General features: G+C 40.6%; 18 protein-coding genes, 3 long non-coding RNA genes and 1 other non-coding gene across 34 annotated transcripts; 12 read left to right on the forward strand and 10 right to left on the reverse strand.

Moving 5' to 3' along the window:
- Window positions 1-1,983: 1,983 nt before the first annotated feature.
- On the reverse strand, window positions 1,984-19,313 carry elapor2a (endosome-lysosome associated apoptosis and autophagy regulator family member 2a). Its single transcript, XM_044035857.1, has 22 exons — window positions 19,018-19,313; window positions 15,932-16,052; window positions 13,425-13,614; window positions 13,201-13,348; window positions 10,992-11,081; window positions 10,211-10,316; window positions 9,973-10,125; window positions 8,728-8,816; window positions 8,192-8,372; window positions 7,976-8,104; window positions 7,039-7,129; window positions 6,848-6,950; window positions 6,624-6,761; window positions 5,032-5,295; window positions 4,765-4,938; window positions 3,990-4,176; window positions 3,809-3,905; window positions 3,620-3,721; window positions 3,415-3,541; window positions 3,040-3,218; window positions 2,336-2,504; window positions 1,984-2,115 (listed from the first exon to the last, which is right to left on the reverse strand). Exons 1-22 carry the CDS (start codon window positions 19,126-19,128, stop codon window positions 2,047-2,049), a joined length of 3,018 nt encoding a protein of 1,005 aa, XP_043891792.1. The 5' UTR covers window positions 19,129-19,313; the 3' UTR covers window positions 1,984-2,046.
- Window positions 19,314-42,143: 22,830 nt separating this feature from the next.
- fam107b (family with sequence similarity 107 member B) lies at window positions 42,144-66,565 on the forward strand. 4 transcript variants are annotated; one of them, XM_044036350.1, is made up of 4 exons: window positions 42,144-42,339; window positions 60,180-60,318; window positions 64,010-64,166; window positions 65,293-66,565. In XM_044036350.1, exons 2-4 carry the CDS (start codon window positions 60,191-60,193, stop codon window positions 65,410-65,412), a joined length of 405 nt encoding a protein of 134 aa, XP_043892285.1. In that variant the 5' UTR covers window positions 42,144-42,339; window positions 60,180-60,190; the 3' UTR covers window positions 65,413-66,565. The 4 variants fall into 4 exon arrangements, with proteins under 4 accessions (XP_043892285.1, XP_043892284.1, XP_043892283.1 ...); XM_044036349.1 differs by having other exon boundaries at window positions 42,145-42,339; window positions 60,147-60,318; XM_044036348.1 differs by lacking the exon at window positions 42,144-42,339 and adding an exon at window positions 58,645-58,831.
- A 2,962-nt stretch (window positions 66,566-69,527) lies between these two features.
- On the forward strand, window positions 69,528-74,133 carry LOC122775755 (glycine cleavage system H protein, mitochondrial-like). Its single transcript, XM_044035888.1, has 5 exons — window positions 69,528-69,673; window positions 69,977-70,059; window positions 70,763-70,826; window positions 72,050-72,181; window positions 72,947-74,133. Exons 1-5 carry the CDS (start codon window positions 69,547-69,549, stop codon window positions 73,042-73,044), a joined length of 504 nt encoding a protein of 167 aa, XP_043891823.1. The 5' UTR covers window positions 69,528-69,546; the 3' UTR covers window positions 73,045-74,133.
- Window positions 74,134-74,139: 6 nt separating this feature from the next.
- On the reverse strand, window positions 74,140-81,784 carry si:ch1073-390k14.1 (deoxyribodipyrimidine photo-lyase). The gene is made up of 9 exons (XM_044035883.1): window positions 80,066-81,784; window positions 77,672-78,290; window positions 77,271-77,582; window positions 77,002-77,174; window positions 76,837-76,921; window positions 76,530-76,762; window positions 76,226-76,420; window positions 75,208-75,433; window positions 74,140-75,123 (listed from the first exon to the last, which is right to left on the reverse strand). The coding sequence occupies exons 1-9, from the start codon at window positions 80,294-80,296 to the stop codon at window positions 74,579-74,581; spliced, it is 2,619 nt and encodes an 872-aa protein (XP_043891818.1). The 5' UTR covers window positions 80,297-81,784; the 3' UTR covers window positions 74,140-74,578.
- Window positions 80,247-97,379, forward strand: LOC122775756. Its single transcript, XR_006361138.1, has 3 exons — window positions 80,247-80,312; window positions 83,775-83,853; window positions 97,211-97,379. It is a non-coding gene; the product is annotated as an uncharacterized LOC122775756 (long non-coding RNA).
- On the reverse strand, window positions 88,917-107,626 carry LOC122775751 (zinc finger homeobox protein 4-like). 2 transcript variants are annotated; one of them, XM_044035881.1, is made up of 11 exons: window positions 107,470-107,626; window positions 102,997-104,698; window positions 102,377-102,915; window positions 102,070-102,283; window positions 101,309-101,416; window positions 100,219-100,355; window positions 99,336-99,446; window positions 97,693-97,852; window positions 92,876-97,542; window positions 92,111-92,776; window positions 88,917-92,034 (listed from the first exon to the last, which is right to left on the reverse strand). In XM_044035881.1, the coding sequence occupies exons 2-11, from the start codon at window positions 104,660-104,662 to the stop codon at window positions 91,918-91,920; spliced, it is 8,385 nt and encodes a 2,794-aa protein (XP_043891816.1). In that variant the 5' UTR covers window positions 104,663-104,698; window positions 107,470-107,626; the 3' UTR covers window positions 88,917-91,917. The 2 variants fall into 2 exon arrangements, with proteins under 2 accessions (XP_043891816.1, XP_043891815.1); XM_044035880.1 differs by having other exon boundaries at window positions 102,377-104,698.
- gtf3c6 (general transcription factor IIIC, polypeptide 6, alpha) lies at window positions 106,805-115,177 on the forward strand. Of its 3 annotated transcripts, XM_044035887.1 has the most exons (8): window positions 106,805-107,084; window positions 110,217-110,293; window positions 113,105-113,138; window positions 113,425-113,505; window positions 113,608-113,671; window positions 114,508-114,552; window positions 114,648-114,785; window positions 114,938-115,177. In XM_044035887.1, the coding sequence occupies exons 2-8, from the start codon at window positions 110,274-110,276 to the stop codon at window positions 115,066-115,068; spliced, it is 513 nt and encodes a 170-aa protein (XP_043891822.1). In that variant the 5' UTR covers window positions 106,805-107,084; window positions 110,217-110,273; the 3' UTR covers window positions 115,069-115,177. The 3 variants fall into 3 exon arrangements, with proteins under 3 accessions (XP_043891822.1, XP_043891820.1, XP_043891821.1); XM_044035885.1 differs by lacking the exons at window positions 106,805-107,084; window positions 110,217-110,293 and adding an exon at window positions 112,592-112,742; XM_044035886.1 differs by lacking the exons at window positions 106,805-107,084; window positions 110,217-110,293 and adding an exon at window positions 112,606-112,742 and having other exon boundaries at window positions 114,648-114,755.
- A 601-nt stretch (window positions 115,178-115,778) lies between these two features.
- calub (calumenin b) lies at window positions 115,779-122,306 on the forward strand. The gene is made up of 7 exons (XM_044035884.1): window positions 115,779-115,935; window positions 117,049-117,291; window positions 118,150-118,343; window positions 118,584-118,750; window positions 118,850-118,910; window positions 119,352-119,551; window positions 120,813-122,306. Exons 2-7 carry the CDS (start codon window positions 117,071-117,073, stop codon window positions 120,915-120,917), a joined length of 948 nt encoding a protein of 315 aa, XP_043891819.1. The 5' UTR covers window positions 115,779-115,935; window positions 117,049-117,070; the 3' UTR covers window positions 120,918-122,306.
- Window positions 122,307-124,517: 2,211 nt separating this feature from the next.
- LOC122775705 (cadherin-related family member 5) lies at window positions 124,518-133,460 on the reverse strand. 2 transcript variants are annotated; one of them, XM_044035812.1, is made up of 15 exons: window positions 133,362-133,460; window positions 133,039-133,244; window positions 131,191-131,247; window positions 131,009-131,101; window positions 130,844-130,930; window positions 130,655-130,765; window positions 130,134-130,304; window positions 129,679-129,769; window positions 129,293-129,399; window positions 127,914-128,114; window positions 127,669-127,800; window positions 126,655-126,733; window positions 126,352-126,542; window positions 126,234-126,254; window positions 124,518-125,387 (listed from the first exon to the last, which is right to left on the reverse strand). In XM_044035812.1, the coding sequence occupies exons 1-15, from the start codon at window positions 133,447-133,449 to the stop codon at window positions 124,599-124,601; spliced, it is 2,424 nt and encodes an 807-aa protein (XP_043891747.1). In that variant the 5' UTR covers window positions 133,450-133,460; the 3' UTR covers window positions 124,518-124,598. The 2 variants fall into 2 exon arrangements, with proteins under 2 accessions (XP_043891747.1, XP_043891748.1); XM_044035813.1 differs by having other exon boundaries at window positions 124,956-125,271.
- LOC122775706 lies at window positions 129,774-130,298 on the forward strand. Its single transcript, XR_006361130.1, has 3 exons — window positions 129,774-129,835; window positions 129,926-129,945; window positions 130,169-130,298. It is a non-coding gene; the product is annotated as an uncharacterized LOC122775706 (long non-coding RNA).
- LOC122775704 (kielin cysteine rich BMP regulator) lies at window positions 133,177-171,865 on the forward strand. Its single transcript, XM_044035811.1, has 47 exons — window positions 133,177-133,248; window positions 138,988-139,362; window positions 140,234-140,772; window positions 141,152-141,224; window positions 142,566-142,870; window positions 143,105-143,273; window positions 146,005-146,078; window positions 146,157-146,250; window positions 146,363-146,445; window positions 146,537-146,630; window positions 146,891-146,970; window positions 147,301-147,386; window positions 147,528-147,618; window positions 149,687-149,786; window positions 150,362-150,447; window positions 150,582-150,675; window positions 151,620-151,769; window positions 151,850-151,956; window positions 152,030-152,123; window positions 152,748-152,921; window positions 153,010-153,092; window positions 153,194-153,287; window positions 154,070-154,252; window positions 154,349-154,519; window positions 155,575-155,748; window positions 155,832-155,914; window positions 156,975-157,065; window positions 158,012-158,094; window positions 158,191-158,364; window positions 159,654-159,833; window positions 159,922-160,186; window positions 161,275-161,357; window positions 161,457-161,550; window positions 161,628-161,801; window positions 162,945-163,027; window positions 163,109-163,229; window positions 163,609-163,691; window positions 164,219-164,318; window positions 164,390-164,475; window positions 165,708-165,810; window positions 165,920-166,062; window positions 166,301-166,473; window positions 166,905-167,016; window positions 167,620-167,721; window positions 167,812-167,976; window positions 169,606-169,906; window positions 171,219-171,865. Exons 2-47 carry the CDS (start codon window positions 139,257-139,259, stop codon window positions 171,437-171,439), a joined length of 6,324 nt encoding a protein of 2,107 aa, XP_043891746.1. The 5' UTR covers window positions 133,177-133,248; window positions 138,988-139,256; the 3' UTR covers window positions 171,440-171,865.
- trnaf-gaa lies at window positions 170,414-170,486 on the reverse strand. The gene has a single exon. It is a non-coding gene; the product is annotated as a tRNA-Phe (tRNA).
- A 913-nt stretch (window positions 171,866-172,778) lies between the features above and the next one.
- On the forward strand, window positions 172,779-182,930 carry LOC122775533. Of its 2 annotated transcripts, XM_044035456.1 has the most exons (19): window positions 172,779-172,920; window positions 173,014-173,151; window positions 174,814-174,903; window positions 174,985-175,113; window positions 175,191-175,279; window positions 175,905-176,080; window positions 176,180-176,318; window positions 177,132-177,263; window positions 177,781-177,900; window positions 177,986-178,103; window positions 178,836-178,959; window positions 179,045-179,310; window positions 179,753-180,032; window positions 180,108-180,493; window positions 181,433-181,693; window positions 181,792-181,941; window positions 182,412-182,516; window positions 182,601-182,692; window positions 182,780-182,930. In XM_044035456.1, exons 1-19 carry the CDS (start codon window positions 172,912-172,914, stop codon window positions 182,850-182,852), a joined length of 2,877 nt encoding a protein of 958 aa, XP_043891391.1. In that variant the 5' UTR covers window positions 172,779-172,911; the 3' UTR covers window positions 182,853-182,930. The 2 variants fall into 2 exon arrangements, with proteins under 2 accessions (XP_043891391.1, XP_043891392.1); XM_044035457.1 differs by lacking the exons at window positions 172,779-172,920; window positions 173,014-173,151 and adding an exon at window positions 174,384-174,404.
- A 3,832-nt stretch (window positions 182,931-186,762) lies between these two features.
- Window positions 186,763-195,363, reverse strand: dnaja2b (DnaJ heat shock protein family (Hsp40) member A2b). The gene is made up of 9 exons (XM_044036559.1): window positions 195,211-195,363; window positions 193,274-193,333; window positions 191,139-191,365; window positions 190,970-191,050; window positions 189,745-189,878; window positions 189,451-189,647; window positions 189,201-189,345; window positions 188,914-189,041; window positions 186,763-188,825 (listed from the first exon to the last, which is right to left on the reverse strand). The coding sequence occupies exons 1-9, from the start codon at window positions 195,286-195,288 to the stop codon at window positions 188,637-188,639; spliced, it is 1,239 nt and encodes a 412-aa protein (XP_043892494.1). The 5' UTR covers window positions 195,289-195,363; the 3' UTR covers window positions 186,763-188,636.
- Window positions 195,364-197,189: 1,826 nt separating this feature from the next.
- Window positions 197,190-218,928, forward strand: ppp6r2b (protein phosphatase 6, regulatory subunit 2b). Of its 2 annotated transcripts, XM_044036119.1 has the most exons (26): window positions 197,467-197,709; window positions 199,842-199,983; window positions 200,076-200,234; window positions 200,354-200,452; window positions 201,883-202,069; window positions 204,585-204,722; window positions 204,811-204,876; window positions 206,139-206,251; window positions 206,384-206,497; window positions 206,982-207,102; window positions 207,959-208,120; window positions 208,233-208,466; window positions 208,572-208,636; window positions 208,716-208,831; window positions 208,991-209,076; window positions 209,757-209,834; window positions 209,922-210,019; window positions 210,104-210,161; window positions 210,403-210,524; window positions 210,601-210,743; window positions 211,501-211,657; window positions 211,962-212,041; window positions 212,660-212,870; window positions 214,578-214,601; window positions 216,095-216,238; window positions 218,292-218,928. In XM_044036119.1, the coding sequence occupies exons 3-26, from the start codon at window positions 200,107-200,109 to the stop codon at window positions 218,323-218,325; spliced, it is 2,778 nt and encodes a 925-aa protein (XP_043892054.1). In that variant the 5' UTR covers window positions 197,467-197,709; window positions 199,842-199,983; window positions 200,076-200,106; the 3' UTR covers window positions 218,326-218,928. The 2 variants fall into 2 exon arrangements, with proteins under 2 accessions (XP_043892055.1, XP_043892054.1); XM_044036120.1 differs by lacking the exons at window positions 197,467-197,709; window positions 214,578-214,601 and adding an exon at window positions 197,190-197,419.
- A 4,003-nt stretch (window positions 218,929-222,931) lies between these two features.
- Window positions 222,932-229,615, forward strand: LOC122776496 (MOB kinase activator 2). Its single transcript, XM_044037074.1, has 5 exons — window positions 222,932-223,450; window positions 225,990-226,129; window positions 226,210-226,306; window positions 228,446-228,570; window positions 228,914-229,615. The coding sequence occupies exons 1-5, from the start codon at window positions 223,371-223,373 to the stop codon at window positions 229,150-229,152; spliced, it is 681 nt and encodes a 226-aa protein (XP_043893009.1). The 5' UTR covers window positions 222,932-223,370; the 3' UTR covers window positions 229,153-229,615.
- Window positions 229,616-239,496: 9,881 nt separating this feature from the next.
- On the forward strand, window positions 239,497-247,064 carry adm2b (adrenomedullin 2b). Of its 3 annotated transcripts, none has more exons than XM_044035529.1 (2): window positions 239,497-239,885; window positions 246,192-247,064. In XM_044035529.1, the coding sequence occupies exons 1-2, from the start codon at window positions 239,782-239,784 to the stop codon at window positions 246,586-246,588; spliced, it is 501 nt and encodes a 166-aa protein (XP_043891464.1). In that variant the 5' UTR covers window positions 239,497-239,781; the 3' UTR covers window positions 246,589-247,064. The 3 variants fall into 3 exon arrangements, with proteins under 3 accessions (XP_043891464.1, XP_043891463.1, XP_043891465.1); XM_044035528.1 differs by lacking the exon at window positions 239,497-239,885 and adding an exon at window positions 243,274-243,525; XM_044035530.1 differs by lacking the exon at window positions 239,497-239,885 and adding an exon at window positions 244,528-244,869.
- Window positions 247,065-250,111: 3,047 nt separating this feature from the next.
- LOC122776180 (chitin synthase-like) lies at window positions 250,112-252,912 on the forward strand. Its single transcript, XM_044036580.1, has 6 exons — window positions 250,112-250,213; window positions 250,322-250,386; window positions 250,469-250,579; window positions 250,662-250,879; window positions 250,973-251,069; window positions 251,813-252,912. The coding sequence occupies exons 2-6, from the start codon at window positions 250,345-250,347 to the stop codon at window positions 251,996-251,998; spliced, it is 654 nt and encodes a 217-aa protein (XP_043892515.1). The 5' UTR covers window positions 250,112-250,213; window positions 250,322-250,344; the 3' UTR covers window positions 251,999-252,912.
- Window positions 252,913-259,524: 6,612 nt separating this feature from the next.
- LOC122775888 (chitin synthase chs-2-like) lies at window positions 259,525-269,183 on the reverse strand (the record flags this gene model as incomplete). Its single annotated transcript, XM_044036096.1, has 16 exons — window positions 269,134-269,183; window positions 268,848-269,022; window positions 268,155-268,256; window positions 267,899-268,040; window positions 267,335-267,535; window positions 266,113-266,228; window positions 265,063-265,231; window positions 264,641-264,820; window positions 264,289-264,567; window positions 263,673-263,865; window positions 263,227-263,267; window positions 263,053-263,117; window positions 262,436-262,546; window positions 262,138-262,352; window positions 260,376-260,454; window positions 259,525-259,554 (listed from the first exon to the last, which is right to left on the reverse strand). Coding segments are annotated over exons 1-16 (2,130 nt in total), but the record flags the coding sequence as incomplete, so codon positions are not given.
- A 22-nt stretch (window positions 269,184-269,205) lies between these two features.
- On the reverse strand, window positions 269,206-269,911 carry LOC122775996. Its single transcript, XR_006361153.1, has 3 exons — window positions 269,848-269,911; window positions 269,483-269,578; window positions 269,206-269,295 (listed from the first exon to the last, which is right to left on the reverse strand). It is a non-coding gene; the product is annotated as an uncharacterized LOC122775996 (long non-coding RNA).
- Window position 269,912: 1 nt separating this feature from the next.
- On the reverse strand, window positions 269,913-271,303 carry LOC122775889 (the record flags this gene model as incomplete). The annotated part of the gene is made up of 3 exons (XM_044036097.1): window positions 271,212-271,303; window positions 270,180-271,059; window positions 269,913-270,031 (listed from the first exon to the last, which is right to left on the reverse strand). Coding segments are annotated over exons 2-3 (942 nt in total), but the record flags the coding sequence as incomplete, so codon positions are not given.
- Window positions 271,304-279,289: 7,986 nt separating this feature from the next.
- On the reverse strand, window positions 279,290-284,718 carry LOC122775995 (C3a anaphylatoxin chemotactic receptor-like). 2 transcript variants are annotated; one of them, XM_044036289.1, is made up of 3 exons: window positions 284,619-284,718; window positions 280,418-280,604; window positions 279,290-280,236 (listed from the first exon to the last, which is right to left on the reverse strand). In XM_044036289.1, the coding sequence occupies exons 2-3, from the start codon at window positions 280,595-280,597 to the stop codon at window positions 279,358-279,360; spliced, it is 1,059 nt and encodes a 352-aa protein (XP_043892224.1). In that variant the 5' UTR covers window positions 280,598-280,604; window positions 284,619-284,718; the 3' UTR covers window positions 279,290-279,357. The 2 variants fall into 2 exon arrangements, with proteins under 2 accessions (XP_043892224.1, XP_043892223.1); XM_044036288.1 differs by lacking the exon at window positions 284,619-284,718 and adding an exon at window positions 283,217-283,537.
- Window positions 284,719-286,576: the final 1,858 nt, after the last annotated feature.

Raw genomic sequence — 286,576 nt, forward strand, 5'->3', positions numbered from 1 at the left:
CACACACATATATACACATACATACATATACACACACACATATATACATACACACACATATATACACACATACATACATATACACACACACATATATACATACATACATACATACACACACTATATACATACACACACACAAACATACACACATATGTGCATATACACACACACACATATACATACATACATACACACATATATACATACATACACACATATATACACATAAATACATACAAACGTACACACGTATATACACACATACATACATACACACACTATATACATATACACACACATATATATACACATACGTGCATATACACACACATATAAATATAATGCAGGCAGGGATTTAACACTTGTATAATTAGACACGTGTCTACATACATAATATTTGTTTTAGTTCACATACAAAGAAGCTTATTCAAGAGGACACGGACATTAAACAATGTCCTGCACTGCCCTCTACAGGTGAGTCAGGGCAAAGTGAGAAAAGTCTGAGGCATGCAAACTGGAATCTTGTTCATATAATCAATAGAACAACTAGAGAAAGTACAAACCTCATCAAGATCCATATTTCAGCCAAACTACACAGTAACCTGGAAAAAAAAGCAGAGTTATTAATGAACGAATGTCATAAACCTCCTCAGAATCTAATTATACCTTTTTTATTTATTCCAGTGGAAAAGAAATGAAAATAGAAGCCATTTTTCCCTTAAGCGGTATGAAGTGATGACATTTAATAAATCAAACTAAACGAAGCAAAGTTACTGTTATCATAGCAATGATATTTTCAGAATAGATGTTGGTTCATCCTGTTGCTCTTTTAGTATCAGATGCACAAAAAACACATTACAGGAAACTAATCCTGTGAGCCTGTGCTGCCAAAATAACTTATGATGTATTTTACTCAAAATCTAGACAAGATTCTTTTTAAGCAAGATGTAATTTCCCAAAAACAAAGCTCATTGTACCTTTTTGAAATGACGGTTGTTTGCAGTTGACGTTGCCAGTTTACACTCACAAGCTTCTCAAGTATCATGAATCAGTTGCGCCATGATTATAAACGTTGAGAGAACTTTTAACAGTAATGTCATTTATATAATGTTCTTCCATGTAAGTAATGTTCTATGGTAAATTCACACCCATTCACACAGCTGTCAGGAGCAACGTGGGCTTAAGTGTGCTTAAGGTTGTACAAGAACTCGCCCCCAGAGGATATTAAATATTCCTTACACTTGAACAATAAAAGATGACATTTGTAATTTGGAGAAATGATTTGAACAATTTAACAAGATAATGATGATTATCATTATCTTGTGGAATGAATTATAATGTTACTTTTATTTTCCGTCGATGGAAGCCTACGTCTCAAAGTCCTCTGGTAATTTGTCAAAGGAGAAGAACAGACAGGGGAATAAATCAAGCCGAGTCAACTTCTACACAAATACATCATTTATTTGACACTGACAACCAAACACCAAAACCTCATCCACAATGATGACATCTTTTAATTTCCAGATCTCACTGCGGTGACCTCAACAAAACAAATGAGACAATACCAGCTCTTTTTGGCCAAAATAGTAATAATAAGTGTGTGTCAATGAAAGATACACACACACACACACTCACAAATACACACTAGCCATGGTGAAAAAATAAAAAAATAAAAAAAGCGGCACCATGGCTTGATAAAGAAACATTATCTGCTACACAGAGTGAAATAAATACAAACACATGTCAAATAGGTCCTTTTCTTAACCTGAGCTCTTGGAACAGCCTTTCTGACATCGACCTGGATCTGAAGATGACCAGGAAGTGTCTCTCACACACAGTTGGACGGCTTTGTCGTACCCGAGCTTTAAGGCCAGCAGCAGCATGTTAGTGGGACTCCTCTGAACCTGGTTCTGGGAGCCTAACGTGTGTCAGTGAACACACACTTGGTTCTTCCAGGGTACTGAAGCTCATAAAGGGTTGGGGTGGTGAGGGTCCATCAGTGGTGAAGTCTCTCCAGGGTCAGCACTCACTTCACCACATCTCCTAGCTCCACACTAGTGCTTTGGAATGGGATGAGTTCAGCTGCACGTTTTCGTACATCTCACCGTTTCCCTGAAATCAGAATACAAATGTTTATTTTTTTTCCCATAATTTAACAGCTTCAGAATCTTCAGAACCATTGTGATGGTTAATGTCTTGTTGTGGGGAGATTGGGGGCTGTCTCCACTCCCTCCCTCAGCTCTCAGCCCACAAAAAGTCTAATTGGGTGGAGTTAGCGTCAGAAGACGGGGTTTAATAACACTTTAAAGTCATGTGATACTTTAACTCTCACCTTGGAGGCTATGGCTTTGAGTTTGCCAAGCAGAGAAGGTTTTGTGTAGACGACTTCGTCCTCTATGTCTCCCTCGTTCTCTCCCTCCATCACAGCACAGCTGTCGGCCCCTGGCATGTCGCACTCCTTATTGGCAGACATCACTAACCGGGAATACTTATACTCCAGCCTGGAGAGGAGACAAGCCACAGAGTCAATAATGTAGAGGAGGAGTAATGTTGCCAACATGAACATGAAACAGAAACTGTGAAGGGGAAGCAAAGATTCAAGAGGGACTCTCATTTCCACATGAGACATGTTAAAACAACACGCAGTACTCTGGGTAACTCAGCAACACTGACGGAATAATAATAGAATACTAAATGAGGATATTAAATCATTTAAAAGAGCAATAAAAACACACCCATAAAGACTTTTTTTAAGAAAAAGACAATAACAGGAGTCAGGTATCGCACTAAATTGGTTAAAACAGTAAAGATAATACTTTTCATCTGGTGGAAAGAGTAGAGGAAAGGAAAGGAAAGGAAAGGACAGGAGAGTGGAGTGGAGGAGAGGAGAGGAGAGGACTGGATCATTCCAGACAGTTGTTGATACCAGATGTGAACAGGGTCATGAGGACACTGAGGTAGAGGACAGGGAAGTATGGCATGAGAAGTGGAGACTAGGTTAAGGAGGGATGAAGGGGGGAAACAATGAAATGGTACCGTTTATTCTTCTTCCAGAAGTAGCAGGTGATGGAGATGAGCAGCACTGCGGTGAAGGCTCCCAGACCTGCACCGAGATGTATCCAGAACTCCATACCCTCACATGGCAGACTTTTCTTCTCCGGCAACGTCACACCCCCCATGCACAGCTTTGGTTCAGTCCACACATACAGCAGATCCTGAAGATGAACACACACACGCTCAATACTTAGCCAGTACTTCATATATGGTATAAGTATACATATATATATATATGTTTAAAAACAGGCCATCAACCAGTTCACAGTGCATTTAGCGGTTATCATTGGTTGGTTAAGCCCTAGCCTCTGTGCTAACAGGCTAAACTCTGTGTCCCCTGTGTCCCCACACACACACCTGGTGTCCTCCCTTGCAGGCTCCTTCTATCTGATGGTAGTCTCTGCGTGTGCATGTGGGACAAGCCCCTGAGCTCTCCCATAAGAAATGGAACGTGCAGCCGTCGCATGTTCCTGCAGGACACTGACTGTAGAAGACACAGACACACAGTCTCAGTCGGTCACTGCTACATCACATCACAGCAACAGTGACAGAGATGTTGTACCTGGGAACTGAGAGCTCTCCTCTAGAGCTCTTCTCTGGGTTACAGCGAAGCGTGACCACGGCACTGCGACCAGACTCGCATGAAGAGGTCGTTTCTAAAGACCTTACAGACAAACGTAGAGAAAACGTGTTTTGAGCACTGATGTTTTTCCCAAAGATAAAATGAAACGTGTGTGGAATTATGAGTTACTTGTAGTAGAAGTTCACATCGGGGACTTTCTTCGAGGTCTGGGGGAACAGCTCTGGTGCAGCCTTTATTTCACCAAGTGTAGTACTGACTGTTGCTCCTGCAGGACATAAAAGCCGGGTTGCTTAATTGTGATAATGCACTTTCAAATGTTACCAAAAGTCCCTCACGTTCGCACACTAACCAAGAAATGTGTCAGCCAGGTTGATGGACTGTGATGACAGCGCTGTGTGGAAACTCCGCCCACTGGCCGGGATGATGGTGGACTGACAGATGAAGGTCTTGACGGCAGAGGCTCCTTCACCTTTCTCCGCCTGGTGCTCGGTGAGGGACAAGTCTGTGACGTTGTCCGTGCACACGGCCAGATGACCCTGAGACGGAACATTATGAAGGATTTACGTTGTAAAATGACCATGAAGCGTCGTCAGAGATGAAGGAAGACATGTTCAACTGAAATAAATGCCTTCTCTACAGACAGTCACAGTTTAAGTTTTAATTTACAGCCCATGTAGGAGCCAAATTCTTTTTTAAACAAACATTGGCCCGCAGGTCGTTTGAGTTTGACACCTCCACGTTGGACCTTGTTTGGTTTGAAATAGACAGTTTTGTTTTGTTCATTGTGACATTTTCAGTTTATTTTCTACGACACTGTTTTGGAAATCCACGAGGAGCCAATAAACGGACCTCATTTTGTTTTAGAAGCACGTCTGGATATAAGCGTCTATTTCTCTCAGTCATCAAAGGAGCAACTCACACGGTCTGTGGTCACTGCAGCCTACAAATGTGAGTAAACCATAATAACGTTGTTCATAACACTTAACACCAAATGTATATGGGGGCTGCGCGGTATTAGGAAATCGTGCAATATCTGATAAAATTGCTGAATATTGTGATAAAGAGAGAAATTTTTGTGCCATTTTGTGCGAGTGTGTGTGAAGTGTGTTCATCTCTGCACAAACCTGTCCTCCACACAGGCTGATGTTGAAGTTGTGGAAGTATTTGGTGCCTTTGGAGGTAAAGCTTGGACCGTTCATCAGCGATCCTACAGACCCCATGAGGCTGAAGTCAAAGGTCAGAGTGGCGTTGCCCTCTGTGTGGGTGAAGTGACAGTCACTGTAACATAAACCGTGGTCCTGAGAAGAAGAACACAGACAACATAAGGTATAAGGTCGTGTGTCATATAAATAATCACGTTTCATAAAAAAGAGACAGAATCCGTCACAAACCTTGTCACTCCTGCTGGCAGGTCCACAGGGTCTGCAGGCGTCAGGGCCCGGCGTGGCATGAGAGACGAGGTACGTGTTCCGCGGACACTCTGTGCACTGGTTGCTGAGCGCGTCGATATAATGTCCGGGTGGGCAAGGCACGCAGGTGGAGCTGGACGTCTGGGTGCTGAGGGCGCAAGCCCTGCAGGCGGAGGACACGCCGTCCACGGCGTTACTCACCGAGATGGAGTAGATCCGTGCCACGTCAGCGACGTGCTGACGCAGCTGGAAAAACACGAGCAGAACGGGAAGTGAACCAACTGTTTAAGGACGAACCAAACAAACACCAACCGCTACACGAGTGTCCAGTGCAATATTTGCAAACACAAAACAAACCAGACGCAGAGTGAGTTTGTTTGGGCTGTGATATAAAAATGGTGGCACAAGACGGCTCTGTAAATCAAAGTACATATAAAAGGCTTATTCTAAGCCTCAGAAACCAAATGATTGTTCTTTTAAAGCATGAATACACTGATTAAAACAAACCATGACCAATAAACCCTCATAAACTGGACCTTTAAGCTCCCACTCTGCTACTACCAGGGTGGCTGGAAGTATCTGGACTAAATATCCTCCCATAAAAAACATCTTGTCTTTTTCTATGAGTTCAGTGATGAAATGCTGATTGTTTGATTAGCAGTTTGGTTTCAGCACCACCTCAGAAATGATCTCTGAAAGCAAACACGACGGAGTGTTTGCTTTGCCTAGTTTTACGAGACTGACTGAGGATGATAAAGCTTTGCAGAACTCTTCTGTTTCACGACCTGATTTACTGATTTACTGATCTTATCAAGGCTCCAAGTCACAAAAGATTGGCCAACCAATGTAAAAACGTGTTGTTTTCCTTGAGCCGATCACCGCGTCCTGTTGCATATCATAATAACGTTGGTAATAATACAAATAAAGACATATAATGTGACACTAAATGTTCCACACTGTCACTGCACATTTTTTTTTCTTTAAAAAAAAAAAAAAAAAAGGGCAGCCCGTGGGCCAAGTGAAAAGGGAACTTGACTTGTAACCAGAAGGTCGCCAGTTAAAATCCCCACCCAGCCAAAAAGGGCTCGGGTACCCCTGAGCAAGGTACCCAACCCCCCAATGCTCCCTGGGCGCCACTCAGTGTGGCAGCCCACTGCTCCTAATTCTAGGATGGGTCAAAATGCAGAGGAATACTTTCCCTAAGGGGATTAATAAAACTAACTTTAACTTTAACTTTAATTTAAAAGTCAAATATCTAGTGACAATGGCTCACGTACCACTTGATCTCACTGCTAACGCGACTGCAGGAGAAACTGATTTTAACCCGAAACAAAAGTCTATTCCTGCTCAAGTATATGAGATATAAAGACTGCTTTGTCTTAATGTTGGACAGGATTTTCTGGCTGTTGGAGTTTTGTAAACCACTCACTCTCCCGCACAAAAGTCCATGGAGAAAATCAGCAACTTTACAGCAAAAGTATTCTTAAGAGGTCACAGGTGCACAGCCAGGTAAAGTCAGTTTTTTTCATCCTGGTGAATAATAAATAAATGCATCAGTGTGTCGTTGAGCTTACATCTGAAGGTTGGTTGGTCCTCTGGAAAGCCCACGTGTAGGAAACCGAGGCGTTCTTGGTCATGACGTGTGTGTACGTCTGTCTGCTTTTAGTTCCCTCCCATGACTCCACTACAGTGGTGCTCTTCCTGTTTACGTCCTACAAGGGTCATTTCACCATGAGTCGATATCTCATTCAAACACATGCACATTAAGTAGCAGCAGACATGTCGGGCGCCGCCTCACCATCATGAAGTAGAGCTCACAGTCAGCCTTGCACGAAGTCTCAAATTCAAACGTGACGCGGCCGAACTCTGTGGCAGAGTGGCTCGACATCGACGTGGGGAGCCTGACGCAGCAAACGGAGACAAGAGGAATCAGACAGAGAGACGACAGCGCGATGGACAATGGAAGAAACACAGCACCACTCGACTTACTTGAATCCAGGAACATGGATGTTGAGGATGAGGTAATCGTTATCTGAGCTCCCGGCTCCGCTCTGAACGTGATCACCCGCCACTTCCCAACCTAGAGGACACGGCGGTTAGATCCAGAGCTGCAGCTAACATCATCGATTCATCTTTACTTAATTAAACAAAGTGTCAGAAAACGTTCACCACAAATCTCTAAGTGATTTAGAGACGACGATGAGGTCCTTAAATGTCCTCAAACTAAAATCAATCACTTTAAATGATCCCTTGATATATGGAACAAAGAAAGATGAAAATATTCAGATTTAAATCAAAGGATTGTTTTAATTATTAAAAAAACAAAAAAAACAAAGGCATAAATGATCATAAATGTACCATAGTGTTGCTTTAAAGCAGCCACTCCTATACTTAAGAATGTCATTGCACCAAAACCTTCAATCACAACTCATTAATAATAATATTCTTGTATTTTGATATATATTATTTATTTAAAAACTGGCAGAAAATAACTCATACTACCTCAATAAATCAAGATAATAATGTACAGCTGTGTGAAGCTAAGTTACAAAACTGCAAATGAAAAATCTTTCTTTATTTTTATGATCGCTCACAGCTCACATGCAGTACCGCCAACCCCCACTGGGGGGGGGGCCATAGCTATCGGAGTAAAGTCTAAAAATCATCCTTGTTTTAAGCATTGGACGACACGTTTGATTCCACTCTGACAAAGATGCAAATATTTACATTTCTTACAGTGTTAAACCTTTCAATTTTCGTTCTTTCAGAAACTCAGAATGAGTCACAGGGTCAAGCCATTTTGGACCACCATGTTTTGTTACAGTAGCCCACAATGGACAAACTAAATATCTTATGTCAGCTGCAACGTCGCAAATAAATGAAGTTGTACGTACTGTAGCTTTAAGATTCAAGACCTCAAACTCACCATTCATGCTGTCACACTTGGAGTTGCCCACGTTGAAACAGGAAGTCTTCATGTTGGCAGGAAGAATATTCCACCATTTATACTCATAACCGAGGGTGGGTTCAGTCCCTGCCGGACACTGCTGACACGCTGGTGGACGGACGGGGATTCAAAAGAGAATTCAGCAAAACTGAAGGAAGGAAAACGAAGCAGAGCGAGAAACTGAGTTCTGAGTACCTTTGAGTCCATCAGAGAAGGTCCCAGGTGGGCAGGGCGAGCAGGTGGCTGTGTCATTGTTATAGAAACCAGGGTTACACGGGGGGCACGGCTCTCGCGTCCCACCTGCAGGTAACGTCACAGCTCCGGTCGCAGCCTCCAGACAGATCTTAGGCTCAATCCACGTATAAATGACCTGCGTCTGAAATCACAGGATATGAAAATAATAAGATAAGAAAGTCCTTTATTAGTCCGACAATGACAGGAATAAATAATAAACATGCAGAGAGCCGAAACGATTAATCGATTGAAATTAATCGACAACTCTTTTGATAATCAATTAATCGGTTTGAAGCTTTTTCATGATTAAAACAAGATTTCCGATTGTTTAAGCTTCTTAAATGTGAATATTTAAGAATATACCAAACGATTAATTGATTAATTGAGACATATATAAAAAGGAGTTGAGCTGAGATTCTCTTGTTCCATTCTACGTGTGTGTGTGTGTGTGTGTGTGTGTGTGTGTGTGTGTGTGTGGTGTTTATCTCCTTCATCACCTTGCCTTCATTGTCACACGCTGTGTGGATCTGGAAATAGTCCTTGGACGAACACGGAGGTCTGTCCTTACACATCGCTGATCCCTCCGCTTGGAAAAGTGAGCAAAAAAAGAGTCGTTTAAAAAGAGCAACTGCAGAATACATTTAGAACACTCATCAAAACACGAGAATCAAAGTGAAATACAGAAGCGTTCAGTAAAGGGAAGTAAATAATGATGCCATATTTGATTTAAAGAAAATAATAATTAGCCATTTCCTGCTTGCAGACTCTGCTAAAGGCACAGCAGTCATGCAACATGCATGAAGAGGTGAACTCCATGAAATATGTAATAACTCTGAGCCTATTCTTGTCTCATCACGGCTCAAACAGGGTCGAGAACACAGACTGCTTTACATGTGGGAATAAACAAAACGGATGTGTTACTCGTCTTCATTCAAATAGTAACAGATGACATTTTTCTGGGGATGAATGTTGATGAATGGCCCGAGAAAAAAGAAAATCTAATTTCACATACTCAACCACATTCAAGGGAGTATTATGGGATAAGTCGATTAAAAATGCAGGAGAACTTAAAAATAATAAATCACTTAAAAATACAACAGCATTCATCCACAAAAATGATTCTTCTTCTAAAGTTTGATGAACTTTCAATCAATTTGTGCCGTATCGTTTGTTACACTTAATAATAACACTTGTTATTCTTATAAAATAAAATGCCCTTTTTTAAATGTAATTTTTAGTGTTAGCTGTCATGCATTCCACAGCTATCATAATACATTAGTGGTAACAGGAAGTAGTCACACTTTGCAGTTTTCCAGTAACAGCTTGGCAATAAAAATATCATTATTCTTATAAAATGAGTATTCAATTATTCAATTACTCACTTGATTATAAAAAGTGGATCAGTTACTGTTATTATTCATAATATACAGCATTAAAAAGCTACAAAACTAATGTTTTATCAATCATTGCATTCATAAAAATAAATCTCTCAGTAGCAGCAGCAGCAGTAAACATTTAGTTAATGGACTTCATGTGAGTTTGCAGAAGAGATGACATTTACCAGGGTCTTTGAATGCATCTCGTTAGAATATTTGAATATTCTGCAAATAATACCACGGAATGTCAGCGTGGAGGTAGATTACTTGTGATCCAGAGCTGGTCTGGAAGCACAAATGCTGTTTTCAAATGAAGCTTAATTAAGAATGTCCACAACTGGTTCTGCAACAGTCGTCCTCACTCACCTGCATACTGAATGCTGGTGTCACAGGGAGTGCAGGAGCTGGCGCCGTGACCCGAGAAGGTGTCCCGAGGGCAGGGTTCGCACGTGGACGAGCCTGGGACGCGACTGAACGTCCCCGGTTTGCACAGAAAACACTCTGACGTGTAGGCGACTCCTTGTAGACGCAAACAACAAAGAGTGTTTTCATTGTCACTGACAGAGTGAGAGGTTAAAAAAAATAAGTAGAAAAAATGACAAACCTTCTATTTGGATGTTTTTCAGCAAGACAGGTTTCACCACTTTTGTCCCCATCAGGACACCTCCTGTCCTCCAGTACAGGATGTTGGTCCCAGACTTCAGGTTCACCTTGAACACACACAATGTTGAATGCATGATATCGGACTTTTTGCCGATATCCGATGCTTGGGCAGATAACTGATACCAATATTTACAAGTTTCTTCATTTAATCTCTTCTGTTGTGAAATGAACATCATATTTTTCATACTTTATAGCAGATGTAGATACCGTTGCTGTGCCGATAATAACGGAATGAACCCGATCAAACTAAATTACTGGATATGAAGAGTTCAGACTTCACTGCATTTACACAAATAGCCAATTGAATATGAAATGTATTATAAAAAAACAACAAATTAAGTAGTATTAGTTCTAACTATTTATTCAGTTTGTTTAATTTATAAATAAAATTTAAAAAAATCCTATTTCAATTAGACTAATACAGTATAATATATGAGCTATAAATCATTGAATAGTGGAAACCGTCCAGCTACCTGAACATTTATTAAATGATTACAGTTAACAGGACATTTTCCGCCCAAAAATACAAAATACAGGACTGAACAAATGTTATAGTAATAAAATAAAACTAAAAACACTGAAGGCAACAGTGAGCGACAGCAGCGTCTTACTGTGGCCAGACTTCCTGCTTGTTTACAGGGATTTCGTGCCGGCGGCACATTTATTGTGTTTATTGTGGGAGAGGTGTCACACAGTGTTCATGTCAACAGTGCTGCACTCACGGTGTGTGTCGCCCATTCACCGTGACTGGTGAGTTTGAGCCACTTGGCGTCAGTGGACTGATCCATCTCCTGACACTGGTCATTCTGGATCTGAGAAAACAAACAATAAACAACCGGTGTCCAGACATGCACATTTGTGTTTTATCAACATGAGTAAATATAGGGCTGGGAATGTATCAGTATTTTATCTATTATTACGATTTATCATTATTATTATTGGATAAATGAGTGATAAATTAAATATTATAGAGTGATTAAAACATATATAGTGATTTGTAGATAGATATCTATGTAATTTGTACATAGATATACGTACAAATTATATTTTAAAAGTGTCACTCAATAACACGTAATTATTGTGTTATAGCAGACGTCAATGTTTCTAACATACGTAAATATCCTTCACTTAACATTAAAAAGCCAAAGAAATAAACCAGGAATGATCTGAAATGTATTTTCAGATCATGTCATACAGATCGTAAACGGCGTGTTATTAACAGTGTATTGTTCTAACACCTGTGTGCAGCTTTATATCCACATAAATGTCATATACCTAAAAACATCTAGATAGTATGTATATGCCATATTTCCCAGCCTTATAATAAATATTTTTATTGGGTACACTTGTGTATTGAAACAATAAAGTATATGCCAGTAGAATTCATTCATTCATGAACACAACTTTTATTTCAAAAAGGACCAAACGTTTCTAAAAGACTTCAACTAAGGCCGCATTTCCACCGGCTCGCACGGCACGGCACGTCTCAAAGCGAGCCAGACTGGCGGCCACTGATTGGTCAGTGTGCCGTCACAGGAAGAGTGCCGAACTGTAGATCAGTTAAAAATACTTAACAATCCTAAAAACGTGGCTTAATCTCCAACAATTACCAGGGAAATGTCTAAAATGTCAATATTTAACAGAGGAGTCTGGTGTATTAAGCGACTGCACTGCTGATTGCCGCTGTATTTCAGTCCAGTGACTCCTCCGGTCCTGGAGGAAGTACTGAACAAATCTTATTAATTAACAGATTCTAATGATTCAGTTACACTGAAAACAACTGCTTTACAAGTCACTCATCACTCTTTTGTGTGTGTGTGTGTGTGAAACAAAGTCACAGCAGTTTCATGCAGCCGTGCGGTGATGACTCCGCCCACGTTGAGTAGCTACTGTTCTGTAAAACTGTGGAAAACCAACCTAAACCGTGCCGAGGCGAGGCCGGACCATAGGTGGAAAATGGGCTTAAGAGCTAGTTAAAAGGCCCAACTCGTCTTGCCATAGTATTGTTATTGTCATTATGGCTCAGTTCCATTTTAGTGTCACGACACTGATCTCTGCCAGTGAGGCAGCCTGCACAACAGCAGGATACAACGATATGGAATGCAGCCAGTGATAACGCTGTTGCTTTCCTCCGCTGTGACGATGTGTCAGCTTACAACAGACAACAGGAGACCTGAGCGCGGTCACACTCTGCTCTCACTTAAATATCTGTATCTGAAAAAGTGGAAAAAAAGGTTTTAAAAAAGCATGTGACGTTTGAGACCTCTGTCCTTCAGAGATTGTCTTGGAATTGTCACAGACTCCTGTACGTGACTCAATGCCAGGATCCTTCAGTGTGAACGCACAGACGTCCCTGTGTCATTACGTTTCACGCGCCTTAACCTCAAGCTCTGTGTGAAACTGGAATACTTCAGCAACACAACCCACACGAGCAATAACAACGCGTCACATGAGCGCCGAGAGGCGGACGACGAACAAACGACCGGACCCACAAGAAAACACAAACTCACTGCAAAGGATTTCGATTTTTCTTGCACCAATGGAAGTAAATACAGTTAAATATTCAACAGATGGTGTAGTGGTTAGCACTTTTGCCTTTGAAGCAAGAAGACCCAGGTTCCAGCCCTGGTTGGAACAAGGGCCTTTCTACATTTCTCCATGTGTGTGTGTGGGTTTTCTCTGGGTTCCAGACATGCAATATGGGGGTTAGGTCAATTGGACACTCCGTAGATTGACCGTACGTGTTGTTGTCTCTGTGTGTCCCTGCGATGGACTGGGTGTACCAGCGTGTGACCCCGCCCATTGCCCTATATCAGCTGAGATTGGCACAGCATCCCCCGCGACCCTCGTGTGGAGGATAGAGTGGTAGAAAATGGACAGATCTCTAAATTATAGAATGGTTTAAGAATAAAGATAGATCATAGCACTCACAAAGAACTCAAAGAGCAGGTTGTTGTCTGGATACTGGTACTCAAAGCTGACGGAGCCTTGTTTCTTCAGATGGACGGCGTAGATGAGCGACACCGTGCATTCGTCCCTGTTGGACTCCAGGTAGTTTCCCTGAGGTGTCCAGGAGGAGCTGCGAGGGAAAACAACATAAAACTCCAAACTTTCTGGATGTGGATCTGAGCGTTTCCTGAATCTCACTCACACACCTGTTGCAGGTGAGTCGGTCTTCTCCGCGGGGAGCGTTCTCCAGCGACGTCGCCAGGCTGCTGAATCCACTGGGCATGGAATCCCATTGGTCGAAGCGGACGCCGCTGCCGAGGGAGTAGCTTCCTGCCGCGCACTTCATGCACTGCTGAGCCGACATCTCCAGGAACTCCCCGGACTTACATGAGAAGGCTGCAGGGCAGAGAGAGAGAGAGAGAGAGAGAGGGGGGGGAGAGAGAGGGAGGGAAAAACATGCTTATAATATAAAAGTGGATCTAACTAAAGAGACATGATCCTAATCCTTACATCCTGTTACACACTGTGTGTGTCTGTGCACAGCTAATGTGCTTTTCTGCATCTGCCAGCGTCACACTCAGCTTTTCCTCACGCTCACTCTGCTTTGGTCAAACGCCGTGATGATGCCTCAGGGTGCTTTAAAGCCACCAGCGAAAAGAAGAAGAAGTGTGTGCACAGATATATTCTGTTCTTCCTTGAGGGACAAAGATGTTTTGTAGGAGGCAGATTTCTCTGCCAAAGCTGATATGACACTCAGTATCGGTCCTACACATCGCATGCTTCACTATGTACAGACTGTAAATATGTACAGTATATAAATTAAATAATTAATTATAAAGCATTTTAGCTGAGGCAGTTAATTTCTTCTTCATAGGAGAAGAATATTTGTTACACATTGAGACAATTGTATTTTTAAAATGTGTTGTTAACAGCTCCATCGTTTAAAAAGGTCAGACTGATATCAGTGTCAGCAGATATTCCATTTATCAGACACATAAATGTATCAGACACAAAAAAAGTGGTATCTTAATCCATTATACATCTTATATTGTAAGCTTTTACAAGCTGTTACATCACATTGTGTTGATTTTTGATATAAGTTAAGGTAAACGTAATAAATAATAAACATGCATTTTAACATCATTGAATATACAAAATAGATATTTTTTAAATCACATTACAACAGAATATATAGTACATAATCAAATATACACAGCATTAAATTTATTTACAGTGTAATTACCAGAAATGCTGCACTTCTCTAAATGACACTGGTGATATCGCACATGTTTGGAGCAGCATGTATAGTTTGTGTTTATTAATCTAGAGGTTGATTGATGTTGTTTTTCTATGGAAATGCAGGTTTAGCCAACAGTGGATATGACACTGATTTTATTTTGGCGGGTTCCTTTTTATTCATTTATATCTAATAATCCCCAGTTTAATAATTTGTGGTATAAACGTGTCAATTTGAATAAATAAGTAATAATGGGCTGATTTGTTGCATAATCTCTGGATGATGCAGATTATTGTTGCCGTTTTGCATTAAAGAGGTAAAGATGACGGAGTCCTGTTTTTCTTCTTTTGTGCTTTTTGTGTTGACTTTAAACAGGAAGATGACAAAGTAACAAAAGGTGTGAGGTGATTGTTGTGTTCCTGCCAAACTGGAAACATTTCTTTCTTTCCTTTTTACACAGGAATGCAACGAGCAGTGTGGTCTGACTGTATATTAACATTTAACGCTCCTCATAATAATCCACTATTATAATTCAGGTCGGCTGCAACTAACAATTATCTGTGTGTTTTTTTTTGATTCATCATTTGGTCCGCAAAAAAAAAAACTGTTGATCAATATTTTTAGAACTTAAAACAATTTATTTGAAGAAACATGTTCACACTTAAGCAGCTGAACAATCTGAGAACTGGTTTTGCTAATTAATGGATTATCAAAATAACTGACAATTAATTTATTCATTTGTTTCCGGCTAATCGCTGCAGCCCTAAATAGGCCTGTTCAGATTCAAACTCCAGCTCACACACAGATTCCGCCTGTGATAACATGAATGGAACCATAGGTGAAGCAGACAGACAGACAGAGCAGGATGAACCTGTTCCTTTGTGACCACCCTGTAACAAGAAGACGTCTTTTCCACTGGAAAAATCTGCCTCTCTTTTAACGACCAGTCAGATGTCAGTGAAAACAAAGTTTTACTAAAGCTTTAAGTCAATCGTAAATTCAATATTAACCATTAGATATTCAAACTGAGAATGTAGAAAGATCAGAAATATGACTAACATTTGAAATGTTTATTTGCGATTTCCAAACGACTCATTGTTCTGACCTCGTCACCTTTCCTTCAGCAGATCCATTTCAAGAACCAAACATTAGCAATAAAAGACGCAAGTCTCAAAAACCATCTGTCACCACTCAGTGAACCTCCCACACTGTCGGAAGACATTTTTAGCAACAGCATGGTGAGATAATGAGGCGGCTGAAGCAGTAAAAGCTGCAGAAAACCAATTAAGGGACAGCATTTTTGGGTTTGTTTTTTTCCCTCTGAGGTTATTGTCCTGTGCTCGGTTCTGAGGCGTTCCAAACAGGGTCAGTCAGTGTGCGATGAAGTGGTGGAAATTCCTGACTGCTGATAAGAGGGTGAGGGACACACACACACACACACACACACACACACACACACACACCGACTGGACTTACTGCACTTTGTGCCACGTACGGGCTCCGGGAGTCCAGTGCAGGCACCGGCTCTGTGTGGGATGGCCACTCTCCACCGAGATCCAGTACTGTCACACTCTGTGTACTCGTAGTAGTAGTCTGTCTGCCAATTACACACACACACACACACACACACACACACACACACACACAGAAGAAAACATGCACGTTAGAAATCAGCCACAAATCACATGAAATAACAAAAGGCCTCCACCCTCCATGAAGTCTGAGTCACTGTGGCCGACAATCATTTACACATCAAAGCTGAATGAGGAGGACACGGCTACTGTATCAGCAGCACAGTCTCACGTCTCTCTGTAAACACAGTGTCCTGGAGTACCCAAGAAAAACCCTGAACTATCCCTTTAACGAGCACACACAGCTAGGTAGGTTTTATAAAACACGATGACCAGCAGTGTTATCTCTAAAGCCACAGCCACTCCTCCACCCTGGATACACAACATACCATCTCCATGGCAACAGTGACCGGGGACGATGGCAGCATTGTTGTCGCCGCCCGATTCTTCCTGATTTCAGCAGAAACACTGAGAGGACGTGATTATTATTGTCTGTAGCAGGGCAGTGGTTCACTCTGGTGTCTATAATCTATCTGTGGTCTCTTGTGCACCATAAACAGAGCACGGCGGCCACGTTTCACAGCACTTAAACCCGATTTTAACAGCACAGAACATGGCAGAAGTCACTTTTCTTCATCTCGTTTTCATTGTTTCAGCTCTGAGTCTAACTCAAACACACCGGAAACAAGTTCTATCTTTAAGTTTACGTCTAGGGCTGCGACTGTTACTCGGTTATTAATCAGTTACTTAGTCGATCGCCAACTCTTTTGCAGCATTCGTGATTCGCTAATCGAATTCTATTAAGTGACTTAAAGATTATCTGCAGTTAATGAAATGAGCACACAACAAGAAATCTACAAAAGGATGGGATTGTAATCTGAGGATATTTGTACCAAAGGGTTCACAGCTCTTCAGTGACACACACAGAAAGCGTCACTGCTATTACTGTACTATATGTTCACATGACACTGAACAATAAACAATGAATGCCTTTAAATGTGACTGTCACCATGTGATGTGACAGTCAAACCATGTGATGACATGTGATGACATGTATGCAGTCGTCTCAGAGAACTGCTGCTGCTGCTGCTGCTGCTAATCTCATTCTCTGTGTGAAAACAGGGATTGAGCCAATAATAAGAGAGGAATGTTGCTCCTCTATCTTGGGACTGTGTGTCTGGGACAGAGCTGCCAGTCTGTGCTGAGGAGGTGTTGAGCCGAGCCGAGCCAGAGCACAGGGAAGGAAAAGGCCAAATCATGCAGGAAACTGATAACAGTGTGAGCGTGTGATGAGAACAGAGGAGAAGCTACAAGACTTATTCTACGGCCAATGCCCGTCTGAAGAAATCAGCTAATGGCACCTCACGATGCGATACGCGCTGCACGGTCCACGATACAGTGATTCTGTGTTAATCACTAAATTGCGAGACAGTCCTATATCGACACATCGCGATATCTGTCTAAGTTAAGACAACGAAACGTCAGGATTTCTCAACAAAGTGCCTGAAGTCCATGTATTGAACGTAGCTTTCTCCTCCATCATCCCTCTGCTTCAGCCAGGTCACTTCCATCCAAGTTTCACTCATGAGGCAGTGACGCCCTGTGAGTGAAACTGGCTCACAGGGTGAACTGGTTTACGTTAGAACGCCTTCCTTTAATCATTGACATATTAACATTATCGTTATGCACGAGGAAGGACGACGATATGTCACCAAATTGATATTTTGGCCCACTAATAATTATATATGTTATATGAAGGAATTTCTTTAGGTCCAATAAATGTGGCCAGTTTTATAAAATATATTCAATAATAAATGATCCACACAGTGGCTGCAGTGACTAATCGATCATTAATCAATCACTGAAGTAATCGTCGAGCATTTGAATAATTGATTCATAAGTAGCAGTATTTATTTCATTTTTTTAAATAATTAAATGTGAACATTTTCACAGTTCTTTGCTCTGTATCCATAGTTCTCAACCTGTGGTGCGTGTACCACCAGCGGTACGCGAGCATTTTAAGCTTAAGCTGTTAACAGCACATTTGTGCTAACGCACTTAGCAGCTAACCACAACCTGACATCTTACTGTGTAACAACATGAATCAGTTTTTTATTTTTATTTATCACTTTTACTACAGACGCACAATACTGGACCGATACTGATATGCCGATATATCGGGGGTGTGGCCAATAACTGATACTGATGTGTGTGTGTGTACATACACGTTCATGTAGTCATTTAGTCTCTCTGTCGTGAAATTAACGTTGCATTTTCATGTCACAGCAGATGCAGATATAAATGTTCTTTATTGCACAACATATATAAGATAACAGCGTATTCTGCCGATGTTTTAGTTAGCTTAGCATTAGTCATACCAGTGGATCTTGGCATCATACATGGTAAAGACAAATATGCTGATAATATCTTTTACAGTGTGATATTCCAGGTGTTTTGATTATATCTCATGTTAGATATTTGTGTCCCTAAATATCCAATACAACATTTTCACCACAGTCTGACCGAGCGTGATACAGAGTATCATATCGGCTTTTTCAATAACTGTATGACATACTGAGCTGTAACATTAGGTTCCTACACATTAAATCTTTCATTTAAAAAAAAAAAAAAAGGTCTGATCAAAAGAATATCGGCCTGATAAATCGGTCGACTGATTTATCAGTCTAGCTCTCGATGAGAATTGAAACCAGACCATAATAGACATTGATGCAGCTCCATGTTGTCCAGGCTTGTTCTAATGCTTGAAGGAACATCTCATGTTCCGGCTCTGATGCTCAACCTGATCATGACGCCATGACCCAACCCGGAAATGAGTCGTTTTTTTCATTAAATCCCATTTATTAGACACACTGAGTGTGTGTGTGTGTGTGTGTGTGTCCACAGCAGCAGCAGCAGCAGCATCACAGTGAGTGTGTGTGTGTGTGTGTTTCAGGCGAATCCCTGCTGTGTGGAGATCCTCGCGTGTCTCACCTCACTGCACGCTCTCTGTCCTGTCGCTCCGTCCATCAGCAGCAGCAGCAGCAGCAGCGCGCGCAGGATGCGAGCGCAACTGGCGACGAACCAAACACGGGAGCGCATCATGGACGAGGAGGAAGAAAGAAAACACAACACAGTGTGGATCCGCGAGAGAGGAGAGTGTGTGACGTCACTGGGTGGGATTAAAGCTCCGCTCACACACAGACGAACACCTGCCTCTGTCGCCTCGAGTCTGCAGATTGTAACCAAGCTAACCACCTGCGATTATCCTCCCTGTCAGTGCGCGGTCCTGGGCTGTCGTCAAGCTCACACTGGACACGCTCTACAACCACTTCCGGCTAGTCTTTTCAAAATAAAGCTGGCAACGCGGTTGAAACTGCCAGTAGAAATGTGACTTGTTTGCATATCCACATTTAATCCACATTTGATCTGGAATCTGCAGACAGCAGAATAAACACTTAAATAAAAACGAATCGTTTCGTTGTTTTTGTTGTAAGCATGACACAAAACCACTGACTGAGGCTTTATCCACACACAAACTCTATTTGTTTTCTCATTTTCGTCCTTAAAGAGTTTTCTGTAAACCACACAAATGACTGGCCTGTGTGTGGCGCTGTAACAGCACCAGAAACAGTGAAGGAGGTGTGCAGCATATGTTTTTTAAAGTAGTATGCATGCTGTTTATATACTTACATAAAATATACATTAAAAAAACATGACATGTTTGTGGACAGAGTTTACATGTGAGGTGGGATTATGGCGTCATTGTTTTCTTAAAATAATGTCAAAAAAACACAAGGGTGACATTTTGAAAATGTTTTCAAAAATAGTGTTTTAGGTTTTGTGTGGATTACAAACTTGAAATTATGGTTGTTTGGAGAGTCAAGAGTATTTTACCTCCATCTCTTTAAAAGCTCGTTTAAAACCATTGTCTGCATTTAAAGTATGGAGAGTCTGCCTGAAAGGATCGGATTTAATATCGGATTGAAGCAAAGCTTTATTTTGAAGGTGAGACAGAAAGAGCCCTGGTGTGTTTTTGCAGTCTTGACGCACTCGGGATTGTTCCTTTACCACCGGCTCTGACGCTCCTGTGACGTCACTCACGGCTAAATAAGATCTACGTTATTTTGTGGCATTAACGTCACAATATAATCCCTGACGTAAACACGTGTTTCTTGTTGTCATTGTAAATTTCCGTTGTAAAAGTAACGGGGTTTTTCTGAAAGGCAATGACTGTTAAATCTGAGCCACTGTAGTACATATTGATGGCCGCCAGAGGGAAACCAAGCTCTACAACAGTAAGACAAAGACGGACTCAAAGAACTGAACTGTTGTTATTGTGAAAGGTTAAATGCTGCTCGTTTTTATTTAAAATCATGGACATCATTGTGCACGTGCCTCTCATTCTGCATTTCAGTGATTTTAAATGATTGTGAGTGTTTTTAAGCTGTTGTCGTACTGTGCAATGAAAATAAGGAATCTATCCTGTATAAATGACATATTCACCAGGCTGAATTAAATATAGATGCAAGTCTGCTTTATGTGATTGTATGAATATTTGATTAAATGTCACCAGCTGTAGAAATGTCAGGCAAACCATAATTGACAGGAGGAGAAAAGCAGTTCATTGAGTAAAGTAAAAAAGTGATAAAAAATAATTAGCGTCTGTGTGTCTGTCCCTCTCTCTTTCTGTCTCCTCCTTTCTCTTTCTCAGTCGAGGCGTATCACTTACAGCGTCTGCCTGTAACGTGAACCCTCATGTAACGCTCCACTAACCTGTTCACACTGAGGCCACTGCGCTGGCATCAGATGAGTTCATTCATTCAGTTTCTCAATTTTTATCTTCATTTTTGTCGTCGACAATGACATCCTACATGTTCTGGGGGCAGATATGATGTGTTTTTTTTATTTATTTTGTCATACTTGAGCACGTTTAATCTCTCAGGCCAGTGATAAACACACAAACAGCAACTATGACATGTTACACTAAACATTGACTGTAGCAGCCATTTTGTTCTGATAAATCGCTCTTTAATCACTGAGAAAAGTCACATGTTTTTGTCGACTATGTCTTTTCTTCTGTGGTGTAGTAGTTTGTAATGTAACAATGACACAAGTGAGCTGATTAACAAGTAAAATAAATCATTTTACTTGTTTTGACTCTAAAGTCTTTTGTAGAAACAAACAAATATAAACCGATAGAGTAGGGGCTAAACAAATAATCGAAATGTGATCAAATATGTGTCAAAATATCATTTTAGATGAACAACTGTCTTGGTCTTTACACTTTCTTATTCTACAGACTGATGAGAACATGCTTGTTTCTCACAGATCTGCACACACATCACACCGTCATCATAAAATCATATCGCAATTGTAATTCCTGTCAAAATAATTGCAATTAGATATTTGTTGTAAGTCATTCAGCTCTACCACAGCACAGCAGTGCTACCTGTCTGTGGTCTTTTGTAGCAAGTGCTAATTTGAGTTCATGTTGTCTTTCTGGTCATTCTCCTCTGACCTCTGACCTCTGACCTCTGGCCTCTATAAGGCATTTTCTCCCAGTAAACCGCTGCTCACTGGATATTCTGTGTACACTTTTTTGTCTTGTGTGTGAAAATCCCGGGACTCTGATTCTCTCCGTCTCTAAATGAACTGATAAGATGCTGCCACGTGATTGGCTGGTTGCTCTGCCTCAGGCTGTCATCATGTCACGTCTCACACACACACACACACTAACAAAGACACCAAGCATTGAGCGACAGCACAGCTCAAAAATGTGTTTTTGTTATGCCACGACACTAAGAAGTATACAAAATAACATGTTTCCTTATATATCCTTGTTTTCCTGTTGCTTAGAATTTCCTTGATTGTTATGCAGCGGTACACAGCAGTTCTTTCTTTTTCTCAAACAGCATTCACACACATACACTTGAATCATAATTTAACATTTAATATAACTATACAGAAATATTTAATCTGCGTGTTTAACCAGCAGTTGACTTAGTGTTTAGATTCCCACTATTCCCCCTCAACCCCAATGACTGCATTATTTCGGTGTATGCATGTGCGTATAGATACATGTTGTTAACCTTTATACCATTTGCCCTTCTCTATTACTTCCACATAGTTTTCACATGTAAATATCACCCTTTATTTGCCTAAATATAATAAAAAACAAGCGGTGTACGTAATAAAGTGCACATCATGTGATGAATCTGGACTCTTTTCACAGTCGGACCCCCTGCTGTGTGCTGAGGACCACTGCATTCATTAATAGTGCTTATAGAGTTGTGCAGCGAGTGTATATAAGTAACTGAGCCCGCGTCAGATGGTAACCGGAGCTCAACCCCAGTGTCTGAACTCACAGCAGAGCAGGGACTACCTCCACAGGTAACCAGACACCCAGCACGCAGCACAGGTAGTCCGAAAGGGCAGAGAAGAGACGGTAAGACAGGGAGGAAGGATGAGTCTGAACTGGACGTGACCGCAGAGGAAGAGTGGATGAAGCCGTACAGGAGCAGCCTGACTGGGATTCTGTTTTCGGAGGACGACGTTGTGACAGATGGACATTCTAAGTTTGTCTAAGGTTTTAGCTGTTGCTGGACGACATCCTGGAATGAGGGACATCTCCTCATAATTGTTGCTATGATGACTCCCTTCAGTGTTAGCTCTGTCTCATGTACTGAAACTGTTCCACCTGGAGTCTTTTATGATGACATTATGAGTATAATATGAGAATCTTGCCTCACATGCATCTAATGTCAACACAGTTAGGAGTTGTTATATTGTCTCTCTTGCTCACTTGTACACCCACCAGCATGCATGGACTCCCCTGCTCGTCCCTGGGCCACTGTTTTGGTCATCCGTCTGATGTCAACCCTGACCCTGCTCCTCCTCAGGAGCCAAACGGCTCCAGACGAAGCAGAAACGCGCACGGACCTGCAGGGACAGCAGGTGCAGTTGTTTCCCAGCCTAAAGCTCTGGCAGCACGGGAGCACGAGCAGCCTCACGGCACGGTCAGCTGTGTGTCCACCACAAACTCCACCAAACCCAGAGACGTCAATGGAAGCAGCACTGAGCAGAACCGGGAGGATGAGCCGTGCTCTGAGTCGTCCACACCCCGTCGTAGTCTTTCCCTCAGCTCTGAGGACGACGAGCTGGAGTGTAGTCCACAACTGGAGCTGAAATATCCTCAAATCCCCAGACCCTCCATTATTATCTTACAATCTAAGGTAAGAAGACTCCACTTATATACAGTATATATATAATATACATACACTTATAGCTCTGTTTTCCAACGTACACATTACTGTAAAGTCTCAGATTTGTTGTTTTAGCAATTATTTCTCCTTTTATTTGTAAGAAGAACACATTCAGATAATATCATAGAGGAAGCACTGGATCACATGAGCAGATAAAGCCTGGTATAATTAAGGTGACTCAAAAAAGAATTTGTAATGTGCTAAATGCCAAGTGATTATTACTTTTTAACATACAAATGTCCTGTGTTTTCTGTGTTGTCTTTAGCCATTAGCTACAGTATGCCCTAAAGCAGTGGTTAACAACCTTTTTTCTTGAATCCCCCCCCTTACAAACCAGGCCCCCCTGTCCCCACACACACACACACACACACACGCACGCACACACCCATGCACACAAAAGAGTTAAGTGAATAATTACAAACGTTTATATTCAATAATGAGCAGCATTTATATGTTTTTGTTGTACATGGATAACGTTTCTCAGACATGATATTTTGTTGTACAGATGCTGACAACAGGAACTTGATCCTTGCATGCGCAGTTATGGTCACAGAAGGTCAGAGGTCACAGAGGTGTTGGTAACAAATAGTTTAACACATTTAAAGGTGGACCGGAACATAGGTTTTAATTTGAGTTCTGAAGATCCAATAGAGTGTGTGTGATTGTGGTTTGTTATACATAACAAACCATACTGGCGAATATGCAGAAATAGGTTTTTAGTAACCTCACAAACTCAGAGCAGACCATGTGATCTCTGGATTTAGTACACTCCACCTTAAACAACCTGCATAAATACTCAGATTTGAATCATGAAGTAGGACACAAGTGAAAAGTAGTGAGAGACTTAACCACAGGTGAAATAACAATACACAATAACATTTAATGATAATACATATTATGACTCCACGTGTCACACGTCCATGACGTCCATCGTCTTTCACGTATTATTGTGCCAAATAACGTTTTTGCAAGAACAGGTGGAGACTTGACTTTAATGACTTTAATGAGTGACAGTGTGACCTGGTCTGTACAGTGTGGTGTTTGTTTGACATGTTTTTGTAAATGATATATTTGAACACATTTGATTTGGAGCGTTACTCAAACCAAATACAATTCATTTCGTTTTGGCGATGTTTAATTTCCTCCAGCAAAAAGAACTGGGTTCATGACCCTTCTGACCGAGGGCCTTACTGTGTGTGGAGTCTGCATGTTCTCCAGTTTCCCCCCACAGTCCAAACACATGCAGAGGTTAATTGGACACATTAAACTGACTGCATGTGTGAGAGTGAATGATTGTTGGTGTCTACACTTTGAGACAAACAACCCACCTGTCCACGGTGTGACCCCTCACCTTTCACCCTGAGTCGGCTGGGATTAGCTCCTGCTCCCCCACGACAAATGTGCTTTTCCCTTTTACATGAGATGTTACGTTGGACTGTGTAGCTCCGTGTAGTACATCATATAACCACAAGGGGGAGTGAGGCACACAAATATAATTATAATTCCTATCTGTAAAACAGTTGTGACCCTCTGGTTGGATTTAAATTCATTTCTTATCTTAAACTTTGACTGATATTTTTCACTAAGATGTAAAACACACACACATGTGTGTGTACACACACACACACACACACACACACACACACACACTGTGAGGTCACTCTGCTCAGTGACAGCAGATAGTGTGTCAGTGAAATGTGTCCTGAGCTCCTTGTTTAACATGACCTGTGTTTCCTGATCTCTGTAAACACAACTGTGTGACCCAGTGTGTGTGTGTGTGTGTGTGTGCGTGTGTGTGTGTGTTAGTATGCTGTGAGCATTCTGTCACGTCAGTATTTACCAGAATCCACCGTGCACAAGGTTTTCCTGCTTATGCAAAGGAGAGGATGACACATTATGTCCCCTGATCAATAATGGTGCTGATCAGCAGTGGAAACTGCAGGAGACTGTGAGGGAGGAGGAGGAGGAGCAGCAGGAGACTGTGAGGGAGGAGGAGGAGGAGCTGGAGGAGGAGGAGGGGTACAGAGTTTTAATAGGAATCCTGGGATTTGTGCTGCTATTACTGCATCCTAAGAGGGTTCTCTCTGCAGCAGATGTTTGAACATCTGTCTGGTTGGGGGTGTTTTTAGGCGGCGGGATTGTCCGAGTTAAGTGACGTGCTGTGACACTATTAAACACATTTATTCTGACACACTTTAGAAGAAGAGAGGCTTTTAAATTCCTGGACGACTAAAGCATCTGGCTTGTAACATGCCGCTATGACGCAAATGTAAACATGCTCTTTAACTACCTTGTAACATCCACTGCAATAAAAGTGCAGCGGAGCCTCCTCATTGGCCAACAGCACAACACTCCTCTCTGGGTAATAAGGCTGTGGACGCACAGAACCACTTATTATCATCATTATTATTATGATTATTCTGTGAGAGAGTGAGTTACAAAACAGCTTTTTTGAAACAGGAAAGAGGTTTTCACAACGGTTACTCCACACACTTCTTCATGTTGCTGTATCTTTGTCAGCTGGTTAACACACACACACACACTCACAACAGAGACTGATGTGCTCTGACCTTTTATCTCTCCAGCTTCATATCAGCTGACCACTGTCACAGCACTGTAAAGACAGTATGTCCAGTGAGACTTGTGTGATAACTGCTGGTGGTTGTGTGTCATTCCACCGTGCGTGATTCTTCAGACTTCACAGACATACGCCACATGTGGGTGGGTATTTTTTAAAAAACTGAGGTTTTCCTGACTTTTAAAAACACATAAAAACCTTGCTATTCAGTGGTGTAAAAAGCAGGTGGTGATGGAAGTTTGCCAGTTAAACCAAAATAAAGAAAACAAACTGTATGTATGTAAGGGCTAAGTCAAACCTTTCTCTTTCCCACATTTCCATGCATACAAAATGAGGTTCTGTGTCAATTTCAATCTTCCATTCCAGTAGCAGCAGTTTCTCACCATCTTACTCTGATTTGTACATCCTAATATGCTCTGAGTGCTGAGTTGGACGTGTTCACATAATATCTCAAGCAGGTCTTTTTCATTGTCTCGTTTGACCACAACAAGAGTGCAGAGTCAGCACATACATACTGGGGGTGTGGTCACGTTCATCCACACAGGGTGAAAGGAAATGGGTCGATAAGGAAATGTACGTTACTTTTGTGGACCCTAATGGAAGTCTGGCTACGTCCAGTCATATGACGGAGTATTAGGGTCATCGAAAATATTTCAGCTTTTAAGAATGAACATATAATGATTCAAGAATTCAGTCGTAATATGATAAGAAAAAAGATGTGATATTTTCAAAGAATGAAGTCGAAATATAACAAGATAAAAGTCGTAATTTTAGAAGATAAAAGTCGCACTGTGACAAATATGTCGTAATATTACAAGATAAGTCGTAATGTTACAAAAAAGCCGTAATATCACAAGATACAAGTCACAATGTTACTAGATAAAAATCGTAATGTTACAAATATGTCGTAATATTACAAGATAAAAGTCGTAATGTTACAAGATAACATTACATTACATTACATTACATGTCATTTAGCAGACGCTTTTATCCAAAGCGACTTACAAAAGTGCATTTAAACATTCGGGTACATATAAGAGCTAGAAGTAAGTAAGAGCTTCAAGTAGAACAAACTATGAAGTGCTAGTCATAAGTGCGATGTACAAGTTTTTTTTTTTTTGTTTTTTTTGTCGTCTTAGTCGAGGTAGAGTCGGAAAAAATGTGAGATAAAAGTTGTAATGTTACAAATATGTCATAATGTTATAAGATAAAAGTCGTAATGTTACAAAAAAGCCATAATATCACAAGATACAAGTCACAATGTTACAAGATAAAAATCGTAATGTTACAAGATAAAAATCGTAATGTTACAAGATAAAAATCGTAATGTTACAAGATAAAAGTTGTAATGTTACAAATATGTTGTAATGTTACAAGATAAGTCGTAATGTTACAAAAAAGCCGTAATATCACAAATACAAGTCACAATGTTACAAGATAAAAGTCGTAATGTTACAAGATAAAAGTCGTAATGTTACAAGATAAAAATCGTAATGTTACAATAATTAAGTCCACATATTACTAGAAAAAGACATGCATCTCATTTCCAAGCTAAATCTCAGATGATGAACTACAGCCTTAATCTGGAGCATGTTATGAAGTACTTTGGTTTGAGCTTTTCTCACATCAGAACCACTTGAGCATCAGTATCAGGAGTTTGAAAAGATTGTGTAAGAAGTGGAGTCTCTTCTGAAGAAAAGCCTCACACAGACTGTGAGGCTGCTGCTGGTTAGTGCAGTGCACTGTTCAAAGAGGTTTTATAGTTTCCTCAAGAAACAATTTGAATGTTCATTTATATTTTGGACGCGACAACAGAGCGTCCACCGCTTTAGGACATAGAGATTCTCATGATAAACTGAAGCTGTATTGCAACATAATGTGGATGGAGGCACTAAAAAGGTGAAAAAGTTGTATGATTATGAGTTTTCTTGCAATAGTACCACTTTATTCTCTCATGAGAATAAACCCACAGAACAAAGCTCCGTTTTCACATGGACTGGGCCTTAATCATCACAGTCTTTATTAAGACAACCAGGACAACAGATGTAGCTCTGATCCTGTGCACTCTAAGCTTTATCTATGTGCGTGTGTGTGTGTGTGTGTGTGCGTGTGTCCATGTCAGTGTGTAACGATAATACAGCTGTTGCATTTATCTCTGAACACTCCCTCCAAAGTGAGCGTTTTATGGCTCACTGAGCACAGCACACACACACACACACACACACACACACACACGCGCACACACACACACACAGTCTGGTTTCCATGTCCTAACCCTAACTTGATCCTAACCATTCATGTCTTCATCTTAAAATGCAATAATTCACATTATGTGGGGACTTGATTTTTGTGACTGTGTGAGATTTAGGTCCCCACAACATGAGTAACACCTGGAACACACACACACACACAGTAAATGATTTCTCAACACTGTTATTAGGCAAACGGAGAGATTTGAAAGGTTTGTAAAGAATGACATAAATCAAAGAACAATCACTTTCTCCCTCAAACTGCTGACTCAGCTCCAGTACATATTTACATGAGTCACTATTGTGTTTTATTGCATTGGCACAGACATTCATTTATGTCGTATAAGCAGCGTTGTTCTTGAATCCAGGACTCGCGACTTCAGCAGTGGGGACTGATTGGACTCACTGGAAACACATGACAATCAGTAGTTTATCAGTTAGTGGCGACCGGTTGTGACGTCACCCGGAGGAATCCTAAACATCCGGTACTTCACCGGCAACCAGGCTCCTATTGGACCATACCAGCTGTCAATCACACTGACATCATGTTCTCAGAGCCGTAGCAAAGGGCTAGGCAATGACCCAGGGCCTAGAGTTGAGAGGGGGGCCCCCCCCTGGACAACTAATTAATACAGCCTCACAGCTACAGACAACTACGCAACAGGAACCATCCAAAGAGAGAGGGAGGTCGGCGGATGTGGCAGGGCGGAGCTTAAGGCAGGCAGAAACACCTGAAACAGGCAGGTGATTGTGGGTATGATCCATAGTGCTCATACAACAATTATGTATGGTCTAATTAATATTATAGGTAATATTAATAGGTGCTTATGGAACTACAGGCACTTCCTGTATCTCTGACATGACCTTTCTGCCTTCTCTTGGTTCGGAATGGTGTTCATCGTTTGTTGAACACGCCCAGGGTTTGTTTGTCGCAGAATTGTGCGACCGCCTGGTTTGAAAGTGAGTGCTTCTACAAGCGCCTCCATGCTTGAAAATCTGTGGAAAATGACTCGCAGACACGACCTGATGGAACATTTATGTAGATATTTACTGCTGGGGTGATTTTTCCGAACCTTTTCACTCAAGGTAAAAGCTGCTGTAATCTTTACTGACGTCGTCCGGTAATGATTACTGACGTACTGACTAAAATCTCACAAAGACTCGGCCTGACTACTGGCTATTCTGTAAAACTAAAGAAAGTTTCTTTATTTTTTAAGCCACTGTGCAAAGATCTGTGTTTCTCTTCCCCATTCTTTACTTAGCCACTTGCAGGCATGTGTTTTGCTGACGGGTAACTGCCCGTGCACATTAATTTAATGTGTTTGTTATTCAGCGATGACCTTGTGGTGACTGACAGACTCCCTTTGTGTTCCCTTCCTTCAGGAATCAGAATTCCAGGAAACAGCATTTGACAGGTCGGACAGTAGAGACACAGAGGATGGAGGGTTATCAGGTACGGACACCAACACTCGCTTCCTCTTCTCTCTCTGTCTCTTCTGTCGTCTCCTGCTCCTCCACACTCCGGGCACAGATTTCGCAAATGGAAAATGTTCTGGCTCCGTCCGCCGTCGTCTGCTGACGGAGAAACGTGGTTGATTTTTAATGTGGAAAAGCAAAGAGGAAATGATGAGGGTCACACGTTTGTGCCCTCCGTGTGTCTGACACTGACTTTTTTTGTTTTCAAACTCATCTGCTAATGAGTGATTTGGGAGATTTCATGTCATCTGAGGATAGGACACAATGTTCTCTGTGTGTGTGCGTCTGTGTGTGTGTGTGTGTGTGTGTGTCACCTTGCCAGGATGTCTGAAAGCCGGTCGTTTCCTTGGCGATGAGTCTTGGGGGCACAGCATTGGGAGGGGCGGAGGGCCACAAATGGGTAAAAGGATTGAGTTGAGTGGCTGATTAATAATGTGACTGAGTATGTACAGTGTGTGTGTGTGTGTGTGTGTGCCAGCAGACCTGCAAGGCAGAGAGAATAACAAAGCCTTGGCATCCACAAACCAAGGCTGCTCCATCTACACTGAAGCTCTTGAATTTTCTTTCATAAATATTGGACGGATTTTTGAGTGTCGAGGTTGTGAGAGTTAAAATCTTTCTCTTTTCTTTTCTTTTTTTTAAAGAAAAAGTGACCCAGTGCAAAACCATCAAACTCTTCAGATGAATAATAAATAATAAATTATCAGTAAATTGAAATTGTGTTTAAAACTTTATTGAGGGAGTTTCTTTATTTCAATGATGGTGAACACAGACAAAGACATCAAGCAACATTAATCCTTTGTCTTTGTTGTATCTATTAAGGTGTGTGAATAGCTGTGTGGCTAAATATGTGATTGCTGAGCTCTGTGTTGCATTTTATATGTATGAAAAGTGTTATATGACTAAAGATGAAAATAACTAAAACAGCCGAAAGAAACAAAACAACTTAACGTCATGTAGAACAATTATACAATTATAAGGCAGCCATTCAAAACCGCGTAAGACGTCACAAAAGAAAATGAAAAAAAATCATACAAAAACATATGATGTTCTATTTCCCTACCTACATTTGAACTCTTCCTGCATTTATTCAGTCTGACAAACAACAAAAATACAATACAGTCCTACAAAATAAAAATGGTTATACAAAAGAAACATAAGATGTCAAACAAAACCATGTAAAAACAATCGCACAAAATAACAAAAACAGTGCTTGGCTATTGGGAAAACCCAATAAAAAATGTTCTAGTTCGAATGCTTGTGCTTCTTAATAAGTCAGGAAGGAGCAGACAGTGACGACACATGCGTATCAAATACAGTACGAAGTGTTTCGTCAACGTTTCTGCCACGTCACAAAAATAAAAAGGTTTAAAAGTTTTACATCCAGACATTTTTACATGATTTTTCATGACAACATGCAACATTATACGGTTATTAACAAGAAACATGATAACTTACTGTTTTAATGTAAAACAAACGTTAAACTATATGTATTATAAATGCTTTTAAAGGACAAACACACACGCTCAGAGTGACAGAAGAGAACATCTGCCTTTTGAAACATCAGAAACGTTATCAAGTGTCAGAAGTCTAGATAAAAAAATGAAACAATATACAGGCAGATTTTTATGTCTCCACCAGAGTTAAAAGTAGAGATTATGATGCACCAGGGTGTAATGTAAGTACAGAACCTTCTCTGTCTCTAACACACACACACACAAGCACTCAATTGTCATACTGACCTTGATTTCTGCAGGCCACGGTGTGTGTGTGTGTGTGTGTGTGAGGCCTTCCTGCAGTGTCGGTTGGAAATCCTGCTTATTCACAGAGAGACAGACAGTCAGTTAGACAGAGAGTGAGATACATGTGTCTATAAGCATATGTTAAACCCATATTCTTCTGTAGTCCCTGGCCAGACGTTTAAAACGTCCTCTAAATCCTCTAAACAGAAGAAAAAGGACATATACATTATACAGTTATAGGACCAGAGTAAACCCACAAACAATAGAAGAGCAACATGCAACAGGTCAGCAAGCAGCAGACAGAGTTCAGCACACATACAGGTTTTTGACAGACCTGATTACCAATGAGCCATTTCTTTCATTTAGATTTAAAAGAACTTCCACACGGTATTTCTGATGTTCCTACCACCGGAGAACGCTTGCTTACACTGGTGGTACATGAACCACATTTGAGAACCATGGCTCTATAGACCACTTTTTCGGGTTGTTGGATCCAGGTGCAAATCTTCACAGTTTAGTGTAAAGTAATGAAATGTATACATGTGATAAAATCGGTGTATCTACTGCCTCTCTGGTGAAACACTCTCATGTCATCCTCTTGTCCAACATGCGTGAGACTCATTGTCGTGAGACTCCTCCCTCTCACCGGCGCTGTCTCTTCATCATCTTCTCTCTCCATCTCATGGAGCGATATAATTTATTATGCATATTGACCCAGTGCAGGATCCGTGTCAGATTCCACTACCAGACCACGCCCCCTGCACTGCTCCCCTCCCTCCCTCCCTCACTCACTCAGCTCTTAGGCCAGTTCTTGGCGTTCTTCAAAATCACAGGCATTAGGTGGCGTTAGCCTTAGCAGTTACTGTATGTTTCCCTTTAAGCAACCCTCCAGTTTAAAGCTGCAGTGTGTACGTTTTGGAACAGAAATGATATCACATCATTTATATGACGCGTCCTTTATCTGTCAAACAATACTATCAGACCTCTCCCGTGGAACTTGCCTCAGGGTTATGTTGTTTTTGTCTCCCTTGTTATGTGCGGTGCCGGAATGTTGATGATGTAAACGCCACGAAACACGCAGAGAGTCGCGCTGAGCTGACTGAACGCACGATGGAAACTCATTTGATTATGATTTGAATGTAACAGGTCTTTTGTGACATTTAAATGTTCAGCACTAGGTTTAAGAAAAGCTCTGTACATATGACTTTGATAATAATAACTTGAGTTACACACAGTCGGTGTACTGGTTAGCACTCTTGCCATTGAAACAAGGGTCTTTCTGCATGGAGTTTGCATGTTCTCCCCGTGTGTGCGTGGTTTTCCGGCTTCTTCCCACAGTCCAAAAACATGCAATATGGGAATTAGGTAAATTGGTGGTTGGTTCTCTAAATTAATGGTTGGTTTGTGTGAGGACAAAGCGGTAGATGATGGATGTATGATTATATAACTAGGCTTGCACACCTTCAAACATTTGAGCTGTGTCCTTTTCTTTTGTTTGTTTCGGTTTATGATTAACTATTATTATTGCCATTTGAATCTGTGAGCAAATATCAGCACTGTGGAGAAATATGTGCGTATGTCTGCACTGCGTGTGTGCACACACACACACACACACACACGCACACAAAGTACAAAAACACACACTTTCAGGCCTGTATTCACACATTCATCAAGGAGAAGGAGAAGTAAAAACAATCTGCCCTTTATAGTCTGAACACATTTTTGGGTGGAGTATCAGATCTCAAGAGTCTGTCAAAGACACACACACACACACACACACACACGTGTGAAGTCTGTGTAATTAAACAGACATGATGGGTGAAACGCATGTTTGTCCAACAGTAAAGATCTTTCAGCCATTACTGGAGTGTAAGTCAGGCCTCTGCTCTCTTTTCTGTTGGCAGTCATTAGACTAAGTGGAGAGGCTCGGTACAGTGACGCTCAATAAATCTGCGAGGCTCCGGGTCTTTAATAACAGCCTCAGCGACAACATCCTGGAAGTGCAGTGAAGTGACTGTGTCCTGAGCGTTCTGCCCGTACGCTCACACACGCGTGGCATTCAAACACATGCAAACACAGGCATGCAAATGCAGGGAAGATGAAGGGCTCTTCTCACGCCCCGAGTGTAATTTTACATTTGAATGGAATGTGTCTTTTTGGTCACATTTGCCTCACATGGCTGGTGGAAAATAAACAGAGATGAATAATAAGTGAGAATTCAGTAAAATGATTTGTCACTGGACCTTTTGTTGCTCCAGACTTCGCTTCTGGCCTCTGCTAAATCCATAACAAGGAAAACATGTGCGTTGGCATTAAAAGGAGACGTCAGGCAAAAGGGGGAATTCAGGCAAATAAACAGGCAACGACAAAAATATCAATAACAGAGCGAAAGCCAAGGCATGATGGAGAGTCAGCTGATGGAATGCAAATTGCAAGGAGAGTCTAAGATGAATCTGGAGAAAAAGAGGTCATTTCACAAGTATTCACTGATGTCACAAACCTCCTCCCCTCCGTGTTTGTTACCTCTTTAGGACTTTTTCTGCCTTCAACGCTGGTTTGTGTTGAAATGAGGCAGAACCTCATTTCTGAGGACCTTGTGTTTAGGTTCTGGTGGAAAGGTTAGGTTCTGGATAAAAACCCTGGCACACTCTTGCTCCAAACGCATACATTTTACGGAAAGTGATGACGAGATCAGAAGATGATCATTTATAAAATAGGTCACTCCGGGTTGACACGTGTGCTGGAAATCACAGTGATTAACCTCCACCTGTTGGGAGGGCCCAATCAATCACAAACCAAATATACACTTACACTTTACAACTATACTTTAAAAAAGAGGAAAAAGCCCATTATAAGAAACACCTGTGGTGAGTATTTAAGTCTGAAAGTGTGAAGGAAGTTAAGCTGTGTATACACACTTGTACTTGTTACCTCTGGCATAATAACTTACCTTGTCAGGGACCAGTAGTCCTCAAACCGGGTTCTAACAAGGTAGGATCTTATTTCTCAGGAACTGGCAGAAGTTTAGGGCTAAGATCTGAATAGTGTTTCGGTTAAGGTGAGGATTCGGCATTAACTGGTTATGCTTCAGTTTAGGCACACTGTTGCTCCATATACAAAGATTTATAATGAAAGAGATGACATTAAATCATTCTTCGGTATGTGTTGTTTAATTCTCCGGACGTAGAAGAAGAAGAAGAAGCTTCACTTCCGCTTCTGTTTATAAACAAACAGTAATTGTCCTCCTCTTCTGCATCTGTGACCTCCGTGTGTGATCATTATTCTTTGTTGGGATGAAAATCCACTGATCGTCAGTTCGATGCAGATGTCACGTTGATGCAGATCAGACACCAAACCAGGAAGTCATGATTGTTATGATCCAAAATGACGATCGGCATATACCAGCCCTCTTGTTTCGGAATGACATTTATTTCATAATGGGCTGTTATCGGATCAGAATTTTCAGAGTTTTTTATTTAGTTATAATGTACACTACTCTACTACTCCTACCTGGCAATCACAACACGTAGCCCCCACCTGTTGCAGGGCAGCAAACAATCAAGGGTTTACAGAGACACCGAACACAGCGATAGATGCATAGACAAGGTCTTAACATCAGTGTAAACATCTAAATACATTTAAACTGTACAACTATACATCAGAGGGGAGTGTGTGTGTGTGTAATAATAACTTAACCTGGTGCTAATGAGATAGGATCTGATTTCTGAGGAACTGGTTAAGTTTAGGGCTAAGATTTACGTTGTGGTTAGGTTAAGACCAGGGTTCTGCATTAGCTGGTGATGGATCAGGCTTTGTTTTGGCTGCGCAAATGAATGGAAGTCAAATCAGTGTCCTTAAAAGGATAGCTGCACAAACCTGTATGTGTGTGTGTGTGTGTGTGTGTGTGTGATAGCAGGGAGGGACACGATGATGTGAGTCATGCAACAATGATTGAATTAACTGAACTTTGGCTGAACACTTACAGGGATAAGAGGGAAAACCTGCATGTATTATGTTACCCCAATACCAGACAGACAGGCTGGAGTATCATGTCGGCCAGTTTTATTAAAAGCTACACAAACAACCTGCAAATGTGCCCACATACATGCAAATCCACATAAACTATAACATAAAGTCACCAAGCAAGACTCTCTCTTACAAAACACATGCGGTAAATGTGGAAAACTGCCTTCGGTCCACATTTTTATCTTGTGGTTCCTCCACCAGTGCTCTGGGGTCAGACATGAGGGAGAACAGAAAGTGGAAAGAATGCATTAAGTCTGTTTGGGATGAGGGCGAGAGAGGAAAATGGTGGCTTGATGTTAAAATCATTTGAACGAGTATCTCAAATTTAGCCGAGGGCTCTTGGAACATCATCATATGGTGGAAGCTAGTGCTGGTTTAGTGTCTGAATCGTTCAGAAGTAGGTCATGCACGTGGTTGAGCGCTGTTTACGTACACTAGAATTATGTGTGATCATTTGCCATCTCTGTGTTTTTGTTATACGAGCAAAGCGGGGGGTTCCACTCGAACAACAAAGCAATGAGGAAATTACAGTCTTCTTGTGTGTTTATAAAATCATCAGTGTTGTTTTTCTTCCCTAAAGAGCGAAAGATGTTTAGAAAATGGGTTAAGAAGATATAGCTGTGTACATTTTTATAATAACTTTTTCTGATTCACTTTTATCAGTTGTAATTCCTGCACACGCTCACAGGAAAGCCTCTGTGTCACCATGGTTTTCAGATAACTGCCATATCCTGTTTAAAACGGAGGTCCTGAGAGACCTGAGAAGGGGAAAAAAAAACAAGGGGCCTCACATGCAAACCTACATACACACATATGTGCACACTTATAAACATGCACACACAAGAAGGCCGGCGACGATAAGAACAACATCTGTCCCAGACATTACACTAATACTGATAGTTAGAAGTGATGCTGTCCAAGCAGTGGAAACTTCCAGTTAGGAAACGCCCATTTACCCATTTAGGAAGAAGTAACAGGATCAGTCATTCCCATATTTAAGAATGCTGTGACCACCCGGGGGGGTGGAGCCAATCCCAGCTGACATAGGGCAAAAGGTGGGGAACATTCTGGGCAGTCACCAGTCCATCACCAACAATCATTCAGTTTAGAGTATCCAATTAAACTAACACCTAATTTTGCAGGCCCTCGGTCGAACCAGGATCTGAACTGGTGACATTCTTGCTATAAGGCAACAATGTTAACCACTCTACCACTGTATAGGCTACTATATGAAGACTTATAGTTATAAAAAGGTCAGAAAGAAATAATGAAATGCATTTACATTTAAAGAATGATCATAAATATCATACTTGTTTGGAGCTTAATTACAAAACTGAAACTTTTTTAATGACCTCTCACAGCCCATCTGCAGTACCTTCATGAACCACCAGGGGGCCGCAGCTCATATTATGCGTATTGCTCATTACATTTCTATGCACAGTTTAGATGAGCTGAGGTTTTAGCTCAACTTTGCCATTGAACTGTTCTTGTCTCAGTAAATAAACACCAGTGGGGAATGAGTTATTGGCATTGTGACATAAGCGTGTCGCCACTAGGTGGCGATATGTCGGGTCGGGCCTCAAGCTTCCTTTTTTCTTCTCGTGACACACATTTCGTGCAGGTTGTTAATGGTATGTTGTTTGTTGTGAATCATCGCTGGGTCGGGTTCGGGCGGACAGTTCATGCTGGTGTGTCGGGCTGCATCGGGTTCGGGCTTAAAGACCCGCGGGCCGGGTCTGGTCAGGTTTTCAGGCCCATTGAGAACTAATAATGTTCATTTTACTGTTGTCTTCTTCTTTTGTGTATCACCCTATCTCTGTCAGGTCAAAGTCTGAAGAGCGTTTACACCAGTTTGGGCCCGACGTCTAGAAACTTGACTAAGTACAATTTCAGACAGACTAATAATAACTAGTTTGAACTAGTTTGAGAAGTTCAAAAACCCACCAGCATCACCCCGTCAGCTTTATTTACAGTGCAACAACGCTTGCTGGACTATGAACTGTGTCTACATGTTGACACATGCATGTCAGTCAGGAGGCTTCACATTGTGTACATAGACAACAGGGGTAAAGGGTAAAGGGCACAGGGACATTGAGTGGAATTTGTGAATTAGTGTTCACTGCATTTTTTTTGTCTGGTGTTTCTTAGTGAAGTCTTTGTAGATTCTCATCCATCCAGATCAGCTTGATCATTTCAAAACACATTGCGTCTGTAGCAGCTGGACTTGGACCTCTCATCCAAGAGGCTTCTTCAGTTCTGCACTAGTGGTGAAGCTGTGGTTCAGAGGAAGAGGTTTGTCACTTCCCTGAAACCATCTGGAACGGAAACAACTTACAGTTAGATGTGACATCTCTGCCGATCACTAGGTCAAGTTTGCTCAAACACGGCTGTTGCCATAGTAAGTGAGGAAGTACTTTCTTCCCTTAGAGAAGTCAAAGATTTACCTTTAATTTGAATAAAGATATTATGTCTAACAGGAATTAAAATAGGTCTGTTTTGGTCTCTTTCATTTGAAAAATAGCTCCACGTTATTTGTAATATACAGTACACTAGCTTTCTTGACTAAAGTCTAATGGGGTGAAGGATTAATCTCTCCTCTTTACAACAGTTCAATGTTTTACTTGGTTTAATGTGCTGGACTATTTCTATTCTCTTACATTTCTGTCACATTAGGCTCCTGCATTAAACACTTGGCCATGGGTTGACAACTATCGCTACTCTCGTTTTTTTGTTTTTAAATATATGCAATATGAAATTAATCATAACTTTGACTCTACCTTGAAGCCTGAAGATATGACCAATAAACACACACTCACACACCCTATGTCCATATACAATTTACCAAGGGTGTGAATGTGGCACTGATCTGTGCCACGTAAGCATTAAGTGTTAATAAACCTTTAAAATGGTTTGTTTAGTGTGTTGCTGGCGGTTTCTTGGGAGTCTCAACACTCTTGTTGTGATCAGGTTAGGCCTGGTCGTAACATCTGGTCAGACCGAGTATTAACATCCATCCTGAGTGATCTGATCATGTCCAGATCGTGTTCAGGTTTAGACGATCCCAATCTGTCCTGAATGCGTCCTTAGATGAGATCACAAAATTTGTTTTGAGGACAAATGTGGCCACAAGATGAGCTAAACACAAGATGAGTGAAACTTTGTTCAAAGATTTAATTTTGCTCGCAGACGTGACATCAGTGTGCATGTGAATAAAAAGAAAGGGACGCCAGGTCTGATGTAATGTGATCACAGGAGGAGTCACATCCAGGACGCCTTTTAATGCCAGGTGTGAACGTGTCACTCTTAGCTGGACAGAGCGAGCTGTAATGGACTAAAACGATTTCATGGCAGTTTTGTGCAGCTGTGCTATGACGACCCTGCCCACGTCGAGGAGGTACAGACCACACCACTACTCGAGTGCTAGAACTGTATAATGAAAAAGTGCCAAGACGTCACCTTTGCGTTTCGTGTCTAGACAACTAATACACTACTAAAACAATGACGTCATCATGCCACCTCTTTATTGAACGAGGTGTGTCCATTTCCGCTGGACACAGGTGACTCAATATGTCAGACGGCAGCCGCTGTAGCTCGCGGCTCGTCATTAGCATGCCATCGCCCATAAACTACACATTTTATTGCATCACTGTTCTTGTGATCAAACTGTAGTGGCAAAAGTACACTTCATTCCAAAGCCACTGAATAGTCGTTAGCTGTAAGTAGGTTTCAATTGGCTTGACTCGTAGGTACTGTTGTAATTCACCAATCACAAAGGCGAGGGAGAGTTGTGTGAAGGGTTTGCTCATTTATTTCCACTTGCCGTACATCCAAGTTACATTTCTATCCACATGTCTCCAAGCTTCTGGAGGATCAACAACACAAGAGAAATATTCCCTCGATGTTCAGTTTGTGAATGACGATCTATAGATTCCAACAGTAAGACAACGTAACCTAATGTCACGTTTTTTGACCGTTGTTAAACCAACCTTCTTCTAAAACGGACACATCCATCCAACTGCTAGATCATTTTCAGTACCTATCTTCCAATTCCTTTCTATCTTAGCCATCAAAGATATCAAAGTGTCCATGGTAGCTTTTATCTAAAGAACAACAACATCAGAAAGGCTATGATTCTTTCCTTGCTAATTTAATTAATCAAAGGCTTAAGGCCAACAGTTAAGTACTTCAACTGTTAATAAATGACATTGTAACGAGTGTCAAATCTTGCATCAGCCACCCGGCCTAATCCTGAACTAAACTAACTTAACTCTGGCTCCTACACAAATAAACAATAGAGTGGAATCAATGTATATAATGACATATGCCGACTCCACTCCACTAGGTGGTGATATGCCGCCGTACACCTTGTTAATATTAGGCGTTTTCCAGTTGTTTTCCTATCATGTTTCCTACCATATTCTGGTACCATGTCGAGCATCACTTGAAAAATAGTTTATTCTTTAAGCTAGAGAATAAGAATGTGGATTTCTCCATGTTTGTGTCACTGTCGTCTTCTGAGTCCCACCATCGTCTACTATTTCTGGGTCAAAGCCTCAGGGTGAGAACTGTGGAATGTGCAGAGCACCTAGGCTAGCTTGAATCTGACTCAACATGTACTGTACATGAAAGAGTAAGAAATTCAATTGATTACAATTTCAGTTTGACAAACATGTAATTCTGGCTTTAGTCAGACTAACTTTGATAACATTAACTAAGTCTTTTTCTTCATAAAAGTAAAAAAGTACTAAAAGTAAAAGTACTCTGTGTGTGTGTGGACAAATGTAAAAAAACACACCTGAACTTCAACCCTCTACAGTCGGTTTGTTTAACTTCCTGTTAAAGTTTGACCAAACGCACAAGTCACAATAGCAATGTTTACATTGACAAAGTTAATCAGAATCAAAGTGTGGTCGAAATAAAAATGTGTCCTGTAAACGTGCCAATCCGAAAACTGATCCGATGCAGCACATTCAGACAAGTTAACAGAGCTACTGTTTCTGATCTTGAAGAAGGCCTGAAGATTCACAGGAAAAATCGATGTATGTATTTTTCCCATTTTTATCCCCAAACCATAACAACTTAATGTCTAACCCTTACCTTAACCTAACCACAATTCAAATCTTAAACCCAAACTTAATCAGTTCCTCAGAAATGAGGTTCTCCCTCTTTAGAACCAGGTTTTGCTCTCCATGAGGACTGCTGGTTCGAATCCAAACCAATCTCTTCAGAATGAAGACATTTTGCACATGTAAACACAGCGTATGAGAAAGAAAATGTCAGGTATGTCGGTTTGTTGGGTCTGAGCATGACAAACTTGTTACAACATCACATGCAGCACACACACACACACATACACACACACACTGGGTGTGTACACATCTGTTTCCTGCTTGGCAGGAGCCCTGATTGTCTCCTCTGTCAGAGGAGACCCCTGTCATGACTCATCCTATTGTTCAGCTCAACACTCTTACTCACCCCTCTGCTAAATTATGAGAAGGTCTACAGGAATTTATTACTTCTCAGACGACTCCCTTTCCCCCCCTTCCCCCCGTTCACACATGTTTAGATTTAAAACCAGACCAGAGGGACTTTCTCTGGCCTTTTCTGTCACTTCCAGTAAAGCCTGCTTACCCAACAGAGGTCAAACCCAGTGACAAAGAATGAAGAAAGAAGAAAAGAAAATCCTGTATGTATGTATACCCCTGAACTAAGCAAGACACCATAAACCCACAGACAGCGATGAACCTATAGGGGTTTGGGTGAGCCGATGGAGCAGAAGGAGGATGATAGATAAGTAGATCAGACAGAACTTCATCAGTAAGCAGATTACACTTTAACATGAAGAATGCTCGGGAAATTCAATCTGCATTGACAACAGGCTTCATGTTGATTGATTTCAGTCAATGGTAACCAATGGTCAAATGATATGAGCAAGAAAATGCTAATGATTCTTTCACTAGATCTCAGAGTTCATAACATAATCCAAGAAAGGAGTGTAGGAAAATGCACAGCATCAGTATATCTAGAATATGCATACATCTCCAAATAAAAAAAATATATAATAAAATAATTGAATGCAGCTTAAATGTGTGAATTTATGTAATTGATTTAAAAATGAATTTCTTTCACATTTGTTACACATTTTTATGTACATATATTGAGTATTTTTTTATTTTTAAACTATTTTCTTAGCAGCTGTTTTAATATTTCCGTGTCTTATCTCAGTTTCCATCAGCTTTTTTGAATTTGAATTTTGATGCTCCTATTACCTTAACACCACTTTATGATAGTTTGATATGGTTTATACTGTTGAGACATATCCGACGTACCAAAGAGGATTAATGATCCTTGTTAAATTGTTTTGGAAACAAAAGTTTAAAAAACAAACAAACATGTATTGTATTTTTTATTTTTATTTTTACATATAGCCCAGGACTATTGGCACATTTTTATTATTAATTAATAAAGTCAGAATTCTGACTTTAATCTCTGAATTCATGCTTTAATTATTTCTTTCTTTCATTTTTTATTACATGTGAGCCTAACATTTTTCCTTATGATCTCTATGAATTCAAACGTTTTTCGTACTATGCCTTTTTTTTTAAATCTTTAAACATGTTTGTGGCTTCTCGTGAGCTCTCCATCCACCCACATAAACCACGCCCCGCCCTGAGCTCGAGGACTCCCCACTACTACTCATCCACCTCAGTGGGCACGGATGAAAAAAGAGGAGGCGGAGCCCGTCGGTGGCGTCACTACAACCCTCCCACCCAGCTTAAATTTACATTTTCTATGGGTCCCGTCTGAGTGTGCGTGTGTGTGTGTGTGTGTGGAGCTCGTGTTGAACAGTTTCCAAAAAGCGGGGAGTCGCTCAGACACACCTTAACCGAGACAAGTGACACAGAGACGCGCTGATGTGGCCTGAAGCCCGGCGTCCACGGAAGAATTGAACAAGTTCAGCTGGAGAAGTCGACTTTGAGGTAGGTGTGTGTGTGTGTGTGTGTGTTCGCGTGTGTCCGTGTCCGGAGCTGCTTTTTGTACGTGTTTCACGAGCGCACTAACAAAAGCAGCAGCACGTTTCATTGAACTGAGCCTGACCCCGTCCACTGAAGAACCAGCGGGGTTCAGGGGAGAGAAAAGACCGAGGACAGAGAGAAAGAAAGAGGGGGAAAGAGAAAGAGAGAGGTGATGAGATTGCAGGACACAAACTCTTGTTTCATTGTCTCCTTTTGTTGTTGTACGCATGACTGTAGCGACAGCGCCGTGAAGGAACATAACACGTTGTGCTTGTTGTGCAGCAGCCAAGACTGGGACAGTTAGGATGCGTTCACTTTGTACCGGTGGTGCGTTCACTGACACTTTACACTTTTTTTTTATTTTTGCGAAGAATAGTAGCACAACTAGTGTTTATTTTCCCTTTACTGTATCTCGGTCCTTTTAGAAAATATGTTGTTTTAGATAAGTGACATTACACGCATTTAAGATGTACACAGTCACACATTTGTCTTTCGTGGATTTAAACAAAATGCTGCTTTGTTTTTGCGAAGTGTTCACAAGTAATAATGTCATCTCTACCCTCGAGGAGGCAAACAGCCTGAGAGAGGACCATACGTTATGAATGAGCCGTGTGTGTGTGTGAGTGAGAAATAGCACAGCAATGACTAAAGCCCTCTGTGTCCAAGCACATGGCACCAGTCAGAGCTGTCATCAGGCACACGTACTCCACTAACTGTCACGAGGCGTGTGTTCCAGGTATTACTCGTGTTGTGGGGACCTGAATCTGTTTACACAGTCACAGTATGGGGACAAAAAGCAAGTTCTCATAATGTAAATTATTACATTTTAAGTTGAAGACATGTATGGTTAGGGTTAGGCCAGTAGTAGTTATAGTTAAGGTTAGAGTAAATGAATGTAAGTCAATGTAATGTCCTCTGAAGTCTCTAGAAACCAGACTTTGTGTGTGTGTGTGTGTTCTGTATGATGTTGCAACTGGTTTATCAGTCTAAAATCTAACATACCATAACCACAGTGGTATTCATCGTAGTGACTTATTCTTTCTGTCAAACTTTAACAAGACATTAAACAGACTGGGCTGTGAATGTCTATAGAAGGTTGAAGTCAGCTGTGTGTGTGTGTGTGTGTTTCTGTTGTAGACACACTGGGAGGGATACACCACTCCCCAATGGTGGGTCATCAGATGGTGCATGACTGTCCGTGATGTGTGCAGCTTAATCAACCCTTGTGACTTCAGCATGTTGAATCAGTGTCACCATCTGTTGGTGACAGTTGATGAAATCCAGCCAATCAGAAAATGATTAAGCAAAAAGGACTATAGTCACCGAGAGGGCGCACACCAAAGGGCCCTATGAACCTTCTTCCATACTTAAAGATCCAGTGTGTAAGAACTAGTGACGTCCAATGCCGTGACTGTCCTGTGCTCGCTCCTCCTTTCCCAAGTGTGCCTGGGAACTGCAGTGGCCTTCACACACCAGAATGTAAGCATTCACAACTCTCAATTCTCCCACTCTGTGCTGTTTTCTCCGCGTTCATCACTGGTTCATGCATGAGGTTTCATGTGGGAGGAGTCATTCTTGCTCATTTGCATAACACATTTCAAAATAAGAACTATCAGTTTGAGCTGTAGAGACATGTAGGCACAAGACGGCTGCCTCCCTTACCTAAAGCAAGTGACTTTTTAAAACAATGATATGTTCATACAAACACACTCATGGGTTCATTTCCAACAAACTCTCCTGAATGCTACACGTGAGTTCCAACATCATCTTCACACGCACTGTTTAAATTGAAGTTGTTGTGCTATCATGTGTCCGTCTGTCATGGTAAATGCTGAAGTTCATAACAACGGCTTCCCTTTTGTAATGATGAAACAGAATACTGCCACCTGTTGGTAAGGAAAGTCATGTATGTGCCAGTTGCTTGTGCGTATGGGTGTTGTGGTAAATATACACATTATTCATACCCATTCACACGCTGCCAGCCCAGCCGTCTGGAGCATCGCGGGGTTAAGTCTAAGGACACAGGCACATAGACTAACATAGCTGCATTAATCAAACTTCACAGCCTTCCAGTTGAGAGACAATTTGCTCTACCACTGATCCACCGTTGCAGTGACCATTGTTTCTGTCTGAACCAGTCTTAATGTGCCGACATGTGTGATAGTGCAGTATCTCGTTCATATCGCAATATTTTTTTTCTGTGATTATCGTGGCAGCCCTGCTCCTCAGCTGTAGACTGTTAGGTGTGTATCAGTCTTGAGGCTCCATCACAGTTGCTCACTGTCATTTGCCATCAGCCGACTGTCAGGACTGCGTGTCCCGAGCTTTAGTCTGGTTTATCAAGTGAGAGAAGTGACTAAAGCAGGTGGCCCAAATGAGTATGTTTTATGGTACGGTGCAGATCTTTCAAGTGTGTGTGTGTGTGGGGTGGGAGGGGAAAGTTTCTTGCACATGTGTTAGTCATTTGGAGCGGAGTTTGCAAAATGATTTACATCTGTTTTCTGATCTTTGAACCCCCTCCTTCCCTCCTCTCTCTTTCTCCCTCCTGTTCCTCTTACTCAGTCTCATGCTGTCTTCTGTTTCCCGTAAGGGCTGATGCTGTCACTAAGTGTGCGAGTGTGTGTGTGTGTGTGTGTGTGAGAAATGCTCTCTGCTCCATTATTATCGCACTCAAAGGAATTTAAATATGTGAATGAAATGTCTTGAGTTTCCATTTTATAACAGCACATGTCCATTAGTGGTTCTGGTGGTTGTTTTGTTTTTTGTTTTTTTTTACCTGTATCGTTTTAGAAGCCGAGTCCATGTCAAGGACTCAGTCTGACCTCAAGTAAATCAAGGTACTTGGGTCAGGACTGGGTGTGTGTCCAGGAGGGTGTAAGTGGCAGCCCACACTGGGTGGACTGTATTATCTTCTACAGCCCTGCTGTTCTGTCTGTCTGTGGTCACAAAATCGCCATTACTCAGCAGAAATGCACTGATCCTTAAGACCTGCATGTGTGTGAGTCATTGTTACGAGTGCTTCACTCACATACTGTTCATTCCTGGTCAAAACTGTCTTTGCAGCAAAGGTTTTTTAAAGTCCGTCTCCTATAATTAGCCATGTGAGTAAAGAGTAAGGTTTCTGTGGGAGGCATTAGCATCACAATAGTATATGCGATCACTGTCCCACAACAACTACTTACTCATTCTGTGATTATTGACATGTTGAACGATAATCATAATGATTCGTCACGTTATCCTTCTAACTTAGGATTTGGAGTAGTTTCATTCTTTTCACTGCTGTCCACTTCTTCATTGGCCAGTTAATTTAAGTTCACATTACCCTTATTCCTGTCATAACGGGGAACTCACGGGTCACAGGGCAATCTTGAACACAGCTTTCACATCGAGTGTGGCTACCTCAAAACAAACACTGCTTCTTTTAGCATTAACAGCACTCATTCATATTTGTTTCACAGTCGTATGTAGTACGGCGCAATTTTCTATCCGTAGACATGTTGCTACGCTGTTTGTGTGCGAAATACCGTGTAGAGGTTGGTTTGGGCTGGTATTGTTAACAATGGCTAGCCCAGGAAACATTTGCATCCATGGCTTTTTTCGGCTCCTCTCTGGAATGCGTTGGTATCACTCCCAGCTTTGAGTTCCGATGTAAGCTATGTTATGCATGTGTAGCATAGCATAGTTACTTAGACGTAACTACGTCAACACAGGCAACTCCACCGTCCTCATTGGGTGCAAAACCTCCAAAAACTCGCTCTACAGCGTTAACTAACGCCGTAAGCGTGTTAGTAGCATCAGACCTTATTCAGTGGTGGAAAACTTTTGCTTTTAAGCATTTACTGGATATTGTTACATTCATATTGTTAATAAATCATTTAAATGTGGTACATCGCAAACAAATGATAGACATTTTATCACTCATGACACCATGTAGACAATCATGACAAGAAAAACAGTGATCCTAGACTAAACTAGACAAGTCTACAAATGGCAGACCCATCTGCACTGAAAGAGAGCAAAAAAAGATTGAGAATCAAATCGAACCTTGAGCTTAAAATCGGAATCGAATCAAGGATTTGGAAAATAGTGACACCGCTATAGTTTACTGTTGAATCTTTTCCCAGCCCTCCAGTCACATAATAACAGATAAGTGGATGTTTATGAAACAAAATCATTACCTTAAGAGGAAAGCTGGGCTTTTGTTTACACGCTTTAACAAAAATGTGTTGGATCGCTGCTTTGTTTTTACAATCAGTCTTGTCGTTTTCTCACAGACCCTAATCTTGTGATGCAATACAAACACGAGTGATGCAATCACAGGATACAACGACCGCGCGCAGAAGTTTGTTTCCATTGTGTTGTGGTTTTGTTACCATGGTTTTCACATTATGATGTCACATTTCAGGTATTGAGTTTCTTGATATTGAGCGAGAGAGAGAGAGAGCTACAGTGTAATGGGGTTTTTGGTGGATAAAGAATGGAATCAGACGTGCAGAGGCCTGACTTCAGTACTGTTTGAGTTGCCTAACGGCTCAGTGTTGATTTAGAGAGATAAGATGTATAAATATATGGATGCTTACCAAAAAAGACTAAAACAAACACAGACACACCTTAAGGGACTCTCAATGAAGCCCATCGATTTTCCTGCTGTAATGCTGGAGCTTCAATCACAATAAAGTACCATTACGGCGCTGACCACTCTGTGTAGGATGGATGACACACACACACAGACTCTAAATGCCTTCCTCCTTGCAGCTTGTTAGGTTGAAGTATACAGAGATAGCGAGTCTGACTGAGACGCACGAATTGGATTACGTTCTTTTTAAATCTTTATCAAGATATGTGATACAAATAGGAATGGAGGTGGGAGAAATAATCTAGTTTCCGATGCATCGCGATTCTCTCAAACTATTATGAAAAGGCCTTAATCTGCAAATGAAATCAAGCATTTTAAGACTGTTCTCGGTTGAATTGACTGAATGATAAAAGTAGGGCTGAATGATTTTGAGTAAATATAGAATTGCGACAATAATTGCGATTGCGATATAATTTGCGATATCAGAGGGAATATGATCGTTACATCATTTTCATTCGAAAAATACATTTAATCATTATATTTGTGCAGATCTGAGAGAAATGATATTTAGATTTAGATTTTTCTTTCTTTCTTTGTTGTCCGGTGAAATATGTGATTCAGAAAACTTTATAGCTCCCAGAAGGGCAATTCATCTGCAGCTTCCCATACACAATAAACGTCAATGAAAGTAAATACAACTGAGTGTTTAATTAATCTTTTTTTAAAAGATTTAATTATATAATCACTTTAGAATTGTAATCATTGCCTTCAGAATCATGATCGAATCATGAGGAGCTAAGGATTCCCATGTTTAAATGTGTGTGTCCGCTGAAGAAGAACAGAATCTCTGGTCTCTGTTCCAACCTGAAGTTGACGGTGCTTCCAGAACATGTACCCATACTGCTTTTGGAAACTTCCATCGTGCAGTGAAACCACATGATTATGATTGCCTACTATCCTGACTAAAAATATGCACGCAGTGTATATTTTGTGTCATGTCGAGCATAAACCATTTGAGGATAAAAAGAATCCTCATTTGGCCTGTTTTTGGACACCTGGTTACCTCATTATCTGTCCGTGTGTGTGTGTGTGTGTGTGTGTGTGTGTGTGTGTGTGTGTCAGCTTCCTCTCGTCTGTGTTTCTCTCACTCACTCTCGATTGTCTCTTTAGCCTAGGTAGCATTTGTTATTGGGGGTTTTCTCTGCTACCATGTAAACAAAGGAGAACCTCCTCAGTCCTCCCCAGGAATCCTTCACAGCCAATGGGATTTGAGCTCGCAGCTGGGCTTAGCCAGTAGACAGCGAGGAGGGGGCGGGACTCTAGCCACATGCAGGGGAAAACATCAGTGAAGCACACGGCTTTGTATCTGGAACTGGAACAGACAGCAGAGCCATAACAACCCCCCAACACCCACCCAACAGCTCTCGACCCTTACAGACTAAGAGACTGTGGTTTTTTTTACGATATAGCTTTTACACCACCAAAGAGACTGATATTGCTGCATTTAAAAGGATGACGTGTGTGTCTGCGTGTGTGTGTGTGGAGAGTACATCATATACTGTACTCATACTTTTACATGTCACTGGGGAGGAGCCACATGAAACATGCATGTCCTCGGTCTGTGTGTAATTTGTCTTCTTACTTAATGTCTGCATGGCAGGACTGTCTGGAGATTCTATACGTGTGTGTGTGTGGTTCAACTCTCTCAGTCAGTGCCAACTGTTCTCTTAAGATCTATACATACACATACAGGACCATGTGTCAGTGTCAGCTGTGAGAGAGTATACACCAGCCTTTTGTGTTTGACTGACAGGTGTGACCCCACACTGCCCCCACCACAAGTCACCCTGAACAGGTGTTCAGAATTTTGGTTTGCTTCAGCACTTTGATTTGAACTTTTTTAAAGAGACGTCTCTGCAATCCAAATGTTTGTGTCGTCACTCAACGGCGTGTTATAACCTGAACCAGAGCTCCTCAAACGTCGGAGCACTCAGGACGCACAAACATTTGGCAACACGTCCAAGGCCCACGCCCAGATTTGTGCATGAGCACGAAAGTAGCACAAAAAGTTATAATTTGTCCAACTAAAACTGCACTTTTAAAATACATGTAAACATCATAGTCGGATTAACACACCAACATAATGCGGTAGGGAGTTGAATTACTATTGCATACGTGTATGTATACGTTCAGTTGTATACGTTCCTTCATTCCCTCCTCCAGGGTAAGGTTTCATTGAGAGTGTCCAGAATGGACTTGATTAGGAATCAGCACATCTGAGTGACGGCTCAGGTTGAATAGGTTGAAAATAAAGTAAGAGAGTCAAGAGCCGTGGAACAGTTCTGTTTGGTACAATACAGTACACATTTCTTTTGTGTTTTCTTTTAGGAATAGTACCAAAGGGGTACCAGAGTTAAATGGTATGGTACGGTCAGCTGATTGAGTGACAGAAAAACCACACTCCCTTGCGATCAGTGTAAATATCCAGTCCAGGCAAACACCCACAGTCTATTCTCATACAAAGCTTGACGTGAGAGACAAACAGCCACCAAGTGAGCAGGAAAACGAGCGTCTGTAGTGCAGACTTTAGTGCAAGTTTGTGTTCTGTGTGTGTTCCTTCTTTTTAAATATATTCCCTCTTGAAGGATGCAGCTACACTTAGCCTGAGAAAAGAACTGCCTTAAGAGGACAACAAACTATTTTATATCAAAGCTGTATGATTATAGGTGCCTGTGTGTGTGTGTGTGTGTGTGCGTGCGTGCCCGTGCCCCTACATGTGTACTATGCTGTAGTCTGTCCAAAGCAAAAATCATTGTGCAGGTTCATCACATTCCCGTAGCATGACTCAAAGTGGTGTCTGGGCCTTTTTCAATCCATCCCATTCATTCTGTAATCTGCCCCCGCCCGGGGGCTCACGACGCACTACGGCTACAAAACTGCATATCAGTGCGGAACACACACACACCGCCATCGAAGCGGACGTGAGAGTTCACACATGTCCAGTTGCAGCACGGCATATGTGATTTATGCTTATTACTCCACTTCTTTATTTTAAACAGCTGCTTGTTCATCTGATCCTGTCAAGGCACACAAACTAGGGTATGGCTTCAAAAGAATATTTCGATATTTGTGGCCGATATCAGCACCCTTCCCTTGGGGAAACGCTAGAGCAGCTCCACCGTGTCAGAAAAACGTCACTCCCTTGCGACCGGTGTTTCTTCAGTGCCCTCAGTCTTAACGTCTTGTTGAGACAAACTGAGCAGGACACAAACAAGCTGCTGGACGTCCTCCATCGTTGTCTCTTGTATTGTCGTTTGCTGTGTCGCGTTTGTTGTCGTTGCACCGGTGCCATGTCACGCTACGGGGTCTTGCTGATGCGGTCGACTTACCGAGTAAAGGTCCAGTTCAAGATCAAGAATTTTTTATTTGTATTATAAGGACATAATGAGATTTTGCAGCAACTCCCGCCTTAAAGGCACACAATAAAATAACAAAGTATAACAAAAGACTTAACAAGACACTTAAATAAGACACAAACGAAATGTAAAACACAACAAAATATAAAACTTCAAGTAAGTGATTAAGGTTTTCTCAGTGGAAACGCATGTCTGACCCAGGGCTTTACTGTCCCACGCTGTACCAAACTGTGCCACGATGGAAACGTGCGTCAGACGATATCTTCAATGTAGATATAATACTGATATATTGCCCGGACCTAATATATGAACATCTTGCTGCGTTGAACTCTTAAAAGCTGGATGTGGAAGCGGTCAAGCTCATTTGCAAAGCCCAAATGCAGCCGTTGTGGTCATCCAGTGGGTGCCAGACACAAAGAGGGACGGCGACAGACAGACACTCATTTTTGACGAACTAAAGCCACATGCAATCACAACACTTATAATGCTCCCTATAGTGATGAATGTACTGAAGTTTGTTGTTTTTTGAGAAGTGGAGTTATAAGTAAGTCCCTCCCCTTTCAGCCTTTTATCCAAATAGTCTGTGTCCAGTAAACAACTGGCCTCATTTTAAATTTCCCACTAATTGTTGTGGTTCTAGAGGATATGACATCAAATACAGTCCTCAGGAGAGAAGGGAGAGTGTTTTCAGCTGTTTCAGTGAGAGTGATGAGAACTGTATGGACGTTGAAGGGAGTGAAATTCAGATGTTTTTCAGATGAACTTTTTCATCGCTGGAAGGCGTAGTGATGAGTCTGGGTCATGACAGTCTATGGAAACACCCTGTTCTGCCTTTAATGACATCACACAAACACACATTTAGCTCATGTCTTACTCACATGATGCTTTATGTGTTGCGTTATCCATTTCCTTTTCTGCATGCGTGTGTGTGTGTGTGTGCTTATGAACCTTAAAAGCCCTCTGATTGTACATTCCCATACCCTCACGTTCTCCCTAGTGACATCATCATCACAGTATTGTGGGAGCAGGGCGGCTGCCTGCAGAGGTCAGTACTTGATGAGGCCTCAGAATTCCCCTGCTCCTCTTCGCCTCTGCCCCAGACCCCCACTCTGAGGCAGGAAATACAAAACAGACCTCAACCCCCAAACTCCCCAGCATACTTCTGAGGAACCCTTTTCTCCATCACTTGATGTCTTTCCTTGTGTCTTTCTGCAGATCCCATGGTTTAGTTTTGTTGAGGCAAATGCAAATTAAAGTGAGATGGATTGTTGTGCCTGAGGAATGAAGAAAGCCAGGAGACAATTTTGACATTGTGAATTTCCCACAGTAGTGTACCGGTCGTATACATGAAAACACAAGGGTGGTGTTTTGAGATTGTGTTTCAGTGCTGACAAAAATGCCAAATTCATGTGAATAAAAAGCAGATACGTTAAAGGAAAAGGGTTAATTTCGACTTATTAAACAGTGACCCACTTTTTAAAGATGCCAAACCACCGTGACCCAACTCGCAATGTAAACTGCGACAAGAGCAAATTTGGGCTGTAAAACCAGGTTTGGTGAGGTTGAAGCGTAGCGTGTGTTAATAAAAGATACGTATCGTTCAAACCGAACTTCCTGTGTGGCTGTGAGGCTTGCATAACGTGGCTTGCTGAACCTATTTTATATTATAAATTAGCTATATTTGATAAATGTATCACAACTGTATTTATTGAAAACATATTTACGTTTTAATACTTCGGCTGGACCTTTTTTTTTTTTTTAATGAGCTGGTGGCTGGCTGCTGAAGTGTAGATTATTTTGTCACAACAAGTGTGATAAACAAACTTAAATGTGGCCTAAATGTCTGTTACATTCAAACCCTTGTTGAATGATTTCACACAATTCTGATTAATACTATCAGCTCCACCCGTCTCTCTCTCCCTCTCTGTTTTCAGTGTAGCAGAAATCGCCTGCTGACGTTCTCACACTGCACACAGATAGTCATTTGTTTTATGTGAGGACGGACAGAAGCAACAGCAACATTGAGCTGTATGACTTAAAACACTAAGAAAACCCGGTGGTATACACATAAACACTTCCTCAGTCAGGTCTGATAGTTTTGCTTGACAGAGACCTCAGATGTTCAGTTTTCAGATGAAGGACGTGGTATAAAATTAGTTTCTGTTCACCAGAACCAAACAGGGGCAGAATAATAACAACATCCCCAAAAAAAAGTTACATGCTGCAGCTTTAAGTAAAGGCTGGAAAAAAAAACCCTGTACATTTATTTGGAGATCCCAAAAAAACAATTGAATGCATTTGCATTATTGAAACATGATCGTGCTGTTCATGTTGTGTCTGCTCTCATTGACTGTTGGTTTTTTTCTTTGGCCTTCATACAGCAAACAGGTTTTGCATAGATTGTTTTATGACAGGAAAATATGTGTATTTATTGTTTGCTCTGAGAATATCTTTGTGTATGATAGAATACAGGCGTGTGTGTGCAGCTCATTGTCACTTCTAGGCCTCTTTCACTTTTTCTGTCATTCTTCCTCTCTCTCTCTCTCTCTCTCTCACACACTCCCCCTGCTTTCCCTCGCTCCCCTCAGCTGTCAGTAAAAAGCCTGTCTATGTGTGTGTTTTAATTAAGGCGTCCTTTAGTTGTGGCTGAATGGCTGCTTCATTAACAGAAAGGCAAGGAGACGCACACCCAGATCAGTCTGTCTTATACTTAGCATTGGAGGGAAAGTGTGTGTGTGTGTGTGTGTGTGAGAGAGAGAGAGAGAGAGAATGGGGTGTGGGGGTTGCTTTAGGGTTATTGATGACGCAATTTCCCCTGAGAGGTGGACCTCCCATCTGTGAGCGGAATAGACGGGATAAAGCCAAAAAAAAAAAAAAGACAGACACAGAGCGAATGAAATCAAAGTAAATGGGACAAGGAGGAGCTATCGGAGCAAGAGAGCAGATGGCAAATTGAGTTTCAAGAATTTTTTAAGTATTTTTCATTCAATTAATTGTTGTCCGTTCTTCAGAACTGCAGCCAATATCAAGAAAATCTACTAAACGTGGTTGTGGTTTGTTGTCCTGGGTCACGTAGGCTGCTCACTAAGCACCAGTAGCTAAAAAAAAAACAAAAAAACCCCCCACACAAGTTGAGTCTTGTTTATCTGATGTGTTCATGACAAACCGGATCCTGAAATGCTGATCCGTGGAGTTTCCTCTGTAAACCTGATCCCTGTGCACGATTGTGCTGGATACTGTGGAAAATGTGTCCTAGCGAGAGCGGTTGATGTTAGAGTGGGCGTGGTACGCCGTGTCTTCACAGCCGGCACGCGACAGTTGCCCGGCCAAACCCCGCCCCTCTGCAGAGCTCCAGGATGGTGCGTTTGTGTCTGTGTCATGGAGGGGGATGGAGGGCTGGGGGTTGTGCTGTTGGTGGTGGCGGTGGGGGGGTCAGATGGAGAAGCAGGCCACCAGCTGCCCTCTGTCCTCGCCTACGTTTGCTGTCTCATCCAGGCTGCAGCAGGAAGAGGGACACTCATGACAGACGACAAGGCCGAACCTTGTCATTATACAGCATTTAGTTCCCCATATTTTAACATTTATTCATGGAAAACATACATAATTAGCTCTTACTTCTGTTCCAATAGCAAACCGCTTTTTTGTAATTCATAGTATTATTTGCCTGCTTCTTACCATTGAACTAAAAGATGAGTGTTGATAATGGCCAGTTACTGTAGTCCCTCTATGTCCAACATCATTACTCTTTCTGCCCATCTGTGCTCCCCATCATGCAGAGGGCTTTTTATTGCATAGATTATTTTGTCAACCTGCCATAATAATAGGTGCTTTCACACAGGAGCTACTTTGACAGTTCTGTAGAACTCTTAAGGAAAATCCCCACATTATTGTCTGCATTGCAAAGGAACTGGAGTGATCGTTATTCTACAAAGCCTGTCAAAGGTCCACATTGATTAGCCGTTGTTGCACCTGCTGCTATTTTGTTTAGTTTATTTCGCTATCCAATCACGGTTACTCCTCCCCCCTTACGTCCCCTCCCCTCTTCTTCTGCAAAGATTTCAAGCAGCAGGCTACAGCGTCGCATTCAGTCTCTATATCAACAACAACACTGTTCACCGCACACAAAGTCGCGCTGTTGTATGGACTCCTCTGCTTTAAGAAAATTACACTTTAACGTTATCTGTGCACGAAGCCACCAAAGTATTTCTGTTGTTATGGGTGGAATGTAAAGTGTTGTCGTCGACTGGTATTGCTAACAGCGGCTAGCCCCAGATGCCTTTGCGCTATGACTTCTCAACTGGAACGTGGTGAACCCCAAGTTTTGAGTTCCAATAGAATGTCGTGTATTTCCAGCTTTTCCAGACTTTCCAACTCTAGCTTTACGTCCAGTGTTCACAGTGTTGTAGGTCTGTTTCAGAGAGAAACACTACATCTATGCTTCTTGTCAGTAAAAACGTTTGTTTTAGTCATTTCATGCTGAGCAAACTAAAACTACAGGCAGGGAAACAGAATCAGTGAGACACTATAACGCTCCACCAAGCTTTCATATTACAAAAAAGAACATTAAGCGTGTTTGGAGCTGCCCACAGGAAGCCTTAACGTGTCTGCATCCTGGAAATTGTGCTGTGTCACTAAATTAAGTGAGGGTGATGGCACGTCTCCATGGCGACTTGAGCTGAGTAGGAAATTGAGAAATGAGTCTGTAATTATGAATGCAAGTGTGTTAGCTGTTTTCACAGAGTTTGCTGCTGCATTAACCACTTGGCACAGTGCAGATGCTCTACCCTTCCAGGATATATTATCACTGAATCTGAATCAAGCTGCCACCACAGGTCCAACCTTAACACAGGCTACATCCACATTACTTGGGTTGAAAACTGTAAGGCTGCAGTTCAGTCTGGACAAGCAGAAATGGAGATAAAGCAGTTACATGCTGCGACAACTTGACTACCAGCTCTGTTAACACCCCCGAAGGCTCCCGAAATGCAGGACTCATTCTCATGTGGACAGCCACTTATTTTCAGTTTCAGTGTGTATCAGTCTGGCTGTAGCCACAGTCACACAGTATACTTACTGCCTGTAAACATTTTCTACTGTAAAAAGTACAGTGCAGATTCAGCATGATTTATACGTGAAAATGCATTGTTTCAGCTTCAATGTGGATTTACTTCTCTAACTTTGATTGGATCATATGCCTGCTGATTCAACAATGTGACATTTCCCATGACGTGAGCTCACAGTCACATGAGGATGACAGGAAGAGAGTGAACAGAGGAAAGCCTTTTTTTTACTTTCCTGGACTCTCGTCTGACCCACTTTTTCTCCTTTCTTTTCCATTGTTTTGACCAAGCGTCTTATTATATCCTCGGACATATTGAATTCTTCAAATGAGGCAGCCTGTAAGGTCTTGTGGAGTCCCATTGTCTGTAAATGCATGTGTAAGCATGTGTGTGTGTGTGTGTGTCGTCTCCAAAACCAATAAACAAACCGGATTTAATAGGAATCCTGGAACAGAAGTCAGCTAGTGTGTCTCCATGCAAGGTTAACCACTGAAACAAGCACTAGTGGGGAATCAATTTATTGAATGAAGCATGTCCACCTCCACTCCACCAGGGGGCGAAACACCCCTTTCCTCTTGTTTATATAGTCTGGTTTAGCATGCGGCTAGTTTTAAGCCAACAGAGCGTAAATTCAGTCTCCTTAACAGTTCCAAAAATATGCCAACAACAATTTCTTCATGTTTTTGTCACTGTTGTTCTCTGAGCTGGGGCTTCTTTTGTTATTTTTTATTTACTCTTTACTCTCTATTATTTCTGGCTATAAAAACTGTGGAAACCTCTTATAGATCTATGTAACTGTATAGTATAGTCAAAATCTGGACCCTGATCCGTACTGATACTGTGGGGAACTGAGTGGCCTTGGTGTGTGTATATATATATATATATATATATATATATATATATATATATATATAAGTAAAGCAAAAGCAGAATAATTGTAAAGTAAAACCTGCCAAACTACCAGTGTTAAGACTGACTATAAGTAGGGCTCCAATTTGAGGTTGCAGGTTTCTTTTGAACTCCCTATGTCACTTCCTCTCTCCCTCGGGGCGCAGAGGAAGTCTGAGCAGATGTGTTAAACTAACGGACACTTTGACAACACTGGCAGTCTGTGAGTCTCTTCCCCCCCCCAGCTTCCGCCATGAGCACAACCCTGCCTTTGATGTGCTCAGCACGTGTGTGTGTGGACCCCGTTTACCGCCTTCACACGCACACAGACACTGTCACTGTGTTACAGCATGTTCCTCAGGTTAGAGCCAGCGATGGAGGCTCATGTAAGAGTTTATTATTATTTTGAGGAACACGCTCATGAGTTCATTTTACTTTTCAAACCTGACCCTAGCTTCTCTTAGTTAAGTTTAGAGTTGGATAAATGATTGCATTTCTATACCCACATTTAGGGGTGGCTGATGTGGGCAAAAAATTATATCTTGATATTTTTAAAGATTTTGACCATAACAGTCATTTTGATTTTAATTGTTTACGTTAATAATTGTTGCTTACGGGTTATATCAATGGACACAATGTTTCAGGAAAACAAACTTTAACATTCAAGTAAAAATCCAAAGACTTATAACTGAACTACAGTGCTGCTATGCTAGTGAGAGGTCATGTGATGCACACAGGCCCACTAGTGGTCATGTGACACTGAATCCTGCTCATGCATTCAGGTGTGTAATTTAAAATTCCCAATGATGTCAATTTGCATATCTTTAAAACAACAACCATGAAATTATCTTAGACAGTATATCTTACCCACCTCTACTCGTAAATTCAGATTTGTTTTCCCAAGTTAGCTAAATAAAACATTTAAATTTGACTGGGGCTGCAGTGATTAATCGATTTAAGTGTTTTCTTTTTAACGATTAAAAGAAGCTGTCTTAATTTTCACCTTGTGTTTTCATCTATGTGTATATATATATATATGTGTGTATATGTGTGTATATATATATATATATATGTATATATATATATATATACACATGTGTGTGTGTGTATATATATGTATATATCATATATATATATGATTGAAATATGGTTAAAATATACAAGAGAAATGCACGCACAGCCATTAAATCCAAGCCAAGTGTATTTTTGTGTCATTCCTGCGTCTTTGTTCTTCAGCAGCGACACAAACCATGTTTACCTTTTTTGCTCCTTTGTTATGTAACTGACATGGTTGAGTTCCTGCAGTGTGAGATTGACGACCTCTAGTGGTTAGTTCCCGTCATTACACACTGACCCTCTGTGCTGTTGTTTTGATGCTGAGGACACACTCATGTCTAGCACGTTCAGTGTCATGATTCTCAGGGAAAACAAAACACACACTGATTGTTCTGTTCAAGTTCACTCTGTTCACTTCAGGCGGTAGAGACACTGGTAACCTGGCAACACCACAAAGTCACAGGCAGATTTTAGAACACGAGCGTTTGTTAATGTGAATCATTCCTCAGACTGTGGGAAAAACAACAAACGAGGCTTCATATTTAACCGCCTTCCACTCAAACCATCTTTTATTATTCACTGAAGTGTGAAACGAGCTTCATCCTAACGTGTGTGTGTGTACATATTTATTTATATATATGTGTGTATGTATATATATATATATATAAATATATATATATATATATATACATATATATATATATATATATATATATATATATATATATATATATACATATATATATACATACACACCGTATATATGCACTGCAGCTGTGACAGTTATTTGATTACTACATTGATACATTTATTGATTGTTTTTTTAATAATTAAAACAAGTTTTGAGCTTCTTAAATGGGAATATTTTCTGGGGTTTTGAGCTTCGTATGACAAAGAAATCATTAAAACTGAATCATTTCGGTTTGTGGACAAAATGAGACCCTGAGAATGTTTCTACAGCACTTTTCTGTCACACATGTAGACTAGCTAGAATCGAACCCACAACCTTCCAGGGGAAAAATTACTCGCTCTACAACTGACCCACCATCACCCGCCATCCGATTCTGATTCCTTGGTCACAATGTAATTAAAAATCACAATATTTTTTCTGTCAATACAAAAAAAAACTATGAGCATAAGACTCATAGATTTTTACATAACATCTCTCTATACAGAGATGTGTGTTGCAAGAGTGGGAGGGAGCAGAGAGAGAGAGAGGGGGAGCAGAGAGAGAGGGAGCAGAGAGAGAGAGAGCTATAAAACCGACTTTGAACTCCGACCAGCTCAGCAGACAGACAGACAGATGTGCCCGACACCTCTCCTTATGTGAGACTCTACTGCAGACTGATAATCGGAGCGGCAGCGCGTTGTCAGAGGCTTTTCCAAGAAAAACCAGCTCCCTGTCAGAACAGCAGCGATGACGACAATGTTCAGATTCCCCGTGTTTCCTCATCTGCAGGGTGAGTTCTGTGGCGGAGACTTGAGTGTTTGTTGTTGTGTTTGTAACTGCAGTTAAGTGTGAATCACTTGGCTGTTCTAGTTCTAGTCCATGTACAGCATGTACATTTCTGTATGTGTATACATACCTTCTTATGCTGTGCAAAGCAGTAAAAATGAGCACTGATTGTAGCTGAAATAAGTTATTTTGTGATGCGTGACCTAGTCAAAGCATTTGTGTGTTGTATCTTCTGTCGTAACTTCTCAAACACTTGTATACTGAGGATGTTTCCATGTGGTTCTGATTAATCGCTTCATTGTTGTTGTTGTTTCCGTCTGACATGAGGACGAAGTGTTCCCTCATATTCAGTCAGCGTGGAACAATTATGTAATTCCAGTGCCGAGTCCTTGCATCACGACAGAGAGAGAGTGCATTCAAAAACTCTGCTCTTCACTGTTCAGATGCTCATGAGGCACACAGGGGACAGAAAGAAAAAAAACCTGCTGTGACTTCTGTCTCCAAATAGACAGCTGCATGTCTTTACTTGCTGCATCTATTCATTATTACTTTAGTTGATGGGACAAACTGTGAAAATGTTATAATTATTCTGCTTTTTGTGGCCCAATAACTTACCATAAGGGTAGATTTTTTTTAAAAACAATACGTGTTCTATTTTTATTTGATCATTTTCTCTTTGTGTGGCGTTTGCCTGTTCTCTCCCCGCGTGTGCGTGCGTTTCCGCCGCCTTCTCAAGTTTCCTTCCACAGTCCGAAAACATGCAGAGGTTAATTTGACACTACTTAAACCGTAGGTGTGAATGTGAGAGTGAATGGTTGTTTGTCTCTGTGTCTCTGTCCACGGTGAACCTCACCCTTCACCCTGTGTCCGCTGGGATTGGCCCCACGACCCTCATGTGAAGGATATGATGGTTCCAATAGTTTCAGGCAGGCTTTATACCAGTGAGAGGTGTGACACTGCCGTCCACAGTTCAAAGTTCTCTCTCCCAGTTTGTCTCATCCTCTCCTGTCTCATCCTGCAGTTCAGTGTTCTTCAACGCAGCTCAACATTCACCCAGCAACTCCTCATCAAAGTTCTCCTTTGTTATCATCCTCATTCTTTCATCCTCATTCCTTAATCCTTCTGGATTCTTCCTCCTCTCCCACCAGTCCCCTGCATATGAGTTAATAAATGTTTGTTTATTCACCACAGGTGTTATTGTGTTCAGAATATTCAACATTATCGCATATAGTGCATGTTGTCTTATTCCTGTCCTGATTCCTGATCTTGATTCGTGAGCCTTCTCATAGTAGTGTGTTTTTGTGTGTGTGTCGATGCAGATCCGTGTGACCCTGGTCTATCACTGTCACCAGGGAGGAGTGTCATGGCAGAGCCAGACTATCTGGAGGGAGACTGTGATGAGCTCATCAAACCCAAAAAGCTGATCAACCCGGTCAAGACTTCCCGAAACCACCAGGACCTGCACAGAGAGCTGCTCATGAACCAGAAGAGGTCAGGAAACCAACACACACAACTGAAAACCATATGTTTTCTGATTTAAAAAAACAAACAAACAAACAAAGCAACAATAAATGGCTTAAATCCAAGTGAAACTGAGACGATAATAAAAACCATATGGGACCTTTGTTTTCCACATGCAGCAAATGATTAGACAGATGATATTTTATGTGTTTATGGAGTGATAAGAGGCTGCTGCTGCTGTCCTCAACTAGGAACTCTCCTTGAAGTTGGAGCAGTTTGTTTTGTTCTTTTATCTCGACAGTGTTTATTTTGGTTACAGTGTCCAGATCCAGGCTGATTGAGTTTAACCTCTAGATGGATGGAGGATGAGTTCTCACAGCAGCTCTGTCTCTTTCATGTAATTGGTTTACAGAAGTATCTGTGCAGTGAGTCAGTGGGTTTACACTGAGGGGAAAAAAAGTGACTTTTAAAATACATGGAAACATGTCAGCCAGGCGGAACATTATGAAATATCATTTCTCACAGTCGGACAAACATCCACCGATCATGTTGTTGAACTACAGTCACGCGTGTTCACGTTGAACTCGACCCGAGTGGGTTAAGACGATTTGAACGTGTTCCACAGTTCCTGCGGCCGTGACAAAAGGGTCACACGGGAAGTAGTAAAAAGCCGAATTCAGTGGCTCTTATTTTGAAAGGTTGAAAGGAAGCGGTGTGATGAAATACTGGCTGAGTGACTGTAAAGAAAATGAAGTCTGCTTGGCGTATCATGCAAGAAGTTTAGTGTTTAGCTGCACAGTATACGTCCATGTAACCACTCCGTTACACCATTAATACAAAAGATAACATAAAAACTCATATTTAAAAAAAACGTGGTAAACGTTGTCATACTTCACGCATGCACAGAATAAATCCAGTACAGGGTATCCACTACAAATCGTTTCAATGTCTACCAGAAAACATCTGATACTGATCAGGTTGAAAGGAGCGTATCGCCACCTAGTGGAGCGGAGTCGCACACACTGTTTCCATAATGGAACAGTAATAGAAAATGGTTACATCCATAGCTCAGTTTAAGTTTACACACTGTACACAGACTGCAGCTGACTTCACTGCTCCCTCCAACATCCAGCAGCTTTATTATGTGAAACTCAGGATGTAAACATTTCATAGAAGCTATTACATAAACCTAGTGTTCATCAGTGTGTGTCATAAACTGCTTATGTAAAGATCATATACAGGGACCTGGCTGCTCACACAGCAGGGAATTTCCACGCAGCCTTCTAGTCTAGACTGGATTGCATGAATCCGTTTGCGTCCTGATCACTTTCACACTCAATATTGGTATCTTCTATTTCCATACGCTGCAGCCCTGTGGCCGAGCTATAAATAGCAACATAAACAACGCACGCTGATGGCAGCTGTTACATCACAGCAGTTACCCTCGGTGTGAGACCGGCCAGAGAGTGACGTGATGCAGGCCAGGAATTAATAAATGATGAGGAGAGATGATCTTATTTTCCATTCAAAATGTGGCTTTACAACAACTATAGTAATAATACATTTTATTTAAAAGTGCCTTTTAATGACATTCAAGGTCACATCACAACAGTAAAATCATACATCAGTAGTAGCACATAGTGAAAATATGTAAATAAAAAAGTGAATAAATCTAGTGGGCTTTGAAAGGCATGAACCTGTCCTTTCGTGTACTGTAAAGTCTTGTTGTCTTGGCTCGGGTCCTGTAAAGTCTTGTTGTCTTGGCTCGTGTCCTGTAAAGTCTTGTTGTGATGGCTTGTGTCCTGTAAGTCTTGTTGTGATGGTCTTGTGTCCTGTAATGTCTTGTTGTGATAGGTCGTGTCCTGTAAAGTCTTGTTGTGTTGGGTAGGTGTCCTAAAGTCTTGGTGTCCTGTAAAGTCTTGTTGTGAAGAATTGGTGTGTCCTGTAAAGTCTTGTTGTGATGGAGTGTCCTGTAAAGTCTTGTTGTGTTAATTAGGTGTCCTGTAAAAGTCTTGTTGTGATTCTTGTGTCCTGTAAAGTCTGTGATTGTCCTGTAATGGCTCGTGTCCTGTAAAGTCTTGTTGTGTTGGTGGCGTCCTGTAAAAAGTCTTGTTGTGTTGGCACCGTGTCCTGTAAAGTCTTGTTGTGATGGCTTGTGTCCTGTAAAGTCTTGTTGTGTTGGCGTGTACTGTAAGTCTTAAGGCTTCTGTATTCTTGTTGTGTTGGCTCGTGTCCTGTAAAGTCTTGTTGTGTTGGCTCGTGTCCTGTTACGTCCTGGTGTTTTCTGTCCTGCCCGTCTGTTCTGTCGTGTGCTGAGAGGATGGAGAGTTTGCCTACATGGTGGATTAGTCACAGGGAGGAGAGTGGGGAGTGGGGTGGATGGATGCAGTGTTATGTAATAAAGATTACAAAACAGTCCAGTATAGCTGAGGGCCTTTCACTGCTTTGCTACCTTAGCTGTAATGACCCTTCCCACACACACACACACACACACACACACAGGCATGGCACTCACCCGCCCTGGTGAAGCGTTAGAGCAGATGGAGGTATTGACGTGTGGGCTTTGTTCGCCACATTCCTGTGTGTGCTGGAGGGCATGCAGCCACAGTAGGAGGGGTCATGAGTGGGAGGGTCAGGGATGTTAATGTCGGTGGAACACGGTGAAAGCAGGCTCGGCTTTATTGCCTGGACTCGCTGCTCTCGCTGACCTTGACCCTCCTCCCTTATGTTTGTGCTCAGTAACGACCACACGATGTAGAGTCTCCTCCCCGTTCCTTCAGACCCTCACTGTCAACACGCAGGACAAGCAGCGGTGACTTTATGTAACACTGTTGTTCATCAACCCCCGTGGGCTTGGTTATGTAATCTCCTGGACTTAATAATGAATTTAATTAAGACGTTGTTGTTGCTCAACTGCACTCAGGTGGGCACACACTGTGTTCTTGTGTGTGTGTGTGTGATGCAGCTTGTTCATCTTTTAGGTAAAAGCCCTCAACTATAAGGTGAAGTTAAGTGATCTCGATGATCTGCTCTTTAAATTCGTATTAGTCGTTGAAATTGAGTTTCAGACCAAAGACACCCTCGGTCTTCTTCTTTTTTTGTCCTTCTGTGGCGCTTTACTGCTGCCTCTGATCCTTCACAGGCTGCACTCTTTATTGCTTTTTGCCTTTTATAGCTGACTCTGACTCTGTCTTAAGTACTTAGTTCATCCTCCGCTCCTCCGTCTTTCTCACTCTCTCTCATCATCTGGAGGAGTTTGGAGCGTTGCGTAACATTTGGTATATTTGCGCCTCCACGATCACACTTAACTGCGATTTTCCTGTTGTGTTGCATAACAATCCCTCTGGATCCCAGTGGCTTTGTTTACATGGACACATCAGAATGATCAGAATAAAAGTGTGTCTTATACAGACACGTATATATGAATGATTTGATGACATGGTGACTTGGTGGTATCGCGTGTCTGATCCACATGCTGGCAGCAGCCGTGTACGCAGATTAATAAATGTAGAACAGTCTGTGTTTGGCCCAAAATCAGATCATTTACCAAAACACACAACTGACCTGTTTAGTCCATAACAAGTAAAACGGATCAGTGTGTGATCCCAGAACCAGGTCGGGGTCCTGGAGTCTGGAGTCTATTAGAAGCATGTGTTTGTGTAAGCTGCTCATGAAGCTTCTCTGGAGTGACGTGCTGTTTTCTGTGATTGGTTCTTCACAGGGGTCTCGCTCCTCAGAATAAACCCGAGCTCCAGAAAGTGCTGGAGAAAAGGAAGAGGGAGCAAGTACTCAAGGCCCAGAAGGAGGAGCAGGAGGCGCACAAGAAGAGGAGCGACCTGGAGATAGAGCTCATGAAGAGACAACAGAAACTAGAGCAGGTAAATGATTGACAGCAGAGATATGAACACACACTCTGACTGTATTTGAACACAAGAGACGACAAAACAGAAAAATGCATGATTTTTCTTCTTTGTTACCATTTTTTTCACTAACTCCTAAAAGGTGGGAATGCTGAGTCAGCAATTCCCAACTATTGTTTTCCCATTTCTATCTTTTGAGGTCACTCGCCGCTCTCGTACTGTAGCGCTGATCACTCTCAGACACTCATTTGTCACAGAAAAACACAAAAAATGTTCTTTTTAATATGACATTTTCACATTGAATGCAGTAGTTTCCACTCAAAAATACTGAGAAACAATCACATTTTTGAGGAACGACTCAACAAAAATATTCAACAACAAAATATTTACTGAACATTTAAAATTTTTATCTAAGTATACAGTATGTTTACAGTCAGACATCATACAATGTGGGTTTTGTTTATTTTTGTGCACATGAAGTTGTGTAATAAGTAATATATACTTATTATTTTAATAAGTAAGTAAAAATAATAATGAAAAAAAATCCAGCAAAACAAAACGATGTCTGCACCAATCGATGCTTGGCACTTAATGATCAACACCTTTATTTCACTTATATCCATAGTCAATAAATCTGAGTTAAATGATGTTAAAAATAAAATGTTGCTCAGTTTTTCCTAACACATGGAAACGATGATGTTCTCAAATGTCTTGTTTTGTCCACAAACCAAAATGATTCACCTTTATAACGATTTCTTTGTTATGTGGAGCGAAGAAATGAAGAAAATATTCACATTTAAGAAGTTCAAACAATCGGAAATCTTGTTTTAATCATGAAAAAAAAGCTTCAAACCGACTAATCGATTATCAAAATAGTTGTTGATTAATTTAGTATTTCAACTTTACTGAGCTGTGACGTGTTTCCAAATTTCACAAATTTAATCAGATTTGAAACATTCTTAGTAAGTTTTGCTCAAGTGTGTTTATATAGTTGGTGAAATGTTATTTTGTGCTGGAAAAAAAGATAAAAGACGCTCGATGTTGCACGTTCTTATAACCTCTGTATATACTGTATGTTTACAGCGTTAAAGGACCAGTCAGTGATAACAATAATGGATTAATTCTGAATCATTTGAATTTGCAGCTGGAGCTGGAGCAGCACAAGATGGAGGAGGAGCAGGAAAACACCCCCGAGTTTGTCAAGATGAAGAGCAACCTGCGCAGGACCAAGCAGGAGACCGACGGCGAGGAACGAACCACCTAAAAACCAGCAGGGGTGTCTGAGTCGAGCTTGACTGTGTGTGTGAGTGTGTGCGTGTGTGTGAGTAAGTGATGTCTGTCGGTGACGTGACCGTGGCTTTTCCCAAACCTAGCTGTTCCTTCCTGCAGTGAGGAGAGACTTTACAGACTAAACAAAAAACAAAAGGACCCCACCGTCGACTCACCTGGACTCACCGCCGCCACCTCCTCACACCCACCCAGCTGCACACAGCACCCCCTGCAGGAGGGACCGAACACAGACATGTTACATGCGCCTCTCAGCGGGAGGCAACGCAAGGCTCCAGCGAGCTCTGCCGGAGAAATGAAACAACCAGACACGCACTCACCCCCTCTGGTCTCAGTCCTCTCTCTTTACTGTCATCAATGTTGTTCTCGTTGTTATTTTTTGTTTTTATCTTCTGAATCAAATAAGGAAAAGTGGACACTGGATAGACTCTTGAAGCTGTGTAATGTAAAAAAGCCAAAACAAATGTGCTTTTGTTATTTATGTTTGTAGCTTTTAGCCCAAGGTTTAGGGGAGGACACTTTTAGTGGTTCTGTGTTTTGTTTTTTATTTTTGTTTTACACTATAGTTTATGAAGCCAGAACAGGACAAAGGGAGTGTGAGGTTGTGTGATTTGAATTTTTCTTTTTTTTTTTTAACATGCCATTTTTCCTCAGCTAATGCAAAATGTGTTGGAGCAATAGTGGAACTCCCAGGCATGAGAGTGACATTTTCTTTATATATTCTGTCGTTTTGTATGAATAAAAGTGTTACATAATAAATAATTTAAGCTTTTTTAAAGTTGGTCCTTTGGACGGAGCGTCCGGCACCTGTCTGCTGTTCCTCGTGTGCTTCCACCAACAAACTCTTTTGGTAGAGGGAAGAAAAATGATTGGAAATGTGCATTCTGTCATCTTGAGATATCCTCAGATAAAATAAGCAGATTTAAATCAACAAATCTGAACCAAAAATAAATAAATCACACACAAAATGTCTATAAAATGACTATGATGAGTATGACGGGTCTAAATCTCTGGTTTGTGGGTCTCTAAGAGACGACAGCATGATTATTATCATGAGAGGAAAAGTTACATAAATGATTTCCCTGTGTTCTTCACCAGAATCTTCTTTTGAATAAACATCATTTAACATGTTCCTTTTCTTTTTTTTCCTTTATTTGGTGAACGTCTGTGGAATTTCTTATCTCACCACTAGCAGGCTGGAAATAGCAGTGAAGCAGCGAGTTTAGTATTTGTTTAGTCTGGAGCTGATGTTGACTTTATTCACAGACTCAGGAAAATGTTGCAGGGGTGATCCTAGATTCTGGGGGGGCCCGGGCAATGAAGCTAATTGGGGGCCTTTCCCTATCACCTGTACACCCTATGCACACACAGAATTGCAAACAGAATTTCTGCCCCACCAGTAGGTGGCGTATTAGCCGCGCTCACCATGCAGAAAAACACATTTCGACAACAAAAGAAGTCGCCGTCAAGGATAGTCATCCGAGCCGCGACCTGGCGAGTGAGCTGTAGCATCGTTCTCTTCTTCTGTGGTAAGAATGTGTCCTATTTCCAGCATCCAGACTTGTACCGCCCCCCGATGGTGGAGTCAGTTACTACAGGACCCTGACGTGCGAGTATACCAGGGTCTGTACAATGCGATGTAATGTGTGCAGCATGTGCACGGACGAATACCAGGGCCTTAAAAGAACACTTTGCATTTAGCGCTGTATTACTAGAATAAGGGTAGTATTTTTTATTTTTTGTTTTTTTTTAAATTGTGCTTCCCAACTGCAGTTTCCCCTGAGTCGAGAAATATCTTCATTCTTTTCTCTGTTACGTGACACTTGGTCACTTGGTCCGAGGCGTCTTTCTCCGGACTACGCAGCAACCACAAGAGCCATGCTCCATCTAATTTGTATCACAGTGAACATGTAGAGGAGATTGTGAGACATCAAGAACCAGAGAGAGTCAGGAGAGAGTCTTTTCCCTGCGTGTCTTAGTTGGACTTTGGCCTAAGCTTGATTAAACTGTGCATGTGAACGTACTGAATGATCCTGCAGGTACAAAACAAAAAAAGAATCCAACTTCTTATATCCTTGTATAATTAGTATCCTTTGGATAGATTTTATAACGAAAACATGCAATTTTGAGGTTTGAATGGGTGAGGCAGAACTGCACGGTGGCCTAAATGAGCTCAAAATGACAGTATACTGAAACACACACACACATCTGCAGTCAATTTAGTGTCCAATTAACCGCTGCATGATTTTGGACTCGATGTTATGTTATGTTATACTATATTATATTATGTTATGTGAGAATTGAATAGAATTTATGGGAATTGGCAGGAATTAAATATAGTTGGTAAGTAATTGCATTCCACCATACGATTGTATTCTGGACCTAAAGCATTTAGTGATTTGTAGACGAGCAGCAGAACTTTAAAGTTTATTCTGTAAGTGACTGGAAAAGTCTGGAGTTTATTTCTGGTTAATGGATGAGTCACAGCTGTTTCATTACAACACTGCATGTACAAGACTTAACTAGCAGTAATTATATTTGACCAGCAGAGGGCAGTAAATCAGCAACACATAAATAGATTTGAAGCTACAAATATGAAGATGTTAAAATAAACTGTAACTAACACCTGTATCAACCAGTGAACATTTTCATGCTACAAACTATTATGTTTTGTGTTGTCAGAATGAATTATAATAATGCAGGTTATTAATGAAATTGAACATATTGTTTAGTGTGATAAAATTACTAAACAAAGCACGTTCTGTTGTGATATTGAAATTAAAAACCAGTAAAACCTGTTGGTGACTTCAAACTTGTATTACAATAGAGCTGAAATATAGTTCTAAATGCACATATTGAACTATTATCAACCTGATATTAACCTGTTAACGACAGGTTGGCTGATGAAGATGCCACTCTAATGAAAGAGAGTATCACCTCCCTTTGCTTCCTCACTCCTTTTCAAACATCACTAACATGTGTTGTGGCCATAGTTTTCTGTCTAATGACTGTGTTTGAACATACTTGAATTAAGAGATTGCGCCTGGGCCTTTATGAACTCTGGATATTATGATGTTGCTGTTTTTCTTTAACTGCAGCAATGACTTCATGTAACATTACGTTATAGATTTTAAAAAAAAACTCCCCTTCCCTACTTGGAACATCGTGTGCTTGGTTATGTAATATTCTGGATTTAATCATAAATTTAATCAGGACATGTTGCTGTTGCTTAACTGCAGTCAGGTTGGCACACAGTTTGTTCAGAATCCTCAACCATAAGTAGAGCTAAGTCATCTTTATGAAATGTCATTTAAAAAAAGAATGGAAATTAAACGACACCGAACAATCACAGTGTGCGTCTTTTTTACCTTATTGTGTTGCACAACATTTGGTATATTTGTGCCTCCACAATCACACCATTGCTACACAAATCCTGGGTTTTATGTAACAATCCCTCCCAGTGACTTATGACTCCTTGACAGCTTTAAAAATATCATGAATTGTTGCAGGATTTCTTTTTATTTATTTCACTTTGTCTCAAATCACTTCTAAAGTAATTTTCCAGTGCAAGCAATCCATCATGTACACAGACTAGTTGCTGTGGGACCATCTGTATACGCTGTATATACTAGTATATATTATTATTTAACCACTTATCCTGTTGAGGACCATGGAGTGCCCTTCATATACCACAGTGTTTCATTCTTTTTTGTTTGGGTGGTAAACTTCTGCATCAAAACATGAAATGATGTTTATATTAAAGCAATCATAAAGTGGCATAGTCATACTTGTGGAGTTAATAATAATAATTAACAGTTTTGTTTTATAAATACGATTGACCAGTGGAAGATGTCACTTAAAACACAGTTATCTCTACCAACAGAGCCAAAAACTTCCTCTATATTGTTCCTAAAATGAGTGAAAAGCAGGAGCCACTACACTATAATTTTACATTTATTATAAATATAGTATATCCATCCATTGCTGTTTATATTATGTATTATTATGGCATCCTGACCAGTGGGGGGCAGTAAAGCGCTACCGTTGCCTCCAATACGCCGCAGAGAAAAACTCCGGCGCGCGTCGCTTTCGTCAACAGTTAGCGACAAAGATGGCTTCCGGCGTTCTCCTTCGCTCCTTGTCTTCTAACTTTTCCACAGTTTTGCCTTTACTGACACGCTCGGCGTATAACGCTTCTTTCTGGAGAACACTGTCATCTTCTGGACGGTTAGCAGCAGGTATTTTATCGCTGTTTACATGTTGTCGTGTCGCGTGTTAGCTGACATTTACAGTAGCTCCTGGGTAACGTGTGTGTGTGTGTCTTTGTATTTGGTGCCTCTCTAGGACCCTTTTTGTCATATACACTGGACCTGGTCAGGACCAGTAGTCCAAAACCTGGTCCTAATAAGACAGAACCCCGTTTCTGAGAAGAATAGTGTGTGTCTCTCTGTGTGTTTTATTCCTTAGTTGTCAAACTGACTATTAATAATGGGGAAGCTGGGTATGTTCTCATTGTGTTGTGTTGTTGCTTTGTGGTGCAGCACTTAAATTCACAGACAAGCACGAATGGATTCGAGTAGAAGACAGTGGAATTGGTACTGTCGGTATCAGCAACTTTGCACAAGTAAGTCTATTGTTAGTGAGTAAACTCAAGGCTACACCTACATTAAGGTCCAATCCCAATGTCTACCTAAACCCTGAAAGTGGAACTTTGCAGGTCTAGTTGGCTTTTATGCCTTTTTTCTCTACAGAGCTCCCTCCCACAGTTTGGGAGTACATATATTTACGACACCACCGTGAACATGCCAGTCAGCATCTCATTTTGTATGTTTCCAATCTGGCCCACAGGATGAATTTGTTAAAATTTCACATCATGAAAGCTGCTCATAATGTGAAAAAATATATATTTGTCAGTTTCAGATACTGAAACCTGTGACTAAATGTTTTGTGCCCTTGAAAATCCACTGTGATCTGCAAGTTGTTATGCACATGTGTAAAAGTCAATTAAAAAACAAAGGGAACATTTAGGAGATCTTGTTGTTTATAGGTTATTATGCTATTATGTTACTGATCTGGGCCACTTGAGTTCAAATTGCATTATATGTGACCCCTGAACTAAAATGAGTTTGACACCTCTGGTCTAAAATAATATTACCATGATCTTATACCTAGTACCTGGCTAGGGGGAGTGTTTTTATCACCGTGAAGAAATTTGTATTTCCTGTGAGACCTTCTGATTCTGAGGCCTCCGGGTCAGTGGCCCTTTCTCTCCCACACACAACACAAGTGTTATTCTATAATAATGAACATTTTGTTGACACTTGCAGGAGGCTCTAGGAGATGTAGTTTACTGTGAACTGCCAGAGGTTGGGAAGCAACTCACACAGCAAGGTATGAATGTGTAACTCAGGCTGACTTTACTGCATCCTTCTGTAAACGCAACAAATTTCACTGGAATTTTTACATCAGACATTTTGGCAGCTCATGGTTGGAAACGCACAGGTGTAAATCGTCAGTCAACTGAGCAATGGCTGAATTCCATTTAGCTTCATGGTGTGTACTTGCTCTCTAACACACTGTCCTGTCTTACAGTTTTAATCAGGAACACCTGCTGCTGCTGCTACTAAAACATGTCAAAATATCTTCTGTGAAAAAGGACGTTGAAGCCGGGTCTCACACCTCCCTAGGGCTGCAACTAGTGATTATTTTCCTGATCAATTAATCTGTCGATTATTTTCTCGATTAATCGAATATTTGTTTTGGTCCGCAAAATGTGAAAAATGTTGATCTGTGTTTCCCAAACCTGGAAATTATGATATTCTATTCATGTCTTACTTTGTCCACAATCCAAAATTGTCAGTTTTAATGACTTCTTTGTCAAATGGAGCAAAGGAACCAGAAAATATTCACATTTAACAAGCTGAAAAGTTAGAAAGCTTGTAATTTAATTATTGAAAAAAACACTCAAACCATTTAATCGATTATCAAAATAATTGATGATTCATTTAGTAATTGATTAATCAAATAATCGTTGCAGCCCTGATTCATTCACTCATTTATGGAATGACATTTAGTGTTTGTCACTCCATAACTGAAAAAAAGATATATTTTTAAGAAATGATGCCAAGGAGCAGTGACGAGTGTTAGTTTCTCTTCTAACCACTTAAATACACTTGGTCACACTTGTTTGAAAATAAATAAGGGAGTCTTATTCAAATCTAGTTAAACTGACATATCCTCGTTACAGTTCTCATTTCTCAAATATCAATCTCTATACTGGCCTCAAAAATAAAACTATATTTTGAGACCGGTGTTGTTAAGATTATTTGTATCATGTGTTCAAGGGATTTTGAGCGAAATCAACAATGATGTGTCTACTTACTGATAGAATTATCTCATTGATTATCCTGTCTGAACTGCATTTACCTTCTGCAACTGATATTCCGTCTTTATTTAATTCTAGATCATCAAAACACAAAGACTAGGGCATAAAGATTACGATGTGTCAGTTGCACCTGTGTTTGGTTGAATTTACAGAGATACTGTAAGTTACCATTCCCCTGAAAGGACTTAAACTTTAATATGACTTCATTTCTTATTTTTTTCAATCACAGATGAGTTTGGAGCTTTGGAAAGTGTGAAAGCAGCCAGTGAACTTTATTCCCCTCTAACTGGAGAAGTTGTAGAGGTCAATACACGACTGGCAGACAATCCCAGTCTTATCAACAAATCCTGTTACGAAGACGGTAAGCGCACAAACACACACTGTCCTGTCCAAGAAGCAAATGGCTAATGTGAGGCCTTCAGGTGTGGATTAACCTGCTGTTAATGAACTGTGACAATTTTGAGGATTATATTATTATATATGATTATATATTATATAATAATGAAAAAGCAACATCTCCACAGTTTTTACCTTGTAAAAAAAGAGTCACTGCAGTTTTCAGTCAGCGCATTGAGTTTTAATAGCTAAAACTAGAGCACTGAAATTATAATAGTTTAATATTCAAATGTTTTAAGATAAAGGTTTTGATTATATGTGTTCTAAACTTAATTAGCAGTATTTGTATTTGGACAGTAGAGGGCAGTAATGCAATGCCACATAGAAATAGTCACTTGAAGTGTTAGTGTTAAAGAGCATGACGATGGTAAATAATAAATACATTTTAACTTTAACTAAGTTAGTAACTAAGACTTATATACGTATCTGTAGATCCTCATGTTTGTGATATTGGTATCGGACACAAAATCGTCTCACCACTAATACTGAGGTGTCGCCCATTTAAGGATTTAAAAACAAACATTCAGACTTCAATCAATCCTAAAAGGTTCTGGTTGCCAGTACAGTGAGGCTAGTTTCAGGAGTGCACTGTGGTTACCTGACACACAGTAGTAGCAGTAATGCAAAACAATTGTAATCCATTGATATTAAATATATTACTTGTGATAAAATGGAGCTGAATTACGCCACGTGATGCATATCTTATATATCTACCTTATATTAACTCCAGGTTGGTTGATGAAAATGACCATTGCCAGCCCCGCTGAGCTGGACGCTCTAATGGACGAAGCAGCCTATAAGAAATACGTCCGCTCCATTGAGGACTAAGCTCTCGCCTCCCAATAAGTTCCTCGCTGCTTTCCAAAACACCACTGGCGGGCGAAGCCTTCGTCAGGAACAAGTCTATGATGAAATGTAGAAGCTCCCAGTTTGCTGACCTGCCAGTTCTGTAGAATTATGAGTGTTCTGAATCTTTTATCTACTGTTAAATCTACTGAACATTCAGTGTTGTGTTCTCGCAAAGAGACTAAGACCCTGTTCATACCTGGTATTTACAACCGTCCTCAGTGATCCAGTCATGGCTAAGGATTCCTCTGAATTTGATATCATCCAATGTGTTGGAACCCTGTTAATACCAAGTCTGACCAGGGTCTAAGACTCAGAAACCCAGTGGTGCACAGTGCAGGCATGTGATGGTGGATATTGTGACATTTCACAGCTGACTGACAGCTCGTACCAACGCGAGAGAGAGAGAGTTGTGTCACACAATCAATGTTAATGTCATTTAAAACGTACTTTTTAATCCATGTCTGTACTTTGAAGTCTGATCACAAGTGCACAGCGGACGCACAGGTCTGAATGCAAATACAGATTTGGTTTCAGGACACTTGTGTACGACACTGACCTGCTGCAGGTTGACAATGAAATATCATCACTTGTCAGCACCCATACATTAATTTATTTGTAGCCACCACCTCAGTATTAACACACTGCTCAACATGTTTTATTCTATTCTCATGGGTTAAATAAAAAAAAAAAGAGTAGTGCTTTGATTTCACTCTCTCTGTTTTACTACCTTGACACAACCAGTTTCCCTCCCTGTGAACATGTCGTGTCATAAATGAGTATTTGAAGCCAGATCTAATGACATGTGGTCACAGAAACATTCAGAATATTTAAGATGCAAGGTATCTACTTCCTACTGGATCACTCGGGACGTCATGTTAATACCAGGTATGAATGATGTCTTTAAGTCAAGCATGTGCTTTTGACTTTCTATTCCAGGGTGTTGTTAAACTTAAAAAATAAAGCACTTTGTTGTATTAAGAATCATGTGGGTCATACATATGCATTAATGACAGCGACACTGTAGACATGCAACCTGTGAAGTGGTGAATAAATAAATGGTTCTTTACACATATGTAGTCTTGTTTTTATTTGTTTATTATTTTTCAAGTTTATAAGAATGCAGCACATCACTCAGATGTAAGCTGTGATGTTATCTCAGAGCATATTATGTGCTGTTTGCCTTTTTACTGTTTGCATTGCTTATGATTTGGCTGAATAACTTTTGACAAACACCCTGACAATAACTTTAAATAAAATAACTTAAAAAAACAATCTCCTGAGGACATTTTAAATACATTTACAGCCACATGTTACAACGCATTTGTGAGTAGTTCTGTATAAAAACACTTCAAACTTCATTGATTAAAAACATAGACTCAAATATTCAGTACATTGCTTTGAACATAGTATAATAGCATAGTGTTCAAAGTCTATTTCTCTAACATTAAGGCTGTGAACTGTCTGGTTTCTTTCAACCTGTAAACTTCATGACTTGATTGCTTTCCGATGTTCCTCATGTGAGTGAAGTAACTGCCCCTCCAGGTACGACGGAGAACTTGTCTTTGGCTTTTGGAGTTCGTCTGGCTCTGCTGGGAGGTGCAGGAGGCCGGGGAAGTCCCTCCATTCTGCGCTGGTCGCTCTCCAGCCTCTCTCTTCTCTGTGCCCCCTCGTGCAACACACTGGCGGTGAAGTCCCTCTCGTTAAGGAAGGCAATGGTCTCGTCCCTTTTACGGCTCACGTACCCCTTCAGGACGGCGTTGTACGGATTTGAGGCTGCGTCCGAGTCTGGATCTGCCAGCTGATGTTTGAATTCCATGCGAGTGATGACGGGCAACAGGAACTGCTTCCCTTCTGCCACGATGCCACCGTTCCCGTGTGACGGACCAAGGGCCTCTGTGACCAGGCGAGGAGGCAGAGGCACCAAGTCACAGCCTGTGCGTTTGTCCACGTACTGCCCGAACCTTTTGCGCACCACAGCTACATCTTTCAGAGACCGACTCCTTTGCTCCTCCAGGTCACTAATCACTCTCTCGGGATACGTCTGGCCGATTACGACACCTGAACAAGTGAGCAATGTTAGAAATCACAATGTTTAATTTCCACACAGGTGGCAGCAGTTGAGCATGCAGGCAGATTTCTCACCTGCGCGTCGAAGCATGGACACGGGACACTTCCATGGCTTGTGAATGAGCTCGTCGGGCAAATCTGCAAGTTCGGGACACCATTTCCTGACGTAGTTGCCACAGGGGTCGCAGGTCATGGCTGCATCTACGGGGTGCATGACAAAGTTCCAGTGGTCCAGACCACACATGCCACCGTTCTGCCACATCATAGCATCTATGGCAACATCTGCATCCACGAGGGTGTCCTGCACACAAGGAAATGTCAGATTCATTCAGTGTGAAGCACCTACTACACTCTGAAGTGTGTTTTGTGTCTGTTTACGTGCGTTTTTCCCCAGTGTGTGGGTCACATGGTCACATATCGCCACTGACATCAAACCAGCACAACACAGTTTAGCCTGCCAATGTTCTATTCTGACAATTTCTAGTACTTCTTTTGGCTTCTCCCTTTAGGGGTCGCCACAGTGGATCATCTGCCTCCATCTTGTCCTCTTCTGTTACACCAACTGTCCTCCTTCACAACATCCATGAAGCTTCTCTGTGGTCTTCCTGTTTTCCTCCTGTCCGACAGCTCCATCTTCAACATCCATTGTCCAAGATAGTCTCTCTCTCTCCCTCCTCTGCACGTGACCAAACCATCTCCACATTGCCTCTCTTACTTTATGTTCAACCTGAGCTGTCCCTCCAAAAACACTGCTGTAAATAATGTAAGTCAACATCCTCTAAATCAGCTTCCATCTCTTAAGTCCATCGAGAATTGTGTGATTTATTCCAAAGTAAAATCTTCTTATTCACCCTGTTTTCTGGTATAAAATGATTCCACAGTTGTATCACTTCACATTTACACCTTATTTACTGAGGAATCCAAGCCATATCACCCTGAACAGCCAGAATAGGAGAACATTTATGAGATTTATCGTGTAGAAAAATCTAACGTTACACTCTTTTTATACTATACCAATATCTTTAGATCATAAAATACCAAACTGAACCTAACCGTACCACTACTCAACAGCGTTTATGTATGCAGGTCTCACCTGGAACCAGCGGTATCCTTCTTGCCAGGGCAGATGGAGATAAGCTATGAGAAAAGATGCCACTACGTGTCTCATGTAGTTGTTCATCCAGCCCGTCAGCCATAGCTGCCTCATGGCCGCATCCACCAGAGGGTATCCTGTTCGACCACGCTGCCAGGCCTTCAGATGGCGACGGTCAGTGCTCCACCGTAAAGCCTGTAATTACCAGTAAATTTCCTTGGTAAGAAACATTGCTTTTCATTATTCGACAAATGCTTTTATTATCTAACAAAGAAAATGAAGGGTAGCTGAACCATAAACCGACCTTGTATGGAGGTCTGAGGGATTCCCATGGGAGGTCAGGAAACAGTGTTAGCTGCCAATAGGCCAAATCTCTCCAGGCCAGTTTCCGTTGAAACTTTGGGGGACGACAGCGGGCCCCTTTGGCGTCCCACAGTAGCCAGCGTGGGCTGAGCTGACCAAAGTGTAGGTAGGGAGACACACAGCTAGTGTTGGGTTCATCTGCTCTGCCCGACTCTTTCTCATACCTGTATACACCTAAGACAAATGGATGTAAATATGAGATAAACATTTGTACAAAGGAGTAGTGAGTCTGCTGAAACATATCTCACCATCCTGGAGAAAAGCTTCTAACCGGGCATGTGCGCCTTCTTCACTGAAATCCCAGGAATTCCGAATGTTAGCTGCCCAGTCAATCTGAATGCAAAGACGAACATATGAATTGAATTCTGGACTTCAGTGTGGCCAAAGAGGACTGCTCCTGTCGTTTTACTGACCGTTGAGCCGTCCTTCCTGCGGGGCATGCGAGCCAGCTCCAGAGTGTCCAATGAGACACCCTGAGGCCAGGTGGCAGGTGTTGGGAGAGATCCGGGAGGGTCCAAAGGAGCCCCTAGTGCAGATGTTGGGTTCTGTCTGCAGCAGCTCATGAAGTGAGACACTGAACCTATTCCTGCGTCACATAAGAAAGCAAACACGTTCACCGAAACTGGCAATTTCACAATCTAGCATATAAGCTCAGCGCAGCATGTTCACATTTGTGACTAACCTCTGAGTCCCACACCCTCAGTGCTGACAGAGTACGGGTCTCTGAGACAGTAAGAGTGGAACATTCTACATTGAACGCCACCTTTCTGCAGAGCCGACACCACTTCATCATCCCTCTCCTTCAGCCAGGGCTCATACAGCGCATTAGCCATCACTGTTCTCGCACCAGTCTCTTTTACCAGCTCTTTAAGGGACTGCAGAGATGATCCCAACCCACTCCCCGCTCCGTCTGCTTTCAGGAAGACAAGATGGCTGCCAATGCCCTCCAGAGATGATCGGAAATGAGACAAAGCTTGATGAAGCCAATATTTACCTGTAGATAGAAGAGAATACACAGTGTGTTTGCATAAAAAAGTTACATTTGATGAAAGGTATGACAGAGCTGTGAAGAAGCATACTTACAAGCTCCCCCCATGGCCACAGTTATCCCAGGTCCCTCCTCTTCTTCAGGGCTCCAGATGAAAACTGGAATGACTGGCGCCCCAACCTCCAGAGAGCCAATGAGAGCAGGATTATCACACAATCGCAAATCCCTCCTACACCAGAGCAGGACTGGTGCTGCTGCTGATGGCGAGCAGGGCAAACCTACGACCTGCTGTCCGACTGCTTGACGCCGCTTCCGTCTGTTTCTAGATCGTTTTGTTTTCCCTGACTGAATCGAATCTCCCTCTTCAGTCCTTTCATCACCTTCCAAATCTGTCTCTTGTTTAGAAAGTGAGGCACATGGTGAGGCGACGCACACAGTCTGACACGCTGCCAGTGTCTGTGTGTTTTTCTGGAGCTCAGTCTCTTGGGGGTTTTTCAGTGGGCATGCCATGCCCCAGGCTCCCTTTTTTCTCCCGCCACTTCTATCTGTTAGCTGTGTGTGTCTGCTTCCCTGAGGCTGACCTACTGAGGTCAGCTGAACCGATCTGCTGTCAGTCTGGCCGTCTCCAGGCTCCTGGACTGGGGTGGGCAGCTGGTCATCTTTCATCTCCAGCACAGAAAGAGCCAACGCCAGTTCCAGTTCTTCATCTTCGGTCTACAATGAAATCAGAACAATTCATTATTAGTACGACTAACGTGCAGAAATAGTTATAGCGTAAAAACAATGGGAAAAAATATGTAGAATGACTTTGCATTGTTGACAAAAAATAATGTTGTTAAAGAAAATTAAAACATATAGCTTTAATTAGTATTTAGTTATTCATGTTATGTTATGTTCAAGGCCCTACGTGCACTTAACAAAGTTTCACAACAGTTTTCAATTATTTTAAGGTGAAGTATGCTACATTTAGGAGGATTGATTGATGGAAACTTAATAAACTACGTATATGTTTCTATTTCTATACACTTTAAAATAATTATTTGTTTTTCATAGACTTAGAACAAGCCTTTAACATGTACTCATGGCAGAAGCCTTGCTTTATGGAGACCGCTGTCATGTTTCGAAAACAGCCCTAACAGGTAAACAAGCCGGAGTGTGTGCTGCAAAGTTTACTACACAAATGAGGAAGGACATCCTTTCTGGTATGTGGCCTAAGTAGTTCCATGACATACTTGGAAAAGCAAGATCTGAGCAGAGGAGCCTCTTGTTTGATCAAATCTACAGTCTCACCGTTAGCTGTCACTATTTCTCACAGTGTGACTTTAGTGAGTTCACATTCCCCTATAAAGTTCTTGTGTAGAGCTGAAATTTGATCAATTAAGATAGATGAAAACACCTGAGTGTGCAGATGTATTTAAAGTTTTTGAAATGCAGTTTTTAAGCATAAATGTAAGGATATTGATGATGACAATATATTTAGAGTTTGTTGGAATGTGAGTTATTTGTTATCCATTAACTTGTGTACGTACAATAACTTACTCTTTTCTTATTTTATTACAAAGCCCTTAATTGTGTTAACTCTTTAATTGTCACACAACGTATTAGTGTAGGAATAAAATGAAAAGGCGTTTAACTTTAGCACATTAGCTCGTTAGCCTAACAACCCGTGGGGCGGATGCTGGTAGCTCAGGTCAAGACATGAGCTAAAACTGCTAACATAACAGGAGTTAAAATTGCCACAGTGAGGGGTCAGAACTCTGCTGATATTTCTCACGGGGAACGAATAAAATTAATTAGGGGCTCAAATTTGGGCTGATAGGTACTTAAATGTAACACATAACTAGGAAGAGCGTCACAAGGATGTCCTCTGTGTACTATTTCTGCTAAAATAGACGTAAGTTACATACGCCTTACATACCTGTTAGCTAACACGTTAGCTTCACGAACTTTAAAAAGACCATGAGGCATCATATCTTACGGAGGCTTAGATTTAAACATTCAAAGTTAAGTAACTGTCAGTCAATATTCGTCTAAAATGACTGTTATTTAGGTACTGATCAAAAATAACGTGAGACCGAGAACTGTTTACAAATACACTTCGAATAGCAAACTGCTTAATACTAATAGTTTTTATTTTACTTTTTCCAATATCTCTAAATGTATTTATTATTATTTATTGTGTCTTTTTTTTTTTACTCAGAACGGTAATAGTATGTTCTAATGACTTGGATTCCCACCTTAGACTTATTATTTAGGTTAACCTGTCAGAATGTCCATATTCCGCCTATTATTATACACCAAAATACCAGATCCTGCATAATTATCTTGTCGTTTTACTATCAAAATATAAACATAATGTGATGCAGACCTTTTAATTTTATGTTTAAAAAATAGTTTTAAATACACACGGTCTTCTCTTTGACTGCCTTTCTTGTCCATTAATTCAAGTATTATAAGAGCTCTGTTAGTACAAATACGTATTCTCTGACCTTAGAGAAGTAATCCTGGTAGATGGAGGTGAGGCCGGAGTGCAGGGTGCTGTTAGCCGTGGTCAGAGGCTGGATGAGGGTCAGGAAGTGGGAGCGGGTGTCCTGGTGTCCCAGGACGGACACGCACATCGCGAAGAAGCCTTCTGGATCCTCTCGACCCACCAGCACTTCCCTCAGCAGCTTTCTCACATAGGCTCTGCGCTCCTCTGCTCCCGCCGCTGACGGAGGCATCCTCGCGAAGTGAAAGGTGAAGATAACAATTCACCGGTCTCACACACACACACACACACACAAACACACTGCACCAGTTACGAAAACAGCTGATTTTGAGGTTACACAAGCCACGTGTGTGTCTGTTTTGTAACCTGCAATTTCAGAGGTTGTAATGTGTAGATGACAACTGTAGGGGGCGTGCATGTCTAATGAATAACAGCTACACTGTGAAGGGACTATGATGAATTTCATCGCTGCTTTGCTGCTATTTTCAAAAAGCATTTGTTGGGATTTAAATAATTCGATTTTAAGGTGGAAAATTTTATTTATTTTAAATATATATTTGATAAATGCTGTAGGATACATTTTATTCTCTTTACTTCTGGTTCATCACCCTCTTTGCTTTTGCTAAAATATTTAATGACAGGTGTCCCTAAAAGCAAAATCCAATCTATTAGTCCAATTTTACTTAATGTAAAACCTTTTTACCCTTAAAATTCCAGTAGTCACGTTCACATAACCTTCATCTTGATGGACATGTTGTTTTTTGAAATGCTCCTCTGTCATGTAAGGATGAAAAACAGCTGGTTGACTGGTTGACAATATTTGTGACTCTTGTGGGTCAAACTAGCTGTTTTGAATGGCAGACAAGCTCAACCTATACAGAAATCTATAAGTTCAAGACTTACTCATCTATAATGTGATTAAAATTGGCTTTATGTACACATATGATAATAATTCAGGCCGCTGATGTGAGAAGTTGAGTGTGTATGAAGGGGAGATGTGTTGAAAGGAGTGGTATATGGGAGAGAGAGAGGGAGAGATTGAGAGAGAGAGAGGGAGAATCAATAGTGTTTAGACAGAGAAGTGGAGTCTAAGTGTGTGATCAATAGAGAGCAGAGAGGAGAGATTAGCTGCTTTTCTCTCTCAAACTAACACTGACAAATTGGTGAATTGGTGTATCGGCCCTTGGGCTAAACGGATTGACCTGCTGTTTCCATGTTCCACCGTGTACTGTCAATAAAGATCTGTGTTCGTTGGGGCTCTCAATGAAGAGAGTGAAGGAAGCGCAGGAAGAGGGGAGGAAAAAGGTGGATGCAAGGAAGCGAAACTGAGTAGAGAATCGGCTTCAAGAATAAGCAGCGGCAAAGAGCAGCTCAGGTGACCATGTAACCTCCATCTTCACAAAATGTCCACACCTCTGTCTCATTATCATGTGCGTGCACTCACATGCGCGTCCTCGCGCACAGTGTTATAAAACCATAATAACGTCTCCAGGAAAATTAATGGAAAGACAGATTAAAAACTAAGTGAGGAGAAACGGGCCACTGGTGTAGCTATTTGCAACTCATAAATCATTCTGACACACCCACGCACGTGCAGACAAATGCACGCACACACACACACACACACACAGACACTCACACATATACTGTAATTAACCATAGGCTATTTACTCTCTCCTGCTGTAAATTAGACATGCAGACACAGTTATTACATTAGGGGGATCTGCCATGCAGAATACTAACAGGAGGAGGAGGGGGATGTACACACACACACACACACACACACACACACAACAAGATGCACATACAAATATAAACACACACACGCACACACACACACATACACATACACAAGAAAGAGAGTATGGAAGAATCATAGACTGACGGGAGTGAAAATGAAGCTGCAGCACAGAGAATAGGGGCCCCCAGCTCTTTGTTCCCCTGCTGCATTTCATTATCTGAAACGCCAGCCAACACACACGACACACACACACACACACACACGTAAGAACGCACCTCCCCCTTCCCTAAAGCCGTCTGCCTCCACTCCACATGCACACAGCACAAAAAGAAGAGAAAAAATAGAGATACTGCGTCAGTGCCATTCACCGGCATCTGGACGCAGTCATGATAGGCATGTGTGCATGGTCATCCTGGGCTGATTAGCCGCTCCAGAAGCTGCTCTAGAGGAAAGAAAGCACTGTCCCATACATTCTATTCTAAAGCTGAACAATAGGTGATGAGGACTTGATTAAAGCAGGTATTGATACTCTGTCTTGGGTGGCTTGTCTCCATTTAGTTCATCTGAAGTTTTTTTTCTCCCTGGCAGTCCACCTCCTTCTGTTGGTGTGTGTGTATCCTCTGGTTCCCCCCTTCCTCCCTCACCCCTCTCTGTCCCTCTGTTTTCCCACGGTGATCGATAGCTCATTACAATCATCGACTGCAGCTCATCAGCACCTGTTAAGGTCTGAAGGAAAAGAGAGACGGTGCGAGTGTGTGTTATGTGATGCCAAGCCTATAGATAAATATAACCGATCGAATGGGAATGAGTCAGAGTTCAAGTTTGACATTTGAACGGTTGTTTTCTGATTCACATTCACCGCTGCAGGTGTCTCGTTTGTCGCCACTTCATGCACTGTGGTCTTGGGGAACATCTTATTATGCAACTCACGTGGGTGCCATGGTTTGTTGCTATGGTGATTGCCAAAGGAGCCAGAGTATTATAGGTGTTTATCCTAGACAGGAGCAAGGCTGCTCGCCATCTATCAGGACACGCTTCAATTTGCCACACAGCTCAGACCACACACATCAAGATCAACACAGTCACAGAGGGGACAAAGGGAAAACACAGCACAAACAACACAGTCAGTTGTTGATGTGGTTTTGGTGGATGAACTATTCAGTATTCACATTTCTTGGGGGGGAGAGAGAAAAAAGACCTTGTTCAAACACTCAGCAGTTGGTTTAATGCATCACTGCAGGGTTTGTTTTTTGGAGAGGACAGACTGTGAGCTGCAAGACACGAAACAGAAGAGAGGGGCTCTCAGAGAGACTATTAAAAACTACAAACCGTGGTTAAAGGCAAGCAGAAAATGCTGAATAAAAGAGGTGCCAGCGAGACCTTAAGAAGTCCGCCATGGATTCACTGGCATGATGTGGTCTCAGAGAGGAGAAAAACTGGTGTTAAAACGGGAAATTTGAAGGAAAAAAAGGGGCAAAGGGTGTGAATACAGTGGAGGGCTTAAAGGGAACAAGTCTCTCAGCCCATGCATAAATTACACACATCATTTACATATTCATTATGTTTTGTGTACTAATGAGTATTTGCTTAATAGCTCCTCCACCACTGGCAGCCTTTGTTTGACATGAGAGATTGTACAAAGAAGAGGAAAACGAAGAAAGAAAGGGGGAGAGAAGGGTCATCCTGGCGAAGTGGGCGAGGTTAATGGCACACAATCGATTTTACTGATAATCTGATCAATGGTATTGCTGTCTGGTGACTGTGTGAACAAGCACATCCTGCATGAGGAGATGTGAATATGGAGCACACCTGATGGGGGGGTTGGCAAAAGTTAATTAAAACAATTCTCTAAACTCCATCGTCTTTCTCTTCATGTCTCAGTGGAATAAGTAAGTGCTGCAGTAATTACCTACAGGGCAGTCACTCTCTCTCTTTCTCTCTTTCTCTGTCTCTCTGAGCTCTCCTTCAGGTCCCAGAAAAGTCTGCCCATTGACAACACACAGCGATGATTTGTGGTTTGCATTCAAGAAACGAAAAGTTCTGTGTCGGTGAGTAAGATCGCATGCATATACAAATGCGGCACTGAAGACAAACACATATAGGGTAAATGATTCGGAAAGTGGATGAAAGAAACGAGGGGAAGAGAGAGGGATGTGAATGTAAAGACAGGGGGAAGGGCGATGGAGGGATGAGCTACAAATGAGAGCGATGGCGGTGGCAGGTTGGCACAGTGCCATCCAGTCAGGGCTGGAACAGGGGCGGGCATGGGCGAAGGGGCGAGGAGAATAAGAATGGAAGAGGACGAGAAACAGACCTCCATACGGTTGTCATAGTGCCACCCTGGCACAGGCATAAAGGGGCAAAACAAACAGCACCACGGGCAGAGAAAAATGAAGCTATAGGAAATACCAGAGGACCGCGGAAGCTTAGAAGCAAGCAAGATGGCAGCAGAGAGAAGGATGACTCAGATAGGTGGATGAGAAGCAAAGATGGACGCTGAAGAGGGAAATGATGAATACTAGGAAACTATAAGGCGTAATACTGAGGTGAACATTACAGAACGGAAGACAATCGCTGGCGGAAAATCCTACGTTCTCTCCATCTTCCGACTTTTCATTCTGCCCGTGCCAGTCTCCGCGTGCCAGCCAGCGGGCACAGTGCCAGCCTGCAATCGTGGCATAGCCAACGAGACAAAAGCGAATCGCCGTACATATGTCTTAGACGAAGACAAGGGGACTCACCTCTGAGGATTTAATGCTAATCACCGTTTGTTTACTTGGACAAAGCCAAGAAGAGGTGCCAAGGCAACGGTTGCCAGCAATTCTGTGATGGCATCTTTTCAGAGGCGGCAAGGGCACGAGGAGAAAGATGGCACACTGCCAAGACAACATAACAAACACATTTGTAAACAGAAACCTCCATAAGCTGAACAGTACATTTCGGGGTGCCTTTGCCATGTCTTTGGCGCTGGCATCCCTCAGGGGAGAGCAGAAACGGCGATGGCACCATGCCAAGCGCAACCTGGGAGGCGCGGGCGCCAGCGGAAGCTGCACAAAAAGAGCTGTAACTGCGGACACAAAATAGTAGCAGTTGGTTGGAACCGTGGCTATGGAGCTGAAGTGGGAGTATGACAAAAAAAATTATTTCCTCAATGCCAACTCATGCCTGCTCAGTGCCAGCTGCTGTACTGGAAGAATGCTGCTACCCATTACTGAGAATTAAGACGAGGGATCGTACCATTCCTTTGTGGAGAGGAAGAGCAAGACAAGAAGAGGATTAATGAGCAAAATGAATAAAGGATATAGAAGAGTGAAAAAGAGGAATTTTGTGCTTAACGAAGAACAGTGGGAGTGCGTGGACAAGGATGATGAAGAGTCTGTTTCCTGAACATGCTCACCTGGGATGTTCTTAAAGGGATATCCCCTCACTGATGCTGCTGCTGCTGCTGTGTGTGTGTGTGTGTGTGTGTGTGTGAAGGGAGGGATGTGTTGGCATCATCTCCAGGGTGTCAAGCTGTGTTACGCTATTGCCAGTCAGGGAGGGTGCTACAGTCGTCAGGGGCGGGCAACTGTCTGGGCATCTCATCTGCAGCTAATTAACAGCCACACACTAATTCTAACAGCCGATCATAATTAGCGATTTAATCGCTCGTCAACGCTTTTCTCCCCCTTTAAATCGTGCCTCCTATTTGGACACGTGCGGATAAGCTAAGGAACGTCGGATTTCCCCCCCACACACACCTCCCTCCCGTCCTTCTTTCCTTCATCCTTGGCTCCAGACTCCAGTGGGATCTTAATTAAGCTTGGGCTTCATTATGCAAATGGAGTACAATAAACGACAGCAGAGGTGGAGCTGGATCCAGACTGAGACCAGACGATAGGAGGGGAGCACTGGGAAGTGGAGAATGAAGAGATGTGGAAGGTTACCAAAATCATCTATGTTGCAGCGTTACAATGGTTATATATATATATATATATATATATATATATTGTTGTAGCATGCACGTCTTTGGCGTACCACCATCATCATATGGGGAGTGACGACCAACATTTCATGCTCTGACGCCCCTTTCCTACTATTACCGGAAGAAATGTATCTGAAATAACACTGGATATGCAGAATGTCATCTCTCACAAAGAACATCCATAAGGGAATGGTGACAGTGAACCCGTTAATATCACCAGTTGGCTACTGTCGTGGATACGAAGAAAGATGGTAGAGATAAGGAGAAAGAAAGGAGTCAGACAGAAACACTGACAGTGGCAACAGTGTGGCAGCTAATGTCATCTCAGTTTAATCATCGCATGGGATCATGGGGGTTCATGAAAATTCATTTGCATATCATTAAACGGAGAGAGGTTATTTGGTGCGGGCAGCCAAAATGGAATTGGATGAAGGTAGGGGGGAGAAAAAGGCAAATGGAGGAGCTCGTTATTAAACAGCGATGTTTTATAGTCCGCCGGCCGTTTCATTTAATTTGGGTGTAATTAAAATGTGTCAGACTCAATCAATCATTCCAACGGGGATACTATCAATGTTTCGGTCTGGAAAAAAAAGCCTAATCAGACGATATGTGGTCGGACATTGTCCAATAAGAGTCTAAGTGCTTTAGTGAGGTCGACCCTTCCACTCCTTTTTCTAATTTATCTGGAGAAGTATATCAAAACACCCATTGTGACCTATAGTGTGTTTCTATCTCTGACAGGTGGCGTTGCCACCCTGTGTTAGTCGGTAAGAGGATATAGCTCACACCATCTTCTTGACCCCAGCAGTAAGCCATCAGTGGTGTGTGTGTACATGCGTGCGTTTGTGCCTCCCTCATTTGCATAAGTGATGTAATTAGACCGCTCTTTCACATGCAGATCAGTTTGACAACATGGCAATCACTTTAACACACACACACACAGCCGTACACTCACACACACACACACACACACACACGCTGACAACAACACACGCTTACTGCCGTGACCACCCCATATCATGGGGAGTCTGTTGTCTGCGAGCAGAGAGTGTAAAGATTAACATAATCCAGCTAATAAGTGTGAGTAATATTCACACAGTGACGCGTGGCGTAGACACTGTCCTGCTGATGCGTATTTGTATCTCATTATAGATGTAAAGTACTCTGGGGGGGGTGCGAAAGCGACAAGCCAGCCTGGATTGATGGGGGATGGTGAGGGGTCACCCAAAAGAAAGTGTGGACCTGAATGTAAAAAAATAAAAAACAAGAATGACAGTAAAATGTCAGTGCTTTCATACATTTGTACTGTTCATACAATGATAAAAGTACTCTAAAGTAGCCACAGTATATGATATAAAGACTGATTATACAGGATATTGTCTGAGGAAATCTCCACAAGCATCAGAGAGACAGTTGCACAGATTTTTCTGTCCATTTACAGTTTCCAAGAAGGCAGGGCGTCAGATTTTGCTGCAGAATGTAGGAATTATAAATAGAGTGTATTTGCACTCGCAGGCTAGCTCTGCCTCATGATTGATTAGGATGGGGCTGACGACCATTAAAAAGTCATTTAAAAGATGGATAGGGACCACATTTCCAAATAAAAACCACTTTATACCTGATGAAGTGCTGAACAAACTCTCCTTCGAAGACATTTACTGATTACTCCTGGTGTATGAGAGAGAGTGTAGTGTGGGGAAGCATCAGTGTGTGTAGCTCTGCATCAGCTGTTGCAGATAGCAAAGCAATTATCAGGACACAGCACTGTGATGACCAAACTGAAATTGGATACATTTCTAGATTTAAAAACAGGCAGCGTGATTTATATTTGGGCACAAGCGTAAACACGAGTAACTACAGACAGACCAAAATAAATGCCACAAACGGGCGCAAGCTGATTGAAGTGTATCTGATAGCGTAGCATCGCATCGACAGAAGCCTTATCCGGAGAAGCAGAGGTGTGTCTGTCGAGTGTGCGACTGTATTTCAGCTCTGTCTCTTTAACTGCGGGCTCCACCACAGCAGCATGCTTTGGGATTCATGCATAAACATGAGCTGGCCTTTCAGCTCTCTCCTCACACAACCAATCTAAATCTAAATGAGCCCCCACTACAGATACACCAGCAGGCAATGACATTACACCCCCACCCCACCCCCAAACCCAGCCCAACCCCCCACCCCCCAGCGACACATATACACCAGCAGGCAATAATTTCACGCCATCCCTCAAAGCCCCCACCACCACCACCTCCTCCTCCTCCCTCCCCACGACACTCATACCCCCTTTGCCGCAACCCCACCAGCTGCACAGTGCTCATTTGATTAAGAGGGGGGAGGACAGGGGGAAGGAGAAATGGTGGGGGGATCACTTTATCAGGATGACTTTCTAAGATGGCTATCATCAGCTGCGAAGCTATCTCAGGCGTGCCTCCGCGTTGGCGTCGCAATTGTTTTCTCTCCGTTTCTGTCTCACCCCTGCATCCTCGACTAACACTGATCCACACCTAGGCTTCCTGTTGTCTCTCTGTGATGGTTGAGTGCTAAAGAAAACAGACAAGGTACCAGTTTGTGCCTCAGGCCCTGAATGTACACTCCCTCCCGTGTTCACACAACTTTTTCTTTCTTTTTTGAGGTATTTTGACTTGAGCTAATGGAGGTTTAACATACACAAAACAATAAAAAAAAATCTTCTCAACCAAGCGATGCTGTGGTCTTTGATATGTTACATATGAAAATCTACATGTCCTAAATGTGCTGTGGTGTGCAATTTTTCCCTCCCTTCTCTCCCCGAGTCGTAAAACACATTATCATCATCAGCAGCAGCAGCAGGAGCAGCAGTGTAATTCATCCAAGGTCGTTAATATTCATCATATCATTTAGTCACAAAGGAAACTCATCTGGCTGAATGTCACAGATGTAATTAATGAAGTGACCCCAGAGGTCATGGCTCCATTCACCAAACGCCTTACACACACACGGTTGCATATCAAAACCTAGACACACACATACACACACACACACACACAATTGCTACTGAACAACCTGGAATATGTATCCCGTACATAATCTGCAGGCAACCTCGCATACCACACCGTTCACAAAATGGCTTCTCTCAGTTAGTTACACCAAAGGGATGACACCAGAGCATGCACCAAAGCAGACTTTATTTAGCTCAGTGGAATATGGGGAAGGAAAGGAAAGAGAAACACACACCAGTAAGGGAGAAGTGGGGGAAAGAGAGAATAGAGACACACTAAACCACTGGAGCAGGACATAAGGACAGGTGCACATCACAGGTATCTTTTTGGTCATCACTATGGCAACAACATATCCAGGAAAAAAAAAAAGAAGAAAGGAATACTTTAACCTACAGTAAGGATAACAGAGTCCCTTCACCATAGAGGACCCCAATATGTACATCTTACAGTCAATAAGATCAAGAGAATGAGAGAAATGAAATTCAAAATAATCAGCATACAAAAGAACTGCCTTTGTGTTATTTGGAATGCACATTTCTGTACAGAAGAAAGGTCATTGGTATTGTCGTAAACATTGGTTGGTTTAAGAATAAAACATGACATGAGTTATCAGTCAGTCCACATCCTTTGGAAGGTTGGTGGTGGTGTCAAATCCGAGTTCAGCAAAGCTGTTTTAGCTGGACAAATAAGACTAGACGCTGAAAACACGGACAGACGGACACCACCGCTAGTGGAAGGTTTGAGGCTGAACTCCTTCAAATAGCTATGCAGTATCTCCATTAGTATTGAGGAATGAATGCCCCAAGTAGGTTTCTTTGAACTTGGAAGGTTAAAAAATATTGTTTGGGTTTTATGAAAGCCATTTAAAAAAAAAAAGAAAAAAAAAAATCATAATTGGGGTAAATAACAGGATACCGAAAACAAACTTGATGGAATTGAGCCCCCACATATCCATTTGTTTTCAACAGAATAACAGAGGAGCAGTTTATCAACAGCATCACAGGTATCATTACAGTTTGTAGTCATTAAAGCCTAGTGGTAAAGCGATCAGAGCATGCATCTTCTACAGTATTGTTTAAAAACTACAGTACATTAGCAGCAAACTGGACATCCTTAAGGGCTGAAGTTCAACACTATGGTAAAAAAAAAGGAAAGAAAAATAAACTGCAACATTTCTCAAGAGGAGTAAAACTCTTTAACCGTTATATTACAGACTGCCATGGCTCTAGGTTGGGGTTTTGGTTACAGTTTCCAGTGTGCTTATGAGAGGCAGAAAACAGTAGCTTAGATATAGGGACTCCTTCCTTCTTTAAAAACAGCAGTACATCGTCAAGTAAACAGTAGCGCTTATTTTTGTAGGTCATATGGTTAAAGTATTATCACGTCTTTGGATTTTTGTCTTAAAGCATTAATTATTGTTTAGCTATTATTGTTATATTATCATTATTACAGTAGAATAAGGACTGGTTGCAAATGAACAGAACAAGAAAGGTAGAGAGAGAGAGAAAAGAGGAGAGTGTGTAGGGGAAGGAGGAACGAGGGAAAATAAATTAAGTGTACAAAAATAACATCAATAACATCCAAAGTTTTTTTTTCCTCAGCTTTGCGCAGTAGCTCCCCATCTGTAAGTGGAAAAGGTAGCCATGTCTCAAACATCCAATGAAGTCTTGAGTCAACCATACAAAAGCTAAATACTGTACATTTACCCCTCACACTATTAAACACTTTAGTTTCAATAAGGTTTTTTTGTAACAATCTAATACTCAAAGGTGAAAAGCTCAGATCTTTGAAATTCCGAGATGTTTTGTAGATGTCTTTAAATACTTAGTCCAAGGTTACACCACGCATCTTCTGTTTTGAAAACAGAAAAAGTACAGTATTGAGATCACATTTGAAGCGGAGCCATGTTGAGCTGTTGACCTGAGCATAGAAAGCTTTACATTAATCACATAACATTGGTAAGCCATTGGTATATTCAAATAGAACGGAAAGGCAGTTAAATCACCTTGCCTGAACATATCAAAGCTGTCATAATCTTCATTTCATAATCATGACACTATTATATTGGAGCAAGACAGTTCATCTCAATCCATAAGATTTATATTAAGAAACTATTACTAAACACACACAATGTAAATTTGAGTTTGGTTAAAGTTTTCATATACAGCATAATGGTTGAGTGCTATAAAAATAGTCTGACCCTCTCAGGACAAACTGGCCTTTACGTTCTGTGCTATTTGGGCTGTTATCCACTAAAGGAACAAAGAAGGTGAACATGTACAACAGAAGACTCATCATTGGCTTGTGGAGGGCAAAGCTGCACGCTGGCACCATATCAGTCCGTCTGCGCCAGTCTTACCTGTGCCAGCTGCACATCTCTTACCCCTTCACCGTACATACGTCAGCTCCGCAGTTTGTTATTGAAAACAAACACTTTGAAAGTAAATCCACAGAAATGTAAAATTTTGGTTACGAGCTTTGGAATCTGAGTCAGTCTTTACAAAAGCTCTATGCAAATACCTCCATCTATTTCAAGGATATTATTCCCCTTTTCTTCTTCTTCTTCTTCTTCTTCTTCCACTGTTAACTGCTTTGTTTTTCTTCAAGTTTATCTTTTGGAGCGCTCTATTTACACTAAAATCTCTTTGACAATTTCTTTTTCCAGTCTTGACTGGCACTACATGCTACACAGCTAGTCATCTAGTACTGTCTGGTGGAGGACCCACAGTGAGTCTGTCATGCAGACTGAGAGGTAGACTGCGGGTCTAGCTGGGCAGTGAGGTCACATACTTGGAGAATGATCTTTGGCCTCTGTGGCATCTGGTTGGTTTTATCAAGGTGGTGTTTGGTTGTAGTAAGGTGTCTGACAGAATAGAGAGAGGAGCTCTTCTTTTTAAAAATAAGAAAAAGGACAGACCAGGACAAGGTTTAAGAATGATATGAAAAAAGAAGAAAGCCGTGGTAGAGGACTTTGTTTGGGATCTCTCGTACTTTTAGTTGAGAGAGAGTTTCTCTTTGGGCCACTGTGGCTCTGTATCTTTGGGGTGTTCAGGTTACAGGTTTGGCAGCAAAGTGGAAATGGTATATGTTTTGAGCTCGATGACAAGTGCAGGAGGGGGTTTTGGGGGGAAACAAAGTAGAAGGAAGTAAAAGGGCCTTGGTCTGCCTTTTTAGGCTCTGTCTCTCTCCCCTGCCCCTGCAGACAACTCTGCTTGCTCCCTCTCTGCAGAGTCAGAACTTAGGCTCCTGGCCCTCTTCTCCTTGGCTCTGGCATTCTGGAACCACACCTGTAAAAAATGAGTATTGGTTATTCACCTTAAATAATGTTATTGCTTAAATGTCTACTGAATTTGTAACATTTACCTGCACGACACGGTGAGGCAGTCCCAGCTCCTGGCCCAGTGCTTCACACTCATGTCGGTTGGGTGTGCGATGGCTCCTGTAGAAGTCTCTGAGCTGTAGAACCTGAAAGTGGCTCATCTGTGTCCTCTGGCGCTGCTGCTGATGATGGCGGTGGTGCTGCTGCTGCAGAGTTTGTGTCTCACCCCAATCACTGCTAGGACCCCCAGATTCCTCAGGACTAAGAGATTCTTGGTCAGCCATACTGGAACCCTCCTCACATGGGTACTCCTCATCATCTTCCTCATATTCATCCTCATCATCCGGGTTGTTAAGATCAGTGGTTGAAGACAATGAGGTCACAGGTGGCTTCATAGTTAATTCTTTGTTGCTGATGACATAGCTGGGGTGGTGGATAAGTTTGGAGGAGATAGAGGTGCCCGGTCTGTCCATGAGAGATGACATAGCCATCCCAATCTGCCCATTACTTGTTGATAAAATGTAGCCTGCTCTTTCAGCCTCTGCCCAATGACGTGACCTCATATGAGCATCCAAAGCACTCTTAACCTTGAATAGAGCCCTGCAGAATGGGCAGCGAAGGTGGTTCAAACCCAAACTGAAACCAGATCCTGGCCCCATCGACCGGAACTGTCCTTTTCTCTCTCTGGCTCGAGTGTTCTGAAACCACACCTGAAAAGAAAAAAATCAACACGATCACGTTATTCTCTGTCTTTGATTCTTTACCTCACAAAAACATTGGATTTTATTCACACACAACAAATGAAGTACCTGAACCACACGTCTTGTCAGGCCCACATCTCGTGCGATGCTTTCCAGGACTCCTCGTGTGGGATTGGAATCCATACTGTAGCGCTGGTACAGCACTTCAAGCTGCTCTGGGGTGATGGTGGTTCTCTGACGCTTGTCCCTTCTGTGCTCCTCCTCAACCTCTCTAATACTCCTTTGGACTTCGAAGCTAGTTTCTCTCTGCTTCATTGATGTCAAAGAACTTTGAGAGAGGCCAGTGAGGGTGTTACTTGAGTGATCAGAGCGTGTGCTTTTAATTTGTAAGCTGTTTAAATGTGAAATCATGGGATGTGTGGGGGTTGCGTGAATCTGGGACATAGCTCCTGACAGCATTTGGCTTGCCATCAAGGTGTGGTTGGGGTGAAGCATCATGTAAGGCATGGTTCGGTCTGTGAAGCCAGAGTGAAGGAGTTGAACCTGTGACTGAGCTGCCAGAAGGTGCCTGGTCTGATGCTCCTGCCACAGCTGGAAGGATGGCAAGGACACTGGACAGACACTGCACTGGAATTGAGCCTGGGTTTGCAATTGGAGCTGGCTTTGTGGCTGTGTTTCAGTTGATAGGACAGACGTGGAATCGGGCAACTGAGTGCGGGTTGTTTCAGACTCTGGAGCAGGTGGAACACTAGATGATGACTCAGCATGCTTTTCATGAGCTTCATCAGGAGGAGGGTTATGTATATGTCCCTGGCTGGAATGAGATGCAGGCACTGTTTTTTGTGAGGACAGACAAGGCTGTGATCTTTCTGGAGAACTTTCAGGCTGCAGCTTGGGCTCAGGTTGTGATGAGGACCCACTTTTCACTACTGGGAGAATTTCTTTATGGACATGTGAATCTGAAATTACATTTTCTGCTTGAACAAGAGCTGGACTCTTGTCAGTGTGAGGAGAGACCGTTTTATCCTCTTGTTTCCTGGTTATAGGTGTTGGTTCTCCTTTGACTGTTAAATGCTCACTCTCTGTGCGATGAGTGGAAGAATCAAGGACAGGAGAGTCGGGTTGGTTGTAATACTCATAAGTCAGATCCATTGAGTCATTTTCATCCCCACAGCTGGTATCTTCATTACCTTCATCATTCTTAAAGCAGTCATTTCTCTGTCTGTGGACCTTGTCAGGATAGTTTTCACCCTCTAATCCATCATCTGTCCCCCGGTCTTGATTTTTACGGGCTCGCTGTCTAGCATTTTGGAACCATACTACAATAACTCTGTTAGGGAGAGACAACAGTGCTGACAATCTGTCATATTCTTCCTCCCTGGGGTAAGGAGTGGCTTCAAACACCCCCTGAAGGGTCTCTAGCTGTTGCTCCGTGAAGCGCGTTCTTGAAGAGCGCCGACCCCTATGAGGGTCTCCTCTCTGGAGGTCCATTGTTTGGAGCTGAGGGGAGATGTTGGCCGGGAGGCCTGGGGACAGAGAACATGGAGAAAGTGTCAATGTTTGGTTTTGTGCTGCCTCCTCTCTGCTGTCCTCCAGGGACGTGGTTGGAGGGTTATTAAAGTTGTAGGGGGAATCCTTGTCTCGCTGGCGCTCTTTAAAAAGGGTGTTGCGGAACCAATGTTTGATCACTTTGTGAGGCAGCCCAGAGAGAGCAGATACTTTGCTGATTTCTTCGTCACTGGGGAGGCTGTTTATGTCAAAGTGTCTCTTCAGGACAGTCAGTTGCTCGTCTGAGATGCGTGTTCTGGTTCTCTTACCTTGCTGTTCTAGTATTGTGGAGCTGGCTTGAGGTTGCTGTCCTATTTGGACAGGACTGGGTTGGGATGGTTGACCCAGCAGTGTAGGACTGAGCTGTGGAGTCTGACTTAGCAAAGCAGGACTAAGCTGTGGAGGTTGCCCCAGCAATGCTGAGTTGAATTGAGATTGGTATAGTTTTGCCAGCTCAGGGTTCACACTTGAATCTAACCATGGTTGGGGCTGTAGAGACATAGACTGCATCACAACTGGAGGCAGGAGAGGTAGGTCCATGGAGAAAGGAATGGTAGTTAGGGGAAGCTTGGGTAAAGGCATTGGGGGTATAGGAAGCTGGGGCATGGGCAGAGAGAGCATCGGTAATTTAGGTAAGGTAAGAGGTATGGATTTAGAAGGGGATGTGGTTTGAGAAGTCGCTGAAGCAGATGTACCTGGGATGGGTGCCTCCTGTTGTGGAAGTTCTGGAGGTTGCAAGGTGGGTGGGGGAGAAGAAACAGCCAGGGCAGCTGGAGTTAGGTCTGTAGCTGTAACACTTGTTTTGGTTATAAGATCTGAAATTGGGATTGAAGGTGAGGATGCACTTGTTTTCACTTGAGATTTATCTGGCTCGAGTGCTGGTTCTGAGGATGTGGCTGAGGCTGAGACTACTGCAGCTTGGGGGCTAGTAGCTGAATGCTCACCAGATTTAGACTGTGTGAGGGGGTACAGCTGGTCATATTGCAGCCTGTATTTTCTGGAAAATGTCTCCAGTGCAGCAGTGGGATAAAGCATCCTGTGAATGTACTCCTGGTGGGTTTTTAAAATCAAGGCATCTGAAAATAACTTGCCACAGTCTTTACACTTTTCTCCTCCTCCACAGCATGTTTTCTCTTTATTCACCACTTCTGGAGCTTTGTTCTGATTTTCCTCTGTTGGAAAGCCATCTCTATCTCCATTACCTTCTACTCCTTTGTTATCCTTGTTATAGATCTCTTTGTTTTCATTCTCTGTTTCACAAGACTTATCTCTTTCCCTCTCTAAGCACACTTCCATCTTATTGAGATCAGAGCACTCCTGTTCATCAGGTTTTCTTTGAGTTGCTATCTGCTGCTGGTGTCTGTGTCTGCTTTGTATATATTGCATTGCCAACTCATACCCATAACTCTGTAGAAGGGCTCTTAGAGGCTCTCCATTCACAGCAGCATAGGGCACTCTGGGAGGAGGACACTGCAATTCATGAAGATTAAATGAGGAGGAGTCAGTTGCCTCCTTTTTAACAGTAGGGACAGGGATTTCTTTGTTTTCTTCCTCAATAAAATAATTGTTGTTTTCTTTTTCTGTCTGATTGGTAGAGGATCTACTGCAAACTGCTTCAATCCTGCTTTCACACTGCAGATGATCCTTAAGATGGCTAACAGCTGAGTTTGAGCTTTGTTTCTGGATTAGCTTCTCATCAGTTTGTGGAGGGGACTCAGTTTTCACTTCTGCTTTTACATGTTCATTTAGGATGGAGTTGAGAGACAATAACTGACCAAGTTCGGGACTCATATCAAGTTTCATTTCTCCTGACAAGTAAAAAGGCAGAAGAAGTTGTTGTTGCAGAGAAAGCAAGCTGTCTGGGGTCAGTGCGAATTGTTGTTTAAGGAGACTCTCTGGCCCTAAGGGAAGGTGCTGTAGCATCTGGGACTGGAGCAGAGCTGTGTGGTGTAACTGAGCTTGGGCCTGCGCTTGAGCCTGAGCTAACTGCTGCTGCTGTATCAGTATTAGCTGGTTTTGTGATGCTAGAAGCTCTGCCACTTTGTTTTTAGCCTGTTGGTTGTCAGTTGGGTTAGAGAGGGTTTGGTGAACCTCAGTTGTCAAGCCAGGACCTAACAGTGAAGAGCTTGCTACATCTAACCTCTTAGTAAAAGGTAAACTCTTGGATACTTCTTCTCTGTAGCCAGCAGACTGAGAAGCGGAGGTGGGGACTGATGCTATACTAGAGGCTGGGGAATGTAGATTTGGGTTCTGAGCTGCACGAGCTCTAGTCTGATGAAGGACAGAGCGGAGATGTATGTCCAGCGTGGAGCTCTGGCTATAGCCCACTCCACAAAGTTTGCAGCGATAGGGTCGAGGATCTGGGCCACGGGGAGTCTCAGGGGTAGCGACACCTGTGCCAGAGTCCTGCAGGGCTCGTCTGGCCCTATGGAGATGGGACACCGAGTTAAAATGGACCAGAAGAATGGTTTTCTGAGTAAAAGACTCTGAACATATGGTGCATTTATAGGGCCTGGATGGATCCAGATAACGGTCCATTGTGGGGTTATAGCATTTTTTGACAGGGGAGCTGGAACTTGGTTCTGACATTATCTCTTCGTGTGACACCTTCTCTGGCTCAGTCAAATCCTCCTCACCTCCATCTTCAGTCACCATGTCCTTCTCTTTCACTTCTTCTTTTTGTTCCTCCTTCACCTCCATGCCCTGTGCTTCGTCCTCTATTGCTTCATCCTCATCCTTTCCTGCCTCTTGACCCACCTGAGGTGATAAACTGAACTCTTGCTGAACTGAGCTCTTGTTTTGCTCCATGTACTGAGCTGTATGTGGCGGTAAGAGTGTGTTCAGTCCCTGTGTGTTGTCCACCTGCGAGTGTGTGTTCTGCATGTGTCTCTGCAGGGCCTCCTGACTGCGGCATTGTCTGGAACAGAGGGGGCATTCTGTCGCCGCCCTCATGGCGTGGTACTGCCAATGCAGCTGGAGCTTCTCCTGAGTGGGGAACGCCAGGCTGCACCTGCTGCAACGGAACCGGTAACCATGGCGATCAGAGAAGGAAGGGGGATCGCTAGGTGGGGAGGTGGGGGGTGAGGAGGGGGGCATCTGAGTCGGGGACTCAGGAGCCAGTCTGCCATTGGAAGGGTGACTGGTGCTTTCTTCTAGGGGTGGGGTAAGTAGAGCTGTGACATCTTTGGGTGCGGCTAAATCTCCCTCCGTGTTTGCCACTGAAGTGCCTGCAAAATACAGTAAGGATGAATGTGAATAGAAATGTATTTTTCCAGAGCGCGACTCGAACAACAACAACCGACCCCTATCATAAACTAATATGAATGATTCTTTAATACATAAATTGAAGTCAATTTCACCATGCATGTCATACCAACCTTTGTTTTTCTGTGCATCATCAGACGAAATGGAATCAGCAGTATGGGAACAATTTTCATTGATGTTCTTGGTGGTTTTATTTTTCTGGATATCGTCTGTGCTCCAGTCTGTTGGTAGTTCTGTCTCCAGCTGAGGCTGCATTTTCATGGGTGGTTTGACCTGATAGAGAGAAATTGAGTTTACTTTCTTTTTTCCCCATTTAATTGTAGTAAAAATGTGTTTTTCCAAAACCAGTTGAGAATAAAAGAAATATGGGATGTTACCGTATTTTCTGAATCTAACAATATGAATAAAACATGCTTAATTGTACAGCATAATAGCAAGCAAATATCAAGCTATATAAACATGAATTGCCTGCACTCCATATCCTAATATCATAAAACATTAAAGCCTGGGTCTGTGTATTATTACATCTTGCAGTTGCCTGCACAGCGGTATAGGCAGCTATTTGGTAATAAGTGTATATGGTTGAGATATGTGGGTTCGCCCCTCAGCTCCAGTGACACCTTCCAACGTGCCCCAAGGGTTTAATAAAACTTTGCTGAGGTGAATAATGAATTTATTTAAAATCATTCCTCATATAGGAAGCCTCCATCTCCACAGCTGCGAGCGCTGAGAGCAAATACTATATCTACTGTATGTGAACAGCTTACCCTAAGGAAAGGATGGACAGCTAAGGATGAGACTTAAATGACAAGAGTTTTCTCTGCATAACAGCTTCATAAGGGAGCAAGAGAGGAACAAACACACACACACACACAGGGGGACACACTGCAGAGAAAACTGAAGGTCAGGCTTAATCTAGAGAGCGTAATTGGAAAGCAAGGTACATAATGGCCATCATCACCTCAGTCTGAATTAATGAACCTCAATTACTATCAGAGAGAGTGAGGGAGGGGAGGGAGGATGATGGTTTTGGGGGTAGAATATGAAAAGAGAGTGAGCAGGAAGAGGGAGGGAGGAAGTAAGGGTAGTGAACAAAAAAAAACTGTGGAGAGGGAGAGTGGGTAAGGGAGGGGTAAGTCATAAGAAATTGAGAGAGAGCTTGGTCGAGACAGAAAGGGAGGGGCAGGGATGGAGATTGCAGAATAGGAATGATAGGAATAGCTGGAGGGGGGGAGGGAGGGACAGCAGAGGGGAAAAAGGGTGAAAAGCAGTCAGTGAAGTGGAGGCAAAGAGAGCAAGAGACAAAGGCCACTTAGCATACGGGCCAGGGAGATGGAGGATGGTGATGTGGATAGATGACCAGTCTTTGTTAGTTGGAGAGACACAGTAAAAAAGCATGGGGGCCCCTTTTTAGCTTGACTGCACTTCTGGTAATAGAGGGCTACTTAAACATGCATTATAGAAAGACTGGCTTTTCCTTCACACACACACACTCAGTCAAAGCTTCTCTCTTCCACTCTAGAAGATGCACATACATACACACACAGAATGCACGGCTGCATCAAAGATGATAGCGAGGAGCTACTTAAACATGCATTAAAAAAAGCGCTGCCTCTCTGGTGCCTTCTTAATGGAATTGTCTCCCCACATTTCACTCTCCCCCATCCCCCAACGCTTTGCCTTCTCTGTCTCTTTTTTATTTGGCTTCCTGACGAACGAAAATGCAACAAATACACACTCGCATTGTCGGACTTACTGCGCTGATGAGCTTGTCCACACAATCCTGTGCCACACTGTGTACATGTGTGAGGTGCTGTCGAAGGTGTGTGTGCGAGAGTGTAACCTGGCACAAAGGACACTGGACAGTCTAAGTGAATAGAAGAAAAATAAATGGTCAGTGTTTTCAGCTGAAAGCATCAAGCTAGAAGTGGTGTACATACAGTAGTGAAAGGGTTTATACAGGTTTTAATGTTGGGTTTGAAAAGTGATTTAATTTTGCATACAGTGCGTAAAAATGCTTGAAATACTGATTTCCAAAAATAGCTTATTGGCTGAACAGTTTGCTTATTTAGACATTTATTACATTATACATTCCATCTCCTTTTTTATGTAACAGAAAGATTGAAATAATAATCATATATTTTCATATTAATTTACCACAGCTGCAATGTTCTGGAAAAGCATAAAAAATAACCTTAAAAAGTGCTTGAAAAAGGGGCTTGAATGTGACCTTGGAAAAGGTATATGAAGCATGTTGTTACACAAGTAGAGGCCGAGTCTTCTAGTCCATGATTGGGCTGAACAATTTGGGGGAAAATGTCTAATTGTGTATTTTTTTACATATATTGGAATAACCATTAGATTTGTGATATAATTAAATTTTTTTTTGGGGGGGGCTCAAGGTTCAATAATTCACTGTGTCATAGATACACAACACATTTTTTGTTTTGCATGGATGATAGAAGTGTCAGAATAAGCATGAATAGCAACCTTTTTGTGTTTATTTCTAATTTGCACTGTTTGAAATTGCAATTTCAATTTGAGAATTGTTCAGCACCCATTCCAAAACTGCATTCATTTTGTGCACTGTTATATGTTATATGGACATGGACATATTTAACCTATTAAAATGGGCTCACCTGCTGGTTCTCGTTTTGCTGGTGTATTCTAGGGCGTTTGGTTTCGACTGAGTTTTCCATTTCCTCGCATCCAGAGGACGGACGTTTCACTGAGGGTGAAGACTCCCTCTTTTCTTGCTCCTCCTCTCTAGTTTCCTCTGCAAGTAAACGTTCACAGGAAAATACATTTATATTTGTTATGCATGTAACACAGCATGTATGCACTGTCCAGCCAAAAATGGCATTACTTTGACAAGATCAGTGCACATTTTTCACCAAAATCTTGTATTTATGATGGAAAAATCCTGCTGCGTTAAGTGTCCTCCAGCACATCACAAAGACTCCAAAAGGAGTTACGTTTTGGACTCTGTGGTGAACAATCCATGAGTGAAAATGATGACTCATCATCGTCCCTAAATCATCCTTTCACAATTTGAGCTTGATGAATCCTCACATTGTCGTCTTGGACTGGTCCCTCAGCATATATTTAGGTCGTCAACTGACCTCATTTTTACAGGAACAAAACATTGCTAAACCTAACCCTGACCAATTCAAGCAAACCTCAGAGTATGAGACTTTGTTTGGCTGTGCAGTGTATATCTTAATATTATTTGAATCCTAAGTATTGAGTAAGCCTGAGCAATATAACAATATTATATCTACATCGTGACATGAGACAGGATAGGGTATTTGATATCGTCATAACGTGTTCATTTGTGATGACTTTTCCTAGTTTTAAAAACTGTTGCATTGATAATCATCATATTTATTATACTGAAATACACTAAATAGTATAAATAAATATTACATATATTGATTAAAAATTTTTAAAAAATTAGTGCTATAGGATATAGTGCCATATATCCTTCATTTAACATCAAAAAAATCAAAGAAAGAAGTAAACCTTAAATGAAAGGTAATAATGTGTATTTTAAAATGTAATATGTATATATTTTATTTGAGAGTGTATTTACAGTGTATTGTCACTCTCCTTCATCTCAAAAGAAAACATCTTGCGCGCAGTTTTATATCCCGATATATATCTAAAAATATTATTTATAAGCCATCTTGCCCAGCCTTACTATTAAGTTGCATGCACATGCTTCCATACCTTTTTCCTCAGAAATCAGCTTCACCCCTAAGTTACATATGTCTTTGGTTGTCTCCAAAAGACCAGTAGTGGTCTCGCTGGAAGATTCCATGTCCTCACTGAGTTCTCCTGGAAGAGGACAAGAATAATACTAAATAAATACTTTACATTATGCCATTAAGACAGTGCTTCATACAACACGTTCTCACAAACTATTAGTCTAATTGCAGTTTATATTATCCTCTAGATAGCATCCTTCAAAAAAGACCAATGTCTTCCAACCAGTACTCATTCTTCCTTGCCTCCATTCACTATTTATCAAGTATTGATTCTCCATTAGATTCTCCTCAGAGGTGGAGTAGCGGTAATATGGACTTACAACACATCAGTTCACCTCAATAAGTCTTAATCCACACAGAGGCAAATCACAGGATAGACTTCATTTACAGCTGAGGAGTTTCAGCTCCAGTTGTTGGGACTATAAGCCATTCGCACGCTTTGCACGATGTGAATTCCATGTTTTATTTTTGCACACGCCACTGACCAGTCTCCGCATCCCCCCACAGGATTTGTATTGGGTCATTGATTAGCAGGTACTAGTTAGCCGTTGTCAGGGGTGATTGGGGATATAACAAGGATGTGTATTGACTAATGAATTTACTCAATCAATATTGCCGTAGCAGCCATTACTCATTTTCTCACTGTTTTCATCTCAACCCACTGCCAGCTGCTCTAATGTCAGGAAGCACGCACACACCCGACCACACAGTTAGTATTCTCACCTGTGACACCATCGGGGCTTTTCCTGATGGTGAAAATGGCTGCCAGCTCCTCTCCATCCATTGGCTGCAGCTGTAGAAGCCCTTCCCTCTGCTGATGGGTTGCCGTCTGACTGTGTTTCAGGACTTGGAGTTTAGATGAGGAGGAGTGGTTGCATAGGAGACAGTGGAACAGCCACAAACCTCCGTCAACCTCACCGTCATACTGCTGCAGGAACTGCAGATGGAGAAAGAAGAAGGCGATGCATGAAAGCAATTCTGAGTGAAAACATGACTCTCTTTGAGATTATTTTTTTGAGAAAGTACTGACTCGGTACACCCGGGCACTGGCTTTGTGGTGTGAACTCAGGGAATGTCCACGTAGCTTCTCCAAACTGCTGGTCACATAGTCGCACAGGTTGCATCTCAGCTGGACAGGGTTTCCCTTGGCTAAGATGGCGGCCCCCTCCTGACCCCTGTCCCCGCCCTCCTGTAGGTGCGCAGTGAGCTGGTACCGGGTGCGGTGTCTGTCAGTCTGACAGTGCAAGGAGAAGTTAGCCCTCAGTGGCGTGGTGTAACCACACAATCTGCAGTGACAGCCTCCAGCCACCAGGGAGCACCACTCCGACTGGGGTAAGGTGCGCGGCGTGTTCAGGTGCTGCTCCATATTCTCCAAGCTGTCAGATGAGAAGCAGGAGCAGACGAGGCACTGGAACATGCCCTGAGAGAGCGTTCCAGTGGGGGACATGGATGGCGCTGGAGGGGGGGAGGGAGAGGGGGAGGGAGAAGGAGTCAGTGTAGACCCGAGGGTGACTGGCTGTTCTGCGACTTGCTGACTGGTCAGTCGCATGTTCAGCGAGAGCTCCGCACCTGAAACAAAGGGAGACAGACCAAGTAAGAATTTCAAACTTCTCAAATGCCACCGTGTCCCGGCTGTGACGCTTCTCTCACCTGTGGTTTGCAGGTGTTTAAGCTGCGGAGCAAGGCTCCTGCAGTGAGACAGGTAGTAGCCTCGCTGGAGCCGCAGCATATTGTGTGTGTGTTTCTCGCTGGTGGTGTGTATGCGCAGGTTACGGGCAATGCTGGTCTCATAGTCGCACACATCGCACCGCCACCGCTTACCGTGGGAGTTGGAGTGTGGTGGTGGTGTGAGCTTAGCGGGCTGGGGTGCGGGTGCGGGCATAGAAAGCGGGAGCTTGTATGACGGCTCATCTGCCGCGTGGCCATTGGCGGAGCTACTGCTGTTGGTAATGTGAGACGTGTGCACGTGGCCGTTCGAGTGGCCTCCGCTTTGAACGTTGTTAAGGTGTTTATCCGACTGCATGTGTATGCTGAGGTTGCCTTTCGATGAGGTAGCATAGTCGCACACCTCACAGCGGTACGGCTTGTAGCCGCAGGCATAGGTTTCACCTCGGGCCAGGCGAGGATGGGGTTTCCCCGAACTGCAGTATCCGCACGCGCCTCGCATCGCGCCACCACACACACACTTGCCCCCAGAAGCACCGCACACACACTGCCCCCCCGTCTCTGGGTGCTTCTCTTTCATGTGGACTTGCAATGTATGCTGAGACTTGTAATGCCAGTTACACTTGGGGCATTTCAGGGTCTTGCAGGAATTGCGTGAGTGCATTATGGTCATGTGACTGGTCAGTGAATTAGGAGAGAGGTCTTGGTTGAGGTTTTTGAGGACAACTTCTTTATGTTCTCCTTCTTTGTCTCTCTCCTCATCTACTTCCATGTCTAGCTGGTTGTCTTTTGGTTCTGGAGCTTTGGCACCATCTCCATTGGAAACGGAAGAGTAAGAAACCCCTGCCGGCCCATCATCCTCAGCAGGTGCACCGGCAGGCTCTGTTCCTGCCAGTGGAAAAGCCGTAGACTGCTGGGATTTAAAGCTCTGAGGAAACCCAGAAATCCAGCCCCGATCTCCCTTAATGTCTTTTACCTCTGTCTCGCTCAGCAGGGCAGAAGAGGAGGATGGACTATTGAAGTGCTTTGGAGAGGTGGAAAGAAAAGGGGAGGGCTTTGGAAACGGGGAAGAAGTCGGGGAGGGCTTTGGAGAGGCGGCTATTTTGCTGTCAAGTGTGCCACTGGCCTTTGCAGTGCTGGAAGAAGAGCTGTGCTGGCTCTGTTGAGGTAATAAAGAACATTTGGATTTGGTTTGGCTTTGGTTTGAGATGGCCTCCTCCTCTTCCTTCTCCTCCTCTTCGCCTTCGCTGCTTAGAGCTGCCAAGAGGCCCCCTGTATCTGATGCCTCTCCCATTCCTACATGCGCCTCCCCTTCTTCCTTCCTTTGCCCTGACGAATATCCATCCACCAAGTCTTCCCTCACCACCTGCTTTTGACACGCTCCGTTCCCCTGCGAGCGTCGGCCTCCTCCTCTGTTCTGCTCTCTTCCCCTGCTCTCCTCCCCAGCCTGGGACCCCTCTGCACCCTCCTCCTGCTGAGGCAGGGTCAGGGGCTCTTTGGCAGGGGCCATGGCTGAGGTATTCGAGGACGACCCTTGCTCAGGAATGGCCGTTGGGGTCAGGAGTGGACGAGATAAAGCCTGGGGGCTGAGGTCAGCATCTCTCTCCTCTCCTGCCCCTCCATCCCCTCCTCCTCCTTCACCGCTGTCCATACCAGAGGCTACAGCTGCCACACATCACGACCCCACCTGTGTGTCAGATACAGAGACAGAGAATAGAAAGAAAGGGAGAAAAAGAGAACAAATTAAATACATGAGTCATGTAAATAATATTGCATAACAGTGGAGGCCATTGATTAGAGTCCCTGGATAGCATCTGTTCAATACAGTCTTCACAGCACGCAATACAGAGGCTGGTTACACAGGGGTTAGCGTTAGCCCTTAATGGGAAAATCAATAGCTTGAACACTAAACTAGGTAGAGGAATGCGGGTAAAGGCTACGCAGGAGGTCTATAATATTCCTCAGGGGATCGGATTAAATAAAGAACTGAATGCTTCTGAGCTAAAGGGCTTCTGCTAAATTGCCACACTTAGATAAAAGCGGATAAAAGAACAGTTTTTAAGGCCAGTGTTTCAGTCTGCAGAGTACAGAGGAATTATGTGAGGAACAAGTGCAAATTAACGCAATGAAAATATAATTTAATCCACACATACAAATACTGTGACGTCTCCGTAGATGACATTTGTAGTAATGTTTTATGTTGTTGCACAGCGGTGCATTCTATTATATTATGTTATATATGACCCCCTCCTCATTGTATGTGTATAATATTGTGTCAGTCCCCTGAGTCCCATTGCTTACACAGTATAAAGAAAAGCATACATACATGTATACATTCATACATAAACATCAGTGCAATTATGTGCATTGCTCTGAAAATAAAATATACACCCATTCCTTGGCTTTTGAAATATGGTGTGTTTTTATTACATGCAGGGTGTTATTTGTGTGTTTGAAAACAAATATTGTGGTGAATCGTAAATTTAAGAAAAAAAAAAAAAAGGTTTCACAAAGCACCTGAATTGTGAGCACAGTCGCATGCGTCACTACTACAGGAGCTTCCGGATATTATTAATGTCTCCTTGTCTCCTCTGCTGTTTCTGAGTGACAGATGGACGTCACATGAGACAGATACATCTCTCTTACGCTGTGCGCCACATTCTCATTACTGACCTTTTTTTAATCAAGGAGAGACCTTAATGTAACCCTTTCACCTTCTCCTTCAACCAACCCCCCTAGCTCTTCCTTCAACACCCTCTCTCCTCTCCTACCCCCTCCCTCCCTCCCTCCCTCCCTCCCTCCTCTCTCCTCTCTGCAGCTTAAAGATATATGGCTCATATCGGCACTCTGATAGTGCTTTAATGTACTGTGTTTATGTCACAGGCCACAGACCCTTGCCCACTGCAGCTGTCCACTGTCCTGCCACAGAGCACTGAGGGGCCAAGCCTGCCTGCCTGCCTGCCTGCCTGCCTGCCAGCAGCTGAGAACAGTCTCTAATCTGATAAAGATTTTCATTTACACTGCAATCAATAACTCGGGTCTATCGGCAATGTAACTATTTATACAAGCATTCCTGGCTCCCCATCGATCACAAGTGCGGGAAGCCATCATTTAACAAGGTGTGTGTGTGTGTATGTGTGTGTGTGTGTGGACGTCTATGTGAGTCATAATGTGTATACATCCTGTTGTGCACTGCAGACCATTTCTGATCATGTCAGTTAAGCACACAGACAGCTTTGCCCAGCTATTCTGCTGAGGACACTGCACTGGCTTTCATGCATTAGGTCAAAGCATTATCTCTCTAACCTTAACCATAACCAGTTCATGTCTGACCATAAGCTGAACCTAGCCACAATTAAAACATCAGCTCTGAACCTAACCAGAATCCTCAGAAATGAGGTTCTGCCTCATTACGACCAGGTTTTGGTCTCTATGAGGACTACTGATCCTGACAAGGACAGTGTTTATGCCAGAGAAGAGGCAACAAACACACACACACACACCCAGAGAACACCTGAAATGGAGCCAGTGGTGTTACAATTACTGGAAAATAATAATAACAGTAATGATGATGTTATGAAGCGGTTCTTACTGTTTATGTTACTACATGGACATACTCCTGTGTGTGTGTGTGTGTGATACCTCTTTAGGGTTGCTTGTATTTGCTTTTATTTGTTACCTCTGACATAAACACTCCATAAACAGTCCTCAAGGAGACCAAAACCTGGTCCTGAGGAGGCAGAACCTCATTTCTGAAGAACTGGTTAAAGGTTAGGGTTAAGATGTTAAGGTTGGGCATTAACTGGTTGGTTAAGGTTAAGGCTTTGGTTAGGGCTGTCCAAACAAATAGAAGTCAGAGCAGTGTGTGTGTGTGTGTGTGTGTGCGGACGGACGGGAGAGAAAGACAGCAGGGTGTGAAGGAGAGAGAGAGAGAGAAGAGTTGTGTGGTCATACTTTAGGAAAATGCATGTTGTTGTTTTTTGTTATTGTTCTTCGTATTTTGGACAAACAGTTGGACGAGGACAAACACTGCTGTGCGTGGACAGTCCGTGGACTTGTACTCGACTATCAAGGTAATAATACTACACGCTGTTTCTCTCTCTGTCTCCGTTATTGCGGGACTGTTGGAATAGTTTGCCCCTGTCTCGCTCTGTGCTGACCAACACGCAGAGTCCACACACACACACACACTCTCACTCTCTGTACTTCGGCCTTTGTTTACACTGGACCTCGCCGTGCTACATTCAAATTCAGCTGGAGAAACAAAGTGATCGTGTTTCAGTGTCCAGTAACAGGTGACTCACTGCACAAACATGGCAACAAAGACAGCGTTAGTATGACCACTAGCACCGGACTACACTGACCAAACACCCCCCTCTTTATCCCCGGCACCGACACCGGACCGCGTCCTCCCTCTGCTCCTCTCAAACAAAACCGTCAACAAATTCGCACACTTACATTTCCGCAGCGGCTCCGGCACAAAGCTCCGTATGCTGAATGTGTAGTAGTCCAGAAAACAGTCGTGGAGAGAGCCCACTCATTCCTTATGAATGATCCTCTGCGTGTTTTCTTTCTTTTTTTTTTAACGGAGCCAGGAGAGAGAAGAGAGGGGAAAAAAGAGGAGGAGAGGGGAAGAGAGAGAGAGCGAGGGAGAGAGCAGCGGGGTCCGAGTTGTTAGCAAACAACAGTGTAATTAAAGCTACATATACGGGCTGTAGTAAACAGAAGAAGGGGGGACGGAGGGGTCTGCGCGAGCTCCAGAGGTAGAATGAGTTCTGATCACTGTGGGGGGAAAAACACTTGGCTCTTTATTCCTGCTAATTAGTTTCCCCCTTCGAAAAATGGCTGAGATTGCGCGCAGTGCGCATGTGCGTAATTGCGCAGACGCCGCTAATTAGCCCGTTTGGATCAATAGGATTCCGCGAGAGGGAGAGAGGGAGAGAGAGAACAAGGGGGATGAGGAAAATAGAAATAACAATTGAAATGGTGAATTTCTTTCTTTACGTTTGATCAAATGTTTGGAAAATTCTACTTTAATGTGGACACGAGCTCCGATTGTCAAAATAATATATATGTATATTTATGTACACACATAATATAATAATATGAAGTAGCACAACGTCCGCATAAAGTAAATATTGACTAAGAAAAACAACATCTATTCATAACAAGCTTTTTCTTTTGAGGAATATTGTTGGATGTTTCCTCCGAAAATCTGCCCCACACACACACACACACACACACAATGCGACATTATCTCCGTGATTCACTGTTGATAACACACACACATACACAGAAAGGCCCTGGAGGATTTATTCTTACAAATATCACATTTATGCTTTTGTTTATGATAAGTCACAGGACACAGGCGGGGGTCAGACTTCACGTTCTGGATCCGGACTTAAAAAATCCTCTTGTGTTTTAATGACCTTATTGTCACGTCGGCGTGGTTTTGAAAAGTTGCACCTCAGAATTTGACCTGGAGAACTTTGCCACGAGACAATGATATGAACAATATAAATGGTTAAATGAAAAATAATAATACTGAAAAAAATAAAGTCTGAGTTGATGGTGAGACACTAACTGAGTTTAGGAAACAGCTCTGGATTGCGGATGTCAGTTTAGTATCTAAATTTCATATATCTGTATATGTACACATATATATAAATATATATATATACATATATGTATATATATATATACATATATATATATATATCATATTATTAGGGCTTGTCCTGCTCCGGCCGTCCCATCCTTCGGCTCTATTGTTATGATAATACTATTGTGATTTTTTTTTTAACCCTGGATGTGCAATCTGTCCACCACCGTCCATATTTTATTTAGATAATAGTCAGACAAGACACACAAAAAAATAACAATTTTGTGTTTGTAAAATCAAATATCCTGCCTTTGTCGTCGTGTAAACATCCTCTTTATTCACTTATTTATTTATGCAATTTCAGGGGGGAAAAAACGTTTTTAAAGGAAAATCGCACTAGACGCAGAAAAAACAATAGAGAAATATTGTAACACTAGAACGAGAGGTTTGGGGGGGAAAAGCAAAAAGCATTAACCGCAGAGAGAATACTATCAGCTCAGTGTTGCGTGAAACAACCGCAGCATACAAGGCCATATCAGAATAATACATGAATATTAATGCTATTCCGTTATGCTGCTTTTCACTGCACTGACATTTTTGGATTATTTCTGTGTTGTTTGTTTGTTGTTGTTTTTGAGTCCGGACAAAAGACCATTTCATAAAGTGCTAAATGATTTGACCTTTGCGTTTCTACTCCATCCAATAATTATTTTTATTTTATTTTTTTTAAAGTGGTTGTCTGTCTCTGTGGCACATGATGACACCTGTGTAAGCAAAGAGCGCAGCTGATCACTAACATCCGTCACAGATGCTGCAGTTGTCCTCGCGCCACACATGGACATGTGTCTGTTTTCTTAGTTCGGGGTGGTTCTGTGAGCACGAGACAATGACAGGAAGAAAGGTTCATGTTCAATTCATGTTTTTTTTTTAAAGTGCTACACAAAAGCAGCTGGAATTGCTGAGGCTTTTAGAGATGATTCACCTCTTAATTCAAGAAAACCCAGGGTCAGCTGCTCAGAAGTATGACTGAGGATTCACACATTATCAACCTCTCTCCCCCTCTGTGTGTGTGTGCCTTCACTGACTGATGTGTCTGTGATTTTCTAGAATTCAATAAAATCAATTGATAAATAAAATATAAATCTATAATCTATAATCACGTGGATGTGCAGGTCAGCTGTGACATATTGATATGCTCTGAGAAAGAAAATCTTCACCTCCACTATCTTTACTGTACATGTTTCCTGATTGTATAAGGGCTATTTGAATTTCCACCATAAACTAATTATCTGTAATGTTTACACGGCAGTGCCATGGCACAGAACAGTCGTCGGCCCTTCGGGTTATTTGCACCAGTACTTAACGGTGTAAATTCCCCTTTACATTTGCATTTGTGACTTTTTATTGGGTAAGATAAGGTAAGATAAGACGAGATCAGTCCCACGGCGGGGGGACATTTGCTGTGGTGCAGTGTAAAGGTAATATATGGTGTGCATGCATTATAAACACCAGGAAATGAAATATCTAACCCTTGTACAGGATGACACTGATCTAAGTATTGATGCTGATCATGTGTTGTTATGTGTTGTGTTTTGTTTCACAGTTGAATGCAGTCTGTGTGTGAAGTGCTGCACATTTTGAGCCTCAAGAGAGACGTGAGATGAGATGCTCCTCCACACTGTGAGTTCATTTCCGCAGCGATAAATATAGAAATGTAATATTTTAGCCACATTGAAGCTCTAATGTGAATTTACATGTCTATTTATAATCTACACACACACACACTTCTCTGTGTGTCTTTTCTCTGTGTCTGGCTCACACACACTTGAGCATGCACAGGCCGCACTGTAAAAACCTGCCCCGGCCTCAGTGCCCTCAGGTGTATAATGCCAGAGGTTGTTGTTTTCACTGTAATATATAGTTAGCCCTTCCACCAATTTACCCTGTCAGTGCTAATGGGGCAATTAACCACTCCAATGCTGCCCCCCAGGGCAGAAAGAGAGCCAAAAGCTCCCCAACTCCAAACTTGTCTTTATGACATTTATATGACAAACTGTGGGGGGAAGCTGGGGACCCATCTGACACCTTGGAGGGTCCTTAATGTCACTCCCTCCCTTGCCCCCACCGCCCCTTTCTGCCCCAGGGTATGGCACTGAGGAGGAAGTGTAATACATCATATATGTATACATATATGGAGCAGATCAGGTCTCGTCCAGGAGGTAAAAAAAAAAACAAAAAAAAACTTTGAAGTACATGCAAAGATTCAAGTGGGCAACTCTGCTTCACACACCATGTCCAATTCTGCATTGTCACACACACACACACACTCGTGCACAAACACACTTGAAGCGAACACACTCCAACTTGACCTCTCCCTTCATTGAAGCCTTTTCAGTGTCTATAAGTCCCTCCATCTTTGTCTCCGCTCACATTCCCCCCTGTCCTTCTTACATCCCCAAGGAGGCAATAACCTCCCCAGCAAGTGCTTCCCCTTGAGTCGTTGTCATAGTAACTCGTGGGCTGGTCGACATGACAACCCCACCATGGTCCAGAGATAGATGATAGGCCAGAAATGGGGAGGGAGAAGGCACATCATGGGGGGATTTGCACCCCCCTTTAATTTGGTTTGCCTGACTCTGATTCAAAATGTTATTTTTTCTCTCTCTCTGTGCCTCGCTCTCTCTCTGACGGTCGGCAAACCTGCTTCATATTTACACAGGTATTTGCAGTCTGTTGTCGGCCCACCAGCGTTCTCCTATAAACTGTACACGGGCCTCGCTACATGGCTCTATCTCAGTTTGTCTAACCATTTATTCTTTGACCACATTAAAAAAAAATCTCAAATGCTTGAAATATAATTCAATTAAAAAAAATTGTTCCATTTTTCTAGCTCAAATTTGAACACAGACCATAAAAATGCTGTGTTCAAATAGGCTTTGTTTGTCCAGGGAATGTTATTCAGGGTTATTGTGTTTTCCCTTTAAATCTAGATTCTACTGTTTATTGTTACCAAGAAATCCATGAAGATGAAAACCCAGGAATAAAAAGATTTTCACGCATCGATCCCATTTTTAAATCTGCCACAGCAACATTACTGTCCCAGCAGCAATATATAGATTATTTAGAAGAGTTTAACTGCAATTGTCTCCACCACTTTGTAAAACATGCCTGTTTTTTTAAAACAGAATCGCTGCATCTGAGAGAAAAAGCAAAACATTTTAACCTAAAAACATAAATTTGCCAGAGAGAAAAATACGGCACATGTGTAAAATCCACTTGATAGTAGATTAAATATGACAATAGTAGATTTTCTTTTCATCAATCTTCTATTTATTACAGCTGCTCTTTCTCCCAACAAGCGTCCTGACCTCCGGTGCTGCTGCTGCTGTCTGTCACCTGACCCCGATCAGCGACATCTACATTTTCTATGATTTAAATAAAGACTATTAGACACATTATCATTTTTTTGCCCCGTTTCAATGTGTGTATAATTTAACATAAATGTGTCTTGTTTACCAGTCGTCTGTGTCGTAAGTAAATAAATAAATAAACTGTTGGTTTATTCTCCAGCCTTGATGAAACTTCTTTGACATGTCTTTGGTTTGTAAATTATACATAATATAGATTCAGCCTTTAATTATTTTACATTTTGTTAATTAATAGAAATTCTTTTTTTGAGAGCTACATTTTTACCAATGTGGACGAGGTTTCTCCGGCACAGGTTCCTGACCACCATGACAGGACGGAGACCAGAGGAAAACACACACCTGTGCAATAACTGCAGTCCAAACAAAGCAAATCTGAACATTCAGATGTGTGTGTGTATCACTAAGCTACCATGTTCTTTTTTTATCACTATTTTTCCTTATTGTACACCTGAATTGTGATTTATTCAGACATGTTTTAGCAGCATTTCTTATCTGGCAACCTCTGTATGTAACAGTTTTTTTTTTGCTTGTCTGTTTGTGTGGTTTTGTTTTTGGTTTGTTTAGATTCTTTTTTTTCACATGTAAGCTTCTTTTTGTTTTTGCTGCCTCTGCCTTTAACAGATGAATGTTCCTCTGGGGATCAGTAAAGTGTATCGTCTCATTTCATCTCATCACATCACTCTGAGCATGGCCTCCTGCAGGTCAGCAGATACATTAATAACATTAATGTTACATGTAGAGGAGTGACAGACAGACAGACAGACAGACAGAAAGAAAGAGGGAAAAAAGAATTGCTCCCACAATTTCACACTCAATGCCTCAGCTGCTTTACATATCCGTAAAACTGAGCAACAGCGCCCCTGTCTGGTCTGGATCTATAACTGAACGCAGCGTAGCCTCGATGTACTCGATGTCTCCTCTCGGACACCATACATTCGCGGAAGTGCTGTTGTTTACAGGAGCACATCCATGAACCACCGTGACAGTTTTCTGTGAACTATATCAGTATCAATTGACTTTTTATTTTATTTGTTTTTTCATTTATTTTATTTCTCTATTCTAGGACTGTGGACATGGAGGATGAATGGGAAGAAGAGGTATGAAAGGGGGGGAAAGTTACTCGCTAACGGTATAACACGAGTTTCATGTAGCTAACTCGTTAGCTTAGTGTTGTAGAATGTGTTGTTATTTTGGTTTAATGGTTCAAATAAGATTTTGGAGGAGGAATGAAATTATTTGGATTTGAGAGTCCGAACCACAGATAATTGTGACTAAACCATAGTGATAATACTTCCGTAAATATGTTATTTTATCCGTTTGTTTATCGTATATTGACTTTGACATCAGTGTGCTCTCTCTCTCTCTGCGTGTGTGTGTGATTAGGAGCAGCTTGTTGTGGTGGAACTCTCTGGTATAATCAATAACGACTTTCTGTCCAAGAGTCGGGGTACATGTAAGATACTGGTGAGCTGCATGTCATTGTCAGATTAAAGAGAAGCTGGCTGATGACGCGAGGTCATGACACTCATTCACTGCTTTTTGTGTGTTTGTCCATTTGCGTTCAAGGATATTGACAGTGACAGACCCATGATGCAGGTGGGACAGTATGTGTTTGCAGGAGAATATGAAGGTAAGAATAAACCTAAAAAGGTAGAGAAAAAAAGCTTTACGATTCATGTCAACATTAAAGACCACAGTCCACAGAAGACCCACAAAGGTAGCTGAATTTCCCCAAATGTTTAAAATATTGTTGCTCTCAAAATGAATATCCTAATTATAGAGCACATCACATTGAGACTAATATAACTAGGAAAATCCGTTTTAAAATGAGATTTAAAAAAGAATCAAAAATCAAAATACAACATTAAACTAGGGGAAGCACAGACCTGCTGCTTAATTGTCTATATGCACAAGTGTCACCGACAGTTTCCGCAAAAACATAAGCCAGCTTCTTTATTTCCAGTCAGCTGTCTTGACTTTTTAAGGTAACCTTAGGGATTCTTGTAGTAGTTGTTTTAGTAGTTAGTCCTGAGGGATCAAAATGGCCTAAAATGAAAAGATGATAAAATGTAGACATTGTAAGGGGACAAAAGTGGAGTGCTGGTGCATCCCTATGTTAAATTCTATATTTCATCACTAAAAACATTTGGTAACTTCTGCAGACACCAACTGCAGAGCATTTCTGCATCTCCTGGGCAGCTATAGAAAAAGAAAAGAAAACTATTATCATATTGCTATTAATATTTTTTAATTATTATTATAAAACTACTACTGCTATCTAGAACAAGAGAATGGCATGAACATTTTATCTTCTAACGTGAAATACAGACAGTATTACTGATAACATTTTATCTAACTAAAGTTACAGAAATGTAAAGATAAAGACAGATTAAGCTGACCTTTTAACCAGCAATCAAGGAACACCCCTAATCAAAAAATGTTTTTATATCCCTCCCTCTTGTTAAGACGCTTTAGGAACTTGCGTGCTGTTCGAGGAGGGACCACAGAAAGGTAAGGCTCAGTGTTTATTGTCTCGACCATGTTTGTGTGTACAGTATATGTTTTTAATAATTATTTTTGTATCTAATTGACACGCACGTGTGCAGAACAAGCCGACAGTGTACCAGACCTGAAGTACATGTGCCACACTGTGAAGAAGCTGATGATGCAACGAATCTTCCTCACCGAAAGAAAAGAGGGAGAAACCAGTGCAGGTCAGCTTGATGGTTCAACATCTGTCCAAGGCTTGTATTTTTAATTGTATTCATATTGCTTGTTTGGTTTATTTTTGGCCAGCAACTTGAACACCTTCCTTTTTTTCATCAGTAGCTTTACAAAAAATTGTCTTTTCACAATGTTGTTCAAAATTGACTATGGCTTTTTTTTGTTGCTTCAGTTGGGAGCAGTGATGTTGGTGGACAGAGGGACTCAAGTTGTCAAACCAGTCAAGGAGAAATGGGCAACCACCAGTGGGAGACAGAGGGAAATATGGACTGCATAGTTTTGGAAACCTCAGCAGAGGGTTGAGCGGTTGGAAGTTTGCTATATAAAAGTATGAGGATTTAAGAGGATTTGGGGGAGAATATGGGAATGTTTGCACAAAAGTAAAGTCTGAGCAGTCAGACACTTGATTGTTTTCCTGTCTTGGCTGTTCTGTGCATATGAATTAACAATGAAAATATTTGTAGCAGCCTTAACAATCTGCTCCATTTGAAAGATTGTAGTAGAGATTAGTTTACTGGACCAGTGAGCCATTTATACATTCGAACAAGTATAAAGGGTATTTAATTTAAAAATATAAAGCCTGTATTTGTGATGAAACAACATTATCACTCCTATTGTGGCTACAGTGTTAATAGAAAAATGAGAAAGTAATTTTTGGGGGGTCAATTTAGTCAAGTAGGCTCACTGATGTGAAGTTGCCATCTTTTATTTTGACAAATTACAAATTTTGCAGTTTGTTTTGTTTTGTGCTGTACTAATGTGGAGTGAACATTTGTTTACCAAGCAAATGTTTGTCACTCAAGCTATTGTATATATTTAAATATATTTTATAAAGAAACGTAAACTAAAATAAAAATAATTGTTAGTGTAGTTTTTTTTTTTTTTTTACTGAAATAAGAAGCTATTAAAGTGTTAGTTAGAGGCAGTTACTGTACTGCTGCTTCGTGTCAGTTTTATGAATGAACGGGGCTTTGTTGACTTTGAGGACGTGGCGGTTCTCGGCCAATCCAATCACCGCTGTTCTCCTGAAGTGTACCAATCAGCGAGCGACATCGCACTCGGCTCCCTACAGCCTTATTGGTCGGTCAGCCTTTTAGCACAGGAAGTACATGGGTGTGTTTCCGGAAGGAGGGTCTTAAACTGCAACGACGAACTTCCCTGAAGACACCGGTGAGTTTTCCAGCTTAATTTTTTACCTAAATTACTACAATTGACTTAAATACATATATCATTCCGTTGGTTCATAGGAAGAGGCAACACGATCGACTATATATCTGCATATTTATCTTCACTGGACGAAGGAAACGGCAGATAAAACGGAACAGTAAGCTAGGTTAGCTCCACTAGTGTTGGTCTCTAACCCTGGTAATAAATAATAACGGTCTTAACTAGAAAACTTTGGCGCATTGTCGTGATTTAAAGAGTCGCACAAATGCTTCAACCGTGAAATATACTAAATTATAATTCAATTGAAGTTGTGAGGACGGCATCGTAAGATAATTACTTAAACCAAAAGATTGTACTTATTGGTTTACGATTTATTTGTATTACTGTTGTAATCCTTCTGCCTTTTGGCAGTGAGGCATGAGTCAATATGCAAGTATTTATCAATAAACATCACTGTAAATGCGCCCGAATTACTTTATACGCTATTTTTATTCTGTACTTTACTGTCGCGGTAGTGTTCACCAACGTAATGTTATTTTTATTTTTTTAAAGGATTAGAACTCGGAACGGAATCACTTAAACTCACATTTTTGTAAGAAATGAATAGTTGTATATTTCATAGTGATCCTTTTAAAAAAGAATTAATGCGGACTCCCTGTTTGTTGAGCTGGACAGATTTTCTTTTAACTTACAACTTAAATATGGTAATTTTTTTGTAGCTTGTGATTTGTATATATTGAAAGAGCTAGTCTTAAGACTTAAAGCTGAACATTTTACGTAATAATGACATGATGTGTGTTGTTGCATCACACTATCAGTGTACCTCGTGAAACTGACAAACATGTCATTTAAAGTTGTAATTTGTCAGTTGTTGTGTGTAGAGAATTGTGTTAATGTCTTGAGTGGCAAGGCATTTTTATTTGTATAGCTCATTTCATACATAGAAAAAACTGTCCCAAAATGTCAAAGAAATGTTGCCTGTGGATTGCATCAGGAACACATCAGCAGAGCAATTCCTCTCATAGCTCAGGGTGTTGCTTACAGTTGTAACAGTCTGCCCACATACCTTGTGAGTGAGCAAAGGCCAAACCTTTTTTTCTCTTTTTCTTTCTCCAGACGGTGTTGGCACATAAACAGGATGGAGCTACGGCCGTTTTTCATGTGCTTTGCTCTCTGTGTGGTTTACGCCACCAGTAAGCCAACTGAGAAGAAGGACCGTGTTCATCACGATGAGCCTCTCAGCAACAAGGAGCATGATGATGGCGAGAGCTTTGACTATGACCATGAAGCCTTTCTGGGAGAAGAGGAGGCCAAGACCTTTGACCAGCTCACACCAGAGGAGAGCAAGGAGAGGCTTGGGTAATTTTAACTAATTCAGCCAGAGTTTATGAATCTGGGGAATGAATGAAACATGCTAATTTCTTTATTAACATATTTGCAACATTTTTTTTATGTAATTTATATGCTATATCAGTGCTACTTGTGCTTTTTATATGGCACCACTGTCCAAAGATGAAAAACGTTTCATACTATAAGAAAATTTGTGCTTGTTTTCTGATTATTTTTACTGCCCTTTGTGTAACACCTACTATTATTGTGAACAGGTAAACCAGCAATTTCCAAGTGTTATATGTTTGACCAATGAATTGCAATTATCTGCATCATATTCATAACTTAATTGTATACATCTTATGTTGGGCAAGTTACTCAGGATGTACTTATTACATACTCCTTTAAAAAGTAATAATCATAATTATAACTTGGTATCAAAAGTAATACTGGTAACATTGCTGTCTTAATCTTGTGAATACATTTAAAAAACTGGAATTTCTTTTAAAGCTGAATCTACTGAATTGAAACAGAAATGAGCAGTCAAACTGTAAACTTAAAGTTTCTTCAAAAAGTCTTAATAACTTTATCCTTCAGATGTGTGTGACAGCGTGTCATCATCACCAGAAGGTAATGGAGATTAAACTGTTCAAAGATCGATCACAATAATTTATCATTATTATCAGGCATTTCTGCGTTTGTTCATAGCAGCACCAGCAGCAGTATCTTTCTATTGGTCTTTATTCACAAACAACATTACATTACATGTCATTTAATCTGCACTGACACATCGTTCGATAATTTATTGTCATTTTATACAATGACAATAAAGGCTATCTTATCTTAAGGATTTAAACGTTTGCCTCATTTCTGTATGTTTGTTTTCAGCATGTTGGTTGAACGCATCGACGAGGATAAGGACGGCTATGTGACCGCAGAGGAGATGAAGAAGTGGATCAAACACGCTCAGAAGCGCTGGATCTACGACGATGTGGAGCGGCAGTGGAAGACTCACGACCTCAACGGGGATAACTTTGTGTCGTGGGAGGAATACAAGAACGTCACATATGGATACATCCTTGGTGTGGTTTATTTTAATGTTTTCATTACATTTCATTTTATTATTTAATAGGACGCAACTAACGATTATTTTCATAATCAACTAAACTATTTTCTTGATTCACTGATTAATTGATAATGATGATCTCAAATGTTAATTAACAAAATAGTTGTTGATTAACTTAGTAATCGCTTAATAATAGATTACTCTAATAATCGTTGTAGCTCTACAATGAAAGTATAAAACTTTTCCAAACTTGCAGACGATCCAGATGCCGATGATGGCATCAGCTACAGGCAGATGATGGCTCGCGATGAGAGAAGATTTAAAATGGCCGACGAGGACAATGACCTGAAAGCCAACAAGGAGGAGTTCACAGCCTTCCTTCACCCCGAGGAGTATGACAACATGAAAGACATCGTCGTGCTGGTAAGTGAATATTACACATATGTGTTAATGACACTTAACAAGTGATTGATATGTATGTATATAAAAGGTCCATCCCTGTGTTCTTTTTTGTTTTCATAGGAAACTATGGAAGACATCGATAAGAATGGAGATGGTTTAATTGATCTGAACGAGTACATAGGTGAGTTTTTATAGCGTCGCTAGTTTGGGTCACTTTATTCTCAGTTATCACTGGGGACAAAACCACGACACAATCATGATTAAATATTGTACTTCTGGAATCAAAAAAAAGAAAGAAAAAAAAAGGTTTACAATAATACACACTGATAAAAGTGTAAGGGAACTGTTTTAGGAAGCCTTATGAAATTTATAGTACCTGTACCGGCTCCACTAGTTTACACACTAATGTGTCCTTGGGAAAGACAGTTAACCGCATGTTTGTCCTGACAGCAGTGAATGTGTAAGAAAGTGTGCTGTATGAATGTTTGAGTGAATGAGTAAAGCTTTGTGTGGTCATCAAAGACCAGAAAAGAGCTTTATGAACACACATAATTTAACATAACACCAAAAAATGTGGAGCAACAACTTTTCTGACTCCTTCTTTTCCTACCTTTGACTTCAGGTGACATGTACAACCAGGAGGGAGATGGTTCAGAGCCAGAGTGGGTGAAGACAGAGAGAGAGCAGTTTAGTGAGTTTAGAGACAAAAACAAGGACGGGAAAATGGACAAGGAGGAGACCAGAGACTGGATCCTGCCAAATGACTATGACCACGCCGAGGCAGAGGCCAAACATCTGCTCTATGAGTCTGATGCAGACAAAGTATGTATAGTAAAACGTCATGCATGATTTCATATTTTAACGTTTATGTGTGTGTGACATTAAATACACACATGTCTGTTTGGTTGTTTGTATTGCAGGTCTCCAACATACAGATAAATACTATTAGTCCCCACTGAATTCAAATAGATACACATGTTTGGTGTTACTTTATCTTTTGAAACACTGCAAAGGAGGATGTGGTTTAATTAACATTTCGAGTACGGCAGCCCATTAGGATACATTTATAACCTTTATTTAACCAGATAAAAGACCTTTTGAGATAAAGATGTCTTACACAAGGGTCACCTGGCCAAGAAAGGCAGCAGCACACGTCCTAGTTAACAGAGAGATAACATTTTCAAAACAAACATTGAAATATAAAAGTGCAACTAGATAGACAAGTAAAGTGCACGAGTTATGGTTGCAGTAACAATTTAAGAACACAGGCACTGAAATTGCCAAAAACTTGGCAATTTAAGTTTAGATAAGATATTTAGTTTTCGGGATATAAAATATAACACAATAACATCAGTGTTTCCATACCAATGTTCCTTACCAATGTTTTTTTTCTTGTTAAGAGTCTTTAGTAGTAGTACTATTATTATCATTATTATTATTATTATTATTATTATCATCATATAGGGTTTGTCAAACTTCATACTGATATCCAGGAAAGGGCTCAAAACTCGATAGTATTTTGAATAAACACCTAATATGAATTAGCAGAAATTGAATAATAATAGAACAAAACAAACGACAACATCAATGGCAAATCAAGTGTTTATTTTCTGTACTAGTGGTGACTGGACACCATGTTTTCATTGCTGATCAAATTTGACTATATGCAAGGTCACTTTCTGGTTTTCAATAAACCGGTCTGACCGACTATTTGTGGCGAGCTGTCGGCCAAACATGCAGAGATGTTCCACAGCCAGTGTCTGCAGAGACATTGTAAAATTGACTGATACTGATATTCAAATGCATTTTTCCATTTGAAGCCATGGTGAATCCCTCAGGGTGTCTATATCAGAACCTTTATTTGCAAACAAAGTTTCCCCTCAGCACCAACTGACAGGACGTAAAGGAGCTGCTTATATTTAGCCGTAAAAGTGACGCTCCGTGTATTTAGTCAAAAGAAGAAGACTTTTCTGAGTTTCAATCTGGGATTAGACTTAAACAATTGTGTTGTCTTGATAAATAACACGTTAAAAAAGATTTTTTTTGACAACCCTCCCATCATGTTTTGTTCTCTCTCTGAAAGGACGGCCGTCTGACCAAGGCAGAAATCGTGGACAAGTACGACCTGTTCGTGGGCAGCCAGGCCACCGACTTTGGAGAGGCTCTGACTCGACATGACGAGTTCTAACATCCTCCTGCTTCCAGAGACTTTGTGTGCTCATCGTGCGTGTGTCACCTTTCAAAAACACACAAGATGGGCTCCTCTAAATCCAACGCCTCGGACAATAATTTATTTTGAATGTCTCCCATTGTACTCTCGCTCATATTTGACGTCATATATACATGCTTGCGCCGTGTCCTCACGTGTCACACTGGGACATATTGCTTTATCATCCCAGCCTTGGCCAGTCACCTGTGTTAGATTTCTCTTTTTGTTTGGTTTGGAATCACATTTTTATATGAAACAAAACCCTCAAGAAAACAGTACTGGACTGTGAAGAAATTAGAATTTGTCCTATTCATCTTTCAAATCAAGCAATCGGGCCAGAAACTTAAACATGCTAGTTACTGATTTCTTTGGTTTTCGTGTTTTCGATCATTTATTATGTAGTTTAGAATAGTTTGTAACCAGGTGAGAATATGAGATTCCAGTAAAAAAAATTAAGACATTTTGCACTAGTGCAATACAGAATCATTCGCTGGGACCTTGCTGTGTTTGCTTCACTGGTCCCCGCTGCGTCCATGTTGACACAAGCTGTGGGTTGTGCTAAGATTTAGCTGAAGGAATGGAGGAATAATATTCTGGGAGTAACAGGACCCTCTTTACACCTGGCTTTAAAATGTGTTTTCTGTGATCGGATTGCATTCAGATAGTGCCTGACCACTTCTAAGTACAGTTGTGAATACACCTGAGAACGTAAGCAGTGGCAAATGTTGATATGGCAGCTTACATGACCATGATCAGATAGCAATCAGATTTTGATGTGGACGCCGTAGACGCACGTGGATACCAGGTGTAAGAGCGATCTGATGAATCTGATCACAGAAACACGTTCCAACGTCAGGTGTAAAGGGATCCGCAGATGCTTCGTCGTCAAAGCTGCCTCCTCCCTTCCTTCTCATCACCTCAACAGTGTGTGTGTGTGTGTGTGTGTGTGTGTGCGCGCACGTGAATCTATGTGTGTACATAGTATTCTTATTAATGACTGAATCCTCTTGTTTTGAGTTGACTTTGTTTCAGCTGAACTAAAAAGTTGTTTGTGCCAAGTAAGAAAAAAAAAATCTTTGTACACAGTTTAAAAGAAGAGAGCTTCTTCCCTCCTCCCCTCCCACAAATATATTTGTTAATGGTTACATTATCACTACCATTCACCAACATTTATAACCACTGTTGATAATTTTTATGCTATAATGTATATGACAATGTTTTTTTACAGGCTCACTGCAGCCACAAGCCTTTCACGTGTGACTTTATTGTAAATAAGTTGTTGCTGTGCAAACGGAGCACTCTAACAAGCAGGTCCAGTCTTTGTGATTGAGAAGAACCTCAATAAAAAGAAATACAGTTGGAACTGTACATCTGCTGAATGTCTTTATGTGCTGCTTGTGATTCCAGGTCACCCTCTAACCATTTTCTCCTGCTTGTTTTTTTGTAATTCTTTTGTGAGATTTTTTTCTTTCAGGTTCTCCCTCTAGGGGTTTCCACAGTGGATCATCCACTGTTTGATCCCCCGTGGCTGGGATCAAAGTGAGCAAAGTGAACTGCCCTGATGGGGGTTAAATCCAGCAACCCTCCAGTAACAATCCCAATTCCCTTCTGCTTGGCCATGGGCTGTTTTGGCAGAGATGTCTTTGACCTGTAAGTGAACCACGGTGACCTGCACTCTCTGTTGTTAAATGGTAAATGGTCTGTTTTATATAATGCTTTTCTTACACTACAGTTTTGCCATTCACCTGTTCACTCACACCTTCATACAGCACACATGAAATTCATTTCCTATCACTCATCTTTTATTCTCACAACTGCCAGCACAGGTTGGAGTTGAGTGCCTTGCCCAAAGACACGTCGGCATGTAGACTAGCAGAGCCGGGAATTGAACCTTGGAGTTGAAAAACGACTCGCTCTGCCACTCAGCTACTGTTGCTCTGACGTTATCTCAGAATGCTCAGCACATTCGGCCCTTTAATTTGAGGAAACTTGTCCTGGAAAGTCCTTGAAAGGTACTTGAATTTGATGTCAACCAAGACGTAGGAACCCTGACATTTAAAATGCTTCTTCTAGGGCCTTGGCACTCAAACTGTGGTGCGTGTACCACCAATGGTACGCAAGCTTCCTCTGGTGATACTTGGAGGAAAAGCAGAAAGAACGTTCTTCTGTAAATTCTGTAAACTGAAAAAGTTTGAGAACCACTGGTTTAGAGGCAACAAAAAAGTCATTATTCACTGACATAATTATTACTTATGTATAGTAATGCACCAATAAACTCTCTTAAATGTTACACACTGCATGTCTAAACCCAACCATGTGGTATGGCACATTGTTTCAGTCAGACAATAACTTTGCTCATGTTCATGGAAAAGAAAGAGAATTGAGAGTTTGTGGCAGGTGTAACAAAACAATTAAAGTAACAGGTTCCACCATGCTAATGCAGGTGCTGCAGATCTGCTCAGGCTCAGACAGAGGTCACATTCACCCTGTTGTAAGTCCATGTGCCATTAAAATAATCTTGGCGACATTATTTGAAGGTTGAAACACTTTATTATTGCGTTAGACAATGAGTGAACCTGAGAGCAAGAAAACAATCTTATTATTCATAAACAGAATATATTTTTATACATCATGACAAGCCAGTGTGCTACTATGGGTGCATGAGCTGTTTAAAAAGACACCAAAATGTCTGAAAATTGGACAAGCTGTCAGCTAGGTTAATAATGTGATATGAACGTAAAGTAACTGTGCATTAAGTATCTATGATCATAATTTTCTTGCTATACCGTACACCTGCTGGAAAGTGCTGTTGCTCTGATCTGCTTCAAGGTTTTCAGAGATGTCCTTCATAGCTGTAACAAGTGGTTCCTGTCTTCACTCTACCATCTCAAACGGGTCTCTCCTCTGACCTTTGGCCTCAACAAGGCATTTTCACCCACACAGCTGCTGCTCACTGGATATTTGTGCATCTTTATGGATCATTCCCTGTAAACTGTCATGGGTGAAAATCACAGTGGATACAGTTCCTATAATACTGCGACTCCACGCCAGACATTTTGATGGTCGAGGTGAACTCCACCAGGTGAGCAGGAGAATGCAGTGGGACTGGTGGGGGTGAGAATGAGAATGAGAAGGATAAAGTGGAGGACTGTTGGCTTTGGAGGCTTTGAGCCATGGTGAGAAACTTTGAAATGTGATGAAAGAACAATGTTGAAGAAAAGAATGAAGATTTGAATGAAGGACAACCTTGATCTGTGTAAAAGAACTTCAATCTGTGGAGAGTAGCCTTGTACCTCTTACTGTGCAGCTGCCTACTGGAACCTTCTTCATCTTCTTCTTCCTCTACACTCAGAGGTGTCATGCTGCCCTCCACAGTTCCTTATTACAGCTCTTCTCATCCTCTCATCTCCTTAGTCTCATCCTCTCATCTCCTCAATCTCATCCTCTCATCTCCTCAGTCTCATCCTCTCACCTCCTCAATCTCATCCTCTTATCTCCTCAGCCTCATCCTCTTCTCATCCTTCGTCGGCTTTCTGACCTCGTCAGTCACTGCAGAATCAGACTGTAGTGTTTTCTCTCTTGCTTGACGACATGTCACCCGTCCTCCGTCTTTCATCCCCCCATCGTCGTCCACCTTGTTCCCCTCAGTCCGTAGTGGCATTACTTAGTGAATGAGATGAAAATGGGATTACAGCGAGCCATCACCCTCAGCAGCTCTTCCTCGTCTGACTCCAACTCATCGCCATCGTCCTTGTCTGCATCTTCAGCTCCTGGAACGCCGATGTCCTCCTCATCCTCCACCCTCTGCGACCTTCTGTGCTCTGATTGGTCTGTGTGGTCCAGTGAGGTGCTGGGTGGAGTCACAGGTGGTGTTACTGGAGGGGGTAGCTCTGGGGTGGGTGGGGGTGGGGTAGTGACCCGCTCTGGGAGGGGTGAGGACCGTAAAGGTGAACATGGGGGCGTCTTCACACGAGGTTTGTGAGAAGGTTCGGCTGAAGAAACTTGGGTGTGGCTTAAGTTAGCACTGGACCACGAGAACGGGCTGGTGACGGGGTCTGCTTGTGAGTTTGGAGTTGTTGGTTTGGGACGGGTGTCAGGTGGTGGAGCAGGAGGTTCCACGGGCATGATAGGTGCTGAGGAGTCCAGGTTTTCTTCGTGTGTAGCCACAGTGGCTACGTGGAAGGTGGGAGAGCTTTTGGTTGCCGTGGAATCGCAGCAATAGAGCGTGACGTGGCTGGACACACCTTCCATGGGGATGGCGGTGGTGTTGGGTGCAGCAGTGGTTATAGGTGGAACAAGTCCTTGGCAGGAGGGCGGATCCTGGTGGGTGGTGCTGAAACCAGGGATACCAGGGTTACCAGGGAAGCTTAAGGAAGGATTGCAGCTTCCGTATTCTTCACTGTTGAAGGATCCCACCTCCATTTGAGGCGTAGCACCTCCATGACTCACCTGAGGACAGTCACTGAGTTAATGTCTGGAATATTTTTCAACCTGCTTATAATTGTATAGCATAGTGAGCTGTTATATACCCACCTGAAAACAGTGGTAAACAAGCTTCCTCTGGTGGTACTTCTGGTAATCAGAAATACTGATCTACTGTATATACCAGGGTATGTGAGTAGAAATTAAACAAATGACTAAATTATTATAGTAAATTAAATAATAATAATTAGAGTAACTTTATCTATCGCTCCATCTTAATCTCATGTGAAGTGTCTGTGAGGAAGAGGAGGACGATGAGAGATTAAATGATCTCATTTTAGCATGCTAGCATTTGATAAACCGATTTTGGCCAATTATTATAAAAAAATTGACAAATTATTACATATATATGTGAGTTAACAAATCATTTGTTCTCAGAAACTTGATAAATGCTCTAAAAGTCACTAAAACTGTATTTTTAATCCAAAAATGAGTTGCTTTTAAGAAACAATCAGAAATCTTGTGTAAATCATGAGGAAAAGCTTCAGACCAAAATAGTTGAAGATTAAATTAGTAATCGATTAATCGAGTAATTGTTTCAGCTCTAGCTGTGCAATACGCACTTAATATATCATATATATTACATACATACTCAATATTTTATATTTCATATTTATAACATTTTTGTTCTTATTATTATATTTCATTGTTTACTGTCATATATTGGTAATTTCTAATAAAAAAAGTTCACCTCCATTACACCACTGAAGCACATTTATAGTTAAAATAGCTTTCCCACACAGTTTTCACACCATGAATTATTTCTAAAGCAGTGATTTATGCAGAAATGGGTCGAAAAAATAAAGAACTCACCAGTTGGAAGCACCGTAAACTCTGTGGGAATATATATATATATATATATATCAGAGGTTATTCACAAACAAAGCCTGTTAAGTATGAATTTATTAGATAGTCACAGCTATGATCTCACCACGTTGGGGTGTTTGCCCTCAGCAACACAGCCTCTCTCCAGTGGGTTCCTCTTCCCCTTTTGTCTCTTCTTCAGCCACATCACCATGTAAACGACACATCCAAACACCGTCATCATCACCATGCTCAGGAAGAAGGCTTTGCCCACAGTACAGCCTGTCAGGCGCTGCTCTCTCACTGGACTATGAGGAACTGCAGTGGACACACACGGTTAGATTAAGGTTAGAGTTGCACCAGTAGTTATGGTTAAGGTTGAGTGTGTGTGTGCGCGCGTGTGTGCGCGTGTGTGCGCGTGTGTTCTTACCTGGTTGTCCCTCAGACAACACCTCGATCACTACAGTCGTAAAGGCAGCATCACCTGACTCTTGGTCTATAGCTTTCACCTGCAAAATAATGTAGTGAAAATGCAAATGAATGCTGGGACATTTATGTGATTTTACTGCCCTGACTGGTTTGGAGTAAATAACTACTATGTTGTTATTATTAAATAACTGAAAGATGTAAAGTGAATTCATGTTTAGCACTTGCACTGCATTAAATATTAAGTCTGTGTTTGTTACTGCTAAGTTCATGACACACAGGTTATTTTTAAAGCTCAGTAAACTGGATTCAGTTCAATTGTGTGAACTTAAAATCACCGCAGATTGTTTCCCGCTATGGGTCGCAAACTGAAACAAAACAGGACTATTATCAATCACAGCAAGTTTTCGTTTCAACTGGATTTTCTTTAGTGGAGTGGAAACAGTTTTACGCATCAGAATTCTCCAAAGCTACTCAATAAGACATTAAGTGAACTTTTAATCCTTATCTTGTCCAGAGTGACCTCACCAAATTTGAGGTTGATTGTAGGAAATCTCTTTGTTCGTTCATATATGTCACGTGGAAAATTGCCCCAAAATGGCTGCCTTGTTGTTGGGTTAGAGTAATGGTCGACCTGACACATTTTCATTCATGTACGTGAAACTGATATTGTTTAAAGTGACTGAAATTTTTGCTAAAAAACACTCATCTGTACATTTACGCATGGAATAACTAAAGAAAGCACAGTTTGCCTCAGTATCAATACACTCTTAAAACAAATCTTGAATCTGTATTACCACTATATTCTAATAATTCCTCCTTGAGCCATAACATACAATCCAAAAATGTTTCTCCCTAATCTGTCCCTAATTTGTTTTTTAAAATTAGCCAACAGACACACAAACGTCCAAAAAGTTAAAATAAAAATAATCTTACATAATTTATAGTGACTTATATAGTCACCATAATGGTCTTCACAGTCTAAATGCTCCATGGCAACATTGTGTCTGCAGCTCACCTCAATAACATGTTTGTGTTTTGGTGTAAGCTGATTGGTCCTGGCAATCAGAAGCCCCTCCTCTGTGACCTGGTAGATGTTTGTGTGATTGGATGTGGGACTGAAGGTGTAGGACATCATGGGATTGAAGCCCTGGCAGTTTGTGGAGAAGATGAGGTGATGAGTAACAGAGAGGAACACAAGTGCAAGGATGCGCTGAGAATGTTTAGCATTGTAGTTGTACAGTGTTGTGTGTGTGTGTGTACATGCTGAAAATCCCGGTCTTGAACATGTAACATCAACACTTTGTCACCGTAGGTGTTGACCAGAGAGGCATGGCTCTTTCCAGCTGTTACAAATCCATGATATTCTGCACTGTCAAACTCTGGATTAAAGAGGTTTGTGGCCAGAATTCGGACTGTCACTGTGGCAACAGCATATTTCCTAGGGTCATTATCCTGGTATGCCTGGGTGATAGAAACACAGTGAGAGCTTAAGATTTTAATACACATACCAAAAACACACACACACACACACACTTATGCAGTTGTGTCCAAATGTACACATGTGGAGGTAGGTGACAGTCAAATAAAGAAGATATAGTTGATCTTTTTCCAGCTTCTTCCTTTAGGGTTCACCACAGCAGATCTTCTGCCTTCATCTTGTCCTCTCCCTTGCATCCTCTTCTGTTACACTAACTGTCCTCATGTCCTCCTTCACAACATCCATGAACCTTCTCTGTGGTCTTTCTCTTTTCCTCCTACCTGGCAGCTCCATCTTTAACATCCTTTGTCCAATATGATCACTATTTAGCTCTCAGCTCCTTCGTGGATGTTTAGAACAGCTCAGTATTTGGTAGTCAGTCTCTTGGTGAATTTCTAGAATAGCTCATTATTTGGCAGTCAGTTGGTGGATGTATAGAACAGCTCATTATTTGGCAGTCAGTCAGTTGGTGGATAAATGGAACAGCTTACTACTTCGCAGGCAATCTCTTGGTGGATGTTTAGAACAGCTCAGTATTTGGCAGTCAGTCAGTTGGTGGATAAATGGAACAGCTTAGCAATCTCTTGGTGGATGTTTAGAATAGCTCATTATTTGGCAGTCAGTCAGTTGGTGGATGTATATAACAGCTCAGTATTTGGCAGTCAGTCAGTTAGTGGATAAATAGAATAGCTCACTATTTGGCAGGGAGTCTCTTGGTGGATGTCTAGAATAGCTCATTATTTGGTAGTCAGTCTCTTGGTGGATGTCTAGAATAGCTCATTATTTGTTAGTCAGTCAGTTGGTGGATGTATAGAACAGCTCATTATTTGGCAGCCAGTCTCTTGGTCTCTTGTTTTTCTTCTTTCGGCTTCTGCCTTTAGGGCTCGCCTCCATCTCATCCTCTCCCTTGTGTCTTCTGTTACGCCAACTGTCCTCATGTCCTCCTTCACAACATCCATGAACCCACTCCACTGATTTTGTCCAGCAACTTAATATTAATGAACAAAACCTAATTATTTATGTATTTACTGTATATATGTAAAATGGGGCCATAAATGACTTCCCTTACAGGTTTTAATATTACTAATATCTGGTTTATTACTGCTTATGTCTCCTAATCTTTTTTTAAATTTCTGTTATTAACAGACTATGTGAATCTTACCATGACCTGAAGGTGCAGCATTGGAGTTGGGATTCTGTCGATGACTCCCCGAATCAGTCTCATCGCTCCTGTCTGTCTGTCCATCAGGAAACGGCCTTCATCGTCTCCTAGTAAGACCACAAACACACGCACAGACATGAAACACAGTACTTTTATATCTAAATATTAACTTGCATGTTCAGTAATGTAGTGGTTTGTGACATAATTCATTTACTAAATCAAAAAATCAAAACAATAACAGGTGTTACAGACATGGCTGTAAATGAGTCACTCCATCATGCACATAATTGCTCTTATCCTGATTTTTACAGTGAGATTTTTTTAGACGCCATCTTTAAAAACAGGGTCTCATATCAAAAGTTTGGGAAACACTGGAGTGCAGTTACCTGAGAGTATAGCATAGCTGACAGGAGTTCTGATTCCTCTGTCTCCATCCACTGCATAAATGGGACCAGGAGAGAACTCCAGTACAATGTCCTGCAGCAAAACACACACAGTGAAGACAGTAGACTGTGTGGCCTGGATCTTATTACTGAACTACAGGTTTGTGATATTTTGTAATTTCATCTACCTACCTACCTACCTGTCTGCCTGTCTACCGACCTGTCTGTCTGTCTGTCTACCCACCCACAGGTAGACCACTGTTCTCACAGGTAATTAATTGTGTGTTAAGTTTTTAAGTCAAAACCCATAAAGCCATCCCATCATCTTAAATGTGATGTAAACCATTTACTGAGGGGAAATATAAAGCAAATCCATGACATTATACAAGTATCCTTAATTATGTACAGTGTGTGTGTGTGTGTGTGTGTGTGTGTGTGTGTGTGTGTTAGCCACTGACCTCCTCCCCCTCTGTTACATTGACTGTGTACACAGGGCTGGTGCAGATGTGACTGGTCTCATGTTGGAGAAGCAGCGAGCAGGGTAAGAACTGTGGGTACTGGTCATCTGCGTCCACGATCTGGATGGAGACGTTGGCGGTGGTCTCGTAACTCTCTGCTGTGTTCATTTCCTGAGATAATCAATCAATCAATCAATCAATCAATCAAACAATCAATGTTTATCTAGCACTGCAAGGTACTGAAAGTGCTTCACATATACAGTATATGTTTTTCCTTTCTGCTTCTCCCAGTGATCTTACATTCTGCATTTCTATACATTTCGACTCAAGCTCTATTAAAGAACCTCTTCAATATTGTTTGTTGATGCCTGTAACCTGGCACCGCCCTCTAGAGGAAGTGTTGCATAACATCCATACCAAAGCAACATATAAGGTATGAAGGTTAGAAGAAAATAAAAAGAGTATAAATGAGCCTCAAAGAGACACAGATGAATACATGGAGTGACGTATGCACAGCATACCACTGCGTGGATGGTCACAGTGAGCAGATTCTTAGTCTCATAGTCCAGAGGTTTGGACAGGATGACTTTTCCACTGGTTGGGACGTCAACCTTGAAATACTCAGCATCAGGCTGTGGAACACAAACAGAAACATAAAGACAAATGCAGCATTTTCTCTTTCATGTTAAAAGTAAAAGAGGAAAACACACCGAAGTCTGGTCGATGGAGTAAATGATGTGGTCTTTATCTGCGTCGACCGCCTGGACAGTGAAGGCCACACTGTTCACAGGAGTTAGCTGGAAATAACAGGAAACACCTGAGTTTGGAGTTTGATGTCGCACACACTCGGGTGTGCATGTTTGTGACTGTCTTACCTCACTGATGGTAAAAAACAGAGTGGTGTTTTCTGCAAACACGGGTGCGTTGTCATTCTCGTTCATAATCTCCACAGCGATCCTGTACGCGATCTGTCAAAACATTCATGTTTGAGTGAGGAGTCAGGAATAACATGATGATGATGATGATGATGATGTTGAGGAGGAGACAGAGAGTTTACTTGAAGTGTGTCCTCGTAAGAACATATGAGATTGGCCATGAGGAGGGGACCGAGGACCTGAGACATCAACAGAGAGACAGAATTCATTCATTCATTTATCCATTCATTCATTCATTTAACATGCTGGAGATACATACACATTCACTTGAAAAGAGCCATTGAATAATAATAATCTTTGTGAAGAATCTTTGTTTTATTTCTCAAAACTATGGTATTTTACCATTGGTATTGGTAAATATTCAAGGTTGTGATACTGGTATCATATCGGACACATAGAATGAAAGATCAAATCATCCCTATTGCAACATAGATAGAATGTATTTATGTATGTACAGTATGTGTACATCAGTGATTTATTTTGAAAGAAATCATCTTCAGAGCGGGATAGTAACAAACTAAACTAATCTACTGAATGCAGTAGATATACTAATCTTAATGGTCACATGGTAACTTAATAATTTAATTATCATACATTTGCGTTTGGGCCACACGGTGGGGTAGTGGTTAGCACTCTCGCCTTGCAGCGAGAAGACCCAGGTTCGAGCCTCGGTTGGAACAAGGGCCTTTCTGCATGGAGTTTGCATGTTCTCCCCGTGTGTGCGTGGGTTCTCTCCGGGTTCTCCGGCTTCCTCCCACAGTCCAAAAACATGCAATGTGGGGATTAGGTAAATTGGACACTCTAGATTGACCGTAGTAGTGAGTGTGAAAGTGAATGGTTGTTTGTCTCTAGTTGTGTGTGGCCCTGCGATGGACTGGCGAACTGTCCAGGGTGTGCCCCGCCTATCACCCGATGTAGCTGAGATTGGCACAGCGCCCCCCGCGACCCTCTGGTGGAGGATAAAGCGGTTAGATGATGATGATGACATTTGCGTTTGTTTTATAATGTTTTCAGTCCATCAGTATCTTAATGTTACTGCCTGTGAGATAGACGTAGACTGACTGTGAGACACAGAGAGAGAGAGAGAGAGAGACTCATAATCTGGCTGACCTTGCACCAAGCTGCCGTGATGCCAGACAGTGGGCTGAGAATAGGATAACACAGCAGGAGATTGTGTTCAGTCCAAGAACCAGGTCCAGGGCCAACATGTGTTGACACACATGGACCCATGAACCTGACCTGCTCTCTGATAATTGTATCACTTTATTTCTATTTCATGTTTGATGTTTTTCTTCTTAAGTGTGAGTCCTTGATTAAGAGGAGTGTGACAATGACCTAAGCTCTTTTTTTATACCATCATTATGCAGACAAGGTTGATCAGCCTTCACTGACAGGAACCCTGAGTTTCTCCAGGTACTTTTCTGTTTTCCTTGTTTCCTGTTTTATTTTGTAGTTTTTCCCTTGTGAGTACCTCGTTTAGTTCTACTTCTGTTTGTTTCTGGGTATTTTTTTCTGTTTGTGTTTTACTTTTTGCCATCTCCTCCTGCTCTACTAGTTTTTGAGTTATTTTGTTTTATTGAAGACTCTTTTTGTTGGGGTTTAATAACTGTCTTTGGATCCTAATTTTGTTTAAGGTTTGCTCATTTTGTCACATTGTGTGGATATGTGGGTTGTAAGTACATTTGGGATAGTTATTTACATACTAAATTTGGATATAGTAGCAAGAAAGGGTCAGGGACATTTAACTTTTAATTCAATCTACTCCTTTTTGAACAACCTTCTCCTGGGTTTTATCTGTTCTTTTTTTATTCCATCATCTGCATGAATGTATGGATGCTGCACTATATGTAAGTAAATATAAGGTGTGCCACTGTAACATTATTCCTCTTTACCTCCAGTTAATAATTATGCGGCTGTGCTTTTATTTATAGTCTGTGCACACCACTCATGTTCACACGATGAGCTGTTACCTCTCGGTCCAGAGGCCTGTCAGCTGATACGTTCAGCCGGATATGTCTTTCATCCAAGAAGAACCACCCCGCGTCCTGTCCCTCCAGTGTCCACTCCACCTCCTTCACCCTGAGCTCAGCCACGACCTCTCCTGAACGGCTGTTTTCTGTTATCCTCGTGAAGACATCCTGACCATCCAAACATCCACCACCCCACCCTGACATCCCTGTGTAAGTGTACACACACACACACACACACGCACACACACGCAGGAGGTTGACAAACACAGTCACTCTGGGCCAAGAACCACTCTAACCGGATGAAATGTGACTGTGGCTCTGACCTGTGGCTGTGAACACATGCAGGAGGATCAGCAGTGAGCAGAACACAGCCTCAGCTCCAGTCCACCTCAGTTCAGGGAGGCAAGCCATTCCTGGATCCACAAGGGACGAGTTCAGTCTGAGAGAAGGGAGTGAGAAAGAGAGAGTGACCTTTGACCTTTCCCAGTGTCCCTTGAAGCCTCCCTTAATCCAGTGTCTCTGACCTAATGTGACCACTGTATCTTAGCTGCTCCTATAATAACACAAATAACAATTTAGTGCACCATCTAGTGGTTAACATTTGTAACTGCAAGGGACAAAGAAATCCAAAAAGCAGTTTTGATATTGAATTATATATATATATCTATATATAGGTTGCAATAAAAAACAGATTTATGATGCAAAATAAATCTATAAATAACAGACAGAAATCAAAAATCAAATCAAAAATGAAGTCATGTTTAATGTTGGATGTAAAATATTGCTAACAAACATATTTACTATTATAATCTGTCTTTACTCCTGTGACTCGACCACAAAGCAGCATTTATGGTGTTTAAAGGACATAATAACACATAATCAATTAGGGGAGCCTTGAAGAAACATGAAAAAAAGACATATTGCTGAAAATAAAGAGTCGTGGTTCATGTGGCAACATCCTGACCAAAGAGAGAGACACAGGATGTGATCTGTGTAGTCTGCACAATATAATCTTTTTATAAACACACAGATCTTTTTTTTACAGATCTTTTTATGGTAAATGTATTTATTTATACGTAGTCTTGATGACCACTCAGAGCTGCTTTGCATTACAGATTTGCCATTCACACATTCATACAGCATTCATACATCTATACGCAGCACTTTTTTTTTAATCACACATCTTTCATACTCATTCACATGCTGCAGGAACTGTCATCAAGATTCTGCCGAGGAACATGATGATCATGTCGATCTAATAGAGCCTAGAATCAAAACCCTGAAATTCAGTGAATGTTTACATGTTCATTGATGTTCATTGTGGAGGATATTGTGAGGTCTTGATAATAAGAAACACAATATTTATGCCACAAACACAATCATTTACCAGATTTCATCTTGGCTGTGTGTTAGACTGAGCTTCACTCTGTGTCCATGTGTCCTCTCCACAAACACACACATGCTTACTGCAGTAATGCCATTTAATCCTCTATACATGGAACGGAGAGCAAAGCATTTGAATTATTGCACATATTGGTTTTTAATTTGTGTTTTCTGGCACATCAGTTTTGATTGGCTTAAGCTTGTTTCATTTCAAAAGACCTGCACTTTTACAGCAAAAAAGGCTTTTGATGAAGTGAGCCACAGTAAATGTCACCTATTTTCAGGTTATAACCAGGTTACTTTTGTTTATCATTTTCTTGGATTATTTTCTTGGACCTGCTTGTCTTGATGCAGCTTTTTCCAAATATAAAAGCTAAGAATTAAAAGTGTCTAGAATGGTGAGTTTCTGAAACCTTTGTAAACACAAAAGCAGTGAAACAACAAACGTCACACACTGTGCAGAAGAGATTCAGAAAAACCTCTCGAGGCGTATGAGGTGAATCTCTCCTCAATATCAAATATTAGCAAACGCAAAATAGTGATTGATAAAACTGGGGAAAGAAAGCAGTAATATCATCTTTCAAAAGATAGACAACACATATAGCAGTTAAAGTCACATAGTAAATGTAATGTAATCAGAGTGGTTTCTGGTTTTCAGTGTCTTTTTTTACCGTTTGTTTTAGTTTTTAATGTCAGGTCCTGTCTACTATATTCAAATGTATTTAAAATACATTACTTTTTGACATATAGGCTCCATATTTTTCAGAGCAGGTGCAATATTATTATTATTATTATTATTATTTGTATTCTGTGTATGATTTGTCCTGTTGATCTGCAGCTGTTTCCATGTGGGGACATTAATATATGTTTGATTTGACTCTATCGACCTTTTTCTGTCAAACTCTGCAGACTGTTGACTTACCTGTCGGCGGTGGGAGGCTTGGCTGCTGATGCACGATCAATATACAGAGTCAACATGCTTGTCTATATGAAGGGCAGGAAATACATGCATTACAGCGGATCAGCTGACTGACCTGCTGTTGTTTGCCTGTCAGGCTCCATATCCTCCTGACTTCTGTCTTCATACATAAACAAACACAGAAAAAACAATGAAGGAGCCACACTGCTACAACAGTAGCCTCATACACACACACACACACCCTGATGGTGTGTGGGATAAACGTCAGCTCAGTGGCTAAAGCCTGAGGGTGGGGCTTACACGGTCAGGCACAGACACTCAGCCTCTCAGATGAGAGATGGCAAGAGACCTGAAGGTGAGGTCAGAGACTGGGGTCACAGGTGCATTTAAGAGATTTGTCTGCTGTGATTTAAGGCACTTGACCTCCATGAGCTCAACAGGCCCATGGTTTGGTCGTTACCACAGGTTCTCTTTTTGTTCAGGCACTCCAGTCTGGACAACTTGGATTAAACTTTTTATTTCAACACATGCATTTAGAATTTGTTACACGAGTGTGAGCAGGTGCTGTGGCTGTGAAACATGCTGCTGTTGGATTTACTCAATTAGTGACGTGTGACAACTAATAGGGCCTGACATGGGATTAGCCATCAAACATCAGCTGCTCTAGATTAACCCACATTCTTATACGCTCTTGTCCCAGCATGAGAGACGCTTGTCCCAACACAGAGAGAGAGACACACACACACACACCACACGCACGCACACACACAGTGAGAGAGAGAGAGAGTCTGGTTTCCATAAGGAAGTCAAGCCCCCATAATGGGACTGTGCAAACACCTAATTTTAACCCTAAAATGAGGTCTTTCCCTATGTTTAGATACAAAGATACACATACAAGAACACACACACACACACACACACACACACACACACACACACACACACAGAAATGACCTCATTGGGACCAGGTTTTGGTCTCCATGAGGACTACTGGTCCTGACAAGATCAGTGTTTATGCCAGAAAAGAGGAAACAAATACAAGCACACACACACACACACACACACACACACACACTGAGGTGCATGTCTCCACATATCTGCAGGGCTCCTGTGTTGAAAGCTATGGTCTGGCTGAGTGATGTTTTGTTGAATGCAGATGTGTAAGTGGTTTCCATTGTCAGAGAAAAGCAGAGTGAAAGAGTTCAAAGACTGAATGAGCCTCACATACACACACACACACACACACACACACACACACACACTGCACTGTCTGTGTCCTTAACAAAAAGGAGCGCTTTACATCCACAGCCCACACTTCATCAATGTTATTTCACTAAGACACATATATATTTTATATTAGATGAATGGATCTAAAGTGTTTGTATTGACCTGCTATGACAGCACATGGCCACTGGAGGTCAGCAGAGATTTAACTGTAAAACCATGAGGTCGCTAGATTCAGGAATAGACATTTAATACAGGTACATGACATTAGAAAAACGAATTCTATTGAGTTAATCTGACTAAACTGGACTTTTAAAATACATGTAAAGAGTTTTCACTGATTACCTGTATAGGACCAGTACGACTAATTAAATACAGTACTTTTTACTTTACTATTAACAATGCAATACCAAACTGCTTTAATAAGTGTTATAATACTTCTATACTAGTTAAGTATGTATATACACACATATATATGTATATGTATATATGTATATGTATATATATATGTATATATATATATACATATATATATATATATATATATGTATATATACATTTATATATATATATAAATCTAGAGATGTTCTATAGCTTGTAATGGTAGTGCTTCTTTGAAAAATGTCTGTAAAATTAAATACTACATTAAAAAGTAACATATACTCAAAAAGTTGTAGCTCAACATGTAGCTCCTGCATTACTTTTATACTTTTATTAAGTTTTTATAAATGACATGACATAATTGTTATTACATGTTTTGCCTCAGAGTTGTGAAATGTCTCCTTAAAATTCTTTAAAGCAAACTTAAAAATAAAATCAGAGGGAGTAAGAGAACGCGCGAGAGTGATTCACACACCTCACGTTTATCGTATATATGTAATCAGTTTGTGACTGAGGACACAGCTGTGAAAGATTTGAATATAGATAAATAAATAAAGATATCCTAATGATAAATAAGCAGAAGATAACACCATTTTTCATATCATAAATAAGCCACATTACAAATGAAATAAGAACAAAGATAAGAGAACTCTTTCAGCGCTAGTCTTAAATCAGCCATCCAGAGGGCCTGGGCGTGTGTGTGTAGAAGAAAACACTAAACATAACTAAACATCAACTGTGTCTAAGTGGCTGTAATAATCTCAATTACACTCACATACCAGCACGACTGAGATTGTGTTGAACATGTGGACACACAATGGTATTGAGACGTTTAATCAGATGCTTTTTCAAATCCTTCATCAGATATTTACTCAGCTTTTACTAAGTGTGTTGCAGGAGACTCAACAACAGTCTGTTTTATCCATTAGGAACACCTGGGTGTCCTGTCATCACCACAGAGATCCAACAACACCAGAGAGAGAGAGAGAGAGAGGGAGGGAGGGAGGGAGGCAGATCTCAGAGGCAGTGTTTACACACACACACACACACACAGACACAGACACACACACACAGACTTCAGAGGACATTACATAGATGACTTTCATACATTTCCTGGAGACTTAACCTTAACTATTACTACTACTGACCTCATGTAATAATTCCCATTTCCCATTATGAGGACTTGCTCTAACTCTAACCCAACAACCAGGTCTTCACCCCCCAAAGGCCCGTTAAAGTTGTGAGGACCAGACAAAAGTCCTCACTCCTGATTGGTTTTTAAAAAATGTTTTGGTCCTCACACACACATACTGATTTACATGAATTCAGAGGACATTGCATTGACTCATTTCCTGGAGACTTAATTAACCATAATTACCTTTGGCCTATCCCTAATCTTACCTTAAACTATGTCTTCACCTTAAACTGTAGTAAAGTTACAGGGACTTGCTTTTTGTCCCCATAAGGAAGACAAGTCCCCTTAATGTGACTGTGTAAACAGATTTAGGTCCCCACAACATGAGTAATACCTGTACACACACACACACACAAAGCCTTATCTCTGACCATAACCAGTTAATGCCTAACCCTAATCTGACTGCAGTTAAAAACCTTAGCCCTAAACTTAACCACTTCCTCAGACATCAGGTTCTGCCTCATTAGAACCGGGGTTTGGTCTCCATGAGGACTGCCGGTCCTGACAAGGTCAGTTTATGACAGCAAAGTTCCTAAAGATGGAACAAATACAAGAACACACACACACACAGTCATTTCTGGCTCTTACTCATGGCTCCTCTCCAGTCTCCAGACCAGGTTTTAGCTGATTACCAAAAACGGGGTCTTGGGGAATGAACAGCAGTGAGCAGAGCTCACAGAGGAAGAAAAGAAAACACTTCAGTCATCCTTCAGAAGGAGGAGGAGGAGGAGGAGGAGGAGATTACCTCAGACCCTCTGCTCACCTCAACCTGGTTATTCTTCTTTTCTTACTCTGATTTTGAATGAATCACCAAGCTTTTCTGCCTGTGTGTGTGTGTGTGTGTCAGCGTGCGTGATCCTGTGTGTGAGAGTGCAGTGTTTTTGGCCTCAGGGGGAGAGTCAGTGTGTGTGTGTGTGTGTGTGTGTGTGCAGAGAAGAGAAGAAGTGACGCCCTGCCTGCATCCAGATGTTCCATGTTTCTTGTGCGCGCTCTTTCACTCAGTGGAGAGAGGAAGAGGGGAATGCTGAATGGCTCCAGCTCGGGTTCAAAGGACAATGAGTGCCATGGCTTTTCACTGAAGTGTCTGAAGTCTCGCAGAAGTCTTCGTGTGGGAGAATGGAGAACTGGAAAGCACACACACTCATGCTGCTGTGGATTCATGCGCTGTGGCTGTTACCCGTGTCTGTGCAGAGACATGCTGCTGCTTCACATCCACACGACGGTGAGTGACTGTGTTGGTTGTGAAAAGCACAACAAATGTAGCCCTACTTTAAAGTGATAGACTGAGTTAAAGTACAGAAGAACTGTCAGCAGTATATAATGTAATAATGATAAATCCATTATTAGTTTGAGCTTCTTAAATGGAAATATTATCTGGTTTCTTTGGTCCATATAAGAAAGGAAACTTGTCACAATTGTGTTAATAAACATATGTAAACATGTACAAAATAGATTAAATATGAAACACTTTTTACATACATGTTCATGTATTTGCCATTGCTCACTTATAGTGTCGTTATTGTGCTTGTTTATTCTTTGCATTTGTACATTTTATATTATATATTATACATGGTGTTGTTGGTTCCCAACTCTGCTGTTTCACCAGTGTGGGATCAATAAAGTCTAATCTAATCTAATCTAATCTAACATAATTTGTGGACAACAAATTTGAGACCATAAACATTTTTGAAGTTTGGGAAACAGCTATTAACATTTATGGACCAGCTAACAGCTAATCAATCAATCAAAAAAAATATCAACAGATTATAATCAACATTTACTGGTTCAAATCCCCACCCGGTCTGGGACTTCCCTGAGCCAGGTACAAACCCTCTAAAGTACTCTGAGATCTTCTGAGGGGGTTTTGTGATGACTTAGATGTGAGACTGGAGAGAGGTTGCAGACTTCTAACCAGAGCATGGCCTTATCCACTATAACTGTGTTCCATTAACATCGGAACCTGGAAGTCGGAAGGTGGCAGCCTTGGAATCCCATGTCGAGGTTGTTCTGGAGGAGTTCACAGCATATATGTACTGTATGTGCAGTGAGAGTGTGGTAAAAGTCTAACTCTGTGTCTTTTCTCTGTCCTGCAGTGATCAACCTCCTGGAAGCTCTCCACATGTCCTCCCAGATTAGCGGCGTGAGCAGACAGCCCAGTCCTGACAGTGTGGCATACAAAATACGATCCAGAGCACCATACCTGACTCTACCTCCACAATATTCCCACTTCCTGTTCTCCAAACTGCAGGGTAGCATGGGCGTGTATTTGGTGGGGCATCAGTCATCGGCGTCCACCGCCACTCTCATTTCTCTCTCCTCTCAGTCCTCGCCCATTCTCCAGATCGTCTCCTCCACTGTCAATGACACTCTGCGTTTGGACTATCAATCCGGAGGAGAAGGGTCTTCACAGGGCCCTGCCAGCTTTCACTTCCCCAGTAGAAACCCCTTCTCCAGGGAGGACTGGGTACAGCTGGCTGTGAGCGTGGAGCCTGACAGACTGGTGTTTTTTGTCAACTGTCAAGATGCTGCTGTTGTCCCGATAACAAGTGAAGAGAGGATCAAACTGGAACTACCACCAAATGTGGTCATCACTCTCGCTGGAACCCCCGGACGAAAAGACAGCAAATTTAGCGTGAGTTTAAGTTGCAGTGACATGTTTAAATGGTACTCAGACTATCAGACTACAGTTTTGTCATTCACACATTCATACAATGCTTTTTCTATCACAAATCTAACTTACTGATCACATGCTACCCAGAGACACAGGGATCAAACCCCTGACCTACGTTTGGAAGAAAACCTGCTGAGCACAGCCGTGAAATAATAATGCTTATAACTAGGGCTGGGGGCGTGATATGGGAAAATTCCTATTACAATGTACTTTTTTCCCCACATCATTTTATATTACGATATAAATCAAATCAATATTTCTGTAAGGCCAAACATCAACAAAAGAAACTCTTTACATTGTGAGATCATATAACGTGCGTCGTATGTGTGTTTTTCTGCAGGGTCATTTGAAGAGAGCTGAGATCTCACTGAAACCTTATCTACAGCGTCCGTGGTCCTGTGACAACGTAACAGGTAAAGAAACATGCAACTACTGCACATCTAACCTGCATGTGCAGCGTTTTCTTCTTGAAGGGTCAAAGAAACATTTGAAAATTCCTCACAAACTAAAGTTAAAGGTGTTTTTTTTTAGGATTTTGGATGTTTTTATTCTGCATGTTTAATTTTTTTGAATAAGAACATTGTAACATTGTTTGTATGCTGCATCATCAATCTGAAAACAGGCTGTGTGTACAGCAGCAGAGCAGGGGCGGGCGGGACAAGAAGCAATAATCCTGTTAAACTGCTGAACAACAATGGGTTTTTTGAGCAGTAGAATTTACTCCTGAAAGTTTTCGTGGGCTCTTCTTCGTGTTTTTAGCCCGGGACATAAAACAAATCACTTCCTGTGTGCAGCTTGGGACATGAGATCCAAACACTCTCATACTGAGACATTCGTGTGTATCTAAAAGTTACGTACTACAGCTTTAGCTGCAGAGCTGTTTTTCTAAACACCACATGTGCTTGTGTGTGTGTGTGTGTGTGTGAACAGTACATACTGACTTGTGTGTGTTTATTTTATACACGTGTATGTGTGTATGACATACTGTTGTGTGGGCTTGTCACGTGAGGAGGATTTACACTTCCCCAGAGGTTTCAGTGTCACTGATAAACACATAATAGTTTTATGATGTCTGGAGTCATGTATCTGGTTGTGACAGCTCAGTGTAGGGACCACCATGGTTGACGTGCATTAGAACATATCTTATGTCCCTCTGGCAGAAGGTCTCCCAAACAGTTAGTTTATTATTCCTCTCTGTGGAGCTTAGCTTTGACTGTGTTTTTCCCAAATGTTTGTTCAGGCTCTGAATGTGTTCTTTTATTCCCGCTAACATATTGAAGCAATAGCCTGGGCTCTTTAAAGTGTGTTGATAGCACTGCGTGTGTCCCCAGTGTGCTCCATGTGTGTGGAATCCGATTTTAGCCACTTAAAAAAAGGCTCACCTCATAAAAATCTAGGCCTGTCCTCTCCTACACCAGAGTCTATAGAGAAAATCAGCATTTTTAGCTCACTGGCGACTCAGGAGCTGTTGTCTATTTCTGCCTCTTAAGTAATTTAGTAGTTATCTGGAGGAAGGATTTCAAACATCAAAGTCACTAAATAATATCATTGAATTTACTGAAGAGGCAGCAGTGGATAAATGACTCCTGTGTTTTAAAATTGTTAATTTTCTGTATGGACTTTGGTGCAGGGAGTGAGTGGTTTTATATGCAACACACATATCCTTATGGCGAGCTCAGTCTGTGTGTCATGACCACTTATCACCTCATTTTTAAAAAAAACGGAACTACAAACTCTACCATTCTCTTCCCCAGATCATCTGTCTCCTTCCAAGGACATAGACGCACAGAGCTCAGACTCTCAGAGTGACGGCAGTGGAACATCTCAGCAGGGTGACCTCACTAGTAAACCCCAAACAAGCTGCAGGCCCATGGACCAAACCAGCAATTATCCCCTGGACATCCAGAGTGACCAGCTGCAGAGAGGTGTCATCCTGGGGCCTCCGGGGTCTCCTCAAGGAGTCAAGTCTGTTTCTCACAGCCCGAAAGACGACAGGCTGAAGGAGCTGGAGAAAACAGTGGAGGAGCTTGCACGTATGCTGGACATGGTCAAAGCTCAGGTAGCCACAGAATATATAACTTACATATATATACATAACTTATATATATATGTATATATATATATATATATATATATATATATATATATATATATATATATATATATAAATATATATATATATATATATATATATAAATATATATATGTATGTATATATGTATATATATATATATATATGTATATATATATATATATTTATATATACATATATACACATTTTTTTTTATAACAGAACACAGACTTGCAATCACGCGTTCAGTACCTGGAGGGATGCGAGTGTGTGAGGCAGCGATGTGAGTGGGAGGGACGTGACGTGGACGATGGCCAGAGCTGGCAAACTGACCTCAGCACTGTCTGTACTTGTACATCTGGAAAGGTCACATGTCAGTCTAACATCAGAGGTAAACATGACTCAGCTTTCACTGTTCTATATGAAGTAAGATGGGGATAGAGTATAAGAAGCAACCTAACGCTAACAATAAGAATAACAAGTCCCTGTCTCTGACCTCTGTTGGTCTAATACCTGTCAAAAGTGGAGGAGTACGTTTGGTCTTGACCTCTGACCTCTGAGGGTGTAACCTACACCGGCAGAGAAGGACACAAAAGCCTGACAAAACCAGGATTTAGTTTCAGGAACTTAAGATTTACTCGGTCAAAGGTGAAAAGCAAGGTCTCACTCCAACAGACAAACAAGTCTAAATGAGTGACAGGCAAAAATTCAGGGTCAAAACAGAATTTAGGTCTGCTCAGGTTGACTCATGTCTGCCCCACACTAGAGGGTTTTCCAATCGCTGTTCAGTCGTAAATATCAAACATGTTTAATACTTAGGATTTGAAATTGTGATGCTGATGCGTCTGATGATGTTAAAATCATCCATCCATCCATTTTCTACCGCTAAATCCTCCACAGGAGGGTCACGGGGGGAGCTGTGCAAATCTCAGCTGACATAGGGCGATAGGCGGGGTCACACCCTGGACAGTTTGCCAGTCCATCACAGACACACACACACACACACAAGCATTCACTCTTACATTCACACCTATGGTCAATTTAGAGTGTCCTAATCCCCATATTGCATGTGTATGGGCTATTCTGTGTTGGCCCCCCCAGTATAGAAACTCGACACATACAGAACATACAGAGAAACATGTGAACAAAGCTTGTTACACTGTGATACACAGTAGGTTGTCTGTGAACCTCGCTGCTGCATTTCGGCATCAGCTACATTAGCTACAGCGTTGTGCTGCCTTGGGTCCAAATATCACTGGAGGAAACGTCCTATACGTCTTTGTCTCTTTGAATGAGATGAAACAAACATGTGGGACTAATGTTGGACTCACTAAGGACTCCCAGTGTCTCTCTCTAACTTCCTCCGTCCACAGACGGACATAAACTGCATTCATTCTGTCCTGCTTGTTGTGCACATTTTTACCGTCAATGTAATACACATGTGTCCCAGCAGACCGCTGTCTCCTCTCTCGCTCTCTCCCCCCCCTGGACTGTACTGTACTCTCTCTCACCATCTCTGTCTCGGCCTCCTTATTTCCTTAATTGCTTCTGCATGTAGGCCAGAAGACTCTAATAGCAGCCAGTTGATATACACTCACAGAGTGGTACTTTGATCTCATGCATGCTTGGCTTGCTGGAGGAAATGCCTGTTGACTGATGGCACAGTAGGCAGCCGTCGCTCTGCCTCCCTCCCTCCCTCTCTCCCTCCCTCCCTCTCTCTTCACTGTCAGACCTGTAAGGCCTTTAATGTAATCTTTTTTGTTTGCAAAACCACTCAAACAGCCACAGACTGGGGGAAGTTGTTTGTCCGTCCTTCTGACTGAGAGAGGGAGAGAGATCCATTGGGAGGAAAACAACTGCGACTCCTTCCAATTTTCCCCTCTCTCTGTTTCCTCCTGCTGTAAAACTCCTTCAGATTTAATAGACTCAGCAGTGGTTTGTCTTAAACAGGTAGAAAGCTACAGGCTCCTCTGGTTATAGTTATGCACCATAAAACATTATGTGTGGGAGCAAACATGTGTAGAGTATATTATATTATATTACAGCAATGCTGTTACTCTACAGAGAGAGAGAGCAGACAGATGTTTCCTCGTGACCTCGAGAACATCAGTCTTGATAGACGGAGCAGGTGGACGAATGGAAGTAAATATATCTCACCAGATTTAGAATTTTAAAAACTGTTGAATTTCAATTCACAATTCAACTCTACAATATGTATTTCTTACTTTTCACTGTAAAAAACAAAGACCATAGTTTATAATTTAAATAATCCCATAAACCTGAGGTGTCAAACTCATTTTAGTTCAGGGGCCACATACAGTGTATTTGATCTCTAGTGGGCCAGACCAGTAAAATAATAACATAATAACCTATAAACTTTTCCCCTTTCGTTTTAAAAAACATATTATGAACAACCTGAAAAAGTGCATAAGTTTACCATTTACACACATGTGCATTACAACATACAGACTTGCAGCCCCCAGTAATATATTAATAATATTTATAATAAATTTGATTAAACATCCCAACGATAAGCAAGCAATTCTGGCTAAAATCTAACCAACATTTAGCCAATCACACGATGCTCCACTGGTCATGTTATGCAGACGCTGGAGTTATTCAGTGATTGTTGGTTTGATTCCAGCCACATGTGATTGTTTATCCTTTTATCTTAATGTGAATGTGTCCTATCCCACATGTGCACCCCGAATAAATATTATTATTTGAATGTCAACTTGTTGTTAATAATTGATCAAATATACAGTAGTTTTTCAAAACCTGGTGTATTAGAATGAATTTTCTATGGAGGTCAAAACAGGTTGAAATGATCCAAACTCATTTCCACATTCTTTTATTGCCAAAATAAACGGAATACATTCCTGTATTATTACTCAGCGTAAGTAATAGTACTGGACAGTTGGACACACATACACACAGGACATTACACTGACATACATGTATTTGCTGGAGACTTACTGTAACTCTAACCTTAACCAATAACCTTCAAATGTAAAAATGAACATTATAGGGACTGTGGAAACAGATTTAGGTCCCAACAACACTAGTAATACCTGGAACACACACACACAGAAGCTTAAAAAAGATTTCCGTCTCCTCTCCAGGGTGTGAACTGGACGGCACAGTTCACAATGTGTCCTACGACACCATCGGCGGCTGTCAGACATGTACATGTAAGGTAAGTGTTTGACAACACACAACCACATATTGCTTGTTGGCAACATATTCAACTGTGTGTCCTTCCCTTTGGTATCAGGACGGTCAGCGGCAGTGTTCTCCTCTGTCCTGCCCCTCACTGGACTGCATACACACAGAGACTGTATCTGGAGACTGCTGCCAACAATGCAAGAGTAAGAACACAGAGACACACATGTCTGACACAATTAACTGTAACTTGTTTTTTTTTTGTTCTGTGTTAAATGTCCCTCTAAGCACTATGACAGTGCAGTGATGTGTCTGCAGGTTGTATCTATTACGGTGTACGCTACGATCACAGAGCCAAGTGGAGACCCGAGCAGAATCCCTGTGATGTTTGCTACTGTTTGGTGGGGCTAATTCCAATGATCTCTTGCATATGACCTTCTTTCCCTGATCCACCGTCATCTCCGGTCATGTTCACGTGTCGTCTCTTTTTAGGAGGGTCGTGTGCAGTGTGAGAGGGAGCAGTGCCACACGCCGTGTAAAAACCCGGCTGCTGCACCACCTGCTAGCTGCTGCCCAGTTTGTCAAGGTGGGTGACTGTGACAGTCATCAGTGGTGTTTCAACAAAAGGGTTCAAAAAAAGAGAAAATGTCCAGTGAGCTGCAGTTCTCTGGGAGCAAATGCCTTGTTGATGAGGTCAGAGGTCAGAGGAGAATGACCAGACTGTTTCAAGATGATAGAAAGGCAGCAGTAACTCAAATAATTCTGTCATTCTGGCTAATCAGTGGTGTTGTTAGTGTTTGCCTGGAATTATGCTGAGAAACAGTTTGTGCTCATGTGTCTTTGCAGGATGTGGTGTGAACGGTCATGACTTCCCTAACGGAGCGGTGATTCCCACTGGAGACCGTTGTCAAGAGTGTACATGTGTGGTACGTCTCTGATGGACATGATTATGGAAATCAAGTGATTATTGTGTATGAATCATTTGGGACGATGTTTAGGCAGTTTTAAGATTTTAAGTAGGGGGCAGCAGCAATTAGCTCCTTAAATGTTTTTGTCCTAGTGTCTTTGCTCCATATAAATAAATTTGTTAAAAATCATTGAAACTGAATCATTTCAAGGCTTGGGAAACACTTTTTGAACATTTTCCCAACATTTTATGGACCAAATAACCTATTTGACAATTCATTGAGAAAATAATGGATAGATTAATTGATGATGACAATAATCACCAGTATATCTGTGTTTTTCTCTTCCAGAATGGAGATGTGGTGTGTTCACCTCATCCCTGTCCCACTTTGTCTTGTCAAAACCCTGTACATCGTACCGGAGATTGTTGCCCACGGTAACAAAGCTGCTTCACTGTTTGTTTGTTTGTTTTTTTTCATCACTTTCAAACCTGAATCAATCCAGCTCACCCAGACTGTGAATGTGGATGTCCAAATGAAAGATCCAGAAAGGTGTGTTATGTGTGTGTGACCTGTAGGTGTGAGCAGTGTGAATATGAGTCCAAGGTCTACGTGGATGGACAGACGTTCCCCTCCAGAAGAGACGCCTGCCTCCGCTGCCACTGCTCTGTGAGTATAACAACAGTTCAGTTCAGTTCAGTATACTTTATTGTCCCATAGGGAAATTTGTCTTGGACTCAAGCTCTGCATATGAATGCCATCATGGTCCAATAAATAGTTAAACATGAGAGTAAAATACAATAAAAGAAACAATTGTTAAAATTGATAAAAACAAGTTCAAAAGATGTAGGAGTTTTTAAAATGATTAAGTTTGCCTGCTGGTACTCCAGAGGGCAAAAGCACATACTCAGTGTGGATGATATGTGACTCACCTTGAGTAAACCAGCAGCAAGTCGACCCAGCACAAACAAAGTAAACAAAGTTACAAATAGTTTTTTGTTTTTTTTCAAAATTGTGCAAGTTGAAGTTTTGACTATACTTCAAATACTTCATATCACAGTAAATGGGGTCTTAAAACCGTAAACTTTGTATTTGAATTAGGGTTGTTTTTTCCACTGTCACAGAGGAAACATATGGCTACTTAATATGCAGCTGTTACTGCTGCTTGGAGAAGCTGTGTGTGTGTGTTTTCACCATTGAATGAAGATGGACAAGGAAAACGTACAAACTAAATCGTGGCTGCCAGCCATTTGCAGAGTAGTGATTGAATTGACGTCTATAGCAGTCAATGGCAGCCAATGAGTTAAATGCAAACGCATTAGCAATCAAGTCCGCTAGCTTAAATGCAAACGTGTTAGCATAGCAGTGCATAGCAGAAGTGAGATCGGCGTCAGCGGGATTTGTTAAGATGTGTAATATCAGTGTAAGTGTTACTGGTGAAGATGTCACACACAAAAATGAAAATAATTCAGCTTTGCCTGAAAAAAAATAAGGATAAAGAGAGATTTTAGTGCAAACATTACAGGTGAGGCCTCATTTGGCACATTTTGGAAACATCTGTGCCATTTGTAGTTAAACCATGTATTAAACTACTTTCTTCACTTTTATATGACTATTAATGTTCAATAAAACAATTTATGGCATTGTTTCAAAGTTCCTGCAGACTTTAATATGTTTATCATTCCAAAAACAAACACCAAATTAGTCCATTGAGAGTTGTCTCTCTTTGCTGGCCTGTAGCTCAGCGAGGGAATGGTCGACATCTCATTGGCTTCCTTACATCCAATAGAAGGACGCAAATTTTGATTGACAGCTTTGTTAGTCAATGAGAAGCAACAGAGCATGCGGGTGTAACGCGACTGGCTGCTGCCGTAGGATAGGGTAATGCTTCTCAAAATGTGATGATGTCACCTAAAGAAGCCCGGAAGCTTTTGAATGTAACACAGGAAGCCAGTCTAACTGGAGAGCGCTTTGTTGGCGGTGAAAGATTAGCTTTTCACAGAGAAACATCTAAGGTAAGAACAATTTTACAGTTGTCGGCCAAACACACAAAGTTTGATACGTAGTTATTCATTTAGGTGTTATTTGAGCTGTGTTTGTCACATTTAAAATAGCCTTTTTACAGCCTTGTTGCCAAGATTCCCCTGTTTAATTTGATGCCCAGATTCAAAATATTCTCTCAAAATTCACTTTTTTCGTGATCCTTATCGAAAAACTCTGTCAGCCCAATTGGGGGACCTTTGGGTTTAAGTTAAGTAGCCATGTGTTTCCTCTGTGACATTGGCCGAAAAATACAACCCGAATTCAAATACAAAGTTTATGGTTTTGCTGGCATCCCACATCATGTTTATGATTAACAAAGACAATAAAATATAAATAAAAATGCACCTTTATTGTCTTTGTCATAAACATGATCTGTGACGCCAGCAAAACACTCATTTGGAAAGAGAAAAGTTTATCTCTGGGTCATGTCTGCTTTTCTTTGACTTTAATGGCAGCCCGTGGCCAAGTGGAAAAGGGAACTTGGCTTGGAACCAGAGGGTTGCTGGTTCAAGTCCCCACCAGGTCAAAAGGGGTGGGGGTACTCCTGAGCAAGGTACCCAACCCCCATTGCTCCCTGGGCGCTACTCAGTGTGGCAGCCCACTGCTCCTAATCCTAAAATGGGTCAAATGCAGAGAAATAATTTCCCTAAGGGGATTAATAAAGTACATCACTTACCTGGTCTCTGTCTGTTAGGCAGGTAAAGTGTCTTGTGAAGGTGTGGATTCGTCATGTCCCACTCCACAGTGCAATCATCCAGCCCGACCCAAGGGAGAGTGTTGTCCCTCATGTGACGGTCAGTGTTTGTGATATTTGTTCTGCAAGTCACATGTATTTTTATTTTAAATGAAAAACAACAAAACCCAACAATTTATGATTGCATTCTCTACAAGTCACTAGTCACTCATTTGTGTGTCGCATGTAAAACAAAGTGAGTCTCATGCAGCCTTTCAGTGATGACTCCGCCCATGTTGAGTAGGTACTATTTTGTAGTTGAAAACCAAGGCGAGTCAAGGTGAGCTGGGACCATAGGTGAAAAAGGGGCTTTAGAAATGAAGTTGTCACAGTTAAGGTTTGGGTAAAGGGCTTGTACATTATATATATATGTCTGGGTTGGGACCCACAGATGGGTCGAGATTACGATTTTAGTCAAGATTGATGTGTATTTGTTTTAAATAACATGCATAAAATTGTGTTTTAATGGATTTGCTAAGCATTTCTAGGAAATAATAAATTTACCAATTCAAATGATATCAGGTGTTACATATATAGCTGTAAATGACTCGCACCATTTTGCTTTTGTTATGATTTATTTTGTGGTTTTTGTTCACAATAGTTTGTGATCTTTAAAAAGTGTGTGTGTGTGTGCAGTGTGTGAGTATGACAGGAGAGTCTATGCTCATGGAGAAGTGTTCAGCCCAGCAGGGAGTGGACCCTGTCTACAGTGCAGGTGTAAGGTAAACCTGAAAATCAAAGAAAAATAATTGCTTGATTTGGTTTGCTTCTGCTTCTGCTTGTTTAATTGAATTCATTTTATTTTTCATTTATTGTATTAATTTCATATGACACACACACTGTGTTTGTGTTTCAGCGTGGGAATGTAATCTGCCATGAGCAGAAATGCTCTCCAGTTCTGTGCTCCAACCCTGTGAGAGAGCCACATCTCTGCTGTCCAGTCTGCAAAGGTAATAATCCACACACAGACTGAAACTTTAGTTATTATATAGTCCTTAAAAGCAAATGTAAGACATGCTTTCTACCTTTTTAACTTATAATCAATTTAGTCAATCAGTTTTTTCTATATTGTACATTCATAGATGACCATCTATTACCTTTGCTGTCATTGCAGCTATGACAACATACATTTCCCCATTGTGGGATTAATAAAGGATTATTTTATCTTTCTAATCCGTAGATTTATCTTTTTAACATGAATTATAAACAGGCTTTATTAATTTACTTGTCTTCTTATTTCTTTCACCCTTCAGTTTGCTTAAAACTGAAGTGATTTATTTTATTTACATAGCATTTATTATTATTTCAACTTTAACATATTATCTTAATTAATGAATATAATCATTTCGTTTTCTCATATTGCTGCTGTGTTTTGTTCTTTCATTAGTATTTTCAGTCTCCAGTGTTTCCTCATTGCTGATTGTTGAGATCCATGATGGCATTGACTCATTTCAGCTTTTTCACTTATATATATGCCGTACAAAGGCTCGGAGAAAGGCCTCTCAATTATGTGAAGCACTTTGAATTACATTTCTTTGTATTAAAAGTGTCATATAAATGAAGTCTGGATTGTGACTGAGGTTCACAGGCTCAGCTCACATCACAGATGTAAAACGTGAGGAAACAGGAAACAGGGAGGCAGAGATAATCAAACACCGGTGGAACTAATAAGACACAGGTGGAACACATTGCAGCAAGAGCTGACAATCAAAAGAGAAGAGTTAAACAAGGAGAACCTACAAAATAAAACAGGAAACAAGGAACAAAGAAGCAGAGAACAAAAAAAACAAATGTAAAGAAAACAAAGGAACAAAAAGTCCAAACAGGACAATAGTATCGGGATAAATCAGCTCATCCACGTGTTCACATGACAGCACGTCTTTTCTCATTGTAGCGTGTGTGTTGGAGGGAGTGGAGTATGAAGAAGGCTCTAACTGGCGCCGTGACGACCACTGCTCCACCTGCACGTGTGTGAATGGAGAAATCCAGTGTACACACACACCGTGTCCACCCACTGACTGCCTGCATCCCACTAAGACGACAGGTGAGAGCGTGTGCGTGAGCTGTGTGTGAGTGCACATGACTGTTCAACCTCAGAGCAACATCTCTCCGTTTCTGTCTAAGGATCCTGTTGTGCAGCGTGTGAAAGCTGTGACTATAACCAGCGCATCTACAGCAACAATCAGAGGTTCACGAGCCCTGATCAGCCCTGTCACATCTGCACCTGTCAGGTGAGTGTGTGTGTGTCTCTGCCGCTCTCTGACTGACCTCTGACCTGATGAATGACTTCCTGTCTGTCCACAGCTCGGCACTGTGGCGTGTGAGAGGAGACAGTGCCCTACACTCAACTGCACCAACTCATACACACCACCTGGAGAGTGCTGCCCTAAATGTCCAGGTACATAAATCCATGACACAGGGTTCCAACAGGTCCTTGAAATCCTTGAAAGTTTGAGAATTTGAAAAGAAATTCAAGGCTGTTGATTCAAGGCTAAATAGACAAGTTGATATTTAGGTAAATGAGACGCCACCTTCTGTTTCATGCCGCAGACGAGGCCTACGCACAACAAAAGTGGAGTAATAATTACTGTGTTGTGGACATGGTCCACTGTCTCTCTCTCATTAAGAAAGAGAGAGCAAATGAGGACGTGATGTCTGGGAAATGAAAATTCCAAGACCTCTGTCTCACCAAAGAAAACTACGAAGACTGACTTTGACCAATATCCCAAGGACAATCTCTTGTCCAGATGCAGAGCGTGCTGCAAATCAAAGTGGACGCCTCTTACAAGTTGCCCTCCCATCTTAAACTGTGTCAGTATAATTAGGTCCTTGAATTTGTGAATTTGAGGGAATTGGTCTTGAAAAGTCCTTGAGTCCATGTCTCTATTTTTTGTCTCTACTTGATAGTTTTAAACTGCTTTATAAATAAAGCTGTACTTACTTACTGCCGTTTTTCCTCAATCCACCTCATCTCCATTCCTGTGTCAGCTCCATAAAGCATCTGTATTTGGATCTCTTGCAGACTGCTCCTTTGAAAACCGTGTCTTTTTGGACGGTCAGGCTTTTCTCAATCCCGTGAGTGCGTGTGAGGAGTGTAAGTGTGTGAGCGGCAGGATCGACTGCCACCAAGCGCTGTGTCCTCAGCCTCAGTGTAACGCACCTCGTCCTGGAACGTGCTGTCACAACAACTGCAACGGTGAAGAAATATGAATCAATGATTGTCACAATAAACCACTTCTTACCAAAGTAAAATCTCACCGTTTCATCATCATGTTCTTCACCAGGCTGCAGTTATGCTGGGAAAGAGTATCACAACGGACTGGAGTTCCCTCACCCCACTGACGCGTGCAGGGCGTGCACCTGTGTCGTAAGAACAATTACCTTCATGTTGTCACGTGTGTTTTGTTTTTGTGATCAACACGTGAAGCAGGTTTTTTTTAAGTCCAGTCCACATCATGTTTGTTACAGAATGGAAACGTCCAGTGTCTGATGAGGAGGTGTCCACCACTGACGTGCTCAAACCCCCATGTGCTGCCGGGAGAATGCTGCCCCCGGTGTCCAGGTAAGACATTACAAGCTGGAGTAAGAGGGGAGCAGAGAAAAAGATCCAGTGAGGTTCTGCTCTTGCAGCTCATGGAGACAAACGGTATTGTTTGGAGGTAACGTGTAGCCTATGCTATTGCACTTTTTAGATATATGATTACATTGTTTGAAGATATTAGAAACAAAACGAATCCTAAACTAAAAAAAATGACAACAGAACAACGGTGTTTCAGTAACCTGCACATTGTTTGAATCACTTGATTTATAAAGGAGATGAACAAGAGGGTGAGATGTCTTCAGTAACACGGCCTGACACAGATATCCCTCTGCTTCTTCTAAGTAAACTATGACGTATGGCATAAAGTAGAAGGTTGCACTTCCATGGTGCCAGTGCAGGTGATGCAGACCTGCTCAGGCTCTGACAGAGGTGACATGACCATCTGAGACAGTTTTGAGGGTGGAAATGATAGCCTTTATCAACAGAAATTGAATATAATATCAATTCCATGGTTATCTTTTGAGTGTATAATCAGCTTAAAAGAATTGGGCACAAATTGTAGCCCACAGCTAAAAAACAAAACATCACACGAGTCTTTATTATCTTTATTTATCTAACAAATGCAGCTCACACATATTTTTCACCCATTTATTTGTTGGTATTTTTCAGTGATTTCTTCACCTTCTGTTCACATTAAAAAACCTCTGGACTTTATTTCCCAAGAAACCCTTAGTTAATAAGAATGTTTTAATGTAATGAATAATCTGATGATGAGATGATATAGTGATGCTCGTCTCTTTCAGCTCCTCTCCTGGACTGTGTGTATGAACAAAGAACTTACCGACACACTGAGCGTTTTTACCACCCGACTGACAACTGTCGAACATGCACCTGCACCAACGGCACACTTCAGTGTCAGCACAAGCCCTGTCCCTTCACCTCATGTTCTCACCCCATCACTCAAGACTGCTGCCGCACCTGTGAAGGTACACGCTCACATAAATATGTCCTGCCGGGAAACGAATGACTCCATGACTAATGACAGTCTCAATATCTTTGTGTGTTTGCCACTTTGTTTGCAGGATGTTTGTATGAGGGCCGAGAGCGAGCCAACGGGGAGACGTGGGACGCTGCCTCAGACCCGTGTGCTGCGTGTGTGTGTCGGGAGGGTTCTGTCCGCTGCGAGAGGAAACGCTGTCCACCGTCCAACTGTAACCACCCAGTCCAGAGACAGTGCTGCATGTCCTGTGACGGTGAGTGACTTCAAAAGCAACGCAGAAGAAAACACACAGACTGCACACATTTGTTTTATAGAATAATAAAATAAAAATAAATAATAAAGAAATAGGGCCACACGGTGGGGTAGTGGTTAGCACTCTCGCCTTGCAGCGAGAAGACCGGGGTTCGAGCCCCGGTTGGAACAAGGGCCTTTCTGCATGGAGTTTGCATGTTCTCCCCGTGTGTGCGTGGGTTCTCTCCGGGTTCTCCGGCTTCCTCCCACAGTCCAAAAACATGCAATGTGGGGATTAGGTAAATTGGACACTCTAAATTGACCGTAGGAGTGAGTGTGAGAGTGAATGGTTGTTTGTCTCTAGTTGTGTGTGGCCCTGCGATGGACTGGCGAACTGTCCAGGGTGTACCCCGCCTATCGCCCGATGTAGCTGAGATTGGCACAGCACCCCCCGCGACCCTCTGGTGGAGGATAAAGTGGTTAGATGATGACTGACTGAATAAAGAAATAAAATTGATTTGTCCTTTAGGGTGCATTCACACCAGCTCTTGCTACTAAAGTCCGGTTTATTTGGGTAGGTGTGAATCCCAAGCAAACTCTTGTCTGCCTAAAAACATAGGTCTCGGTTTGATTCAGGTGAAACAAATGCAGGAAGTGAAGCGCAACGCAGGGCATTGTGGGTAAAAACAACCAAAACATACGCGCATGTCGAACAATAGTCAGTAGAAATGTCTGAGCCCATTGTTGGGCGCCATGTTCCATGTTTTACTCTGATGTGGAGGAAACAGAAGTTACCCTGCGTTAACCAACAGTTGAGCCACTGGTGAGAAACCTTTGCAAATTTAAATATACACCATCACTAAAAACACTTCTGGATTGATCGAGGTCCGGGATAACAATGACCATGTGCAACAATTTGCTGATGGAAATGATGTGCAAACACTGACTTTGTTTATTTATGTTGAGTAGTGGATACAGCGTGTATGTAAATGTAGCAGCATTATCATTTATACTCAGAGCTGTGTGATGTTCAGAATGTTCATAGAAAGAACTGTAATAAATCATTGTTATTTGCAGGCTGCATGTTCCATGGTAAAGAATATCCTGACGGCACTGAGTTTGCTGACGACAACGACCTGTGTGGTGTGTGTTACTGTTACGGAGGAGACGTCGTCTGCACCAAACTGCCCTGTTACGGACAATGCACTCACCCGTATAAAGCACCAGGACAATGCTGTGGAGAATGTCAACGTATGTTTTGTTCAGAATCCCTGTTTTGTCAGTGCCTGATTACAGAACCATCTAAATCCACGTGTTTTGTCTTGATTGCATAGGCTGCTTCTATAACAGTGCAGTCCTCATGAACGGACAGACCATCCCCGACCCAGGAAACCCCTGCTCTGAATGTAGCTGCCAGGTAACAGCAACAACACTCATAAGAGGCAAAAGTACTTCAAAAAGTTCTCCACCGCAACAAGAGAGCATCACATCTCAATAAGAGCTTATAAAACACCACAAACAAACAGGATACAATACAACAATAAAACAATACACATATTGCCAGTTTCATATTTGTAGTTCTACAAAAAGAAACAGCAACAAAAAAGACACACATTTTCTATAAATCTTGCTAAGGCATAGATCTCAATCTTAAATAGCCAACATAACATAACACAACCAGAAAGCTCAGCTCAGTGAACACAGGGCTGTGGAGAAGAAAATGATCCTCAATAACATTCAAATCACATAAGAAACATAAACGCAGCTCTTTCATACTTTGATACTCAGTTGCCAGTGGAAGGCAAGTAGGGGTGGGAATCACCAGAGACACTAGGATATTTTACGCTATCATCAATATATTTTCAATATATTTGCAATATTTAAGTCACAATATGATATCATATTATCACAATATTTAAGTCAAATACAAAATACTGCATATTTGACTGAAATTTTTTTTGTTTTTTTTAATGCTAAACTGCAAAAAGTTTAATGTTTATGTATATCAGTAAAAAAAATGACATGCTAAAAGAATCGATACTTGGTGTCTCAAAATATCACAATATTTCACTGTGTTGACCCCCCCTCCCCCGCCTTAAAGGGAACCGGACCTTAACAGAGCACACAAGGACCTCTGCTAAAGTAATCCTCTATATTTGAACATAGCATCTGAGCTTTGCCTTGGTTTATTCCAAATCTCCTCCCTCTAATGATGCTTATGTATGTGAAGCAATTTACTTCATCATCACTTTGAAAAAATCAAAAACACACGGGTGGGATTTCAGATAGAAGTCACACAGTGTCAGGACAACAAGCATCAGTGTAGACACTGGGATGTAATTGTATACACTAATGCACTAAAATGTGAGTCTTCTCCAGGTGAGGCTGAAAACCTTTTTAAGCACCTTTGTACATTTGCAAATACACTCCTCCTCCTCCTCCTCCTGGTTCACCATGTCATGTTCATTGACCTGCAGAGTGGTTCAGTCCGCTGTGTGAAGAAGACGTGTGCATCCGCTCCCTGTCCTCACCCTGTCACCACCCAGTGTGGCTGCCCTGTTTGCCACGGTATGTAAACACTGCACAGTGCGGAAATCACACTGATTCCAAAAGTATGGGTCATCGCCCACTGGTGGTCTTTGGGGGTATTACGCAGTCTTCCAAATGAATTGAAATCTTGTGTTTATATGAGAAGTTTTCTCACTTAAGGCCAAAATGTTAATTACACATATTTTTATCAGCACTGAGATTATGATTATGATTATTTATTAGTAATTGGGTGCAGTGTTACTGTGCAGTAACAACATTTATTTATTTATTCTCATAAATGATAAGAAAAGTGTTGAATGAGTGAGGGTGTGGTAGAAACCTGTGCATGAAAACTACACATACAAGTACACAAGTTAAAATAATAGACACTGACAAATCATTCAGACATAAGGGGAATTCTTTTTCTTTAACATTTTTATAGTCTTATTGTTGCATGTTGCATGTTTATTATGTATTATCTTTATCTTTACCACTGCAGGACTAATGAAGGACTATCTTATCTTATCTTATATACAAGTTTTTACTTTATCTTTATGAAACCAGGTGATTTAGACAGTAGTTTGTGAGACTTTGGCTGTTTTCAATCACCACTTTTCATAGATAATGCAAAGACGTTAATAAGGGAAGTGATATGTAGTCATACAAGAACGTAATAGGTTGGTAATAATGGAAAATATGTGTGGAACGAATGAATTAATTGAATGAATTTCAGCTTTATAATAATGGTAATTATCAATTTTGTTTGCTCAGTTACCAATAAACTCTGTTCATAATCTAAATATTGATCAAAAATAATTGATGACAACCCATTTTGGACGCAACTGAGAAGACTAATATTGTGTGTTCATATAAAAATATATCATTAAAACAAAGTGACACATCATGTGTTTTTTTTTTTAAGTGTTTCAACATATTTGAACTTGTTAACTGTTTAAAGATCTCAAAACTTTTTTGGTGTGTGTAGGTTGTCACTTCCAGGGTGTGACTTATGTTGAAGGCCAGGTTCTGTCAGGAGGAGAGAAAGGATGTCAGGACTGCACCTGCTCAGTGAGTGAGATCAGTCAAACCTTTGGTTTACTGCACCATCACCATGGCATCTGTACATCATATCTTTTTATTTATTTGTGTTTGTGTGTGTCACAGAGAGGTGAGGTGGTGTGTGGGCAAAGACGGTGTCCAGCTGTGTCCTGTCCACACCCTGCTCTGGACGGCTGTGGGTGTGGAGAGTGTGACGGATGCAGCTTTAACGGACGCGACTGTTTCAACGGGGAGAGATTCCCTCACCCGACAGATCACTGTCAGCTCTGCTCCTGTCTGGTACGAACGACACACACACAGTACATGATAGTAAAGGTCCAGTGAGTGAGAAGTAGTGCCATCTAATGGTGAGACTGCAGCAAACTCAGGACTCCTGTGTTCAGCATGTTAAGGACCTATGGTGGCAGGACAGTATTTAACCAGGTCAAAGTCTTTTTGTTTTTTTAGAGTGATTTTGGCCAAGAAGGCAGCATAAGAAACGACAACAATACAAACAGACAAATTTAACTGTCACACACAAGAAACCACAGCATCCAACCAAGATGGAATATAGGCTCAAGTACAAAAAGTCCAGTCTGGGACAGATTATGAGCAGTGGGCCTCTGGGCATGGACAGGAAAGGTGGAAGGTAAATGGAAAAGGATGAAGCTATATCACATAACATAACCACTGTTATGTGGCTTCAGGGCCCCATTAAAATATCGGGATAAGTAATATCCTGGGCCTTTGCCCCGGGCCGTAATCCATACATCCGTATAACCCGTGGTAGTTTGCCGTGAGAATAATAGCTCCTTATATTGACATCCTGGGGGTGTGTGTTTATAGGTCACATATTCAGGCTTTAAAAATGCGGTGGTGGGGGGATTGAGTCAAAGTTATGATTCATTTTTATATTGCATTTTTAGTCGTGATATAAAAAAGAAAAATAAAAACGAAAAATTCAATACGATTTTAAACATTTTGAATAGTTTTTGTTTATATAGTTGGTGAATTTTTTTTGTCTAGGTTGTGCTGAAAAAGGAAATAAGACACTAAGTTACATACTCTTATAACTAAATGTAAACTGTATGTTTAAACATAGTGATGGAAAATGTTTGTGTTCTCAGGGTTAAACTTGTTCTCTGGGTTAAACTCAGCCCACAGAGACGAGTTCTGATAGTTTCAGATCATTGTGAAGGTTTTTCCATGTGGAGGGATCAGCATATTTCAATTCTGTTCTCACTCTTTCTACACACATACATGGACAGATAAGGAAGAACCAGGCCAAGAATAGTTTTATATATAAAACTCAACCAGGGATGGATACGTAGCTGTAGCATCCAGAGTACTGTACTGATGTGTGTGAGTAATAAAGCACAATGGTACACAGCGTCTAACTTCTTTACTTGGATACTAATAACTGCAAATCACTATAATCCAGCAAAGTAATAAAAATAAACCTTATTCACATTTCCAAATTCTCGGTTCTTAATCCACAGTTGGTGTAAAACATTGGTAAAAAGACTCGTCCTCTGTCATTGATTCATCTTCAGTGTTCAGTGTGGGAATGTGTGTGTCTCTGTGTGTAGAATGGCGGTGTGGTGTGTGCACACGTGTCTTGTCCAAGCGTTTCCTGTGTGCGTCCGGTGACCCCGGCGGGCGAGTGCTGTCTCGTCTGCACAGGTGTCTGTCTGCACCAGGGGAGGGAGTATCATTCAGGCTCCACCTTCTCTTCTCCGTCTGATCCATGCTCCTCATGCTCCTGCCTGGTCAGTCTGACATTTCACCTTTAACTCATGAATCACACACACACACACACACGCACACACAGTTGATTCTTTGTCCTCCTCTGAGCAGAATGAGGTGGTGAACTGTCAGAGGAGACCTTGTCCGGTGCGGTGCTCCCATCCTGTCCCATCAGAGTCCTGCTGCCCGGTCTGTGACTCGTGTCTGTACGAGGGCATCGTCCACTCTCACAGTCACACCTTCACTCCCTCCTCTAACTCCTGCCAGCGCTGCACATGCGACCGAGGCACCGTCACCTGTGTGCCGCTTGTCTGTCCACCAACAAACTGTGCTCGACCCATTACCAAGCCAGGACAGTGCTGCCCCGAGTGCACGGGTATGTACACCATGTGCAACTAACAATTGTGTTTTTTAATAATAGATGAATCTGCAGATTATTTGTTTGATTAATCAAATGCTTGTTTTGTTCCTCAAATGTTGTTTATCAAGCCTGGTACTAATAATGTTCTTCTTGTTTTGTCCTCAAACCAAAAATGACTGAGTTTTAATGATTTTCTTGTTTTGAAAATATTCACATTTAAGAGGCTGAAAAATCAGAAAGCTTGTTTTAATTATTGAAAAAATATTATCAAAATAGTACAAAAAATGTATTTTCTAATCAATTAATTAAGTAATGGTTGCAACCCTAAATGTGTTCATTTCAGAAATGAGCAAAGATTCAAACAATAATCCATTCATTGTCGACCACTATGATGTGGAGGACATCCCAGCTGACCAGAGGTGATTGTTTGAGTGGAACGGTTTGGTTTGGTACAGTATGGTACATATATTTTTCCATTAGAAATAGTCCCCAAGAGACTCCAACCGTTCCATTCTTTGGACCCTTCCCTTGGTAAAATGGTACGCTGCTCCTGTGACAGAATATAATAAAAAATGTCCGAAATCCAAACTTTACCAAACCAAACTGTACCATGATGGAAACACAGCATAAGACAGCAAAGGAAACTCTGCTTCCTCTAAAGTGTCATCAAATAAAAAGTTAAATATGTACTGTTTTATTTACATTTCATTTCTAGACGTTCGCTAGAATGCGATCAACCCTTTGACCACTTGGTTCAGAATAAGCTGTTTATCACAGATCGTCTGACGTGAGTTACTTCTCGTTAGAACCAGTGGAAGCTCAGCTTCAATAGAGGGCAGGATTTATTTATAAAGAACAGTTCCCATGTGGCCCAAAAGCAAGAGTTAGAATTTTTAAATTAATAATGTGTCTGCATGTGATGGACACTTGTGAACAACTAAAAAAAGACTAACGTTATCCAGCTTGTGTTTGCGCTGATGAAGCCTGAAACATAAATAACATGAATTGCTTTTCATTTATTTTATTGTCAAAAATACTATTTTCTCTTTCTATAATAGAATGAATGAAATCCCTTTATTGTTTCTCTCTCTCTCTGGTCTCAGTGTGCACGCTGGATGGACAGGAGTTCGCTGATGGACAGACGTGGACCATGACCTCAAATCACTGCTCCACCTGCACCTGCCAGGTCAGACTTCAGCTTTCAATCTCAGTCTTTTCCTCACAGAGTATTTACTTTGTCCTTTGTGTGTGAGTGATCATGTGTGTGTGTGTGTGAGTCCCGCAGGCAGGTGAGGTGCAGTGTTCGGCTCCTCGGTGTCCCAAGCTACCATGCATGCATCAGGTGACCGATGGTGGAGCCTGCTGTCCTCGCTGTCGAGGTGATTGCGTCAGTACCGTCGTACTCTCTGAAGAAGAGTTTCACACCAGTGACTGATTCTTATTTGTGTAATGTCAGGTTGTATGTATGGAGGAGAGGAGCACACAGAGGGCAGCAGTTGGTTTGCAGACTCCACCCCGTGTATGACGTGCATGTGTGTGGACGGCGTGACCACTTGCTCTGAAGTGCACTGTCTGTCTCCCTGTGTCAACTTCATCAGTGTGCCCGGCGAGTGCTGCCCCGTGTGTGCTGGTAGGCAGAGGACAATAAGACCCACGTTAGCTGCATGTTTCATTTCTGTGTGTGCAATATTCACCACCCTTATACACTTTAATTAATCATATCTGCTTTGGACAGATTGCATTGTATCTACAATATTTAAAAGTGCAGTGTGTAACATTGAGGAGGGTTAATTGGCCAATGATTGAATATACTAGCCATAAGTGTGTTTGTATATGTGTTAAAATAAAAATTGTCTAGATTGGCAGGGTCGTAATAGCACAGCTGCATGAAACTGCCGTGCCGTCGTTTTATCCATCACACAAACAAACTAGTGACAGGCAAAGCAGTTCTGCACTGAATCATTACAATCAGTTTTTCACAGAGTTGTTACTGCATGACTGGAGCACAGACTCCTTCAAATACTGAGATTTTAGAAATGTCCTTGTTAAATGTTAACACCTGTTTTCAGGATTATACATCTTTGTAACTGATCTACAGTTCGGCATTGTTCGGTTTAATTCTTGTGTTGGACGTCAGGCTCAGGAACCAAAAAAGTACCAGTTACTATCCCTAATGGAAAAGCGAAAAATACAGAGTAGGGTCGAACCGGTGCAAATCTCAGTTTAGTATTTAAATGATAAAAAAATCAGTATCTACTGCCTCTCTGGTCAAACACCAGCTACTACACTGGCGTGTACAATTGCATTACTTCACTTTAAATAAACTGTGAGAATTGACACCTGTATAAGCACATAAAATGACTTGATACCCATATCCACTGGTTTATACCTGTAAAAAAAAAGTTTTAGGGGTTTTGTTACATTTATATAAACAGAAAACAGTGAAACATTTGTTTCATATTTTGCAAATCTGAGGCAAATTCTTCATAGTAATTATGTGTACAGTGCATTAACATGATATCAATAGGAAATTCTATTATATATAAGATACTGTGTATTGTTTTTGAATTCTAGCCAGATCCTAGTCTCTCACCATTAGACGGCACACATTCTTCAGTGGACCTTTAATGCTTTAATATTTCATATTAATTGGAGCTTCTTTAATGACCGTGCTGTGTGGGGTGAGCGCTGTAACTTTGCTGTTCTTTCTTCTAACAATGACAGATAAAACAGTTTTTATACATGTATAAAGTTACACGATGTTTTTGAACAGACTGTGTATTTGAGGGCAGAGTGTTCGGCCCAGGAGACAGTTTTCATCCAGCAGACGACCCCTGTCAGATCTGCTCCTGTGAGGTATGAAGTGACTCGTATGATTTGATGACATTTGTGTTTGATAAATGCTCATAGAAGCATTTTCATGTTAATGTACCTCAGGTGATGCCGGATGGAGAACAACACCTGAGATGTTTAAGAAAGCAGTGTCCCAGTCTGGTCGACTGCCCTAAAAGCAACATCCTCTTCTCTGGACCTGATTCCTGCTGTCCCGTCTGTGCACGTCAGTATGAAAGTGCATTTCCGTAATGAAATATACAGTCACAGGCCAGTGTCCACTTTATTAGGTACACTATTATACCTACTTTTTAACACAAGGCAGAAACTCAGGCATGTAGACGTGGTCAAGACAAGCTGCTGAAGATCGCACTGAGGATCAGAATGAGAAATAAATGGGATTTCATTGACTTCGAACATGACATGGTTGATGGTCTGAGTATTTCAAAAACTGTTGATCTACTGGGATTTTCACTCACAACCTGGTTTAAAAGGCAAAAGTAACTGAGAACCTAATAAAGTGGCCGGTGAGCATGTGCTATTCTGCCTTGTACTGTTGCTGAGCTCTGGACTGAGTTGTGTAAATGTGTTTTATTTGTGTTTAGAGCCTCTCAGTAACTGCACCGCTGCTCTGATTGGAAACGAGGTGTTGGCCACTGACGACCCCTGTTTCACCTGCCACTGTCAGGTCTGAGTGATCGATATTTGTTTACCAACATTCATTTGGATTTAAGGAACAGTCAGCCATGCTTCCCTATTTATTTCTATGCAAATTACACTTTGAGGGATTTCACTTTTATTCATGCAATCAGGGCCCCACACACATCAGGGTTTATATTGGGTTTATATTTAAACTGACAATATGGGTCTCAAACAGGTTTGTCCATGGTTTCCAGCCCATTTAGTACCCTCTCCAGTCTACCTGGGTACTAAGTGGGTACTATGAGGGCATATTAAGCAAGTCCCATATGGTTTCAGTAACATGGTAAGCAAACGTGGGTTGGGTCACCATGGAAACCACAGACAAAACTTCTTGCGACCCATATGTCGACAATAAAGTAATCTTAACCCGAGTCTGAGCTTGGACATAAACAGAAATAGCCTAACTAACTATTCATCCATTAATCTGAGTTGTTAATATCCATATACACTTATGTGATTGTGTGATGGTGTGCAGTGCAGTGCAGTGCAGTGATTGTGTGTCTCTGATTGTAGGACCTTACGTGGACCTGTCTGCACCAAATGTGCCTCCCAATTTCTTGTCCTCTCGATGAGCAGGCCACGCCTCCAGACTCGTGCTGTCCTGTGTGTAAAGGTGAGGCCGAACCTCTCTGTTTTACATCTGAATTCCCTGAAACGTTTTGTTTTTCTTCTGTTATTATACAGATTGTGTGATTGAGGGACAGAGCAGAGTGGAAAACGGCAGCAGCTGGACAGACAGCGACGACAACTGTGTTACTTGTTCCTGTAATGTGAGTGGAATAATATACAGTAGATAATATGGCATAACTGACATAAACATTGGTGGAAGGAAATATCAGTCAAAGAATAACTAAAAAAGCTCTTACAATGATATTTAAAGGTCCAGTGTGTAACATTTAGGTGCGTTTATTGGGAGTGTTTAGTTGTAGTAGTTTAGTAGAAATGTATTCTAAACAAAAACAGTCTTTCACAGGGATTAAGGTGCAACATGATGACTGTAAAGGTGCTAGCATAATAAATGACAACGAAGAAGGTAGAATTCCAATGGATGTATTATATTAGATCTGCATTTCATAATCATCCACTGTAACTTCTTATACATCGACCACAGTTCATTCATCAGACAGGGACTGCACACATGTGCACACAATAAATCAACAATATTGCACACATTGTGAATTAGTTCCCACTACACACCTTCAGCCTGTCCTGACGACTACACCGGGATTCACGTTGGGTCGATTATGAAGGGGGGGAAGAGAGCAGATGAAACAACAACAAGACAAACAAACACAAACTAAAGAAAAGAAATCCAAGGGCATCTCCCATGTATTTGCACCTTACGGCTCACTTGCCAGGGCAGACTAAACTAAAAAAAATACCAGACAAGAGTCTGAAAACACTTTATTTGACATTAATTAACATAGATCATATTTAACCAGTAAAATGACATTTAATGACATTAATTAAAATCAAAATACCTACTAAAATACGACTACTTGCCGCCTTCAACCCGGGAGGAATGCATCACACCATTACCCAAACACATTGTTAGCGCTATATATTATATCACTTCACACTCTGTTTAACTCGGTGCCACCTGTTACAATGAAAACACAGCGTTGACAGGGCTACAGTATAAGTACACACTATACCATAAAGTGTAACATCAAGTGCAGGCACAGCTTTAAGCACTAACATCTAAGCAAAACCTCAGTGTTGTATCTAGGGCTGTCTCTGATTTTCTCACACAAATAACTTTTTTTTCTTCTTAAAACAAACAAAAAATTACAAAAAAATGATTCAAACAGGTTTCGCTTTTATTTTGTTTTTATTTCCCAATGTTTGAAAACTTCCAGGAATCTTAGTTTAAGAGATAACCGATTTTCATTCAAAACAAATCCTCACAAGTTTGAATTAATTGTTGTATCTTTTCAACCTGGAGCATCTCCTTTACGTATAAAGCAATTCTTTCCTCTGTTGTTCTATATCACATCCTTAGTTGGGTCACATTGAATGCAGCATTGAGGAGTGTGTACCTACAGTTTGTCTGGACAGCCAAAAACTAGTGAAGATTCCCGGGAAATGCTGCCCTGAATGCAAAGGTATCCCTGCCAGCAAACACAGTCACGTCAATAACTGCTGTGTCACTCTGAGTTCTGCCTTACAGCTTAAACGTGTCTGTCTGTCTGTCTGTCTGTGTGTGCGCTGCAGACTTCATGGAGTCGTGTCTGCACCAGGGAACAGTGTATCACAGTGACGAACAGTGGGAGGTGGATGAGTGCACCAGCTGCACATGTGTGTCTGGAGACGTGCACTGTCACAGTGAACGCTGCCCTCCCCTCACCTGCGCAACAGTCAGTAAAACACACACACACACTGTTGTCAGTGGTTAAACACTGTCTGAGATGTTCCCATGATGCCTCACTGTTGAAACTCTTTAGTCTGTAGAGGGACTTTAAAGATCATTAGTGTTTACACTGCAGCTGCTGCCTCACAGCTCATTTTGTCACTGCTGACATTTATTTAGCCTCCACTGAGGCCCCTGGCTCCATCACAGTTACTCACTCTGTGTGTGTGTGTGTGTGCTCTCAGGATGAGATGCCAGCAGTCGTCCCAGGTCTGTGTTGTCCTCACTGTCTTCCTCGTCCAGCCTCCTGCATTGCCTTCGGTGACCCTCATTATCGCACCTTCGACGGCCGCATGCTGCACTTCCAGGGAGCGTGCACATACGTCCTGGCACAGGACTGTGAGGGCGGAGACTTCAGGTGAGAGCGTCGCTATAGTTACCGGTAGTGACTGGTAGCAGGAGGCCACAACTATAGCCTGGGTTGACCCGGCCCAGTCTGCCAGGGGTTTGATTTTGCTCTGCGGACACATCTGGTAAGGACACCTAAAAAGGGAACCAATCAAAAACAGGTTTTTTCCACTGGTTCTTTTGTATACAACCAACATGGCAACCGCTAAAGAGCAGCTGTTGATTCAACAAGTCATGAAAAGTCATTATATAAATAATAACATAATACTATTAAAAAAAGTCAAAAAACAGAATGAATGTACTAAACACATGTTTTTATGCTTTTACTGTCTGCGGTAAACAATTAAGCAGAAAATGATGAAAGATTTAATCTGGATCTTCTCAGTGAAAGAAAATGTGTAAAAACAGTGAAGCTTAGTGTCTCCTCTCTGTTCTGTCCAGTGTTCATGTGACTAACGATGATCGAGGACGTAAAGGAGTCTCCTGGACCAAAGAGGTCACAGTGTTCATTGGAGACGTTGCCGTGCAGCTGCTTCAGGACTGGCTCGTGAAGGTTTGTGTCCAATATTATTGTGAATAATTATATGCAGTTGTGCTTGTCCTTAATGCTGCATGGTGCTGGTCCACATCCACAAACCACGGATATGTATTTCTTCCACAATGAACGAACAAAGGTCTCCAGCTTGTATGCATTAAACTTAAAAATCCATCCCATTCTGTCGTCATCAGTGCACCAGAATATTTCAGGGATTTGAAGTAAAGGTCTTCTTAGATCATCATAGTGAGGACAACGCAGAAGACAGTGTGACTCATTTTCAAGTTCATTTAATCTGCATCATTCACACTATCTGTTTTCTTCGTGAACATTTTTAAATCGGCCAACTTCAAGGTCGAGGGGAAGGAGTGAGTGAGCGAATATTGAACGCTGACTAAAATGACTTTAGCATAAGGCTCAACATAATAATTATGCTTGATTTGAATGATGTTCTTATGTTGTGTTCATGCTACATGGTAAGTTACTGTGGTAAATCAACATCCTCTAAAATAGCTTCCATCTTTCATTTACTCTAATCTGTTAATTGCTTGTTTCCATTGTGTGTTTTCCACATTGTTAACTGTTCTTTTGAATAGAACTGCATTTTCATTTTACCTGTAGGTCAATGATGACGCTGTGAGTTTGCCGTACCTCAGAGAACCGTACATCTATATAGAACGGCAGAGCAACACCATCCTACTCAACACTAACATCGGCCTGAAGGTGCAGAATCTCACAGTCTTTTTTAACATGTCTTTTTCTGGGTGATTATTTCATTTGAATCCACTCACACTGTCTCTGATTGAGCTGCAGGTGCAGTGGAGTGGTCGCTCACACCTGGAGGTGAGTGTGCCAGGCTCCTACAAGGGCCACACCTGTGGTCTCTGTGGAAACTTCAACAACTACTACCAGGACGACCTACGGATGCCCAGCGGACAGATCAGCCTGTCAGAGTCGGACTTTGGCAACAGCTGGAGGGTAAAACATGGTCACTGAACATATGGAGAGTCACATCTCAATCAACTATACTGTACTCTACTCTGCTATACTGTACTACACTACACTATACTGTACTATAATACACTACACTGTACTATACTCTACTATACTGTACTGTACTCTACTCTGCTATACTGTACTACACTATACTGTACTATACTACACTATACCACTATACTATACTATTCTATACTGTACTCTACTCTGCTATACTGTACTATACTATACTACACTACACTATACTGTACTATACTATACTATTCTATACTGTACTCTACTCTGCTATACTGTACTATACTACACTATACTATACTATACTACACTCTACTATACTATACTATACTGTACTCTACTGTACTCTACTCTGCTTTACTGTACTATACTATACTCTACTATAGTACTCTACTCTGCTATACTGCACTATACTATACTACAGTATACTGTACTATACTGTACTGTACTGTACTATACTCAACAACCTACCAAATCCAGTAGGGGACATTTCACAGGTGGCAGATTTAATCCTGATTAGATAATGAATTGTTAACCACATACATATCCAGCAGACTGGCACAAAAACTGAAACTTAAACCGTTCCTGACATTTCTCAGTCATTGAGAGGTGCTCTCTCTGACGTTCAGGTGAAATCTCACAACAGAATTTCACAAATTCAGATTTTTAAAACAACCACAGGAGACCAAAGTACTCAACAGAAGAATATATAGAAGACACAATAAATAACAATAAAATACATGTAAAGAAAAAAATTATTAATTGAAAAACATAAAACAACCGTAAATAACCCCAACCCTAACCTAATAAAATAAAGATGAAGTTGTGTGTCAAAGGCCAAAGAGAAGAGATTTAAAAACAGACCAGAAAGGACGGTCTGATGTGTGAGGCAGATCATTCCACTCACGAGCAAAATCACTGTCCCCTCTGAGCTTATGTTTAGTCTTTAGTGTGTTTGTATGTGTGTGTGTGTCTGTCTGTCTGTATGAGAGACAGAGAAAGAGGAGGTGGAGCACTACTCGTATCTCTGAAACAGGAAACACTTACACAGTGTTCGTACTGTGGCAGTACATGGTTACAGTATATGAGGAGTGTCGCGGTCTCTAATGAGTCTCGAGGACCCCACTTTCACTCTGTGGCAAGACAGATTCAGAGATAAGGTGACGCTGGCATTAATTATTCATGTGCCGCTCCACGCTCTGGTCAAAATCCTTCCGTTCCACTGACCTCGCATGTTCTGGACGTCATGTGACTCACTACAGTTGGAGAATCACACAACCTGACAAACTGAATATAATATCTGATCCTTACAATACTCCTGGGTAAATTAACAAGATATATAATTGCCGTTGGAGCTGAAGTTTGCATACAGATTCACAGCTTCCTGTTTGGCAGTTTAGGGGGAAACTTAACTTTCAACAATAGTCTCCATAACTTTGTTTTATTAATATGAGTAAGAAGTGTAAAAACGCATGTAAGTTACATTTTCCTGAAGTTTGTCAGCGTTGTGAATAATGACAGTACGAAGTAAAGACTCTACCAGTGGCAGCTGGTGATAAAAAAGAAGGTAAATCAAGGTACGCTTTGTCGTTTCAGGTCACAAATGGCAGCCGCTCCCTCTCTACCTGTCGACCTGGCGAGGACGTGGACCCCTGCAAGGACGCAGGTTACCAGGCAAAGAAGGGGGCTAACGCTCGCTGCAAGGTCTTGAAGTCTACCGTGTTTAAGCCGTGCCATCGCGTGGTGCCTCCCGAACCTTGGTACGCAGCCTGCGTGTATGATCTCTGCGCCTGCGGGGCCAACAGTGACGAGTGTCTGTGTGACGCACTGGAGGCTTACGCCGCTCAGTGCAGGGAGGCTGGAGTTGTGCTGAAGTGGAGGAGCCCGTCGCTGTGTGGTGAGACAAGCACACTGTTCACCTGTTTTCTACCAAGCTTCCATTGTCCATTGTCAACAGTTGTTAAGTAAAATAACCAGTCCATGGTGTCCCAGTCTTTGGTATACTCCTGTTAGAGTTGACTTGACTTGACATCACTTCCTTTTCTGATACCAACATTTTTGCAGTGTCTCAGATACTGATATGAGTATGATTCAGTCATTTTACATGTTTTAAACGACTAAGCTGTTACATTTGCGCTGATGCATTTTCCATATATATATATATTCCTTATATATATATATATATTCTCCAACTGTGTAACAAAGTCTCCTAAAGGAACAAATAAGTAGCCCACTTAAATATCTCAAATGATCATGCTGCTTTTTATCCAGTCAAAGTTATGGTCAGTTTCTCCTGTTTATTCATGACGTACAGCAGAAGTGTCCCAAAGTCCCAAGATCAACCATTGGTAGAATGTTTAACTGTCATTTTAAGTCAGCAGGGGCCAAGATAAAGCCTTTTAAATGCCGAAACCCGGGATTGAACCAGGGACCTTCAGATCTTCAGTCTGACGCTCTCCCAACTGAGCTATTTCGGCACTGATATCCTATCTTGGCTGAACTGAGTCCTCTTATCAATATGGTCAAAGGGGCGGAGTCAGATTCTCTGCCGTTACACACAGCTATACTGTGTGATTAGAGTTGCTCTTTGTTTTTAAATGGCAAATGTTTTTGTTTTACTAAAAAGTAAATGTTTGAGATTTCTTTCTTGTATTTTAATAGTTTTGATCTTTACTTTGGATTGTTTTTGACAACAGGTGATCAGAAAAATACTGATCTACAGTGAAAAATGAGGACGTTATTGATACTGACTGTTTGTTAAAGACAAAAAAAAGTTAGAATCTTCACAAAACATGGTTGTGGCAGCAATAAAATCGCTAGTTTTGAAATATTCCAATTTATTTAGTGAACTGCATGTTTCAGAACAAGTATTTCACAGTTCACACACTCCCCTGATATGAATGTTCTTTTTTCCTCTGTTACTTGGTGGTAATTGTGCTTCTTTGTGCATCTTATCATGTTGTAATTTAGCAAACCTTAAAATGTAATCTCTTACCTGTGAGCACTTTCAGTTAAATAATAGTTGAATAACCTTTAAACACACCTGCTCACATTTGAAACTGCTCCATGATTGTTGTTCTTGTTTGTGTGTGTGTGTGTGTGTGTGTGTGTGTGTGTGTGTGTGTGTGTGTGTGTGTGTGGGAGGAAACCTGCTGACTCCTGCTGACCACCATCTCTGTGTGTTGTGTTCCTGTGGCTGTCTTCCACAGCTGTGGGCTGTCCAGTGGAGAGGGGCTTTGTGTTTGACGAGTGTGGGCCCCCGTGTCCCGTAACCTGCTTTAACGTGGACGTACCTCTGGGGGTGATAGAGAGCCACTGCTTCAAACCCTGTGTTCCAGGCTGCCAGTGTCCTGCTGGTTTGGTCCTGCACAACAACTACTGTATACAGCCCGAGAAGTGTCCCAAGATTATCCACGGCAACCACACCTAAAGCTCGGACTGCTCCCTTTCAGCGTATATGCTAAATGTATATGCCCACACACACACACACATGCACACACGCACTGCCACCCTCTGATAATCTACAATCCACTTATGGACTGCATCATGTTTTCTCACTGTGTGAAATGATAAAAGAAAGATCTGCTGGTGAACTCCATGACCTGTGGATTAACTGACGTGTAATACTGCATTTTTAGAGTTGGTATAAACCTTTTATATATGAATCTGTAGCACTGAATATTTATGTCACACGAGAGTTGATGTCACATGCTAATCAACACATTTATGAAACTTTTATGAAATATTTTTGTTCACTGTGCAGGTTTGTGTCAAGTATACAAGATAAACCACAAGATCTCAGGTATTTTTCTGTCTCTCTTCTCTCAGTTTTACAAATAAACTAAAGTTTCACAAATATGTCTTTTATATTTTTATATTTAAGTAAAAAATAACAATAATAATAATTATGGGAACACACTTTATTTATGTCTTTAACAATTCACTATCACTTCATATAGAGACAAACAACCATCCACTCTCACTCTCACACCTACAGACAAAAGGTGTCCAATTGACCTAATCCTCATATAGCATGTTTTTGGACTGTGGGAGGAAACCGGAGAACCTGGAGAAAACCCGGGGAGAACATGCCAACTCGATAATTCAATTAAATGTTTTATTTGTATACTGTTTCATGAGTTTATTTTTTTAAATAATTCTAGTGAAGCATGGTTGAAAAGCAATGTCTGATTTACATGGGGTAAATTTCATAGAATTTTTATTTATTATTACTTTTGTCAGATTCAAGTTATTTCTGTGACCATTGTGAGTTTTTCTTTCATTAACCGAAGGGTACCAACAATTTTGTCCACGTGTGTAGCTCCAAATCACAGCATACGTTATCTCAAGGCTCTGTGCACAGTGAGACAGAAACCTTTACAATATTATAGAGAGCACACAAACATAACAGTTCACACAACGAGCAAACACTAGGCATCAGTGGAGAGAAACAAACGGACTCAAAGATGTGCAGCGTCTGCCTCGACCGGTTGGGGTGAAAGGTAATCAGGATGTGCAACTTTGACTTAATGAAGAGAAGATAAAAAAATAACAAATGTTCAGTAGAATGATAAGAACAAATGAATGATTAACGATAAGTAGATCAAATTCAGCTTTAAGAAGACTGAAGCGTGGAAGAAACAAATTGTTGAAAACATGTCCATGTGACTCTATTTTCCTCATTTTTGTACCAACTACCTGCTTACATGACATTAGAGACTTGGAAAAAAGGTAATATTAACAATTCATGGGCTGTGAACCACCAACTTTCACACGAGTGTGCTGGGTCACATGGTCACGTATCACATTTCCCTCCCCTCCGTCTCCCTGTGACAGATACACTGTCACTTTTGTTGCTCGGTAACCTGATCCAGCTGTTGTGCAGGGACTGCTGCTGCAAACATGGAGCAGGTAAGATGTTCTCCGTGTGGACGTTGTGATAAAACTCTTCTTCTCTTTGTTCATTTGCAGTGAAATCCTCGTGTCTTGTGTCCTCGTGTGCAGGAGTGCGTGGCTGGTTTGTACCAGTCTCTGGGAATATCTGTGGGCCAAGAGTTTTCCCCTGACGACGTGTGTCTCCTCTACAGCAGAGTGTTTCATGTTCCCGCCGACATGGACGAAGCACACGCAGCTATGGAGCAGGTCAGCATCACTGACACACACCAGCTCTTTTCATTTTTCTGTGTCTGAGTCATTTTATGTCTTTTATTAAGCAGAATAAATCAAATCATACATGATTACTGTGTGTTTGTGTTACATAGGGATGCAATGACATCACTTTTTGTCTAATACCTGATGCATTCCAAGCTGTTTCAAAGACGTCGTTCTGCAACTGTCAAACTAATATTCTTCTCTTTATTTACATTTTTACAGCCGTTGCATTGTGACGCATGGCTTATATTTAGGATTTTTGTTTACCTTTCGATCCACTGGATCCTGATGATGTTCTGGATTACCATCATACATAAACATGACAACATTCACTGAGATGCACACATCTGGACTTGTTGTAACTATAAAAGGACCAGAAAATTTCCTATTTTTCTAGAATATCTGGCAGTTATTTACAATTTACTGCACGTTAAAATACTGTTTTAACATTTTAAAATTAAGAAAAACACAAGTTTTTTGTTTAAAAAACAAAACAACAACAAGAAAACCCACTGTATTTGTAGATGAAGACCAGATTTGAACAGTATATAACATATTTGTTTTTGTCTTAATGTCCAAAAACACAGGCATTTTTCCGACTCTCTCTGGTGAAGACTCTGATTCAGCATCTTCCTGAAACAGCACGAGTGAATTTACCATAATAACCACACGTTGGCTTTGATGTGCAACTTCTCAGCTTTCAGAAACTGTTGGAATTTTTCCGACAGCACAAACCGCGTAGTGCGCATGTGCAAACGTGTCGTCTGTGATTCGCTCTGTGTTAAAGGGTTAAATTGAAATTGCTACCTAATTCATAATCTGGCTTCATAGAGAGGCTTTAAGAATGTGCAATAGCGAGAGTCTTATATCCTTTTGTTCAGCAGAAACTAGACAATCTGATGAAACATTTATTTAATTTTCTCCAACTATACACACCTGAGTAAAAAGTCCTAAGAATGTTTATATCAGATTGAATTTGTGAAATTTGTCACAGTTCAAAGTTCACTTGGTTCGTTTTTATGAACGAGTGACTTCTGCACAATTATTGCTACTTGAAAATAACACATAAAAATGTGATAGAAAATGAATCATAATTTTGACTCAACGACACATAAGAAGATGAAAAGAAATCACATTTATTTAAAGCCTGAATATGTGACCTATAAACACACACCCCCCCAGGATGTCCATATAAGGAGTTGTGTGCACCTGCGGCACAGATCTGTTCCATGTGACCATTAAGGGTTAAGTGATGTTTTTTTTTTTATCTGTACTCTCATACATTTATGAATAGTCGCATTTAAGGGATGAATATTTTACACATTAAGTGTCTCAAGGAGCGTTATTAAAGGTAAAGTAATGCTTAACAGAGTTAAGTAATAATCATTTTGTGCTATGATACATAAATGAAGTGTCACTTAAGGGAAAGGTTAATGTGTCTGTAAAGTTAAGTGACACCTCATCCATGTAAATAATCATGACTTAACTAAAGCATTACTTCTTAACCATTGTTACCCTTTATAATTGTAAAGTTTATTACTGACGAATAACAATGGTTAACACATGTACAACTGTGTTCATGTAAGGCTTGTTTCATTAATAGATCATCATAATAATAATATTACTTAATGTAGACTTAAAGTGTTTCCTCAGATTACAGGAGACAGCTGCTGGTCCTGTGCTGGTGAAAACGTCTTTGATGTGCTCTTAGAAATGGAGAGAGAGAGGGAAAAGAAGGAAAAGGTACACGTTTAAATCGTCTTTGTCTGTCTCTGTTCTGCGTGACGATTGAGTTGATGATGATTGTCTCTGTGTTGTCCTCAGCTGTTCTGGGATCTGCAGCTGATAAACGCAGGGAACGTTAACAATATCTTTGTGATGGAAAAGCCTGTCGTCACTGATCCTCACCAGAGGAAACACTCACACTGCACACGCAGCACACACACTGTACAGGTGTGTGTGTCGCTCTTCACAGATATATCTTTTTCATTATTATTTATTCCTCTTTTTTTTGCTCATTTCTCACACAGACAGAGAAACTATTGGAGGGAAATGAGAAGTGTGAGAGGGTGAGGAGCGTGAAGAGGCTAAAGAGAGCAGCCAGGCAGTGCTGGATCAGGTGAGCGTGTGAAAATGATTTTATTATTATTATCGGTATTGTTTACTACACCAATTTATTGCACTGCGTAAAGGACCTCGTGTTTGCATTACATGACCTAATGAATAAATAAATAAATGAGGTTTTACCTGATTTAGACTTACAGCGTAAAAAAAAAAAATCTATGTTAATAAACTGTCAAAGTACTAAGTAGGCAGCATACATTATAAACACAAGAAAATATTATTTAATTTTTAAATAAAGAGAAAATAAATTTAATACATACACCATAAAAAAAGTATTATCAAGTATTATCTACTCCAAAAAAATGAAGATAAAAGTATTATTAGAAGCTTTACAATAAGTATTTCACACTTCACCTTTGGTTACTTTAAGTCTCTATAGTGCTAACTGTCATTTTTGTGAGACCTGTAGTTATTAAGAAAACTCACATTATTCATGGTTCAGCATGCTCAAAACTGTTTTAGCATCTGTGCTATCTGCAGCTGTATTTGCTTACATCTTATGCCTAGCATCGTAGTATTCATGTATTCGCTGTATCATTATCTGAACTCAATCACTCACTCGTCTTGGACCGTTTTTATCCTCCACATCTTAATGTGTTTAAATGTGTGTTCGTGCTCAGGTTGGCGTCTGAGGGTGTGCACAGTATACTGCCCTCACCCTGGTGGAGGCAAAGCCTCAAAGTCAAAGGTCACGCGTGGGGCTGTGTTTCCCTGTCAGACGCCTTCCTCTTGGTAGACGTGAAGTACGACGTCGTGACCCACTTGCTTTACACAGAAATGCTTGTGGAGCATCACAGTAAGGGACATTTACTGTGTGTTAAGCACGGCTTTGTCGTTCACGTAAAGCTCAGTTAAGATGCTGTTTTTCCTCTGTTTTCTGTTTAAAACTCCAAAGCTGAGAGCGTCTGGGAGAGTTTGCTGTCATGGCAACAACACAGAGAGGAGGAGGGGCTGGAGGAGTCTGCAGAGGAGGCCCTGGAGTCAGGTGACATGCTCCGTTTGGCTGAGCTGCCAGGAGCATTTAGGATGTACAGGTAACACAAATGCACCAATCAATAAAATGTATAATTACAGCAAAGTTTCTTCATCACCAAACTAATTCAAATGAAAAACAAAATACATTTTAATTTCATACCAAACTCACAGAGAGGGTTACTTTTAGATGCACCGCGTTCCAAATTATTATGCAAGTGATATTTTTCTCAAATTTTTCTAAATAGTCGATGCAAATGACAGTCAGCATTATTTTCAAGTCATTAACCGTTAGAGTATAATTTGAATGTTATTGAACAAACCTTCCAATGATAACAGTATTTTTTTCTCAAAAATAAAAAACTTAAAATTTGTAAAAACAAATCAACTCTATCAGTTCTACATGAAGTGATTCATTTTATCTCGACACAGACTGAGGCAAAAGCAAAATTGTTAGATAATTTATTAGTTTATTAGTTTATTTATTTGCCTTCCTTTATTAGCTATGCCCTAAAACATCATATCTTCATCAGGCAAAACCTGTTTTCTCGACTAACCTTTTTTCTTCTAATCTAAACTATTCAATATTGTACAAAAATGAGCAAATTTAAAAGATGCGTTGGTTTGAAAAAGTAACCTGAATTTGCCACAGACTGTTGTGTAGACTTTTTTATGTCTGGGAAGAAAAACAAACAATTTAAAAAAATCAATCTGATTTTTTAATTAATCTAGCGGGCCAGATTAAAGATGTGATTATAATGTTACACATGTTGTTCACACAAAATGATGACAATTGACAACAATAACAAACCCTGCAATATAATAATATAATACAGTAAAAGCTCAATTAAAGATAAAAGAGGATTTTCCTGCAGGGTCTGTTTGGATGCATCTTTGAGAAGCTGTGCTGAGTTCAGGGAGCAGTGGTGCTCTGCTGCGTCACTCCTGTACGAGACGCACACATGTCGTCAACAAGAGAGGGACAAACTGACAGAGCTGGGACAGAGGTCAATATTTCACACACACACATACTTACTTTTCTTTCTTCTACATCATCAGTACATTCATCTACAACAAAATCATCTGCCTCCATCTTGTCCTCTCCCTTGTGTCCTTACACCAACTGTCCTCATGTCCTCCTTCACAACATCCATGAACCTTCTCTGTGGTCTTCTTCTTTTCCTCCTGTCCAGCAGCTCCATCTTCACCATCCTTTGACCAATATAATCACTTTCTCTACTCTTGATGTGGCCAAACCATCTCAACCCTGACTCTCTTACTTTATCTCAAACTGGTCCACCTGAGCTGACCCTGGAATATGCTCATTTCTAATCCTGTCCATCCTGGTCTCTCCCTCTGAGGATCCCAGCATCTCCATCTCCTCCTCCTGACTTGTAGACTTTCTCATTCACCTTTCTCCTTCTGTCACACTTGTCTCCACCCTGGCCTGCACGCTCTGCTTCACCTCTCTTGTGCACTGTCCATTGCCCTGACATGAACATTCATTCATCTTTTACGTCACAGGTTGGACAGAGAAAGCCTGAAAGTGGTGTGTCTACACATTAGGTTGGCAACTCTGCGAGCTCAGAGAGAAAAAGTGTCCTACTGTGCTCTGCTGGCAGCGAGGCAGTCCTGGGAGACATGGTGATGCAGCAGACACTGTAAATAATCACACATGCAGTGATCAGCTCTGATGTTATTCACTTTTGCACGTCCTGCTTCTGTTCAGGCCTCGTGTCAGCGGTGCGGGTGGAGCAGAGCAGGCTGCTGCTCTGTGGCTACATGGTGAAGGCGATGATGATGATGATGAGCTGAATAAAGACTTGATATCCGTGTCAACACAGCAGGTACTACATATATGAATGTTTTATTTTTTTTTATATTTAATGTGAGAAAAGGAGCAGGTGGAAATGTCTACTTATTAAATGCTAGCCCCATTTCATATGTTTTAATTTTAATTAAACAAAAATGTACAACAATTTGAATATAACACCCTTTTTTTCCAAATTCTTTTCCAAAAGATGTTTAGTTTGTCCATTGTGGGCTTCTGTAAAAACATGGCTGTCTCTGTAGAGCTGATCCTGTTAACACAAATATAAAGAGCTTATTCTGGGGGAATGAAAAACAAATAATTCATAAATCTAATTATTTTATCTACAATTTCTGCCAAATTTAAATGATTTAACTTACATTTTACACAGCAAACCTTTGAAATCGGAGCAGTTTGTAAGTCGATTCATCATCCATTGCTTTCTTGTTGTCTGATTGACACAATGGTTTCAAAGATGATCTGTGTGTACAATGTTTCCCCACACCTCCACACAGTCATTTAAATAAGCTGACAAAATGGAACCATATTAACTCTAAAGTCATTTGTGATTATTTAAAGGCCTCCTGACACTTTAGTGTGTAGATGTTGGATGTGGACAGACAAACATGTATAAACTGACCCTTGTTTATCAGTTCTTATTTTCTAATTCAAATACTTCTGATCAGTGTTGTAGTAAATGTATGCAGGGCATTGTAATTGCATCAGGAGAAGAATAAAAAAAGAAAAAGAAACTCTGGCTCTCTCCCAGCAGGCCGTGCTACAGTTGCTGATGCTGACTCAGGATCAGGAGAGAAGGCACCTCGTCAAATTGATACATGGGGTCTCCCTGGAGGATCTGCAGGGGCCAGTTTACACTGCACCACCAGTAGAAGGTAAACAGACTGAATGTTTGTTTAATACAGTTTTATACTCTTATATTCCCATCATGTTTTTATATACTTCTCGTTTCCTTTGCAGAAGGTCATAACCACACTGCTTTAAGGAATAGTTGCGTTAAAAGGTTGAGACAAATCCTCACCAGCCTGCAGACGCACAGTCGGCCTCAAACCAGCACTGAGCCACATGTCCAGGCTCAGACAGATCAGATGCAGGTCTGCACGCGCAGTGAAGCAGCAGTGAAGTCCCAACACCAGCTGCAACACTGCGCTTTACTCCTCTTGACTCAGCTGCAGGAACTTCATGATCTCCAAGCGTCTGCATTACTGCAAGTGCTGATGGACAAGGTCAGCCATCGATGCTCATACATTTAACATTGTGTCGTCTATCTTTGCTTCTTCTCTGAGGATAATTGTTTTCTTTTAACTTAAAGTTGCAGTGCATAATGTGTGTTTTCTTTGTGTTTTCAGTCAAACAAACACAATGTTGCCGTTGTCACTGTCTAATTTGACATAACATGCATCACCTTGTGAGATCAAAATCAAGATCTACAAGAAATTATATAAAAATGCTATGCTGAGCATCACAGAGTCATGTGGAGCTGATAAACTGTGTAAACTCATTTTGTTTGAATATAACAGGCATTTGTTTGTATTTAAAAATGACACACATTTGCCTTAATGTTTATTAATCGTGATACTTCTTTAATTTTCTCTTCTTGTTACATAGTTGTGTTTTACACAGTGAAGTACATTCCTTTAAGAAACCCCACTAATGTTTGTCTCTTAGGGGGAAGATCATCTGCAGGTCCTGCGAGATGAGTACGAGTCTGAACTTGGAACACGGGGCATCGCCAACCTGCTCCAATTCCTGATCTCAGATGCAGCCCTTACTTCGAGCTCCGTGTTTGTGTCTGAGAACAATGAGCTGCAGAAAACTCCGTCCAGCACCACTGAAGTGGTCCAGAGCACGGGTTCTGAGGCAGCAAAAGTTCTGGCAGTGTTTGCAGACGGAGACCTAAACGAAATCCAGGCTGCTGTTATGACTAACCAGCAGGATGTCTGCACAGGTACTGCAAACACAGCCAAACATGTGTAATCACACACTCACAGCTGCAACTACAATCTACTTTTCCTCCACCCAGATTGTGGATTCGTCGTGGAGGAGATGCCCTACTTGGAGATTTTGTGTGTCTCAGATGCACCGAGTAAAACCCATCAGAGTCTCACTGCAGGAAGAGAAGGACCCCAAGAGGAGAATGGAGGCAGTGCAACAAGAAGCCCCCAGTCTTATGAGAAGCAGGGCTCTTTGATCGCGCTAGCTTGGAGCAAACCACCAGAAGATGACGATGACTATGACGCAGAGGCTGCAGACAGAGTTACAGAGCTGAGTCAGAGCTGTGACAGCAGTCTGAAGGCTCAAGTCCAGACTAGTGACATGTGCAGCACAGCTGAAGACACCCAGTGTGAGGAGACTTCTGGAGACAGGTGTGACGGGTGCCATGATGTAAACTCTGCAGAGAAGAGAGAGGTACTCACACTGTAAAACATTACAGAACTAAACAAAGCTTCTGATTCATCAACTCTGACACAGGATTACAAGATGGCTGCTACTTATACTGTTGTTAATAATAATAATAATAATAATAATAATAATAATAATAATAATAATGGGTCTAGTACCAAGACATTGCAGTTACTTAGGCCAGATGAAGGTCCCATTTAAGCATTTAGCAGACGCTTTTATCCAAAGCGACTAACAAGAGAGGAATAAGCTACAAAGAAGAAGTCTTGGAAAAAACTCACCTGGAGAGGAACAGTGGACTGATGGAGGGTGAGAGTGCCGAGGTGGATGCAAGTGCAGAAGGAGATGGGGAGGAGGTAGGGGTAAGGTAAGTGCTCGGACAGAAGAGGCTCTTACGAGAGCTAGGTTTTCAAGAGCTTCTTGAAGACACACAGGGACGCCCCTGTTCTGGGAGCACTTGGTAGGTCATTCACCAGCGTGGAACGACTGGACTGTCTTGTGCAGGGTGTTAGCACAGCCAGACAACAATCCTCTGATGAACACAGGTACAGGTCTAGACTTTATTGTTCCCCAACGGGAAATTCTTTTCCCCACCACTGCACTTGTTTAACAATAGACTTAACAATACTTGACATAACCTAACATACTGTACTTTACCACCACCCATCCACCCTTACACATAAAACAGCTGAGGTCATGAAATATTTCTGATGACACTCAGCGGGTCTGTTGTTGAGGGATGTGATGGCTGAGGATCCTCCTGCACCTCCAAGCCCTGCACCTGCATCCTGACAGCAGTACAACTGAAACATTACGGTTCATTAGGCCTGACGAACGTCAAGTACTGAGATGTTTAGACTTAAGAAGTGGACATTGTTCTTCCCTGTTTTGTTACATCACAATCGAATGCCATGAGCCGGTAATCATTTAAATGTTTTCCAACAGCTGACCTCGGAGGAGAAGTCAGTGGTTGACCAATCATGCGAGACAGAAGCTGTACCTGAACGTGATCTGCAGGTGGTACAGTCCTTTGAATCCACTCACCACCCTGAGATGAAGCCACACTCTGATGACCTCTGCTCTGGAGAGACCAGCGACACAGCTGAGGTTGATGTGGAAACGTGTCTCACTGCAACAGAGTCAGAGCTGCTTGATGTTGGACAATCCACTCACACTCAGGACCAGAAACACTGTTCACTGACCACAGTATGTCTGCTGGTGCATTTTCATAGACATTTTTTTAAAACATTACCACATTCAACTTAATTGAAAGAAACACAGTTTTTTTTCCCTCTGTTGCGAAGTCTGACTTCACAGAGACGCCGATGGAAAGAGAGCAAGTAAAAGAACCAGTCTCAGCGATGGAGAGAGAGCAGACCATACGCAACCTGGTGGACATGCAACGGAAGGTTGAACAGCGACAGCAGCGAGACAGAGAGAGACAGCTGCTCAGGGTGAGACAAACGGGAACACAACAATATGTTATTTGAACCAGATTAGGACTAGAGTCTGAATAAGACTCTGCCATGTAAACAATCAATTAAAATTAAAATCAATCAATTAAAATTAAAATCTATGCCCACTTAAACCAATAATATCTGAACAATATGTTCCCTGCTTTATTTCACTGTGAGACAACATTTAAGTATCCTTGACTGAATCATGCATAGATTTAAAAAGTCTTTCCTCTGGTTTTCTCCAGTTACTAGAGAATTCTGATAGGATCCTAGTGGATTTATCACATAACAATCAGATTACTTCTGTAACAAGTAAACAGGAATGTAAATGGAACATTCTATTGGTTACTATTAGTTACATCATAGTCACAGTAAAGTCTTATTCACATTGAGGCCAGTGATGGGATTATTGTTGTCCATAGTGATGAGAAGGTCAGAGGTGTCACAGAGTGTATTATACCATTCAGGTCAGGGAACGCCTGTCAATCATCCAGAGCAGAAAGGCAGAGGAGGACCTGCTCGGCCTGAAGGTCACAGACGAACTGAGACACCTGACACAAGGTCTACCACAGGTAAACACTGAGGGGATGTTCCTCTGCATCACCTATTGTTCCATAGGTGTATTTGTGTGAAGTCACCAGTGCCACTGTTTTCAGGAGGACAAGAACCGTCAGAAAACTGTGGTCAGAGAGCGTCTGGAGCAGCTGAGACGAGAGCGCTCTTATGTCCTGCAGTCCAAACGAGACAGGTACCTGGCGCTGCGTTCAATCACAGAGAAACTCCAACCTAACATTTAGAAACACTACTCACTCCATCTCTGTTTTTGTTCCTGTAGAAATACTGCAGGATTTAAGGAGCTCCTGGGTCCTGTTGCTCTCAGCAGAGAAACAGAGGATGAAGGAGACTGAGATACTGCAGCTGCTTCAGAATCCTATTTTCCTTTGTTCAAAACAAATTAAACTTTATTTGTATTGTGTGAATTGTAACGCTGAAGGGCTTCACATAAATATAACCTCAAAAAAACGTACAAAAAAAAGGAGCCAAGAAGATGTCACCCATTCTGAGGAAACACTGGATGCAACTAAAAATGTCAATTCTAATGAAGGTCACACGTTGTGGCTAGTACTGTTGCCTCACGGCAAGGTCGCTGGTTTGAATCCTGGTTTCCACCTATGTCAGCTGTGATTGACTCTGACCCCTCCACGATCTTTATATGAAGGATAAAATGGTAGATACTAATAAAATCCTAAATGATAAATAAGCAGAATAATCAGCAGAATTAAGAATTAAATTATAAAAGACGATGAATACATCAAAAAAGTAAAAAGAATTAGGATTCATATAATTAAAACAAAAATCAGGAATAAAGCAGCAAAACTATCTAAATACATATTTTATATATAATTGTATTATATATAAAATATGTATTAAGTGGGGAACCTTTAGGGCTTCTACGCCTTCAGAGAAGGTCCAACATTAATTCTCAACCAAAAGTATTAAATAACAATATATATATATATATATATATATATATATATATATATAAATATATTGTATATATTTATAATAATAAATATATATGTATATGTCTGTATAGTATATATATATATACTTAAAAAATCTATTTCATTCAACTTAATACAATACATTTAATAAATTTTCTCTCATCTAAGTTAAGTTTACTGTCAAGTTGCCATCAGCAATGAAAGGGTTACTGTCCTGAAACATGTTATCCAATCAGAATCGTCCGTCTCTATTAGGCCTGGTTAGCTGGCTCATTACTTGGTTAGGAATTCTCGAATCCCGGAGAAGGTCAAGCTATGTGTTTTGGTTTGGAGAGTGATGGGCAAATTGACCAATCATGGTTTGATTTTAAGTGGGCGGGCCAAAAACAAAGATCCTCGGCCTTCGTGTAGTCCTAACAGTGCAGGTCTAACTGCAAACCACGCCCCCCAGAGTGGTGCGAAAGGTTGAGAGAGCGATGTTGTGGCTAACTTGATAGCATTGCCTTTGTCAAGGCGGCCTTTCACAGAAAAACTTCAAGTAATAAAAAAAATGGAAGTCCAACTCCAGAACTGGAATGAAAAGAAAAGGTTATGAAAGTGGAAAGGCATTTCAAGACCGAATTAAAATTCTTATTAGTTGGAGACGTGCGCACAGCATACCGGAAGCTGCACAGTGAAAACCGCGGCTGCAGTTTGACTTCCCCAGGCTCAAGATTGAACTGACAATCATGTACAAACTTTCATCACACCTGCTGACTGAGAGCATGGCGGCTGTGTCCCCCTCACCAACGGTCTTACTCGCTCTGAAGCGAATCAAGAATCACACCAGAAACAGTACTGGACAGGATCGGCTGGGAGCTTTACTACTGATGTCCATAGAGAAAGGACTTCTTTTTGGAGCTCAAGTCAAAGGACAAACTACGACTTCACAAGGAAAGACCCACGAATGGATTTCGTTTTCAAGTACTGTAAGGTAGGCCAACGTTGTAAGCCACCTCAAGGGCATCACTTTGTTTTTAAAGTGCTGGGGACAATAACCATAGCTTATGTGTGCTTTGAAAAGTGCGGGGTACTTGGTAAAATAACACATACACATATCAAAAACTGAGAATGTACTTAAGGATCCCCTCGTGGGTCCTCTCCCCGTTGTTGTGCTGAAAAGAGACTGTTTGCCGAAAAAATGACTGCCCCCAATGTGCAATAGAAATGTGCTGTAGCCCTAGCAATCACATAACACATAGTGAGAAATCAGTGCTATCAGAGGTGGGTAATAACGAGTTACATTTACTTCATTACATTTACTTAAGTAACTTTTTGGATAACTTGCCCATTTTACAGTATAATTATACAATAGTGCAGCATATGTAGAACTGCAATGGATTGCCTTTGCATTCTGCATAACAGTCTCTGTGTTTGCCAGATGCATGGACAGTGAATTTGGTCAACATCACTCCTTGTAATAAAGAGTTATACTACTACTGTTCCCGTCGGGGGCAGTCGTTTTTCGGTAAGCAGTCTCTTTTCGGCACAACACCGGCCGAGGTGGGATCCCGCAGTGGCCGGGCGCACCGCACTTCATTATATCTTAAAAAAAATAGTGTTTGTATTACCAGCTTGTGCATTTGAAATTGTATTGTAGTTTGAGGATGCTCATGAATTTATTTCTCAATGTGTGTATGGTTTGTTGTGCGCTGTGATTTCATAGCGCTGTCCATGGTGATGAAATGAGCCTCAGTGTTGGCTATGTTTGCACTGAGTATGTTTATTTAATTTCATCTATGTAGCCATAATGGCCTCCAGTTTTATGAAGTTAATGTTGAGAATGTATCTTGTTGCGGGGAATGTTATTGACGTTATGGTCTATTTGTTTACATCCTTGTCATCTTTAATTAAAGAATTGCAGTTCTTTCTTACGCTTTCAATTCATCATACTGTTGCTTTTTCCCCCCGATTATTTATTTTCTCGGCAATCATAACTGAGGTGAAGGCCCAGCTGTAGTGCTCACGGTTCGCCACATATTTCGCCTTCCTGCATGAAGTTTGCGTGTTCTCCCCATGTGTGCACAGGTTTTTGCCAGGTTTCCAGTCCAAATACATACAATATGGAGATTAGGTCAGTTGGACACTGTAAATTGACTGTAGACGTGAGAGTGAATGGTTGTTTGTCTCTTTATGTGGAACAGTTCGCAATGTCCGTCTCCCCGCCTATCACCCTTTGTCAGCTGACATTGGCACAGCGCCCCCTGCGACTCTCATGTGCAGGACAAAGCTGTAGAAAATGGATGGATGGATAATACTGTACACATTACTTGCTTCTATACCCGTCATAGTGGTTAGTGTTGTTCAAAAAGACTGCAACAGGTTTATGGTTTAGCGGATTTTTAATATTCTAAGCCAGTGATTCCCAAAGACTGGACTGGGACCCATAGATGGGAGATTGTTTTTGAGACAAATTTGCAGAATTTGTTGGTGTATAATACGTTTTAAATCTTCATTCAATGTCTTCCTTTAGGGGTCACCACAACAGATAATCTGCCTCCATCTTGTCCTCCGTTTCTGTTTCACCCATCATCCTCAAGTCCTCCTTCACAACATCAATAAACCTTCTCTGTGATCTTCCTCTTTTCCTCCTGCCCGGCAGCTCCATCGTCAACTATAATCACTATCCCTCCTCTGCACGTGACCAAACCATCTCAACCTTGACTCTCTCACTTTATCTCCAAACTGTTCCACCTGAACTGTCCCTGGAATATGCTCTTTTCTAATTCTGTCCATCCTGGTCACTCCCAGCATCTACAGTTCTGTCTCCTCCACCTCCAGCACTGGTGCCACCGTCTCCAAAGTGTACGTCATAGCAGCTCTCACTACCGTCTTGTAGACTTTCCCTGCTGTCCTTGTGTCACACATCACCTCTGACATTCTAACTTAATCTCTTGGACAGTTCAAAATGATGAGGCGTTACAGAAATGATTTGAAAATGAGTTGCTACATTAATCAAAAAGATGCTTATGTCTTGATTTACCCCTTTATAATGACCGTAGCTCAGTGTTAGAGCTTGAAGGTCGTGGGTTTAATTCTGGGCTCCACGGGTTTACATGCCTGTCGGCAGCATGTGGATGGAGACTAGAAATGCGCTTTATAAATACAAAGACCAAAACTTTTTGGGTCACAATGGTTGGCCATCTTTAAAGAGTGGGTCCCATATAGAATGTTTAGGAAGCCACTTGGTGATGTGTTAAGCTGTAGGTCAGCATCCGTGGCGAGCGTCCTGTTCGTGTTTGTGTGTGAAAGAGATGAACAGATGTGAGCAGACTTGTTGTGACTGTTTATTATACAGTTTAATTATCATCTTGACAAACATAAGCATCAACAGTAACATCATTTATCAATGACCAAATTTTACTTGTGTACATATGAATCCCCTGTGGCCTAATTTAAATAAAAGTCACACAGGTGCAGGTTAAAAAGTCTACAGAGGTTCCTCTTACTCCTTTTTTAGGAACATAATATATTGTTAATGACCGACTTTATGACTGAGAAATAATGTGAGGGGCGGACACCACTGTAGACTTTTTCTATAAAAGCACCTATGGACTGGGGCTGTATTTATTTACACGTATATCGGGGATGAGAATATTTTAAAATGTTTAACGCTAACAAATCTACAATGGAGAGAAAGAGTGAAATGAAATACAGAGGGGGTTTGGTGTTGGCCCAGTGGTTTCTCAGCATGAGAGGAGGATCTATGGAGTCTGGTGTGCAGAAAGAAAAAAAATACCATCGACCTGGGTGATTCTGCGCAAATAAACATTCACGTTTCCCCTCCTCCTTTAATTGAGCCTAAATATTGTCCATTCACACTGCAGTCCAAAAACAAAGCTGAACCAGGACATTTCACCACAGCTTCCACACTGAGCCACTGCATAACACATGTAGAAGCAGGGCTGCACAATACATCGAAAATGTGCGCTAACACGCAATATAAATATCGCAAAAGATATATACAAAGTGCTTGAACTGTGATAAATGTAGAATGTTCCTCGTGCTACTTTTGTCTGGTCAAGAACTGCTCATAAAGGTAGATAATGTTTGTTTTCTTCTTCTCACTGTAGTTGCTGAGACAACTTAAATACCCTTTATGCTGTAAGGATGTTTTTGAAACCGACAGAATGCATTTTCTTCCTCTTTTCAGTGTCTGTATAAGCTACTCACTGTGCAAGTCTGTTTGCAGAAAGACAATAACACCATATACTTTAGTATTTGTTTATCGCAACCCATCATTATTGCAATATTCAATGTTATTGCATATTGCAGCTTTTCCTAATATTGTGCAGCCCAAGTACAAAATACACAAGTGTGTCCTCAGCTTAATTGAAGAGTATAATTAGCTTCAAGTTCTGTGGTCATGGACACACTGACATTCAAACCAACGACGACGACAACAAAAAAAACAAGCAAACAATATCTAAACTAAGAAACAATAATGACACCTCTTTAACAGGTGCTGTACTCAAGGCTTTAATATTCTAGCAATGCAACAACGGCGGACTGAACGGAACCAGCAAGTCCCCCATTTTCAAAATCTGTGACTTGATGTTGAGGGATGAGGTGGGGTTTAAAATGCTGTGCGGAGGAAACGCTTTTCGGACTGTAATCAGATCAGGCTCTTATGAAAGCAGGACACTCTGATAGCAGTGACACACTGACATTTAATAAAACAGGGGGTGGGAGTCAAAACTCTCTGGTGTCTGAACCCTGGATCTAACATGTGCAAGATTGTTCGGCGAGAAGCGGCATGCGTTTGTGTTTGAGAGACTAAACTACACCTTATACAAGATAATCAACAATATTTGCATTTTATACACTAGACTGGTGTTTCCCACAGTGGAAGGTAAAAAGCCTAGGATGAAAATGAGGAGGGGTCCGGCTCAAGTTCATTCAATGAACCTCTGAGAATGAGACCATACTATCCATACACACAAAAAAGAAATGGTCATCACACCTCGCATCTCTCTAACTTATGGGCACCGTGGAACTGAGGAGGGTTGTTATACATGTGTATGGATGTGTGGATCTCTCCTCCTCATTGGGATCATGAGAAGGAGAGAGGTGTGCATGTATGAGCATCAAGTCTTGAATGGTATTAGCGATGAGACTCGAGGGCTGTTCGTGTGTTTATGCTTCTGTCTATTGGTGTGCACACTGCACCCCCGGGCCGTGATGGCCACCTTCCTCATCAGAACTATCATTGTAGGCCTCTCTCCTGGCTCCAGCTCCTGACCCTTGACTTCTGTCATAATCGGTCAGGTCCACCTCCTCTGCGTCAGCCGCAATGACTGGAGTCTCAGCCCGAGCGGGTAGCAGGCACTCTAGTTCCTGAGAGATAGAAATAAAACATATTACTCTATAAGCTTTACTGAAGTTAAAATAGTGACAGTCGGGACATTTAATGACTGTGACTTACGTTGAGTTTTTCAGGGCTGATCCAGTTGTTTTCAGGGAACTGGACGTCAAACTTGACGTAAAGGTCTCCTTTCTCAAAAGGATTTCTGTACTGAGGCATTCCCTCTCCCTTCACCACTCGAATACAACCTGACACACACAATCACGCAGTTAAGATGTGTTCATGCAATTTGCAGCTTATGTAACACGAGGCCTTAACTACTAAGGTATAAATACAGTATGTTATCGTATAATGTAGACTCCAAACCTCTGCTGAAACCAAAGAATACTGTATGAAGACGTGTTTACCTGGCTCGATGACCTTGCCAGGTGGGTATTTGACAAGCAACTGACGTCCGTCCAGGTGTGTGACAGTCATCTGAAAGCCACAAAGAGCCTCAACCAGGCCGATGCGCTGGACCATGTGAAGGTCACTGCCCTCACGGCGAAATTCCTTATTAAAGAAAATCAAAACTTAAATTTTTAAAAATAAAACATACAGTACAGTACATACAGTGAGTTAACTGTTGACATTTGAGAGTGCATACAGTTCAATTACCTCATGTTCTTTCTCTTGCAGCACCAGGACTATATCTCCTGGTTCAACGCCCGGTGCTTGGTCAGCTTCACCACTGAATGTGATCTTCTGTCCGTGTCTCATGCCCTTGTCCACGTGCACCTCCAGAAGCTTGGTCTCCTTGCACACCTTATGACCCTCACACTTTCTGCAGCGGTCCTTCTCATTTATCACCTCGCCTGCACGTGACCACATACAGACACGGGTAAGATCATTTCTCAGTGCTCATTACTGTGCATTGTCTTTTTAAACCTGTGAGTGTTGCAGACATATTACCTTCTCCATTGCAGTCTGTGCAGACTGACTGCATCTGTTGGACCATTCCAGGGGCCAGCTGTCTGATCATGATTCTCATGCCTCGTCCTCTACACGCCACACACTTCTGCACTGCTCCTGCCTTTCCCCCCTGACTAGAAAACAAACAAAGCCTCAGAATTGTAATACCATCCATCCCTCATCTGCCACTTTATCCTCCACCAGAGGGTTGCGGGGTGTGTGTGGAATTTAACCATATTTATAGACAATTTCATTGTTTCTAAACGTAAATATCCTTCATTAAATAAACCAGGCATTTTCTGAATTGAAAGGTAATAATTCTTACCAGTTGCTTTTTTAAACACATCCTTTGTTCAGGAAATTATGGGCAATTAGACACCGACATGTTTACAGTGGATTCTGTTTAAAGGCCCTGGTATACCCAACACGCACCATGCACATGACGTAGCTTGTGTCACGCAGGTGTATGGGGCCCAGATTTTGGAACCGTGTGCAAAGAGCAGTGGACAGTGCATGTGCTTCCACTCCACTGGCGTATAAACCCCAATCATCAAGCAGAAAAAAGCATTTCGACAACAAGTTCTTCCTCGCTCTAGAGCTCGTCCTCTACAAGCATCCTTCTCGTTGCCAAGGTTGCACAATGAAGCTCTCCGCTCATGTGGACCGGTGCATTTATCCTCTTCATTGGTATGAATATGTCCTATGCCCTGTGTCCAGACTTGTACCGCCACCCGATGATGAAGAGGGATACTACAGGAACATGGCGCATGAGTATACTAGGATCCGTGATATGCAACACGTGCACGGAAGTATCGCCATGCCCTACTTTAATGTTCGTCAACACTTAAACTTAACACATGAAATATCAATAATTGTCACTTATGAGCCAAGTGTGAGAATATAATGGTACAGCCCTTTTATTCTTCACAAGGGTGAGGGTTTAATGACAGATACTAATGAGCAGTAAGAGACTCCATGTTGTTGTCAGCTGCTGTTAGTTGAAGAAATGGCCCAGAGGAAAAGACGGCGGCAGTGGAGCCACAGTAGCACACTTAATAACATAACTTAATATCAGTGACTGTTAAAATAAAACAGTGATACCAATAACTGGCAAAATACCTAATACTGGCCAGGCCATTGATTGGTCTACCCCTAATAAATAAGAACTTCAGATAAATGTGCAGGTTTTTAAACAATTTCACGAAAATATTAAAAGCTGACTCACCCACTACAGGCACCACAGAGCACGTTCTTACTAAGCTGCAGTTTGGTGGTTTTGCCATTATAGAGGTCTTCAAGAGAAACTCTGTGTGACAAAAAAAGAGTCATGAGGTGTGCGTTGATTATTGAAATCAGCCACTGAAGGACAGTGTTCATCAAAGTGAACAACTTACTTTAGAGGATGAACCATATCCTCCCCTCTCCTCCTGCCTCCGTTTCGTCCTCTGCCCTGTCCGCCCATGAAACCAAACAATCCTCCACCAAAAATATGGGAGAAGATGTCGTCCATGCCAGGCCCTCCACCTCCGCCCTCCCGCAAACCCTGTTCTCCATAGCGGTCATACAGCTCCTTCTTTTCTGGGTTTGTCAGTACTTCATATGCAAAGCTGATCTCTTTAAACTGGAAAATACAATTGAAAAAAAGATCAAAAATTGGTATACCCCAAGATTATGGAAGCAGAGTGAACATGCTGAAAGGGACGATTAACACCATTTTTTTAAAGTCTTAACTAAAGTTTAGCAGGCGGAACTTTTGGTCTCGCTGTAAGCCGGACTCATTTAATTGATGTACCACAACAAAACACTGGTTACAAGGTTTGGATAATAGAGTAGTTTCTGAGGGGCAAAAAGAAAACTGTGCAACTAACAACATGCCAACGTCAGCCGAACAGAACAATGATTCACGACAACCAAAACCCAAGACCAGAAAATGACACCAAAGACCTCTGTGCTGTGTCTCTAAACATTGGTAGGGGACAGCATTTGTATTGTTAAAACAAAAAAATTAATTGCACAGCAAATGATTGATATTTGTTAAGTATTCTTTGTTATCCAAATGTATTTATTGTTTAAAAAAAATTACGCTATTATAGTTATCATTGCACATTTCACATTTTTATTTGAAAATTGCTTTCTCACAATGCAATATTGAGGTTATTTGTATCGCTAAAGCAAAAATGTCGTGGGGCCCCCAGGAAATTTCTTCCTCCAAAGGGGGGCCCAACAGAAAAAGTTTGGGAACCATTGGTGTAACCTGTGTTTGAACTGTAACAAACAAAACAAAATACTCTTTTTCAAAAAAGAAAATATCAACACCATGGAGGTAAGGAAGTGAACAGCGGTTGCCATTTTATAATTTTTTGTTTGGTCCCTCTTTCAATCAACATTTCTATTGATCCAATTGATGAAATAGAAGATATTGAGCACTGTAGAAAGTAAGGTTTGTTACAAACATTCATATGTTATAATTGGCCAAGCTATATGAATATATATATATAAAAAATAGCTATGGGATGGGTACCAAAACCCAGCACTAAACAGGCCCCAGTGCTAAATTTTGAAATACAGCGGAATCAAAAAGTGCTTACATCAACCTTGTTGCTAATGGTACTAGACAGATTAAGCCATTTGTCTCTGTGTGCGTCTCTGTCAGAGACTGTTGGTGCAGGGGGTGGGGCTAAATACCACTGCCTATCTGTCTGTCACACAACACCCACACAGGCAGCAGGCGTTTCATACAGAGACAGACCTATATTTCACCAGAATTGATGTGCAACAAGAAGTTGGACAGCGTAACTCGTAGCATGTCTCCCATGTGCCCCTCCACTCTAGGTATATTATGCTAGCTGGAACCCACAACTAATCTGTTAAATTACACGTGAGTTAATAATAACCATTAGTCAGTTCAAAGTAACTATGTCTTCATGCAATGTCTGAAATGATTAAATCCATTAAAAATGTTATTCAGTATATTTAAATATCTAATTTATTTATTTATTAGCTGAGAGTCTGAGCATATACCTCAGTCAAGTATATACACATAAATTGAAATTGTCACAAATGGCCAAATGGAATACATGAACATCCATGTGTCCATCCCTAATAATAACCCAGGTGTTTTGCAGTCTTATGACCCAGGAATTGAATGGTGATTTAACCCATTTCCACTGGTCTAAAACCAGTGGAAATATTATTATTATTATTATTATTATTATTATTATTATTATTATTAAGTAAATACATATTCCACAGTGTCACATTTGCAACATCCAAAAAAAAAAAAATACAGACACAGAGCAGTACATATCAACAAATGACTCAAGTTCTCCCTGGGGAGAATTTATTTGATATTCTGTGTACTCATCTGTGCTTTGTACTAATTCTCAAAGGGGTGTGTGATTGTGGAAAACCCCAACTTGGCATATTTCCTGATCCCAGCTGTTCGGCAACTGAGCTGCATCTATCTTTTGGTCATGATGTTAACTATGGTGCAGCTGAAATTTCCATGACATGCTTTGGTGCATCATACCTTGTCTCCAGCTTCTGGGTTCTTGTCAGGATGGTATTCTTTGGCCAGTTTGCGGTAGGCCTGCAATAAAACCAAAATAAATATGATCAATGATGAGGTGAGCAGCCCGTATTCAGCTGACATATTTGTTGAATAACTCTTGTAGCTAATCACCATCTCTATTAAGTGTCCTTACTAACCACAAGCTTGACGAGTGAGCCTGCTGTCAAAAACATCAGGACACCCGCAAGTGCATTGCTGCTTTTGACATCTCAGACACTCAGTCATGACAAGAGTGTTCGACCTACTATTTGTAATGATCATCTGCTAAAGTCTGAGTGCAGTAATAGAGCTGCAACTATTTTCATAATTGACTAATCAGTGAATTATTTTCTTGATTGAGTTATCATTTGGTCCATTAAAGGCTGACCAGTGCCTTTACTTTTTTTAAAATGCTGAAAAATCAGATAACTTGTAATAATAAGAAAAACACAAAACTGATTAGTCGATTATAAAATTAGTTGACAATTAATAAATGATTATATATTGCAGCCCTATGACCAGTAACATTCATTAACAAGGTGTAGAGAATGAGTAAAGGTTGAGTGATCTTAACATATCAGGGTAGCTAATGGCTAATATATATATTATACCAATTTGTTTTGGTTGATATATTTTTTTTACTCTGTCTTATATACTATAGTGGTTTTGTAATATCAAATAATACAAACAGTTACTGAATTTTAAACTTTAATAAATACAGTCTTTCTCATCTACATTTCTGTAGATTCTTGAAGTGTCATGGAACTACAAACACTGTAATTGTAGTATAGCACTGCCAATGTTAATTTTTGACCAATGAAAAAATGTGTTATATTAATTTAAGGATGTTGTGGTCAAGTCGAAGTGTGCACCATTACAATAAATAGCATATAATAATAAATAAATTTTTTAAGTTTGGAACTATATTTCACATTCTCCAAATTAACATTTATGTCGATAATGTAGCTTCATTATAAAAGGCGTGATGTATCGAAAGTACGTATTGGTTACAGCAGACATAAACATGTACTTTGTCAAATATACTTTTGAGTGCATTTGGCAACATTTCTTTCGCTTCTGCGAGCAAAAATGTGAATATACCTTATCAATTAATAATCGATTCATGACGATTATTACAAGGGGCGAGAAACTCGGATTATTGGGTTTGCCTCGTTACCATTCAGTGTTTTTTGGTAGTATGTAATTTTGCTAGTAAAAAACTGTAGTTAAAATAATCTATGTTTGCATTTAATTTCCCAATTAGTTTGATCGACTTAGGTATATAAAGTACGACATCGGGTAGTAAATAAAGGTCGTGTTTAGAAAGGAACGCAGTGTGGATTATAAACAATTCGTGACTGACTGACAAGGGGTGACAATAACATTACCTGCGTTTATTAGCGTCATATGAAAGTTTAGCATAAACAGCCGTCTTATCTATGTGTGGATCACATGTTTACTTTACCAGACACATTGAGCAATACGGGCTGTTTTGCTGCGACAAATGTTGTCGCTTCGATACTGCCTGGCTCGTCGCCGGCTATTTCCTGGAGGGTATCGTCGAGTAGCCGGTATGCTAACACACTCGTGGTCAAGAGGATTTTATCTACGTTTAAAGCTAGCTAACTACATCATGTCGAATCTACCTACATAGAAACAAATTAACTGATAGACAACAGTTAATCCAGTACAACAAATGTGAATCGCCATTGTGTTTTTAAAACACCGAGCCACTACAAGTACTTCCCTGTTACCTAACTTAGCTTAGAGGCTAGGATGGCGAACTCGCAAGCAGCAGCTGATCGGCGTCGATTAGCTTGTTTCTAGGCCACACATCACTGAATATTTATCTTCTTTTTCTTGTATTCTCTTCTTACATTAACACAATTTACTTTGCTTATGAACATGTAACGCACCTTCTTTAGTTCATTTTCAGAGGCAGACGGCGAAACACCGAGAATGTCGTATAGCTTGGTATCCACAACGTTGGTCATGATGCTAACCGGCTACCACAGGGAGACCTTCTGCGGTGTTTCAGCTGAGCGAGCAGCGGTAGAGTGCTCGGCTGTGGCTATGAATCAGGGTTGCCAGATACTACTCACACGATCCCCCACGTCGAAACCGTTGGTTGCCAATCAACAACTACCACAATTTACGACAGCCATATTTTTCCAAGCACACATTTTTCACAAATGGTTTCCTTTGAAGATCAAAGAAGCAACCATCGTGTGCACGTTTTATTGGGATAAATTGCATTTATTCTTATGGTTTTAAATTAAAGGGCCACTTTATCTATATAGTTGTTGTTTTGTTTTTTTTCCACTAATTTTCAGAGATTAGTGTTATTCAATCACCAGACAGTGGATCTGAGGTGCATGTCTTATTCCCACAACAACAGAGGAAGTTGGGATTGGAATAAATAATAAAACAAAAATTTGACTTCAAAGTCACTTCCTTCAAAAAGAAGCCCTACACTGCTCTTCACTGTGTTTCTGTCAATTATAACACGTTTTATGAGAAACCACAAAAGACTGCAGTAGGGGAAAGTAAACTCATGTACACTGAAAAAAGAAAATCGACAATTACTTCAATCATCCATGTGAATTAAGTAAATCTAAATTAAATTGTGACCAACCAAATTAATATTTTCAAGTTTGTCAATTGTTTTTTTCTCAATGTACTTTTCCTCAGTAAATTTTGGTACTTGAAATACTCCACTAAATATGGTATTTTCCACTCACCATTTACTTACCAATTAGTTACAATTAAAACATTTGTATTAACATTGGCTGCCAGCCATTTTCAGAGCAGTGGTCAAATTGACATCTATAGCAGTCAGTGGCAGCCAATGACTTAATGTTTCTATTCAAAGTAAAATTTTGTGCACACTATACAAGTATCTTTAGTTCATATGGTAAAGCTTTTGCTGAGCAAGGCACCCATTCCGCTATTACTCCCTGGAACATATAAGTGCTGCCCACTGCTCCCACTCCTGTGTGTTCACTACATGTATCTTCAGAAAGTTCCCCACAATTGATAATAGGTGCACCACCAAAAACCTTGAAAATACGCTGCAACATCATGTTAAAAGAATTGAAAAATAAGTTTCCAACTTATTTTTAAAATATATATTTTTTATTTAATATTTTATCGACAAAATTAAAAACAAGACACACGGTTGATTGTATCTTAAACACTGTTTAAGATACAATCAACACAGTAGAACTAAGATAAGTCTTCTAATAATAATTTCCAGCAGGCTGTACACTGAGAGAAGTGCTGCTGCTCTCCACAGTTCGAAGTTCTTAATCACAGTTCAAAATTCTTGATTTTGATGTCTTGTTTTTTCCACAAACAAAAATGATTCAGCTTTAATGATTTCTTTCTTCTATGGAGCAAAGAATCCAGAAAACGTCCACATTTAAGAAGCTGCAAAATCAGACAACCTGTTGTAATAGTTGAAAACCCCCTTAAACCGATGAATCGATTTATCCAAAAGTTGACGATTAATTTAGTGTTAATAATCAACTGAATAACCTTTGCAGCCCTAGTACACAATGAACCATTGGTGTATTTCTGTAGCAGTGCTACAACTCCATGTAGAGGTCTGTTACATGTATTACAATGTTAAGAATTGTTTTGTTTTGTAGGCTTTGTGTAGATGAAGTCATTTCTTGAACTGATGCCATGCTTCAAAGACTTCAAAGAAAATAGATTGTTTACGTTTCCATGTGGTAGTGTGTGTGTGTGTGCGCGTGCGGGGGGGGATAAAGAGACCCACAAAGGCTCGGTCTGGCCCTGAGCGTGACAACAGATATAAACATGTCACTTGTTAATATTCAGCTTTACTTTTGATAACAGTTTGGTGTCCACCATTTTGATATTCAAGTGCGACAGGTTCCCCCCCCACCACCTCGTTTGCTTAAGCACAATTTGGTCCGTGTCAACACAGCAGTTCTTCCACCAATGGCTGTGCGTTGCATTTAATGACACTGCACCGGTCGGAAAGGCTACTAACCACGCTAACAACGCAGTAATGAAGAGCAGCCAGCCGTGGGCCACCGCCGGGTGACCGAGTTTCCGTTCAAGCCTCCAGATGACAGGCGGTAAAATGATGGAGGAAAGGTAAGAGCAGCTTCACTGAAGCGGGAGGGGGGCAACAAACAAACAAACAAACATGTGAGTGACGCACAGCGCGTTCGAGCTGTCAGGTTGACGGACGGAAGACTGGGTCAGTCAGGACATGGACATACCGAGCTACACAGCCTCCATAAATTACTGACTCACGTTAACATCGTTTTCCCCCCTCTCCGGTACCGTACTAAAATACGACGGTAGCATGAGTGAGACTTTGCTAGCGGGCCGGTTTACAGTGAACCTACGAGGCTAAGGGAAAGACGCACTGGCTGAGAGAGGTTAGTAACATCAGATAAGCTAACGTTAACACGAAAGCTAATAATATCATAATCTAATTAACTCCAGTGCACATTAATATGATTATTAACCGATTGAAAGTAGCTGAGAGTATCCATCGCCAGCAGCTGATGTCAGGATGACAGAGGCCTGACCATTGTGTGCTATTATGATTCATTTAAGACATTATATATATCTGTGTGGAAATACTGATAATATAAATAGAATAAGCTACAAGCACCTGTTTGTTTGTAGCCTTGGCCTGTTTTTCTACTGAAGTGATGGGGAAACATTCTCATATATACATAGAAATAGCAAATGTCATCAGATGAAACGTAATATAGAGAAATAATGTTTTGTTGTCCTCTCACACTGTAAAATGATACATGACCCACATGTTGTAGTGTGTGACTGCTGACTTTGCAGAATCCTAGATCATGTCTATTTTTAATCAGGCCCTTATCCACAATCTAGACAAACATCATGGGAATCGGACTAATGGGTAATTGTAGGTCTGTATCTGTGATCTGGTGTGGTTCAGGTGGATGTTAATGTGAATGTCTCTCCCTTGAGGGCTTTGTGCAGTGACAGCTTGTTGATGCAGACAAAGATGACACATCATACACTTGATTTGTTTTGTTTTGTTAATCACTGTATCTAAGAAATGCAAATGTTGAGGTGTTCAGCCCTAACTGAATTATCCACATGCACTGCAGTGGAGAACAGTGGCAGCCCAGTCACTTCTGCTGACTTTAACTCTTCTTCTGGCTCTAAGGAAGACAGATGTCCCTGGTAGCTAGAACAGGCCACTGTGGCCAAAATCATTATCGCAGTAAAAAGGTCTAATATCAGTCGATATTGAGTTTGCTCCTGAGTGAAAGTTAAAGAAAGCACTTAATTGTGGTTTTAAATTTCTATATTGATAAAAAAAAGCAGTGTGAGAAGTGGGAAAAAAATAAGTACCAGTTCTCCCCTGTATGCTTGTCTGTGTTATTAAATGAATAAACACTAAATAATGACCATATTCAATAAATGAAATAGGGCTGGAAAATGTATCAATATCATATCTGTGACATGAGACAAGATATGGTCTTAATAATAATCGTGATTCTCCTGGTTTTAACGGCTGTTGTGTTGATTATCATCATAATTATTATATTGAATACATTTGCAAAATAAATATTAGAAATGAAATATCATATAAAGATTTAAAATATACATGGAATTGACAAAGTTACATTGAAAAAAGTCACTTAATAACCCTTGACACAGAATAACACAGAATTTGACCAAGCAGGTAATATCTGAAATGAAAGATAATAACTGTAGTTTAAGATCATAAACAGTAGCTATGCATTGACAGTGTATTGTCACTCTCCTTATATAGCTTAAACATATAGCTTAAATATCCATCTGTCCGTTTTCTACCGCTTTATCACACAGTCATTTTAGAGTATCCTATTTACCTAAATATACGGCTTATATAATATCTTGATATTATCAGGCTATATCCCGATATGTGAGATATATGGGGATATAAATCTTCACAGAGGTATTACCTTTCATTTCAGATCATAAAAGTTTGTTTCTTTGGCTTTTTAATGTTAAATATGGGACATTTACATGTGTTAGAAACAATGCAATTGACTACAAATATGGTCAAATTCTGCTATAACACAAATAATTAGGCTTAAATTTATGTAAGTGTTAAGTGACTTTTTAAAATATAACTTTGATTCCATTTATTATGGCTATATAAAATATTTCATTTGTAATATTGAGTTCACAAATTTAAGTCATCACAGATGCCTTACCACAGTTTGATGATGTCCAGAATCTAAGAGCATATCTTGTCTCATGTCATAATAAAGATATATTGTTGATATATTGGCCAGCCCAACTCAAAATAGTACAATTAAGAACTGGACAACTTCAAACACTGGAAAACAAAACGTTTTGCAAAAGAATCCTAGCAATCACGTGTTGTGTCTCTTGTTTGTCTGCACAGGGCATAAATATTATTTCACTATGTATTGAACCCATGTTATATCGACACTGAAGACAGTTACGTTGATATATTATTCTGGAAACAACAGTCACATTTGTTGTCTCTGTTTTTTTGTCTCATTACCAGGTTGAAGACGTTCTCCTCTGGCTTTGTTCGTCTGCTGTTAGTATGAGTGAAGCAGGTGTTTGTGACTCTCTTATGTGATTGATGTGACTTCATTGCTGTTGTGTAACCAGACCTTACTGAGATTACCACTCCTTGTCCAAAAGTAAGAGTGTACGTTGTGTCACAAAACAAATCATTCTGCAGATAGTTGACAGAATTGTGTCATTAATTTAAGAAATGCCCATCTTTGATCAGCAGCTGAGTTTGTGCACTGGTGACGTCCACCATGTTTTGGAAGTTTGATTTGCACACGTCGTCTCACCTGGAGGCTTTACTGGACAAGGAGGATGTCACGCTCACTGAGCTTATGGATGAGGAGGATGTGCTGCAGGAGTGCAAGGCTCAGAACAGGAGGTGTGTTTACTGAGAGAAGCTAAAGAATCTGAGCAACACAAAATCACATTTCACTTTCTATTCAGTCCTGCTGGTGCGAGCTTACCTGTATGTCTTTTCTCCACATTATGAATTTCCAGACTTCTCCTGTTCTTATGCCAGGACCCATGCATGCAGGAACTGGTCTATATGATTACTACAGAGCCCCCTGCTGGTTTAGAGGAGACCAAACGCTTCAAGTAAGTTGACTAGACCGTAATAACATGTGTCCCCTTTACACCTGGCATTAAAATGCGTTTTCTGTGATCAGCTTGCAATTGGATAGCTCCTGACCACTTCTAATCAAAGGTGTAAATACATGTTGAAGACACCTTCTTCCCCTGTTTTGACAAAGAGGAGTCGATACACATGCGGCTAATATTGTTAATATGGTCAGGCACAGGACGTGGCGCTGTAGTCTGCTGCTGGAAATGTTTGCAGAGGAAAAGGTGGAGGTGAAGTAAGGTGACCGTGATCAGATGGCGGTCGGATCTTGTAAATGCATGTGGTGAAGTGCTATCTGATCACCATCCGATCACAGAAAAACACTGTGGTGTAAAAACAAATACTTGTTTTTTTGTATCCAGGCGTAGCCGGCCTGAGGCACAAGCAACAATATTTATATACTAATAATAAATAACATTTAACATATTGATGAAATGAATAGATACACACAGGAAAATTATACTATGTACACAAAATCAAGGTAATTCTGATTTCATGATCACTATACCTGCCGACTGCTCATCTGATTTTTCTGATTTCTCTGTTTTATGTCATTATTAAGGATCTAAGTATTTATGTTTTTAAGAAATTCATGTTTGTTTATTTCTCCACCTATCAAAATAGTGTTGATCTTAAGTTAGTTGGTTTTATTTTGTAGTTTAATGCACTTTTGAACATCTGTTCCCTAGTTTTGAAAACAAACACCGTTCAACTGGTTTACTTGTTTACAGCAACTGCAATGTCTGTTGTTCAGTATCACCACATTTGCAAATAAATACTAGGCCACTTTTGTGATTTTACTACCTTATAGAGCAGAGGTCTCAAAGTCACACATGGGCCGTCAAGTTGATTTTTTTGATGTGGCTCTCAAATCCGTGTTTTAATTAGTTATTTTCTGTATGTTTTTTATTCATAGAATGAATGAAATTTTGCATAATTTTCCAATGAAATGTTTTTATGGTGAACTATATATTGTTTCATAGATCATCAAAAATTGTTATTATTGTGAACTAATAATGGAATATTGTTATTTATTTCATATCACCCATCATTACTGAAGAGTTGCTTTTCCCCAAAAAGTTGGACTATTTTTCACTTGCTCCTGACCAGACTAGATGCTCAGTGGCCACCAGGTCATTTGAGTTTGAGACCCGTGTTTTAAAGTAAAAAATAAACAAGAGTCACACTGGTTTGGTGTAAATAACACAACTGAAATTAATGCTATTATTGCGTTACATTTGTAGCAATAATAGTCAAGCACAGGTGACTTCTGCTTAGGGCCCCATAAAGACTGGGCTGGCACTAGAGCTGCAACTAACTAATTAATCTGTCGATTATTTTCTTGATTAATCGTTTGGTCCATAAAATATCAGAAAACCTTAAAAAATGTCATTCACCTTTATAGGTATTCAAATATAGCATGTGAGCTGTTGACATGTGACGTGGGAGTGATCAATGATAAGCTGGGTAATGAGGAGCCTCTGCTGGAAACTCTGTATGCCTTCCTGGAGCAACCGTCCCCACTTAACCCCCTCCTGGCATCGTTCTTCAGCAAGACGATTGGGAACCTCATCACACGGAAGACTGAGCAGGTATGCACACACACATACACGCACACACTTTTCCTTTGTGGGATTCTAGGTGCAGTCCAGAGTTTCCCTCTTTAGTGCAAAAGTTTAAGTCTTCTTTAACTATATGTACAGAGAGAAATAGTGCTGTATCAGGGGGAAGAGCTGGGGCCAGGCTCTCACTCCTGCTCAGGGTGGTTGTAGTGCATAAGAATCCCTTTCCTGTCACAGCAGTTCACAAATCCTGCTGCTGTGTTTGCACATTGTTTTACTTCAGCCAGCAGGTTTGGAAGTTTGGTGTAATCAGTCAGGTTTTCCAAAGTCTCTGGGTGTTTGTGATCTGGGTCTTGGTACAGTTAGCAGGTTGTTAGGAAGTGCAGCTTCATCTCCACCACATTTTGTGTGCAGTAATGTTAAATGGTCTGTATTTATAAAGTGCTTTTCTAGTCTTGATGACCACTCAAAGCTGCTTTACACTACAGTTTTTGCCATTCACCCATTCACTCCTACTTTCATAAAGTACATCTATGTACAGTATCACTCATCTTTCATACCCAGTCACTCGCTGCCGGCACAGCCACCAGGAGCAACATGGGGTTAAGTGTCTCGCCAAAGGACACATCGGCATGTAGACTAGTGGAGCCGAGAATAAAACCCACAACCTTCAAGTTGAAAGATGACTACTGTCTGTCCTCTTTTAATTCTGTGTGCAATAAGCCTGTACCACTGCACGCAACATGTACTTTCCATAGGGAAAGGTGTATATTATATATTTACGTAAATATCTTATTAAGTGTTTTAAATATTCCTATGTTATGTATAAGAGATGAGCCAATACAATACTTTATATCAGTATAAAAAAAATGCAAAATCCACCTGTTAATCACACAGACTGTAAAAATGCAAATAAAAATCAGCCACAGCATTTTAGCTGAGTCATGTTTTAGGTGTATATGTTTATTTCTTCTCGATGGGGGAAGAATATTTGTTACACAGTTGGAAAATGATGTCTTTTATCATTGCTTGAAATGGTTATGTGTTAAATGTATCAACACAAATGTATTATTCACAGCTTTGTAGTTTAAAAGATGTAAAATGTCTGTATCAGACTGATATCAGAATCTGTAGATACTCAAAGTTTGTGATATTGGTATCAGATATGAAAGAGTTATATCAGGCCATTCCTAATTCAAAGTTTTTACCCGTTCTATTTTTATTTTCTTTTTTATAGTGTTATTGTTAGTTTATGTTGTTGTAACAAGTGAAGTTTTTCCACACTGTGGGTTTAAAAAAAGGTTAAACTCTTCTAATCTTATTATAGAAATATTTCTACCTCTCTTGCTTTCGTGACATGGGGATATATTTTGGGTGTAAATGTTTGCATTTGTTTTTATGTTGTTTTTTAACTTTATGTGTGTTAGTGTTATGTTGGCATTATCTGTAGGTTGTGAATATGTGTGCACACATAGCTTTAGCTAATGCATTTTACAGATGTATTACCTCTAATTGGCCCTGTGAGACTTTCAGTGAGACATCTCTGAGGACACCTACTGTATCTTACCGGAGACAGCTGAGTTGTTAATGCTAGTGACAGGTTTGAAATGCTCAGCCCTGCAGCTGAAGATCATGATTACAGTATCCACAGGACCCCATGGGACCCTGTGTGACAGGTGAGAAGTGGATTCAGAACCAGCAAGCCTTACACACATCGTTCTGTCTGCCAGGTAGGACCTGAACCATTCAGGAGCAGTAACACAAGTGCCCACTAGGCACTGTAAGCGTGATAGTAAAATCACCACTGTGTCCCCACTGTATCAAAAGCAGCAGTGAGGTCAAGCAGAACAAGAACAACATAATTACCAGAATTAGAAGCCAGTAGGATGTCATTAAAGACCTTTAACAATCAAGACCTGGTTTCTTAATCATGGGGTTGCACTACTGCATGTTTGCACTTGCACAGGCACCACATCAGGAGACAGACTGCTGTGAATAATGGCAAGAACTGACTGACTTATGCTCAAACTGATCAAAAACAGCAGAACAAAGGACATAGACAGCAGAGTCAGAAGCAGGAGCTAATATGAGAGCCCTAGTGGAGGCTTCCACACAGACAGCCTGTGGGACATTAAGAACAGAGTCAATTGTTTTAAATAATACACATGGTTTATGGTGGTTGGACAAAATTATGTTAAAGTGTTCCCTTTTATCTTCTTTAAGAGATGCCCCATCCACGTTTGTTCTCAGTGCTGTGAATAAATGGAGAAATCCTGTACTTCTAACATTTCAGTGACGTTTTGTTTTCTTCAGTTGGACAGACAATGTGACATATCGCTATATGATTGTCTCGCAATCCATTGATTATCACAGAATTATCACATGGTGGAGCATGTATCACATATCGTATCATATAGTGAGTTTCCCTGTGATTCCCACCCTTACTCAGGATAATATTATTTCAGTGAACCAGTAAACTAAAGTTTTGACCACAGGGATATCATTTTCTGTGTGTGTGTGTATGTGTTTCCTCTGTTGTGATTAGGTGATTAGTTTCCTGCGACGGAAAGAGGGATTCCTTTCCTTGGTCCTGAAGCACATTGATACATCAGCCATGATGGATGTGCTCCTACGACTTATCAGCTGTGTGGAGCCACCACTGCTGCGGCTGGAGACTCTAACTGTACGAGACAAATGGACCCAGCTTTATACTTTGACAGATTATACAATGATATTGTGTTATGGTTAATCTCATTTTTCTTTCTCAACAGTGGCTGAATGATAAGAAGCTGGCCCAGAGACTCATAGAGCTCATTCACCCTGAAAGAGATGAAGAGGTAGGATGGCCTTTCGATATTTTACAAATGTAAAACAGGATGGGCTGAGAAGTTCATAGGTCAACCATGATGCAAGTGGTCGAATCTGAACAAAATGGACTTTATTTTTCAACGGTCTGCTGTACTTGCTTCTCCCATCAGTGTTGCAGCACTTACTCCACTGAGTAGTAGTAGTAACAGTTCGGTTTGGTACTGTACAGTGCATATTTTTTGCATTTTTACATGATGGAAACACAGCATTAGATGTCCTTGGCATAGAAGTATCAGCATGGACTGCCTTTTTATCTCTGTCTCAAAGTGGTGGACCCGACACTCATCCTGGGTAAGAAAACTGGATCCGCTTCAAAACCAAGTGCCAAGTTCCCCTGTGACATGAGCAGCCTGGTTTGCTTTTTCAGGGTCGAAAGCTGTGGCACCCACCGAGTGAAAACCTTCCACACGCCAAGTTTGTTGTTCAGGATGTTCTCTACTCCATGGGAGATGCTTACAGCATTGGCTTAATAATCAAACATCTGTGGGTTCACCACATGGTTTTCTTAGGTTGTGGCTGTGGCAGGACGTCCAGACCTTGGGTCATCTAAGGCTATCCCTACTGTGCATACTGCCTTTTTGTTTATACCTGTTGTGCTGTGTGCCATTGCTACGTTACGTCTCAGTCCTTATGATGCATGCAGAGATGTGCTGTGTTATGCTACACACTCATAACATAACATACACACTGTGAGAAACTCACGGGGGAAAGCAAAAAAAAAAAAGCAGGAGGGCGTTCGAGTTCAGCCGATGTGTTTGCCCAAATCAGCAGTTGCCATGGTTACTATTGGTTGGCAGCAGCTTTGGGTTAGTGGGAGGAGGTAACGTGTAATACTACAACACTTGTGTTTTTTGTTTCCCCCCTCCGGCACACTTGCAGGGTGTCACACTGGGGGCCGTGGTTGAATCCTTGATTCCAACTTTGCTTTTGAAGGTTGAGATAGCGGCGGCGTCTCGATCAATATTTGAGTTACAATCAAGATTGTAACACCCTAATCATCCCCTAATGTAGCAACCATATCAGCATGAATGTCCCCGAGGGCTAAGATGTGGGTTTATCTGGAAGGAAACAATGCAGCTAGTATCACGGAAGGTTGAATTTAATGCATACCAAGTTTCATTGCTCTGGCATTGCTCCTTCCTTGTCATCCTATGGACTTTTTAGCCCCCCCTTGTATTATATAATGTCCACATAATGAATTTCAATGTGTGTGTGCATATTTCTCTCACAGAGGCAGTCCAATGCATCTCAGACTTTGTGTGACATCATACGTCTGAGCAGAGACCAGGCCAATCAGCTCCAAGAGCTTTCACAGCCTGACCCTCTGCTGACTGTGCTGGAGTCGTAAGTCAGACATAATTATGATATTCCAACACACACACACACACACACTGATGACTATATATATATATATATATATATATATATATATATATATATATATATATATATATATATGTTCCATTGTTTCTCCAGACAGGAGTGTGTGCAGCAGTTGTTGCAGAATATGTTCTCAGGAGAGAGGACTGAGAGCTGTATTGTCAATGGGATTCAAGTACTTCTCACCTTGCTGGAGATCAGGAGGCCTGTGTGAGTGAGACGCTTGAAAGCAATTTTTATACCACCTTATAAATAACATTGCTACACAAGACTCATTCACTGATGTTCATTTTCAGTTGATCCCAGGCGTAGATAACGTTTTCTGAAATTGTCTCCGCATGTATGCCGTTATATTTGGGCCACATTAGTGAAGAGATTGGCTGTTTTGTCTCCATTCACAACGCTTCCATAACGCGCCAAATGAGTAGGATATTCAGGTTCTTAAATGTGAATATTTTCTACTTTCTAGTCAGTTTTCAGAAATATTCACATTTAAGAAGCTGAATAATTACAGAAAGTAGTCAATTAAATGATCAAATGAAATTATTTTTTGCTTGCGTATAATTTCTCTTCAAAATATAATTTCTGTGCTTGTAAAATATATTTTTTCTGTGCTCAAAATCTCATGTTGTTCCTTCACGAATGTGGCCCTATGGATCTGTATTAATATGTGTTTGGTGTGTGTTTATGACAGGGTGGACGGTGTAATGGATGCTCAGGGATTTGAGAGAAGTTACACTGTTAACAGCAGCATTCTGTTGGCCATTGAACCACATCTGGTACATTTCCACCAGCTACTTCTGGAGCCACCGAAGGTACAGAAACAGTTTTCCTACATAAACATGTATTTAATAACATATTTGTTTCATTTCATATAAATATTGAGCACAAAAAACAGTGCTCAGTTTGGAGAATCTTGCATTCAGTGGTGTCGTCAACATGATCAGTGGTCGCGTTAAACTTTTTAGCTCTCTGTCATTTTGACAGACAGGGTTATAAAAAGTCAATTTTTAAGCGTCATTTTAATTTAGATTTTTTAATGATAAAGACGCATTTTACAGAACCGCTCTGGTGACATTTGATTAAAAAAATAACGAGGTAATAATGCGTGGCTGTAATAATGTGCGATAATTGGCAAATTCACAATGCACACTCAGAAGCCCATCTCTGCTTGTTACACATGCAGAGACGGGTTTCTGCGAGCACCAGAGTACTATATCTGTCTAGTAGTATTTCATTTTCAAAAACAACCCAACCACGGCGCTTAAAGTCTGCTGGCACAGATTTAAACACAATTAAAATATCTAAACTAGACTAAATTATTAGAAAATGATCTATCTGTCTGGTCCCCAAAGTGTCTTCTGGCTCTTTGACAAATATAGTTGGTGACCCCTGCCCTGTGCCCTGTGTCATCTTTCACACTGCACTTACCTGAGCTGTGTGGTAAAGATGTTTGTTAACTGGAAACCTGTTTTAAACAAGTCATCGTGTTTGTCTCATTTCTTTAAGATATTATGTGCAACAGAACATTCCTGCATTCAAATATGTAAAACAATGAGTGTGGCAATTGAAATATTTAAACTTTGTTCAAGCCTCTTTTACAGTTACTATGTTTGATTTACTGCCAAGTAGATGTACAGTGATTGGAACATTCTCCTTGCGTGTGTTTAGAGAAGTCCTATGCTGACTACCCTGGGTGTGCTGGAGGAACCACTGGGAAACACTCGTCTCCATGTAGCCAGACTAGTTGCCTCTCTGCTATATACCAGCTCTGCTAGCCATGCAGTCGTAGCACAGGAACTCTGCAGACTCAACACGATGGACCTCCTGCTGGTATGATGAGCAAAACAACAATTTGTTGCTGTTGTTTTAAAAAAAAACGCAAAAAAAAACTCTATTGTAAAAATTTATAAATGTTTTTGAAAAAAATGTATACTTTTTTAAGGACTTGTTCTTCAAGTACACATGGAACAACTTCTTGCACCTCCAAGTGGAGCTTTGCGTTGCAGCCATACTGCGGCCCTGTGCCCATGAAATGAGACTTCAGACTTGCTTGGGGTCCCAGGATAAACTCAAGCCTCAACAGGATGCATCACAAGAGCAGACTTTGACCGAGACGGCCACATCTGAACCTTCAGACACCCCTGAAAACTCTGCTCATACATTAATGGTGACTCATGTAAGCATCTCTCTGTGTGTGTGTTTTTCCATCGACTGGATGAGCCATTGTTGTGGCTCTTTCTGAATTAAATAATTCCATTGTCTTCTTGTTTTGTCTCTCAAGTTGTTTCAGCACTGCCACCTTGTCCAGAGGATTCTTGAGGCTTGGGAGGAGAATGATAAAATACAGTAGGAAACCAAAATCATGTTCAATGTTTTTATAATGAGCACAAATGTTTGTTACTCAGCGTTTTGCTTCTGCTTCCAGGTCAGAAGGTGGTATGAGAAGAGGGTACATGGGACATCTGACCAGAATTGCTAACACAGTTGTCCACAACCTGGAGAAAGGTCCGGTTCACATGCAGATTAGTAACCTCATCACAGGTGTGTGTGGCAAAACTCTGAAACATCTGACACAAGTTAATCATACATGCAAGGAAGTGACAAAAATAGTAAAAAACTGATGCATGTGTCTCAGCTGAAATAATGTCATAATAGAAAACAAAAGTATTTGTTTTTTGGTTTATTTTGGGGGGGATTTAGATTTACCAGAAGACTACAGAGGACGCTGGGAAACCTTTGTGGACCAGACTCTGTCAGAGACGAATAGGAAGAACACCATAGACCTGGTAAACATGAAAACGTGCATCAGAATTAAAAAATAATTAAAGGTGCCGTGTGTATGATTCATGGGGAATATGTCAGACTCACTGGTACTTGTGGTAATGCTCTACCACACTGGTTCCACCAGCTGTCAAAGTAACACCATTATCACTGACATGTAAATAGGCCGAGCACAGGAGGCGGATTTATTCCCAATAAGATAATTTACTGTCTCATCATCCTCCTCTTCCTCACATATACTTCAGACACTGGTGTAGTGAAATTAGATTAACATAGAGCAAGTAATAATGACTCATCATTATTATTTAATTTATTGTTATTTGTTATTTGTTATTTGAACACTGGAGTGTTTCATTTTCACTCCAGTCAAAATCCTCAGCTCCACTCCGTTCACATACACTGGTATATACAGTACAGCAGTATTTGTGTACCACAGTTTGAGAATCCATTTCTGAATATTGAAATTAAGCTGACTTAAAATATTATATCACAAATTATACCTGTCAGAAAAAAAATCACATTTACATTCTCCAAATCGTTTAGCCGTAGTAACACATCTTACATTATTTAAGGTTTTTCCAGCTATTAATGGTCTGAGTTGTTGGTGCAGCCTTGTGGATGATATGACTGAATCTAATTTTAAAACCCGGCCATAGTTCATTTGTTGTGGTGTTTCCGTGCTTAGGTCGGCACAGGAAACCCACGTCCTTCCTCAGAGGATGACATGGAGAGCCCCTTCCCCAAAGAACTGACACTACAGCAGGTACACGTGCAAATACACACACACACACACACAGAAGGCTGTTATTAAAGATAGTAAGATAATTCAACACTGTAATGTTTATTTTAGGCTTTTTCGGACTACCAGATTCAGCAGATGACCGCTAACTTTGTGGATCAGTTTGGCTTCAATGATGAGGAGTTCACCGATCATGACGACAGCATTGGGTAAATGCAACGATGATTCTTTTCTTTGTGTTGTTGTAACGTTGTCATTGTATGTTGATGAAGTGATTTTTGCCATCATTTCAGAGCGACATTTGACCGGATTGCAGAAATAAATATCAACATTGATGCAGGCCAGGACAGTGTGAGTTAATTATTCATTAATTATTCACACAAGCTGAATCACAGATTTTTTTCTGTGATGTTTTATTTCTCTTTGTTGCAGTAATGATTTTTATGAGTCTGGTCAATACACTTCAATTTCTTACTACTTCTGACAGTTTTATGTGTCATTGATTTGAATCAATGTGAGCAAATGTATTGTTTAATTCAGATTTAAATATTAAACGTTATTTAGTCAGTATTGGCATTCTTGTTCTTTCCAGGCTAACACAGCTGTGTTTGAGGCCTGTTCCAAGGAGAGGATTCAGCCCTTTGATGATGATGAAGAGGACATTTGGGAGGAGAAAGTCACTAACTATGCAACACAAATAAAGTCCCGAAACAGGTAGAAAGACGAGCAGAAATGCTGATGCATGTGGAAGTGATTTATTTGAAGTAATTCTTTTTGTTTTCGTTTGAAGGTTTGGTGGGTCACAGTCCTCTCAGAGCCCAGCAGCCACTGAAGCCTCTGACAGAACAGCAGGCTCAGACTCAGAGGAAGAAGAGGAGCCCAAAGATGAGCCAGATCCTTTCTCAAGCCAAGGCCAGACTGAAGCGGCAAAGAGTGAGATATGTTGTATTGTAAAGCACATTTGCTTTTGTGGACGTATCAGAACTAGGGATGCACCGATACCAGTATTGGATCCACTTTACTTACTATATCCAAGTGAGCTGAGCATGTGTGTGGCAATACACATGCTCAGCTGTGTATTGCCACACAGCTGAGCATGTGTCGCAGTGTCAGCAGTTTGGAAATACTTTAAGAAAAGTGATGACAACAAAATTAGAGCAGACTATAACCTGTGCTTCGATAGACTGTCAAGAGGAGGAAGAGAAGTTATTTAAGAAAACATCTAAAGAACCAACACGACACACAGCAAAGGATTTGACACTAAATGTTAAGTCTAATTCAAATCTGTTCCTGCACTTTTTCTCAGCTAAAAATGTGGTGTTCCATTATAAAAGGTTTTCTTCTAGGTTGTTGAATATATCACAATGTAAATACCTGGAAATAAAAGCTGAAATGCTGATCGCTTATCTTAAATTCATCTTTTGATGTCAAACCCAACCCACTCTTCCGATACTTTTGGAGACCTGTAAATGTTTAAACAGCAGCAAAAGTATCTAATGTTGTATTTTTCAAATTCATTTTTAAGCGGTAATGGTATCATTAAATACTCGGTATTGCCAAGTACTCAAATTTAAGTCATCGTACTTGTACTTCAGAAAACAGTGGTGTCGCTGCATCTCTAATCAGAACTGAAACAGGTTTTTAGTAAGAGCCTCATACATTATGTGTATGGTGCTGTGTTCATGTGCAGCCACCAGCTGGATAGCAGACTTTGGGGAGGTGAACTCCAAAGCCCCAGCAGCAGGAGCGACTTTTGCAGCGTGGGACACTCCAGTCTCACAACCAGCTGCCACAAATGCAGAGGAGAAAGGCTGGGCCAAGTTCACAGACTTCCAGCCATTTTGTTGGTGAGTGCGAGCGTGGAGTAAATACCCACATTATAGTTTTATAACACTGAAGTGATAGCATTTCTCCCCTAAGTCTTACAAGTCCTAGTTGAATAATATTGTTTAAAATTACAGTGTGTTTTTGCCAATCGCAAATCTTACCAATCAAATGATCTTTTATTTATTTTATTAACTGTGGGAGAGGAAGAGGAAAGACATAGTTGTTACATTTCATGTTTGTTATTTATTGGGTCGCATCAAACATAAGGAAACATGTGAGTGTGTATTCATAGTGTTTTTTTCTTGTGTCTTATTATTTTCTCAGCTCTGAAACAGGTCCCAGATGCAGTTCTCCTGTGGACTCAGAGCTCAGCGGATCACACAACACCAAACCAAACCAGAACCGTGAGTTACCGCTACATGACTCGAGGCTAAAACATATATGCAAAACTTACACTTTTGTCCATCATGTGTACAATGTCTGTTCAACTTCATTTGTCCACACAAGGTATTATTTTTAAAATACACAACATGTTTATTTATTTCAATTTCCAGTGTGTTAAATACTTTGTATTTGGCAGAAATTGAAGTTAAAACAATTCTAAAGTAATTATAGTTAAGTAAACAATCACTGGGATTGCATGATTTGTTGTTTTTCGAGCCAGGAGCCAGGTCTACGGACATTTTGGAACACCATGTTATACAGTAGCCCACAGTTAAACATCTTTTGAGTTTTGATGCTAACTGAATGCTACATGTAGGTTCTCCAACACATTTTGGGAGGGAAGAGTGAGGTGAAGGATATTCAGCTGCAAAATGAAACTTTACTTGCTAAGTTTTACACACTGGACCTTTTAAGTTGACAATTTTAGTGATTGTAGGAGATATATTGATAAATGCATGGCGCATAAATACATTTCTTAAATATCCTGTGACCTTTTTAAGATGTAACCAGATGAAAGACTTTTTCTTTGAAGCATTACAGTCAAGATGAAGGCTGATTTCTCACGTCTCTGTCTGCAGCATGTGTGTGGAGTGTGTGTGTGGCAAGAAAGGCTCCGCTGGTGGCATCTGACAGCTCCTCGTCCAGCAGCTCCGACAGCGACGAGGAAGAAGGAAAGACGACGTCTACATCCAGTGAGACGGTCACCATGGAGACAATCACCACTGGCACGGGCAAGGAGACCATCCAGCTCACCATGGATGCTAAACACGAGAGGGCAGTCTTCACCAGGTATGTATGCTCATAAACAAATGACAAGCATCAACTCTTAATGATTAAAGCAATATATACTTCTTTATAGATCCTTTCTTTCCCTTCCTCCTGCACACATTCTGCCCAAACAGTTAAAGTCCCCGTTCAGACCTGGTATTAACAATCTGAATGATCTGATCATGGATATCCAGATCCAGAGAGACAGTGGAGGTGAATCACTGCTATGAAACGTGCTCACAGCGAGCAGGTGAATCCTGACTGACATACAGGTCCACACAACAATGTTAACACAGCAATTATTTACATTACTCTGCCTGTTGCCAATGCTAACGTGACACTTATCCTTCCAGTGACAACAACACTATCTTTAGCCGGTAGACTCCAGAGTTGAATGTTTGTCACAAAGCCAGATTGCGTCCATTCGTTTCCCTCCAGGCTCTCGTTAACTTTCACGAAGGGAAGTTAATCAGGAAGTTGAAGATGTCAGGATACTGCAGGTCTGGAATAATGTCCTCTCCGGCTGTTTCCAAACTCATAAAAAGCACACCAGGGGCATTATAAGGATCACATATATTCAGTCAGTTAAGTTTTGCGATATATCATTCGATCTATGCGGATTTACAGTTGACAGGTTGTAACTTGTTCATTTTAGCAGCATCTTAGGGTCATAAAGTCATGTGACCTGCAGAGCTCTATAGAAGCAATAGTCAAGGCAAACGGTCCAAATTAATTTCTGATATTATTTGCTAGTAACATAAGTCTGTCAACCTCAGACTTATCAGACTGATCAGGATCGAGTGCGGCTCTCTTTTTATTTACAATATTACCTTAGGATGAGAACACATGCTCAAAGCACACAGATGTCCCTGTAAAACACACAGATTTATGAGCCGTCTTACAGAGAGTATTAGGTTAGTAGTCTGTCCACCAAAGCAGGGGATGTACTGTAGACTTGCATATAATATGGTAGGAAACCTTCTCAGGGGGCTACTACGTACATGTAAATAGGCGCTTATGAGATGGCAGCCTGGGGTGGAGTGGCTCAGTGATTAAGACCAGTACCCAGTGTGCAAAAGATTTCATGGTCGCAAGTTCAACTCCACCCCTGGCAGGTTGTACTCAATTCCCTTGTAAGTCGCTTTGGATAAAAGCGTCTGCTAAATGACATGTAATGTAATTTCCAACACATAATTACAGTTCAAACATGAACTTTACATCCCTCACTCGAAATAATATCGAATTTTGAATAAAAAGTTCAGGTCTGAATGGCCCCAATGTGTCCTGAATGTGTTCTCAGGTCTGACCATAGAAACCGTCATTAAAAATTCCTCTTCAGGTGACGACATCTAACCAGTGCTAGTTTGAATTCTTTTGGTTTTTTGTTTTTTTTAACACTAATCAGCACTCATACATTTGTTTATTTACAGCCACTAATACTGATCATCACTGATCAGTTTTGGTTAAAAATGGTTTAACGTTACAACTCTGTCATGCATGCACATACACACATGCTCACACGGACACACTGACAGTGGACTTATCTGTACAGTCAAAAACATAATTTTGCTCTGTAAAACAATTATGCAGCTAGATCATATGTGGTCACATGATCCAGAGAGCCTTTTAATGCCTTTAAAGGGCCTTTCTTCCACCTCCTTTGTATTTCTGCTGATGTCGTCCTACTCCTGTTCTTTTCCCTCCTTTCTCATCTCCCTTTGACACCAGAATATTCAGACCCGCAGTCAGATGGTATGTCTCTCCCTCTGGAGTGTGGAATGCTTTACAGAAATTGTATGAAGGATTTTCATGGCCATCAGAAGCACAGATGTGCCATGTGTTTGTTTGCTTGTGTTTAACAGGATGCAGCGTTAACAATCCCTTGTGTATAATAAAAAGAGCTTAATTCATCAAACACGTACTAACCCATAATTGGTGACATGCTGGCCCCTATGCTAGGCTCATCCCATACACTCATCTGATTGAGATGCATGGAGTGGTTACATTGGAGCAGACGATTGTTTGTATTAAAGGTCCAGTGTGTAAGAATGAGCAGTAGTAGTGACATCTAATGGAATGAGGACTCCTTCATTCACCCCTCCCTTACCTGAGTGATGAAGTTAAATCCAGTGGCCTTCTCACACCAGACATGATGTCATTCATCTTTCTGGTACATTCATCTGGACTTTTGGAGCCCTCACACATGACATGCTGGTGGAGATGACACATACCCATGTGCCGGGCACATGCCAGACACCCTATGTTGACATTAAGCCAAGCTTCAACACAACTGTGTGATTCCCAAATACCTCTGGTCTCAACACCATGAAACTGTCCACTCAGCACTGTAGTCATCACATGATTCTGTTGCCTTACTTATCAAATTACACTAACAACTGAATGCTGTGTGTTATTACTCACTGACCTAACACTGGTGACTTAATGGGGGTCGATATTAGGCATTTTGTCAGTCTTCCTCTGGGCCATTTGCTTTTCAAATAGCTGAGAACAACACATCTCTAACTGTAATTTAATTTAATTAAAACTGTTTATTATGTATGAAATGTATTAATTTTTTAATTAAACTTCATGTAGAAAGAGTTAAGTATCGATAAGCATCAAAGGCATTTAAAAATAGTTTTGTGTTGCACATATAAAAAGTTGACAGATTTGTGTTTTTACTGTAAATACATATCGGCTCCAATTATTGGTTATTGGCCTCGCTAGCTAGCAATAATAAAGCTAGCTAGCAAAATCTTTTGATCTTGGCCCTGGAAAAACCCACTAACACCGCTAACAGTTTGTCAAATGGCATGCTAAGAACAAAGGTTGCTACCAATCCAAACATCCTAACAAATCAGTACATGAGCAAGTTACTAACCAACAGTGCACCTACAGGCATGATGCCACGATGCCTCTGCTGCATCCTCCTGGAGGATGCCTGCCATAAATAAATAATGTTTTACCTCCTAGTAAAACAGGGCTCTTCTTAGTTGGTCATATAGTATAATTTATGTGACTCTGTCTATTTCATAATCCAACATTTATGATACTACTGGGAGCTAACTACCTTTCAAAGAAACCCTCCAGCTCTCATAGGTTCTGGCCAGTTACAGACCAGTGTGGACAGAAACAGACAACTATGGTGATTCAGCCAATAGTATCTGCATTAGGATCACTCATTTCAGATCATGGCTATTGTTCTAGTTGTTTTATTGTGTCGTTTGTTTTTCTCTTGTCTTCAGTGAAGTGGGTAAGGTGCCAGTAGCGGGGATCTCTGTAGAAGATACAGGGAAACACCATGAGAAGGACACTAAAGTAGGAAAGAAACATGGAGACTGTACCAACCCAACTACTGCCAGTTTATCCACCCAGGCTGCCTCCACACGGTAACTATGTGTGTGTCTCGATGACCATTTAAAGCACCTTACATAGCAGGTTTGCCATTAATAACACCCATGCACACAACACAAAGTTTCACTCATTTTTTTCAATTACATTAACACATCATAAATCATATGACGTGTTTCCACCGGCTTGCCTCGGCACGGTTAAGTTGCGTTTCCACTTCCACTTGCGTTTTTTTGGTACCTGCTCTGGTGAGGTTCCAAGTGACCTGAGGAATGACGTTGATGCGTGACGTCGTCAAACCGCCGGCCACTGATTGATCAGAGCGCAGATTGATCTGACACAAGAATCAAGCCAAACAATGCCGAACTGTCCATCAGATAAAAAGACTTAACAATCCTAAAAACGTGGCTTAATCTCCAACAATTACCAGGGAAATGTCTAAAATATTCAGTATTTAACAGAGGAGTCTGGTGTATTTAGCGACAACAATGCTGATCACGAGCGACATCACAAACCCTGCCGCTGTATTTCATTCCAGTGACTGTGTGAGACAGAGTTTGTGCTCCGGTCATAGAGGAAGTACTGAACTCATTTTTTTCATGAACTGATTCTAATGATTCAGTTACACTGAAAACAACTGCTTTACAAGTCACTAGTCACTCATTTTTGTGTGTAAAACGAATTCACTGCTGTTTCATGTAGTGATTACTTTGCCCACGTTGAGTAGGTCCTTTTTTTGTAGTGGAAAACCAACCTGTGCCATGCTGTGGTGAGGCGAGGTGGCGAGGTGAGCTGGGACCATAGTGGATAAGGGCCAATACCCATCTGCACGCTGTCAACACATATCTTAAATGCTCTAAATACACGGGAAAGCACCTCTCAACCTATCACAAGTAGGGTCAGACTTCCTGTTTATGTGTGGCACTTCCAGTATTGGTTGCCTTCACGTATCTGAACAGAGCGCGTCTCTTTTATGGCAATGTTGTGCAAACACTCGTAACTATCAATAAACATGAAGAAGTGACTTCATTTAATGTGAGGATATTTTTCATAATTCTGTGCTGTTGCTCAGTTTGGACGTTTGAATAAATGAATGAATGAAATGTATTCATGTTCCATTAAAGCCTTTCACTTAAACCCACTGCTGTTTTAACAACACCAGACTGCACACATGATACCTGTTATCTGTTAAAGTTGTTGTCCTGTCTGCTGCGTAAAGCTACACAACTACTGACAGGAAATTCCAAACCGTCTACGTACATGTAATCTTGATCTAAAATCTAAAAATGTCACTCCGGTGTACCCGGGCAAGGGCCTTGGTACTGGCATGCTGAAATATTAACATCACTAGTTAAACCCATGTTGTTGTTGTTTTTTGTCATGACAAGTCAATATGTACCACATACCAAAAATTTATAAAAATCTATACACTCACTGGCCAGTTTATTAGGTATACTAGACCTCTAATAGTGTCATTAGTGGTCTTTCTGCTGCTGTAGCCCGTGTGCTTCAAAGTTTAATCCTTGCTCTCTCACCTGTGGCATCAACAAGGCATTTTCTCCCAGAGAACTGCTGCTCACTGGATATTTATTCAGCATGCGTAAATGCAGTTGCTGACATGTGGTTGGCTTATTAGATAGAAAGATTTACTTTAGTTACATTACCTGATAATAAATGGGCTGGTGAGTGTGTTGCTCAAATTAATCTTTTAGCCTTTTACAGCCTTGGTTATTTTCATATTTGAGCTCATTGACTACAATAAGTGCGTATGGTGCTGTTTTTTTTATTTTATTGTATCCTTGTATATTTTATTGTATAGTTCGATTTATGTGCAATTGACTGCTGTATAATTCTGAATGACTATCATAAAAGTTTATCTAGTCTGCCATGGCACGGTTTCTATGCACACCGTCAATTTAAACATATGCCTGAAATAAAAAATATATTTAATTTCATTAAAACTGATCATACAGTTAGATTGATATCACTACATAAAAAGTGTTATGGTGACGCTTCGTGAAGATAAGTGTAAATTAAAAGCAGACTAACTCTCTGCCTCTTTCTCTTTCTAATTTGTTTCAAACCTTACAGAGAGAAGGAGCCCTCTGCTAATGGACCAGCCTAATGATGCCATAGAGGGACACACACACGCGCGCACACACACAATTGTGTGCATCTCCAGTTCATTCAACACATAGCCATGGCCATGACTCCTCCGCTTCCTGTTAGCAGCTCTTCATTTCCCTTTTTCTGTGTCCAAAGGAAGATCCCAAATGTCAAACAGCTCTGAACAGTATGTATGATGGATTCCACAGACACACACGTGGGATGACTCTGTCTCCACTGCACTTAAGGAATCAGGACATAATTAAACCTGGTGCACTTCAGAGGAGAATGTGCATCTTGAATAACTTTTGCCAGACACCTGGCAGCCAAATTGTGTTACATACAAATTTTTGGGAAGTAAGACACTGAGTGTCCGAGTGCCGGCTATAGTACTTTAATCTCAAGAAGGTTTTGATCTTTTTATGAATTCAGCTTCAGAATATTAGTTTGTTCTAAATCACAGCCCAGTGGACTTTTTCTAGAAATAAGCATTTGACTGTTTACACTTTGGTAAAGGAATTATAATGAAATTATCAGCCAAGATTACAAAAGCCAAGTTGCTTGCAAAACTCCTAGCTGCCACAGATTAGTGCTACTGTGCAAATTATAATCATTTGGCTCCCCACCTGAACCTGTACAACTCCATATGTGAATGATTTGCTTTTGGATCAAAAAAAGCTCCCTCTTTTTCTTCCTCTGGGAGCATCATGTGTCATTTCCTCCTCAAACCTCAGAGAGAATCTTGTCGTTTAGAGTGTGAAGTAAGTGTGCGTGCATGTGTGTGTGTGTGTTTCAGCACGGTTAAAGGTACAAGAGTGCATTCTCAGGTCTAAGGTGAGGTGCAGTCACAAAGAAAGCACATGTGTAACGCACACAGACACATACACACACACACACACACACAAACTTTAAAAGACGGTGACATCACTTCATATCACCCTCAGAACTGTTTAAATATAATATTGTGGAATTTGAACCTGTATTAGGTTGTGGCTATTCTTGGTAACATGTAAACGTAATATAAATGTAAACAGTACATATATATAAATATATAAACATTATATCTATTTTTGGAATAAATATAATGTATGGAAAGGTTGTTTTGCAGGTTGCTGTGTGTGTGTGTGTGTGTGTGTGGATACTGTGTGTGTGTGAGAGAGTTGAAGGCAATAATGATGTCTGTGTTTCAGTTGCTGATCCTCTGCTTTATGCCTTCATCTACACAGAGGTTTGGACATGTGATCATGAGTGTGCAGTAAGTCTTCCATGTTGTTTACCAAAAGGATAAACTATGGTTAATTACAACTTTGCTTTAAACCGCCAACAATGTTAGCACATGTGAACGTGAAGAAACACTGTGTACATTCACCTCTCTTCATAAGTGATGAAGCAGCAGCTCCAGGTAAACCCCCTTCTGTATAGACTCTAGCCCCAAATGACACAAGATGGCAGCAGCCATATTTTGGCATTATTTTTGTTCAGTGTGTGGATCCAACATCTCTCATATGGCTTATAGTTATAAATAATATGTGGATATTTAGATTTATAGACTTTGCTTCTACTTTTGTGACAAAACACTATAAATACACGCTAAAACTGTTCATGATCCGTATTATATGATCTTAAAATGCACTTATTACCTTCAGATATCATATCAGATAATACCTGTTTTATTTCTTTGGCTTTTTAAAGTTAAATAAAGGATATTTGCGTTTGTTAGAAACAATGACATTGACTATAAATGTGGTCTCATTTTGCTACAACCCAAATAATTAGGTTTAAAATGAAAGAAGTCTTATTAAGTTACCTTTTTTATCGATGCCATGTATTTTTTTAATCAATATATATGATATTTAGTGTATTACACAAAGTATTCAGTAGACGTCACGATTATCAACGCAGAAGCCTTTACAACCAGGAAAAGTCATCTAAAAACATCCAAAATCTTGTCTTATGTCACCATATAGATATAATGTGGAGTTTTTGCCAAGACTTAACAGAGTAGACGTTGCATCGACACTTCCTCCAGAGCAGACCAACCTTACCTCTGTATTGCACATGACCATTTTCTCTTACAGGTTTGCTGTGTGACAAATATTCAGTTGTAATGTGTAACTTCACCATTAGATGTCACTAAATCCTACACTCTTAATGTGAGGGTTTGTGGAGGTTTTTCCTCAGTGAATGTCATTGCGCTGTTGATGAGAGACAAAAATATTCTCCCTGACTGTTTTATTGACCAAACAATGATCCTAAAGACAAATACTTAACAGATTTAAGAACAACTTTTAGTTGTTTACATTCACAAATACACATACAACTGTAAACATATGTATGTATCCAGAGATTTTAAAACCATCGTTGTTGACGCTCACATTTACATGTTTGAAGTTTTCCCACCATCAGATTTGCCAAAACACAAGCAAAGTTGTATTCAGCCGGAATTATCCTTCAAGTTTGTGCGTGCGAGACAGTCATGCTTTACGTTGCCCTTTTCCTCGTCTCTCTTTCTCTCAGGGCAGGAGTTGACTTTAACTGAATCTGCTGTATGTCAACAGAACAATGTACATACAGTGGATATTGTTGAATTTATTTTAAAAGCACTTTTTTCTAGAAGCACTTTTGGTTAGTACTCGGTGTTTAAAATGCCACCATATTACTCCCTTCTCTAAGAGGTGGGAATGTTTTGACGTGGACGAGTGACTCATGTAGATAATTAAGACAAATGTTTTCTTTTCCTTCAATGCTTTCTGCCAAAGTGTGTCTTCCCACCAGTCCTCAACTGGGTTTCATATTAGTGGAGTTCTTTTGCAGTGGTCTTACAGATTTATCCAAAGTAGTCTGTGTTTGATCCCGTCCTCATGTCGAGGGCGGAGTTATCAGCGGGCGGGATATTCCTCTTGGATGGCAGTGCTGTGATCTGTTCTGTGCTTTTTGAGCTGTGTGAAGTGGAAGTGTACAGAGAGTTTAGTTTAGCACACTTTGAAGTCAGGGTTAGAAAAGACTGGGGGCTGTTTTCCGTCTGGATCGTGTACATTGTCAGAAAATATTGTCCCCGTCTTTTGTCAAACATTAGCACTGCATTTGACCCATTTGTGTCTGTCATCCTGAGAGTGTAGTGTGTGTTCAGTTCAACTACGGGTACAGTGAGATTCAGTCATTTTTAAGAGCGCTGCAGTATGTGAAGTGTCAGTACTCCCCTTCTCCTTCTGAGGCGTCTGTGTATAAATCATTCAAGTAGGGAAATCTTCAGTAAATAAAAGATACCAGAAGATTTATTTAAATATTTCATCCACATTAAAATAACTAAAAAATGGACACTTGTATCTTTAGATAACCCTTAAACTATAAGCACACATTTGTATTTGGTGTCTTGTTATTATGCTGTTCTCCAGGAAATAAGAAGTAAAACTAAATATTAGTGAAATAAAAACTCTAGAAACTAGAAACAAACGCTAGACTCTCGGGAGAACGGGTGAACGTCATGCAGTGCACCCTGGGAAATGATTATTCTGCTCCATAATGAACTGGACAGAGTACTGACAGCTCATGAGAAGTGCTGGCCCACTTCAAGCACCGTAGACCTGGATCGAACTGTGTTGAGTCCAGAATTTGTAACTGAGAGAAAATGAGTTATTAATTCTTCCCATTGTCGGTCACTTCTATCTTTTTGTTTTTTGTTTTTCCTCCATCCTACAGCGTGTTACATCCGTGTCTGTGCAGTGGTGTGAAAGACAGCAGTGTTGTAAAATGCCCTTCTTTTTTCTTTTTTGTAAAGTGGACTGATGCTGGTGGACTTGTTTTATTTTCACTTAGAAAGTAACGTGTCTGTTAACTGTTGTGTCAACTTAGCCGGTGCATTCAGATATGAAGCCAATAAATGTCTGACCAAAAAAACACAAACCCAGCCCGAGTCTGTGATTCTCTCGCTGAGCGGCCGGACTTGCTCCTTAACGTATGTTTACCTTAAGGGCAGGTGAGCAGCAGGATTATGTTCCTGGCTGTGTTGTCTCAGCGCACACACACACACACACACGTGAAACACAAACCTACCTGTCACATACTGTAGATACTCAGTGTGCTGCAGGCACAGATGAAGCTTATGTATGTGAAAGAGAAGAGGGGAGGAGCTGAAAGCCCAGTCATTTACTTTTCATATTTTCACTAACTGCACAGCCTGGATTCCTGTCTCTGTCTATATATCACTGCACGGATGTGCTGCTTGTTTTCATGCCTCGGACTAAGATGCACCATGTATGTCATCACATTCCTCTGTAGGTTACCAAGAATACTGACAGTGAACACACCTGCTGCTGCTCTGCCTTCCCCTGCTTATTCTGCTACTTCTATCACTTCCCAATCCCAGAGTGGGGACCTAAACCTGTTTACACAGTCACATTATGGGGACTTGTCTTCCTTGTGGGGACAAAAAGCAAGTCCCCATAATGTAAATTACTACATTTTAAGTTGAAGATATGTTTTAAGGTTAGGGTCAGGGTTAGGATTAGGCCAGTAGTAATTGTGGTTAAGGTTAGAGTAAATCTCTAGGAAATGAATGTAAGTCAATGCAATGTCCCCTCAAGTCATGAATGTCCAATGTGTGTGTGTGTGTGGAAAAGGGGAAGAAGGAGGAGGAGGAGGAGTTGTGATCTGTACTTAAATGGGTTGTGGAGAAACCTGCCTGTCCGCTCAGAGCTGGGAGAGGAGGAGCCAGTGGGTGTGGGACTCCAGACAAAGGAGACACATACACACTGACACTGGATCACTGCAGCTAAAAAGGGGAGTCAGACAGCTGGAGGGCTTCACTTCCAGCACAGGACACGATCTTCCAACTTCTTCTGTGTGTGGAAAAGTTGTCGGAGGGAGGAAAAAGGGGGGGGTTGTGTTGTGTTTGTGAGCTTGTGTGGATCCATTTGTGAGCTGAGAGAAGTTTGTGTTGGCACTGTTGTGGCCGTGTGGTGTGCTGCCTGCAGAGTGTAGACGTGTGTGTGCGGGAGTGAGAGAATGTTTGGGATGGAAAAGTGGGACTGGCACGACCTGCAGCTGTGGTCTTAGCTTTACGCCATGGGGGGTTGCCATAGTTACCCCTCAGCTACAGAGGCAGACAGCAAGAGTCATCCGTCTGACATCAGCAAGGGAAAACTGTAAGTTCAGTCTTCATTCTCTCTTTCCATGTTTCAGTTTCCTGTCTGAAAAACAAAGTTTTTTCCCCCCCGTTTGCTTTTCTGTCTTCCTGTGTCTGAAAGAACAAAAAGCAACTATTAAAAGAAAGCTGCAGTGACATCTGTGGATGAAACATGACCAGAAAACTGGCCACACATGGTTTACCGAGGAATGTCCTCCAGATAACATGGTGTGTTACATATTTGATGGCATCAGTGAAGGTGGATTCCTCCAACACACACACACACACACACACTGAGAAGTATTTTGAACAAGTGTGTCAACATGCTTGATCTGAGTTGCTATGCAAATGTTTGCTGTGGGATGAATGTTCAGGAGTCAGCTGGAGCCGAGTGTTTGCCTCGCCCTCACAGCAGAGGTAAAGTGTAAACACATGGCTGAGAGTGGGAGAGCAGGGTCACAGAGGAGGGTGTTTACACACCAACACAACATCACAAGTAGCCCCAGGCTTTAATGTGTGTGTGTGTGTGTTTGCACGCTGACAACTCGAAGCCAGTAGGTGGTGACTGAGTTACTCGCACTGAGGTGGAGCACGACAGGATGTTAACAAAAGAAGTTCCTGTGGACACTGGTGAAGTTCATCATGGTTTGGATTTGGACGACTCTACCTTTTGCACAGTTAATGTTTACATTCCCCTCGCTCTGCTCTTCCTCTTCCTCCACTGACCTTTTACTCTGGACAAAGACCTGCTGTTGTTGGGACAGTTTAACTCCTTCTCCATGTCCTGTCCTGTCATCACACACACACATACACACACATAACACACCAAAGGGTGAGTGGAACCTCACAGAGAGCTACAGTGTGTTTCCCCCTTATCACGGCAAGCAAGGTCACACTGAGTAAATTCTAAACAGCTGCTTTGTGCATGTGTGTGTGTGTGTGTCTAAAAACAGCTGCCCTATTTGAATACGCTTTAAAATATTCTCTTCAATCCCAAAGAAAATATCTCTGAGACAAAACTGTGTGAAACGTGGCTGCCGCGTTTTGCATAAAGTCAAATTGCACTGCCGTGTTTGACTTTCCAGTGCGCACTGCCTTTGCAAACATGATTCATTATGTACAAATAAGTCCCCAAACTCTGTCAGTGATTACAGAGACAGTACTCACAGGACACTTTCCTTAATTACTAAAGTAAAATGAAAGAATGTTTAACTTAAAAGATACATGATCTAAAATTAGAATAGAGGCTTTAGGAGATAGGAATAGTTCAAGAGTTTTTTGTTGTGATGTAAACAGGGACAGCGGAGGAAAGGTGTTATAGCCGTGTAAAAGAACCCCTAAGTGGAAAAAAAAAAAACTGTATGATTTAATTTGAATATTTCGAGGGGTTAGTCATGTGTTTTCTGAATCTATTATTATGTATTATATTTTTAACCATTATATTTTACACACAGTTTAACTGCTCCAAATCAAGTGTAAATGTTACTGATATTTTTCATTTGGGTCCTCAGAACTGCTCTGCCCTCACCATGTTCTGCTCGTCTCCAAACACACACGGCACACAAGTCCGATTTCAAAACACATGTACTGTGCCTTTAACAGTGCACACAGATCCTGGTTCAGTTTTATTCAAACATGTCACTGCTGACATTCCCTCCCTGTGTAGGTTAGAATCAAACATTTAACTTTACAGTTCAGTAACAACATGCTAATAGTTTGGTTATAGTATTGAAATAATGTTGTAGTTGGTAATATAATGAAATTATGACATTATTTACTTTTTACCATGTTATTTAAATTTTTTTTGCTTCATTATCCAGTATATCAGAAACATAGACTTCTGTTGTTTCAGAAACAAAAAGTGCAGAAGGTTTAGATTTGTTTTCTATGTCTAAGTGTTCAGTTTGTCTCAGTTTGTTTTTTTTGTTTTTTCATTTCTTTGTGACTTGCTGTATTTTTGTCTGTGTGTCTTTTCCGTCCATGTGAGCTGACACGTGAAACATCTAAGCACTCAATCACCTGTCCATACAAATATCCAGGCAATAGCTAATTGTTAATAAGTAATACTACCATTAGTGTAATACCATCACATTGTCCCTCCCTCATGTCCCACACATGTTGTTCACTGTTATTACCAAGCTATCATATGACCATAGTGTCACTGTACTGCATTATGAAGTGTTAACTAAGTAAAGTAGGGCCACTGTTTTCAGAATATAAGGAATATTAAAGTACAGATGTTTGTATGTTAAAAGTAAAACGTCATCAAAAGAAGGAGAAAAGCGTACTCGGTTACTTCCACCTCTGTGAAACACTCATTTGTGATGACCACTGCAGCAGTGACTTCATGAATGACTCTGAATCAACTGCTGCTTTATTGGACGTCCAGACAGTGCTGCAGTCTCAGCAGCGTGTGTGTGTGTGTGTGTGATGAGATGGTTGTAAAAGGTGTTATCTCCCAGCTGCAGCAGCAGTAATTAATCCACTGACCTATTGATTGTTCTACACAGTCATATTTATCAGTCCCCGCTTCATTAACTCTGCACTCTCCTCCCAAGGGGAATTAATAACAACAATCTGGAGGAGCGTCCGTATCTGCAGGAGCAGTATGTGTGCCAAAGAATCACACAGACACACATGTCCACCCTCACTGCGCTGCCTCCGGGTGTCGACAAGACCGAGTGGCTGGCCAGCAACAGTGAGTAGATCCTAGTTAATCCACTGTTTCCTCTGAAGACAGACGTGTTCAATGTGTCCTTTCCCTTCATTTCTCCTCAGCGGTGGCATTTTTTAAGCATGTGAACCTGTTCTCGAGCGCACTGTCGGAATTCTGCACTCCCTCCACCTGTCCAACTGCATGTGGACCAGGCAACATGTGAGTTCATTCATTCATTCATTGTCGACCGCTTTATGTTCCAATCCCAGCTGACATGGGGTGAAAGGGCGGGGTCACATCCTGGACAGGACGCCAGTCCATCACGGGGACAACACACACACAACCACTGGGAGAACATGCACACTTCACACAGAGAGACTGTAGGCCAGACCAGGTTACAAACCCAGGTCTTTATAATGCAAGGCAACAGTGCTAGCCACTAATCCGCCATGTGGCCCAACATGTGTGTTATTGAAGAGTGTACAGTACTGTGCAAAAGTTTTAGGCACCACCAGCTCTGTTGTTTTTTCTGTCTGTCAAATTCTGTGATCATCGGAATTTGGAATGAAGTGATGTGACATAAAGCTGCTCGTATATATATATATGTATATATGTATATATATATATGTATATATGTATATATATATATATATATATATATATGTATATACATACACATATATATATATATATTAGCGAGTTGTCAATGAGTTGAACTCATGCAACATGTCTTGAATAAACCTGGCGTAATAGACATTTTTTACAGCAGATATTTCTTTAAATGAAATAGTAGGGACACAGGATTTACCAGTAACATTAATTAATCCACTCCAGTATTAACAGAGCTGTGTTATTGTTGTGTAAGGATAGATCACGCTACATACTTGACACCTGTAGAGGATGTTTTATTTTTTATTTTTTTAAACAACAAAAAACTGCATACATATTTTCTTGATGTGTTCCAGTAAAGTGAAATAGAAATAATTATCCTCTATTGTCGTTGCTGAAACAACAAATCTAATGGTGGCCTAAGACTTCTGCACAATACTGTATATGACAACAATAGGGAAAACTAGAAAGTACACTAAACACTAAAATCAGGATCTGCATCAACTGTCATCTGTTATAGATATCAGATATCAACAAAGTCTTATATATATATATATATATATATATATATATATATATATATATATATATACATATATATGATATATACATATATATGATATATAGAGGGAGAGAGATTTATGTCTATGATATGAGGTTTTATTTAATTTACTAAATTTGCTTTCCTATTGATTTGTTCCAAAAACATTGCATTTGCAAGAATTGATTGTCTTTAAAAACACATGGAGAAAAATTGGGAAACACTCCCAAAGACCGTATATATATTTTTAAATGGATGTAGTTTTCCAGTTGGCGGGATGAACTGAATCAAAGACAATATTTTTTTAACAACCACCAGAGGAAAACCAGTTTTCACCAGTCACCAGTGTGAGTGAACACCAGTGTGAGCGAACACCAGTGTGAGCGAACACCAGTGTGAGCGAACACCAGTGTGAGCGAACACACCAGTGTGAGCGAACACCAGTGTGAGTGACCGCTGGTATTGTCCAGTAGGAGCCTTGTTGCAGGTGATCCCTCTCCCTCTGTTTGTAAGACCCCATCATAGCAGCAGCCAAATTGTGATCCTGGAGGCTTCAGAACAGGAGAACAAGTATCTCACGGGTGGCGTCACAACCGGTTGCCACACCCTCCAATCTAGTTGCATTAAAGTCTATTAAGTGGCTTTTCCTTAGATACAGACAAACAAACAGCAGCATTTTTATAACCTCGTTGGCTCTCTGGGTGAAACGTGTCCTCCAGAAGTACAAAAAGTATCATTTATGGATTAGATTAGATCAGATTAGATTAGATTGATCTGGAGTGTTCAGAGACAAGTGACAAATATAAGAAGTACTAAAAAAAGGATATAGAATAGGCAATAAAAAAAATGAGACCAACATCCCACATTTCATTAAAAATGATGAAAGTGTTCGAATTTGTTTTGATATATTTGAAATGATGTCTCTTCTTTCTGCCTCGTGCATGTGTGTAGTTACTCTATTCTTTGCATAGACACTTCAAATACTCATATGCTAATAATACTTGTATTGTGCAGGAAAAGATGATATAATATCATACTATAAATGCATGTGTCCACCACATTTTGCAGACATCCTCATGTTTAGTCGATCCTGATGTGATCCGGTAATAACACAGTCTTTGAGGAGATTTAGCTACCACTGTTGTTTTTTAAAGTGAATGAATGAATGATTGAATGAATGACCCTATGTGTGTTGCTGTCATTGGCAGGATTTACATGTGGACTGACGACCACGGCAGGAAGCTAAAGTGCTCTGCTCCGCTTTACTTTGACTACGCCATGTCTTACATTCAGGACCTGCTCACTGATGAAGATGTGTTCCCCACAAAAACAGGTACATGAATGTGTGACCTCCACCAGGACGTACTCAGTCATCTCAGATCTTAACACTCCCAATCTGTCCTGAACGCGTTCCAAGATCTGATCATGAAAACTGCACTGGGAGGTGGTTTGAGGATTCATGTGTCACTGATAAGGAGGCCACATCCCAACAAAGTCAATGAGGGACAAAGACAATTTTTATGTCTAAACATAATTAGATAATTTTGTACCTTATATTTGCATATAATATACTTAACGTTATCTCCATGAGAGATTAGATCACTGAGGTCGGATGTTCGAAAAGTGGATAAATGATAAACATGATAAAGCTTCATCATCTCTCCCCTCTTTCCCAGGTTCAGTGTTTCCTACAGGCTTCTTCTTCCTGGCCCAGAAAGTGTTTTTGCTGTTGTTCAGGACCCTGGCTCACATTTACTGGTCTCACTACAGAGAGACGGTGGCTCTGGGGCTGCAGGGCCATCTCAACACACTCTTCACACACCTCACATTCTTCTGTCGGCAGCACGCGCTGCTGGAGCCTGAGGACATTGAGCCAATGCTGGACCTCATCAACGCTCTGGGACAGCAAGACTGAACCTGGACATGCATTTTAATCACACACACATATTCACTTAAATCGCATTTATAAAAGTGTAATGTCTCACTCTCTCTCCACTCGGGGCCAAACTCTTGTTTGTAATTCAGAGCAGAAAGGCCTGTGTGGCTGTTGTTGTAAATAGTCATTGTGATACTGTGTGAAACTATTGCATGTATGTGTATTTTAAAAATATTGGTGCATTATTATATTTCGATAAGGTCAAGATCTTCAAGGTCGTTTATATATGTCTCACAGAAAACACAATATCTCCTGGTGTCTTTTCACATACAATTATGAACATATGCTTTTTAAAATAATCCCACACGCCTGAATTGGTTTGTGGAACGACAGAAGCGACGGCAACATTGACATTGTTGTAACTGAATCTGTATCTTTTCATGTTTGATTCTGTAATAAACATATATGACGGACCCATTCTCAGAATACGGTCAACTCAAAATCACATGTCATGCTTTTTTCTTTGCAATGAGTCACAAATGAGAGCACACACAGAGAGGTAACGACAGATGCTTCACTACATCGCTAAATCTACCTGGAGTCATTCTGTTCAAGTAAAAGTACAGATCGTAAAGTTATCACTCAGTTTTCTGTCCTAGCAGACTTGACAGACAGCTAACGTAGAGGATTCAAATAAGTTTTCAGCTTGAAGGTTGTGGGTTCTATGCTAGTCTACATGCGGATGTGGACTGCATGTGGCCGCCGGGCCGCGTGTTTGATCTAGACTGTTGTGTAAAATTATGTGGTGCACTCACACTCGGGGTATAAATGTGACTTTATTACATGTCATTAACTTTGTTCTTTCTCTCCCAAGTTTCTCTCTCTCTCTCTCTCTCTCTCTCTCTCACACTCTGTGTCCTCATCTCACAGGCTGCAGGATCCAGATCCAGTGATTATCATTAACAAGTAGTATTGTCATTGTCGTTATTATTATTATTATTATGCATTTAAATGAGCAATCCACTAATTTACAGACTGTGCTCACGGACTTTGTGCTGACACGTTAGCATTTAAACTAGCGCACTTTCTCCAGAGTTTATACCAAACAGATGGATTATTTAGCAGCCAGCGGAGAGTGGCAGTGACATGAGAATAACTGGACACCTTCAGGTGAACAGACACTAGTTCTGAGATGACGACATGACGCCAGTGATGAAAAAGAAAAGAAGACGAAAGCACCCTGAACCTCCTGTCAACCTTTTATCTTCTTATCGGGTGAGTTTTCCTACATTACGTCATTCAAAGTCACATACAGGGATTAAAACATGTTTTTTCATGCTGAACGCTGTCTTTTAATAATCCCCTGTGCTTTTCAGAACGTTGTGTGGCTACAATGTTATTAGCTATAGCTCAGTATTGTTGTTTTAAAATGCAAATGTTACTCACATCAAACTTGTGTTGATCAGATGATCGTATTATAAGCTGTAACTGCTATTAATATGAATAACAAACTAACTGGATGTGCAGGGCCACTGCTAAGCTTTTGGGGACCCTAAGCACAATTGGTCAGAGGTACAGGGAGTGGTGACTGCTGATGTGCTTGAATAATGTGTGAACTTTGTATATAAAGTATTGACTGTGATGGTAATGATTTAGCAACTCTCTGAGCACATCATCATCATTCAGTAACAGAATTAACCATCCACACCAGAGCCACTTAAATGTATTTTATTTTATTTGATATTAGAAATGTGTATCTATCTTTGATCATTCTAACTTTTAAGTGTATTACCTTTCTTGTTTTTCATTTATGAAATGTATATTCATATTTAATGTTTTCTCTGGGAAGCCTCTGGGGCCTCTTCATAGAACCCTTGGGGTCCCTAGACCTGTTATTGATAAACGTTGTTCAAACTACTACAATAGCTTATCAGGCTCTCAAGTTTTGAAGTTGGTTCAGAATGAGATTTTGACGGGAAGGGAAGGGCAGGGGTAGGTGACAGGGGGTTATGATTGAGTGTTGAAGGCGTTGGTGGCATATGCATAGCCAGGACGTAAAATCTAAAAATTAAAGATTGCAACTAAAAGTAGCCTCCTGGCTAAAATGGACAATGCAACAATGAAACTCTATTTATTGCAACTGCACTGCAAACTGTTATTTCAAAACGAAAAGAAACAGCAACAACAACAGATGATGGAAGTATGACTACACTAGTGTAAGGACAAGAAATTATAACAGAATAAGCCACACCCCCCCTTCCTATATATATTTCACGTTTCATTTCAAATTTCAAGAGGTCATTATGTCCAGTTTTTTTATGTATTGTTCTGTGTTCTGTCACAAAATAGTATCTGTGCTCCAGCTTCTGTGATGAGAAGTAGCACATACAGAGAGGTGTGGTTTCACTGACAGCTAGACCAGGAGGGGGTTGGGCTATGTAAATGTGATGATTCTGTCTCTTGGCTCCCAGAAGGTGTAAATCTTTGAGGCTAAACTTCTCCCTTAAACAGTTTGAGGAGTGCCTATGTTCAAATGGCCACATCTTCTTCACATATTTTCAGATTTAGATTTAGACATTGATGGAAAGCTTAGAAATCACACTTTCAGAATCTGTAAATAACTCAAAATGTCCCTCAGCCCACTTGTTGCTGGTTTTATCATGGCTGGGCACATATACAGTGTATGTGAAAATGAATGTAGGGGATAATGGGGGAAATTTGAGAGCAGCATAACAGCTACATGCTGGTTCACCATTTGGTCTGAACTCTGGGCTCGAATATGTGACCTGAGTCAGTAGATCTCAGAGGCCTAACTACGTTTTTATTCTTTTAATATCTCATTACAAAACAACACCTTCAAAACATGCACTTCATAGATTCTTTGGAGTCATTATCTGAGTACAAAAGGAAAATAAGAAATGTTCTTGGTGGCTAAAATATTCCTCCACTGGGCATAGATGTAAGTTTCCAGCTAATCCAGCAGGTGGTGCTGTTGTATAATAGAATAGTCAGTGAAGGCCTAGTTTAACCCAGAAAATGAATGACCAGGGGCCTCATGTACAAAGACTTGCATGGATTTCCTCCTGAAACTTGGTGTACGCCAAAACCCAGAAACTGTTGTACGCACAAATAAATTCAGATGGCATGGATCCAAGCACGTTTCTTTTGTACATCCCAATCAACATGGAATTAAGAGCACATGCAGAGGTGCCAAACTTGGACCTGAGATTCACCTCTTTGTCCGATCAGATAACACAATGAACAAAGGCAAGAAAACGTTGGATTGCACCATTTTCAAGGTCCTCTAACAACACTAACGCTGTCATTGTTAATACCATTTTCTTCATCATATTGCGCATGCACATGTGTTAATTGTTGATAAGTGTGTCTCTGATCACTCTGATGACTAACTGTTTTCACATTATTAACAGTTTCCCAGCATCACCTCTAAGTGTCGCCAAAGGAACAATAGCTGTAGAAATATGCGTACGCCAGCCATGAAGTTGGCGTGGGGCACCGCACATTTCCACAGTAATTTCACGCTTTATACATGTGAACGTGAGTGTGGAAAAGGACGCACGTTTTTGTGCGTACGCAACCTTTGTACATGAGGCCCCAGGTGATGATATTGGTTAAAAACAAATCACTTAATTGAAGTTGCTGTTTATACAGATGGAACATTTTTGGCACTTAAGGTGCTAATAGTGTAGTATATATGGAACATGCTAGATATTGTGTTTTTTTATGTTAAGAATTGTGAATATATATATATATATATATATATATATATATATATATACATAATATGTATATATATACATATATATGTATATATATAATATTTGATAACAGTTTTTGATCTCTAATGTGACCACAGTGATGACAACAGTATCTGAGTGTGTGTTTGTGTGTGAGAGAGAGGAGCATTAACACTGGGTAATAAAAATGATGAATAATCATGTTCCTTGTACCAGGTTAGAGGAACACAATCATTTCCTTTCTTAGTATATGGCCCCCCTGTTAAAACCTTGCCCACCCTCCGACCACCCCATGTATAAAAGTCTAGCTTTGCCACAGATATAAGCTGTCTTTATCTGTTTTTATTTTATTTGCCGTCACCTGCAAAATCAAAAAAGATATTAAGACAGCAAAGTGAGGATGAGTAAATGAAGTCTGAGCGCAGACTGGTTCAGTGTCTCTGAGTGAGTCTGAGAAACAAACCATTCAAACACTGCACCAACAAAAGCTCTGAATAAAGAAATAGACCAATTTGATGATCTTCTTTACTGAGGGCATGTAATACCATATCTCACCACAGAGAGGCATCAGTAGTCCACTACACTTTCTTTAAAAAATGTCCAAAAAACACAACCCTAGATGACAGCAATTCATTTAAATTGTAAAAAAAAGTTAAGAAAATTAAGATGAATTGCTATAAACCATAAAAGCAACACTTAATGTAATGGGTAGTTAAAGGTAATATTATCATTAATACCATCTCATTTTCCATAGTAAACATAATAAAAATATAATATGATGACTATCAATTTGATCATCTGAAGGTAATACATGCTAGTGTTTCTTATTACCAAGCTACTTCCTGATATAACTGAAAATAACATTTTACTGTAATATTCCCCCCTTATTGCTACATTATTACATTGTTATTACCAAAAATTGGAATAAAAAAAAGATTTTTTTAATTTTTTAATACAAAATTATTACCATGTTATTATAATAATGTTGTTACTGTGCTAAAATGTATGGTTTTACTGCCATGTAAAGTAAGATTAGATTTGATTTGATCAGATCAAATTAGATTAGGCCCTGCGATGGACTGGTGAACTGTCCAGGGTGTGACCCTGCCTATTGCCCTATATCAGTTGAGATTGGCACAGCTCCCTCTGCGACCCTCATGTGGAGGATGAAGTGGTAGAAGATGGATAGATTAGATTAGATTAGATTAGATTAGGTTTTGCTGACCCCACACTGGGGAAATTCACATTGTTACAGCAAGGGTATAGAATATAGAATTATTATTTTACTATAGATTGGGGTCAGGGGTCATATTTCAATAATATATATGGCCATTTGTGGTTCTGGTTAAACAAAGCAAAACAGTGTTGTATTGACGCCTCTCTGTGGTGAAACATGGTATTACATGCCCTCAGTGAAAAATCTAAAAGACAAAAAGATTTTACAGAACGATTGAACTGCCAAAAACACTTTGGAAGCCCGTGGTCGAGTGGAAGGGAATTGGGCTTGTTGCTGGTTCAAATCCTGGGACAGGTCAAGGAGCAAGGCACCCAATCCCCAGAAGTGCTGCCCACTGCTCCTGCACCTGGTTTGTGTGTGTGTTCACTGCTGCTGTGTAAAAAGAATAGCTTCAATGCAGAGCTCAAGCAAATAAAACTTAGGAATATTGTTAGTGCAATTGTTTTTGTTCCTCAGAGGGGTCAAAATTTGAGGATGTAGGAGGAGTTTGACTGATTGAATGTTCTACTCAAACATCGTCAAATAAAAAACAGATAGTATCTCCTTTTCTTAACTCTCCAGCTGTAATGACATGAAAGAAACGTCCAGTTTCTTGTGCAACATATGTTTCTTATCCAAACACCTGCACAGTCTCATAGAACTATCAGCAAGAGATTGAGATGAGCGTTTAAAGTGCATGAAATATGTGCATTTACATGCTTTATCCTTGAAATGATTAGTAAAATGGCTTTTCTACATGAACTAAAGTATTGGGCCACCTACACATGACATTCACACCTGCAGGCGTTTATATGACAGCTCATTCTAACTCCACTTACTGTGCGTTCAGATGGAAATATAAATATAACAGCGATCACTCCTCTGGGAAGAATTTATCCAAGTGTTTTGGAATGTGTCTGAGGGATTCTTGGCCCATTCATACATTAGAGGATGATGTGTATGTTGGATGAGACTCACAGTCTCTGCTCTCATTCATCCCAGTGGTGTTTGTTAGGGTTGAAGTCAGGGCTTTAAACAGTCATGTTCTTTATCACCAAACTTACACAACTGTGCTGGGGAAAAAAAGGCAATTCCTTTAAACATAGAAGCATTGAATTATTCAAAAAGTATTGGTAAGATGAAGAATTAAAACTGATTTATGTCAAATAGTGACCTTTAATAAAACAGGGCCAGATCTGGCAGTTTACTGCATGTTAAAAAAGTGTATTAACACTTTAAAATGAAGAAAAACAAAAAGGTTGTAGTCACACCAGAATTTGCATGTTAAATTTGAAATTTGAAAAATAACATTTGTTTGAGTCTTTATCTCAATGTCCAAAAACAGGCAAAAAAAATGTAAGAAAAATGTACAGGTTTTTCCAACTCTTTCCTCTCTGGTGACAGAGACATTGATTTGCTGTCAATCTTCTTGCAACAGCACAAGTGAAATTACTGTAATAACCACATTTTGGTTTTAACTTGCAACTTCTCAGCTTTCAGAAACCGTCAGATATCTATTATAGTACCACACTCAAGTTCAGTGAGCTATATTAATGTAGAAATATGACCTATTCTTTCACTAATGGGACTGAATGAAACATCTGAATTCATTCATTAAAAGGGGGGCCTCAATACTAGTCATATAATGTACATGACATATATGTCGTATTTAATTTGTCATGTAATTTAGGACAAAAACTAAATCTGCACTTCACCAAAATAAGTAAAAGGAAACTGATTCAAAACACTATTCATTTGAATGTAACAAAAATAATAAATAAAAATAAAAAATAATAATAAATGTAACCCTAACCCTATGTGCATACTACTATTACTATTACCACTACTACTACTACTACTATTACTACTACTGTTACTACAACTACTATTACTACTACTACTATTACCATTACTACTACTACTATTAATATTATTGCCACTAATACTACTACTACCACTACTACCATTACTACTACTACAACTAAAAGCACAATAATGAGCCTTTAAAGAAAAGTTAGTGGATAATCTCGTGGTTTATGTTGGGGCATAGAAAGAGAGGCCGTCACTAATGGAAAAGCTGTGTGCACTGATTTGGTGAAAATAATCACTTTTGAGAGGAGAGAGAACACAGTTTTGAGTTCTGTCGCGAGACAAAGCAGTTACTTTCTTTTCAGTTTGAGTGAATAGTTTTGAGAAACTGAGACAGTTTCTGGAAAAAGGTATCTAAGGAGGGAAAACTGTAAGTCTGATACTGAAACTCAGTCTGTCCAGAGAGAGCCAAACCATCGTTACCTGTGAGAGGAGGACACACACACAGCTATTCTTCTTAGGACACCTCACTGACCTTGATTCATTTGGACAGCTCAAACTAAGTGTTATCCCTGACCTTAATCATAACTAGGTAAGCCTCACCTCAGCTTAACCACAACCACAAATTTCAACCTAAACTTAACCTTAACCCACAATTTCTTCTTATATGGACATCCTAGGGTGGGTGTGTGTTTATAGGTCACATATTCAGGCTCTAAAATGTTTAATTTTTCTTTTCTTTTTGTTCATAAAACGAGCTAAGTGAAATTAAATCCGATTTTTAAACATTTTGATTACTTTTTGCTCAGGTGTGCTCCGTGTTCTAAGGGTTATCAACTACAAGTGCACACACAGTGACTTCCCTCGCTTAACCCATTATCCTGACCTTAACCATCACAGCTAAATGCCTAACCTTAACCTAACCCTAACTTAAACCTAATTCTAACCCTAAAACCATGTCTTAACCCATAAGCAAGCCTTATAAGGAGTGACAGAACATAATGACCAAGATAAATGTCCTTCCTGTGGTTCGTAAGACCTTTGGTCCTCATAGAGTGTACAAGTACCCTAACTCTAACCCTAACCCCAACCCTTAACCATAATAACTAACTGAACTAACTAAATCTAACCCTTCTTTCTCAAAAAGTCCTTTAAAGTTGTGAAGACCATGTTCCCAGAATGCCCTCACAGTTTGTGGGTCCTCACAAAGCGACACATACAAGAACACACACACACACACACACACACACAGAGATTGATGTTAATGCACATGTTGGACTGAGTGGCGGCTCACAGTGTTGGAAACTGAGCTTAGAAGTTAATACTGAAAAACGCTGAGTCACACACACACACACACACAAGTCTCTCCTTTAATTAAGACCTGAAGTGACCCCACCTCCACATACAGAACATTCTTTAATCGGGTTCACACTCGGAGCCTCTCGTCTGTGTCCTCAGTCACACAAAGAGAAAAGAAAAGACAAGTTGTTATCGGAGGAAAAGGCGAGAACAAGATCACTGACTCTTTCTTTCTTTTATTTCACACTCACTCCAAACTGCTTTTTGTGGACTAAGGTCATCAGGTTGAGTGACCTGTGATTAATATGTCTGTAATATTTAAAACCATGCTCCATTTTGAAAATAGCAAAGTCAACTCAGTGAGCTGTGAGTCAGCGGCAGCCTCTCTTTAGCCTCTCCACTGTTTACTGTGACTGTGCACAGACAGGAAGAGCTAACATTAGCCTGCTAACGCTAACCCTGTTTATCTTCCTCATTAATCATGGTGTCATAACTCCTCAGATTAACTCAGCCACTACTTTAAGGTTGGGAACCATGTGGGTCACAGTGCAGTGACATCACATAAAAAAAAACATATGCACATGTGGCAGCAGGGGCGTCTCCACACGGAGGGTGAAGCTTGTCTGGGGGGCCTCTGAGTTGAGGGATGGGGGTCACCACAGTGGGTCCAGGCTTTTTATTTTATTTTTGTTATTTCAAACCTCTTCATATCTTTGTATCTTTTGTTCACTCAATGATTTAGATTTAGATTAATACCATCACACACGGGCCTCATGTGGATAACGGGAGTCCCGGGACTTCTTTTTTCACACTTTACACACTGCATCATTTCATAAGTGGTTAAGAGGATCCACAAATCAAGATTATTTAACCAGTATTTACTTCAAATATAATACTTTGAACTTAATAGTTATCGTGCGTCATAGTTTATCTTTGTAAAAATTCAAAACCATGTACTTTATGTTTAAGTCGTCATCCTGGTCTCAGGTCTGGTGTCAAAGCATGAGACAGATGAAATTAGTTAACAAAGAGTTTTATTTGTAGCAGTAGAACATTTAGTTGGAGGTGAAGTAACTGCTCATAATAGTTATTATGTTATGTCTGAACTGTTTATACATGAACAACAGTGCTGTGAGGATTGGTTTGAAGTAGGAACTCAAAACAGGAAAGAAATCTTCACACATATCAGATGTTTTCCTGATATTACTATATTATTACTATATAATATTACTATAAGTTTTGAAGGTGTAGTAATGAAACAATAATAACAGTATTTTATCGAGCAAATTCAGACAGTGTACGCCGGTCTCATCGATACGTGAAGTTGGGGCCCCCAGATCCATTTTTCCCAAGGACCTAAACTCCTTTGATACGCCTCTGCTTCCATACTTGAGTTTCTCTTGCAAAAAAAAGCCCCTTTCTAATCTTCTTGATTATTTTCAACAAGCTGATTAAACATTGCGCTGTACAACAAACAATGTTTACAGATCAGAGTCTATAATAAAAAAAGTTATAATGTTTACACTAACTCAATAGTTGAGATAAAAATCCATTTTGATCCTAGTTTTATACAATTTTATTGTTATTTTAGTTCCGTGTTGTCTCTGTGTATAGTCCAGTATTTCTGCTTTTGACTGAGATTGAATCTCAGTTGTAAGATAAAGGTCAGTTTTTACAATTACATTTATAAATGTCACACAAACACACTATTCATCGGGAGAAGATGTTTTTTTGAAAAGGGCATGAGGACATTCATCACAGCTCAGTGTCCATAGATCCAAGAGCTTTGAGGTAAATAGAGGCCTCTCTTTCATCTTTTAGCAACAAAGTTGAACTGTAATCTCATCAGTGATGGATAACTGTATTTATCAGCTCCTGATTGACTTCGTGTGGCTTTTGTCTTCATCCTAAATGAGAAAACGGCTGCTATAACAGTGTTTTTACTATTTATTTGGGTTCTTATAAGGACAGTGAGAGGAAAGAAAAGCAGGAGTTCACAGTGAAAGAAGAAATGAAATGCAATAATAAACATTTCATTAGGTCACCGTGACCTGACATTTGATAAAAGCAGTGACAAGTGACACATGGACTTCACGCCACGTCACAGAGATTACATATGGAAGATAAAAGAAACAGCAGGGGGTAATTAGGTTGTAGGATTCATTAGAGGTTACCTTGTGGAGTAGGACACACAATAAGCTTCCCCCTCCCCCTCCCTCATCCTCCTCTTCCTTCCTCCTCTTCCTCCCTCCTCCTCCAGTCGGGTTTTATAAATGAGAAAGCTCCAGTTGCTCTCGATGTGAGTGAGCCCCATTCAGTTTCTGACTTTTTCCCTCAAGTACAGGCGAGAAGAGCAGAGGGGAGGATGCACCATCATCATCATCAGCAGCAGCAGCAGCAGCAGCAGCAGCAGCAGGACTGAGGATGCTGACACTGTCTCTCATCCATTCTGGACAGTTTACTGATTAGAGAGGGAAAGAACGACTGGCTGGATTTTTATACACTATACTTCCTCATCATTTCAGGGTTTTCTTTGCACATCTTTTTGTTTTTTTTGAGTGGTTTGAGTTCTGTCTCTCGCCCGTAATGTGTGCGCTGCTGCCCGCGTGGCTGTGGCTGCTGCTTGGCCTCCTGCCTGTGGAGGTCCAGACCCGAGCTTTGACTCTGCAGAGCCTCTCTCACAGACACAGGTACCGTCACTCACTCACTCATCATTCACCAGTGACGTCTGGAACAAGCATTTCATTACTTTACTGAACTTTATGATGTGGCTTCATCTGCATTCGATGATTTAGGTTGACCTTTCTATAAAAACCTCTTTATTTTTATGCTGAATGAGTTCATTATTACGTTTTCTCTGATTTTGTTTCACTAAACAAACAGAATATCTGCCAAGGAAGCTCAGATAACTTGAAGCTCAGATAACTAATTTATCAATCAGTTAATCACCGATTGCACTTTATTATTATGTCTGTGTTTTGCTGCCTGGCAGTTATTAATGTGAGAAAAAGGTCCAGCAGCAGCAGAATGAGGTAATTCCTCAGAACAGCAGGAGGTGAGACGGTGGAGGCTGATTTAGTGGGATTTGGGACAAGGATACATGAGCATACTCATGAGAGGCCAGGCAGAAAACAACACATACACACGTGCACGCACACACACACACTCACAGCAGTTTTAGTGTATGTTTTATAATGTTATATAAAGTTTATGGTCACCAACATTTCAATACTGATTTATTCTATGGAGTAATATGTCTGCATGATTGTGCACTACATGATTGTTTTGTTTAGAGTGCAGGAGAAGTCTCAGGTGTTAACAGTAAATACAATGAGTGATAAAGAAGAAATGAGAGGACTGTGTAATAATTGAGAGAAGACAGATTATATTATAATAACGAGTGAGACAGTGAGGACATGTCATGAACACTGACCCTGTCAGGACTGTGTCTGTGTGTAGTCCAGGTATTACTCACGTTGTGGGGACTTAAATCTGTTTACAGGGAAACCTGTATGTGTGTGTGTGTGTGTGCGCGTGTGTGCGTGTGCGTGTGTGTGTTCAGTTCAGTGAAGAACCCCATGCTGTGCTCTAAGTTGGGAGGAATGTTGTAGAATCTCCTTTTGCTCTCAGGCACGCACGCATGCACGCAGGCAAATACACACACCAGAGGACATTACATTGACATAAATACATTTCCTGAAAAATTACTCTAACCATAACCAGAACTACTACTGCCCTAACTAATATTATTCAAATCTTAGCGCTGAATGTATCCAGTTCCTCAGAAAAGCAGGTTTTGGTCTCCATGAGGACTAGACAAGATCAGTGTTTCTGCCAGAAAACTTCCTAAAAACTTGATAAACATTGCAAAGTTACTAAACGTTTAGTTTTGTGATGTCCTCTTTACATGTATTCAATATTTAGTTTTTATATACTAGAAATAATCTCTTTTATACGAGACCATGTTTTTTTTATGTGTCATTTGTTATACTTTATCAGATAAAGTAAAAGAAAAAGAAAGAAAGAAAATCATCCTGGCATCATACATACAATATGTCAGCTGCTACACTGATTTTGATCAACCATAGAAAAACCCATATCAGTGGAGCTCCACACTGAAGTAGGACATATGTACATGTGTAGAGGTGCAGTATAATAAAGTATATGTGACTGCATTAACATCCGTGTGTGAAGGTCATGTTGAAAGAGAAGTTTGCTGTTTGGGAAAAAACAGACAAATAAAGCTGACCTCACTCACAGCATACATCCCAGTCCGTATCAGAACAAACCCGGTTATCTGAGAAAAACACTCAGTTCGTGGAAGTTTCCGTGGACATCAGTGACATCACAAAGTCCAGTCAGCAGCTGTTCTTGAACTCTTTCCTGAGTTAATGGTCACATTTCTAATCAAAACAGAACTATGCAGGATCTTTACCCTGAGTGAAGCTTCAGAGTCATTGTGAGGGTTGAGGGTTGAGGATTTTTCGGAGGGCTGTGGTGCCGGAAGTGACGTACTGGGGGCTGGCTGCCAATGGAAAGCCGACGCAGGCAACTATTCCCCAAGATAGAAGACCCGAAGATCTCAGGAAAGTGGAAGAAAAGACAGCTTCTAAGTGTATCACGTACAAGAAACAACTCAATTTCGGGGAAACGTGCACCCCAGGGTTTATGGTTAGCTCAGACACTTTTAAACGGAAACGCTATGTGGACTGATACATTAGGTGATTTGTACAATGAACTAGTCCCGTGAACGTGCACCCTGAGTGATATTCAGCAGCTTAAACTGTCAGGATCAGCCTCAGCAAATCCATGAACAATGCCCAACTGTCGATCAGTTTAAAAGACTTCAAACTCCAGAAAACGTGCGTTAATCTCCAACATTTAGCAAGGACATTTGTAAAATCTTAATATTTAACAGAGGAGTCTGGTGTATTTAGCGATGAACCTGTTCAGCTTCTTTTGAATTAATCTTTTTAGTGAACGGATTCTTAAGATTCAGTACACCATCACAAGTCAGGGGTGAGTATTTACGACAGTGAGGATAAAGCTGTAGCCATGGATGGATGTTTACTGTGGTGTCGCAGAGAAAAAGGTGGAAAAAGGGACCAGACTTGCAAAGATTGGTCAGACAGAGTGAAACTGAGTATCAACGGAACTCTGCAGCTCCTCTCAAAGGGAAAAGTAGTCACATGCATTCATTATGAAAATTGAGCCATCGTGATGATATCATTGATATGATATTGAAATATTAGAACAGAGACAATGCACAACTATATTAGCTTCAATCATGCAGCTAAAGGAAACGGAAACATTAAGCAATTTATTAGATGTATAAATTGGAGTCATTAAGTCATAATATTATGAGAAAAAAGCTGTTTTATTTGATTTGTTTTTGGCTTCTCCCGCTCTTGGAGTCACCAGATATTTGAGGATTTTATTCTGGATTCCCTTCCTGATGCAACCCTCCCAAGTATCTGGGTTTGGGACTGGCACTAGAGGAGGACACTGGTACTGGATATATATGAGTGAGTGATTAACATGATTTGTGTTGTAAAATCATGTGTTGCCAGACAGTCACGTTACTTGCATGTGTGTATTTTTACTCATGTTGTGGGGACCTAAATCTCTTATGGGGACAAAAAGTCCCCGTAATGTGAAATATTCAATTTAAAGTTGAAGACATTGTGTATGGTTAAATGAGGTTGTGGTTAGAGTAAAGTCTCCAGTTAATGAATGGAAGTCAGTGTAAAGTCCTCTGAAGTCATGGAAACCAAACTGTGTGTGTTCTTGCATGGGTATCTTTGTGAAGACCCCAAAAAAAACATAAACTGTGGACATCTTGGTTGGTCCCCACATTCTTTTCTGAAAAGGGTTTTAGGGTTAGGGTTAAAATTGGGTTAGGGTTTGTCATTTAGTTAGGTTAAGGTTAGGTGATGGGTTATGTCTGTGAGTGTCCTCACTACAAATGCTGTGCAAATGAATGTGTGTGTGTGTGTACACTTTTTTTTGGCTCATTAGGGCCTCATCTGTCCAAAACCAGTACCAAAACCTGGTCCTACTGAGACAGAACTTAATTTCTGAGAAACTGGTCAAGTCTAGGGCTGATATGTAAATTGTGGTTAAGTTTGGATGTCCAAATGAACGCAAGTCAATGCAATTTCCAAAGTGTAAGTGTGTGTGTGCATGTGCTCATGTAAGCGTACGTGCGTGTGTGTGTTTGCGTGTGTTTGCGCACCTCGTTTTTAGTTTACTTATGCCCCGGATTGAGAACATGCTAAAGAAGATTGGGGAAGCCAACTCTATCACCACCCTGGACCTCTGCAAGAGCAGGTATGTCTCTGGCAGGTCCCTCTGGACAGCAAGTCTGAGTCCATCACCACATTTTGGACCTATTTTGGCCTCTTTTATTTCACTGTAATGCCTTTTGGATTACACGGTGCCCCAGCAACATTCCAGAGGCTCACAGACAAAGTGCTGCAAGGTTGTGAGGACAGCAGTGTAACCCTTACCTACAGCAGTTGATGTGGTTGTGTTCAGCTTAACCTGGGAAGAACATCTGGAGCAGTCCTGATGGTCTTAGGTACAATCCGGACTGCAGGACTTACACTGAACCTTCAGAAATGTGAATGGACCAAGAAGGAAACACAGTACTTGAGAAAAGGAGAGGAGACCATTCTGAACAGCCCACGGTCAGGTCTTTCCCGGGCCTTGTGGGCTGGTACCAGCAGTTCACACCACAATCTGAGTGTTCCTCTGACAAACCTCACCTGCATATAATTGAATATTTTTGTTTTGACTCAAGTGTCGGAGTTTTTGTGTAAATAACAGCACCAGAGGGAGAAGCAAGATAGAATTTTTCCTCATGATTTTGACGTTTTTGTAACAGAGATCTACACTGAGTAAAAGCTGGACATCATCCAGGTTCCTCTGCCCCCTGCTGCTTCACATTATCTACGAAGTATTGCAAAATGGTGGTTAAACTCTTGAATAAGAGGCCTGTCTGCTCAGCAGGGAGGTGTGAAAGAAAGTACTTTCACACAAGTCAAGAGAAGAGAAGTGGTTTACCAGCATCTACGTTGGGCTCTGTGGAAAAGCCCAGCAATAGCCAAATATAATTCTGGACTTCTGAAGTTCTGATTCAATTTATTGCCACCAATTCATCATAATGTTAGTTATTCGTGTTTGAAGTGAATTAGAAAATGAAGAATCCATATTTGTTTGGGATAACCTTAACCTAATCCTAACCCTAACCTCATCCCAACCATACAACATGTCTTCACCATAAACAAGTAGAATAATAACAAAAAAATAAATACTGACAAACGTTAAAGATAAAAAAAAGTTAAGACAAAATAAAACAGACAACAGTGAGTTTCCCTCCTGTCCTGTACTATGTGTCAGCTCACACACTGTAGTTGATTAACACAACATTTAGTTGTGCTGATGAGTGGATGACAGTGTCAGTTGTTGGTTGACAGTCAGTTTGAACCACTTTGGTCTGGATAAGTACAGGAAGCGGAACAATGTCTAGAGGTCCCTAATTGGCATTTTAGTCAGTTTCAACACTAAAATGTCAGTTATTGACTAACGTGTACGAGAAAACAGCTCATTACTCTTTAACTGTCTTCTGCAGGTCCACGTGAACATGTGTGCAGTCTCAAGTCCTTTTCACATGTAAGGGGCTCTACTTTTTGTAATATTTTACCCGGAGGAGAGCATATACAATATGTCAGTTTAATCCAGTACATGTCATACATACAGTACTGTCTAAAAGCACCATTAACTGTTAGCTTTGTTGTTCTTATGTCTGTCGAATTCTTTGACTATTGGCATTTAGATTGGAATGATGTGACTGAAAGTTGGTCAAACATAGGTCTTACCAATGACAATAATTAGGGTTCTTCTCCAGTTTTAAGAGAGCCAAGGAGGTTAGGTAAAGACTCACACTTTAAAAATGTGTTATTTTAAATCTGCATACATGTTTCCTATATTCTCTGAATGTGTTCTGATCAAGTGATTGGAAATAATTATACTGCATGATCATAATGGCACAGCTAAAACAAATCAAATGAAATTTTCAGGATTTTTAACTGATCTACAGTTCAGCATTGTTCAGTTTGCTTCTGGTGTTGGACGTCACGCTCATGAATCTTCCCGTGACGACACCCTCTGATCAGTGGCCGCAGTCTGTTGACATCACATTTTAGTATCGGCTCAGCTCGCTTTGAACCTCGTCAGAGCAGGTAAAAAAAACACCATAGAAAAACAAAAAATCTGTATTTTATTAGGGAATTGTTATGCACATCAGTTCTTGGAAGGTGCAAAGCGGGCTGAGTACAAGGTGCAAAAGGAGGTAGAGCCTGCCACAAAAACATGAGTGTAAAAAAATGCTTTTCGTCAACCACTGACCTCTGGGCTGGTTCACCAAAAAAATCATCAGCGCAGGACATCGATTAACAGCTCACACACATAGAGAGCATGAATGCCAGTGTGAATCCTCCCCAGTGACAGAAGCAGTTCTCACCACACTGTCCAGCTCTCCTTCTATCTTTCCTTCTCACATTTTTTTTCTTCAATCAACTCTTTGTGGTTTTTGAGACTGGAGATTGAGTAAAGTCAATATTCCCTTCGGACAAGCCTGAATTCCTGTTAGGCATTTCATCTTACATCTGGATCCAGTTTCATTGAGAAACCTAAGCAGGAGTCATGTATATGCTATCTGTGTGTGTGTGTGTGTGTGTGTGTGTACTTGTATTTAAATCTCTGTACACCCAAAAAAACGTACAAATCTTTGACTGGCTCCCACAACTTTAACATGCTTTTTCAGGATTAAAACATGGTTTTTAGGGTTAGAATTAGGTTTATGTTGGGGTTAGGGTAAAAGGCCAGGGAATGCATTATGTCTATGTGTGCCTAGTGTCCCCACTAAGATATAAAAACAAGTGTGTGTGTGTGTGTCTGTTCTAAAATGTTCTCTCCCTCTCTGTGTATTACAGGCTGAGTTTAACCAGAACTTCCAAACCCCTCAAATCTTCACCTCACGTCACCGCCATGCCTCCTGTGTCTGACCTCTCCGTTACCATTGACAACCACATCACACCAGGACACAACAGACATTTCTCATGGAAAGCACTGCTGCACAAAGAGGCCCCGCTCACATGGTCTGATCCGTTGTTGCTGCAGGAAGCACCGGCTCACCTGCACGGTTCAAGAGGTCGTCGCCATGCCGGTGGTGGCAGTGGGAGGAGCCACAGCCACCTGATGAGGGTGGGGTGCGTCTTAGGCACCTGTCAGGTTCAGAACCTCAGCCACCGTCTCTACCAGCTGATTGGACAGAGTGGGAGGGAAGACTCCTCCCCCGTCAACCCTCGCAGTCCTCACAGCTACGGCTAACACCGAAACTGTGGCGACACGCCTTTACTGACAAATGTCCAGAAGAAACCCAGATGTTATCGCAACAGTAACATGACAAAACCTGAGAATAAGGCTTTTGATGTTTGTGCGTAGGATTATTGTGTTTCTTTGCAATTTAGGTCTTATTCTTGTAGTTTTGACTATAGTTCGGTAAAAAGATCATGGAATGAGGTAAAAAGAAATAATGAAACGTAAGCGGGGGATAAGAGAAGTATCACCCGACCTATAAATGGTAAATATTAACTCTACATCAAGTTTTACTAGGGATGCTCGATATTATTGGCCGATAATGGCTTTAAAATGTATTATTGGATATTTGCAATCATGACAAAACCACCTGATATGACTAATGACTAAAACAGTAGGCTGAATAGGCTGCTACCTCCTTAACTTCTATGCTGGTGGCCTCAACAATTATTGTTTTTTTATGTTCATTTATTTTTACATAGTGATAAAAAAATATATACATCTGCTGTGACATGAGTATGAAAACATGTATGTTAATTTCACTACAGAAGATACTAAATGACCTCTGCAATTGGATGCAGGGGGGGAAGTGTATGTATATACATAAATATACCTACATGTATATGTATATTTGATATATTGGCATATCGTATATCAGCAACAAATCCAATATCGTGCATTTACCTTAATTTACAAGGTGAAGGTCAACAGGTCATCAAAAAGATAAGATAACAAACATAATCACTGATAATTCTGCAGCAAAGGGAAAAAACTTGTTGTAAAAAAGTGTTAAACAGTGCCTTATCTCTCACATTATAATGTGGTCAGAGCAAAATACATCACATTAACATGTGAAAACATTGATTATGTGATAAAAAGACTAAATAAATACATTCAGCCTATTCTAGCAGGCCACTAACACCCTTAAGTAATAATATTAATGTTTCTGTTAATTTTACAGCCATTTCTGTAACACCTCATATTATTTTGATTAGGTAAATTGGCCATTTCCAGTTGAATAAATCATGGTGTCATTTTATGCATGTTGTTGGAATTATATAGACAAAAATCTTGAGTAAAAGGCTGCAAAACTCAGTTTTAGCATTATTGGTTAGGTTCAAAAATAAATTCAGTTTGCTCATTTGCTAGGAGGCCAAAAAAAATACCATGTAACACATTATTGATAATGTCGCTGCTGGATGCAACTCTGCTAACAAATGGTAAATGGTCTGTGTTTATATTGTGGATTCTCTAGTCGTGTAAAGCTGCTTAACACTAGAGTTTTGCCATTCACCCATTCACTCACACAGTGTATTTATGTATCTATGTGCAGTACATTACATTTTTCGTACCCATCACACTTGTCAGGAGCAACGTGGGGCTAAGTGTTAAGGACACATCGGCTTGTAGACTAGCGGAGCTGGGAATCGAACCCATGAGGGAATGCTTACTGTATGTGCTTGCAAAGCAGTAGTGCTAGCAGTGATGTGTCAACTTTATGGATCCTACCAATGATTCAAATGGCTAGAATCATAGTATGACTTTATAATGGCACTTTTTCATTACACAGTTCTACCACTACTCGGCTCCACTCGACTCTACTCGTTCTTTTTTTCCATATTTCAGTTCAGTGACTGTGTCAGACCGAGTCTGTGCTCCGAATCGGTGAACAAATCTTTTCAATTAACTGATTCTAACGATTCAGTAAAAAAGAAGTGCTTTGCCTGTCGTTAGTTTGTGTTTGTGTCGTAATAAAACAACATCACAGCAGTTTCCGTGCTATGATGAGCCCACGTTGAGGAGGTAGCTACGATGCAGTAATGGAAAACGACGTGTCTGATACCAAACCCAGTCAAGTCGAGTCGTGCAGTGCTAGACCTGTATTATGGAAAAGTGAGTGATAATGAAGTGGATTGTTTTTATGCATCACTTCAGGGTTGTTCAAAGCAAACAGGAGATTCATTTAAGCCGTTACCACACACTTGTTTGCTATGACATTGTAGTCCAAGGCATGTACACAATATTTTTAGACACTACGTGTGTCGGAGGAAAAGTGTGACATCAGAGAAGCCTCGGTCAAAGTGTGCAACTAATGTCTGCTGTCGTCATCACTTCTGATCCTTCTGATCTGAGCTAATCCATTTGCTCCCTCTGCAAACAAGTAGCTTTGCTTCAGTGTGAATGGAAACCAGGAATAAACTACCAGTCAAACCCAGTTAACCCTTCACCCCTGTGTGCCCCACAGAGCACACAGTCAGCCAAAATAAACCACTAACACTAATCCATGATCTGTCTGCACACGTCTTAACACATAGAATGTCTTCACCAGCTTAAAATGTGAACCAGAGAGCGGACAACTCTACAAATTCTAGTGCTTTTTTTAAACAATATCTTGATTTTCATCATGACAACATGTCTGTTTTTGAGCCTTAATTGTTTATTTACTGCTTCATTAATGTAGGCTTGTGCTTTTGTCTGTGTGTGTGCCACGTCAGCATAACTCTTGTTATCAGTAGATATTCTTACAGAAACGCATGAAAGCACTTTATACATCTTCATAATCATCATTATGACTTGAATTTAAATGTGTTATTTAACTTAAAATGAATGTGCTGTAAATATTCCACATCTCTACATCTTCATGTGTCAAGTGTCCTTCTCTAAACTGCCTGGAACTGATATTCTGGTCTAACTCTGTTTTTACAGTCGCACCATTGTGAAATAAAACACCAGTCAAATGTCACGGTCTGAGGTCTGACTTTTTAATGTGGACGCTCACATGGTTTATGAGTGAGACTTTCTTTAAACTGTGTTAGTGATAATGATGACAAACACACACACCTCATCCATACAGCATGTCCTTCACATTAAAATGAAATCATTTACATTATGGAGAGTTGATGTTTGTCCCCAAAAGCCAGACAAGTCTCCATAATGTGATTGTGTACAGATTTAGGTTCCCACAACATGAGTAACACACACAAGATATTTTATATCTTAGTGAGGACACATCATTGACATCACACATTTCCTAACCCCTTACCCTAACCTTAACCTAAACCCAATTCTAAACCTAACCCTAAAACCAGGTCTTATCTTTAACTTTAGCACATTTTGAGTCACTACATTTCAATGAGACGAGTGCCTAACTAAACTCAACCTCATTGAGCCATCTCTACCTCGTGATTGAGGCATGTTATACTAAAAAAAATCCACCAGATGTCACTGTGTCTGGATGGTGAATGGTGAATGGTGCGCTTCATCTTCTCCTCATTCAGGAAATCATTCAAAACACTGTTTTTGATGAAAATATGAAAATAATTATTATTATTTACATACATTTTACATACATAAAATACATTTTACATACTTAAATTAACATTTTTTTAAAAACTTATGGTAAAGTGTAGTATCTATAGCACACAAACACTGATAACTTTACACACAGCGAACGACATGGTGGCCGTTATGGCATACTTTATTTCCCAGAATGCCTTGCCAAATGTAATACTAACAAAGCAGCTCTCTTAGAAAGGACAGGCGTCACTCGTGGTCAAAGTGGACTGTGGTGATGCTGATGTTTTTTTCTCTCTGTGTTCCAGGCCAGCGTCACCTGCTTTTGCTATACCGCTCCAATGTAAGTTATGATCTGACTTATAGGCAAAAATCAGCACTGTCATCTTTTCTTTTCTTGTAAATGTCACATTTTTTGTTTAACACCCTCTTGTCCCGCACTTGTCTCCAGGCTGGGTAAGTCAACTACAGGAGATGTCCACTGAAATGCGTCTGCAGGAGGACACACTCGACCAGGTACTTCTATTGATGATCAAGTATATTAATGATAGATAGATGTTGATAAAGACAATCATTCACATTGTATTGTTTTTTTCAGGAGGAGACCAACTTCTGGGAAGAGCTTCAGGAGAAGTATTTGAAACCTTTGCCTGTTGACAAAGAGAAACAGAAAAAAATGGCGAACGACCTGAAGGATTTGAGAAACAAGGTGAGTGTGAGAAGCTGAAGCCAGTGAGAAAACGCTCTCCTGTTGGCGTTTGATCTCTAATCTTCTCTCTAATCACCCACAGATCAACTTTGCCTTCTTCATTATTAACGCCCTGTGGCTGATGGCGACCTTCACGCTCCAGGTCTTCTTCGATGGTCCCTATGCCATCAAGGTCCCAAAGGTCACACACACCTTGGAAGCAACTGGAGAAATGGTAACGATCGACCCCGTCGCCTTCATGTTTATCGTGGGATTTGCAACGTCGGTCACCATCCAGTTCTTAACCATGTTCTACCACAGGTGATCACTTCATTTCCTCATACTTGTTCATTATCTTGTCCATTTCCATTTTGTAAAATAATACTAACAATCATTTTTGCTCGTATTTTGCAGACTCTTCACCTTGATCCATTTTGTGGCCTTTTTGGACACAGAGCCCAAAGACGACAAACTGGAAAAGCATAAAAAGAAATATCTGAAAGGAAAAAAGGTATTTACATTTCTGCCATTTTAACTACTAACACTAATCTAAACAAGTCAACTAAATTTAACATATCCATAGTGTAGTTCACATTTTTATGTGATGTGTACAAAGCTGTGAGGAACATTACATATAATAACAATTCAGTAAACATAAGGCACATATATCCCACATACAAACCATAGGTCACTGTAAAGGAGGGGATAAAATATAAAAATGGAATCAATGAAAGCAAGGTCAATTTTTTTTTTGTTAAATACCACCAGGAAACATAGATACACAAAGGTATATGTAGTAGATTAAAAACAGCAAAAATGTTTATGTCTTAAAATCAAGTAACATTAATAGACAATAAGTGTGTGTGTGTGTGTGTGTGCATGTAGGACAGGAGCGCATACAACTAATAATAGATATTTAATAGAGTTTAAAAAGCAAACGTGCGTGAGTCGCTGTGTGTGGCTTATGTGCGATCACGATGTGTCACACATCAAACTGCCGCTGCTGTTATTCATAACTTCTACTTTTATTGTGCTCAGAGAACAAGTTAATTCTCTGTAATTACTCGGAACATTAAATAGGCATGAACAATACTTTAATTACTGAAAAAAGCAGAATGTACCACAGCCGCACCCTGTTTCCTCCTCCTGCTGCTGCTGCTGATGCTGTGGCTGCCAGCAGCTTTTGAGGCGTGGTGTTAGCATTGGTGGTTTTCCCCGCTTGTACTGATGTTCTGTTTTTACATTTCCTCACAGCTTGACTCAGACTCTGTGTCCAACGTCGACTCTGTGTCCAACGTTGACTCCACCTCCATCGCTGACTCCACCTCCATCGCTGACTCCAGCATCACTGGCACGTCACAGGAGGACTCGGACACGGAAGGGAGCGACTTTGAGTCCTTCTCACATTTTAGCCGTCAAGATGACGGGACGCTCGTTTAAGCACACACACACGGATTCACAAAAAACATTTTAGCACTTTTTAAATTTCTACTGTACAAAATGTTTTTATTTTGTTACTTATTTATGTCAAGTGTTTACTTGTTGTTGACGTATTTTAGATAAAACTGTGTCGGGAAGAATGAAGGAAGAAATGGACTCAGGGAACTAGTGTTGGTAAATGAAATGAAAAGCACCAACAATAATGGCTCAGTAAATGTAACACTGTTGATGATAATTATGAAGGACCGTCTGCTGCTTCCATATTTAATGCACTTATGAAACAAATGTAATGTGAAGTGGAATGAATGAAGTTGATGTCACTGTTTCTGCAGCCTGGCTTAAAAAAAAAGAAAAACTTTACACATCGTATGAACCCACTGAAAACACAAACTTTGCATATCAACGGACACACAGTATTTTCTGAAGTGAAAATATTTGACGTTCGCAAACTTAACTTAACATGAACTATTGAAATGAAATTATTACTTTAAAAGAGGCAGGGGTTAGAGAAGATGAAATGACACATTTTTACGTAATTTATGTTAGGAGTGTTTGAAGTCCCAAATAAATCTGTTAATCACCTTTAATTGTGATAATGACCTAGTTATGAATTGATAAATATAAAAATAAGCTCAAAAACAAAAGTGTTTCCCGCCTTAATGGATTAGAAAGAAAGAAAGATGGTGGATTGAATGGATGCTGCTGTAATGAGGTGTAACGGAGCAAATACACTATATAAATAGCAAATACAAATGTAGGATGTTTATTTATGTCACAAATATCTCTTGCTCAAAGGTGTTTCAGTGTAAATAGAACTTTTGTTGATTTACAATTGTATGTTAGTGTTTTTATGTTTACATGCCTGTTTCTAAAAAAAACCCTACTTTTTCAAATAAATGTTCAAAAATTAACATTGTCTTTCTTTATTGTAAACGCTGCAAATTTTCAACTGAAGGTTAATAGAAATACACATCAATTCCATATTACATGATAGCGACTAAACTGTATTTGTTTTGTTTTTTCATTTAATTGTCATTAATAGAGTCTTTCTTTTGTGTTCTTTTTATTTTATTTTTCATGCCTTATAATGGAGTTTTTGTGGAAATGGGATTATTGTGGTTAATTAAATCAGATTGTCTAGTGCCCTTGGTATAAATTTATTTTAATCACAATGTTAACATTTTAAATGCTGCACAAAAACAGAATACAAATCATTTTCTACTTAAGGTACAACAACATCTGTTGTTGACGGACAAAAATACACATTCATTCCATATTTACAATGAAACAATGATGGTTGTTCCCTCTCTGGAGTTTAATAATCAGACTACTGACGTGAAAACTTTCCAGGTCAGGAACAAACTGTATGAACTTGAACGTGTTTCATCTGCACATGGGTTTTGTGTCTAATGACTGAGAACAACAACGCCTAGAAACAGGCGTGTTCTGCTAATTAAGCAGAACACATATAATTAAAAAAATACTTCTCAATCTTCTTGCACACATAGCATTTCCATGAGCAAGTATGCCAATATTAAGTATGACTAACATGAAAGGGTGAAGTGGGAAAGACCTGAAGATTCACTGAACACGTTTCACCTCCTCTCAACTCTGCTTCTCAGGACAGACGTGTGTCATGGGTGAGATCAGGTGAAATCAGCAAATCTGCTGCTGAGTCCATGACAACTGGAGAAACCAGGACCTGGAAGAATGAGAATCTATTGTGTGTATTTCTTTTATTCTTTTATTTTATTTTCAAATGTACAGATAAATATGACCTCCCTGAAATCAGTAGTGAAGATTATGCTGCAGACAAGTGGAACAAACTACCAAATTAGCACCAAATGTCAATCATTTTAAATGGAAATGTACCTAAGGCTCACCAACAGAAAATCATGAAAACAATACTCAGTTAAAATAAGGTAAGAGAAAATCATAAATACAAGACATAGGAATGAGACAATTGTCAAAGAAACGCGTAAAATTGACACAAGCAGAGGTAAATTACATTAAAATCTTTAATGTGGATTACAAATCTTAGTGGTGTGGAGTTTGAATGAAGGATTTTTGACACTGGCAGTTGAGGGTTCTTTCTGTTAAAGGTTGAGACAAAGATTTTTGGGGTTAACCATTTATTATGGTTGCTGTGGACATCGTTTTAGAAAGATTGTTTTTCTTATGAAGGATTTAATACTTCTTAATATAGTTTAATTTTAATTTTCTCTACTTTGTTTTCTATATCACTAGTTTTTGTGTAATTGTGTGTTTTACTGTTTCTAACTTGTGACTATGATTGAGTTTTTATGTAGAGCTTTATGTGCTCCACAAATAAAGCTGCCTTGCCTTGGTTTGCCTTATACGCCGATGACACAGTCATTTACACCACAGATGTCAAATGTGTCAAGGTCGTGCCGGCTCAGGCGAGGAGGGGAGTACGTCATTCAAAAGGTTTGGTTCCCCAGTCAGTCCCCAATCGTGCCGAGTCTGGCGGACAACATCAACTATTTAGTTGATGTTGATGCATCCAGCTCTCACAAGAGCGACAGTTTAATGGGTAAACAAACATCACCATCTTTGCTTTAATATTCTTCACGCTACTTCCTGTCATCTTTCAAAGAGAAAAAAAATGTGTCTTAAGCGGGGACTTAAAACCAGGAAGTGAGTCGGCCTGCCTGATGTGCAAAGGCAACTAATTCCACAGTCTCGGGGCAGCGACTGAAAGTGCCAATGATGACCTGAGAGAGTGTGAGGGGGCGTACGGCTGAAGCAAGACATACTACAGCAGAAACAACGTGACGATGTTTGAAGTCAATGAGAAAAAGTTGGATCAGTAATCAGTACACGCTACAGAGTCGGCTCAAACATTTCTAACATGTTTGATTGTCTGTGACTGAGGTCGGGTCTGTTACACTCACACACAAACAGATTTGTCTGCCATCTCACCATGATGACGCATGAAACTGAATGGGAGGCCACACATGGCCCGCGGGCCTCTGGTTTAGACAAATGACATTATAACCTTATAATTATCTTTGTTCATTGAGTAAATGAGCTGTTTGCTAATGGATACTATTTCCTACCTACCTTATGTAGGTTCCCAAATTAGATGTAGTGTTTCTGGGCGTCGTTGGCTATTTCTGACCAGCGATGACACAGTGAATCATGTGCACACACAAACACTGAGAGGAACAATAAACACACCTATGCAGAAATGAATGGGTGGTAAGGACGTACAGGTGAGGCCACAGTAAATTATAATCTGAGACAAGAGCGAAGAGTTCCATGATATAATACTCCTGAAAGCTACTGATCACAGTGTGTAGAAAAGAAAACAAATAACAAAATAATAATAATAATAATAATTAGCGTCACCTTATATCTGGTTCCAACTTAATCTAATGTCACTATACCAGTGTGTGACGTATATGTGAGGGAGAGGAGGATGATGAAAGAATAAATCTGCCTCCTGTGAAAAGTCATTGTATTTTTAATGTTTTACTGAGAGAGATCAATATTTTCTCAGCTTGTACTTGATATAAAAAGTTGGAGAAACATCTAGATATATATATAGAATTATATATGCAGTACTGTGCAGAGGTCTTTTGTTGTTTTAGCAATGCTATAACGACAATAGAGGATAATTATTTCTATTTCACTTTACTGGAACACATCCAGAAAATATGTATGCAGTTTTTTGTTGTTTAAAAAAAACAAACAAAAAAAAACCTTCCTGTATAGGTGTCAAGTGTTTAGTGTGATCTACCCTTACACTTGAACAATAACACAGCTCTGTCAATACTGGAGTGGAACCTTAATTAATGTTACTGGTAAATCCTGTGTTTGTCCTACTATTTCATTGAAAGAAATATCTGCTGTAAAAAACGTCTATAGCGCCAGGTTTATTCAAGACATGCTTGAGCATGACATACACATGTTGCATGAGTTAAACTCATTGACAGCTCGCTAATATACAGTATAAGACCAGCTTTAAGTCACATCACTTCATTCCAAATTCCAATGAGCACAGAATTTGACAGACAGAAAAAACAACAGAGCTTTTGCACAGTACTGTATATTTTCAAATATAATTATAATTACCCAATATAAGAACATGCCAGGCAGCTTTGATAAAGGGCCCCAACATATAATTTTATTTTGGGCCCCATGAAGGCTCGGTCCGGCCCTGCTTCTGTTAAAATTCCCACTATTTTCTATATTTCCTTTCCTCTCTTTGTAAATGTTGATGTTTTGCGGAACTTTACATGTTTTCACATGTCTCTGTACAGGTGACACCAACTGCATTCTGTCTGTCCTGGGGGAGGGATCTCTCTTCTGTGGCTCTGTGGTTTTTATCCCTGTACAAGCGGTTTTGTGGAGTCTTGAGGGTCTAAGAACAGAGGGCTGCACAGGCCAACTGTGTTTGTGATGATGGGCTTTATCAATCAAACAGACTTGACTTGAGGAATCGTGGCTGGTGTGGAGGAGCAGAACTAAAGACAAGCATAGCCTGTGGCCAAGTGGAAAGGGAACTTGGCTTGTCACTGGTTCAAGTCCTCACCAGGTCGAAAGGGCTGGGGTACCCCGGAGCAAGGTACCCAACCCCCATCGCTCCCTGTGTGCTACTCAGTGTGGCAGCCCGCTGCTCCTAATTCTAGGATGGGTTAAATGCAGAGAATAATTTCCCTAAGGGGACATATAAAAAATAAAAAACATTTATTTAAAGCGAGGACAGAAAACTGACTGGAAGTTTAAGTGAATGATATAACACAACAAGCAGGAAAAACAATCTGACAACAGACTGAAGACAAAGTGGGTGATTAAGTGATTGCCCACAGGTGCACTCATCAGAGGAGCAGGTTCCAGGTGTAGCCACACACACACACACACACAAAATTCCGTCAGGCTGTTCACTGAGAGGTTAAATGCTGCCCTCTACAGTTCAAAGTACTAAATTACAGTTCTTCTATTTTAACCCCTAATCATTATGACCTAAGCCTGTTCTGTAGGTCTCTGCTTTGAAAATCGCACACTCACAATGAAATGAGTATATCTCTGGTGTCAAGTCAAGGTCTTTTTGAATACTTTGGGTGTGTCATAGTAAATGGAACACTTGTGGGATTTGCTAAGATGCGTAAATATCAGCACATGTGTTACTGGTGAAAAGAGTAAATGAAGATGGCGCACACAAAAAATGAAAAGAATTCAGGTTCGCCTGAAAAAAAAGCCATTTCAGGATGAGCATCTCTTTAGATTGATGCAGCTGGAGCTATAAACTTCAATCAAAACTATCAAGTACAACACGTGAACACCATCTCTGCAAAGTTTGACTTTGATCAAGTGAAGCAGAACGTAATTAGAAAGGGTTTTAGTACAGAAAGTACACGCAAGGTCTCTTTTGGCACATTTTGGCAACATACGTGCCATTTGTATTTTCTCATGTATTCAACTACTTATTTCATTTTTTTCTATCACTATTAGCGTTTAATAACACAGTTTTGGTTGTCTATCAAAGTTCCAGCGGACTTCAATATATTTCCCTTTCCAAAAACGAACACCAGATGGCTCAAAATTTCATTTTCTTAAAACCACAAAGTTTATTGGGAGGATATAGGTTTGGGAAGAGTAGGGTGACTCAGAATTTTGTTTAATATCTTGTTTTGTTAAAATCTGTATTGTAAAATATGTTAGTTTTACATTTTGAACTTCTCAGAATTTGTACAAACCCTAATATTGTATATTAATTCAATAATGAATAAAAACTTATTTGAACCAAATACATTGTCATAGATAGATGGAATCAAAAGATTTAAAGTGTAGAATGATGAAAGTGTGACTACGTCTGAATAGAGTTGCTTCAAGTGAACCTTTAACAGTTTGACATTTTAAAGACACGTTTAGATATATTCAGATATCTAAACATTGTTTGACTCGAGGTATTTGCTTTTATTTTGTAGTTGAACATTTACTCATTTAGTTCACATTTTCACGTTTTATTCTAATGTTAGAAAAAATAAATACTGGTTTGATGTAAATGACACAACTATAATTAATGCAATTTAAAGTGGATACAAAAATAATGAATAAGAATAAATAAATAAAGGTATTAAAAGCCAACGGAAATAAGTAGGTTTCAAGCAGAGACTTAAAACGCTCTGGGTCTGGGCTGAATGTAGTGAGACAGACTGTCCCACGAAAGGCTCTGTCCCCTCCGGACTCAGGACTCATTCTTCACAGGAAGCCCCAATCGATGTGATGTGATCACATTGCCTTGCCCCGTCAACAGTTTGGTTAAAAACTGGTTAGAATTGTACAATGTACTAAGGACTAAGTCACTGAAAATATATTTATTTTTATCAGGTTTATCTGATTATCTTATAATTGTTGTGCCCCGTTTTGTGTGAAAATGATGTAGTTTATGTGTGATTTTCAGTTGAAATAAATACGTTTACTGCAGTGCAGTCACAAAATGTTGTTCAGTGAATGTTTTTTTAAATTAGTTATCACTTATTATTATTTAATTCCAATATTTTATCAGATAAAAAAGAAAATCATTACATTGATCTTTCTTCTTGAATATGAATTTTCCACGTGATATAGCTCTTCTAATTTTGTTTGTATTTTGTAACAGTGTCTATGTTTTTAGATGCATCAGTGTTTTCAATCCTGACTATTTATATGCAGATTTGGAATGAAGCGTTTTTAAGTTGTAAACTTAAAACATGTTGTAAACATGTGAAAAAGTGGTCAAATGTTGGAAGACAATTTCCAGGACGTGATTGAAACATGTCTCTTTACTGTGGTGCATAATACACAATTACAGTACAACGATGAAAAGAAAGAGATTACACAAAATCTGTGATTATTGTAAAAACAAATAATTGCAGTCAGATTTTTGTATATATATATATATATAGACTAAAAAGACATTTAAACTGTAGTCAATGTTCACTTAAATATATATTTTTTAAAAGACACACACACATTCACACACTGGTTTCCATGACTTCAGAGGACATTACATTGACTTACATTATTTCATGGAGACTTACTCTAACCTTAACTATAATTGCTACCTGACCCTGACCATAACCTTAACCTAACTTTAAAACATGTCTTCACCTTAAGGTGTAGAAATTTGCATTATTGGAATTTTTGTCCACATAATGAAGACAAGTCCCCATAAAGTGACTGTGTATTTAGGTCCCCACAACATGAGGAATACCAGGTAGACACACACACACACATAGTTTCATGCTTTGTCAGCTTCCATGGAAACACAGTCATAAGGGTTGTACGATGATCTCAGCGCCAAACTTTGAAGTCGATTTTAATAATTGAAATAAGGTAAAGTCAGAGTTGGTTTCTCTAAAAGTGCTGGATTAAGAAGTTCTTCAGGTTTACACCAGAGACCCGTGGTCGTGGCTTCTGTTGAGCAGATTTGGAAACAAGAAGTGGTCGCTGTCTTCGTCGCTGTCTTCGTCGCTGTCGTCGTCGCTGTCGTCGTTGTTGTCGTCGTTGTTGTCGTCGTTGTTGTCGTCGTTGTCGTCGTCTTTGACCTGTAGAGAAGAACTTTCATCAGTTCATGCCCCTGTCACTTCACCACACCTTGAACATCACACCTCCACTTAATACCATCCCACGCTCTCCCATAGCTGTGGCAGAAGGGTGGGGACAGAAAGTTGTGCATGCTCCATCTAATTTAGTCTTTCATAACATGAAAATTGCCAGTTGTAAAAAAAACACAACACTCATGTCAACCATCTGACAATGACAGGCACATAATTCAAACATAACAATGACTTTGTATGTCAGTTATCTGATAATGACAGACAACCGTATGCTTATGCTTGACATGCTTAGTCAAGCATACGAATAGCTTTAGGCTCTTGTTCCTTACAGTGCCAGAACATTAACATTTACACTCAATTACTAATTCATGTAGGTAGGTGAACTGCATTATTACCTGAGCAACATGGAAAAATATGCGTATGAAGTGAGTAGTGGTTATTGTTCATCTGCTGTATCTGCTGTTCTCACATGGTATATGGACAGTGGAGTACTGTCCGATGTAGCAGTGGCCAGCTTTCTTCAAAATAACTTCAATGTGTTTCATAAACACTTAAATTATATTTTCATCACATGTGCAAACACTCATGCAGGCCACTATACTTTTGCTATTGGCTGAATAATCAGCGTTCAACTTTTTCATGCTTCAAATTATCGTTATTCTGTGGCAGTTTAAATACCCAGGATCAGTCGCACTTACTCTGCCTGACTATGTAAAGAGCCTTGAGATAATGTATGTAGTGATTTAGCAATACATTTAGTAGTAGTGGTGGTGGTAGTAGTATAGTGGTGATGTGACAGTTGTTTGTACCTCTTTGGTTGGCTGTTGTTCTTTTTTAATCTTTGACTCTGTGTCCAGATAGGCCACATAATGGATTAGGGTGGAGACTCTGAAACAAAAACACACACACACAGAAATTACAACAACATAGTTTGAATAAACACAAAAACCAAAAACACATGCATGTCCTAAGAAAATGCAGCTGCGAATACTGAATACTACCTATTTCTTTTTGCCACTTTTACATGCACAGTAAAATCAAGCTAAGGTCCTAGTACGACTAAGACAGGCAATTGGACAACTTGCAGAGTCCGAGTATACATGCGGAGGATAAAATCGAAGCTAGCATGTATTGAATCAGTTTCCTGATTTGACTTTTACAGAAAAACAGTGAAAGGTGAAATGGAGGGTGAGATGGACGGTGCTGTGATTCTGTATGTTGTTCTTGTTAATCATAAAACAAATTAGATGGAGCTGAGTCGACAGATTTCTTCACTTTGTTGATTTATAAGAATCCCTTATTAGCAATGCCCTAAAGATTGATATAAATAAATAAATAAATAAATAAATAAATAAAGAAGAGGCTCGTCTTCCTGGGGTCCATAACAAAAAACAACATTAAAAACACAGAAAAAACTAATAATATGTGGGATACATGATTAGAATGGCTTTGAAACGGGAACCCCCCCATCAAAATGTCATTTCATTTAATTTATTTCATGTGAATAATAAGTTGTATGTCTTCATTTTATTTCATATTGTTAGTATTATTATTGTTGTTTAAATTAGTCTGGTAGCTGGGTATAGCAGACAATAGCGCACACATTACTGTAAAGGAGTTCATTATGAAAGTGTACAAAGAAAATGGTAAGAATTACATACGGGCAGGCAGTAGCCTGGGCAGCTATGCGCTCGCGGTGCGAGGCAGCCGCGAGGGTCCTCAGTGGTTAAGGACCAGCGCGCGAAGCATCGAGTAGCGATTGTAGCCATGCATGTTAAAACGGCCGTGTTTACAGGTGAGTAGCCGCAGACAATGCACATTAATAGTATGAGATGAAGTGCGAGGTAAAATTAAGATATGAACCGGAAAGTATATCCGTGAAGTGAATGTGTGTGTGGAATATTAACGATCACAGGACGTAATGACGGCGAGAGATGCGCACCTGATATATGCGAGGGAAAAGAAGTGCGTCTGTGGTTGGGAGTGAGGAAGAAGTGTGAATGGTGTGGTGTGTGTTGTGGCCATGGATGTATTATAAGAATATAATATAATATAATATAATCTTATAATACATCCATGGTTGTGGCTCGCTCTAGTTATTGAGCAGATGATGTATGTTGCAATAGTTGTGAATTCAAAGTAATGTTTTATTGTGTTAATAATTTGTTGTCATGGCAAAGATATGGAAATATTGCAATTTATGTTCTTTATTATTTGTAGGATTATGTTGTGCAATGCAGAGAGGATCTGAGTAGTATTTGTGTAAATATGATGATGTGTATTTTTGGTCCTCAGTAAGGACTAGCGCGCAAAGCATCGTGTAGCGATTGTAGCCATTCATGTTAAAACGACCGTGTTTCTGTGTTTATAATAAAATAAAAATGATCCTTCAATAACTACACACTGGAGACTCCTTTTTCCCATTCCACGTGTGTAACAAATAAACACAACTGAAATTGTACAATAACGCTGTTATTGTACAATTCAGTGCTTCCATTCAAGTATGAATTGTGGGAAGAATGTAGAAACTGAAAAATGGCAGAAACATTCCTCCTTGCTCTGATTGGTTACCTGTGCCACAGCATAGACAGGAACTGGATGAGCACCACAAAGGCGAAGGAGAAAATGAACATGAAGCCGAGTGGGTCGATGTACATGTATTGTCCTGTGAACTCCATGTTGGTGTCGAGCTTCGGCACCTGGATGGCGATGTTTGCGTCTGCCAGCTGGAGGGTAAAGGTCATCACGAGCCAGACAGCGTTGCACATGAAGTATGCGAATGTCATCTGCAAGACAAACTGATTTGTTTACATCTATCTCGACTGTCATGGCATTTTGCAGACGTGTTGACAAACTGATGCATTAATACCTTGTTTCTCAGTGCCTTGAGTTTCTCAGCCATTAGCTTCTGTTTCTTTTTGTCGTCGGGCAGAGGCTCCAGGTATTTTGACGTCAGTTCTCTAAAAAAATGCTCCTCGTCCTGCATAGTGATGCAAATCCATCCAGTAAATCTCTACCTCACAGTTGAACAATCATAGCTCATCTATATTTATTTTAATTAAAAAAAAAAAATTGCATTTGCCTTCATCATTTTCACATTGCACGGAGTAATTAATTGCTTTTTGGTCAATCACACCTACTTTCTAAACTGGAAATGTGTTGCCAAATAGTTGTTTTCTTAGCACCATGCGCTCTGTTCAAGAACATACGACGGCATCTTCAAATAATTTATTTTTCTAACTTCTCAAGTGCAAGGCATGAAGTCAGACTTGATCCTGACAGACAATTAAATCAAAGAGTTTACAGCCCTAAACGTCAACTTTGTAATCAACAGTTTGCATAAGCAACCATTATGATAACATGCAGTGCATTTGATAATGGAGGTGAGGTTAGGTTTAAAACAGGTATTTTACAAACATTGTTCAGAACAAGAGATTTATGAAAAGTTATGAAAAAATTAATAAACAAGAAAAGGAAAACACACACCTGGTGGAGTTGACCCTCTCGCAGTTGCATGTCCTCAGACAAACTCTGTAGCTGTGAGACCCAACCTGAAGAAAAGAGCAAGCCAGAAGTGAAATATTAGTCAATATCAGCACATGAGAAATCAACTTTGTTTTTCTTAAACTCTGTTTTGCTAAATCAGAAGGAAACACTCACACTGGTTCGGACAGACGACTGCAGGAGGCTCCTCGACTCTGCTACAAAATTATAAACCAAACATTAGCAGCATATCAGTGAAGGAACCAGTGCAACTCTTATGAGGTTAAAGATGAAGCTGTCGTCCATTTACAAAATAACATTAGTTTGTCTGAATAATCTATTCTGAGACATTATGTCGTGCTAATCTTTCACTTAAGGTATTTCAAACTTGATCGACTGAAGCCAATGACACACATTTTGCTTATAGTTGGAATTGACATTGTGGATTCTGACCAAGACAATATGCAGTACAGTACATATGAAAACCAATTAGAAATATTGACTGACAATGTATTTTATTAGTGTTTTTCCCTCAGTGACTCAGCCATGAGTTTTCAATTGTTTATGAAGAGTTAAAACACATTTTCTAGAAACCTTAAATCAGTCAAATGGTCACTTCTCACCTCTGCTCTACCTGGGGAATTTCAGGAATCCTTTCATCCACAACAATTGTGTTCTGGGGCTGAGGTCCGTACTGCTCTTCCTGAAAAATCATGCTGTTCTGCCTGCTGACGACGACCTCCTCGCCTCTGCATCCTCGCCAGACTTTTCTACAGCAATTTGACTGCGTGAAGATCTCTGTGAGTTTGTTTTTCACTGTAACGAAGAAGAGGAAATAACAGTTTCAGTTCAAGCTGGATGTTAAATGAAGCAGCTGTGTGTCACAAACAGTTTAAAGTTTATTAATAACAGGTTCTGTCTGAATGACGAGTGGTTGAAATGAGAACTAAAGCATTTTTAAATCCTAACTGATTAGAACAAATGTGATTGCGGAACGTTACCAAACATGAAAGAGCCTAGTAGTTAGGAGCTAGTAGCTGTGGCGTCTGCATGATGTCATGGTTGTGAGGACAGAATTAACAGCTGGAGGTGGTTCGGAAATAAATAAGAAATAACAAGAAACAAGTGTGTTGTTTTACAGGGCTAGATGTTGCTAGCTGTCTGGTTGGGGAAACTTCTTGATTTGCTCGAGCTCATTGGTTATTGTGGGTTTATACACATGCATACTATAGTATTTACTTTTCTGTGCTGTGGTTAGTGGGGGTGCAGCCACAGGTGCACCAGGTCCAGGAGGGGCCACCGTCTCCCTGGTTCCCCAGGACACGTTGTTCATGTTGACCATGCTGTAAATGGCCAGCAGCAGGTAGGCACTGGGGATGCAGAGGATGTAAAGCAAGCCATAGACCACCAGACCAACCTCCTGAGGATGCATGATGGCCGTGAGCAGGTAAAAGCAGGCAAGGGCGATGATGAAGAGGCTGCTCGGAGTCATGATAGTTTTTTCAGCCATCATGGTGGCTGAAGGACACGAGAAATGAGATTAGCAAACTGTCTCAGGCTTTGAGGATTGCTGGATTTGCTTCTGACGCACCTATTAGGACGAGTGCTGATATCATCATGAGGAAGCCATAAAAGGTGCTCAAGACTGCAGCAATTTTAATCTGAGTGTCAGACTTGATCTTGAAGCTGATGCCGAGGAAAATGGCGGGTGGTATCACAGCCAGGACCAGAGCAGCATTGGGTGTAATATTCAAAAGTACAGTGAAGCTACCTGGGAGTCAGAAAGGAACAAAGAACTGCTTTTACAAGCTCTGTCAGTGGAAGCGTGAGTGACCTAATTTACTTATAATACCATATAATTATTAGCCTTTCTTGTTGTTTCCTTCTCTAATAACAAGAACAGAAGCATTGTTCCTATTTAACCAATGAATGACAGGATTACCACTTGTTCTTGTGTAATCTGTAACCAAATGTTTGTTTATATTTTGTTTAGAATAATCCAGTAGGCCTGACCTGCAATCATGAGGACTACAGTGGATGGTGAAAGGATGGATGAGGCCAAGTTGAAAAGCTGGTAGAGCATGTAGGGTCTGGACATGGACGGGTTCCTGTTCACAATCAGGGAGGCGGAGCCAAGCAAGTCTATGACGTTTGCCATGGTGGACGGTCCCCATCGACGACGCTGTAGCCAACAAAGAATATGTTAATTTTCTGCAGTGTGACACACTGGTGACCTTTCAACTGTGATTGGCTGCAGTCAAGGATAAGCACAGTGGATGCTACCAACTGCAGGGTAGGAGCCTAAAAATTGCAGCCGTCCATCAGCTGACACTTTATACTTACTGTCTCATGTTTGTGAGTGACATTGTAGCTTTTTCAGTTGCAAGTATGAGGGATGTATTGAAGATGAGCAGTGTTTCACATTTGTCTTTCAATTGTGTCTCAACCTTAAACTGAGAATACTGAATATATATTTAACTGACACCAAATCCACAAACACTTTTTCCAGTTTACGACAGAATTTCTAACCGTCTCGTTAAGTCCAGCATGCATCACATTAAGTCAGTGGTGCACAGATTCTAATCCTCTCAGATTAGTCCCAGTAAACAGTCCCTTTTCAAAGAGGTGACCTCTCATAGTTCTTTAAGGAACTAAATTTGACTCCACAATTACAATGTCAATCTAACAAAACAGAGATAGTTGCTAGTTGACATTGTAAACTGACAGGACTAATTATGTAGTCATCACTTCACATAATAGAGTGAGCAGAGCCATTGAGGCAACAGAGGGTTTATCACGCAAAATGCTGCAGGAGCGAGTCACTAATTACTAACCACTGCTTTCCTCTACCGACAGCTGTCAGTCTATTTCAAAAATTACTCCCAGCTTCTTGAGAAATGCACTTGCTCTTGTACATAATTCTTAATCTTTGAGGTATAAGACAAACAACCATTCACCCTCACAGGGACAAAATGCAAAGTCTCCACAGAAATCTACATCTGGAACTGACACCACAGAACAGAGAAAATATTTGACACACTTTTGAGCACTTCCTCTTATTACCTGGTTGTAAAACTCCTTAAACTCCTCTGGGGCATTGGTATAGGCATCAGAGGCGGCGTTGTACTCCACCCTCCATCCCTGCTTTAACAGCAGAGTGCACAGCCAACGATCCTCACCTACACAAACAAACACAGAGACCGAAATTATTTAGTCCCACACACCTTGTGGTAGATGAGATATTCATGTACACGTGGAAAGAGTTCAACTTATATGTATTAATTACTAGAAACACACACCATTTATGTGGTCAATTTGTCAAGGAAGTAAAAATGACTCCGCTTCATCTGTTTATAGTTTAGTATGTGTAGACCTGTGTGTTTGATATGGGTGACCATAATTATGTTTACTGTTAATGGCAGCTTGTATGCCGTAACATTGACTTCAACCACATAAATCTAGGCTCGTCAAGTCTTTACAGCTCAAACAACCATTCACTCTGTTTAGGGAACGTGTGTAGGGAACGTGTGTACCATTCCGATCATGACGTAACGTCCATTCCAAGGCATGCAGGGCAGTAATAAAGATAACATTTAGGACAAGAAAAGAAAGAAGATAATAATAATAATTTGGTTCGAGACAAGCCGAGGTAGAGGCGTGGAGTGTTGAGCCTCCACATCTTCCGCCGCCGACTAAAAACACATTTCTTTCGACTCCACCTCGACTAAGACAAAAAAAAAATCTCCCTTATGAATAGCACTTTATAGTTTGACTTACTTGAAGCTCTTACTTACTTATTGTAAGTCGCTTTGGATAAAAGTGTCTGCTAAATGACATGTCATGTAATGTAATGTAATGAGTGCGGTGGGTCAGTTGTAGAAATGGTGAGAGAAGACACAGGAGGAGGAGGGTTGGAGTTGCAATCTTGTAGTGTGTCCCCAGTTTAAGATTTGACAGAACAGGCAAATAAGGCAAACACTTATTAACCTTTTCTGCCAAATAAATGAAAAGCATGTTTAAATGCAGCAATGTCTCTCTGCTAATTAAAAAAAAGTCTCACATCACTTTGATTTTAGATTGTTACAATGATGCGCCTGATGAAGCTGCCCCATTCTTTCAACTTTTGCATAATTGTCCTTGAGAATATCTGACTAAAGAAATCTGTAAATGATGGATTATTAGGATGTAGATCTGATGCTGCTGTATGGTCCAGTTCCACCCCTATAACTTATCACTTATGTTGAGCATGTTAGCAACAGCATGCGCTGTCTGTTTGAAGTGTTACCTTGGTCGTACTGAATGTAATGTTGTGCTTGGGAGGCCTTGATGGTGTATTTTTTCATCACGTTATCATCCATGAGAGCCTCGGCTCTGAAGAGACTGAAGCAACCGGGGCTGCACAGCACACAGCCAAACACGTGCTCTGATGCTTTGTGAAGCCAGTGACCCACAGCATATTCAAACTTCTGGTACCAAACCATTGGACCTGCCAGATCCAAAGAGAAGTAACATGTTACTGGACGCTAATAATAAAACAACAAACTCAATTCTAAATCAGACATTATTCAGATTATGATGTTTAAATTACTTTCTAAGGAAATATTCAATGATAAAGTCAAAGATGTGAGCACAAACTCATTTTCCAACTGACAAAAATTGTGCAAATCCACTAATGTATATTCATTCATTCATTAAGGCCCAGTCATCATAGTCTGGTTATGGCTCACATCAGCGATGGGGTTAAATGTTCTAAATGTATACAGATTTGTCCACATCTCACATGGTTTTATTTATTTGTAACTTCTAATCACTTCTCTGTTTTGTTTTGTTTTTTCTCCATTTTACACACCCGATCCAGTCGGGTGGATCCGACCACACGCTGCCCCGACACGCGGGTACAGTTTCAACCGATCTATGAGCAGCATCACAGCAGCCGGGTGGAAGTCTGTATCTCCATCTAAAGCCAGGAGGTAGGTGTTTTGCTTCTCTTTCTGTTGAAACACACACAGGAATATACTGTATGTTTATCCATTTGAATGCATCAGTACGTTCAGACTGTCATGTAAACATGTGTGTGTGTAGGTGAATGATTTCTCTCATCTCACCTGTAGCTCTTTTTTTAGCTTAGCCTCGTCCTCTCCTTTATCCAACCTCTTGTAATACTTAGCTGCAACTTTCCAGCCCAAGAGATAGTACAAGTACATGACCTGGAAAATGTCAAACACACATTAGAAGCTCAGGGCTGTCAATGTGGAAAAGCTAGCCATAGCAAGCTACAATGCAACCGAAATATGCCAAAAACACAGAAAATTATTGTCTGGTTTCTCCTTCCTTCTGTTGTCAAAGTGTGAATTTTGTTGTCAAGACTCAGTTCACACAACTGCAGACACCACCATTTAAAAGCTATGACCCACATCATGGAACAGAATTAGCTGTTGGTTAGTCATTAGCTCAGAAAGTTAACTATTAGCACAGCGTCTCAGAGTTAAAGGACTTGTAATAATAATATTTTTTGTTACAATAAAGACAAAGTTGCATGTTGAAGCATTTTCCCTACAGTACTGCAGTTTTTCAATTAATTCAGTAAAGTGTTGTGTACAATACTGATGTGACTGTAACTTAATAGCTTGCTGTAGCGCATTGGACATCATTATGAGAAGTAACGCTAAACCGAACCAAACACCAAAACACATGCTTACTTCTGGTACTTGCTCAATTTGTCTCTGACAAATACTGTATCTTTTGCATTTTAACGAAATGGGAGGATTATTAAAAATCCAAATTGCATATTTTCCTACCTGTGACCATCTCTTTTTGTGGCGGATGAGTGTCTTGTCCTTGAAGTGAATCACCAGAGTGTTCCCATGAGGCATGGTGACCACCACACGCCCTCCGTACGGTGTCCTCATGAGTGTCTGTTCAGGGACCTGCTGCTGCTTCTCGAATAGGCCTTTATCCATGTTCACAAAATAACTGAGGACAGTGTGTAGAAGAAACTTCAGCTTCACTCTGTACCTGCTCGAGATCACTGTTCAGTCTCTCACATTCTTTGTAAATGATCTGTCACAATTTGACATATTTTACCTGTAAACTTCTTTAATAATTTCCACAAGCATCTCTGCATATTCATTGACGTGGCGGCCTTCACTCCCTGGAACATCTCTGAAGGCGTCGTCAAAGTAGACATGGCCTTCAAAGGCCACATCACTGGTTCCTTTTTCCTTCTTTGGCCGATACTTGTCCAAGCTGGGGAGTTAAAACAATGACAAGAAGCTATTTTGGTGGTACTGATGGAACTGAAATAGCTTGGGCTCCTGTAGTCAGCATTTGCTTACACCTATCTACTTTCACGTTAGCATGACAACAAAACTTAAGCATTTTAGAAAAAGTAGAAGACAAATCATCATCCACAGCCTTCTTCATCTTCTCTTACCGAAATATTGAAATGATTATCTTCATCATCTCATCTAATGTCTCGTGCCACATTGTTGCACAGAGGAAGACTTTTACTGGTTCCAGTGGTGTGAATCTGGAGGTGAAAAACAATAGATATTTGCAGTTTTGTGGGTCAGACTCAAGTGCAGAGGGACTTTTGGTACTGCAGTCAAAATGAATCTGGCAGCCCGACATCAAAACTAAGGTGCGTAATAGAAACACAATAGGATAGATTTTTAACATTTTTTAACAGGTCCCCTCCCGATTTTGTCTACCCTGTTTCTCATTTCAAATATATTTTAAATCAACAAAGAACTCGAACCCTAACTCTGAATCTGTCTTACGAACACCACACATACTTACTTCTTGTGTCTGGTGGTTGTCTGGATGTCAAATCGAGTGTTAAGTAACAGCGACTGCTCTAAAAATCCTCCCTCATACAACCTCTTGATGAACAGGTCTTGGGTCCTCTGGATGCGATACAGACTGAGGTACCAGAGGTGAAGCGTGGCCAGAACAAGGCCGAGCCACCAGGACACTGCTGAACCTGGGGGAAGGGGAATGGATGTCTCAATTATCCACACAATCTTTACTATTATGATTTATCCTTAAAACCACTTCAGGTCGCAGGTTCAAAGTCAGAACTCTAATGTATTCTCTGTGCATCATATAAGGGTTGTGAGTGTTTTTAGTACCTGTAAGCATGCCAATGTCCCACATTTTGGACATGTCCAGGAAGCACAGAGTGTGTGTTACGTCCAAAACCAGCTCTGGGAACACAGTCCCATTCAGGTTTGGGACTCTTCCATCGACTACCACGCTGCAGTAGTTTCTGAAGTCAGTGCTTGAAGTCCCATTCAGACTACGTTTGAAGTCTTCATAGTAGACGATGACAGGGATGACGAGCAGAGCCATGACAGCCAGAGATGCTAGGTAAACAGGCAGGATGAAGCACCGTCGCAGAGCGTGCATTTTACAAGCCACAACAGCAAACCATTGGCAGAGGGCTGAGGAGACGAGCTGGACCCCGATGGTGATGCCTATAATCCTTGTCTCGCGGGGTGGGATGGACCTCACGACTTCCCAGTCCATTCGAGCCAGAGGGACGTAGGCTCCGAGCACACAGGCTGTCACCACAATCCTGAGTAGGCTGGAGAGGATGTGTAGTATGTTCTGGCACCTTCGAACATCTTTACAGAGTCTCTTCAGGCGGACAGAGCTGCTGTTCTCACTGATTAATTTGAAGTAGGTTTCCCACCAGTTGAGAGACACCAAGACGGACGCACCCACGGCCAGGCCCACCCAGATGGCCATCTTGGTATCAGTGCGATCTTTCATGATGTACAAGATGACGAACAGGACATAACCGACCAAAAGGAGGAGGAAGGCTGCGATGGAGGGAAGAAGGAAGCGGTTCCTTTCCTTGGCAATGCACTGAGAAATGATCTGCAGGATCGTAGTGAAGATGGCTACACCGTTCAATATCGTCACATTGGTCACAATGTCCAAGTGTGGCATCGCAACGATGGTGAGAATAGCTGCACCTCCAGACACAAGAATCTCAAAGAAGATAAACTGGAGGAGAAACAGAAGAAGTAGAACATTAATAAACAATACTTCAACAATAAATTACTCTGATGTATTTGCCACAATAAAAATGACGACTCAGGTGCTGCAGTAGAAATACATTTCATTAGAAAAGCAAGCACTTAGTGAAGGGTTCTCACCAAAGCTGCTGTTTCTCTGGCTGGAACCCTTGCAGATTTGTAACATGCCTTCCAGATGCTCTTCTGTAAAAGAAGGACACTGGAGGTGATGAGAGCACAGCCTATACACAGTAGAGCGACAGGTTTCTGTTCTGCTCCGAGGGTCTTTGTGCCTTCATTGGCAAAGGTGATGAGGAGGAGGAAGGAAGTCTGCAGGTGAAGGAAGGTGAGAGAGTTTAGTGCTTCATGGATAAACAAAAGTAAACACAGATAATGACCACAGTTACTTACATTTTTTTTCTCAATATATTGCTAATATTCCTGTAGTATACTGCTGACACTACCAATAAAAACCTAAAGTAAGTTGAAGAATAATCCTTAAGTATCACTAGTTGTTTGCAAAGATTCTTAAATATTCTACCCACATATTACTGATCCCACCAAAAAATGTTACAAGAATGTTAATAAGATATAATATTTACAATCTTTAGGAATCATGATGACTGGGAAGATGAAGGCTTTTCATTATGATTGTGATAATGCAGAATGAATCACTAGATCTCAATCATGGCGAAAAAACACTGCATTTTTTAACAATTTTCTCTTTTCTCGATTATCCCAATTGTAACAATCCATGTTACAATTCTCCCATCCCCACTCATCTGCACATGGAAATGTAAAGAAGAAGAACAAACCTTGCTACACAGCGCCAACCCAAACACAAGCAGAGCAACAACACACAGGGAGACAAATTTGAGTAGTTTGATCATTTTCCAGGGAGTTTGTTCATCCTCGAATACGGGGAGTTCTCGGCAGGTGTCCCATGGTCTCCTGAATTATGACAACAAAAGATTCAGTATGATCATGTTAAAAGCTTTTGCTGGAAAAGGATATTATAGAATAATCATGAAGAAACTGAACAAACCACTTTAAAGCTACCTTTGGCTAACTTTTAGCCAACTTTATTTTTTCCCTGTGTTACCTACTGAACAGCAATGAGGAGGGCGTGCTTAAAATATGGCATTACATTGTTTGAAAGGTTGATGCAAATCAATGCGTTTCAGCCTTTCTTTTTAATAGAAAAACAGTAGATTTGTCAGTGATTATCTGTAGGCGACTGGACCCGCTTGATTTAAGTTGGCACTATCTGTCCTCTCTCTCATCTTCCTCATTCCTCAGCTCCTCAGAGTCCAAACTCCTTCCATCTTCAATGCAATGCTTGAACAATGATGAACCCTTTTCACAGCTCGACTCAACCTGAAACTGAGTCACAGGACTGAAAAAACTACATTCTTTAACTTAATGATGTCTAGACAGGGTTCCAGCCTTCAGAGGCCAAATATCTTAATTTTTCCACCAAGTATGGCGCATTTCCACCGGCTCTACTCGCCTCGCCTCGGCACGACATGGCATGATTAGGTTGCTTCTCCACTAAAAAAAAGTACCTACTTAACGTGGGCGGAGTCATCACTGCACAACTTTGTTTTATACGCAACACATATACGTTTTAACTTATCTACAATTCGGCACTGTTCGGCTTGATTTCTGTCCACACGTCTCCGGAGAACAGCCTCCTACTCCACGGACTACAGCGGCAACGGCCTGTGATGCCGCTTGCAATCGCTGTCCCTAAATACACCAGACTCCTCTGTTAAATATAGAGATTTCCCTTGTAGTTGTTGGAGATTAACCCACGTTTTTAGAATTGTTGAGTAGTTTCAAGAGATCTACAGTTCGGCGCTGTTTGGCTTGATTTGTGTGTGGGACTAAAAATAGTACCTGGTACCAGGTACTATGCCAGTGTAAACACTACTTAAACTGTGCCGTGCTGTGGTGTGGCATGGCGTGGCGAGGCGTGGCGTGCCGGTGGAAATGTGCCATTTGTCAGAACTGAAGAGGCTCAAGCAAGTCTTAACTCACATGACGCCTTTTACATTACATTACATCAAATGTAATTTAGCGGACGCTTTTATCCAAAGCGACTTACAATGGAATTGAGTACCATCAGCCAGGGGTGGACCATTGTGACCATGATGTCTTTCGCACACATGGTACCGGTCTTAACCACTGAGCCACTCCACACATGAATGTGCACTTTCTCGTAATGAATCTTTAGAAATGTTGTTAATATTTGCAGAGCACTTTTTTTTTGCATTTAATTTTTGAGATCTCACTCTTCTCCTTGATAAACCACAATATTATTAAAAAAAAACAAATAATTTCCACATCATGCACACCTTCCCTGTGATACATTATCAGCATTAATCAAAATAATTTAAGCAACTGCACACACTGGACAAGGTCAAGAATGCAGATATGGCTGTTTGATCATATTTAAATGTAATAATAATAACCTGTGTTTTTATAAAGAAAGAAAACTTTATTAATAAATCTAGCTAAAAGTCAATCATCATTCTTATTTTAAATGTAACTTTGTTTAATAATCAATCAAATTTGGTTTTATCATAAATAAAGTAAATAAAAAGTGTTATTCGTCAGTAATGTACTGGCTAGTCAGTTTGTTTTTTGTTTTTATTTAACCATTGGTCACCTGCTTAATGCGATTACCTTTTATAATTGCGTAATCCATGAGTTGTTTAGTCTTTTAAATGTCAAAAAATGTTGCAAAACCTGCAAACGATGATGTTTTCAAATGTCTTGTTTTGTCCAAAAAATGAATTTATTTTGCTTTAATTGTTTCTTTTTTACCAAATGTTTAATCTAAATAATTCAATCACTAAAATATCCGATACAGCAAACCACACACACTGTCAAACATGGACTATGAATAAGGATATTTGATTGATGATTTTGTGTCCTGTAAATAATAATAAATACATGTCTATTCTGTCAGATTTATGTAAATCAACAAATTAAATCAGATCCTTCCCTAAATCTTCAAATTGTAAAATAAGAAAACGTTCCACATAAAGAGCTATGTCATTTATAAATCTCAATTTTTATGTCATAAATTACATAAATTAATTAACAAAATCAGATTCCATGAATGCAGATTAATGGTATTTTGACTAACTTGTCACTTAGTAATTATCTTAATGTAAGAAGCACAAATGAGAAATGAATTGATTTAAAAGTGGACTTACTTGGGAAGCGTCCTATCTCCATCCATGTTTGCGACTTCTGTGGCGTGTTTGGCTTGACTTCACGTCATGAAACAAACGACGTGTGTCTCGTCTGCATCAAGATTCCATTGTCGCAACACCTGATTTACAACTGTGTCCAACCTCTCATTAAAGGGCAACACCCGTAACTGTGCATATGCTGCAGGCAAAAACAAAATAAAATACATTTTATTTACTTTACTGATAACCTGTGACGTCTCACCCTGGACACAATTTTTATTTTATATTACCTTTATATTACATGGGTTATATATTAAGGATTTGAAATAATTTTTATTTGGCAGAAATGGATCATTACACTTCATTTTAACTTGAACTAAATGTTCAATCGCTTTTTCTTTACCACAAAAGAGCCTATTATAGTGTATGTATATCAGGTGCTCAGTCAGCTCTAAGTAGCCGACAATATTTTATGGTGCATTCCAGGTGTATAGCTGAAAGTCAAGTTTGTGAGTTAAGGGCATGTTCCTTCATCTAGAAAAACCTCCGAAGTCACAGCGAACTCACAACATAGCTTCCACGTGTCAATCATTAAAACACTCTTCCCAGACCAGCCGAGAGACATCTGCCCAAGGACATGGCTCTGGACATGGAGGAGCAGTGGTTCTTCTCTGAGCCCCTCCCGTATGTCCAAGCTCCTCACCCTATCGCTACAGCAGAGGAAACTCTTGGCTGCCTGCATTTGTGTTCTTGTTCTTTGGGTCATTACCCAAAGCTCATGGCCATAGGTGAGGGTTGAAATGTAGATCAGTCGGTAAATAGAAAGCTTTGCCTTCCGTCTTAGCTCTTTAGATCGTATCCACCTGTCAATCTCCTATTCCATCTTTCCCACACCGATATCCCTAAACTCCCCCACTTGAGGCAGGACCTCTCTCACATCTGTTTGGGCATTTTGGGTTTCTTGCACACAGTTGGATGACAGCAACACGTTCTTGTAGTCAGTTTTTAAAGCATGGTGGAGAACACGACTTCAACTCCTTTAGAATTAGTTTTTCCGCCAACATGTTCATAGTTGATGCTTCCTAAATGTGCAAAGGAAGCGTGAGAGAGTCTTGTGAACATCCAAAGACAGACATGTCTGTCAGGAAGTAAAGACCTATGGTAAACATCAGCAAAAAAAGAGTTCAGACCAAAATGCATGAATGGGTGGAAAGCTCCAAATATGGTTAAATAAAAGGTTCATTCCAACACCAAAATATGTTTTTTTATTATACACTGTAGGAGCCATTTCTTGGTGTAGCTGCTGCACTACCAATTTATGCCAACAGGTGGTGTGTGTGTTCTTTGTGTCACTGGGCAGGTGTTGCCGGACGGAAGAGCGCACAGTTTTTCAACCGCTAAACGATATGCTTTTGGCACGGTGGTCTCCGTCACTTACTGTCATTTACTGCTGTTTATTGGACTTGATCTTGCGCCTAAAAAATGCGAGAAATAAAAGGTCGCATATTAAGCGTGTGGACTTGATTTCATTGGACGTACAAGAAAGCGTATCAAGCGCGTTAATAAGTTTAGCATGTCCTGCAGCCCCTCAGTGGCTTTAAGCTGGGGCTTAGCCACTACATACACATTTATACATTCAGTACTTTTGGGTTTTTGATTCAATTTCTGCCAACACACCCTAAATGTGACTCCTCACGTATCGCTTTGGTTTCATTTCATTACGTTGACAAAAGAACGAAACAGAAGGAAACAAAACTCAGCAAGAGTTTACACCTCACAGGTGTTTCACTTTAGAAACTTTCTTCCATATCCCACCACACTGGTTTGCCGAATCAAGATCATTATTACAGATATGTGTTTTGTTCACACGAAGAAAACTATTCCCGCATAAAGTGTTTAGTTTATATGTTTCCATTAGACCTTAAGACAGTTGATTGAAAAGCTTGTTATCAGACTTGACATCTCCACAGTACAACTTATTACAACTTATGTTCAAATGCACTTATTGTAAGTCACTTTGGATAAAAGTGTCTGCCAAATGACATGTAATGTAATTACAGCTTGTTCTATGCGGTTGATACAGAGAGAGAGAGAGAGAGAGAGAGAGAGAGAGATAGAGAGAGAGAGAGTTTGTTTGGCCGAACATTCAGGACATTCCGTTGCAATCCTTTGTTTTTGTGGATTTAATGTTTCTGCTGCACTGACAGCCCGATGATTCACACGTCGCATCAGTGAAGATGACACAAAACACACAAAGAGCTTCTGAGTCAACCAAATTAAAACGCCAACACAATGAGTCCTTAATCAAAACATTAGAGGGTGTATTGTTCAGGACGAATTAAGATATAATAAAATAAAAGGACGATTTTTTGCGTTGGTCGCATGGTGCGAAGGTGTCAATCACTTCAATGCTCATGTTGAAAATGTTCAACTTTGGCGACACGATGACCAATCACCTTTCATGTCTGTGTTGTTAAGCTTAATAATAACATATTAATAGAGAAACGTGCAAATGATACAAACAAACTCATTCAATTTTATTGACTTTATTTAAAATATAATTAAAACTAAAATATAACTGAAACCAAATGGTATTTTAGTCCCAAGACTAGAATTCAAACTAAATAAAAATTAACACTGATACAGTATATACATATACATACTGTATTCTTGACAGAGAAAATTCACAGTAAAGTAAATGTTTACTTACAAACACACAAAAGCACAGAATTCCACATGTATTCAGAGAATTTGTGGTTGAATAACAGGCTGCTTCCTTTCATACAGTCAAGCAAGGACACTTATCATTTATTACAAAAGGCAATTACATTATATTACATATAGTTTCATCGCAAAACTTTTTTATCTTCAACCCAATAATATTGGTACATTAGTTGCAGCGTGTCTTGTTTATATTGCATTCTCCATCTGTGTTACAAAATATTCTTCTACCATAAAGAAGAAATAAACAGCCCAAACATGACTCAGCTAAAATGCTGCTGTTGTATTTTAATTGTATGTTGTATTTACATTTTTACAATCAAAAAGCATGAAGGATTTTTGGATTGTATCACATTTTATATTTTTAACTGTTTATCAGATCCAGTGATTTTGACCAGAACCCTTCCAGTTTATAACATTCCACATTAATATAATATTCATTTACAATAAAAGATATGATAGGTTTTATTACATTTTGAGATGTTATTGCCATTTTTAACTTCTCTTCTCGGTTGCCTATTTATTGTTGTATTGTTTTGTTCTTGTTTGTGTTTTGTTTTTGTTATTTTGCTGTAGGTTCATGTTCCCCTCTTCCTGTTCCTCTCTTGTTGGCTTTATTTTAACATCCTTGTTGGACAGTTGAAATGTTGATTTGTCATCTCTCATCTCTCCTTGTTATTTCTTCTCTCTTTTTTCTCTCCCTTCCTGTCCCCACTTCTCCTCCATCACCTACTTTCCTTTCACCACAACCGGCCGAGGCAGATGCTGCACATCTTTGAGTCTGAACTGTTGGGCTTCTTTTTTGTAAAGTGCTATATAAATTGCATTTATTATTATCATTATTCTTATTCTTATTGTTGTTGTCACAGTTGACCTACATGATTGCATTAGCTATGTGCAAAATGTCTTCAGTCCAAAAACAATTTGTTCCTTTTGGAATTAACACGTCCATCCTTTACATGGAAGCAAAATGAAAGGATCAGTTTTTGGTGTGTGCACACATGCATCAAAATTTCCACTATCTGTCTCATTTTGGGATGGAAATACAGGCGAAACAAAACGGAAACACATTTATGTGGATCAGATACGTGATAGCACCAAAAGTCCCGATCAGATCGACTGCTTATATGAACACGATCGGCATGTCCAGCCCTCTCGTTCGAAATATTTGTTTTCAGATTGCCATGTTTACATCGGATCAGGCTTTTATTCTGTTTCCTTGGGTCCACGTAAACATAGCTGCTGTAGCCGTTGCCACAATGTCGTGACATCCGGATTAAAAATATCTACAGGACCAAAAGTCTATCACTTGTGTGTCCACATTCTCTCACAGACTTCACAGTGCCAGTGTTATCATGGAAAAAGACAGAAGACAAAAGAAAGTCATAGTTTGTGTGCAATGCATGACTGTGTATAGTAGGAGCTCTCAGTGGAATGTTAATTGCTTTTAAGAAAGACTCAAAGACGGTGAAACAAAGTCAACATTAAGAACAAGTTGAGCATTTAATTGATATGTATATGAACCTCAAGCTGGCATTGAAGCTATAATTACAGAGGGAAGATGTGACCTCATATTTCACAAATGGCTCATCTCAGTCTTCTAAGGTGAAAGAGCTTATAAAGTTTATGTCCTGAGGTTTAAAACATGAGAACATGTGATAGATTTTTTGTTTCCCGTCACATGGTTTGTGGTTTAGGAAATGTTATTTTCTTTCTTTTTCCAAAATTATGTTGCGTTTTATGATTTTTTTTTTATGAAAGTTTATGTAGTTTACTGATTTTGAAAATGTTGCGTTTTGTGAAATTTTGTTTTCAAAAATATTTAATGTTATGTTGTTAAATGCTGCAGTCAGAGAGCATCCTGAGCCACAACTGTGCTAAAATGCTACGAGCTGTGACCTGAACATAAACGCAGCGTCTGGTCCCCAAAAGAAATATGAAATGGTGAATATAACGTGCTTAATCTCTGATGACACATGATGGTCATTTTAAAATTTAATACATTAAAAAATACATTTCTTATATTTAACCCCTTTAATCAGCATTTTTTTGGCTGGAAACGGAAGTTTGTAAACCGCTCACTCTCCCACACCAAACCCCATAGAGAAAATCAGTGATTTTATATCAAAGCAGACAGGAGTTGTTGATCCACTGCTACCTCCATCAGTAAGCTCAAATGTGTTATTTTCTGACTTAAGTGTTTGAAATCCTTTGTTCACGTTTATCTCAGTGACACAAACTGACCATACAAGGCAGCAGTAGACCAGCAGCTCATGCAACCCCATGAGCTAAAACCGCTGATTTTCTCTATGGACTTTGGTATGGGAGAGTGAGCAGTTTACAAAATTCAAACACCTTAACACTCACACTTTAGCTGATGTGTGGCTCCTTCCCGTCACCACAACTGAGGCTGGTTTGGACCCACTACTGTCTTCCAGAGAGCGGTCGTTGGACTGCGTCTGTCTTTCTACATCGTCTACCAGCGCTCGGGTGTACACACTCAGTAACGTCTGTCTGAACTCCCCCCTCATGTCCAGACCCATGCAGAAGTACAACAGCGGGTTCACGCAGCTGTTAAAATAGGCAATGCTCTTTGCCACTGGCTGCCATATCTTTACCACCTTGTTCTTACTGTCCACCCTCTTCACCAGAAGGAGGCAGTGGTACGGTGCCCAGCACAGAAAGAAGGCAATGACCAACACGACTAATATACGCAGAGGGCGAGATTTCCGGGACAGGCGCGTGCGCCGGATGCCAAGTGCGGCAAGGATGTAACAGATGAGGATGACCACGAACGGCAGCATGAAGCCACATAAGAATCGGATGGAATAAAGAGCCAGTTCCATGCTCTCGCTGCCGGCTGTCTGCGTCTTCACCTCCACAGAACACTTGGTCATGTTTTTGTCGTTAAGGTAGACTTTGCGGTAGACGAAATACGGAGTGCTGAAGGCAATCGCCACTGTCCAGACGCAGACTGCCACCACCCTCGCGGCCAACAGGGTGCGCCGTCGCTTGGTGAAGACGGGCTGCCAAACGCAGAGCACTCGGTCCACACTGATCACAGCGAGGAGAAAGACGGAGCAGAACATGTTGGCGTATTTGAAGAAGCCGTTGAACTTGCAGAGGAATAAACCAAAGGGCCAGTGGCCGAGGAACTTCTTGACGAGGGAGAAGGCACGCGTGAAGCAGAAGATCAGGTCTGCGATCGCCAGATTCACCAGCCACACGTTGGTGACCTTTGGCTGAGGAGGAAGGAGATTTAATAGATGAGAAGGAAAAGTTGCCCAGCAGGTGTTTATAAATTGGTTTTCATTAAATAACATTAAAAGTAACATTCAAAAAGTTTCTGTCATGTTCCTGTGAAAAAAGAAAAGACTAACAGACACACAGTTCAGCTCTATAGGCCGGACAGGTTACCCCTACCTTGAGCTTGAATCCTGTCACCCAGATCACTATAGAGTTCCCGGTGATGCCGAGCACCACAGTCAGTGTGTAGAGAACTCTGATGACATTGTCCATGACGGCATCGATGTCCACTGTCGTCCCCTTCTCATCCTTGGAAAGGCTGAGGATTTCGACGGGTGCAGAGACATTGGATGACATTGTGTCGCTGCAAACACAGAAAAACAACACAGTAGTGTCATATCATCACTGTCTTAGGTCTGACCACGTAAATATTTGAAAATACACCTTTTGCTTTCCATGATTTATGTTTTTGACATACAGACACTCTCAGTGATTTTATATCTCAGCACATAGCAGTTGTTGATCCATTGATGCCTCTGTCAGTAAGTTCAAATGTGCTTTTTTGTGACTTTGGTGTTTGAAATACATCGTTCAGATTTACCTCAGTGACACAAACTGACCACACAAGGCAGCAGTAGACCAGCAGCTCCTGTGTCCCGGCAAGTTCAAAATGCAGACTTTGGTGTGGCAGAGTGAGTGGTTAACAGTGAAGTAGTGACTTAAGATATGGTAGATTTAAGCATTTATTTAAACATCTTGGCAGCCATGTTTTTGCTGTAAGCAGTCCTGCAGACTGGTTCTCAGCAGCAGGGGGCGCTCACAACACAGTCAGCACCATCAAGTGTCAGTAGCTCATAAAACAGACTTAAAAAAAAGCTAACACAGAAAAAAAGAACCAATAAATAATATCCAACAACAAAAGCAAAAACACAAACATAAAATCTGACTGGTGTCTAATTAGTAAATACATAGATAGAATAAATTAAAATGCAATTAATCGTGAAATTATTTAAATGAATGGTTCATTCTGGTTTTAAAAAATATCTTAAATCAGGTTTTCCCTGCTCTACCACACCTGATTTAAATAGTCAGCTTGTCGGCAAACTGCAGAAGAACCCCAACCCTGATAACAACCCTCTAAAAAACCTCTAAAATCTGCAGGACTAGGATTGGGAAACAAAAATGACTTTATTTTACCAGTTTTTTCTTTAACTTATTTTTAGTCACAGTAGTCTTTAACTGTAAAAAAAAAAAGTGTAAATCTATTCAATGTTGTCTTGTGGTCGTTGTAGCAGTGAAAGCACACGTAGTACTGATGACATTAACGGCAGCTCTGCTCAGTTCATGTCAGTCAGAACACAGTGTGATAGGGAACTCTGGAACCGAGGAAGCTAAATGGAACCCAGCCATCGTGTATATGATTTTTTCACCCGTGACTTTTCCGACTGTGACCCATCAAGATTCCATCCTGTATAAAACCCTACAGGAAGTATTGTCTGACACTCGCACACGCAAACACACCATAGCCCCTTACCCTAACCTTTAAACCTAAACCCAAGTCTAACCTATAACCTAAGGCTAACTTCTAACTTCAGATTCTAACCCTAACCTGAAAACCAAGTCTTAATCCCCAAAAAGCCATTTTAAATCTGTCCTCACACCCTGCTACACACTGAGAGTGACTTCCTTTGACATGTTCTAAGGCTGTGAGCGACAGTGACTCAGCTGCATGTGTTTATCTGTCTGTGTGTTTATTCACGTCTATTTTCAGAGCTTCATTTGAAGACGGAAGCTTCTGATAAGACAACTTCACTCTGAGTCCAGATTCCTGTTTCCACAGACTAGTTAGTTCACTTCACTAAGATATGCTACAGGGCTCCCGACGTTGCATGATGTGTTTCTATGAGCCACTATATTGGCAGGCAAAGATGCAGCAAAAAAACCAACAGTTCTAAGAGTTCACTGTCACTTTAAATCCTCGGAGATTGGCCAATATTCCGCAAAACTTGACCGACTGAATATATGTGATCCTTCTGATGCCCTCCGCACTTTTTTACGAGGTTGAAGTTCAAGCCTTTCGTCCTGTGTCACCTGGGATTGTCTCCAGCTCCCTGTGACCCTCATGTGAAGGATAAAGCTTTATCAAATTATTTAAATATTTTGTTTCAGTTTTTGTTTATACACTTGCACTCAGATTATGTCTAAATAAATGTGTTTACATGAATACATACAAATAAAAAGAAGAGGCAAAAACACGACTCCAACATTCATCCAAAAACTATGATGACAGTTAAAGATGAAAACACTCCGAGAACACAAACCTCCACCACGGCTGCTCAGTTTACCACAGTGTCAATACATTCCATTTTCCTTGCAATTTCCCTGCATTATCATAGGTGGAGGTCAAAACCCACTTCTGCAGAAAATTCCACCTAAATGTGTCCGACATGCTGCTCACAATACACAAGCAAGCGAAACATGACACAACAGCTACAGGTGCTTTTTATTTACGTCATCTTTTAAATCAGCGTTTCACAAACATTCTATGTGATGATCCACTTTTCATATTATAAATCATGGCAGGAGCAAAAAAAAACAACAACCATAATCTGTAACAACTAATTTCCAACACATGTTTGTGACGTTAACGGTTGGGAAATGTATGCAAATATGTTTGGGGACCCAAAAGCAATCATATGTGGGTCTGGAGCCATCATTGTACACACATATTTTCTTGTACCAAATGTGTGAAATATTTGCCTCAAATGTCTCCTCATGGTAACGGTTGTATATTTTCAGTCTGAAGACAAAACAGGAAGAAACCAAAGACTCCAAACATGCACCAACCTCTTACCATCTCTGGTTTAACATGATCCTGCATTCATTTACTTAATATACACATACAATTAATAGGGGACAAGACAAAGGAGATTCAATGAGCAGGTGATATTTGGGTTTAGTTGAGATTGAGCTTACCAGTGGAAACAGATGCGGTTGCAGAGAAGAGTGTGGGACAGTTTACAGGACGTCTTTAGCTTCAAAGGGGAAATGAAAAAGAAAAGGAAACAACTGACCAGCTTCCTCCACATTTAAATAAAAACCTTCAGGCAGTGTCAACAAAACAATCTCGATGAGCTGCTGAAGCTGGGGGATTGTGGGACTGATTAATACTCAAGAGAAACACAGCATTTTGGGTAAAACTATACTTCAGAAGGCAAATTATAGCAGCCTTTCTCCATTTGAATTCATCAAAGATCTGATAACTTGAAGCTTGTGCATCAACAACATGATTCAAATGACTTTTGCAAAATAGATGACATACGTTTCGTAAATACTTTTTATTTATTTATTTATTTTTAAAAACTACACTTCTCAAATGGGAACTTACATTTTTCTTCTGTTTATACACTAAACATGAAACGAGTTGAAGCTGAACAAAATGACTCCAAACTGTTCACACAATTCCACCTGTGCAAACACTGCAGTCATGTGTAGAAAAGAAGCCTCAATCAAGTGACTTCTGCCATCAATAAATATTGTAAACTGCGTCATTTTTGTCATTTTATTTAGTCTTTCTTAAATCATCAGTAAATCTTAACACATATTTAAAAAGCAAACTTATATATAGTTTTACTATATTGTACACAATTCTGAATTCTAAATCAACATGACTCCAAACTGTGAAACAAGGTGCATCAAGGAAACTCACATGTTTTACACAGTGAAAAGAGTCAAACTATGCACAAAGTTCTCATCCTCATGACACCAACATGTTAATAATAATAATAATAATAATAATAATAATAGTAGTAGTAGTAGTAGTAGTAAAATAGTAGTAAAGTAGTATAGCGCTTGTTTTTATGCAGATGACACTCAGTTATACCTTATATTTAACCAAAATGATCTATGAGGACGATCAAATAACTGTAAGTCATTTGTAAGACACTCTCATTTAAAGCTAAGGTCCAGTGGCACTGCTGTTTTTTTCAATGTGTTTATTGATATTTATTCATTTCTATAAGCAAGAGTGACTTTCAGTCAAATGATGTTGAATTTTTTTAAAAGTGATTTTTAAGTTCTAGGAAAACATGTAACATGTTTCTATTTTAGCTATGTGATAAAAACACGTTTTACCTCTTGAAACAGATGCAGCTGTATATTCAACGAAAAATTCACCAAGCGAAAGCAGTGATTTCTCACAGTTAGGGGAATCGACAAAACAAATGGGATGCAGAAATTCTAAGTGATCATAGGCAATTGTTCTCTTACTTGAACTGCAAACATGAACATCAACCGCGAAACAAAAGCTCAAATGACTTAATGACATAATATGTGGAAGTGTTCAAGAGTGATGAAGTGAAATGTGCTGATTACTCACCTGAAGATTTCAAACTAATTATATCACAGATCTGAGGTCAATGTCTTCACGCTCAGTGGTTAGAGATGGAGAGGAAGCATCTTTCTTTGTGTCACAGTTAATTCTGGTGGCTTTATTTACACAAGCACAAACACACACACACACTCATACATAGATACTCATACAGACCCTACCTCCTCCTTATTTTGTGTCATCAGTGTCTGGTTATGTCTTCCTCTTTTACTCACACAGTCAAACTCACTTCATCTCCTTAACTGATTCTACACACACACACTTCCATGAAAACACATAAATACAAGTTAAACAAACAAACAAACAAAAAAGAATCAAGGAAAGCGCAAGAGAAAGAGTTCATGTCATGGGAACTCAAGTTTTCCCCAAGAGCCAAAACATGTGGCAATAAATAGATTTAAGTAAATGTAACTTTTTTTAGCGCAAAAACAGCAGTAAATATTCACACGCACACACACACACACACACACATCAGAGATAACTTACTTCCAAATAAAATAAAGACACTGTTTTCAGAGAGACAGGGGGGATATCATTTAAACTAAATAAAAAAAAAACTATATGTGTGCTTCAATCTCTGGGGAGCAACAGCAGAATAAAAACATAAATGAGTTTAAAAGAATTGTACAAAATACAAATTTGAAATAAATATGAGGATGGAGAACAGCCGTTCAATCCAGGACGGTGATGGAAATGGTCGCGTTTAAAGCCAGACGTGTTCTTGTGTTGTACTGAGAACATTAAGAACATTCTATAAAATACTGTGTAAATATTTGGTGATGTAAAGTAGTGTATAAATTGAGCTGTGTGTAATAGGAATGGAGTAGAAACACTTAAGTACTTCTGCTGTTGTCATTTTACGTGGCATTGTAACATGTTTGAAATAATCCATCCATCCGTCCGTCCAACTTTTGTAACTTCAGTGTTTGAAATCCTTGGTTCAGATTTACGTCAGTGACACAAACTGACCACACGAGGCAGCAGTAGACCAGCCCTGTGAGCTGAAATCACTGGTTTTCTCTATGGACTTTGGTGTGGGAGAGTGAGATAAAACAGTGAAGACATTCTTAAAGGAATAGTTCACCGATTTGCATTTAGTTTTATACAACTAGAATAGGGTTAGTATTTTTGAAAAATTTTACTTCCCAGCCTCAGTTTCCTCTAAGTGATTTCTCAACTCAGATTTAGGGGAAACTGAGGATGGGAAGCACAACTTTTACTACTACCCCTATTATAGTAATACAAAGCTATTTCTTTAAGATACAATTCATCATAAAATACTACATTGCTGTATCTAATTTTCAGCTCATCTCTATTCATATCATAAGTGGTTTGCTTTTATTATAATAATGTCCAATTTATTTCCTCATGCTAATGACAATAATGACTGGAATACAAATCAATTGTCAATTGCAATATAATTGTGTGTAATAGCTCTGTTTAATGAGTCTGTATTGTTCACTGTGTTTTCTGTTCTTTCACTTTTAATCATCTGCTATGTATGCCGTCATTGTATTGTTTTTGTCCGAGATCCCTTATTAATACTATGTTTTTATTGCGTCATGTTGCCTGTTTAGCCTCAGGAGACAAAGATGTGTCATGTCGCTCTGCAGGAGAAACCTCTTTCGCTTTGCTTTGGGTTTGTGATTTTGAACGTTTCTTTTTTTCTTTCTTCGGAAACGAAACACAAAAGTTTGAATGTGTAACCACTTCCTTGTTTTCGTTGCCCAGGTCACTCGGCATGTCGCAAAAGGTCACGGCAGACATTTGGTCGCTACACAGAGGAAGTTATTTGTGAAAAAGTGCCACTTTAGGGATTTCTTCTAAACACTGAAGGGTTCCTTTTTAAAACAAAAGAAGTAGCAGAAGGAACAGTTTTCACTCCACACGTCTTTAATCAGGTTATTGAACATGGATTGGACTAGACTTTGTTTACTCAAAATGTG

The sequence above is a fragment of the Solea senegalensis genome, linkage group LG10 (assembly GCF_019176455.1).
Source record: "Solea senegalensis isolate Sse05_10M linkage group LG10, IFAPA_SoseM_1, whole genome shotgun sequence".
NCBI lineage: Eukaryota > Metazoa > Chordata > Actinopteri > Pleuronectiformes > Soleidae > Solea > Solea senegalensis.

Excerpts from the sequence above, each read along its gene's own strand:
- adm2b (XM_044035528.1), top strand. The coding sequence starts at position 243,347 with ATGCAATTTCCAAAGTGTAAGTGTGTGTGTGCATGTGCTCATGTAAGC. Across the intron at positions 243,526-246,191 it reads CTGGACCTCTGCAAGAGCAG|GCTGAGTTTAACCAGAACTT; the intron begins GTATGTCTCTGG and ends TGTGTATTACAG.
- LOC122775755 (XM_044035888.1), top strand. The coding sequence starts at position 69,547 with ATGGCTTCCGGCGTTCTCCTTCGCTCCTTGTCTTCTAACTTTTCCACA. Across the intron at positions 69,674-69,976 it reads TTCTGGACGGTTAGCAGCAG|CACTTAAATTCACAGACAAG; the intron begins GTATTTTATCGC and ends TTTGTGGTGCAG. Across the intron at positions 70,060-70,762 it reads GTATCAGCAACTTTGCACAA|GAGGCTCTAGGAGATGTAGT; the intron begins GTAAGTCTATTG and ends TGACACTTGCAG.
- LOC122775705 (XM_044035812.1), bottom strand. The coding sequence starts at position 133,449 with ATGGCTTGCCTCCCTGAACTGAGGTGGACTGGAGCTGAGGCTGTGTTC. Across the intron at positions 131,102-131,190 it reads CTTACGAGGACACACTTCAA|ATCGCGTACAGGATCGCTGT; the intron begins GTAAACTCTCTG and ends ATGTTTTGACAG. Across the intron at positions 130,766-130,843 it reads ACTCCATCGACCAGACTTCG|CCTGATGCTGAGTATTTCAA; the intron begins GTGTGTTTTCCT and ends TGTGTTCCACAG.
- calub (XM_044035884.1), top strand. The coding sequence starts at position 117,071 with ATGGAGCTACGGCCGTTTTTCATGTGCTTTGCTCTCTGTGTGGTTTAC. Across the intron at positions 118,344-118,583 it reads CACATATGGATACATCCTTG|ACGATCCAGATGCCGATGAT; the intron begins GTGTGGTTTATT and ends CCAAACTTGCAG. Across the intron at positions 118,751-118,849 it reads TGAAAGACATCGTCGTGCTG|GAAACTATGGAAGACATCGA; the intron begins GTAAGTGAATAT and ends TTGTTTTCATAG.
- LOC122775704 (XM_044035811.1), top strand. The coding sequence starts at position 139,257 with ATGGAGAACTGGAAAGCACACACACTCATGCTGCTGTGGATTCATGCG. Across the intron at positions 158,365-159,653 it reads GTCAGCTCTGCTCCTGTCTG|AATGGCGGTGTGGTGTGTGC; the intron begins GTACGAACGACA and ends CTCTGTGTGTAG. Across the intron at positions 166,474-166,904 it reads TGTGAGGGCGGAGACTTCAG|TGTTCATGTGACTAACGATG; the intron begins GTGAGAGCGTCG and ends TGTTCTGTCCAG.
- si:ch1073-390k14.1 (XM_044035883.1), bottom strand. The coding sequence starts at position 80,296 with ATGCCTCCGTCAGCGGCGGGAGCAGAGGAGCGCAGAGCCTATGTGAGA. Across the intron at positions 77,175-77,270 it reads TGAGGGTGTGGGACTCAGAG|GAATAGGTTCAGTGTCTCAC; the intron begins GTTAGTCACAAA and ends TATGTGACGCAG. Across the intron at positions 75,434-76,225 it reads AAGGATACCGCTGGTTCCAG|GACACCCTCGTGGATGCAGA; the intron begins GTGAGACCTGCA and ends CCTTGTGTGCAG.
- LOC122776180 (XM_044036580.1), top strand. The coding sequence starts at position 250,345 with ATGTCCACTGAAATGCGTCTGCAGGAGGACACACTCGACCAG. Across the intron at positions 250,387-250,468 it reads AGGAGGACACACTCGACCAG|GAGGAGACCAACTTCTGGGA; the intron begins GTACTTCTATTG and ends TGTTTTTTTCAG. Across the intron at positions 251,070-251,812 it reads AATATCTGAAAGGAAAAAAG|CTTGACTCAGACTCTGTGTC; the intron begins GTATTTACATTT and ends ATTTCCTCACAG.
- LOC122775533 (XM_044035456.1), top strand. Across the intron at positions 175,114-175,190 it reads GCAGCACACACACTGTACAG|ACAGAGAAACTATTGGAGGG; the intron begins GTGTGTGTGTCG and ends TTTCTCACACAG. Across the intron at positions 176,319-177,131 it reads GGAGCATTTAGGATGTACAG|GGTCTGTTTGGATGCATCTT; the intron begins GTAACACAAATG and ends ATTTTCCTGCAG.
- gtf3c6 (XM_044035885.1), top strand. The coding sequence starts at position 112,663 with ATGAATGTTCCTCTGGGGATCAGTAAAGTGTATCGTCTCATTTCATCT. Across the intron at positions 113,506-113,607 it reads GGGGTACATGTAAGATACTG|GATATTGACAGTGACAGACC; the intron begins GTGAGCTGCATG and ends TTTGCGTTCAAG. Across the intron at positions 114,553-114,647 it reads CGAGGAGGGACCACAGAAAG|AACAAGCCGACAGTGTACCA; the intron begins GTAAGGCTCAGT and ends GCACGTGTGCAG.
- dnaja2b (XM_044036559.1), bottom strand. The coding sequence starts at position 195,288 with ATGACCAACGTTGTGGATACCAAGCTATACGACATTCTCGGTGTTTCG. Across the intron at positions 191,051-191,138 it reads GATATGGTTCATCCTCTAAA|AGTTTCTCTTGAAGACCTCT; the intron begins GTAAGTTGTTCA and ends TTTGTCACACAG. Across the intron at positions 189,346-189,450 it reads TGCAAGAGAAAGAACATGAG|GAATTTCGCCGTGAGGGCAG; the intron begins GTAATTGAACTG and ends TTCTTTAATAAG.
- LOC122775751 (XM_044035880.1), bottom strand. The coding sequence starts at position 104,662 with ATGGACAGCGGTGAAGGAGGAGGAGGGGATGGAGGGGCAGGAGAGGAG. Across the intron at positions 100,356-101,308 it reads GCTGATTTCTGAGGAAAAAG|AGGAAACTAGAGAGGAGGAG; the intron begins GTATGGAAGCAT and ends GTTTACTTGCAG. Across the intron at positions 92,777-92,875 it reads TGACAAGACGTGTGGTTCAG|GTGTGGTTTCAGAACACTCG; the intron begins GTACTTCATTTG and ends TTTTCTTTTCAG.
- fam107b (XM_044036347.1), top strand. The coding sequence starts at position 58,789 with ATGACGACAATGTTCAGATTCCCCGTGTTTCCTCATCTGCAGG. Across the intron at positions 58,832-60,146 it reads CGTGTTTCCTCATCTGCAGG|ATCCGTGTGACCCTGGTCTA; the intron begins GTGAGTTCTGTG and ends GTGTCGATGCAG. Across the intron at positions 60,319-64,009 it reads CTGCTCATGAACCAGAAGAG|GGGTCTCGCTCCTCAGAATA; the intron begins GTCAGGAAACCA and ends GGTTCTTCACAG.
- ppp6r2b (XM_044036119.1), top strand. The coding sequence starts at position 200,107 with ATGTTTTGGAAGTTTGATTTGCACACGTCGTCTCACCTGGAGGCTTTA. Across the intron at positions 208,467-208,571 it reads ATACATTAATGGTGACTCAT|TTGTTTCAGCACTGCCACCT; the intron begins GTAAGCATCTCT and ends TTGTCTCTCAAG. Across the intron at positions 210,525-210,600 it reads CAAATAAAGTCCCGAAACAG|GTTTGGTGGGTCACAGTCCT; the intron begins GTAGAAAGACGA and ends TTTCGTTTGAAG.
- LOC122775995 (XM_044036288.1), bottom strand. The coding sequence starts at position 283,329 with ATGTGGAGGAAGCTGGTCAGTTGTTTCCTTTTCTTTTTCATTTCCCCT. Across the intron at positions 280,605-283,216 it reads AACCGCATCTGTTTCCACTG|CGACACAATGTCATCCAATG; the intron begins GTAAGCTCAATC and ends CTGTGTTTGCAG. Across the intron at positions 280,237-280,417 it reads TGACAGGATTCAAGCTCAAG|CCAAAGGTCACCAACGTGTG; the intron begins GTAGGGGTAACC and ends CTTCCTCCTCAG.
- elapor2a (XM_044035857.1), bottom strand. The coding sequence starts at position 19,128 with ATGATGCGCTCCCGTGTTTGGTTCGTCGCCAGTTGCGCTCGCATCCTG. Across the intron at positions 7,130-7,975 it reads CAAGTGTGACAGCATGAATG|GTTGGGAAGTGGCGGGTGAT; the intron begins GTGAGTTTGAGG and ends CGTGTCCTCTAG. Across the intron at positions 3,219-3,414 it reads CCTGCAAGGGAGGACACCAG|GATCTGCTGTATGTGTGGAC; the intron begins GTGTGTGTGTGG and ends GTTCATCTTCAG.
- LOC122776496 (XM_044037074.1), top strand. The coding sequence starts at position 223,371 with ATGGGGGGTTGCCATAGTTACCCCTCAGCTACAGAGGCAGACAGCAAG. Across the intron at positions 223,451-225,989 it reads GACATCAGCAAGGGAAAACT|GGGAATTAATAACAACAATC; the intron begins GTAAGTTCAGTC and ends TCTCCTCCCAAG. Across the intron at positions 226,130-226,209 it reads CGAGTGGCTGGCCAGCAACA|CGGTGGCATTTTTTAAGCAT; the intron begins GTGAGTAGATCC and ends ATTTCTCCTCAG.